The 245,903-nt window shown below is 37.5% G+C and overlaps 10 protein-coding genes, 1 long non-coding RNA gene and 1 other non-coding gene across 18 annotated transcripts; 4 read left to right on the top strand and 8 right to left on the bottom strand.

Moving 5' to 3' along the window:
• Positions 1 to 11,019: 11,019 nt before the first annotated feature.
• Positions 11,020 to 37,788, bottom strand: LOC134799974 (RILP-like protein homolog). Of its 5 annotated transcripts, XM_063772403.1 has the most exons (9): positions 37,378 to 37,788; positions 30,940 to 31,057; positions 27,068 to 27,207; positions 20,598 to 20,672; positions 19,210 to 19,308; positions 15,908 to 16,089; positions 14,626 to 14,745; positions 11,838 to 11,924; positions 11,145 to 11,284 (listed from the first exon to the last, which is right to left on the bottom strand). In XM_063772403.1, exons 1-8 carry the CDS (start codon positions 37,675 to 37,677, stop codon positions 11,846 to 11,848), a joined length of 1,113 nt encoding a protein of 370 aa, XP_063628473.1. In that variant the 5' UTR covers positions 37,678 to 37,788; the 3' UTR covers positions 11,145 to 11,284; positions 11,838 to 11,845. The 5 variants fall into 5 exon arrangements, with proteins under 5 accessions (XP_063628472.1, XP_063628474.1, XP_063628475.1 ...); XM_063772402.1 differs by lacking the exon at positions 11,838 to 11,924 and having other exon boundaries at positions 11,020 to 11,284; positions 37,378 to 37,785; XM_063772404.1 differs by lacking the exons at positions 11,838 to 11,924; positions 19,210 to 19,308 and having other exon boundaries at positions 11,020 to 11,284; positions 37,378 to 37,785.
• Positions 37,789 to 38,717: 929 nt separating this feature from the next.
• On the top strand, positions 38,718 to 111,770 carry LOC134800182 (rabphilin-3A). 2 transcript variants are annotated; one of them, XM_063772668.1, is made up of 10 exons: positions 38,718 to 38,898; positions 66,581 to 66,726; positions 75,168 to 75,312; positions 83,137 to 83,320; positions 93,588 to 93,716; positions 107,917 to 108,053; positions 108,538 to 108,743; positions 109,932 to 110,076; positions 110,464 to 110,697; positions 111,235 to 111,770. In XM_063772668.1, exons 1-10 carry the CDS (start codon positions 38,831 to 38,833, stop codon positions 111,530 to 111,532), a joined length of 1,692 nt encoding a protein of 563 aa, XP_063628738.1. In that variant the 5' UTR covers positions 38,718 to 38,830; the 3' UTR covers positions 111,533 to 111,770. The 2 variants fall into 2 exon arrangements, with proteins under 2 accessions (XP_063628738.1, XP_063628739.1); XM_063772669.1 differs by having other exon boundaries at positions 38,723 to 38,898; positions 83,137 to 83,308; positions 111,235 to 111,768.
• LOC134800253 (iron-sulfur cluster co-chaperone protein HscB) lies at positions 83,499 to 209,356 on the bottom strand. Its single transcript, XM_063772760.1, has 4 exons — positions 209,067 to 209,356; positions 208,666 to 208,751; positions 208,218 to 208,537; positions 83,499 to 83,511 (listed from the first exon to the last, which is right to left on the bottom strand). The coding sequence occupies exons 1-3, from the start codon at positions 209,330 to 209,332 to the stop codon at positions 208,233 to 208,235; spliced, it is 657 nt and encodes a 218-aa protein (XP_063628830.1). The 5' UTR covers positions 209,333 to 209,356; the 3' UTR covers positions 83,499 to 83,511; positions 208,218 to 208,232.
• On the bottom strand, positions 116,479 to 121,223 carry LOC134799972 (uncharacterized). Its single transcript, XR_010145493.1, has 2 exons — positions 119,011 to 121,223; positions 116,479 to 118,671 (listed from the first exon to the last, which is right to left on the bottom strand). It is a non-coding gene; the product is annotated as an uncharacterized LOC134799972 (long non-coding RNA).
• LOC134799971 (SH3 domain-containing protein Dlish) lies at positions 121,709 to 128,510 on the top strand. The gene is made up of 7 exons (XM_063772401.1): positions 121,709 to 121,848; positions 122,214 to 122,407; positions 122,994 to 123,181; positions 123,463 to 123,629; positions 124,664 to 124,762; positions 125,631 to 125,779; positions 127,746 to 128,510. The coding sequence occupies exons 1-7, from the start codon at positions 121,800 to 121,802 to the stop codon at positions 127,908 to 127,910; spliced, it is 1,011 nt and encodes a 336-aa protein (XP_063628471.1). The 5' UTR covers positions 121,709 to 121,799; the 3' UTR covers positions 127,911 to 128,510.
• Positions 128,512 to 132,425, bottom strand: LOC134799970 (small ribosomal subunit protein uS15m). Its single transcript, XM_063772400.1, has 5 exons — positions 132,148 to 132,425; positions 131,038 to 131,171; positions 130,152 to 130,225; positions 129,555 to 129,676; positions 128,512 to 128,874 (listed from the first exon to the last, which is right to left on the bottom strand). The coding sequence occupies exons 1-5, from the start codon at positions 132,333 to 132,335 to the stop codon at positions 128,565 to 128,567; spliced, it is 828 nt and encodes a 275-aa protein (XP_063628470.1). The 5' UTR covers positions 132,336 to 132,425; the 3' UTR covers positions 128,512 to 128,564.
• Positions 136,655 to 156,454, bottom strand: LOC134800202 (vacuole membrane protein 1). Its single transcript, XM_063772695.1, has 10 exons — positions 156,302 to 156,454; positions 155,438 to 155,761; positions 142,215 to 142,312; positions 141,577 to 141,696; positions 141,229 to 141,328; positions 140,358 to 140,539; positions 139,819 to 140,019; positions 138,992 to 139,216; positions 138,508 to 138,803; positions 136,655 to 137,187 (listed from the first exon to the last, which is right to left on the bottom strand). Exons 2-9 carry the CDS (start codon positions 155,633 to 155,635, stop codon positions 138,542 to 138,544), a joined length of 1,386 nt encoding a protein of 461 aa, XP_063628765.1. The 5' UTR covers positions 155,636 to 155,761; positions 156,302 to 156,454; the 3' UTR covers positions 136,655 to 137,187; positions 138,508 to 138,541.
• LOC134800168 (uncharacterized) lies at positions 157,013 to 179,927 on the top strand. Its single transcript, XM_063772645.1, has 13 exons — positions 157,013 to 157,173; positions 157,586 to 157,657; positions 168,097 to 169,184; positions 170,115 to 170,320; positions 170,700 to 170,840; positions 171,320 to 171,431; positions 172,215 to 172,358; positions 172,914 to 173,059; positions 173,670 to 173,743; positions 174,172 to 174,264; positions 176,006 to 176,126; positions 177,431 to 177,546; positions 178,274 to 179,927. Exons 1-13 carry the CDS (start codon positions 157,093 to 157,095, stop codon positions 178,379 to 178,381), a joined length of 2,502 nt encoding a protein of 833 aa, XP_063628715.1. The 5' UTR covers positions 157,013 to 157,092; the 3' UTR covers positions 178,382 to 179,927.
• On the bottom strand, positions 180,055 to 203,923 carry LOC134800199 (N-acetylglucosamine-6-sulfatase-like). Of its 2 annotated transcripts, XM_063772689.1 has the most exons (11): positions 203,757 to 203,923; positions 201,051 to 201,304; positions 200,916 to 200,975; positions 197,261 to 197,461; positions 186,755 to 186,901; positions 186,278 to 186,439; positions 185,245 to 185,443; positions 182,853 to 183,053; positions 182,466 to 182,575; positions 181,852 to 181,968; positions 180,059 to 181,100 (listed from the first exon to the last, which is right to left on the bottom strand). In XM_063772689.1, the coding sequence occupies exons 2-11, from the start codon at positions 201,159 to 201,161 to the stop codon at positions 180,942 to 180,944; spliced, it is 1,467 nt and encodes a 488-aa protein (XP_063628759.1). In that variant the 5' UTR covers positions 201,162 to 201,304; positions 203,757 to 203,923; the 3' UTR covers positions 180,059 to 180,941. The 2 variants fall into 2 exon arrangements, with proteins under 2 accessions (XP_063628760.1, XP_063628759.1); XM_063772690.1 differs by lacking the exon at positions 203,757 to 203,923 and having other exon boundaries at positions 180,055 to 181,100; positions 201,051 to 201,235.
• On the bottom strand, positions 191,578 to 191,681 carry LOC134800409 (U6 spliceosomal RNA). The gene has a single exon (XR_010145531.1). It is a non-coding gene; the product is annotated as a U6 spliceosomal RNA (small nuclear RNA).
• On the bottom strand, positions 204,864 to 206,724 carry LOC134800246 (trypsin, alkaline A-like). The gene is made up of 4 exons (XM_063772753.1): positions 206,589 to 206,724; positions 206,279 to 206,474; positions 205,276 to 205,531; positions 204,864 to 205,186 (listed from the first exon to the last, which is right to left on the bottom strand). The coding sequence occupies exons 1-4, from the start codon at positions 206,644 to 206,646 to the stop codon at positions 204,878 to 204,880; spliced, it is 819 nt and encodes a 272-aa protein (XP_063628823.1). The 5' UTR covers positions 206,647 to 206,724; the 3' UTR covers positions 204,864 to 204,877.
• A 355-nt stretch (positions 209,357 to 209,711) lies between the features above and the next one.
• LOC134800224 (transcription initiation protein SPT3 homolog) lies at positions 209,712 to 211,038 on the top strand. The gene has a single exon (XM_063772722.1). It carries the CDS (start codon positions 209,770 to 209,772, stop codon positions 210,712 to 210,714), a length of 945 nt encoding a protein of 314 aa, XP_063628792.1. The 5' UTR covers positions 209,712 to 209,769; the 3' UTR covers positions 210,715 to 211,038.
• Positions 211,039 to 245,903: the final 34,865 nt, after the last annotated feature.

Raw genomic sequence — 245,903 nt, 5'->3', positions numbered from 1 at the left:
ATTGACGTCAACGCAAAATCGTTACAACGACGCCAAAGATTTTTTGATGAAAATCTACTGAAAAACACCCCACTTTTAGGTTGACATTATTTATTTACAAAACTAAATTTTACCCCCGTGGCGTCAGTGGCACGGCAAATGGATGCGCCGTTTGGCGTTCAAAAGGTCAAATAAAAGTAAACAAAATCTACCCTCAAATGGCTCCTTAAGCCAGTTGAGGGTAGATGAAAACATTACATGATCAAACAATGTAGGTTAAAGTCAGGTCGTTTAGTTATCAGATCCAGGCGGTGTATTTCGTTGGTTAACCCATGGTCTAATAAAACATGGTCTTCCATTCCCAGAGTGACACGCGATTACGTCACAATAACATTGCCACTTTATTTCAACATAACATGTTACATGGGTACATTATACCTATGGTTAATAAGTTAAAATATTTCTTTATAATTTTATAATTTTCATTTATATGTATTTTAGCTTAAATTTTACAATAACACGTCATTTTTAATTACTCGTTAGCAATATCTTCCGATTCACGAAAGAAATTTCAGACTTTCGGGTAATTCTGTTTATACTACTGGCAACACAGGATAGCGCTGAGGACATTTGACAATTCGGATCTAGATAACTTCATGCCCTGACCGTCATCCTTGTCGAACGCGTGTTAATTGTTATTTCCTTCTCGCTCAGTGTCAGCAGTCGCAGAGTTTTCCAAACTTTTCACGTCGTAAGCTTGGTAATTAATGTTTTGTTACGAAAATGGTTGGCTATTCGGAACTGTAAGAGTAGGAGTAAAAAACCGGGCAAGTGCGAGTCGGACTCGCGCACGAAGGGTTCCGTACCATAATGCAAAAAAAAAAACAAAAAAAAAAGCAAAAAAAAACGGTCACCCATCCAAATACTGACCACTCCCGACGTTGCTTAACTTTGGTCAAAAATCACGTTTGTTGTATGGGAGCCCCATTTAAATCTTTATTTTATTCTGTTTTTAGTATTTGTTGTTATAGCGGCAACAGAAATACATCATCTGTGAAAATTTCAACTGTCTAGCTATCACGGTTCGTGAGATACAGCCTGGTGACAGACGGACGGACGGACGGACGGACGGACGGACGGACGGACGGACGGACAGCGAAGTCTTAGTAATAGGGTCCCGTTTTACCCTTTGGGTACGGAACCCTAAAAAGGGCAGTATAATCAGATTTTATACGTTTCCGAATAATGAATCCGTAGCCAATGAATGGCTTCGCTATTGTGGACTGAAAACAATATGTAAAAATGGTATGTATACGTAATTATCGACAATAATTACTATTAATGATAAAATTTTATGTTCTATGTTTGCTTGTTAACGCAAGCAGCCCCCCTAAGAAATTAAAACGAAAATTGCTTAAAGTGTCGAACACCGTTTATTGATTAACTGTGAATTAGTTTTTCAAACGTTTGTCTTGTATAGATAAATAAAGTTTAATTTAATACATTAGATTTGTTTTATTTTACTATGTTTCTACATGAATAACTTAAAATTAATGCCGTTAAAATAATTTTCACCGTTGGTTAAAATTCTCCCACATTTCAAAGTTTGAGAACCTGTAAACAGCATGATGACGTAGGCGCGTGTCAGTTAGGTCATACGCGAATCTCGGAATGGAGTACCAGGCGGAGTATATTATTATACCATGGGTTAACCAATAAATGTTATAACTACCCGAAAATGTACACATTATTTGTTTACTTTTATTTAAATACCTACCTAAAGATACAGAGTATAGATATAATTAAGTATGGTTATACGTCGTACGCTCTTTTTTTCCGTCCGGAAATACCGCGGTTCATTCCATGGCTCCTCTACACGATGGGTCACTCCAAGGGACGCATTTATGCGTTAGAGGGAGCAAGTGATATTGCTATCTCATTCTACCGCATGGCTGCGTCCCTTGGAGTGGCCGGCGCTGGCCCATCGTGTAGCAGAGCCACCAGAGTTTAGCTGTGCCAGGCATAATTCATAACTTTCGTGCATCATGAAATGGAGCCTGGAATTCCGAAAGATTTCTCTTCTTTTAGGCAGTCTCTATGCCACAATAGGTAGGAATAATGGTATCGTCTTGGGCCGTCCCATTCGTTTTTCGTCATGTTCTTAAATTAGTCCTATTTTGCTTTCGTCACTCATTCTACATTTATCACAATCGTCGGTGGCTTTCAATGTAGAATGAGTGACGAAAGCAGAATAGGACTAATTTAAGAACATGACGAAAAACTAATGGGACGACCCAAGACGATACCGGAATAATATAGTTAAGTGAGAGAATAATAGACAATATTTACTGAATGGACTGAACCTTTTGTAAAATTATTTTTGCTGATTTAAAAGTGCAGTCAAAATGTAAAATGGCCGGCAGACTACTTTTTTTCCTTAATATATTTTACGTTCTCGGTACCTATGTAAGACGTAGGACGTAGGTATTCGAACTCTTAAGTACCTACTTACTTACTTAATAGTTCGAATACCTACGTCAAAATATTTATATCCAAACGCTAGTCAAGTTGCCAGCAAGGTAGCATTTTTTGTCATACGGACGCTCCAGCAAGATAATGATCTTGATATATATCATATATGTAAGCCTACTATCACCCACCCAGAAGTAGGTACTTAGTCAAGATATTATCAAGTCAAGACGTTCAGAATAAATCAACTAAATATACCGTTACTTTGAGAAAATAAATTCCAGCCGCGATATGCGTTCATCCATCTGTCGCCTGACTGATGTCAGAAATGACATGGTTAGTTATTTTCCAGTTACACATGGTAACCTCAAAAACATTGTCAAAAAATCAAAAAAGCTAATTTTATGGTTTACTCACGTATACTCACGTGTTTTTACGGCGTGGCCGGGACATTGCGCGACTGGCTTCGGCGAGTGAGACACAGTGATCGGACCTTTAGTTCCCAGTCGCGCAATATCGTGGCCAGGCCGTTATTAGTCACATGTTTCAAAGAGCCTAGGTCTCCATTTTTAAGCACTAACAGTGAGTGAATAGCGTTCACGATGGCCGCGCGCCGCGTACTCAAGTACACACTTAACACGTGAGTTAAATAGCAAATAACACAAGTATTTATCTCGGTTCCAAATAGCTCCATCCTAAGGTAAGGTCAGCCAGGGCAATTGCAATATGGGACAAATGCAACTATTCTAAAAATCAAAAAACTTTCGTGAGACATATTTTAGAATATTTAGATCACAACAGTTACATTCACTTCGCACACTGAAGGCTAACTGGCTTGGTGCAATCACAGCGAGCACTCGAACCTGAGGAAGGACCCCCGACGGGCCCGAAACATGTCCAATAGCGACTAAAAATACAAGTGAGCGTAAGCGTTGTATAAATATTTCACTCTAAAAATATATAGTGAGTCTAGCTAGAGCTAAAGCCTCTTATACTATGGGAGAAGTCTCTTATTATTGGCGAAAGTGCGCTATGACTACAAAAAATTCGGGCAAGTGCGAGTCGGACTCGCGCACGAAGGGTTCCGTACCATATAAAAAAAAAAAACAAAAAAAAAGCAAAAAAAAAACGGTCACCCATCCAAGTACTGACCACTTCCGACGTTGCTTAACTTTGGTCAAAAATCACGTTTGTTGTATGGGAGCCCCATTTAAATCTTTATTTTATTCTGTTTTTAGTATTTGTTGTTATAGCGGCAACAGAAATACATCATCTGTGAAAATTTCAACTGTCTAGCTATCACGGTTCGTGAGATACAGCCTGGTGACAGACGGACGGACGGACGGACGGACGGACGGACGGACAGCGAAGTCTTAGTAATAGGGTCCCGTTTTACCCTTTGGGTACGGAACCCTAAAAATGGCTTTAGTTCCCGACTCACTGGTATTTTTAGCAGTTGCCCTTGCTGACCTTATCTTAGGATGTAGGTATTCGGAACTGAGGTAAATACATAAGTATACCGGAAAAACATCAGTATATACAACAGTATTTGGATAGGTATTTTTGGAATAAAACACAATCATAATAATCTTAATATAAAGATATATATTTGACACCGTCATCAACTTATATATTATAATAATTAGGTACCAATTGTCTTTACAACATTTACTACTAATAGTTAAACAAAGGAGAAAAGGGGGCAAGGTTTAACTTTGGTTAAATTTAATTAACCGATAATATATATTATGTTCCCAAAACCAATTTAACGAAATAATATTTTTATATAGTTTGTTATTTTGCTTAAGAGAAATAATTAATTGTCAGTTTAAATTGTTTACATACATTGTACGATACGCCTTTGATATTAGTTCAGGATAATGTTTTTAACCTCAAATAATATCTATAGCAAGACATTATTAAATTTTTTGTACAAAATATTTCTACTAAAAACCTGAAACAGACAGGGAGTTGGATATAATAAAATTAATACTGATTAGTTTCCCCACCACTTCGATACAGCGATTGACAGTGCTGCCCTAAACCACAAGCACAGATAAATTAATTAGACTTGCAAACCCGAAGAAAACACCACGATAAAAATAAATGCTAATAATTTATTTTCACCTCAGCAGCTCGAACAAGGGTACTTTGCTTCTTAAAAACAGTGAGCAAAATGCGATTTTGCTCACTGAGTCATTTTGTCTCACTCAGTGAGCAAAATCGCATTTGGCTCACTGAGTGATACACACTCAGTGACCAAAATGCGATTTTGCTCACTGAGTGAGACAAAATGACATTCAAGTGACCTTTATAGTCAAATGTCATTTCAACATGCAGGGTCTAATACAAGTTCGATATACTTGGGTTCTATTATCTCTGTCCCTCTAGGTATGTTCTCACTGCTTAGGGTGAAAAATTTTGTGTACTACACGAGATCAAAGTTATTTACATCTCGTGCGCTTTTGAATCCCTTACTACGCTCAAGATTCTAAATTATAGAATATTTCGCTTGCACGGGACTCAAAATAAGCACTCGAAGAAATATCAAACTTTGATCTCTTGTTGTACAAATAACTATTGTGTGTCGTTGGCGTAATACGTGTCGCCATTCAATTTTAGATTAAGTCAGGTCCCAAGTACACAAAGTTCTCGTCGCTGGCTAAACTACTTGGCATCGAAAAGTACAGGACCACTCCTTACCACCCTATGTCAAATGGAATTATCGAGAGATGGCACAGATCGATGAAAACAGCTATCACAGCAAGCCTCGCTAGGCAACATAACAAGTGGCTCGATGTTTTACCCACCGTACTACTGGGACTGCGAGCGGCTACTAGAAGCGACACAGGCGTCAGCGCAGCACAATTAATGTACGGCTGTAGCATAAGGTTGCCAGGAGACTTTTTCGACGTATCTAATACTGCCAACGACCAAGCGATGGACTACGGCTATGTTGACAACCTACGACGAACGATCAGCCAGTACAAAGCAGCGGAGTATTCACGTAAAAATACAAACGTTTTTGTGCACAAAGCCCTACGAACGTGCCAAAACGTATTCCTACGCATCGATACGGGACACAAAGCGCTTAAACCACCATACGAGGGCCCTTATCCTGTTTTAAGCCGAGACGGCAAAGTATTTAAACTACAGCTGCCCGGCCGACAAGTAAATGTGTCCATAGATCGCCTGAAACCTGCCTTCGTAATTAACGACGACTTATCAGAAGGAGCTGATCCAGAACCGAAGACTACTCGCTCAAGAAGGATACGGAAACCCGTGGTACGCTTCGCTTGAGGGGGAGCACTGTGGCCGCATAAACATCTACACGCGAGTGACGTTTTAAGTTTTGGGTAAACCGAAATCTGCTCGTTCCCAAATACCCTTTTCATATATTTTTGCATTTATTTATGTTTTGTCTCTTTCTACAATAATCATAATTTTAGTATAGGGTAAACCTAAATTGCATAGCAAAATCGCATTTGGCTCACTGAGTGATACACACTCAGTGACCAAAATGCGATTTTGCTCACTGAGTGAGACAAAATGACATTCAAGTGACCTTTATAGTCAAATGTCATTTCAACATGCAGGGTCTAATACAAGTTCGATATACTTGGGTTCTATTATCTCTGTCCCTCTAGGTATGTTCTCACTGCTTAGGGTGAAAAATTTTGTGTACTACACGAGATCAAAGTTATTTACATCTCGTGCGCTTTTGAATCCCTTACTACGCTCAAGATTCTAAATTATAGAATATTTCGCTTGCACGGGACTCAAAATAAGCACTCGAAGAAATATCAAACTTTGATCTCTTGTTGTACAAATAACTATTGTGTGTCGTTGGCGTAATACGTGTCGCCATTCAATTTTAGATTAAGTCAGGTCCCAAGTACACAAAGTTCTCGTCGCTGGCTAAACTACTTGGCATCGAAAAGTACAGGACCACTCCTTACCACCCTATGTCAAATGGAATTATCGAGAGATGGCACAGATCGATGAAAACAGCTATCACAGCAAGCCTCGCTAGGCAACATAACAAGTGGCTCGATGTTTTACCCACCGTACTACTGGGACTGCGAGCGGCTACTAGAAGCGACACAGGCGTCAGCGCAGCACAATTAATGTACGGCTGTAGCATAAGGTTGCCAGGAGACTTTTTCGACGTATCTAATACTGCCAACGACCAAGCGATGGACTACGGCTATGTTGACAACCTACGACGAACGATCAGCCAGTACAAAGCAGCGGAGTATTCACGTAAAAATACAAACGTTTTTGTGCACAAAGCCCTACGAACGTGCCAAAACGTATTCCTACGCATCGATACGGGACACAAAGCGCTTAAACCACCATACGAGGGCCCTTATCCTGTTTTAAGCCGAGACGGCAAAGTATTTAAACTACAGCTGCCCGGCCGACAAGTAAATGTGTCCATAGATCGCCTGAAACCTGCCTTCGTAATTAACGACGACTTATCAGAAGGAGCTGATCCAGAACCGAAGACTACTCGCTCAAGAAGGATACGGAAACCCGTGGTACGCTTCGCTTGAGGGGGAGCACTGTGGCCGCATAAACATCTACACGCGAGTGACGTTTTAAGTTTTGGGTAAACCGAAATCTGCTCGTTCCCAAATACCCTTTTCATATATTTTTGCATTTATTTATGTTTTGTCTCTTTCTACAATAATCATAATTTTAGTATAGGGTAAACCTAAATTGCATAATTCCTAACTACCCATTTAGTTATACCAATATTTTGTCTCTGTCTCTCTCATGTAACTGTTTGTTATTTTTAGCGTAAGGTAAACCTAAATAGCGATAATTTAAACTACCCTTTTCCAGCGCAGTAACATTCTATCTCTTTCTTTCTTATGTGTCTACTATGTTCGTCTCATGCCTGCAAACTTGTATAAAAGGAAGACGATTTTCTAAATAAAGATTCATTTACAACCCTGAAACTGCTTTCATTCACAAGCCACAGAAGCTCTCACCTCAACAGAGAAAACCAGCGCGGTCTGCCGCGGCATCATGCTGAGTGGGGATCCTATTTTAGCGTCCTAATCTCTTTTATGTCTGCATACTTTTCTTTTTTTTTTCATGTACTATGTTGTGACGTTAAAATAAATGTATTTCTTCTTCTTCTTCTTCTATAAGTTTTTACTTAAGACACGTCTTTTAGTTTAGGTACCTACTTGTCTTTGTCACAATTAATTATTACTCTTAAACAAATGGGACCACTAATACTAGTACCCAGTAATACTGTGACTAGATATAATAACATTAATAACCGTCAATGACACTAGGAGTCACTTAAACATAAAAGGTACGTAGAAATATTGAATAAGTTTTTACACAATACAAATGCGAGCAAAATAATAGCCCGCAAATATATATAACTATTTAAATGGATAGATTAGATTATTAATATCATTATAGCACTTTACGCGACTAAGAAATAACATTATTTAATTGAACACTGAATGAAATATTTGAACAGAAATGATTGATTTGTATAAAATTTAGTGCCACATTGATGTATTTTTTACAGTTAAAACTATTACAAAGGTTCATAACATAACAGGGTGACTTCAAAATGGCTGCCAAAATAAGTAATTTTGTCTCGATTCGTAACAAACAGTACATTGCGCGTTGCTGCACTATAATTAAAACATAAAGAATATATTTAAAAAATGTTAGTGCATTACTTAAACACGTATTTTTTCATGTATGCACCAGAATAATTTATTTTGTATTACCATTTTGAAGTCATCCTTATGTACAAGATATTCCCGACGTCGTCTATTTAGCTACCATTTTTATTAGTACCTATTATCATATACGTAGACATAATCACTATTTTCTCATAACACAATAAATGTTGATTTGATTTGATCGTTGAAAATGTGTCGAAAAATTTGTTTTATTGTCAAGTGCATATTTTGTTTATACAATGACGTGTCTGTGTGCATTGTTTATTTCAGAATAATCTAATTTGGTAACTTATAATTGGCAATAAAATATGATTGATGAATAATGATGATGAATAATGTTCTTTAAATAAATTTAATGAGGTAAATAATAAATCTGGTGATAAAATAATATCTAAATGATTAGGCCTTTCAACCGCGATTGCCGAATGCCATAAAAGTAAAAGAAAAATTGTGTTATTTAAGTTGGAAGCTTGGAAGTATGTGTCAAGATTATGCGTCGCTTACAGGACTAGCAAGGACTATTTATAACTAGAAAGTATATTTAAAGTCGTACCTATTCTATGCTAATCGGGTCGATACACTGATGTCAGATATGTGATTTTATTCACTGGTCCGAATGGATTAGAAAGGTGCACGAAGAAAATAAATAAAAGTATGTTACAATGGCACCCATATTTTGAAGGAACAGTGGACAAGGTAACAGAAGAGACCACACATTTTAAGGTTAAAATAAACTTTCTTATTAGTTAGGATTATTCAACTTTTAACCCTTTGACCGACAGTCGGCCGTAAAGGTTAGCGTATTATACAGTCGTGGCGGTCAAAAGGTTTTATAAATTACGTATAGTGTTTGTCTCGCTGTGGGCAGATTTACATTCGAGACATATTGTTTAAACTATAAAAAACCTGTCTCTGGCTGTTGATAATTATCAGTGTAAATATAATTAATAAATGTTCATGTGGCAACATATATTATTTCTTTTAAAAAATATCAATAACTAAGCACACAAATCATAGATCACACAGCCGTACAATAAAACTTCAGTCATTTTGTCTATGCACTACCCGATTCCAAGTATTTTAGAGATCGGGTAGTTAATGCGTTCCGGAATGTAATAAAACATAGACAATTTTAAACCATAGACTAATTAATTATACTAAACGCTTTGTGGTAATTGGAACACTAAAGTACTAATAGACGTACGTACCGAACCACGACATCGATGCGGTTCAAGAAGTTCGACAGTGTGGAAGGTGATTCGTCGTACGTCCGATAAGGACGCAGCTATGAGTTACAGCGAGAGAGAGATGATGCGGACCGGACCATGGGCGTGGTTCGGTACTTACGTCTATTACGCTTGACAACCTGATTGCCGCATAACGTACGATGCCGTTCAGCGACATCTAGTTTTAACCGTCCACTTCGAGCGCCTACTATATTTATTTTATCTATGCTCATACACACATAGGACACAATGACGAATTTACACGCAAGTGCGTAACACAAAGTGTGCATTATATATTCTCAATAAGTCGTGAAGTGTAAAAATCATAATGTGTCAAGTTAGAAATACGCCTACCGTCGGCATTAACATCTTAACAACACTAAGCAACAAATAACTACAAGCGACTAAACCGTTTCCAATATCAATTGTGATCCAAATGCCTCAACCAAAGACCGAAGAGCAATTTCAACGTATGCATGATACACTTGTACATTTCACCCTCGTCTAAATTGTTGTTCTCGTCCCAATACTTTCTCTCGTCCCTATTGGAAACGGTCTTCGTAAACAGTTTACAAAAAATCCTATGCCACACAGACCTCCCGTCTTCCCTTCCCTCGTCACTACATATTCGACAATCACAATTTCTACTTATCTCTACTACATTGGAAGTATTCGTGGAAATATTTTCATATTTGGCATCACTTGCGCGACGTTCAACGTCGTGTATAACGATAGCGGGCAAGTCTCTGGCTTTTGGGGGCGAGACGAACGAGAAACTCTCTTGTAACTTTCGAATACTCGAAGAAATATTGCCGCTACCGAGTTCCATTCCTTGATAACTGTCCTTACGATCGGTCAAACCAAAAGCAGCCGACTTTGATAAGTTTCCGGCGGATTCGCTTCTCGTAACTTTCACGTTACTCCGTGACGACAAATCTTCGCAACTCTTGAAGTTGGGAACGGTCTGTCTCAGGACCTCCTTTCTTAGATTAACTTTAGTTTTCTTCCCTTCAAATGACAGGGTCCTTTGGAGAGGTATAGCTAGTTTTCTTTGTCGTGGAGTATTCTGTTTTTCTTCTTTCTCTCCTACTTGATTGCTCCTAGCAATAAATATGTCTCTATATGTCGGTTGCCGCACTTCAAGTACTTCCTTTTCACTATCCTCCCGAACGTTAACGCCCGTCTTTTCATCATCCTTCGCTACGACGGTCGTTTTAAAATCTTGCAAAGAATCGTGGAACGAAAGGTTCCGCCTCAACTTTCTGATCTGCGGCGATATATCGGTGGAGCTATCGAAGCCTTTGTAGCTGTCTTTCAGCACGGACAGGGCGAGGCTGCTCCCATAGAGAGCGTTATCCTTATCAAAAGATGCGCGCCTGCTTTTCGCTCGCGGAGAAGCGGGGATATCTTCAAAACTTCTGTACTGTTCTAAGCGGCTGTCCCTGTCCGAGTGCACCGTCCACGCGGAAGAACTACCCACCGACCAGTCGGAGCCTAAAGTTTCGAGGTAGTTGAAGATTTCTTTGCCGCCGTCGAGGGAAAGAGATCTCTGTAGAGGGATATCGTGGCCGAGCCTGTCCAGGTAGTCCTCGTCCTTCTCGTCGAACTTGTTGCCGAGCCAGCTGTCGACCTCCTGGTTGTTGAGGTTGAGGTTGAGCAGCTCCTGACGCAGGTCGAGCTTGGCGCGGGGGTTGTTGATGTCGGAGTGGCGGCGCGACTTGGGCTTGTGCTTGGCGGCGGCGGCGGGGACGGCGGTGGAGGTGTTGGGGTCGGAGTGCCTACGTGGAGGCGGCGGCAGCGCCGGGAGCGGCGGATATCTTGCTCGCGAGGGAAGACAGCGAGCGCCGCGGGAGCCCCACGGCGATGTCAGACTCAGCAAAGAGCTTGCGAAAACTGGAAAATGAACATACTTTAAGCACGAGCCTTTAAACGTCAACATCTATGAAAAGACATAGATACATACACAAGTTAAGCTTGATGTCATGGTATCGATCGTTTTTTCTTATCCCATTATCACACGTTATTCCCTAGCTTTCCCTTCTTAGCTCAAGGTTTTCAGTTAGCTCACATTCTTCCTTTTCATATTGTCTCTCACAGAATCTATTAATCATATGTATATCTAAAATTTTAAAATAGACTTAAAGGCTCTGCTATTAATAAAAATAAACATATAAAAGAAAACATAAAATAAGACACCTGAGGTAGTTAATATAACGTGGAAGGCTAAATAACTAAATCTCAACACTCTTTAAACTCAAAACCCGTTAAACACTGAGAACGAATCAAACTATAAAGGTAATAAGGCATCTTCTGGCAATGTTATCTAGTCATTAACGCCGTTTTAACAAATACCAATAACTAGAAATAATTAAATAGATTGACCCTACCAATAATATAGAAATAGCTTACACGCGTACATCCCTGTCAGTTGTCACACCCGTCATACCTCAGTCCTCAGTACCAAGGGCCGAAAGAGATCCTCGGCGGCGGCGACCGGCGTCCCACGTCCTTCGTCGTCAGCGCCAACCAAAACCTTGCACAACCACTTTGTCAGGAGGGTTTATTAAAAAAAAATGTGCTGGTACGGCGAGAGGGTTAAAATGTGTGTTAGAGAAAATGTAAAGAAAAAAATGAATAGTAACAGATGTTAAATGTAACACAGTTTATTATTTTTGTTTGTTGTGAAAGTAGATTTTAGCATCTGATGTTGAGTATCAAAAATATCGAAATATGTAACACAGTTTGTTATTTATGTAAGTAACTTCCTTTATTTCATCATAATGCCGTTAGTAAACAGGCATTTTTCATATTCGTGCATTTTGAATGTTAAAACGTTTGAAATGTTGTAAATGTATACTGCGTATGCAGGCATGTTTAGTAAATCACAATACGTGCATTTCAATGTGACATTGATGCTTCACATTCCTAACATCAGATTGAAATGCCAACAAGTTATCATTTTCATGCACACAAGTAATTAGACAAATCTCAAGAGTCAGATGTTCAGTGCTCTTTGCTATCATTGCTAGTGCAAATGACTGATATTTTTGACAACGAAACTTATACTTTAGCTGACAAGACATAAAATTGATTTTTCTTCAGGCCCGCAAAACTAAGACGTAAAAGTACTGATTGTTTTTACAATGCAATATATGCCTTAGCTTTGTAGACATACTGTGCTTTCCATGATGTTTAGCTTAGAAATCAACTAAATAAAAAAAAATAAAAAAAAGGTATATAAACAAGGGAATAGGGAAGTGGTCAAGCGAAATAAGCATTTGACTCAAGTGCAATAGGTATCAGAATACCATGCGACCGTGCGCCGTGTTACGATGGATCCGTGGCATTGCGATCTCTTTCGGCCCTGGTGCCATTTTTCATTCGATTCACCTAAAATAACTTGAATAATTTTGAAAACCAAACAATTATAATTATCATGCCTTTAAAATACCCAAATAGTCTAAATAGTATACTGAAAAAAGTACCAGAACCAAATGCCCGATGAAATTGTATGACAAACCAATCCCACAGTTTACGTGCTTGAAAACGTTATATTAAAAAGTATGTACAATCAAGAGTAAGTCACTTAGATATTCGTGACAAAAAGAAAGAAAGAAGCAAATGCGGACCATTCTACGCACGAATGCTAAATGTATCAATTTCACTATAACAATACCTTTACAGTAACGGTATGTATTAAATTAAAAAATATATAAGTATTGTTATTCTATTGTAGCTTTTTCACAGCACAAATCAAAGTAACAATATCAAAATCGGGAACCTGTTTTCTTAAGTTACTGTATAAATGTTATGACGTTGTTATTATCAAGTATTCAAGACAACGAAATATCAGTATTTGAATGATCAAAGTAACGAAGTTAATAACGTTAAGAAATACGAAACGGTTTCTAACTAAAACACTTAAAAATATATACGGGCATGAAATTGATATATTTATACCTACCGTTATCGAAGCATAATAGCTAGACCTTGACTAATTGTTTATTCTGAGCGTAACGTAGAATGTGCCGCAGTGGGTTTTTGGCTATCGTATGATTTAAGAAAAACGATTATTAATTTGTAATAAATCATTTAAATAAAACTATTGTGTACGTTATTTTGTAAATTCATTAATCAATTTGACAATACCTTTTAAATACAGTAGTTTTGTTTAAATGTTAAAATATTAATGTGAGTTTTTAGATTGTAACTATGTATAGGTACATGTAAAAATGTATGCAAGTAAGTACCTATAGCTATGTATCCAATGTGATATGAGGAAGAGAAAGAACATAGCAAGTTACAACATACATGAAATGTCACATATTACATATAAACATGCTGAAATACGAAAACACAGCATTATTGTGAAAAACATCAAAATATTCCCCATTCATTAGTAATACATTTCCTGAAACCTTTTCCAAATACTCCAAATATTATTATAAAATATTAAACACAAAATGGAAATTGATACAGATTTCGAGTGATAGATACCGCAAGTTTACCTGCCACGCCTTCCGGTATTTGTTGTAAAGTCCAGTGCAATGCAATATTTTGCAGTGCAATGTTCCTACTGTAACACAGTTCGGTTAATATTACATTATTTTTTATAAGTTAAACTTCTTAATTTTATTCGATGTTAACATGCAAACAAATAAGGAAATTAAAACTTATAATTTGAATGCCATGCAAGTAAAAGCGTTGCGTTATCTGTCCACTCCAAATCTGTGTAACAACACCAGTAATCAATTATTCACCTATTCAAGCATTTTTAGCGTTCCGTACAAAACTTTGTTCACGGAACACTTATGGGATCACTTCGGTCTTGTTTTTAAATACTTCCTGCTTAGCAATGCCAATTCACTTAAATCTACTTTTGTAATTTATGTAGGTAATCTACTTATGTAGGAATTCTCAGAGCGCGATTCTTGTAAATGTACGGTAAAATATTTATTCTAACTTAATTCATTATTAAAAACTTTTATAGGGAGGCCATTGCCTAGCAGTGGGACACTCTTCCAAGTTAAACAAAAAAAACTGTATTTGTAATTTTTGACATTCACTCTTTACCGACTTAATCTATAAATAACTAAGTTACCGTTAAAATAATCGTTTTTAACGTTACCGTTACTACGTTATCGACATCGCATCACTAGCATTCTTCGAATTCCCACATAATCTGAATCTTATTCTGACCGTATAGAGTTGACAATAGCATTAAAGTTACTCACAACTTCCTGATGCCGCTGTGCCTCTTCCACGGCGCGTCGTCGGGCTCGCACGGCAGCGGGCCCTGTACGGGCGCGTCGTCGCACGCCGTCGCCGATGCGGACGGTGATGTGTCTGAACTGCTGTAATGGACAAGTTTTATTCAGCATGTGCTAGCGTAACACCTTATAGTGCACACTTAGATTTTACATGGCAAAAATGATCAACTTATAACATCATTAGGGTTATGCCGGAGTAGCTTTATTTGACGTTCATAAGCGCATTGTAATATGCCTACTTGAATAATAAAATTAATAAACTATCTTTTCTCAAAAATGGACAGCAAAGTCGCCTTTGCCGTCTAAAAAATAGGTCGCGAAGCGCGTAGTTTATGGTCAGTCAAAAATTAAAAAGTTAAAAATATTGCAGTCTCGATTTTGGCAGAAAAATACACTTCTATTTTTTTATTAAAAAAGTTAAAAAGGCGGCAAGGGCTTTTTTCTGTAAAAATATATACGTAAGAACGTTGCTTTTGTAAAAAAATTCTATGATATTTATATTTCTTGCACCATTTTTGAGAAAAGCACTATATATGACTCGGCTGGAAGGCTACTTGCTGGCTTCGGATTTAATTAAACGGACTCCCAAGGTCGTCCGTTTAAAATGAATCCTCAGCCTGCAAGTAGCTACTTCCCAGCCTCGACAATAATGTACTATTTATCATTTGTTTGTACTTTGTAGGGTTCCGTACCCAAAGAGTAAAAACGGGACCCTATTACTATTACTAAGACTCCGCTGTCCGTCCGTCTGTCTGTCTATCATAAGGCTGTATCTCATGAACCGTGATAGTTTCAGTCTAGATAGTTGAAATTTTCACAGATGATGTATTCCTGTTGCCGCTATAACAACAAATAAGTACTATAATAAACAGAATAAAATAAATATTTAAGTGGGGCTCCTATACAACAAATGGTACGGAATTCTTCGTGCGCGAGTCCGACTCGCACTTGGCCGGTTTTATTCTTATGCAGATTTTTTCATACTTTAAGCGCCACTTGCACCATTCCACCAACCCACTTAAACCTGGAGTTGCCATGGTTACCAGTACAATTTGGCAGTGCAGATTTAGTTTAGTATTGTATTTACCTCTCCGACATGAGCTCTATCATCCGGCACATGGATATGGTGGGGAAAAGCTCTTGAGTAGTTGACGCATCTTTTCAAGGGGGTAATTGCACAAAAGATCCCTATGAGTCGAAGTGTATCCGCAAGGGCCCCCGAAAACAATAAGATAAGATAAGATACCTCTCCGACGGCACCTCCGCCTGCAGCGCCTGCAGCTGTTCCTCCGCCCGTCCCAGCTTCAGCTTGAGCTCGTTGCGCTCGTGGAGTATGGCTCGCAGCTCGCGCACGCTGAACGTGGGCTTGGCGGACTGGTCTTCGTCGTCAGGACCGTCCGGGGACACGGCGCCGCATGACGCGCACTTCTGAAACGAAATGATATACGAGTTGAATAAAGGTTGCTGAATTTGAGACGTTTATAACAAAGAGAGAGACCAGAGAGAGTTTTATAACAAGGAATGTATCCTGAATTCCTGTTTAGAGTTAGACCAAGAAAAGTCTGCAGCGATTTTAATAACCCACGCAGTGCAAGTGTTATTTATACGTCATAATTTCATAGAAGTTTGACGTTTAAAAATAACACTTTCACTGCGTGGGCTATCAAAATCGCTGCAGACTTTTCTTGGTCTAACTCTATCTCGCTTTCTAACGACCCCTTTTTTAGGAAACTGCGATTACACTTTTATAAAATTCGACACTGCACATTGGCTGGAATGAAGTTTTTTAGTTAATTTTCCGATAAATGTTTCTCCCTTACTTACTGCTGACACGTTTTGACTAAATAGTATCAAATCAACTAATCAAGCTACAATTTTATAAGAAATATACATATTTATTTACCATCATTTATGTTTAGGTTCTAGTAACCAAAATGTACAAAAAAAAACGTATAGTCAAGTTTCAGATTGTTAGTTCTGCTGAAGATAATAATAAGTACAGGTCAATGTGACCAAATCCGTTTATGGAAAATTCCGTACATGAGCGCTTTTTCTTAAATAAAACAAATCGACAAAGAAACTATTGCATTTATTTCAACAGTCGAAAGTAGGTGAGCTCTATGACCCACGGTTGAAAAAAATAAGAAAAATACGCTCGTGTCCGTAGTTCCCCGCAGGCGGAATTGGCCGCAACGACACCTAATGATTGAGACATTGAGATTATTGCATGCAAAAGTTTTATGTAAACAGTCGCAGTGTTATGAATGACAATTAAATTAAATTACTCGATGTTTAAAAAATCCTGAAACAAATCAAAACTAAACCTTAAGAAAATCAACCAAACAAAGGCCCAATGAGATCAAACAATTGTTATCAACGTCCGATGATTACCAATACCTGTTTTGCAGCGTTTTTTCATTGTTTTCCATATGCAGTTGTTTACAGAGGCTTATCTAACACTATCGTAATTACGTACAGCATAACAAATCTGCAGCGCTAGGCATAACCACCGTATGAGCACCGTTTAGGACTATGAGCTCTCATAGCTTAAAAAAATTCAACTATACGTGTAGTATGGCGCCGAAACAAGTTATAAACAAGGTAAACAATTAAATAACTTTTTAAATGCACATAATTCATCATTGGCCACATCATCTGTTGTAGATGTTTGTTGCGGCTCTTGTGTGTTTATGCCGTGGATGGATAAAGTCCTATAGCAGCGCGGCATTTCTTGCCACAACGATCGCACACAAAACGCGAGTCCGCAGGGGGTGATAGAGCACGACGAAGACTTTTCCGCTTAAGGTTCTCCAGCCAGTCATCGTCATGCTTAGAAGTTCCGACTTTAATGTACGCCACTCCGCTGACTAAGTATGAATACCATCGTTTTACCGCCTTGCCCCCTAACCCGCCTTACCCTGTCTCCCCTAAACAATGAGTATATAGTGTTACATATAGCAGTTTACATGGATCTTAGATCAGCGGCCGACCACCGACCACAGGTTGGTATTGATGACAGCATAATGACATGTTGGATATTGATATAAGGACATTAATACTTATAGGAACCGTGCGCGTCGGAGGGTCTGCCATCTTGTGGCCTAAATAGGAAACATATGTGCACATATACATTGCCAAAGCAAGTGCTACCATCTACCGTTCTCGTCGGTACGTTTCCTTGTGCATAGTAGGTTCTGCCATCTTGTGGGCTACATCGGAAGCATAAACGACACATTTACGCCTCGCTTCAAAATCTAGCTACCAAGTACTTTAAAAACACCTGACAGATGTTCCAGAACTCATATAATAAACTGAAGGCTGAAGATTTATTTAAACGTGCAAGTATATGTTTTCAAAACATTCACAAAAAGGTCAAACATAGGTTAAGTTTTTTATTTTATATTAAACAACAAACGATTTCAATTCAATAGGGTATTTTCCTACTAGTCAAATCAGTTACTTTTACAGTTAGAACTGTCAAAACGATTTGCTAATATGGAATTTATATGAAACATTACATCGTGACGTTACGGTCAACTCACCTACTTTTTATATTTCTATCCGATTTATTAAATAGAGCTTGTGTTTAAAAATAACTCCTATCTGTGTTTTTCTAATAATTATCTGGTGCTTTATTTCATGCATGGTGTAAAATAATTTATTTTAAATACAGTATAATACCCTATTATATTCTAAATGAAATATTACTACTAAACATAAATAGACAAATCGACATTATGATACAAAGAAGTTAAGTATACTCGTATATTCTTTGTATGTATGTATGTATGTATAAACTCTTTATTGTACAAAACACAAAACACAAATTTATGGCACAGGATAGGCTGTACAAAGGCATCTTTTCTTTGCTGTATTCATTTCGTGTATTTATGGTATTAAGACATTTTATTTGCCAAAAGTAATGTATTTAACACAAATAATTGTAAACCCCATTAAATAGTATAACCATTCGGCACAAAGGAAGCAAGTATATAGCTAACAAACATCAACAAATTCGGCAATATCGTTTTAAGGTAAGTTATCTAAACTGAAGATTTCCAAGCATGCATTAATCGAGATTTAATTCATACGCACAATTGCACGCAAACACACAGACAAACAAATTAGACCTTAACACTACAGTAACAGAGTTGTAATAAGTATAAAGAAAATAATCACTAATCCGTAAGAACAACACACGAACACTCATCTCAATAATTCGGTTACCTTTCGGTTCCTCGGGCATTGCTAATAAAACCTTCTTGAATAATAAATAAGGTACAAATTCCGGCAACGGGCTGTTAACTAAGCTATTGAGTCTAAATCACCAAATTAAAATGAAGCCTTACCACCCTAACTTAAGGTCGTAAATGGAACAAGCTCATTCTCTCCGTAATTCGGTTACCTTTCGGTCCATCGGGCATAGCTAATTAAACCTTCTTGAATATTAAATAAGGTACAAATTCCGCCAACTGAGCTATAGAGACTAAAAGACCCAATTAAAATGAAGCCTTACCACCCAAAGTTAAGGTCGTAAATGGAACTAACCTTGTTCTGTGCGTCGGCCTGCTGGAGGGCCGTGATGTCCCGCTGTTGGGCTTGCACTATCGCGTTGAGCTCCGATCGCTCCTCGCACACTAGACGGAGCTAGAAGGTCGGGATGGTTAATGCATGTACATGGATATTAATGATCCTTTGACCGTCCGCGTTCATGCGTAAAATATGAGTTAATTACGATCATAGACTCAATGCGTAACCTTAAGACTAATTTGCTAACGTTACTGAACTATACAGACGTACGGAGTTGAGTAAAACATATTGCGAAGAATATAAAATATTTATAGAATATTTGTTTTATAGCTGGACGAAATTCTGTTAGGCACCATGTAGTCAACAGGGGGTCTATTTGCCTCCCTATAACCTATAACTCGAATGGCAGGCAAATAAATAAGTTTCTATTTTCGATGTTCGACGATTGGCTCCCTGCTGTTAACCGTAAAGTTAGCGGTGCAGCTTCTTCACTCGTAGTATAGTTGTCTAAATATGTAACATCAATGATATTATGTACCTACCATTCAGTACGCCTAGTTGTTCAGTATTTGTTCGTACTTTGTACTGAATCTGTCTAAAATTCACAGGTACACAATAAAAGCAAAAGTCAAAAAAGTTTAGTGACCTTAATTACTAGCTACCGTGGATCAAATCACTTGTACATTTAACGTTGACGGTCAAAGATGTAAGATTAGATTTTCGGGAAATGGGTAGCGATAATACTATTAAATGGATACCAGATTAGTTAGTGAATTTGGAGAAGTTAAAGGAATTTAGCACTTCAAGGTAAAGGTAAACTAATGGACGAAACTACGATTGGTCGCATACAATACTAATGTTTTCACAACATACATTTACACTCGTGTAAGTAGCACGTAGCATGTTGATGTTTTGCTAAGACCCGCATTTGACAATTAGAATTCAAAACAAGCAATCGTAAACTCAACATAAAATAGGTAACACATAAGTCAGCCAAATGTCGGTTGATAAACAACATGACTCTTTGATAAACATACGCAAAGGACTGCTAGGACTCATATAGTAAAAGTAGTGAAAATATTATAGATGGCGCTGAACACCTATGATTAGGTTGTAAAGCGCTGATGTTTGACAACCCAGTTATCACAAAACATAACGCCGTAAGTACATACAGCAGCAACATCAACTACAGCTTACTCGTATCTCAGTATCGAACGAGGTTTCATAGATAACATACGACATTTGTCAAAAATCGTATGAAAATTATATTTTAAAGTTCTAAATATGATGATTTCATCTCTAAATTCCTTTTGCCTCTCCTTGGCGAGTCGAAAATAAAAGATCAGTTCGTGCTAAAGATACCAATCGAAAAGTGGAAAGTAGGACGGTCTATTGACAATGGTTACCTGATTTTGTATCTGCTTATGTTTCCTTCGGAGATCTCGACTGACTTGCGACAACTGTTCAATCTTATGCGACAACTGCAAAGTATCCAAAATTGCCATTTTGAGAAACTCTTCAAAAACTATTCGATACAAATAGTTTATAGAGTTACACGTGATTATATAAAGATATACCAACGATGAATGTAGGTATTGATATTGTTGATATGTACTGGTTGGTATAAAGATAAATTGATAAGGTATTGTTCGACGTTGAAATGTGTGTGCGGAAAACATTTTTCTATATCGAAAGATAAGATAATGCCAAACAGCTTAATGATAATAATTCGGTGGGGCCTTGAGTACCTTTGATAAGTTGTTTTAATAAATATACAGATATGATAATTTCATAAACACTTTCTGCTATGTTTATTCCTATTTAACAAAATAATTCAATTTGCATTAATTTATACTTTTTTCTGTTATGTTAAATGGACGACATTCAACTGTAAATATCAATCAATGACAAAATTAGCACATGAATATTGAAACAACGTGACACTCGATAACGTCGCATTTAAATTCACGGTATTACTGATTCATAAATTCAATTTAGTTGTTAATTAACAATATGCTGCTGGCGGCATATTGATAGCCCAGAACTGTCAGTTTCAAAGTTGAGATTTAAACATTGTTATAATTATTGGAATTTTCAGTAGGCACTGATGAAACGAAGGCCAATGACAGAGGACCCGAAGAGCTAGCGATATGAAATATGACCTCCATGTATGTTTAGCAAAAATTAATGGTTTCGGAGAAATATTCGCTTAACATACATGGGGTCACATTGGCCGTTTATTATACATATGACCCCTTGTCAGTAGTTGCCTTTCGTTTGATCGGTATCGAACACGACACCGTGTATATAATTTGATAATTTTAATATTTCGTGCTTCTATGTAATGAATTTAAAAACCGACGCTTTAAGTGGCATCTGGCGCTTTTAAGAAAATATCTGAAATTGAGATAGGCAAAATGAACGTTTGTCACCTATTCCCGGAAGATTTTCATGTGAGAAACGCAGCAGTTATTTAAAAAAAAAACCTAAATGGCGCACTCTAAATTCAGAACAAAGCTCCATTTACACGAAAGTATGAGATTGTTAGCGACAATCAGCCAGTCATTGTGTTAATCTCTGTCGCTTCGTGTAACCTGATCATCGGGCTTTATTTGCCCATTTTACTGTTTATTCTGAACCTTACTACGCGGTAATAGAGTTTAGAATCGAACACCGTGAATGATACAGGCGTTGCCGGACAGATTAGCGAGCTCTTAATTGCTTATTGTCTATTCTGTGCTGATTTCCTACGATCAATCTCACTTTTGTATATTTATTTTTCATGAGATTTTCTCTGATGAGTGATTTATTCTATTTGATGAATTAATACATCAAATAACCCTTAGTTCGAAAATATATATTTTCTTCTACATCATACAGATATCTACAGGCATGTTATACATAATTATGCATTAAACATTATGTACATGCATCTCGCAGCACTTGTGCATAATAAACAAAAAATGCTTTGTACAAAAAGGATTAAAATTAGAGAATTTAGATAAAAACAAAGGTCTCTAGAGCTTTCCTGTGATACAGAATAGCATTAAGACTTTTACTACCTATTGACGAACGTCACATGATTTCCTAATGTTTCCGATAAGATTTGTCGGTATATTCTTTAGATCTTTGCGTTAGTAGATTATTGATAAATAATGTCATTCCTTGACATTGACGGAAACCATGTTGTAAACATGATTAATGTAAAATCGAACTTCAAACTGTCGTATCAATACGGAACACTATATTATGTAAGTACCTGGGACATTCCATGAAATTGTCTACCGTTTGTCCCGTACAAACGCGAATTTTCTGAAGGTTTGCAGGTATAAGAGTTTCCTTTTCTATGACAAATGGTCAAACATATGCACAGATAAATAATCACCTTCTTTCAATGCCGAAAAAAAGTCGCAACACAGGAAATAGAATGCGTTTGTACGGGACAGCCCGTGGAATGCTCCCTATGCTTATATAAAAGTTGAAAATTGATTTAATTATTTCTATGATGAGTTGATGACGTTAGACTGAAGATTTAAAGGATTTTTTTTTATGATATAGGAGGCAAACGAGCAGACGAATCGCCTGATGGTAAGCAATTACCATTGCCAATGCAACACCAGAGGTTGCAAATGCGTTGCCGGCTTTTTACCTCGTAAGACCCACCATAGAAAGTTTTTCAATTTTTAATTTGAACCTTGTTCTATACGTAAATTGGAACAAATTTCGTTTGTTTTAATAAGAAATGCTACTTTAATAGGTTCATGAAAAGTTCAAATTAGATTGCATGAATATGTACATTGTAATGTACATTTAGACTCAGGAGTTTAAGATGGAAGTACGCTCTTTTCTTGAAGGTTTGAAGGTCGTCAAGCGTAACCAAAACTCATAAACATTAAAACAGGGGAGACACATCGTTACATACATACATATATGTATGTTGTTCGTAGCCAACCCGCGCCAGACAGCCAGACCAGACACTAAGGGCTGATTTAGACGGCGCGAGAACTCGCATACGAGTTTCATACCATTGCGGGTTTTGATCGGTCGGTTGAATTGGACGTAACCAACGGTCCGCAATGTAACTAAAATCGAATGGAGTTCGCGCGCCGTCTAAATCAAACATGGCATGAGGCATACAATGAGTCATGCGGTTAGGGTAATTCAATAGGTATCGGGGCGCAGGCTGTCGTGACACCGGAATATAGGGTATATCAACTGATACAATTATTGTTGTTATTATGTTGAAATTCTGGGATATTGTAACATGGCGAGATCAGAGGGCTGGGCTGACAGTGACATGTTAGAAAAGGTCAAAGGTCACAGTCGCCATCAGATATATCGGAGCGGTAAAGGCGCTCACAAATATCTGAACACGCCTCTATTGTCAAGGCGTTAGGGTACGTGTGTGTTAGTGTGCCTAGTATTTTTAACGTATTATTATGACGTATGTTACAGGAATGTACAAAGAATAACATCTATATTTAGTATCTAGCTAAACTGCTTCCTCTGTGTGTGCAGTTTCGGAAAATTTACTTATGTTTTTTCTATGTTAACGTGTTTGTCAGGTGACTCAAAGAAAACGCTCTGACTAATAATGATCTCATACCTTATTTTATAGTTTGTGACGTATTCATAAATAAAGACGATTCAACAATTGCATACATATTTAAATTTACTTAGATTTTATAAGCATTGTCTACGCAAATCCACGAAGCTTAAAGGGGCATTAACTTTGAACCCAACATCAGAAAATAAGTGCAACTAGGTACAAAGAAATAATAAAATATCAAACTAAACATACCGGAGAAAGTTACAAAATACTGCGGTTATCATGAGACCACATTAAAGCTTACAAAAACGTATTTACAGGCAATCTCTGAACACATACATACTAAAAACTAACAAAACCTCATATGACGCTATGACTATAGTCAAAATGGACCCTTCTGCCGTTTGAAATAGAGCTGTATTTCGGCGAGTAAAAAAATACGAACTTTGTAAATGTCACCTACGCTCCAAGCAATCAAGTGGCGCCCTAAACCTTTCAGGCAATATATATCTTTATGTACGGTCATAAACAAATATACAGCTTTACACCTTATGTCATTGCAATAAGGCGTGAATGTGTATACATGTTTATGACTTGATTGGTTAATAGTAATCTGCCCGAAATAGCTTTAAGGTGTCGTAAAGGCAGGTAATACGAAGAGCCGAGACGAGACAGTGTTTATCATGACGCATTGGGACATGATGTGGATGTGACGCAAGGATTCTCATGCTAGAGAAATAATTGTGATTGTGATTATACTTGCAATACATAATAATAGCTTCTAAGTTAAAAAGAGACGGGCTACAATGTTACTTAAGTTTGTTAAGCATTAGTAACAAAAGTAACAACTTTTAGTTTAGTTCGAATAGTTGGTATTATTTTCATAACCCAATTTTAAAAACAATTGCAGTAGCAAACGAAGAGCTATTTACTTAGTGTAAATAAACAGGAGCATTTCCTTATAGAAGTTATCTGTGAATAAACAATGATATTGTTGAAGCAAAGTTTAAGTTTTATTTACTTAAGAATTCCCCGGCAAATACTGCATTATTTGTCTTTTCAATGTAAGAAAGTTGATGTCAAGTATCGAGTTAAAATTTACTCTACTACTACTTAATCGAATTTGGATTCATTGGTATCGTCTTGTTGAGTAGCAGGTAGTCTAATTAATATATATTTTAATAACTGTATAAAAATGCAAAGGCTTGTATAAAAAATATTTTTTCTTAAAAATATGTTTTTAAACTTGTTGAAACAATTTTTTGATGAACAGGAAGGACGAATAACAAGAATTCATCGATCATTTGACGTAACGGAAACCGGACCTCGACCCCTCCGCATATCCCTTCAAAGCTACCCTCTTTCCTCGTATGACATAATGAATAAATGCATGGTATAATAATATACTCCGCCTGGTACTTTATTCCCGTTTTTTCTAGGTCACCTAACTGACACAAGCCTACGTCATCATGCGACAGCGCTATATGATAATATGCGATAGCGCTATATATAGCGGCCATGTTATTGTGACGTAGGCCTGTGTCACTCTGGGAATAGAAGACCATGTTTTATTAGACCATGAATAAATGTATCCTACAGTTTTTTTTATGTAGGTATAGATCATACAACAATTTAGAGCAACAATACCTAATCCACGATTTTTCTGAAAAACACACAAGTAGTGTATAGTTACACCTATGTGCTGCCTACGTCTGAAATTGAAGTTTCGTCTAGTTGCCTCTAGGTAGGTATCACTCGAATATGCCCAACCGATAGATAGTCAAATAGACAAAGTGGTTCGTGGTTATACCCCAGCTCTTAACAGTCTTAACTTTCATTACTACTAAGTTGGTATAAAAAACGAAGACGACGGTGATGTCACTGATGTCACAATCACAATTAAGGGCCAGTTGCACCAACCACAATTAACAGGCTGATCAACGTCAAGCAGCAGAGAACTATGGAACTTTCCATACAATAAAATTTTGCGAACGCTAAAACGGTGACAGACGGTTTGGTGCAACCGACCCTAAGCCACCTCATTCAAATGACAGTTTGTTGATTTAAAACAATTGAACGCGCTAAAACATTTGTTTGATATTTTTTGTATGCTTCCGTAAAGTTTTCATGAACAATTTAATTTATCTATACTATATATAGGAAACAGTCTTATTCCCCGAACAACGAAGAGCGTGCATAACAAATGTCCAAGACAGCTGATTTATCGGATCGGAAACGGAGCGGAGAACATCTGGAGACGATCGACCGGTCACTTATCCGGCATCTCTACCGTCATAGCTAGTCTGACAAGAATAAATTGTTATTTTGATTTATTTATCGTCGTATGAGCACTATTAGCAGATCTAGGTTAGAATCTGTCTCATGTCTCATCTAGACTTAGTAACTTAAAAATGTCATCGCTGGTGAAACAAGATTTTTGTGTTTTATATTTTTTCAACATTGTATTATCAGATCCTATGTTGACTTAGAAATGAAAGTTAGAAATAGGTATTTACTTCGACAGTCACCATAACAACGTAATTTTTTCCAATTCAATTTTCCCAACCTGTTAGAAACAGAACAGACGGGATATTTTATTGTCTTTTTGTGTGGAAATGGTATAATCTATATGGTTAACTCAACCGTTAAGATAAATCTTTTGGTCGCGTCTAATTTGTGTGTTCTAATTTGTTATTGATATCTACCGTAGCTTCAAAAAGGCTATGTTGATAATAAGCATTAGAGTTTTCTTAATTAAAAGCATATTTATACTTGTTAATTGTTGTTTAAGTATTTAAACCAACCAATACATATCTACAATACTTACTAGACATTATACATTACAGGTGAATATGTTATAAGTATTACGGAGCATAATCATAATGTTTGGATAACTAAATTAGCTCAACGTTACAAGGGCTTTTACTACAGGGCTCTAAAAAGGGGTACCTAACCAAGTCAAAGGATGATGTTTACCATCCGAATAAACGATGGCTGGTACCACTTGGTAAACCAATTGATTTACCCGCCTCTGAAGACAATTTTCTAAAGTAAGAAGATCCTTTCGCCGGTGCAAGCCACAAAATATTTATCCATTTAATAAAGTAAATCAAAACACACCCGATTCCATTATTTTCGAGACTAACTCTAGCTCAATGTTTTTTTACATTAGAAAGTAGATAGGTACAATATTTTGTGGCTTGCTACGCTGTAGTTCTCAACCAGTAAATTTCCTCCCAAGGGGCGTAGCGAAGCACGGTGCGCATGAAAGATCATTTATCACGCGAAAAAGGTTGCGATACCCTGTTATGTTAAAAATGGACTTACACTTTCAATGATCAGCTGTTTTTCCTGCAGTTGCGACTCCTGCTGGCGCAGCGTGGCTCGCTGCTTCTCTGCGGTGCTGCTCAGTCGGGACAGGACTTCCTGGTCGTGCTCGCGGGCGGGGGAGGGAGGGGCGCTGGTGCCTGCACAAATATGACCCAATAGGGTTGTAGACCATGTTGAATTGTATAACTATATCTAGTTAAATATATAGAAAATGAGCAATTTATCACAATAAATTGGAAACATAAAAAATATACGGGAATAATAAAAAAATACAAGACCTGGTTCAAAAAAAAATTTTTTTTCAACTTCCTAATAGAGTAAGAATAATGGTACCATTCGATTCCTTACATTTTATTTAAAAAAATATCGTATACCAACAATATGTATACATAAACGCAATATTTCAACGACAAAATCGCAATTTCCTTGTTTTCCATACATCGAAACGGCCTCTAACGTTATGGCTCCTCTACACGTTGGCCCAACCTATTGGTTCAATATGTTGGGACAACGTGTAGAGGGGGTATTGGTGTCGGTTGGCTTATTGCTATCTCATTCTACCGCATGGCTGCGTCCCTTGGATTGGCCGGCGTTGGCCCATCGTGTAGAGGAGCCATTACATGTATTGCCATTTTGTTAAGGGTTGTTCGGAAATGTCAAAATTTTGTTCTAACTGACAAGCCGATACCGTCCGGCGGACTGTTAATCAGAGGGCCCCTTTAGAAGGGCTTCGTCAGTCAAGTGCGGGTGCCAGACTTTGACCATCATTTGTCACTTTTGTATTGCTTTAAGACAATGGGTCCCATATAGATATTTGAACTTCAAAACAAACCTGATCGATTGATACCATTCATAAAACATTGTGAAATACCCTATTTAGACTTGCCTAAAAGCCCTAAGTCTGGGCTTGTGTGCCTCGGTTAGAGAGGGAGACATACGAAGGGCTGTGCAATGATGAATGAATTAATTACGACTACTTTAAACAGACTATGAGAAGAGAGGCGAGGCGTCTTTCTGAGAAAGTACATGAATAAACGCAGAATACTGGGCTAGCTTCAGTTTCCGTCAGATTAAAGGTAACATTCCATTTCTGACCGCAGCTGCACTACTGCTCCGACATGTCGATGTTATTGTCAATTCCCATAGTAAAATGAATGACAAGACAATGCATGACAGTAACGTCGCAACAATAGTGCAGCTGTTGTTGGAAATGGACTGTCACCTTAAGTAGGCTATGGCAACAGCTTTATCAAACATGTGCAAATAAAAATCAACTTAGATGTCGTATATCATCTCATAAGTATTTGATCATCGCTCTTGCTCCAACACATGCTCTTTAGTAAGTTTTCTTTCGTGTCACAGGAATTAACTCGGCAATTATGTACAGTTACTCCGTTGAGCAAATCTACCGGCGCTAGAGCATGACATTCTCTCCACGTGGATTTACTCATCGTATCATTAAGTAATCATTCGCTAACTAAATTTTAACACTGATAACATCACAAATTCTATTTAGTAATAATTACCATAATGGACGCGTGGTAACACTGGCGTATTTATAGAAAGTCATATAGTGTTTAGCAACTTTTACGACATATGCCTGTTTAAAATTGAGGTAGTGTAATAGGTGTAGGGTTATTCTCAAGGTTATTACTTGGAAAAACGCGATTATGGACTTTCATTGTCAACAATAAGGTTCATATTGGCGAATAATCAAGGCTAGACTGGATTGGCAACGCAGGTGGCGCGTTTAAACCTCGTAAGACCCACCATGTAAAGTTATCGAATTTTTAATTTGAACCTTATTCAATAAGTAAATTAGAGCGAATTTCGTTTGTTTTAAAAAGCAACGAAACAAAAGAAATGCTACTTTATTTGGTTCATGAAAGGTTCAAATTAGATTGCACGAATATGTACATTGTTATGTACATTGTCTCATCAGGAGGTTAAGCAGAAGTAATGTTATTGCTACAGGTTGGTGCGCTGGATGGTCATTATAGTAAATAGATAAAAGTAGGCCGTCTTAGTTCCTCGTTTTATGGCTTTGTATCCACAGGCGTCAATGACCGACGCGAAATCTATGAATGTTGAAACTATTACCAATGCGACCACGTAACTGAAAGATAATGGACACGCTTCCGACAAGGTATATTTTTAACTTAAGAAAGTCGCTGTAGCATGGACTATGTATTGTAGGAGATGGGACACCTGAGAATTGAAGGAAGTAGGTCGTAACGTAATTCTATCTCATTCAAATTTGTCACTGTCAGGACAGGGACAGGAAAAAAAATCAGGACAAGGGGAGGGGGGTATAAGGAGACCCCACGTGTATTTTTCTACAGTGAGCGAAACTAAGAAAAAATACCTATCACATATACGTTTTCTCGGTTTCGTTAAACATAAATCTTTACTTCGCATTTCAAAATAGCGAATCTAGTTTACGATCTGTATCTTAAAAATAGGTCGAATGAAAAAAAACCAAAAAAAATACACGTGAGGTTTTGTGGGGTAGGGGGGAGTAGCTAAAAACCTCACGAAATATCACCAAGGGGGGGTCAAAAAGTAGCCGAAAACACCTCGCGTGATTTGTGCACAACCCCCAAGTGGTATCGGAGTCACAGATGGCGATATATGAAAGAACTTAATACATGCTGCTATTGAATTGGATGGTTTAATATTACTACGTTTTTCGAGTTCTGCTAATCCATTTCATATCAGTGATGCCACATTTAAAGAAAACAACAAAGACATGATAATGATAATGACCACGTTATAGAATCACTATCTTAGACCTATACAATACACTATAAGAAAAGATTGCGAGTATTAGGTAATAAAAAAGCCCTTCAGTTCACCTTTCTTAATTACCAGTCTCAAGAAACCTGACTACAGTGACTACCTATCTAGGATTATACAGACAAGGAAAACGCATTTCTAAGGCCTTTTGTTGTTCATAAAGATGCCGATAATCTAAATCTTAAAGATGGTTGTAACGACTTCTTGCAAACGTGACTGTTCATTATTAGGTTTTGCGTTAACTATTCAATGGCTTTTTAAAACGTGGTCTTTATCGAAAAAAATAACCGACTTCACTGTATTAAATGCCATCATTTTATGGTCTTCATCGACAGGTTTAGTTCGCACGCATACTTTAACAATTGCTGTATTGTAGTACTGTAGGTATGCCTATAAAATTTGAGGATTTCTGCAGGATCCTGTCAATTACCGTCATCAGATACTGATTTGATAGAGAGATCAGCTAGAAAGCATCCCTTCAAACAAAAATAATTTCGTAATCGGTCTAATAGTCTCCAAGTAATCAACTAATCATACAAAGATGAATCAGTGAACATACATACAAACAATACACAATTAATACATTCAATTGGGAGAGCTAGCGCACGGATTGCGGAGGTTGCGGGTTCAAGTCCTGCCGGAAGCGTAATTTTTCCATTTTTTCCTTTAATATCAAATTTGGAATATCGCTCGCAGACGTATCTGCATGTTAAAATAAATGATACATACAAAGTCGTTTAAAAACGAATTACTACACTGGACTAGTATAGAATAGGTACTATACTGGAGTTTAATATAAATAAAATATTATAAGACAATTTTTACACAGATCGACCTAGTCCCACAGTAAGCTCAATAAGGCTTGTGTTGTGGGTACTAGACGACGATATATATATAATATACACAAATATATAAATATGTATATACATAGAAAACATCCATAACTCAGGAACAAATATTTGTGATGAACACACAAATAAATGCCCTTACCAGGATTCGAACCCGGGACCTCCTGCTTCGTAGGCAGGGTACTACCAACTAGGCTAGGAGACCGTTAATATGAATCGACTTACCATCGCCAGGAGCATTGATAGTCCGCCTGAGCCTCTTATTCTCATCCTGGAGCCGAGACACGGCCGTCACGAGGTCCGCGGACTCCGTCCGCCATTGCTCCTCTATCGCTTCTATTTCCTGGGGCAAAAGGAACAATTTTCAATGGCAATGGTAGTTAAATACTAAAATTACTGCAATGTTCTACCGCCAGAGTGCAGCACTAATTTGTTTAGTAAACCATAAACTTATACATACTAAACCTTAAACAGTTTTTTGACAAGTTTTCACTATGACATTGATGCATCAAGGCGGTTTGTTTACAGGTGGCCTACCGCGAAACGCGAAAATCGAAATTCCTTTATCTGCCTCTCTATCGATCGAATAGACAAGAGTGAGGCAGAAACCGAACTTTCGATTGTCGTGTTTCATGGTAGGCCATGTGATAGACCTAGTGACGCCCTCTACGCAGAGTTTTGCGTTATATTCCCTATTCACGTAAGACCTCGGTGCATTGATAAGTTTATCGGTGCACAAGGTATTATACGCACGAAATATTGGTCAAGGACAGCAGGCAATTGGTGTTTGACCTAGAATATAATTAGAATTTAATTATTTTTTTTTAAATTACCTGTGTTGTGTATTACACTTACTGGGTACTTTTATTTGTCACAATAAAGCGTAAAGTTTAATAATTATGTAAATTACAATCCGTATAAATCCGTGACAATACATTGCAAATAACTTGCGTTTCCAATAATGACATCAATTACCCTCTGTCAACAACCTACACTACAAACAATTCTTTGTTTTCATAATCAAACATCGTTTATTCGTTTATTTATTATAATAATATTGTTTTTTATACTCGAAACCTTAGGTAATCTACTCATAACATAACAAATCAATACCTAAGCGTAATCTAAAAATAATCCACACATATTAAATGCAAATAACATTAAACGTTACCATACAATTATTGTACCCGATAGCATGTTAGTAATTGACTTTCGCTGTATTTATTGCATGTTTTTCACACATGATATGTATCACATCATAGACGTTGAATGAGACAGTATTGCATGCATGGATTTGTATATTACCTGTGAATTAACTATGCTTAGAGAACTGTTTTATTATCCACGACGGAAAGAAAATATTTAATGCCTAGTGAGTAGAGGTTTGCCTAATATACCTATGTTCCTAATAATCTAAAAAACGAATCGACCGATATAATTGCGGTTTTCTGTAAAGCATTAGCAATACACCATCGATAGTTCCAAGATAGAATTTAATTGTCAGATGGCGCTGATATAATTGTGTCAGGAGTTGTTATTTTAAATTTAGACACAGATTTATACCATTTATACCTAGCTACTATACTATAGGTAATATCGCTAAGTCAATAGGTTTTGTATGTTAATTATTATAATTTATACAAGTCTTGAAAAGTATCTATTTAGCTGAAAGTGTAATCATTGTTTACAAACAAAACACTGAAACATATTAACATTTGCAAACATTCATCATTAAAATAGATGATGATGACACTAAAGGTTCGCTAAACTGGCTTCAGGTCGCAACGATTTGCTCTCATTGCCAAGTGGAATGATTTTCACACCCATAAAGAAACATTAAGTTAAGGTAAAACAAATGTATATGTATAACTTTACAAGACAGACATAAAACAGGATACTTTTCATCCCCTTGGGGTAAAAAGGGAGGTGGAAAGCGAATGGGGCCGAAATCTAGGAAAAGCCTTTCGACCGATTATACCGACTTTCAAATTTACTTGTACAAACAGCAGCACTCTTAAATGTCCATCGGTGGACCTTGTGCCTTTTTAACAGTTAACAGTGTGGGCGTTAGTACTAAGAGTTATTCGTATAATAAACATCCTAATTGTTGTCGTTGTCATTATTCACATAGGCAAAGCTCGGAGCTGAAAAATTCATCGCAAAAAAATTGTGATAAAATCACACAATGTTCTTCTTGCTACATCACAAACTCTGATCTAAAGTAAGATAATAGAATATTAAGATGAATAGCTTTATAACTTTATTTATGTGCATGTCTGAATGACCTTCACTGTTTCGGTAACATTATGCAAAATGAATGGTTAAGTTAAAACGGCGTATGATTCCGTCCGTAGAATGTTGTTACGGTCTTTTAAATCGGCCGAACAGGTTGTGTTGTAGATTAGTGTTTTTTGCAAGTAAAAGAGGAAAAACAGGTGTTGTAATGCAACGATGGAAGTTACGGCTGGTATGCCGTGGCGCTAGTGACGTAGTTATTGACAATGAAAAAAAACTACCTATGTGTAAGTTATGAGATACCTACATACATAGGTCCAATGGTTAAAAAAATAACACTTTCAATGTGTCTGGGTTAGCGTTGTTCATGAATATAATATTTTTATTCATTATTTATTAAGTGTAGGTATATTTATTACCATACCATTTCATACTTAGTCATGGTATTAATGATATTTAATTTAATTTTAATTTAATTTATTAACATTATGAATGCAATGCTATCGTGACCTTTAAAGGGCATCCCCAGCAGGAAAGTGAAGTATAAAGAAATTTCTACAGCCAGACAACGAGCAATAAAATGGTTCAAGTTGTATGAAACTTATAAAAAGTGGCTCGTTTTAGTTTCTATGGAAATAACGTACGTGCGTACGTGTGTAAATTAAAGGGTTACTTATCTACAATAGGTACGTGATAGGCAAAGGGACAGGGCTAATTTGACAAGGTTTAACCCCATTAAAAAAAAATAGTAAACTTCTTTTACTAACCAAACAGAAGCGTGAAAATGACGGATGGGATTAAAAAGATTATCAACGACAAATTTGACAGAGGTTTATGAATAACGCCGTTAATCTTTTAATCTAACTTATATTTTTACGTAAATCAATGTGTCTAAGATTTGATAACGTCAATGATCTTTTATCACACAAGAACAAAAAAGTCGCAAAGTGATGACGTAAACCCCGAATATCGTAACCTTCGCTGTTTTGACCCAACACCGCTCTCGTTATAATTAAGTTCCGTCCAGACGAAATTAGCTCGACACTTCGGTACCTTGTAATTTTTTAAATTAACCTGCAGTGGATTTTAAGCTTAGGTAGTTTTACAAGAATTTAGTGATCCCTGGCCGACTGAGTTAATAATACTAGTAAATAAAATAAGATAATTCTAGGTAACTTTCAGAAGTAATTTTATCTAATTATCTCTTCCTTTCAGTGGTAAAGTATCGCAGCTTACCTGGGTAGGTTACAAGAGTAATGTCAATCTGTCATAAAGGCAGGCTTATTATGCCATTATACCCAATCATTCAATTGAGTTGAAGCTATTAAAGTACCCAGTAACAGCCGGCAGTTATTGTTATGGCAGTATTAGGGATTAGACAGAGTAAACTCACAGCTGTTCTGTTTGTAATAAAAATATCTATGAATTTATCTTTTAAGCATCCAATAAACAGGGTTTATCTAAATCCAGGATCAATTATCAGTATTCTTTTCATATACCTATATTAACATGATAGTTAAAAGTCATTGTTCTTAGTTAAATACCGCGTTAGAATATCAAAGATTTATAAAAAAGGCAAGACAATATTTTGATTTTTAGTTACCCTACCTACTACCTACTAGCGACCTGCCCCGGCTTCGCACGGGTTAACAAATTATACGCCTAAACCTTCCTCAAAAATCACTCTATTGATAGGTGAAAACCGCATGAAAATCCGTCCAGGAGTTTTTGAGTTTATTGCGAACATACAAACAAACACAAACAGACAGATGCGGCGCGGCGAGGGACTTTGTTTTATAAGGTGTATTGATACCGGTAATAGTAGGGACTATTACCGGTATAGACAGGGGTCTAAATCATTACGAACAAATGTGTGACTGACAAATAGACAAGGCAGGATTACCTCGGTTTTAAACATACTACTATGAATTTATTGTGGTTATTCCTTCAACTAATTAAAGAAACCTAATGTTATTAATTAAATCATAAATTATGTAATAGATAATTTCAATGAAATCTTATTTATTGACAAATTGTCATTAATATATCTTTAAAACACCTAAGCCAAGGTACATCTTATGATAATTATTGCTTGTACATTCTGTTTAATTTACTCACTAAACAAACTTAATAAAGTATACCTACACCGCACACGGTTCTGAATTTTAGAGCATTTGATAACCCAATGTTAAGGAATTAATTGTTGCTCATTTGTAAAGTTGTATGAATTAAATTGATATCATAGTTATCACTAATTTACCTCAGAAGATTAATTTGTTAATTAGAAAACCATGATTCATAGATAATGTTGTGCCTTAATTTAATCAAGTAGCAAGTTATTATCACATTATTCAATACTTATTATGCAAAAAGTTATTACATATTATATAAAATATGTATTATTCAAATTAATCATGTCATCTATAACTAACCATTTATAACTGTATTAAAAAAAATAGTAACTTTCACTGATGAATAATGTCTCTAGAAACATTTACAACCACTTTTTTTATAAATGGTTCCTCAGGTGCTACTACATTTACATATAATAAATTCCTTAAAGTTGAAGTCAGTATCAGTGGTGGAACATTCATAAACCTTTTTTCCACTACCTTACCTAAAAATTCCTTTAATTCGTAAATTGGGTTTTTTTGAGTCCTAAATATAAGAAGAACTCTTAAGTAGCATTTGGGCAAATAAACCCATAAATTTTTTATAATAGTTTTTATTGTCCAAGTTGCAAAATAGTTCATGCTGGCGGTAGACCCAGTATCAAGTGTTTTTGGACAAATCCACCAGAATGAGTTTTATAATTTCCTAATTATGATTAGTGATACAGATGTAATCATACAAATATTTGTTTGCATATATTATTGACAGTGCATGGAGTGAAAGTTGATAGATTACACAACTCTGTATATGCCTTAAGAATATTTACCTTTCTAAAACTGATATGAGACTTAGACTTCCGAGCAAAGATTGTCTCGTATTCTTAATCTTGTTCCTCCTTACTCGACACCTAGAGACATATACACCTCTAAATATAATAGTTTTTTTTTTGTTTTTGAATCTGTATTTTTTAAATATTATTATTATAGTTTTTTTTATGTAATTTGACATTAAGAGATTTGTTTTGACATTTAATTGTAATATGTTAGATTGAATTGGTAGTTGCAGTTAGTTGTATTTTATAAAATGTGCCCTTGTGGCCTATTTGCTGAATAAATGTTGAAGTTTTGAAGCTTTTATTTTTTGAAGTTTTCCATAAAATTAACTCAGATTTGATCTGTGACATGTTATACAAACGAATATTCTATGTCCAGCATTAATTTTAATTGAGCTTAAGGACCATTGCATGCACATTCCCATACAAAAGCATTTATTTAATATAATATAGGTATCACCTATCTTTATTCAACCTTTCAAATAGGTGATTATTTTTCTGTGCATTTTCACATGGATGTAAATTGTGAAGTGACAGAAAAATATAATCTTCTACTTGCAAATCTTCATTAAATTTGCTTGTATGGGGAAGTGCTAGATAATATTGTAGATGCTTCATAAACAGTACCTATAGTTTGACAGGTGGTTTAAGCATTATTTCTTTAATTCAATCATATACAATTGTAAGCTGTTAGGATAAAATGGTTGCATTGTGATCACATTAACCAAATTAATAAATGTTAAGATAACTCATTTCATTAAGAAAGTATAACTATGAAAGAAATTGTCTAAATACTTAAATAAAAATAAAAGACAAAGAGAAAATTTTGCTGATGATAAGGAAAATATACTGTCTGTTGTAAAAATCTGATTTAAAATGATCATTTGATCAACCAGTACCTATCCAATCAAAAATGACCATAAAAAAAACAGTTAAAAAGATCTTTTAACAGATTTTTTTTTATCACTTTTAAAAATATAGTTATTATAGTTTACCTTTCTCATTTCACCCAACTTTGAATGTTTGATTTGATTTACAGATGGCAAGAACCAATTGTTTAAGTCACCCGCTTTTTGTATTATACAATGGATTTTTTATTAAATACACTCAATGTTGTAAATAATGCAATTGCTTTACCTAGAACCATTGATCACACTTGTGTTTTGTTAACACAGTAAACAAATACAACATAACAAACCTTCACACTAGCATAGAACTACATTTAAGATCACAAAAACTGTTCATGCCGTTCAGTACAATGCATAACTCATTATTATACCAAATTGAAGGCAATTATCGTCCGCAACTATACCGTGGTGATGATGTCAATGTCGCGCAATACTAGCTTCCATTGCCTTCTATTCCTGTACTTATACTTTTGCAACTGCAGCTAGTGCAAGTGACGAAACGTCTACCGTTCGCTACTGACCGCTGCACGCACTATTCAATCACCAATTTACTTAGCAGTGACCTCTAACACCTACCTTTTCAAAGCGTTGTCTGTATTCAGCCTTCTCAATCTTGTCATTTTCCAGCTGAGAAATCTTGGCCGTCAGCTCCTGTAGCGCCTGGTTCTCCTTCTCATTCCTCACCGCCAGATTCTCCAGTAACTCCAGGGCATTAATCACCTTCGGTAACAAGGCTGTCACTGCGTCAGCCCCGTATTTCTCTATAATAATCTCGCATTCCTTCCCGATATCCGATGCCAGGTCATATACGTCGACTACAGTGACTTCGTCGTCGAACTCCGTCATTTTGGCGGAAAAACGCCTGTGGTACGGCATCGAAATCACCTTGTTTTCACTTCACAGCACCGCATAAAGGTAAACGTCCGAATAATTCACATAAAGCTATCCACCTTTCGCAAATGCGCCATCATTACTGAAATGTCAAATTTTGCTCAATGGTAGGGAGGCGCCGTTCCGTTACACACAATTGATAACGTTGTAACGGAACGTTATAACTGGTTAATAACGCGTTTTAACTAGTTACTATGCAATAACGTATTAAATAAAAATCGATTCTTTATATTTTTATATAGATAGTTTTTAATCTAATATCATAAATAGTCGTTAAGAATTATTAATGTATGATTATTTACTGTGCATCGGCTGTAAAAGCGAGACAAACTACGCACATCTCTTTCACTCATGCTTACAAGACTAATGAGCTGAGGCGATGACCGACGGCAATGCCTGAATTTCCTTCGTGACCAGTATTATTTTAAAATAATATAGCATGTGGTATTAAACATGTAAAATAAAAAAACAGTCAATTAAAAAGCAAAACTTGTATTAAATAGAGCCAGGTACATTCAAATATTTGAATTTTATTTCGGAAGCCGTAATCACTGATGAAAAATTACTTACTTATTGGCAAAAAAAGTGTTTATTTTTATTTTTATTTATTTAACGTAGTTCTTCATCACTTGTTTTTATTAGGCAATTAAGCGATTGGATGAGTGAAGAGCTGCTTAAAATGTGTAGGTTCGTGGTATATATTAATAATAATAATCTATACGCCTACTAAAGTCTAATAAATTATTAACTTTATTGGAACAAACATCTCAGTCAAATATGCGTAACACAAGTGATTTATTTTTGGTCCTGATAATTATTTAATGTCTGCGTCAACATGTTTTCAGAAGGCGTTTATTTAGCTACATAGAAAGTGTGTAAACAAGTACCTAAGCAACAACTAACTGAAATTTTCAAAACAAAACCAAACAGGTACTAAATATTATAAGTAGTCAACAAAGTCTCTATCTGATAAAGAGCCGGCCGACATATGTTACAATTTTCAGTGTTGTTAAAATATCGATTATTAGCCTCCGCCACGCGCGAAGCAACAGTTGGTGTTCGTAAACAGGCGCGGACGAACGCGCGACTTTCCCGCGCTGTGTAAACAATATTTTTTTAATTAAGTTTTTTATTCGGAATGAATTTACAAAGCAAAGCCAATAAGTTTGTGTGCCCTAACGACAGACAGTTGTCACTGCGCGCCAAGTAAGTTGATGAAAATTTGAGACGTGTCAAGTTTTCCAGATGAGTTTTGTTTGTTTTCCGAGAAATAGATAAAGTTTGGGGTAACTTGTTATTGAGACGCTTTATCCTGCAATTATTGTGCAGGATAAAGCTCTTGTCCGTTTGTATTTATTTTCTTCCTTTTTATTTTCTATACTTTGATAGAGTTGGATAGTAGAATTCGAAGAGCTTTATTTCTTACAACTGTAGGTAATTAGGTTTCCATCGCTAAAAACAGCGACCATATTGATTTAAATTTGAATCTAGTTTCATATGATAATAATATTTCAAGAGTATTTTTTCATCTACATCTAAGTACCTTTTTTGGATTATTTAAAATCGAATTTGAAAATATTGACGGCGGTTACTTTCGGTACGCAATAAGTGTGCTACGCCGTAGTAGCTCGTAGCAATATTTTTCTGATATAGAAACTATTTACAACGGCCTTGGTGGATGTGCACTGAAAATTCACAGACAGCATAAATATATTATGTATAGATAATAATATTTCAAAAGTATTTTTTCATCTACTTACATCTAATAAAGTACCTTTTTTGGTTTATTTAAAATCGAATTTGAAAATATTGACGGCGGTTACTTTCGGTACGCAATAAGTGTGCTACGCCGTAGTAGCTCGTAGCAATATTTTTCTGATATAGAAACTATTTACCGCGGCCTTGGTGGATGTGCACTGAAAAGTCACAGACAGCAGAATATATGTATAGATTATAGGTACCTACATATACATATACATAATATACTGTATAAGACTGATAATAAAAAGACATCCATAAAATTGTCTTTAAATAGAAATTAATCGTAAATTTCACTGGCATACCAATAAAACCCAACTAGGCGAGTAATGATAAACTCGAATATTCAAGTAATTCGAACTCAAATCCAATTCAGCAATTCATGGCAATACGAAGTCTGTACTTTTGAAATAAAGCTCATTTTTGTTACGCCGTGAGATACGAGGATGGACAAGTAAACTGTCGATTTGTCAATTCCACAGCATCGGACCCTCACAGTATCACATTACGTGGGATGCGGATGGTTCGAGCTTTTATTTGCCCTTAGTAAAGGCGATCACTGTAAGAAAAAGAACTGATTGATTTATATAAATGAGGTCAAATCCTGTTTATTTGTATACATATAAGGAAAGAACGGCTACTGTGTGGTAATTTTATATTAGGCGTTCTTTAATTTAATCATCATCATCAATGTAATGGTTTTAAAATTTTAATGACTTTAATTTTTAAGTTCCGTACCCGTCACATATTTTTTACAATGTTTATGAATATTCTTCATCAATTATTCATGTAGGTACCTAGGCGCACTTATGAATAGTTAAAACAAATATGTAGGTAAAGATATCATCTTAACCTTATAAGTTATAACGATTATCAGAACAATTTATTGATGTTATTATTACTTAAAAGTATTTTCTTATAAGAATTTCACAAAAAGCTCGTCATTATCACATGTAAGAGTTTAAAAATACCAAAATAATCAACTTTATTTGTTAGTTTAAAAAATCACCTTTATTCGCAGCTTAATTTTTTTTATATTGCAGCGGCAATATAAAATCGTACGCTGAGAACATTTTAACTGTCTAACTATGTATGTATAACGGTTTTTGAGACAGAGCCCGCTAATAGACATACGGGTTGACGGACGAACGAACAACGTAAGCCTACAGGGTTTCCGGAACCCTAAAAAGAAAAAGTAACTCAATAGGTAACAACCATGTAACTGATGTAACAACGTTCTAACTACTAGTCCTTCATTAGACTCAATCAAGGAGCTAAACGGTTTAAGCTACGGCTACGACTGAATCAACTTAACCGACAAACTAGCAAAAATGCACTCTCTGACTGTGATTTAAGATCGATATTTACCTAACGTGGTTGGTACAAAATGTAACAAATCTAATTAAAAGTAAAAGTTTTGGGCGTCCGTAACTTTTCCTAAAACCGCTTTGAGTTTAAGTTGTTGAGGAGTTTTTCTTTTATTTTTGTCTATATGTACGTGAGATGGAAGACGATAGTTGTTTTCTAAATGTACCAAACATATTTAGATTATATTCTTCTTAATATCCTAATTTATGTGCCTTAACGCGTTTTAACACTTTCGGTGCCACACATACGTGTTCTTGGCAGTGAATGTGTTAACATACCTAGGTAACGATTAGGTATTATATTGAATGAACCTTATTCATCTATTTTGTTAGGGGAGACATCACTGATGAATACCGTGTAATATTAATCTAATACGTGTAATACCTATACCTTAAACATTAAAAATAGGCCTCATATATAAACATCAAATCTCATACAAGCTAATTCCTTAAAAATGTAAACATCGTATTTAGTCGTAAGACGTGGTAAACAACCCAAATGCAGACTAAGCCGCTAAAGGAGCGTAAGTATAAATCTTTTTCGCTTCAAAAGCCTCCCTGGATTATGAAGAAATACGCCCATGCCCGCCCACCTGAAAAAATAAGAAATATTGCTTATATTTTAGAAAATTCAAATCATAATCATAATTCTTTATTTGTCAGAATACAGTAACATGAGGTCTTAAATTATTATAAACCAACCTTGTATCCAGCATGCAAGCAAACATACACATTTTAATTAAATTTAACCTAAAACAATAAATAACCTAATTTTACTATTATACAACATTACATGTCAAAATAATCGCATCATCAGGCCATCGGTTCCTTATTTAAATAATCCTTTACGCTATAATAACATTTCTCCAGTAACCATCTGTTACCAACTTACCACCACGCGCTTCTTTGCTAGAATCCGTCTAAACTCACTCACTGACTTTAATAATATAAACACCATACCTATTTTTTCATATATTATCTTAGCAAATGCCATTCAGAGTTAAGTAGGTGGATACACCTTACTTAATTCAGAATCCTAAATGCCAAAGTAACGGAGTTTAGTTAATAAGCATCTGACTGCACTGACAAGAATCTATTTTTTAGGATCCTAGTTAAGATGCTAGTTAGGAAACCTCAATTAAAAGGAAGGTCCGATTTCTTACTGATTTTCCTCCAAGGCTCCTAACAACGCTTTTTAGGAGCATTACACAACTTCCTGAATTTATTAACTGACGACAGGGACGCAGCTATACGTATCTATATCTCCATAATATATTATATTTAATTGAATTCTGTATTTTTTTATTCTCAACTTTTCTGTGAAATGTATACCAATGACAATGTATGATTATTACTGAATAAATGATATGATATATACGAGATATCTCCATCTGACTTCTACGTAGATGCTGCATCCCTGTCGTGAGATACTACGTTCAGAAAGGTGTGTAACAAAGCTCTTAAGTGACAAAGTGATTACTTTACATTGTAATTAGTGTACTGTAGGTACGTATATACATACAACAAAGAGGATAAGCGCAGCCTCGGCCTTGCACGGTGACATCGCTCGGTTATCGGTGTGTGATATCCGCTTCCGGTTGCATGCTGCCGGTTTCAACCAAGTTTCAACGAACGCTGTAAATAATGACAACAATGTATATGTGGTGAACCTCTTTATTTTGCTTACCTATCGGCTCATGTACCTTTAAGTAGATCTGACTTGTAAATGTTTTATTAGAATTCAATGAATATTATTTTACACGTCAATTTCTCTACGACAATTATTTATTTATATCCTTGTGGTAGTTTTACACAACTAGTTAGTTTTGCTACTAAGTAGCTACATCGCTGACAATGATAACGGTATTTAAATAATAGTTTATATTTATAATATTTAAAGTAACGTCGTTTTGGTTTTTATGGGTTTGATACCGTTATTTTCATGTAATATAGGATAATGCAATAAAAATTACCGTTTTTAACCCTGTTGTAAAAAAAAAACAATACAAATACCGATACTGGCAGGTTTTTTTTTTATAATGTCAAATTTAGAAATGAATTTAGAATTTGACGTTAAAATTTAAGGTTAAAGTACATTTGCCAGTTTTAAAGCCATGTTTAAGCACTGTTTAAGATCCTAATCTTGTACATTTTGCTAGGACGTTCGTAGTGTGAAGCAAAATGAACCATAACATATACTTACGGACTAACGGACAGATGGACATGACGAAATTATAAGGGTTCTATTTTAGCCATTTTGTCCACGGAACCCTAAAAGGCGGCTGAAAAATGATGGCATTAAAGCGCGATCTCCTATACAAATTTTGAATATCGTGCCTTTTCTACCGACAAATTGCCAATGCCAAATTGGTTAATCGGACCCACTCCATACAGTCACGCTACCATTTATTATCCGTGGCTGCAAATATGCGTACCTCGAGGCTAGCGCTCTAAGAAAATTAAATTAACCCTAATTAATTACTCAAATGTAACCCCACTCAGAAACGGCTATAAATTAATTATATAATTAACTCATCTTCCTGAAGCTTTATTCAGTTACGTCGAAGAATACCTTGAAATTATTATGGAAAATGTCTATCTCTTGATGAATGAAACGTAACATTTAATGTATCTGTATACAATCCATCATTCCAAGGTTGTTTGATAATTTTTTCATGGATTAAAGAACGAAGGGTGGAAGAGGAATTATTAAAACAAGTATTTTTAGTTTTTGATAAAAGCTTATTATCGCTGACTGTATTTTTCTTTCAACAGTTTTTCAATACTCGTTGAGACACTTCTAACAACCTCAAGCACAATGGCGTTGTTTTATCACAGAGTAACTATGGCCACGTCCGATCTTCATCATCAAGCCCCCTCCAGACTATGCGCGTGAATCGCGGGCGAAGCCGCGAACGCGAGTGTGGAGTCGATTTCGCTGTCTGCGAAAATCGACTACACACTTGCGTTCGCGGCTTCGCCCGCGATTCACGCGCATAGTCTGGAGGGGGCTTGATGATGAAGATCGGACGTGGCCATAGTTACTCTGTGATAAAACAACGCCATTGTGCTTGAGGTTGTTAGAAGTGTCTCAACGAGTATTGAAAAACTGTTGAAAGAAAAATACAGTCAGCGATAATAAGCTTTTATCAAAAACTAAAAATACTTGTTTTAATAATTCCTCTTCCACCCTTCGTTCTTTAATCCATGAAAAAATTATCAAACAACCTTGGAATGATGGATTGTATACAGATACATTAAATGTTACGTTTCATTCATCAAGAGATAGACATTTTCCATAATAATTTCAAGGTATTCTTCGACGTAACTGAATAAAGCTTCAGGAAGATGAGTTAATTATATAATTAATTTATAGCCGTTTCTGAGTGGGGTTACATTTGAGTAATTAATTAGGGTTAATTTAATTTTCTTAGAGCGCTAGCCTCGAGGTACGCATATTTGCAGCCACGGATAATAAATGGTAGCGTGACTGTATGGAGTGGGTCCGATTAACCAATTTGGCATTGGCAATTTGTCGGTAGAAAAGGCACGATATTCAAAATTTGTATAGGAGATCGCGCTTTAATGCCATCATTTTTCAGCCGCCTTTTAGGGTTCCGTGGACAAAATGGCTAAAATAGAACCCTTATAATTTCGTCATGTCCATCTGTCCGTTAGTCCGTAAGTATATGTTATGGTTCATTTTGCTTCACACTACGAACGTCCTAGCAAAATGTACAAGATTAGGATCTTAAACAGTGCTTAAACATGGCTTTAAAACTGGCAAATGTACTTTAACCTTAAATTTTAACGTCAAATTCTAAATTCATTTCTAAATTTGACATTATAAAAAAAAAACCTGCCAGTATCGGTATTTGTATTGTTTTTTTTTTACAACAGGGTTAAAAACGGTAATTTTTATTGCATTATCCTATATTACATGAAAATAACGGTATCAAACCCATAAAAACCAAAACGACGTTACTTTAAATATTATAAATATAAACTATTATTTAAATACCGTTATCATTGTCAGCGATGTAGCTACTTAGTAGCAAAACTAACTAGTTGTGTAAAACTACCACAAGGATATAAATAAATAATTGTCGTAGAGAAATTGACGTGTAAAATAATATTCATTGAATTCTAATAAAACATTTACAAGTCAGATCTACTTAAAGATACATGAGCCGATAGGTAAGCAAAATAAAGAGGTTCACCACATACACATTGTTGTCATTATTTACAGCGTTCGTTGAAACTTGGTTGAAACCGGCAGCATGCAACCGGAAGCGGATATCACACACCGATAACCGAGCGATGTCACCGTGCAAGGCCGAGGCTGCGCTTATCCTCTTTGTTGTATGTATATACGTACCTACAGTACACTAATTACAATGTAAAGTAATCACTTTGTCACTTAAGAGCTTTGTTACACACCTTTCTGAACGTAGTATCTCACGACAGGGATGCAGCATCTACGTAGAAGTCAGATGGAGATATCTCGTATATATCATATCATTTATTCAGTAATAATCATACATTGTCATTGGTATACATTTCACAGAAAAGTTGAGAATAAAAAAATACAGAATTCAATTAAATATAATATATTATGGAGATATAGATACGTATAGCTGCGTCCCTGTCGTCAGTTAATAAATTCAGGAAGTTGTGTAATGCTCCTAAAAAGCGTTGTTAGGAGCCTTGGAGGAAAATCAGTAAGAAATCGGACCTTCCTTTTAATTGAGGTTTCCTAACTAGCATCTTAACTAGGATCCTAAAAAATAGATTCTTGTCAGTGCAGTCAGATGCTTATTAACTAAACTCCGTTACTTTGGCATTTAGGATTCTGAATTAAGTAAGGTGTATCCACCTACTTAACTCTGAATGGCATTTGCTAAGATAATATATGAAAAAATAGGTATGGTGTTTATATTATTAAAGTCAGTGAGTGAGTTTAGACGGATTCTAGCAAAGAAGCGCGTGGTGGTAAGTTGGTAACAGATGGTTACTGGAGAAATGTTATTATAGCGTAAAGGATTATTTAAATAAGGAACCGATGGCCTGATGATGCGATTATTTTGACATGTAATGTTGTATAATAGTAAAATTAGGTTATTTATTGTTTTAGGTTAAATTTAATTAAAATGTGTATGTTTGCTTGCATGCTGGATACAAGGTTGGTTTATAATAATTTAAGACCTCATGTTACTGTATTCTGACAAATAAAGAATTATGATTATGATTTGAATTTTCTAAAATATAAGCAATATTTCTTATTTTTTCAGGTGGGCGGGCATGGGCGTATTTCTTCATAATCCAGGGAGGCTTTTGAAGCGAAAAAGATTTATACTTACGCTCCTTTAGCGGCTTAGTCTGCATTTGGGTTGTTTACCACGTCTTACGACTAAATACGATGTTTACATTTTTAAGGAATTAGCTTGTATGAGATTTGATGTTTATATATGAGGCCTATTTTTAATGTTTAAGGTATAGGTATTACACGTATTAGATTAATATTACACGGTATTCATCAGTGATGTCTCCCCTAACAAAATAGATGAATAAGGTTCATTCAATATAATACCTAATCGTTACCTAGGTATGTTAACACATTCACTGCCAAGAACACGTATGTGTGGCACCGAAAGTGTTAAAACGCGTTAAGGCACATAAATTAGGATATTAAGAAGAATATAATCTAAATATGTTTGGTACATTTAGAAAACAACTATCGTCTTCCATCTCACGTACATATAGACAAAAATAAAAGAAAAACTCCTCAACAACTTAAACTCAAAGCGGTTTTAGGAAAAGTTACGGACGCCCAAAACTTTTACTTTTAATTAGATTTGTTACATTTTGTACCAACCACGTTAGGTAAATATCGATCTTAAATCACAGTCAGAGAGTGCATTTTTGCTAGTTTGTCGGTTAAGTTGATTCAGTCGTAGCCGTAGCTTAAACCGTTTAGCTCCTTGATTGAGTCTAATGAAGGACTAGTAGTTAGAACGTTGTTACATCAGTTACATGGTTGTTACCTATTGAGTTACTTTTTCTTTTTAGGGTTCCGGAAACCCTGTAGGCTTACGTTGTTCGTTCGTCCGTCAACCCGTATGTCTATTAGCGGGCTCTGTCTCAAAAACCGTTATACATACATAGTTAGACAGTTAAAATGTTCTCAGCGTACGATTTTATATTGCCGCTGCAATATAAAAAAAATTAAGCTGCGAATAAAGGTGATTTTTTAAACTAACAAATAAAGTTGATTATTTTGGTATTTTTAAACTCTTACATGTGATAATGACGAGCTTTTTGTGAAATTCTTATAAGAAAATACTTTTAAGTAATAATAACATCAATAAATTGTTCTGTAAATAAATTTAGAAATGAATTTAGAATTTGACGTTAAAATTTAAGGTTAAAGTACATTTGCCAGTTTTAAAGCCATGTTTAAGCACTGTTTAAGATCCTAATCTTGTACATTTTGCTAGGACGTTCGTAGTGTGAAGCAAAATGAACCATAACATATACTTACGGACTAACGGACAGATGGACATGACGAAATTATAAGGGTTCTATTTTAGCCATTTTGTCCACGGAACCCTAAAAGGCGGCTGAAAAATGATGGCATTAAAGCGCGATCTCCTATACAAATTTTGAATATCGTGCCTTTTCTACCGACAAATTGCCAATGCCAAATTGGTTAATCGGACCCACTCCATACAGTCACGCTACCATTTATTATCCGTGGCTGCAAATATGCGTACCTCGAGGCTAGCGCTCTAAGAAAATTAAATTAACCCTAATTAATTACTCAAATGTAACCCCACTCAGAAACGGCTATAAATTAATTATATAATTAACTCATCTTCCTGAAGCTTTATTCAGTTACGTCGAAGAATACCTTGAAATTATTATGGAAAATGTCTATCTCTTGATGAATGAAACGTAACATTTAATGTATCTGTATACAATCCATCATTCCAAGGTTGTTTGATAATTTTTTCATGGATTAAAGAACGAAGGGTGGAAGAGGAATTATTAAAACAAGTATTTTTAGTTTTTGATAAAAGCTTATTATCGCTGACTGTATTTTTCTTTCAACAGTTTTTCAATACTCGTTGAGACACTTCTAACAACCTCAAGCACAATGGCGTTGTTTTATCACAGAGTAACTATGGCCACGTCCGATCTTCATCATCAAGCCCCCTCCAGACTATGCGCGTGAATCGCGGGCGAAGCCGCGAACGCAAGTGTGTAGTCGATTTTCGCAGACAGCGAGCTTCAGATCAGTTCGATATGTCCCCATAATATTGCATTTGTCATCCAACTTATAAAGTATAGGTACTAAGTACCTAATACCTATATGCGTTTGAGCATAGTAGATATGGGATGTAGGTTTGATTTAGGTCGCAAGATTTCATTAAAGACATACAGACAACGGGACAGGTGAAACTGAATAAAATCCGTTCCAGGTGTTTTGAAGGACCAATACAATTCAATTCCTAACGGCCTACTTTAAAACTGTTTGAATTTGTATTTTTTCTACTACCCTAATGGGTAAGGGACGGGTTAAGGACAATAAAACTCGGAGTAAATATCTATGGAGTAGAGACGCGCACTAATTTCTATCTGAAAAATTCTGTCGTTTTTGGCGCGGGGGACGAGGTAACGCACACAAATGTGACGTTCCATGGAAAAAGGTACCTTATGGCGGCCGGCGCTTACGTCGCATGGCGCCGCAATAATATTGGAGCGGTGTTAATAATAGCGTAAGCGCCAACCCCCATAAGGTACCTTTACTCGTGGGACGTCACAAATAATGTTAACACTAATGCATTTTTAGCATGCTTCGCTACACACGCACACGACAAAATTATCAAACACTAGCAAAAACTATATTCACACAAGTACAAGAACAAACACAGACAACCCTGTCCGTGAACGAGATGACGTCAGTTCTAAGTAAACCTAGATAGTGCGAGGGACGCGCCGATAATATTGTCGATAAAATTGACAATGAATTTTAATTTCTGATTTTATCAATTATAATAATAATACAATATCAAGTCTTTGTACCAGCATTTTACTAACTTATGATGATTTAGATGTTATTTCTAATAGTTTGTCAATCTGTTTAGGGCGAATCTTGCAAGCTGATATAGAATGATTTTTTATTATCAGTTCATTAGTTAATATTTTACATGTTGGTTTACTTCTGAAAGCAATGCAATATACTATCGAGCATGCAGATCTGATGTCAGAGATGGAACGCGGCCATAGGATGTCATTTAAGGGATATTGAGTAGGGGATAATTAGTATATATATCGGCGGTAGATCGTAAAATCGGGCATATCGAGATATTCCTAGGCATATCATGAAACGCCGCCATTTAATAATCTGCCTTTTGCATTTTTTGCCACGGCTAGTGCTGCATTCTATGTGGCATTTGGAGCAGAATGCGTAGGTACTAGGTAGGTACTAAAATCATACGCTACCCAAACACGTACTATAAGTAGGCTGTCAAGCCATTTCAATGGTTATCATTTGCTAAAATTAGGACATCCTACTTATTCGATATGCCTAAATGTTGAGGTTTGAACGGTATGACTGGTGGTCACTAGTCAGATTATGACATGCCGGCGTTTCACGATCTGCTTAGGAATATCACACCTTGAAGTTAGCACGATATGGCTGGTGGTCACTAGGCAGATCATCATCTGCCTAGGAATATCACTCCTTGAGGTTTGTACGATATGGCTGGTGTTCGCTAGGCATCATGACCATCTGTATATTATTCATTGTTTATATCGATTTTACCGATATTGGTTTTTATGGTGTCCCATCACTAATATTGGTACGGTGATACCAGAGTAATAAATTAAAAGTGCCTATTTATGGAAAGTGACAGCCGTAAATACCTTAAATTAATAAAATATTTGACATGTTAAATAAAAATATATAGCTGGTCAAGCAAATCTTGTCAGTAAAAAAGGCGCGAAATTCAAATTTTCTATGGGACGATATCCCTTCCCGCCTACATTTTTCAAATTTGCCGCCTTTTTCTACTGACAAGATCTGCTTGACCAGCTATATGTAGAAACTAAAGGAAAAATTAATTAAAAAAAAAAAGAGTCTATCGGTAATTTTACGTTATTTAGGGGTTGTGCACAAATCACGCGAGATGTTTTCGACTACTTTTTGATCCCCCGTCCCCCTTTTCTTTATTCTTATAGATCTATTTATTTGATTAAATAGATTAGGTTGATATGAAACTAAGGTGTTATATAAAAATAATGTGTTACATAAATTATTATAACAAAAAGCAACGCAAATAGGGCATATTACTGCAATGTTCTGCCGCCAGAGTGTAGCACTAAGCTAGCTAGTAAATTTTCTCTTTTCTCTTTATCGCTCAAATATGCAATAGTGATAGAGAGGTTAGATAACGAAATTTAAATTTTCTTGTTCCGCGGCGGACCCCCAGATTGTGATGGATTGTGGTAGTTGCGCCCCCTACGCAGAGTTTCGCATAATATTTCCTATTAGAAATTCTACTCGTACCTAATTAATATTTAGAAAGTCTTCTTTAGAATTACCCTAAAATAGATCTAATATCATATCACTGGTATCACTGTCAGATTGACAATGTTTTTTAGTCATTTGCAAAGTTAATGCACTATTTGATAATATTTAGATGTAATAGTACTTACATATGATAAGAAACGTGTTCTTTTTGTAGACTAGACGTTTCCGATCTCATTTTGCACGAGAAAACGCTGCAATTCGGCATTTTCGGCTCCTATCATTCCGCTTAGACTGACGTTTGCTGAATGGCGTATGACGTGTGGCAACTAGTTTTATATAACCTCCTTGACCGGCGGCCGCGATCTTTTTGCAGAGGGGAACGCCTGTTAATGGCCGCTCCATAGATATTTACTCCGAGCAATAAAACGATGATAAATCTTGAGAAAAAGTATGTCATTGTCAAAAGTTAGATACCTATTTACCTTCTTCTTCTTCTTGTTAGGGGCTATATAAGGCTCCAAAGCCTATGTATCACTGCGGGGTGCATTACATTTGTTATAATTACATTTCATATATTATAGTTTGATATACTTATCGTTATTTTGAATAACGTAATAAATGGCATACTACCGTAATACCTAATTAACGGTATACATAATGTTATTATTGGTATAATGGTCATAAGGTATATTTACACTTCGTCTAATATACATTGCCATATTTATTACATACTCTAAAGCATATTATTTGTTATAACAAGTGACATCACATAATTATTCATGTAGCATAATAGTTGCATGACATAAATGGGTTAGGTTAGGTTGGAATTGCGACTCCGCACAAACGAATAATTACCTAACATCCTTCTACAATTTTATCAAGTATAAATACATATATCGTATAACATTTTTTGTCATATTTCATTTACTGATACCGTATAGTTTTACATACTTTTTATAACTAGTACGCAGGCCTACTGCTTTTGCTAGCTATTTTATTCTAGGGAGGTCGCAGTTCTAACCTAACCTAACCTATTTTTCACGGTTTTCGTTCTGCGAGGGCCGCAGTTCAAACCTAACCTAAACCTAATTTTAAAACCTAAGAAAATTTTATTCTACGGAGGGTCAAAGTTCTAACCTAACCTAACCCTCCTTGTTATCCTCCTACGGAGGGTCAAAGGTAACCTAACTAGTTATAAAAAGTATGTAAAACTATACGGTATCAGTAAATGAAATATGACAAAAATGTTATACGATATATGTATTTATACTTGATAAAATTGTATGAAGTATTACGTTATACAAAAATATAATATAACAAATGTCGTTATAAAACATGTCTATATACTATTTGAAAATTATATTACATTAGGCATTATATCAATGACAGTTTAGATGAAATCACTATATAATAAAGGAAACGTATAATAAAAATTACATTATAACATACAATAATACATCAAATGGCGTTATAACAAATGTATGATAGTTTTTTTATAATTATATTAAACATTACACACCCATCACAGCGACCATCCATGATCTATTGTGATCGCCACCTACTACAACTCTCGATCCTAACCTCCAACTTCAAACAGCTGCAGGATTTTTTTGATCTCGAAAGATTTTAACTCCTCCTACCTACTACTTACATCCAAGATTTCTACATTTCATTGAGACGCTACTGAAACTTCAAAAACATACACAAGAAAGTAGCTTTAACCAGTAATTGAAAGAACTTTTAATAAGAATAAGCCAAAAAAACTATAACCGCTTGACTGACTAGTTGACTAGTAAAGACATTGTGCCTTAAGTCCGCCATTGGTACAAATTTATTATATTGTGCAATAAAGATAGATAGCTATATATAGGTAAACCATTTATAAAGTTTCAATAAATAAATAATAAATAAACCATTGTTTTAAGCTATCCAACCGACTGCGCCATATAATAATACATGTCATGCTTTAATAAAACTGCAATTACGTTATCATGACGACATCTTTATTCTTTTTTTATAGTCCTCCTCATCGTTTTTGATGATGGCGATCCTAAATAAACATGTGGCTGGCCAGGCCGAATGGTCTTAAATATACTCTATTGCACGCGTGACAATAAAGGTGGCCAGCTGCAGGGCTTAGGTTTCTCGTTCCGTAACTGGCGTGTTTTGTCTAAGCTTGTGAGGCGGTTATCCTCAAACATTTTTCCAGGCATAATAGGTAGGTGCTTTATTGTTTTAGCCATTGGTGATTTTCCTCCCACAAATCTCATCTAGATGTCTTCTATGTAATTAAAAGCCCATCAATGTTGTAGTTTTATGATATCCAGCAGCGCCATCTACAGTGTTGATTTAAATATGGAACTGTGGTGTTCCAAATATGTTTTTATATGAATTGCTGTCATGTCGTTCTGTCACACAATAAATAGTCTTCGGTTAACATGCACGTATTTTATTAATTATAGGTTATGGGCGATTTAAAGTGATAAATACGGGGGGTTAGTCCAGTATTAGATTGCCAGTTTATAGTGTATCGTGTGTGATATATTGTGAGTGTGATCTGTGACAGAAATCCGAAGATGTCGCCACCAAACTATGTGACGAATGTGCCCAAGTTACGTGGCCGAGAGAACTATTGTGAATGGGTTTTCGCTGCAGAGAATTTTCTTATCCTAGAGGGCACGCAGAAGTTTATTACGCGTAAGCCAGAAGCTACGGGTACAGAAGTTGCAGATGACGAAAAAGCCCGTGCAAAATTGATTTTGACAATCGACCCTTCCTTGTATGTCCATGTAAAAGGCATCAAAACTACGTTTGAATTATGGACTAAACTCAAAAGCTTATTTGATGACTCTGGTTTCGCCAGAAAAATTACGTTGTTGCGAAATTTAATTTCCATAAGACTCGAAAATTCGACTTCGATGACAGAATACGTAACGAAAATGGTTGAAAATGGTCAAAAATTAAGTGGTACGGGTTTTGCCATTAGTGATGAATGGATCGGCTCGCTATTATTAGCAGGTTTGCCTGAGAAATATTCCCCAATGATCATGGCAATAGAGCATTCCGGCATTTCTATCACGACAGATGCCATCAAAACAAAACTTTTAGACATGGAAGAGAAAAATTCAAATTTGACAAGGAATGGGAACGAGACTGAGAGTGCGTTCGCGAGTACGTCAAGTTACCAACATAACAAGAAGAATAAAACAAAGATTGTCTGTGGTAAACAGGATGGCGGCGAAATGTCAAAAGTCAGAACTGTCAATGTGAAATGCTTTCGATGCAAGGTCCCGGGGCATTATCGAAATCAGTGCCCAAATATCGAAAAAAATACTACACGTAAACAGTCGAATGCATTCAGTGCTGTGTTTTTAAGTGCCGACTTTAAGAAAAATGATTACTACATTGATAGCGGCGCTAGTACCCATTTTACGGCAAATGAAAGTTGGGTTATGAATGCATCGTACGAGCCGGCTACTCGCGAGATAGTTGCAGCAAATAAGGCATGTATGCCAGTGTTGTGCTCCGGAAACGTACAGATTACGACTGTGACTCCCGACAGTGAATTCGACATAACTGTTGAAGATGTTTTATGTGTACCGAGTTTAACTACGAACCTGTTATCTGTAAGCCAACTGATAAAGAAAGGTAATAAAGTAGACTTCACTAAGAAAGGTTGTAAGATTTACAACAGAAGTGGACAGCTTGTTGCTACGGCTACTTTGACAAACGGCGTTTACAAATTGAATATGCCAGAAAATACGACCAACGTTGCTATGGCAGTGTCTGCCGAGACTTGGCACCGTCGTCTCGCCCATGTTAACAGCTCATACATGACGAAAATGAAGGATGCAGTGGAAGGTTTCAGTATTAGCGACAAGATTGACATCAGTAAATGCAAGGTATGTTGTGAAGGCAAACAATGCAGACTGCCATTTCCTAATAATTGCAATAGAAGTGACAATTTACTGAATGTTATCCACATGGATATAGCTGGTCCAATGGAAGTGACATCTCTTGGAGGATCACGATATTATTTGCTATTTGTGGATGACTATAGTCGTATGGCATTTATATATTTTTTGAAAGAGAAAAGTCAAGCTCTGGATTGTTTCAAAGAATTTAAAGCTAAAGTTGAGAATGAACTTGACAAAAAGATCAAGATTATAAGGAGTGATAATGGTCTTGAATTTTGCAGCAAGAAGTTCAGCGAGTTCCTGAAGGTAAATGGGATACTGCATCAACGGACAAACCCTTATACGCCTGAACAAAATGGGTTGTGCGAGCGCCAGAATCGTGTGGTGTGTGAGAAGGCTAGATGCCTGTTATTTGACTCCGAGCTACCCACAGAATTCTGGGCAGAAGCATGTAGTTGTGCAGTTTATCTACGGAACAGGACAATAGCTTCAGGATTGAACAACAAAACACCTTTTGAAATGTGGACAGGGACAAAGCCAGACCTAAGTCACCTAAGAATCTTCGGCAGTACTGTCATGGTCCACATCCCCAAAGAGAAAAGGGTGAAGTGGCAGAAAAAGTCTAAGGAAGCTATCCTAATGGGTTACCCAGAAGGGGTCAAAGGATATAGACTTTTCGATCCTGAAAAGAGAACATTTTTCATAGCGAGGGACGTAAAGGTTTTTGAAAAACAAGAGTATTGCCAAATTGAAGTTCAACAACAAACAATACAAAAAGCTGAAGTAGGGTGTCAAAGTTCAGTGGGGGATGAGAGTCCAGATATTTCCAGAACTTTGACTGATTCATCTTTTGAGTCAATGAACCCTAGTGAGTATGAGGATGCAGACACCACAACTGAGAGTGTTTCAGTTCCTGAAAATGTTCCTGCTCCTGAGAGGATCGGTCCAGTCCTGAGAACAGCAGAACAAAGAAAAGCGCCTGAAAGGTATGGCATTTCAAATCTATGTTCAGATGCTAGCAGGATGGATGATGCCAGTGGTCTTTCACTATCAGAGGCTTTGCGCGGACCAGAGAAAGAGCAATGGAGACAAGCTATGGCAGAAGAGTTGAAAAGTTTCGAAGACAACCAGGCCTGGGAGCTTGTCAGCGTTCCAAAAGACTCTAGTGTCGTAAAGTGCAAGTGGGTACTTAAGAAGAAGTACGATAGTGAGGGCAATGTGCGGTTCCGAGCCAGGTTAGTAGCCAAGGGCTATACTCAGAAGTACGGAGTGGACTATGACGAAACCTTCGCGCCAGTGGTAAGGCATACAACTCTCAGACTTTTATTTGCTTTGTCGGTTCAATTAAATTTAGATATTTCTCATTTAGACGTGACTACTGCTTTCCTGAACGGCTATCTTGAGGAGGATATTTATATGGAGAAGCCAGAAGGCTTTCCTTCATCTGAAGGTAAAGGACAGGTGCTTAAGTTGAAGCGAGCCATATATGGTCTCAAACAATCCTCAAGGGCGTGGTACAGGAGGGTAGATGATTGCTTAACCGAGTATGGTTATAATAGGTCTAAACTTGAACCTTGCTTATATGTGAAAAATGACAATGGTTTGACTGTAGTAGCTCTATATGTCGATGATTTCTTTGTGTTTTCTAATAATGAAGAGGAAACCAAAAGTTTGAAACAGGTACTGTCTTCACATTTTAAATTAAAAGATCTTGGTCAGGTCAAACAGTGCTTAGGTATGAATGTGTGTGTTGATAAAGAACATAATGTAATAACTTTAGATCAGGAGGATTATGTTAACAAGTTTTTGCATAAGTTCAATATGACAGACTGTAACACTGCTCAAACTCCTATGGAGGAAAGATTGAACTTAGATAAAGGTGAGAGCTGTGATACTGAATTACCTTATCAACAACTCATTGGTAGTCTCATGTACCTAGCGGTTTTGACACGGCCTGACATTGCTTTCAGTGTAGGGTATCTGAGCCAGTTTAATAACTGTCATGGTAGAGAACACTGGGCTCATGCCAAACGTGTTTTGCGTTATCTCAAGAAAACAAAACACTATTGCCTCAGGTATAGTAGCGAGTCTGATTCAAAGCTTACCGGGTTTGTTGACGCTGACTGGGGCAGTAATGTTCTTGATAGGAGGTCCTATACAGGATTTTGTTTCACTTTGTCTGGCAGTGTAGTTTCATGGTGCAGTAAGAAGCAGAATAGCGTGTCCTTGAGCAGTTGTGAATCAGAATATATTAGTATTTCTGAGTGTATTAAAGAAGCTATGTACTTAAGGTCATTGTACCATGAAATTACAAATAAGATGTCATTAATTACAATTTATAATGACAACCAAAGTGCTCTGAAGTTATTGGCCAACCCTGTGTTTCATAATAGGTCGAAGCATGTTGACATACGTTACCACTTTAGTAGGGATATAATAGCTAAAGGTGTGGTAGAAGCAAAATACTTAGCGACAGCTGAGATGCCAGCTGACTTATTAACTAAGAGTCTAGGGTTTGTCAAGCACTTTAGATTTGTTGAGAAGTTAGGACTTGTGCCTAAGTAGTAGGTATGTGTAGTTCTTTTTAAAGCTGTTTTTTTAATGCTGATGATGCTGATGGCTATGCTTAGATATAGTGGGGGTGTAGTTTTATGATATCCAGCAGCGCCATCTACAGTGTTGATTTAAATATGGAACTGTGGTGTTCCAAATATGTTTTTATATGAATTGCTGTCATGTCGTTCTGTCACACAATAAATAGTCTTCGGTTAACATGCACGTATTTTATTAATTATAAATGTGCACCTTAGCGCTACTGCTAAATAATCGTGATTATTTCAATTTAACGACAGGTATTTAAAATAAAACCGGGCAAGTGCGGTCGGACTCGCGCACGAAGGGTTCCGTACCATAATGCATAAAACGGCAAAAAAAAACGGCCACCCATCCAAGTACTGACCCCGCCCGACGTTGCTTAACTTCGGTCAAAAATCACGTTTGTTCTATGGGAGCCCCACTTATATCTTTATTTTATTCTGTTTTTAGTATTTGTTGTTATAGCGGCAACAGAAATACATCATCTGTGAAAATTTCAACTGTCTAGCTATCACGGTTCGTGAGATACAGCCTGGGCTATAACCGCGAAAATCGAAGTTCGCAAATTGCGGGCATTCTTCTCTGTCACTCTAATTACGCCTTCATTGGAGTAAAAGAGAAAGATCCCCGCAATTTGCGAATTTCGGTTTTCGCGGTAGCCCCTCCGGTGACAGACGGACGGACGGGCGGACGGACGGACGGACGAACAGCGGAGTCTTAGTAATAGGGTCCCGTTTTACCCTTTGGGTACGGAACCCTAAAAAGGAGGCCGATACGTACTGTATTGTGTATTTAAGTACCTTTTGAATACATCAAACTAGTTTTTTCACTTCTCATGCTCAAAAAGGGCACCTTTATGTCGTGCGTAGACGACATAAAATAGCATTTTATGCTCTAGAGCATAAAGTAAAATCATCTATTACGACCCTTATTGACTTAGCAATAAAGTCCAAATTCTGCCATACAAACTGCCAGCCCTGCCGGCGCGCCCCCGACCGGCGCTCTCCCGATCGGCGTGCCCCGCGCCTCCGACCGGCCCAAGAACAATTTTCTTTAGTCTTGAATAAATACGTTAAAATAACCTAAAATATGTGATTTTTTGTATATTTTCCTCGCAATCGAAGTGAAAAGCAGAGTGTACAACAAGGGCATAAATGTCCATTTTTACCCTCGTCAACTATTTAAAAAATTGCCTCTGGTAAAAATGGGTCACTTTATGCCCTTGTTGTACAATCTACTATTATGTTGCTGGATTCGTCAACCTATGCATCCAAAGTTAAAACGGCCGTTTTTGTTTTGAGTTCCTAGATCGACGAATCCAGCAACATAAAAACTACATAGTTTAATGTATTCAAAAGGTACTTAAATACACAATACAGTACGTAGCGGTCCCCTTTTTTAAATACCTGTCGTTAAATTTAAATAATCACGATTATTTAGCAATGGCGCTAGTGTGCACGTTGATGGGCTCTTAACTGGTTTGGTATGACGTAAATAAATGTGTTATCTTTCTTTTGTTTCTTCTTTCAAATCGGGTAGTTCGGACACGTAAACATTTGAACGGACTGGGGGCCGATGTTAGAATTTCGAGCGCTCGATTTTGTGTGGCTCCCTTCAATTTCCACTACTAGGCATTTAAATTCTACACGTAACAAGTGGTCAATACCACTAGATTCCCAATTCCTATTGCTCGTATTTCAAAAATATCAATTCGCCGTTTTCCACAGAATTCCGAGTGACGAAATTGAGCGCTCGAAATTCAAATATTGCCCCCCTGGGCCGTAAAACACCGGATAGAACTGGTTTCATCCGTATCACAAACCTAATTAAAGAAGATGAATGTGAATTCGAATTCGAACCGTAACCGGCATCAGCAACGACCTTAATTAAACTGTCAGCAAAGTGGAGTTACATTGACTCGTTTTAGATTTACGCAACTTATTTGCAGCCGTCGATACATTGGGCTCACGGGATTCAAATTAGGAAATTAAATCACAATTTGACGATTACGTGATTGACGTTTTTGAGATACTAATCGGAAATTGAAATCATTGTATTGACATTACCTGTTGAAAGCACTCCAGCACCAGAATGCTACTCGAATAATTTGAATCGACAATGGAATATATGAGTATATAAAGTGCCGGTTCACATTATTCTAGTAGCATTCCAGTGCTGGATTCGATCCTTGGACTGGAATGCTTCTGGAATAGATGTAAACCGGGCATTAGGATCACTTCAGCGGACAGTAAACCTTTTTGTAGTTTTGGTTATATAATAGTACAGGACTTCGATCAAAAACCCAGAACCCTCAACCAATTCAGCAATAACGTGTCCAAAAAAAAAGTGCGAGTCGCACTCGCGCACGTTTGTTGTATGGAAGCCCCACTGAAATATTTATTTTATTTTGTTTTTAGTATTTGTTGATCAGCAACAGAAATACATCTGCTTAGTCTTTTTAACCCTTTGGGTACGGAATCCTAAAAAGTGGTTCAAATCATGAACGTCAAATAATGAACGAACTATTTCAAAAGCGCAGTTAAGAGCGAAAACCTAGATACCTTCATCTCGTTATCAGCCTCCATCAAGCATTTCGCAGGCCGTCTGCCTTCATTAAGGCTTCAAACGAATCCATTACAGCCGTGCTATTTATAACAGTTGCAATAGGGTCACGGTTGCCGGAACATCTTAACCGACTGACGAAAGTAGGGTAATGTCTTTCGCCCTTAAACTCGAAAGACTCGAAAGTCAGCGTGAGAGTTTAAGGGCTCATTTAGACGATGCGAGAACTCGCATGCGAGTTTCATTACATTGCGGTTTTTGATCGGTCGGTTGAATTGTACGTAACCAACAGGCCGCAATGTAACTAAAATCGCATGCGAGATCGCGCGCCGTCTAAATCAGCCCTTAGGGATTTTTGGGCCTGAATTTGTAAATACCTTTTCAAACCCCCTTGTTTTGACACCCCAAGTAGATTAGATATGTTTGGTTATTATTAAAACTTAAAAAAATAATACAAAAGCCTGTCAATGGATTATAGGAGGTTCCTACTTGGTAATAAGTACTTCTTTACCAAAAAAATTGAGAAATAAGTTCGCTTCGAGTGCTCACTCCATACATTCCTTTCCATGCGTTAATAAATAATATTAGGTAAGCTGTATGGTAAATATGGTAAAACGTTTTGCTAATAAGTTTTAAATTCTGTTATTAGTCTCATTACTTAAGACTTATAAAGCTTGATGATGATGATGATGATAAAGCTTATATTTTATTACAATTAAGTTTTCACAAAGCTCGCTTAAAACTTATTACAAATTGGTTTTTAATCTTAGTATAAGTAGTGAGTTTAAGAAGCTTATTTTAAAATACCATGTCACAAAATGTATGCCTACAGCTGAATGACTTTCTAAAGGTTATGTTTGTGTTATTATTATTTAGTTCACCTTTCACCTCTAAAGTCTAGTACTGTATTTAAAGTTTCTTAATTAAATCGTGCTCGAACAGATTCAAGTGGAATCAAATAAGCTACCTCGTTAAAGCCGCCACGTGTTAAAACTTTACTAATATTAAGTAGGGGCGGTATAATGTTTGTTAAATTGGTAATTAAATAACACCTATCGTAAACACCGGCTCGGCAATGCCGTCGCAAACACATTAACTTCACTTCCACAACAGTAATCGTATAGGGACCGTGCGCGTTGTTGAGGGTCTGCCATCTTGTGGCCTGAATCGGAAACATATATGCACATGTACCTGCCAAAGCAAGTGCTACCATCTACCGTTCTCGTCGGTACGTTTCCGTGTGTATAGTAGGTTCTGCCATCTTGTGGTCTACATCGGAAGCATAAATGACACATTTACGCCTCGCGCCAAAAATGTGACGTCTCCTATGCTGCCCCCTATAGTTCATGCACGGGGTCTATAGCCTGCGGCCATCGTACCATAGACAGTGGCAGTTACTATTTCACGGCTTTGCCGCCAACACAAGGACACACGAGACAGCATGCTATTTAAGCCACTCGCATAATCGCATACAGTACAGGCGGTATTATGATTTTACAATTTGTTAATGTTTTGATATTGTTATGATACGACCGACCGTGATACTCGTACCGTACCTCTCGCACCAAAAGTGCGAGCGAGAGCGAAATGCCTAATTACACGACTTAGTGCAGTTCGTGCGCACCAATCAGCGCGAATAATCGTATCATATCAATATTCAAACTTAACAAAACATAACTTCTTTATATGTGACGTTCCACGGAAAAAGGTACCTTATGGTGGCTGGCGCTTACGTCGCATAGCACCGCATTAGTAGTTGGAGCGGCGTTAATAATAGCGTAAGCGCCTACCGCCATAAGGTACCTTTATCCGTGGGATGTCACATATTTGTTATTTTTATCTTATTTTCGCCCTATTTATAATTTTATTGACTTTCCTCTAGTCTATTGTACTCAGTGATTTGTTTACCGTTCTTCATCAATTCTCATCTACTCAAAGGTTAACTGCAAGAAATCCCTTAAAGGGATAAGTTCGCCTTTGTACTGCCTATCCTGTGCCATAGTGTTCTGTGTTTTGTACAATAAAGAGTTTATACATACATACATAAATTCATAATATCATACCTACAATTAAAAAGCCCATTTCATTTTTACGATTTGATATGGTTTTGTTTGATCTTATTTTGATACGACCTTAACCGTAAGAACCACTCAGCGTTAGCGGCAGCACAGCTTGTAAAACAAATTAAAAATTTTAAACTTTTTCATTCATTCATTCTTTTAAAATGATGGCTTCAGCCCAGTGGGAAATAGTCCCAATTTCGCCAGTCAGTGTTGCGAACTCGGATTTTGAAAAAATGCTAGACTGATGTCTAGATTATGCCAAAATTATGCCAAAGTTTTTTGAAATATGCTAAAAAAATGCTAAAATGTCACTTGAAAATAGACACTTAAATTAATGTGGTGTCTAAAAATATTCAGTAAAAAACACCGTACTTTGTCAGTAGAAACAGGCGGCAAATTTGAAAAATGTAGGCGGGAAGGGATATCGGCTCATAGAAAATTTGAATTTCGCGGCTTTTTCTACTGACAAGATTTGCTTGACCATCTATATATAGTCCGTCGACGTCCATCCGCCCACAAAAGTCAAAATTCATATGAAATATGAACCACACAAGGCGATGGCGCATATTGTTGTTGCCAAGTTGGTGAAAACTTGCCATATTGCTAAAAAATATGCCAGATGCTAAATGGAAAATTTTGGTGCCAAAGCGAGTGAAAATATGCCAGATGAAAATATGACATCATTTATGCCAAGTTAGCAACACTGTCGCCAGTGTCAAGGTATTAGGTATTGAAACTTTTTAATTTGTTTTACAAGTATTTTAATTTGGTTTTTCCTCCTTCAGTTGTGAATTGATCATAACTTAATCTACGTTACTGGAAGGCCAAATATCTGTGACGTCAGAGCCATTAGGCGGTCAATCAATTCCTGTCAAGATCCTTGAATCATCTCCAGGGAATTCTTACAATTTAACCCTATTGATACAGAGTAAAATATCGTAACCAGAGTGATTACGTTCAATAAATACTAGCACACTATAGATAGGTTTCACCTTAAATGCCTGCGTGACATTTTGAAAATCTCATGGTCGGATCGTGTCAGGAACACAGAAGTGCTACGCCGTGCTAATGTCAGCGGCATTGAAGCCTATCTAATGCGGCGCCAGCTGCGATGGTGTGGTCATGTCTCCCGTATGTCTAATAACAGAGTTGCTAAGCGCATCTTTTACTCAGAGTTGCAGAGTGGGAAGCGGAAACAGGGCGGCCAACTTTTGCGATACAAAGATGTTCTGAAGCGCCACATGCGGAGATGTGACATTGAACCATCGCACTGGGAGACTTCGGCACAAGATCGGCCGAAGTGGAGGCATACAGTGAGCACAAAAGTGCAAGCCTTCGAAGAGCAGAGGCGAGTGGAACTCGACGCAAAGCGCGACGAGTTAAAGGCCCGACCACCTGCGGTCATCAACTACAATTTTGTCGGAGGGGTGCTGACCTGCGGTGAGTGCGGTCGTGCATTCACTGCAAAGATAGGCTACGTCAGTCACCTAAGAGCTCACGATCGTCGCTCTCAATAACTAGTACAACCCCAGTCGCCGTGGCCGAAACCGGCCAGGACAGGATGATGATGATGGGATGGATGACTAGCACACTGGATGACTCATGCTAGACCGGGCCCGGTCCGGCATGTCATTTCCTATGACGGCTGATCGGTGATCACGTGGTGCTTTCCAGAGAAAATGAAGCGCCCGAAGCTCCGGCCGACCCCGGTCCGGTCTAGCGTGAGTCATCCTTTACACGGTGGAGCCAAAATCGGGCATGTCATATGTAGGGTTACCAGATACAAGTTTAGAATTTCCTGACAAAATTCCTGATTTCCGAATAGTTTTCCTGACATTCATATTTTTGACGACGACCGGGGGGGGGGAGGGTTTGTCTAGCCGTTAGCGATGGCCACCCGATTGAGCCAAGTTTGGTGAGTTAGTAGGTTAAGTTTAGTTCGATTAAACAAAATGTTTTACCTACATTATTTTTAATCACAGAGGCTTCTTATTATATTGTTATTTTTGCAAATGCGAATTGCGAATATTAGACATGATTTCGATTTCTAAAACATTGTATGTATGCTTGAGTAAAGATTTGTTAAATAATAATTTCGAAGTTATTGATAAGTTGAGTGGATTTCATTTATTATTTTTTTACAATGTTTGTGGATTAATTGAGGTAAATAAAAAAGTTATTGTTTACAAAAAAAGTCTATCAATTCAAAAAATTCCTGACATTTTCGTGTTCCGTCCCCATTCCTGACAAAGGCCAAAATTTCTGACATGTCAGGAAAATTCCTGTCATCTGGTAACCCTAGTCACATGGATTACGAATCCTAGAATAAATTAAACCTATATGACTACAGTGTGTTTATACCTATACGTTTACCTAAAATTAAAGTACCTAAGCAAGCTTTGCCATGCTTCATATAAATTGTAATTGAGCACCCCGCTGTTGGGCATAATGTTTACTTTTTATAAAACTGCTTGGTGGGAGAACATTCTTACAGATGGCATCAAAAATATTTGTATTAAAAGACACATCTTGAGTTGACAATAACAATAGAGCTCTGTTGGCGACTGTACTGCCGGCCTAGCCAAGGTTACAATCGCTATCGCTTCGACAACGAAAAGCATTATGTCTCTCTATCACTCTTCCATATTAGCGCGACAGTGACAGTTGCGTTTCGATCGCTACGGAGCGTAAGCGATTGGCATCTTGGCTACGAATCCTGTACAAGCATCCTTATGCGACTGTATATGAAGCAGTAACTCTGGCTACGATTATTTACTCTGTGTTAAATATTGATGTTATTTCTGCTTTACTTACCAAGAAGATAGGTAACGGTATAAGATAATCATTAACTTTGTTTTACAATATGCGTAATGAATTGAATGAATTGTAGTTTTTGTATTGAATTATTATCCATTTTAACCAAGCGCAAATACCTACCATGAAAAAATTCACACGGAAATAAGACTATAATTATTTGCAAGGGGAAACTCCAACTAAAACCTTAAAAGGTTAAAGTTGACTCAAAAGAAAAAAAATCTCGAAAACATGTCTAATTTTCTTTTGAAGTGAAAACTTCTTTAGAGGCGCTGTGCACTTTTTGTGATGGGGGAAAAATGTTAAACTCGCGACAGGGAGGCGATTTTTGAATTTCGATCGCTCGATTTCGTCACTCGGAAATCTGTGGAAAACTGCGAAATGCTAATTTTTTAAATACGAGCGATAGAAATTTGGAATCGAGTGGTATTGATCACTCGTTTTTATTTCCATTAGTAGAATTTAAATGCCTAGTAGTGAAGATATTATTGAACGAAATACACGAAATCGAGCGGTCGAAATTCAAAAATAGGCCCCCAGGTCACGTGACCGTAAGATTCGTAAGACGTAAGACGGACACGTGACCCGATCGAAAAACTGTTACAATGTCATTGAGTTTTCACTTCTGCCGGCACTCCCGGAGTGCAACCCGTTGTTTTTTTAAATTGTATATCATTGGTATCGTTACCATGCATACCATAGCAGTATATTTTCAGTATAAAATATCTAGCAACAGCCGAGGAATCTGTCGGGCAAAATTTTAAACATAAAATGTGTTTTCAGAGTAGGTAGGTAATTAAGATAAAAGGTAAAAACCCGCACGACGGCCATATCTTCCTTCGCATGTTTCGCGCGGCGCACCATATATTTTGTTCCCTTCTGGCTTTATGCCCCCTCTTAATCCCGTATAGATCTATGAGTAATTTGCACCGATAGTCACCAAGCCAACATTGCACCGCATATTGAGCATTGAATCGATATCGCTTACCGACGTAATTGCAGTGTTATCAGCCGACGGATTGAGATACGACTATATCACTTACCCGCTGGGGTTCAATGAGATTGAAGTACTATCGTAGTAAAATTGAAATTCTGAGTTATAGTCTACCGTCTGTGGTGATCGGTAAGAGTTATGGTCCCTAAATGTGCAAGTTGCCGAAAGTTTCCAAAAAGTAGGAAAATCACTCAGAAATTTCTTGAAAATTTCACAGAAATATAAGAAATTTCCATTTTATGTTTCGGAAACTTTCAATCCCCATACAATAATGTGATAAGTTTTTGAAACTTTCCTATGTCGAAAACTTCGCAATTTTGGAATGTTTCCATAGGCACATCAGTAATTCAGCTACCTTCTACTACAATATCGATGCCCAATTTTTTTACCAACCGCCTGTGATAAGTGGTGGAAATAAATTTAATCAGGTCGTTGATTCTGCAATTTTTTTTATCTGTATTGTATAAGCCTTGTTGCCTAAGTTTTCTATCTGTGGTTATGACGCTAAACCACAGAATAAATAATAGGACTACCGTACAGAAAAGACACTTCCTATAAAACCGAAGTTTGACAGCGATTCAGGGCCGAATCGTGCTATCCTTTTCTAATGTATGGCACTATCCCTTTTGGCTATTTAGGGTTGTCAAACTTTTTTGTGGTCGTGCACGCGAAAGGACGTCAAGTGGTGCCAACCCTAATAATTGCTCGGAGCAATGCTGAGCCGAACGGAGCCGAGTTCGCCCGAAGTCAGGAGTGTCTCCCCACTGCCTAAACAGGATTATTTTAATTTAATCGTCCTTTTGATGTGTTGCCGATGTGCCTCCTCGTGCATATGAATTTGTGCAAATAGGATTGAGCGTGGAGCGTACGTAGCATGCGCAAATAGTTTGTGCAAAAGTTGCCACAAACAAACACTAGGGCGGAAAAACAACATTATGTATAAGTTACATGATATCGTAAGGTACCTACATGACTTCTTGTGCTTTAAGTTTGTTCTATTTAGTAAGATGTGACGTGTAGGTAGCCACGCTTTTAAATTTATTAGGAACTAGCTTCTGCCCGCAACTGTTGTTCGTCTGCATTGAATGATGATGATGATGATTAATAAAAACTATTTTTTGTCCTTCCCCGGATCTCAAACTATCTCCATACCAAATTTCATCTCAATCTGTTCAGCGGTTTAAGCGTGAAGGGGTAACAAACAGATGGATAGACAATTACTTTCAAATTATAATATTAGTAGGAATTGGGTGAGCTTCCTTTAATAGAAAATTTAATTTCAGACTTCGCACGGGATGGAGCGCGGCGCGAAGCGAGCCTCCCCTGACAGCGACAGAGCGCGAAGCTATTGCGGCTGTCGTGCGACGGGCAGAAAAAGTGGACGAGGTGGAGGCACGACGAGTCGGACGACTGGTCGCGCGACTTGAAGGTAACTATGCTGTATCTATCTATATTCTATATCTTAGCACGGTATAAAGCGCAGCACGAAATGAGCTTCTCCAGAGAGCGATCGAGCAAGAAGCTATTACTGCTGTCGTGTGACATGCAGGGCAAGTGGACGAGGGGAAGGCGCGACGTATCGGACAACTGGTCGCACGACTTGAAGGTATAATTACGCAGTATTTATCTAATTCTTCGTACGGGATGCAGCGCGGCGCGAAACGAGCCTCCCCTGACAGCGTCAGAGCGGGAAGTTATTGCGGCTGTCACGTGACATTCAAGGAAAGTGGACGAGGTCGAGGCGCGACGAGTCGGACGACTGGTCGCACGATTGGAAGATACTTATGCTGTCACTGTGTAAGAAAATACGCCATTATACGGCATGGTCGCAGCACGAAGCGTGCTTCCCCACAGCGGCGGAGCGGAAAGCAATCTAGTCTGTGATTCGAAGAACTCAGAATATGGGAGAAGTCGAAATACTTATTTCTGATACAGCGCTATTTCAATTTCAGACATCCTAAGAGATAGCGCGAATCTACTTTTTAACACTGGTAATCCGTTAGTCATAGCCTAATGAAAACCTGCAACTCCAGTCCAAAAGTATAACCCTATAAAAACTTGTACAATCCTCTTTGAATCCATACCTGTGTCTCGTAGGCTCTTAAGAAAATCTATTAATATCTTTTGAATAAACAAGCCGGATGGACTATATCAAACTATCACATTGAAAGAAACAAGTTTATTCTCAACTTCGTACTGTAATCTCTAGCGGTTAAGTTTAAACGAGTTAAGTTTGTTAAGTCTTGCACTTTATACCTATTACGAGGCACATTAAATAGGTACTTTAATTGCTAAGTCTACTTTTTTTTTTCTTTGAATGAAGCATTTAATACCTGCAATTGTTTGCATCAGGAATTGCTTTGAAAACTTTTAAAATCATAAAAAGTTGAGTTGCTACTTGCTAGTGTTACTAGTGCTGTTAAATCTAACAATTTAACCGAATTATTCGAGGTGCATACCTACAAATGTCAAAATTGTTTACTCTTCAATTAGCTTTCGGGTCCTACAAAGCCTCATTGAACCTGCATAAAGGCAGTGAAACAGGATGAAATCAATCTCAGTAATAGGGGATATCACTGCAATGTTCTGCCGCCAGAGTGCAGCACTACCGACTCAGTAAATTCATAGACTAATTTATTAAATTTGACAAGTTTTCACAGACAATAAAATATGACATTGATGCATCAAGGCGGTTTGTTAACAAGGGCCTACCGGTAAACGCGAAAATCGAAATTTAGTTATCTGCCTCTTTATCGCTCGAATACGCAAGAGTGATAGAGAGATTAGATAACGAAATTTCGATTTTCTTGTTTCGCGGTAGGCCATGTGGTTTGTTTACTGTATGTGCCACAAAGGTGCCACCTACGCAGAGCTTTGCCTAATATTCCCTATTGAAAGCACGTTTCCCCATAAAGCCACAGGGTAATACAAGGACAGGATACGCGCTAATAGGAATTAATTAATTCCTTGACTCATTTATGTAATGGCTTTGAGGGAATAATTATCAAGGCATGTTTAACACATTCCCTGTCCCTGATATTGATATTTGTAGTGATTCATTAGTGAAACAAAGTCTCACACGAGTCACACGACACTCCAAGAATATAATTATATTCTATTTATGGATCTCCATCACATTGGGCGCCTGTTCATGATACTGGTGAAGTTTTGAAGTGCACTTTTAGTTTACAGCATTTAATAACCGAAGTCGCCTTTAAGACGATAGGTAGGCCCAATGCCCTTGAGCGTCTGGGCGGAGCTAAGCGCTCTGTACCCGCACCACCCGCTTACCCCGCTCACTGCGATCGTACGTGAATTTTGTATCGCTGCACCGCCACGAGCAGCCCAGAGGCGCGCAGTTGGCGCTATACTCGTATATCTTTTGTTTGCAGATATTTTGTTTTCAAACATGATGATGTATGAGTAGATCATGCATTTAGTGGAGGTCGTAAATTACATTTCACGGTTAATACGACAAATATAAATAAATCATTGTTATAAATAATTTATAACAATGATTGTCAAAGAGAATTAAAGTTTACTGATTTTTAAACCTGCGTTTTATTGGTTTACCTTTGTAACTTTCTTAATACATGTGATGTTGCATAAGCAACATGGACATAAGTCCATGGGCGACGATGACCGCTTCCCAACAGGCGGCTCATTTGCTGACTAGCACATAAAAAAACATTTCTCGAATGAAGATATTTATAATATTTACACATGGCCGGGATATCCCTATTATAATTATGCCTGCCGAGTATGATATTAAACAGACAACAAAGAAAGTATATTTTATGAACATAAGGCCGGTAAATGTTATCGCGATTGAAATAATATGTATGTAAGTACTTCTCTCAAAAAATGCGAGGAAATACCTATAAAAGTTCAAATAAGGACGGGAGTGACGGGACGTAATGACCTAATGACAATATTTCCACGCATGTTTGAGAAAACATAATTTACTTAATAAACTAACATCATTTTAATAGGTAACAATCTTAAAAATGTAAACAGATGTCTCGACGACCCAGAACAGGTACGCCTGGCGAAGAATGAAGAAAGAATGAGAAGAGCCGACATTTGTAATGGATTCAAACTTTCAATCCCTTTTGAACCCTGTTGGGGGATGAATTTTACAAAACGCTGAGTTTACGTTTCCTGTCTTCTAATAATATCCCCAAATACAAAGATTCAAGTCCCGTGCTCGAAATAATGTTTGATATCCATACAAACTTTCAACCCCTTTTTCACCACCTTAGGGAATGAATTTTCAAAAACGCTGAAATAGGGAATATTACTGCAATGTTCTGCCGCCAGAGTGCAGCACTAAACATAGAGTAAAAGCATAGAGTAACTTATACATACTAGGCCTTAAACAGTTTTTTGACAAGTGTTCACAGACAATAAAATATAACATTGATGCATCAAGGCGGTTTGTTAATAAGGGCCTACCGGTAAACGCGAAAATCGAAATTTAGTTATCTGCCTCTTTATCGTTCGAATATGCAAGAGTGATAGAGAGATTAGATAACGAAATTTCGATTTTCTTGTTTCGCGGTAGGCCATGTGATTGACGTGACGTGTGATGTGTCAATGTGGTTTGTTTACTGTATGTGCCACCTACGCAGAGCTTTGCCTAATATTCCCTATTAGTTTTCTTGTATTTTAATTTAATACCTGTTGGCAAAGTTTCAAGTTCCTACTTAAAATACTATTTTCACTCCAAGACGAAATTTCTTCCCCTTTTTAACCCTCTTAGGGGTTGAATTTCCAATAACGTTGCAATTTTTTTTTTTTTGTAATCGGCTATTATGCCTTTCTAAGAAGTTTCAAAGCATTTGTAATGGATGCAAACTTTCAACCCCTTTTTAACCCTGTTAGGGGATGAATTTTACAAAACGCTGAAATTACTTTTCCTGTCTTTTTAAATATCCCCAAATACAAAGATTCAAGTCCCGCGTTCGAATAAAATGTTTGATATCCACACAAACTATCAACCCCTTTTTCACCTTAGGGGATGAATTTTCAAAAACGCTGATATTTGTTTTCTTGTGTTTTAATAATATATAATAGTAGGAGTTTACGGCCAAAGACAGCGCGTAGCGCCTTAAGCTTACCCCTCTGCCGAAAACCGTCCACAATTGTGCGAACTTTTGTATGGACTGACGTTTATCTGACATAGCTATTTGTACGTTACGTACTTACAAATCATGTAGGTACAAATAGCCATACATTTGACGTACCCCACAGAAATCGGCAGACTGATTTGTACAGAAAATGACCGCCAAGGCGTCTCCAATTACTAAATGCTCTAAGACTTTTAGGAACAATGTTTGAAATTTTTGGGGCACTTTGGGGAATTTATAACATACTATTCTAAAGGTCTTATATGACTTTATAACGTGATCTTATTAAGCAGGCATATGAGAAGGGCTCTAGAAAACGAGAGAGTTTTACAATAGTTATTTATACTTTTTTTTCGTTTTCAATAAAGAAGGAATTTCGAGAAAATTTTGTTCATTAACAATCGCCTAACTTGTTGAAAAAATAACTTTAAGATAAATTTCTACAAGTATTACATTTGTTGACATGTTTTAAATACACCATTTTTTATTTTATTTTTCAATGAATATTTAATACCTTTAAAATTATATTTAATGTTACGTTATCGCTTTTTCACGCCGCGCGCGTTTCCCGAAAATGAGGCGCGGAGGGCTGTGTTCAGCGTTGTATAAAAATTATAAATAATGGAGATACAGTTCTGGAAGTATGGAATGTTTGATTGGAAATATCCTCCTCTTTTATAATGTTAATTTTGGTTTCTTAAGGGTCAATTTTTGAAGAGGGTGTTTTTTCGACATTTGTATGGCAATTTTTTATTTTTGGAAGATCAGATTTATAATCATCGTTTTAGAAAGGGTTTTTAACAACAAAAAATCTACTGTACGAGACACCACTCTACTTTTTATAGTTAGCGAGATATGGACGTTTAAATATTGACATTTGTATGGCACTATTACAACACTATTAAATAAATATAAAACATTAAATTAGCTTAAAAATAATAATACAAACTATCTCTAAACTAAATAAACTTAAAATAAAACGCCTATAAATAAAAAACGTCCCCCAAGTCACTGCCGATGGGCAGTGTGCCCAGAAGGCTGGCCGCATTGCCACGTTGTATGGCAATACTAACGCGTTGAGCAAAATACAGGCCAGCCCTCTGGTCCCCTGCGGCATCTATAAGGCGCTCCGCTAAGGCCCTGTATATACGGCGCGCGCTTGGCCCCCACGGCCCCAGCGTTTCGACCCCAAACGCCTCAAAAATATAACTACTGCCAAGGGTGGCATATTTGCGGCGTTTGAGGTCTTCTGCCATGGACGCGGCATGACCAGCATCTCTGCTGGTGCCCGGAAGGTGGGACGGCGCGAGGGTGTCAACACATGTGGCATCCCAGACTAGAGGCCGTCCCATCTTCCAAGGCACCAACGTCATACCGTCGGGCCTCTTGCCATCGTCCCTAGCCAAACCGACGGGCTCGAGTATGGCCGGGACTTTGACGCTGACAAAGGCCCTTCGGATGACGTCGTTGATGCTGGCGTGTCTGGGTATGCGTCCGGCGCTTCTGCCGCAGGAAAGCCCATGATGTCCAAATTTGTCCACCATGGCACCACAACGGCAGTGATTTGGCACTATTTAGCCATTTGTAAGGCGCTTTTGACATGTATGTGGCATTTTTTCGACATTGAATGGCAGTATCAACATTTTTATGGCATTATTTATTGTTTTTGTGGCATTTGTAAGACCCTGACAACATTTGTGTGGCACCTTTTCGACATTTATATGGCAGTATATCGACATTTGTATACCACAATCGACATTTATATGGTCAAAATAGCCGTACAAATGTCGCCATACAAATGTTGCCAATAATATTTTTTTGCGAAATTTCCTACACAATATAACCGATTCACTTATTTATTTTACGATATATTATAACACTGTATTTTTAACTGTTATTGTAAAATACACATTTTTATTTCGACTGTATACTAACATATTAAGCGTCCATACAAATGTCGTTGTAGTTGTACTAAAATATATCGAAAGAGATTCTTGCCTGTTTTTATATAAATAAAACAGGTTCCACGTCCACTTTTGATGTTGATCCACGCCCAACTAACCGCACTATTGCGTCGTAAATTTAATTTAACCGTTATGCAATAGACAAAGAAAATTTTGGGGGGTATCTTTAAATCATAACAAAACTAGTGCTGCGCGGGACAACGATAAAAAGGCTTCCCTTGTTTTATTAAATAACGCATTAAATTATCGAAATTATTAAATCTATTCTCTAGAAAATGCTCTTTATAAAAATATAAAGTTATTCATAATACGTTGCCTACATCCTAAGTTATGATTTTTTTATTGGGTGGACACGCAAAAAACGGCAAATTTCGCCGTTTTTGGAACTTCAAATGCGATTTGGTCAGAAACAAATAACATTTAAGGTACAGTTGTACATTATATTTAAAGTTCACAATACATTGGATGAAAATATATACACACCCAGTCTTTTAGTCCTATGGACTTCGAGTTATAGCCGTGGGACAGCAAAAAATGCCTATTTGAAAATTGACCCTTAAATATTAATACTTTTTGAGATATTTGGGAAATAAGAAAAATCTACTTTTTTCTCCCTTGTTTTGTTAATAACTTTTGTATTTTTTTGTGTGCTACAACAACAACTACTACTACACGCTTCGCATACATTTTTCTAGACATCATTACGAATCTAATGAGGTATCACACGTGTTTTTAGGCGTATTATCTCTATTTTTCACCGTTTTCCGTTTCTCGAACAGACTAATAAGGTAAATACGATAAATAGCTCACCCTCGCCGACCTCTGCTAATAATAGGTTCAAGCAAAATGACAGATAAAAGACATTACGAAAGCGTTTATGAATAATGCCCACTATTAACTGCGTTCGCTTGACTTTAAGTACCTACCTACCTATTTATTAAATTTGGTTAATATACAGACTTAGCCCTAAAACTCCTAAATAACCATTTAATCTTACAATAAATGGTTGAGTAAGTTAAAAATAATGAAATATTGTAACTTTCTCATTTTGGCACATTGATTGACATTTTAACAACGAATTACTTACGTTGCAAAAAGTTTCGGACCCTCATCCACGTTAAAAATTTCGGAGTCACTTCCATCTCTACCTAAGGATTTATTTCCGTATAGAAAAACGGTTCATTGAAAGAGGTACCTACATAAAACTATTCTACACGTAGGTCGTATTTTATCTTCAGCTTTTCTAAAGTTAGACCAAGAAAGTGTGCAACGATTTTGATAGCCCACGCAGTGCAAGTGTTATTTTAAACGTCAAACATCTTTGAAATTATGACGTATTAAATAACACTTGCACTGCGTATGCTATCAAAATCGCTGTTGACTTTTCTTGGTCTAACTCTAACAAGTAACAACTACATATTAAAACAGTTTTTATTAATTCGGAGCTCTGTCTTCCCGCCGTATACATATATTATAGTTAGCGATTCTAACCATGGCATCACTATTTCATTCAAGTGCCACTTAAACCAGTACGGCTACCACCAGTTTTGACATTGACAGATTAACTCGCGTCTACGTAAATTACTTTCTATACATCTCGCTTGCACTAATATGCGAGTACGAGCGAGATGCATAGAAAGTAAGTTACTTAAACGTGAGTGAATATGTCAATGTTAAAACTGGTGGTAGTGCTTCAGGTGACAGCGGGCCATACGGGAAAACCGTTGCTATTTCGGGACGAGAGCCCTATTCAGACGTATAAATTACAGCTAAGCGACAGCAGTGGTGCCTCTTGTGATTTGCCATTCGCATAGTTATTTGGCTAAAATTGTACTGGCGTAAACGGCGTTGTAAATAAAGTATTTAATTTGTACCTTGAGTAAATAGGTACCTATTTTGTATACAAATATACATAATTTATAAGACAGGAAAGATCGTAAAAATAGCACTCAACACACGAATTATAAATACGAGCCATCACGCTAGCATCAAAAATAAGATAACAGAAAAAAATATGATATGAATAATAGGTTTATACCATGTTTATACCTATCTTTAAAATCCGGATACCTCTTATTTCCAAACCTTCCCATGCGGAGTGAAGCATGAATGGGCGAAGGGATATTTATGTACGTATACGTATTTCCTTAAATTGTGTCTTGTAAGACTTCTAATGAAAGACGGGAGGACGTCGCATTTTTCTGTTTTCGGTATGCTTTTCGGCAATTTAGGTATATTGTTAGATAGGTACTTGTTAGGTACGGCTTTATTTGGATATTTGCGACATATTTAAAGTACTATTTCACTAGAGATACATTCCGTATTAATTAATTTTTAGTTTTAGTTATTTTAATTGTAGTCAGTTTTAGTTTTATGTTCCTGTTTATAATAATTTATATGAATAAATTTAATACCGCTTCTGTATTTATTTTTGTAGGTAAATGAAGAGATGTACAACACGATTATTTAGGTACCTATATATTTAGGTCAATAGGATATTCTTAACAATAAAGGTACAAAAGTAAAAAAGCAGAATAAAAATGCGGTCACAAAAAATTTCAGCCGCTTAAAATACAAACGAAACTGGTGAATACAATAGAGCTTTATCAACGCCGCAGCACCTAAAATCCTAATAAAAAGGACATTTTAGTTGTCTGCGACCATATCCGGTGAAACTGGCGTCGAATATTGAATATAAATAGACCTTACTATATTATTTAAACAAAAGTTTTCTTTAATTGCACTTCGAATACTCAACTTTAATACTTTGTTGGCAGGCATGCGACGATCAGCGCAAGGCCCAGTGCCGCGAACATGCCTTGTATGCGGGGAAACAGCGCGCCTCCTGTCTCCCCTACGGACCTGCTCCATATGCCGGCATTCAGCTTGTCCTAAGTGCGTCATCGACACTAATGTCCACAGGTAAGACACTACCAAAGTGAACTTTGACATTTAGCGCTAGGCTTCGCGCCGCGAACATGATGACTTTTATGTGGGGAAACAGCGCGCCTCCTATCTCCACTACGGACTTGCTCTATATGGCACATTCAGCTTACCCTAAGTGCGTCATCTTAACTAATGTCCACAAATAAGACCCTATAAAAGACCCTTAGGTGCAGGCTCCACGCCGGGAACTTTTGTGGAGAAACAACGCGCCTCCTGTCTTCCTACACCTTGCCCTAACCCTACAAAATAAGGCATATTTTACGGAAGTTAGAAAAGTTGCATATTGCGGCGCAGGCATGAGCAGTTGCGATTCAAGTTTCCTGAGTAACCCAAATAGATTATGTTAAAGTTACGCAGATGGATACGACGAAAATTACTTCGCACAGATCGAGTAGTGAGTTTATAGCTAATATGTAAATAGGGCTGGTTAATCCGGAGTAAACCGAGCTCTGCAAACGATTGACGTGCGTTCGAGCGGACGAGGGCGTGACAAACCAATATCACTTGCGGGTATTATAAATAAATAAAAAAATCTATTATTTCAGACAAAAATTATAATGGACGTGGTTGACAATTAACATAATTTAAACGTGACGTTCGGATGACAATTGCTTCTTATTGATGTAGTGCATAATTATTTTCCTTCGTATTTTCACGGAAACGTGTCTTGTTATTTCAGTCAGTCTCGGTACAAAAAGGTGTGGTTGACTGAAGTAGCATGACAAATACGAACATTTCCGAGAAAATACGAAGGAAAACAATTATGCACAACATCTGTATTAATTATTGTTGCGGCAACGTTATTGCCGCTGCTGTATCTGTCGATTAGTTTGAGAAAATGATGAATGTCATTCATTTTATCAAGGAAATTGATAAATACACTTCTAGCTTTACACACAAAATTTCTGCTCGAGCGTGAAAATAAGAGCGTAGCTTCGTAAAAATGTAGGCAAATGTGTACCTATTTACCTACAGCTTACATTTTATTAAAATTAAACGTTATTACATTTGCGACTTCTACTTTATTGCCACACCGCTCCATTTAGCACGCATAACAATTTCTTGACAAAAAGCATGAAGGGCGGGAACCTTTTACATTTAAAAAAAATTTTACTTATTTAATGAGATTTTATTTTAGGTACACAAATGGGAAATAAGACTTCTCTGGGCTACAATAAAAATGTGATAGGTATTTTTATTAAATGTTGCATTACTCGTAATGTTTTTACTGCAATATTTCACCCTTTTCTATTGCCGCGGAGAAATGAAACAATAACATTGGAGCAAGCTGTTATTTCATAATATACCAATTCCTAAAAACATTTATTACATTGTTTTACGGTTGTGCCAGCAGAAGAAGCAAAGCAGATAAGGTGCTCATAATGATCTGCACAGAACTATATTGTCTATATTATAAAGAATCACACGAAGCCGCCGCCAAAACGACATGCTTAAATTACATTAAACTTAGTATGAGCATTAATGTAACATACATATATCTATGTCTGGTAGGTACTCGTTTTCGTTGCTGAAAATTATGGTATCGTCTTGGGTCGTCCTATTCGTTTTTCGTCAAGTTCTTAAATTAGTCCTATTCTGCTTTCGTCACTCATTCTATATTCGTCACAATCGTCGGTGTCTGTCAATGTAGAATGAGTGACGAAAGCAGAATAGGACTAATTTAAGAACTTGACGAAAAACGAATGGGACGACCCAAGACGATACCAAAATTATTACAAAGCAAATAGAGCGAGTAAAGTTAGGATTTAAAATGTCAGGTCGGCGTCCCCGTGCGAGGTTTAGTAAGATTTAAAAAAAGAGAAAAGTGGTGCTCGACGCGGTCCCAGTACATGTCATCTTGAATTTGAAGTCATTGTCAATAGAGGTGACAGCAGGGTGTCATCTATTGGGCATTAGCATGTCGAGCACTAGTACCACCACCTATATTTCCTACCATCATTTCGATTTTTACAAAAAATTAAATTTGGTCCAAATTTGGATCCTATTAAGGGTTAGGCAACATGTCACATAATCGGCAGTCTCTAATATTGACCTGTCGTCGTTGTTGTAACTAAGGGCCACTTAGCAATTAGTAGCGATGGGCCATCGTCGTAGTTAACTGTAGGCAGGCAGTTTAATTAGTAATTACCGAGCTCTGGTTGCGGAGACTCGATCTTGGCTATAGTGCGTGTCTACGTTTACTACCGTAAAATGGGGTGAGTTGGGTGAAATTTGACTTTCAAACCTCGATTAAATTTTATTTTTACATGTGAAAACTGAATGGTGTATATAATAAGTGGTTCGGACGTTTGTATTTTATTTTGGGTAGTTCCATTTCATAACTTTGACGATAAAGAGGAAACCTACCTCACCCCGTAGTGCCTCGTATTTGGGGTGAGAGGGTTTTTCATACAATGGTGATTTTGGAAGATTGTTGGATCGATTTTTTTTTTATTATGCTTATTACTATAGGGGCTATAGTAATACGCATAATAAAAAAAAAATAAATTGAAATACATTATTTTTGTAGCAGTAGCCTTAAAAACACACCTCACCCCCCTCTCAAACCTTCTCTCCCCATTCATAACCCAACTCTCCCCGCGAAACCTACTGACCCCGATTTACGGTACATAAGTACTATATCTCACTAAAGATTAACCGTGAATATTCTTTATTTAAAAGATGGTAAATACAGTAGTTATTTATAAAATAAAACTACTAAAACTAAACCTAACTAGAAAAAATTACAATATCTAAAACTAACTATGGCCTCTTGGCAAGGTGCCCATCACGCAGGTAGGCATTCCCGCGTTGTATGGCGATGGCAAGGCTTTGCTCGAGAAAGCTGTATATAAAAATTATTAAATAACAAAAATGTATATTTTGGTACGACACAAACGTACGAAGATTAATTTTAATATAATATCAATAAATAATATAAATGAAACTTCAACCGACTGCAACTTCCGCGCTTTCCCAGAATTTATTCTGTTTTAAATAAATATATTATTTATTTCCTATCCGCATTTTGATGTTCAATGGAAATAATACCTGTGATATTTTATTCCGAGCATAGGTTTCTGTAATGCCTGTGCGACTTTTTATGTGATTGGGTTGATATGGTTGATAGAGTTAGATCAAGAAAAGTCTGTAACGATTTCGATAGCAATAGCACACGCAGTGCAAGTGTTATTTATACGTCATAATTTCATAGAAGTGTGACGTTTAAAATAACACTTGCACTGCGCGTGCTATCAAAATTGTTGCAGACTTGTCTTGGTCTAACCTATCTATATGTTTCTTTGAAAAACTGTTAATTTTATTACAGTACGTCGTGAAAAGCGTTTAAAAACATAAACAGGGTTTGCTACAATGTTGCTACGGGCTACGGAGTGTTACGAAGCGTAGCACAGCAAGGCTAGCATGTGTTGCCACGACTCGCAAACATAACAATATTATAATATTATGTAGTCAAGTAACCCTTGGCATGAATATAATAATATAATAACTATAGCAAGCAATATATTACTAGTATGGCGTAGGTTAAGCTCAAAACGTTCATATTAATCGACCACAAACAACGACAAGGGTCAAAGTCAAAATATATAATAATCCCGTACAAAAAATCAAAATATCAAATGTCTAGAGTTAAACCAACAAAAGTCTGCAACTATTTTGATGGCACACTCAGTGCAACTGTTATTTTAAACGTCAAACTTCTATGAAATTATGACGTATAAATAAACACTTGCACTGCGTGGGCTACCAAAATCGTTGCAGAGTTCACTTGGTCTAAATCTAATAATACCAACTCATACTTATTCTAAAGCAGGCCACTGACGAGCCTTCCAAATGGATGCCGTTACAATGGATTTATCCAAATGGACGGCATCCTAATATTAAACATTGTACGTTTTTGACATTCACGGACCGATTTTGGATTGCAGCCACGCTATTTGGACTATTGGAAGGCTCGTCAGTGGCCACCTTAAAAATAACATTAATATTCAGACACAACCTCTTTAGTATTCAATAGATAGCAAATATTATCTGTTCAAAGAAACGATGAATCGATCGTGCGAATATGACGGAATATTTTCACGACAGGTTACGATTGAGTGCTCCCATGATATTGTTTGTTATATGTTCATTATTTACATACACTGTTTTCCTACGCCATTACTAAAATGTTTGGAAATTGGGAGACACCCCTATTTTTTAGGGTTACGTAAAACCATCGGTTGCCAACGGAATGTTTCAAGTAAGTATATGTTTTTTTTATTATTAATTATTATCAAATGTTTATTTATCAAGTACGTAAGTAAGTAAACACATGGTAATGTGGGGTACCAAATGTTAGGCTTTGTGAGTAGATTACAAATATACAGGGTGACCTTAGCCATTGGACAAACCCTGAAATCCCACGTAGGGTTACTTCTAAGATATGCTCTAACGGTATTTTTTTTTAAATTAGAACAAAAGATAAAAAAATAAATTATCAAACAAAAGTTATTTCCAATAATCGACAACAAAAAGAAACATACTGTATTAATAATTGGCAGTGCTTTTGACAATTTGTTTGAAAATGTGCGGCAATGATGACATTTGTCAAAAGTCAGAATCTTATTAATGTCATAAATAAAAAAGATAATCAAAACGGTCGAAGAAGGTTTCATACTATTTATTACCTCAGGAGCTACTAACACATACAGGTTGCTCCAAACTAAAAAAATCGTAATTTGTTAATTTCTTCGTAACCGCTACACCGATTGTTATGATACTTTGTATACTGGTTCTAAATACCCTAATGCATATGTACATTTCGGCTTTGTCCAATGGCTAGGGACACCCTGTAGCATAGTCTAACATTTTCACTGTTCACAGCCTGTGGTGTGGAAACTGTGGAGTGTGGATTATGTGCACAAAACGCGAGAGTTTAAAGTATTATTATAACGTTACTAATAATGTCGCGATAATACTTAATACCTAGGTACAGACCTTTCGTGTGCGGCTCCGACTCACACTTGGCTGATATTTTGAAGGCACTTCTCCTGAAAAGGGGAGCGCTCTCAGACAGCTTTACAAAGGTTGAGTGTTGATTGTAATACTTTCTATGAGTGCGGATATCTTAAAATATTCTTTGAGGTACCTACTAAGACCGTGTAATGTGGGTATCATAATTTTATTACATTGTAATTGTTGTACTTTTATACTATACGTTCTTATTTGTGTCTGGACTTACCTTTGCAAATTTGCGAGTACATATTGGGAAGGTGCGAAGTCGGTGGAGGGGGAAGTGGCGCTGATCGTCACAAACACAGGTAATCTTATGGAATGTCCGACATTAGTACTAGCGGCAGCCGCTTGAACTAATTTTACTCCATAAGATTTAACGTAGAAAGTCCGACAAAATGAGGGCAGCACGAGTCGTGCACATAGCGAATAGAGGTACTTTTATGTTAACCTAAGGTTTGCAGAGCTAAGTATATCATCAGTCATCACTATAACTTTCAAAGTTCCCTTCCAAGGTTGAACATAACACCTATGATGTTTAGCAAATTCTATTCTATATTCTATTCTATATTTTATATACAGTCAACAACCATATTGGACTACCTTATTACTTATGTTACTTGTAACTTTTTTTCTCTTTGTTCGATTTGTTGCTGTAAGTTTTGTTTGCGACAGTAAATGACGTTTTTTTTTCAAATATTGTGTCAAAAAACTTCACCTTACAAAACTAACACAACTGATCAAACATTTTTGCGGCAACTTTTTGTTTTCTTATAATTATATCTACTACATATTAAAAGAGAATTAAACTCGCAGATATCTCTAATATTTTTCGACTATTTAATTTGAAATCTGCTAAGCATAAAAACAAGTATTTCCTTAATTGCGGATCATTTAAATTTTAATGGCTTGCTAATTCTTCTTCGTATAATTAAGAGCCCTTGTTATCATCAAACGTAAGTATTTGATATTAACATCAAATCAATTTTTGTTTGTGTACAGAGGCCACTGTACAAACCAACAAGTAGTACATCTTACCTAACTTATATAAGTGTAGGTATCTAAATATTAATAGGTACTATAATTACTTCAAAAATAGGTAAGCTGTTTATTTAATAACTCACAATTGGGGCATTTCATAAAATTGTCTTCCGCTGTCCCGTACTTATTATACGCAAATTTTTTGAATATTTGCAGATCTAGGAGTTTCTTTTTGGTTAACCTTTTGAACGCCACAGACGGCAATTGACGTCAACGCAAAATCGTGATAACGACGCCAAAGACGGCATTTTACGTCGATAGTTTTTTGATGAAAATCTACTGAAAAACACCCCACTTTTAGGTTGACATTATTTATTCACAAAACAAAATTTAACTCCCGTGGCGTCAGTGGCACGGCAAATGGATTCGCCGTTTGGCGTTCAAATGGTTAAAAATATGCCCAGAAAAATAATCATCGGCTTTCAATGCCGAAAAAAGGTTTAATACCGAAATTAGGGTCAATTTTTGAAGAGGACACCCTCTTTCGACATTTGTATGGCAATTTTTATTTTTGAAAAATCTGATTTATAATCATCGTTTTAGGAAGGGTTCTTAACAACAAAAAATATACTGTACGAGGCACCTCTGTACTTTTTATAGTTAGCTATGGACGTTTAAAGATCGACATTTGTATGGCAATTTAGCCTTTTGTAAGGCGCTTTTGACATGTATAGGGCATTTTTTCGACATTGTATAGCAGTATCAACATGTATATGCCACTATTTATTATTTTTGCTGCATTTATAAGACCCTGACGACATTTGTATGGCACCTTCTCGACATCTGTATGACACTATGTCGACATTTGTATGCCACAATCGACATTTTTACGGTCAAAATAGCCGTATAAATATCGCCATATAAATGTCGCGACATGTCGCCAATAATATTTTTTAGCGATATTTCCTACACAATACAACTGATTCACTTATTTATTTTACTTTATATTTTAACACTATATTTGCAATTATTATTATAAAATAAACATTATTATATCAACTATGTACCAACGTATTAAGCGTCCATACAAATGTCATTGTAGCCGTACCAAAAGATATGGAAAGAGATTCTTACCTGTTTTTAATTAAATTAAACTGTTTCCGCGTCCACTTTCGATGTCAATCGATGCCCAACTAACCGAACTATTGCGTTGTAAATTTAATCTAACCGTTATTCAATAGACAAAGAAGATTATACCCCCCCGTATATTGAAGTCATAATAAAACAGGTGCCGCGCGGGACAGCAATAAAAAGGCTTCCCTTGTTTTATTAAATAACGCATTAATTTATCAATATGATTAAAAAATCAATTCTCTAGAAAATGCTCTTTATAAAAATACAAAGTTGTTTATAATACGTTGCCTACATCCAAAGTTATGATTTTTTTTATTGCGCTATGCCGCCACTGGGACACGCGAAAAAGCGGCAAATTTCGCCGTTTTTGGAACTTCAAATGCGATTTTGTCAGAAACAAATAATATTGTAGGTACATTTGTGCATGATTTTTAAAGCTTAAAATACATTGAATGAAAATATATAGGTACATACCCAGTCTTTTAGTCCTATGGACTTCGAGTTTTAGCCGTGGGACAGCAAAAAATGCCTATTTGAAAATTGACCATGCGTGGAATGCTTCTATCGTTTTACAGTTGATTTATTTATTTTGGAATTTACACAAAATATGATAGGTAAATAAACTTTGAGCTGTTTAGGTATTTCAAACTCACGGGATTCATTATTTTACAGATCACCAATCCGATCAAGAGAGCAATACATATGCAATCTCTGCGCAGAGACACGTGAGATGTGGAAAAAGTCCGGAGCATGGTTCTTCAAGTCTCTTCCAAAGTACATACTCCCGGAGAGGCGACAAACGGGCCAGTACGCTGACAGTAAACTTGCCAGGTCACTTCAACAGGTAAGAATGAAGGTAAGGAAACTAAAAAAAACTGGTATGGCTAGATGTTAAAGATGTAATTCTTCAAGTGTCTCTCTAACCACATACTTACTCCAGAAGAGGCAACAGACTGTTCATTAAACTTGCCAGGTCACTTCAACAGGTAAGAATGAAGGTAAGAAAACTAAAAAAATCTGGTATGGCTAGAAGTTAAAGATGTAATTCTTCAAGTCTCTTTCTAACCACATACTCCCGAAGAGGCGACAGACGGTCCAGTAAACTTGCCAGGTTACTTCAACAGGTAACGATGAAGGTAAGAAACTAATCAGGTGTGGTAGATGTAATGAATGTGGTTATTTAAGTCGTTTCTACTATCTATATTGTCGGAGAGGAGGTAGATGGGCCAGCCGGGCTAGCATAGGAGTGGCGCGACAGTATCTCGCCCGTGCGATAGACCTGTCTCTATTTAATGAATACAGTTAGCAAACTGCCTTTCAGTCTATCTCGCGGGCGAGATACTGTCACGCCCTTCCTGTGCTTTCCGGTGCATGCGACACTAAACTCAAAATACACCAATCCTCAAATACTACCAAAATTAAAAAAAACTATTCCCATAACGAATGAAACGCAAATGAACTTAATGCCAAAATGACCCGTTCTCGATTTGCACTTTCCCCAATATGGGCCAATTCCAAATGGACTGAAGCTCATAAAAACCGATACACAAAAGGCTCTTTTCCCAAAATACCCTAAATTTTAATCGCAGAACACCCGATTTCCATAATGATTGATTCACAAAACGGCCTTTTCCCAAAATACACTAAATTCTTGATTGTCATGTTTTAATAGAATAAAACCTCGTGTAAACTGCCACTACAGATGCTGTCTTAACATTGGCCACTTTCGATTTTTCGCCCCCGAAAACCCCCATATAGCAAATTTCATCGAATTCGTCAGAGCCGTTTCCAAGATCCCCGAAATATATAAATAAATAAATATTAAGGACATTTTTTACACAAATTGACTAAGCCCCACGGTAAGCTCAAGAAAGCTTGTGTTGTGGGTACTCAGACAACGATATATATAATATATAAATACATAGAAAACAACCATGACTCAGGAACAAATATCTGTATCATCATACAAATAAATGCCCTTACCAGGATTCGAACCCGGGAGCATCGGCTTCATAGGCAGGGTCACTACCCACTAGGCCAGACCGGTCGTCAACGTCAAATATATATATATAAATAAATAAATAAATATACAAGAATTGCTCGTCTAAAGGTATAAGATACATATTTTGTACGGAATCCTAAAAAGCAACGTACCGTGTATACCATGAATCTAGTATTAAACTGGATTGGGCATGAGTGGTGGGGATAACTGACAGAACGGGATAGTCTTACGTATCTTTCAGTAGGAGTAGCAGAGAAAGCGCTATTATTGTTTGTCCTTATCACAGTCTCACATATGTTTTGTTCCCCACCATTTTTTTAGTAGGTATGGATAATGGTGGGCAACAAATAAATTCGATCAATCACAGTGTCGCATTTGCGTATGTTTTGTCCCTCACGGAGGCACGCGTATACCACTTCTATACGATCCTACCTTCTATGGTGTATACAGTATGACAATCGAGGATTTGGTGTATTTTGGGAACAGGCTGTTTTGTGAATCAATCATTATGGAAATTAGGTGTTCTGATACTTTCCCGCATTTCAAATTTAGGGTATTTTGGGAAAAGAGCCTTCTGTGTATCGGTTTTTATGAGCTTCAGTCCATTTGGAATTGGCCCATATTGGGGAAAGTGCAAATCGAGAACCGGTCATTTTGGCATCAAGTTCATTTGGCTTTCATCCGTTATGAGAATAGTTTTTTTCAATATTGGTAGTATTTGATAATTACTGTATTTTGAGTTTAGTGTCGCATGCACCGGAAAGAACTAAACAGGTGTAGTCGAAGTAAAAAGTTGCGAAGAAGAATGTACATAAATAGCAATGGATAAAACCACGCGCTAAAAGTCTCTCCTGCCCTTATTGTTTTACATAGGTATGTTTTTATAAGGCCATTTGAGAATTTACCTTTGACTCTTAGTCTTATCGGCTAATGACTACTGACATCTATTTACGCTAAATGTACAGTCACTCTCCGTGAATGTTAAGCCATTTAGGGTCTAGGTAAGTTGGACATTCCATAGCGTAAGTATGGAATAACCAATTTAGCTAGGACCATAAATGGCGTAACAATCGCGGAGCGTGATGGTACATAATTTCTGACAAGCGACAGATACGACAGTATTCGACTAAGCTTCGATAGCTCTGTTGTTTAGAGCGACAAAGCCAGTCGGCGTCCCAGAAGGTCGCGAGCTCTAATCCGGCTCTGTACATTGTTAGCAGATCGTTAGCAAAGATATGGCTTTGCTGTATTACAAGCATTTACCTATGTTTAAGTTAACTAGGGCCTTCAAGTTCTTCTCTCACCCTCAGTTGTTATTTTAGAATTGTTATAGTTTGTAAGTTTTAACAAAAAAAAATGTAGAGCAATTCGATAAAAAAAATGCGCAATTTTAGAAGCTATTTTGATATTTTTAGCTTAAGGTTTAAGACCTGTGTTCCTGTTTTTTTCTATCGAGCGAAAGTGAAGAAATCAGGTTTCGAATCGATGAAGTTACTAGAGAAAGGCTGAGGCTCAAGATTGCTATTTTTTTGGTGACAATTGTATTGTAAATTGTAAACTAAAAAAAATGGCCAAGAGCATGTCGGGCCATGCTCATTATAGGGTTGCGTAGTTACAATTCTGACAAAATAGGCCAAACGGGGGCTATTAATAAGTATCATGTCCATTATAAATACAAGCAGCGCTTTGTAAAAAATCTTCTCTTCTTAAAAGAAGTTTTTAAAGATTTTTTGCAATAATTCAAAAACGACTAGACCGATCATGTTCGCTATAGTTTTCGTTGAAAGTATTTATTACGCTTTTATTTAACGACTTTTTTCATATTTTTTGGACCCGTGGTTCAAAAGTTAGAGGGGCACATATTACACATAAAGTTCGAATTCGAATGCCGCTCTTGGCGGGAACTATTAGGTTGCACTCACAGTCCACATTGATGTGTCAACAAGATTTGGGTCATGGTCGCGAGTTCAAACATGTTCCCTGAAGTAAGTAGGTCAAGTAGATAATTAATACCTACATAAATGTAATGAATAATGAATTAATTACACATCAACAGTACAAGGTGATAAGATATTTCTAAATAACTGCCCGATTCGGACTTTAAGATACTTCAACTAATAGATCTAGAAACGATATGGATTTGATGTGTCAATGTTAAAAGTGACGTTTTTGTTTGAAGAAACGTCACATTTGATACTGACATATCTAATCCATATCGTTTCTAGATCTATTAACTGACGTATCTTAAAGTTCGAATCGGGCCATAAGTTTTAAAACTACACATTTTTTTTTAATGTCTCAGTGGAGCAGCATTTCAAGCAGTGGTGGCCGAGTGGATATGACGTCTGACTTTCAATCCGGAGGTCGCGGGTTCAAAACCTGGCTCGTACCAATGAGTTTTTTCAAACTTATGTACGAAAATATCATTTGATATTTACCACTAGCTTTTCGGTGAAGGAAAACATCGTGACGAAACCTGCATACATCTGCGAAGAAATTCAAACGTGTAGGTATGTGAAGTCCCCAATCCGCATATAGGCTGAGATGATGATGATGCCATTTTTTTTTTTTCATTTCTCATGCTCTGAATGTGAGTCGTTGTTGTTCTAAGAGTGTGCAGGAAATTATACTTTTCTGTTCTAAAGCACTGTAGGTACTTATTAAGTAGGGTTTTTTCTATTTTTACGATAAGCAATTAAAAATTGGTTTTAAATGGATTTCTTGTACGATTTCCATTCTAATGATTAACTCCCCATTCCATAAATAAAGATTTTTTTACCTAAATTGTAAATTGAAAGTATGTACCCTCAAGAAATACTACTGAAGTATATACTTAGCCGTCTTTTTTTTAATGCATAATGTATTTTACTTTCAGATTCCCGTCCTTTAATGTTATATCTATCGAATCCAACAAACTGTATTTTTTTACAGGTGTCATGTTACTTTGACGGATGGCGGATAGAGTCTCGGTCATGTTTCCATCAAACATAAATGGATTGATCGCATCCATCTAGGAAAACGCTACCTATCATGTAAAGCCTTTTCAGTGCAGGGTTGTCTCGAATTTAACCCTTTGTGCACGAAGCCAAAGCTAATGCAAGCCAATATGGCCGTAGTTTGTGTACTTATCACTTTTACTAGTTTTTGACATATCTTGCAATTTTCAAAGGACGGACTTGAGATCTTATTTTTATATAGCGGTAACAGAAAAACTGTGGATGTAAGATAAAATTAAAACTCTTAGCAACTTGCAGCCAAGTAAAGAACTTAAAGATCGAAGCAAGTAAACCATGCCACTAAAACAACATTTTGAAATGCAAAAGTGTGTGCTTAAGACACGAACCTTGAACTTTTATAGGTATACAAAACTTCGCTTCGCTCTTATTTCTTTTGTATTACATTTCTAACAAAAACTAGTACCAGGCAGATATAATTATGTTGCTTCATGTCAAATTCCATGTCATTTTAGAATGTCGTTTCTATGACGGTTGATCACTGATCACGTGGTGCTATCCATAGAAAACGAAGCGGCAGAAGCTCCGGCCTGGCCCCGGCCCGGTCTAGCGTGAGCCATCCGTAACTCTTAAAAACAACACATGACGAAGTATACACATGGCTAGCATAATCATACTCCTCTATCATAACAGATGATGTCAAGGTGGCGAAACTGCACGTCACAACCAAACTGCCAAATTAAAGGAGGACAACTTAACACCGAAATAGCGATATGGTATAAGGCAATATATTAATTATCACTTAAATTGAATTCTGTATTTTAATTAAATATTGTAGCCACTAGCCACGTGCCTACTCTATTTCAAGTCGAATTGGGTCCCAGGTCATACGGTGTTATATGTACTTTCATACTAAGCTTTGTGTAGGCTTAAGTGCGATTTCTTGCTTTTCTTTGCACCCCACGACTTTCACAACCTGTCTTGGTGTTTCTGTAGACGAATTATACGACTAGGTAAGTAATGTAAGTACATATATTGTGCAAATGTTTTTGACGAAAATTCAGTTAACGATAAACGGGCCAGGAGTTGACGTGACCCTTTTTCTTTTTTTGTATGATACAAAAAAGATAAAATTATTGTATAGTTTTTGTGAATCTAAATCTTTTACTAATAATGTTCAAACTGGTTCCCCGCATTCGAATAAAAAAGGTGAATATATCAATGCATTTGTGTAAAATGTAAAAATTATACTTTCACTAGCCTGGTATAAATACATATATTAAGTGAGCGTCTTAACTCTATGAAAGTTATTTATTAAATTATTAAAGTTACCGATGACTGAACTCATTTTGTTAAAATTTAAAGCTAAACACACTATAAATTAGATGTCACTCCACTACTAAATCATTTAGTGGAGTTCGACGAACCTAGGTACTATTGTTCAAGCTGCAACTGCTGCAAGCTAGTTGCATAAATGCGTAGCTACTTAGTAGCCTAGACTGGGCTCGGGGTCCCTAGCTCAGGGAGGGATTTTAGATATGATGTTAGATAAAGGCGGATTTTTTAAAATAATAAGTTAAAAACTAGCAAGGGCGGCAAAATTTTCGGCCAGCCCGGGAGCAAAAACCAAATCTACACCACTGCTAGTTGCTTTGTTACAAGCTGAGCGCATAAGGCGCATAGAAGGTAGGATGCTATAGAAGTGCTATACTATACGCGTGCCTCCGTGAGGGACAAAACATACGCAATGCGACACTATGATTGGTCGAATTTATTTGTTGCGCACCATAACCTATTAAATTTACGGTGGGGAATAAAAATAATGTGAGACTGTGACAAGGACAAACAATAATAGATCTTTCGCTGCTACTCCTACTGAAAGATACATTTTAAGACTATCCTGTTCGGCCATTTCCTCCCACCCCTCATGCCTGATCCAGTTATATACTAGATTCATGCTAACGCGTAACTATGCGACACGACGCAGCCCACATTTTTGCATACAAATCTATAGCCACTATAGGTCAAGAGCCAGTAAATGGATTTTTTTATGCTTATTGTCATCGCTTCACGTTTTCGTCATGCGCCCGACACCATTAGTCGGCCAGTTAAGTCTAATCATTTAAACCAAAAGTAAAAATACATATTTAATTGTGTACCTACTCACACGTAGGGGTCACTCATATCTGTAGCTTACTTACAGAAGTGAGTGACCCCCTTGTATAGAAACTTGTTTGCAGGGGGGTCAGTTATCTCTGCAGCTTACTCTAGGTACCTACCTATAGTTAGAATTTATTGAGGGTGGGAAGAGATCACAAAATGTATCATTTGAAGATATTAAAAAGCTCTATGGTATTAAGAAATAACGGTACCTATGTAAATATCCCATCCCATTCTGCCTCGACAGATATGTATATAACAGGTTCTAATTAACTAATTAATTACTAGTATAAAACAGTCCCTATTACAGCTTAAATTTCCCTTACCTACACTACCCATATCAGTTGGTATTGAATTACCATTTCAGAGAGTAAGTAACTCAAGTTGCCGGCGTAAATCTCAAATTAATTATTAATTGGAAAGCCAAAAAAAAAATTAGTATGTACCTAATTTCTACTAAGTACATATTAGAAACCTACTTAGAACTAAATTGACTCGCACCGCACGCCTGAACGCTTTAAGTCTATTACCTACTTATAAGTTATTACCTTCTAGTGGGTCTACTATTATTAGCCTTTTGTGTCCAGAATTGGGAGCTTATAGACCTCTAATTACGGTATTTTTACAACAATAGGTTATCATGTTACGTCACAATATGCGTAGCGTACTAGAAAAATGTCGGCTTTTCTCCCACAGCTCCGTTTTAAACAATACTTACTCGTACTGCAGATGAAAAGCGAGTTGTCTGTTTGTATTATTTGAACAATGTTTTATGTAATATTTTTATTTTATTAAAAAAAAAATACTATTGATGATGCATGCAGTTTATAGCTTACCTAGCTGATCATTCGTGAATAGTGTTATAGTCTGTCCGTTTTGCTGAGATCAAGTACGCCATAGTATAAATGTATGGCGAACTTGATCTTAGAAATCGGCCAGGCTACACCGTTATGTTGACTGTGGGCTGTGTTCGCGACAGTGGTGCCGGCATGGAGGCTATAGGACTCATTAACCAAATAAAATTCATTTCATTGAAAAAGACAGTAAAAAGACAAATAAATAACTTATGAACAAAATATATCTATGAATAGTACTAAATTAAAACTAACAACCCTAAATATATCTAAAATAAAACAAGGAATATAAAAAAACTAAATGCTCGTTGGGTGGGTGACATTCGGAAAATCGCGGGGCACTTTTGGATGAGACTAGCCCAGGACCGGGATAAGTGGCGTACGCGAAGAGAGGCCTATGCTCAGCAGTGGCCGACTGAAGGCTAGAATGATGATGATGATGATGATATAAAAACTACTGAAAGAGGCCTCCCCGCGCTACCTCCGGCGCAAAGGTGTCCATCACACTCGCTGCGTTACCGCGTTGAATTGCGAACCAATTTAATTAACATTTATGGACACTTGACAGCTAAAAGTAGAAAAAGTCACTTCGTATAAAAATCGCTTTTGTTTCCTCTACCAATTCACATCTAGAATGCATCTAGACCATTAAATACTCCCCTCTGTACACAGGTTTCTATTATAATATATCACTTGCCACTAAATTGACAATGTATTGTATTTGTGCCCGATTTGCAGCAATTTACTGCAATCTCGGCCTTGTTAGGAGACATTTCGTACGCCCACGCTTCCCAAAGGACCGGGACACCATTGTTCCGACAACGGTAAAGACTTACAACTCATAAAACATTGGATGATACTTATATATACACCTCTTCCTAACTCTTTTTATTAAAAAGAGACATCCGCTTGCAACACAAGATATAAATTGTTCCACAACAGGCCTTATATCCTGTCCGGAAATTATGCAATGCACCAGCGAATCAAAACAGAAGAGTAGGCAACCCCCAAGCCTTCTTGCTTCTTAACTTACATTCGCACAGGTTCCGATTCGCAACCAAAAAATAGTAAACGATATTGAATTAGTTTGTTCCGGAATATCATTAGGTAATTAAAAATGCAACATTAGAACAATGTTGCTAAAAGTCATTCGGGGCGCCCACCCTATATTTTATTTTTTATCACGTCAAATGTCATTACATGTTTACATATTTAAAAAAAAACGCAGATATACACATCTTATATGGTATCAGCAACAGAATGTAAATTATTAGTAGATACATTAATTATCTATATAAAGTACCTAAGACCCTGAAAAGTTAAATAAAGTAGCTTACATTTAATTTGTATCATTAATTGTGTTATAGTAAATTAATGCTGAATTCTTATATAAATGATTATTATTTTAGAATATATAGTTTATTTACATACAAGTGGTACTACTAAACGAAATTAATAACTAGCTTAAATCTAAAATAGGCCCCTGAGGCATTGTACCAAGGATGCTGGCGGCATTTCCTCGCTGTATCGCAATGCTGATACGTTGTGCGAGGTAGCCGCCAGCTCTTCGGTCACCAGTTAGGTCAACCAGACGCTTCGCGATTTCTGCGAACAACTTATGCGCGCTGGGACCCCATGGACCTAGTTTTAACTCCAAATGGTACAAAATGGTACTCTCTACCGAGGCTCTTATATTTGTTACGTTTTAGAATTTCGGCGCTTTCCGCCGCCCCGCCCGGTTTTTAACCGACTTCCAAATCCCAAAGGAGGAGGTTATCAATTCGATTGTATGTTTTTAATTTTTTTATTTTTATTGTTTTTATTTTTTATGTTTTACATTAGTCCGTTCGAGGTGGGACGGTGCCAGTGTGTCTACGCAGGTAGCACCCCACACTAACATCCGTCCCAAGTTCCAAGGAACTAAGGACACCCCACCGCCTTTATTATATATTTGTATCATTAGGTACTATGAAGTAAAATAGAACCATGTATAATAGTCTGTTACAGGACCAAAATATGTAAGTACCTACGTAAATAAATAATCTTAATTACACTTTGGAGCCACAGAAGAACGTGTAATTTAATTACACGTTCAAAAGTATTTATGCAAATCAGTTTCAGAATTCATTTAAATACAGAAAGATAAAATAACAGCACCTTAAGCGGATTCAGCGTCGAGAAATCGTTGTCGCTAGCCGTATTTATATTTCATATTACTTACAAATAAATTTTAGTAATCAAGGGAAAGTAATTTAATTACTTAAATGTTGATGGAATTTTTAAAAGCTGTGAATAGCAAGGAGATGAGATAAGAACTGTTGAAAGCTTTTATTAATTAACATTTTCGTTCCAAATAAACTTTTGATAACCGACCACTTCTGCATTTGATTTAACCTATCAAAGATGGCTTAAACAACGCACGAGCCGTCACATATTATCTGCAGTTAAATAATGACTAATTATATGGAAATTTTCATTAATCCAGGTGTATTTGAAACAGGTTAGGTATTTCAAACAGTTGAAAGTAAAGATAACTTACTTAACTTAGCACCTTTGTTTTACTGTTTATAAAACATTGCAGTTACACATATTTAATTACACAAACGGGTCTACCGCGATATAATTTCATTGTTTTTACCTTTAATTCCGACGTTTCAGCTGAGTTGCACCAGCTGTGGTCACGGAAAAAACAATGAAAAAACAATGAAATTATATCGCGGTAGACCCGTTTGTGTAATTAAATATGTGTACAAAACGCGAGAGTTTAAAGTGAAACATTGCAGTTACTCAAAGTAGGTAAGTAAAACCTGTGCACTTAGAGACATTATCAGGATATAGGCCGATGATGATCATGATGATTTGTAATATCGATTAAAAAGGGAAATACTGACCACGACTAGTACAGTCACATCACAATTGGCTGACAAAGCAGAGAGAGCGAAGATCCTTCTTCCTTCCCTTTTTCACACAGTATTACCTACTATTCCCGTTCTTGTATTTTGTTTTGTTCCACTGTATTTTTGGTGAGAGCGCTCCAGCGCAGCGCCGCTCTAAGCGGTAGAACGCAGTCGCTGTATCCGGAAACGGCTAGGAGGAGATGATGATAATGATAATGATTATGTGCCAATAATTAAAATGGATATCGTTTTGCAGGACGGCGGCAATAGTAGCAACGAAGGCAAGACGGACTCCGAGCCGGGCTCGCCCTTGAGCGTCAATGCCCCTGCCTTCTCTAGGCAGCCCAGCAACAGTGAGAGCCGGAAGTCCAATGAATCACCTCACGTGAGTAAAATATTATAATACGACATTCCTTAAAATTGCAAAAAGATAGTTCTCATTTAAAACTGTAAACAGGAGTAGGTTTAAAGGCACTTAAAGACGAATCTTTATGTAGGAAATGAAGACAATCGTTCTAGTAGCTATTTTGATACGAGACTATTGGTTTTAATTTGACGTGGTATTTGTCTTATTCCGGAGATATGGATATTATGGAGCGGTGGTGGCCGAGTGGATATGACGTCCGACTTTCAATCCGGAGGTCGCGGGCTCAAATCCTGGCTCGTACCAATGAGTTTTTCGGAACTTATGTACGAAATATCATTTGATATTTACCACTAGCTTTTCGGTGAAGGAAAACCTCGTGAGGAAACCTGCAATACATCTGCGAAGAAATTCAAAGGTGTATGTGCAGTCCCCAATCCGCATTGGGCTAGCGTGGGGACTATAGCCCAAGCCCTCTCGCGCATGGGAGGAGGCCTGTGCCCAACAGTGGGACGTATATAGGCTGAAATGATGAATGATTGTCTTATTCCACCTAATGGCTGCCAATTCGGTGGAAATAAGATTGAACTTCAAAAAGGTGATAATAAAGGATGACTCACGTTAGACCAAGCCGTATCCGGCCGGAGCTTCCGGAGCTTCGTTTTCTATGGAAAGCATCACGTGATCACCTGTCATCTGTCATAGAAAAGTAAGCACCGGAAGCTCCGGCCCGGACTCGGCCCGGTCCGGTCGGCACGGTCTAACGTGAGTCGTCCTTAAATTACTCGACTACCATCTAGTTATGACTACTATTATTATAGGATGCGATATAATTATAGAATTGTATATTTATGTCGGCGGCCGATCGTAAGATGAGGCAGATCGTAATGTTCCTGTGTAATGTTTTGACGATAGTCACATTAACTCAATAGATAGGTAGGATACATAGGTTCGTTAGGTTGCTTCAGATAGCCGAAGGGCAAACTGCCCAGAAATAGGAGCCCCGCGTAGCGGCGCTCCGTCGACTCAGGGAAGGAGTCAAAGATTTTCACGTTTCACGATATGCCTAGGAATTTCACGATATGCCTGATCTTACGATCGGCCGCCGACAATTATACGACAACGGAATATTTATAGGAGGTATATCGCGACTGCAACAATAAATAAAAAACTATATGTGAAGTATAACAGTAACGATATAGTAGCTACCTACATTACGAACCACTTTAAATTATACTATCTAAATAGGTACCTTAATAGGTAAGGAAATAACTAAGTACTTAATCACTTTAAAGGGCTAAATGCGGTTTTCATTGATTTTTGACAAGTTTTGAATCGTATCTCGTACATTTGCACTACTGATAGATGATCTATGTAGATAGACTAGATAGATCGGTTCTTCAATTTTTTAATCTCCATTTTTGTCTACCGGAAAGAAATGAATACCTAATAGCGCCAGTGCTAAATAATCGTGATTATTTAAATTTAATGACAGGTATTTAAATAAGTTTTTGGCAAAAATTTCATTTTTGGTACAAGCTTTTATCGCCGACTGTACTTTTCTTAAGACAGACAGCTAATACTCATCGAGCCAATTCTAAAAACCCCTAACACAATTAGGTTGCGTTATTTCATCACAGAGTTCCTATGGCCACCTCCTGTCTCCATCATCAGATCAGTTCGATGGTACCATAATATTGCATTGTCATCCGATTAATACATGCATGCAAAATTTCAGCTCAATCGGAAACCGGGAAGTGGATCAAATTTAACTTGCAAGATTTGATTACAGACAGACAGACAGACAACGGTCAGGTGAAAGTAAATAAAAGCTTGTAAAAAGGGGGCCGCTACGTAGTGTATTGTTTATAAGTACCTACTTTATATTATTTATGATTTTTTTAAACATTGTCTAAGAAAACACTTTTTTCGTAACTAGATTGCTGTGAAGGATCTTACATATACGAAATCTACATATTTGGGTTCGTCTTTGATGTCACGAAAAACGTGTCTTGGATTTTAATTTTAAACGGGTGTCATTCTGAATCCCTAATAACGTTTGTCCTAAAGTCACTTGCCCTAACTGGTTTGTCCTAATGGGCACATGCCCTTGCAATCAATTGTCATAAGGATTATTTTCCATAATGTAAGGTTCTGAAAAATGGTTAGGTTTTAGAACTTGCTGCCACAAAAGTGGGTTAGGTTAGGGTTAGAACTGCGACCCTCGCAAAAAAGAAAACATGCTTAATAACATTAGGATAAGTAATCAATAATTAGGGAAACCAAAATTAGGGTTTTTAGTGTTAGGACAACTGATCATTATTACAAACAATATTAGGGAATGCAAAGATAGGAGAAAATACTTTAGGGATTCAGATATAGATCCATTTCAAACTAATTAACACAAAAGTTATGGCCAAAAACCCCGTTTTTTGGCCTAAAATTGATGCCAAGACAATGAACTTTGAAGTAAATATGGGATACCTACTATATTGCTTAAAGCCGTTGCTGTTAATATGATAATTGATAAGCTAGGTACAAAAAACATTAGTAAATTGAAGCTCATTGGCATGGGGGAGTCCCTTAATATTGACACGTAGAATCAGTGAAATACATTTTTTGACGAATTGATTTTCTTCTTATTAATACGCAATTGTATCCTTAGAACTTCAATCGTTGTTTGAAAAACCGCTTTACAATAGACTTCTTTATACTTAAGAGCCATTGTTTTATTTGCCATGAATATCCCGACCCGTTTCATTTTACAAAGGCTCGAGCCTGGGGCAGCCTAACGAAACAACGACTTTACCTAGCAAAGGCAATATTACCCTAATCAACGATCTCTTATATTTATAGTTTAATACACATAATTTAAGAGTCACAAGAACATAGCCGCCGCCATATAGGCCAATCAAATTACCGTAATCCTTCAGTAGCCTGGAAAAAAAGTTATATCAACAATTTTTCTTTTCACGATTTTCACCGCACAGTACGCTGGAAACGGTCATATGTACAGTGTACATATATATGACAATACCATTACGAAACAAAGGCTGACGGGTTGTTTCGAGAAATCACTCAAACGGATTTTACGTAATGGATATCTGTTGGCTTTGTTCTGAAATGAACACGGACATCAAATTATTTTTCATCACCTGACACGAGTCATTACGTTTCAATAGACAGTGTTGTGAGTTAAAGCATCGTCGAGTCTGAGAGATTTTTAAATACTTTTTAAAGGCTAAAGTTAACTTTAAGTTCCGTTAGTTCTTACTTAGGAAACTTATTTTCATGAACAGTTTTTATGACTCACAACTTATAATTAGTTTCAAGTTGTTACTGTCAGTCAAGTCAGGGTATTCAAAAACCAAAAAAGCTAGTTAGCGCCGATGCGATGTGATAATATCAATATAAATAGGTGAATGTCGTAAAGTTGATATTTATTTGACCTAGACGATATTCGTAACCATACATGTGATGTTACTGTCACATAAATAAATCCATAATTATTTTTTTTTGGCAACAGATCGTACGTATACATTAAATAAATATAAGTGATAAAGAAAGAACGCGACGTGTTTTGATAATATTTATAGGTAAGTAGGTAGGTAAGTACGTCTAAATATTCCGAAAACGACCAAAACATTTCCTTAACTACGCCTGAATAAATTCAAGGGCTTTTATTCCAAATAGCGCAGATAAAGCTAAATTTAGACATTAAGGCTCAAGGCTCAGATAGAAGCATTACAAATGCATAATGAATGAGGGTTTTTACGCAGATACTTCTATTTTTAACTTTTAACGAAGGATTTGTTTGGATGTGATAAACGTTTACAAAAGTTTTACATAATCAAACATGGTGTTTTGCTAAGCCTGCATCGATATGAGTACTTGGTAAATATGGTTATTTTTGAGTCGTGAATTAAAGCTATGTTTTTAAGCTTTTTATGACTAATTGGATCTTTAAATAACTGTCAATTAAAGCGTTTGATAAAGATTTCTAAATGTCGGGTAATCCCAAAAATATGATGACATTATGGGTGATTTTCGGAATTAGACGACAGATTGAAGTACCTAGTCGGAATTACCCAAATACACCTTACATCGATTTTGTAAACCCATTTTCCTACTAAACCATTTACAGGTAGATACTGAAAGTAGGTAGGTACTCACCTCAATATACATACCTATATGTTCCATGATAATGTTGATATAATACCTATACCATATCTTATTACACTTTTGCATTTGAAATTATTTTTTCCCAGAACCATATCATAACACAAGGAATAAGCAATTTTATGTTTTCACATGAAAATCCCGGGAAAATTGCGTTCAGCAAATTCGTAGAACGCATATCAGCAGTCAGATTATGTAGAACATGTTGGAATCAATATCAATGCAAATGCAACCCAATTAACCGAAATATAGGTCAGATAGTTTTAAAGCTAAATCTTCTGTGATATTAGAGTTTATTGAAGCCAAACAAGGCACAATATTAAACTACATATATATACTACTACAAGCGGCGCAAATATGCTGTCCTCGCCGAGGGCTACATGTTTGCGCCGTTTGGCGTAGTGACTCTGGGACCGTGGGGGCCTAGCGCAAAAAGCTTATTAAGGGAAATGTCCCAGCGCCTCATGGACACCTCAGGTGACCGGAGGGCTGACAGCTACCTCGGCCAGAGGATAAGCCTAGCCATCCAAAAAGGTAACGCGGCCAGCCTTCTGGGCACCATAACTCATGAAGGTGACCTGGGGAGCATTTTTTACTTATAAGTTTAGTTTAAGATTTGTTATAATTTAGTTTTAATTTTAACGTTTAGGTTGGTTTTTTTTTTCACAGGAAATAAATAAACATGATTGTAACTACATATAAGTGATAAGGGAATGTAGGTATTATGTACATACGAAACTGATTTTAGAAAATGTTAAAACTATTAAATTATAAAACCCCATGCACAGTCTATATGTGTAACCCAGTCTAAAACCCAGTAAAAAAATGGAGTCTCTTTATTACGGAAATTAATAATGTTGATTGTAAGAAATTATTGTCGCTTCTTATTGTTACCCTGGAAGCATGTATAAATTACTTACTAGGTTCTACATACAGGAAATGCCGACTTTTTAGTTTAAGACTTAGTGTGGTGAAATTAAATTAGTTTCAAATAGTTATCATTTAAGTGTGGTGAAATTAAATTAGTGTCAAATAGTTATCATAAAAATTTTGGTAACTATGACCCATAGACCTTACAGACTGAAATACAACAATAATAATCATACAAACTAAATATAATTTTGTCGACACAGCAGTTTTCTGCTGCGTGTCCTGTTCTGTTAATGAATTCTGCAAATTCCCCCTTTTCAAATTTAAAAGGAATATTGACTATTTATATTTATTATTAATACTTAGTAAACAACAGGATATCATAAGTTATACGCACGAGTAACTATAATAGTTGCGAGGTTGTGAGCCCTTAAAATAGCTCTGGCATTTTCCACTGCTTGTAAAAGATACCGTAGGGGAGACGGGGGCTGATTCTGATTTACCAATATGTTATAGCTTAGATCCTGTTATGATTAGAGATGCAACGGATAGTTGTTAGGCTGAATATCCGGTATTCGGCCGGCGGAACTATAACTACATTTCGGTTTTTCAGGTGCGCATTGTTTTAAAATAATAAACAAGTACGATTATGACCGTGACTGTTTCTTAAATCCAATTTGTATACTCCGAAATCAAGCAATGTTACTATCCGGTATCCGGCTGGATAGTAAGGCACTATCTGGTATCCGGCCGGATATTGAAATATTGGCCGGATAGGCCGGATACCGGATAGTAACCGAATATCCGGTGCATCTCTAGTTATGATACGACCTTGACACGGCTCACAGTGCTCGTACTTATAGAGTTAGATAAGAAAAGTCTGCGGTGATTTTGATAGCATACGTAGTGCAAGTGTTATTTAATACGTCATAGAACTTACTCATAATTTCATAGAAGTTTGACGTTTAAAATAATACTTGCACTGCGTGTGCTATCAAAATCGTTGCAGACTTTTCTTGGTCTAAGTCTAGGTGCGCGCAAGATGTCTGATATATGACACGACTTCCAGTGCATTTCGTGCACCAATCAGCGTAAGCCATCGTCAAGGTCGTATCAAGTCTGTAACAATAAAACAATCAGAATTGGCCTCGCGGCTTCGTATTTCGTATTCAAGTGACATAATCTGTGTGTTCGAGTAACTGGTTGCTAAGGGGACAACTCTTAAGCTGCCTAAAATAAACCACATCGTTTATTGTTAGGAATTAGTTAAACATTAGCAATAGGCAAATGATATAAGTATTTAGGTATAGATTAAATCACAGATCCACAGAAAACCATGTTAAATCTTGAACAATATGCACCTACCTACTTATCTATTTATTTACTTATGTGAAGGATAAGTGATCGGCGCGACTAATATATAGTTTATTTAAATTGTAATTTTAAATAAATGTCCACTAGTCAGTCCAAGAAAGTACCTATGGAAGTAGGTGCCATTATGTTTTTGAATTAATTTTAATCCAATTTAAATAAACTATGTATTAGCCGCGCCGATCAGTTATCCTTCACATAAGTAAATAGATAAGTAGGTAGATAGTAGATAGAGATAAGGTTCTATACGTAGTAATAATAGTCCAATGCTTACAGATGACTACATTGTGATAATAAAGTAGGTACCTACATCACATTCCTAATACATGTTTTCTCAAAATGTCCGCGAAAATGCGAGTATAATTTGGGTAAATAGATTAAGATTGAATCACGTAAAAGTCGAATCCCTCGAGGCGGGCAAGCCATCCGACTGACCTTATTCGGTCCTGGACATGTGTAAATACAAATACGAGTCACTACCTACCATGTATAAAAATGGATGTCCAGTATTGATTATTGCAGTAGAAGAATAATTGTATCGTAATTTCAAAGTACAACCAAGAAGATAAAACCTTGTGTGTTCATTCGGGGTCCCTTTGTTTCACATAAAGTTTTAAGTCATAATGTATTGTTTGTCATATTATCATTAGTCATAAAACTGAAACCATTAACTTTTCAGGATTTTCGTAAGGTTATCCTATAGATAAGTAAGGTTAGGTTAGGTTAGGTTTGTTTTATGGCAATCCTGAAAAAGTAAACGATTCTGAACCAAACAAATTATGACTAACGAAAATGCCGACAAACAATACATTATTTAAAACTTTTTGACAAACAATAGAGACCCGTTTTCATTCGGCATTCCTAAAAGAAAAAAGTAAATTTAAAAACATTGTGCTACAATAAATTAAAACTTGTACAAAAGCAATGCAACCTATTAAATTGGTGGGATCGTCTTCGCGCGCATGTAACTCCCCTGAAGTTGCAGGCGATTGTAGTCTACGATGACCGCTTACCACCAGGCGAACTGTAGGTATGCTTATTTGCCTATGCGGTACAAATGCCCTTACCGGGCCACCACTGCCGGCCACTGTCACTGCCGGGCTGCCAGTTTATTAAAACAAGTTGAAGGATTGTTTTAATAAGGTGTAGGTAGTGATTTTAACAAATGACAATATAAACGTATTTTCAATGTATGTCGCTAGCAAAACACTGCCCGAGTGATACTAAGATAGCTGTCATTACCATAAAACAATAACTGTCTCGTCGCGACGTCACGGCAAAGAATAAATAAATACCCAACGTACAGAAAGTGTGCTGTCTGACAAAACTGACAAAATATGCCTACGGCATCCTGAGATCTATTCGTTCGCCCCGAACAGACATATAAATTCTAATTTCTCCAAGTCATTAACTTCCCGGCCAATTCATCTCATATTCTAAATTAAATGCCTTATTGTATTTTCACAAGTATAGGTGGACAATAGTTATTTGTACAACAAGAGATCAAAGTTTGATATTTCTGCGAGTGCTTATTTTGAGTCCCGTGCAAGCGAAAGATTCTATAATAGATTCACGAGCGTAGCGAGTGAATCTAATTTAGAATCTTGAGCGTAGTAAGGGACTCAAAAGCGCACGAGATGTAAATAACTTTGATCTCGTGTAGTACACAAAATTTTTCACACCTTAGCAGTGAGAACATACCTATTAGACAACTTGAAAAATGTAATCCTTCTTCGTTTCTTAATACCTATGCACTCATGTTTTCAAGATATACAAACAATTAAGTTTAATTATCGCAATCTAACACAAAAACTAAACGTAATAATAAATTTCAGTAAAATAATATGGAAATAAAGAAACATCAACTGACACTTCAACCAACAACTTTTTTTTGTAAAAAAAGAACTTTGTAAGATACGGTCCGAATTGCGGATACGTACTATTTGTCAACTATAGTAGAAATTCTTAAAAGTAAAATAATTAATTTTGCGTGATAATCTGTGTATTTTTTGAGTTCATTATTTTAATTGTACAATAAAATACCTAAAATATAGTATTTTTATCAAATCTTAAACTTTATTTTAATTAAATAATTATTTAGAATTCATACTCGTACGGAGCTCGTACGTGGTTTGGAACGATGCGTTCTGAAGTTTTTCGGGGGTCTATTATAAACAGTCAATATACCGTTGAATGTCGTTTGAACTTTTTTTCGTCTGTTTCTTTTTGCTAACAGTGTGAAAGGGACAGAGATAATAGAACCCAAGTATTTCGAACTTGTATTTGACCCCGCATGTTGTAATGACATTTGACTATAAAGGTCACTTGAATGTCATTTTGTCTCACTCAGTGAGCAAAATCGCATTTTGCTCACTATTTTTAAGAAGCAAAGTACCCTTGTTCGAGCTGCTGAGGTGAAAAGAACGTTGTAAGTTCGCAAAGCCAAGCCAATATTCCAAGCCAACACCGAGCGCCACTGTAGGATGAGTATTTATTATTTTTTAATTACCGTTGTAACTAGTGCAACCCAGGTGCTCTCATATGGCTCTCATGAACCTTCTGAACTCTGACACTCTCTAATGTATAATATTTAATTTCACAAAAACTAACGTCACATATACCTACTTAAATATTTTCTAAATGTGGATATGGAAATTATATGAGGACTTCACAACAAAAAATATCGCAATTGTTTTCTGAATTCAATGTTGCGCCAGTGATTCCCAGACGGCTGTCATTACCAGGGGCGTATTTACCCTAGGGCCATCCGGGCCATGGCCCGGGGCGACAACCTCCAGGGGCGGCATATGCCAACGCCCAGGGGCGGCATGCCGGATTGCATTTTGTTTTTCTTCCTTGACTTCTGGGGTGGCAAAACGTATTGGCCCGGGGCGCCAAATTTCAAAATACGCCCCTGGTCATTACGAGTAGGTACCTATAATAAAACAACAACTGCCTTGTCGCGACGTCACGGCAAAGATTAAGTTATGTAAGAAATGACACACGGTGGTGTTTAAGGACATGTTGCTACATACGAAACATCATATTTCCTGTCAGGGTTGGGGACAGGTGTCTTTAGCTTTTTAAGTATAAATGTATGGTATGGTTGATGGCGACTTATTAGGTTAATAGGCCGAAAAAGCAAGAGCTGTTTCTGACGAATTGACGATATACATAATCAAAACGAACAAGGTACAGTGTTCCCGTATGTACGACTGTACCGTACAGTGGTAGATACGGGAACAGGACTTTTGTTTTAAATGTATAGATTGACCATATAATACCTACCGGATTTAAAACGAATAGCCTTGCAATACTAATAGCACCACATTAGCACGATACAGTTTATAGTTGTCGTAAAGTATTAACGGAAAGCGACGAGAGCTTTACGTCGGCACTAACAATACTCGTAACCTCGTACTATTCGCAGTAATACGCTTACCTGTTTGTTGGTAATCGTATATGTATTACTTAATACCTATACTTATCTAAAGTGGTTTTTAGAATTAGAGAGTAAACTGACAGTAGGCATAAAGTTGTGGGCGTGTATTTCATGAGAAACTTCTAAGTAGTCATATTTTCGTAGAAATCTTATACTTTTTATAATTTAAAGTTAGATACTTTTGTTTACATGGCATGGCTCCATACCTTTCCATACATTACACTTTCTAAAATGAATTACCCTTCTGATGCATAAGTGCGAGTAATATTGACAATTAAAAGACTTTTAGTGTGAGACCAATCACGATAAAAATACTAACTAACGTCGCCTCCAGAAACTCGCGAACTAAATTGACATGAGATTGACAGATAAAATTATACCAGGAATAACAAAGAAAAAATAGTCACGAGTATATGTCGATAAAATGATATCGATAAGTAAGTAATACTAACTAACGTCGCCTCCAGAAACTCGCGAACTAAATTGACATAAGATTGACAGATAAAATGATACCTACCAGGAATAGCAAAAAAAAAATAGTCACGAGTATATGTCGATAAAATGATATCGATAAGTAAGAAATTGTACTTACTACCCATGTGATAATTATAATAGGGGTCACAAGTCACAAACGATTTCGATTTATATAAATATGACGAGAAAAGTGGTTGATTCGATTGTAAGATTGTGACGTTACCGATCAAATCAGGAGGTGCGGATGCGAAATCGACAAATTTCGATGTTAGTATGCAGGTTTGGGGGCAAGTTGTTTATTTCAAGAGCTCGATTGTCATCATGAATCTAAAACTGGTGATTTAATTTTGTACATGTGGCCGGTAGATGAAATTGATCCGTAATTATCTAAATTCTGACCTAATTGTCAACTTGAATGTCCAGTTTTGGGACTGGTCTTTACAATCGAAGCAATTGGGATCACCGAGACGATTTAATTTTTGCGTCCACACCACACATTTGATAAATTTTTCATTTACAATGAAAAATTAATCAAATTGTACGAAATATTTCCCCGTCTGGGCTGGTCTTTTTTGTATTTTGAGCCAAAATCGCCGTTTCTATATTAAGTATCACCTAACTTGTTACTCTAGCTGTAAGTTTTCCTAACAAATAAAATATAATATTTATTTAATTACAATATGTTTCTCCAATATCCTTGTCTCTATAGTACTATAAAATTGCTCAATTTTCGAAATACCAAGTAACATTTGTAAAATATAACTTAGCAAAATTACTTAAAGTTACATTTGAACTGACCGCGCAACACTAGCACCCCTAGCGGTGAATTCTCGCGATATTCTCTAATTCAAACTTTTTTGAAAATATGATATGAACAGCACTGGCCAAACTGTGGTATCATTTGTGCACATTGACCTGTCAATTTAGTTCGCGAGATTCTGGAGGCAACTTTAATTGACTGAAATGGTTTCTGTTGTCGAATTCGCTCGCATTAATAATGGCGATGGAATAAAATTTTGCTTTTTGTTAGCGCATAAAAACTTGGGGTTACAAATTTTCCCATGAGTGAAATCTAGCTAGGATATTTCGTTTTCAAGTCATTTTCGATGACCAAAAAATTAAATACCTGCTTTGTAAGAACCTACTTTATTAATTTGAATCTCTAGAATGTGATACGTATAACAAAAACCCGTCATTATATTCTACAGGTTTTTTTTTACTTGCTTTACTTATTCACGTCTCTACCGATACCTAATTTAATCTTTGACCCTTTGTGCGTCATGTGGATGGGAAGGAAATGGGGCGAACTCGACGGGGCAACATTTCTGTTATTCCCATCGGGTAACAAACGGTTTCCTGGAACCAGTTTAAATATAATCTTCAATACGGATCCCTTTGTTTGACATAATTATTGATAGTCATAATGTAATGATTGTCAGATTATCATTAGTCATAATTCTGAAACCGTTCAGGACTTTCGCTAGGTTATCCTATAGATAGGTTAGGTTCGGTTTGTTTTATGGCAATCCTGAAAAGTTATGCGTTTCTGAGAAAAACCAAATTATGACTAACGAAAATTCGGACAATCAATACATTATAACTTAAAACGTTATGAGAAACAATAGAGACCCTCTTCAATAACACATAGTTTGTTAAAGTAAGCATTTTAGATTAGATCTTAGTTCGATTTTTCCTTGAAATACGTTTATCATACCTCACAGACAAGACATCCTCGAGACTGAGCATAGTAGCTCTACCCCCTCTGCCACAAATACGGTAGTTTTACTCCGTTTTCGAGTCGAAAGTGTCTTTGTGTGACGTCCGTGTCTTTGAACGGACCAATCACGGCACGGGACCTCGCTCACCTCGCCCCCCGCACCCCCGTATTTTTGGTAGCGGTTTCATGAAATAATTGCTCTAAACTCCGTCTAGAGGATTCCTAGGCTATGCCATACCTACTTACATGGGTAGGTATCCATGGAAGACGAGCATCAAGATATATCCAAGAAGTAACTTGACTTGAGACATGAGATATTTTCAGTAAGACTTTTAAGATTACAATTTTGCTGTATAATTTTTTGTACACTAAATAAACCAATATAAGTACTATTCTAATTTATAGTGGTTACTAATCTCAAGGTCATGCTAATACTGGTTTCAAAGAGATTATGTCTAGGTACGCTACGGGAACAGCTATGGCAACAGCGAATAAAAATATTTTTATTATCTCCCCTTAATTGAGGGCAACCCATCTAAGAATTGATCTTAATGTCAATTATTTCATTGGCGGAGTCAATTCAATCAAGGGAAAAGAACACTCGGGTGATGACTGAAGGGAAAACGTTTTTACAAAGGCTTCCATACAGTTCCAGTGATATTTATTATTTTTTGCCGTGGAAAATTTAAGTGACTGGTAAAACAAGATTATGTTTTGTTTTGTTCTAATTGGATTCTTCATAAAAACACAACGCCTGTAGGTACGAGCACAAATACCATTATTCTGAGCATGTTTTCACTAATTTAGTAATTTCTTAAACAGAATCGGTGAGGTGAACCGAACCGCCGCAAGTCATATAGATCCCTACCTACTCGTATCCTTAATTACGTTCTAGGTTACTAACATATCAACATTGTTTATTTGTTTTTTCGTCTACAACTTGCTTGCTTAACAGTTTTTCAAGCGTTTATCATCGATTTTAAGAGAATTCTAACGAAGCGGAACTCAATGAGGTTGCGTTGTTTTATTACAATATCCCTATGGCCATGAATCCTCTGTCTCCATGAACAGAACAGAGATAAGAGTAAATTGAATAAAAGCTTGTACCAAAGATGGAATGACTTTATTTTTTTGCTATCTTGCCTGCATTGAAAATGATTTCACAATTCCTTTACAAATTGCAAATTAATTTCGAAAAAAATTCCTTACTTTTTCTGTAATGGCGAAAATGCGGACGTTGGTTGGAATAGACCACGGAGTTTGGGAAATGGGAAAAAAAGTTTGCCGTGAGTTATTATTAATGTTTGCTCATTTCTCAAACTTGATCCCCCCTTTTAAATTCTGGGCATACGTCTGTCTCAAAATGCGATACGGAACTGAAGTACTTATATTGCTTTTTTTTATATTGGGTTCCCAATTAATTGGCCGATTTGGCCGAGGGATATGCTATTATTATCCTCAATCTCTGTCACGTCATAGTAAAGCGTTCGGCCCGCCTGAGCAGTGGGATATGCGCGTTGTGGACGTTGTCGTCCCTTAACAACTCAGTGGCCGATTTGCAGTAAAGCCAAGTAGGCCCGGCCCGCAAGGCCGAAGGGCGGCAAGTTTTTGGGGGCGGCAAATTGTGACTAAAAATTCGCTGAAGATAACAAGAAATAACTCAAAATGTAGTCCATATGATGGGTGCTGAGAAAAGGGCGGCTACAGAGCCTGGGGCCTAGGACGGCAAAGACTGCAAATCCGCTACAGCTTGCATTGAGCCATGTGTATGTACTCCTTTCTGAAATAACCAAATAACCCTTTGCTGGTATCTTGAGAAAGTCTCAGCAGGTACAGCGAGCAAGCACTTTTGCAGCTGTATGTGTACGCCCTATTACACCCAAGCTCCGAGAAATTTTAGGGAATTCCATCTCACCCTCCACATCCCTACGCTGGGTGCTCCCATTTCCTCAACTCGGAAATACACGGGAGTCCGATTCTGATTTGAATTTCTTGTTCTGAAACTGTTTTTAGCCTTCTGTCAACAACAGTTGTTTTTGGTCTAGAAATGTTGCTGTTTACATCTGACAAATCATATCACAATAGTTTCAGAATAAAAAATTAAAATCAGAATTGGGCCCCGGAGTATTTTAGGATTTTTTAGGTCTTATAATCATTTTTTGTTCTAGGATCCGCATCACGACTGGAACGAAACTGATATCCTGAGTCACGGCGTGAGCGGCCTTAGCCTCCATCGCACGGACAGTATGAACCAACGGCCTCTGGCCTCCCTTAAAAGAACAGGAAGCAAAGGAAGCGCCTACAGGTAGAGTCTGTAGGCTTCGTAATGTGGCAACGCAACGTACTTAACTTCGCAATAATCAAAATTATTATGGGCTACAAAAATAGCTAGTGTTGAAAAATCTGAGACACAATTTTACTTGGCAAGATAACACACGTTCGCCACCTACAGATTTTATTTGAAACAACACTTTTGTCTTGTTTATTCCAAAATTCAGTACCTACTTTTTTTAACCCCGCGCGCAAATATCGTCCATCAGAATAATCAATAGGCACAATTCAAGGATAACAATCAATGATCAATTGATCATCGTAATGTCTGGACATAAATATTTAAGGTGCATTGGGATCATTAGGGTATCCTCGAAAACGAGGCAAGCCAAGTAATTTGAAATCCCTTCCATGCCGAGTTTTTGCAACACTTTTACTTATTTAAGAGAAACGCGAAGCTAATGGCCGCCGTTCGCGTGACCCTAAAACTATAATTTGAATAACGTTCTTTCTTGCAGTCTCCGTAGCGTTCGAAAAGAAATACCAAAGCCTGAACGACCAACATCGATACCGGACGCAGGGTTCGGCACCTTGGAGATCAAGTTAGCCTACGAAAATGCCACATCGTCCTTAGCCGTTACAGTGCTGAGAGCTAGGGGTTTGATCGGGATGGACATGACTGGGCTGTCTGACCCTTTTTGCAGACTTGAAGTTCTGCCGATAGGTACGAGATTTTACATTTTTAAATAGTTTTATTTGTACACTATATTGAATACTACAACACAGCACAATGAGAAATGTAGGTACATTAAATGCAACTGCCACAAAATAATCCCTAATTCAAAATAATGCTGGTCTTCCAGAAGGTGTTTCGGGGCGAAGCTATGCCTCCTTGTTTAATGTACCTACTTAACTAATAAAATTGTATTGTAGAGCTAATTTATCTGGCGAACTTTTCGGCTTGGGCTGGCAGAGCGAAAAAAAACCGGCCAAGTGCGAGTCGGACTCGCGTTCCAAGGGTTCCGTACAACGGAGTGAATTACCTTTAAAAAATTTGATCACAAACTAAGTAATTAGTCCGACTCACGCTTAACTGCATATTTCTAATAGGTTTTCCTGGCATTTATAGGTCTTTACCTATAGATACTATTTTGTATATTTTTTTCATAATTTTAGACCCGGTAGTTTCAAAGATAAAGCGGGGGGGGTCTCATTTTTTGGCTAGTTTCTTAAATAACTTGTAAACTATTTATTTTAAATTACAAAAAAATATATTCGAGATTCTCAAAATGAGATCTTTCATTTGGTATGTAACACGATATAGTTTAAAAAACATTATTTTTTAATTTTCTTATTTACCCCCCAAAAGTAGCCTCCATGTTTAAAATTCATTTGTTTACGTAAGATGTCCGTCTTTGGGTCACGAATTTACATATGTGTACCAAATTTCAACTTAATTGGTCCAGTACTTTTGGAGAAAATGGGCTGTGGCAGACGGACAGACAGACGCACGAGGGATCCTGGGTTCCGTTTTTTTCCTTTTGAGGTACGGAACCCTAAAAATCACCTGATTATCTGTTTATGTCGTTATAATTAAAACATTACATTTGATCAAAATATTGCGATAATTTTTATAATTCCGAATAACTCCAGAGATCCCAACTACTTAATAAACCCACAAAACGGTCTCAAAGTAAAAGAATTAGTGTCCTAAACACACACAATCACTTTAGTGAAATTGGTTTCTTGAGAATGCGATCGCGTAGGCGTATTTTTGCTTCGACGTCATCTTGTAGCTAAGCTAAGGTTTATTTTTAAAATAAAAACAAAAAAGAAATAAACTTCTTAAAATCGTAGCCTTAAAATGATTAAACATGAAACCCATTCAAATTATAATTTTCCAATTTGACAGAAGGCACATATTCCAACCGACTACGAACGAAGACAGTGCACAAGACGAAGAACCCTGAGTTCAACGAGACCCTCCACTTCTTCGGCATTACCGAGTCGGACCTCGCCACCAAGACCTTGGAGATATTTTTGTTCGACGACGACAGGTAGGACTGTCCCATATAACAGCAATTTGGGTAGATACTTTAAAACCATTTTTCATCAATATTTTCCAAGAGAAACTGTTGAAAAGTGGAATTTTACTCCTTCGGTAAAATAAACATCGCGAGGAAACCAGACTAATCCATAAGACCTAAATAAATAGACACTGTTGACAGTATCCTTCCATGATCCTTCCTGTTTTGAAAGGTTTGCACTTTGAAGTTATTTATATGTAAAAACCAGTGCTTGCTCCAGTTCGTGCAGGCTTTTTTAGGCTGTAATCGGAAAAGCGCTAACATGGGGAAGAATTTCGCTTTGTATCACCCCGGCTAATCCATAATCATTAATTTAATTATGGCGATTATGTCATCAAGTTAAAAATCCCCTTTCAGATTCGGCTGCGATGAGATGGGCTCAGCAACGGTATCTCTCCGAGAATGCGCCAAGGCACCTATGCAGCTACGCCTAGCTCTCTCTGGATCGACTAGCTGTGAACCAACAGGCCCCCGGCTCCTATTGGCTCTCTGCTATAGTACCAAGAGAAGGGCGCTGGTCGTGACTGTGTGCAGGGCTGCTGATCTGCCGGCTCAAGATAGCAACGGATACTCGGACCCTTTTGTTAAGTTGTAAGTGTTTGACGGAAAATCCAACTCAGTCTGCAGCGATTTTGATAATGATAGCCCTCGCAGTGAAACTTCTATGAAATTATGACGTATAAATAACACTTACACTACGTGGGCTATCAAAATCGCTGCAGACTTTTCTTGGTGTAACTCTAGGTATGTACACGTGGACTAGGTAGGCACGTTTACCGCTGTCAGGTCAAAGACTCATATTTACTTTATTTATTTAAAGAATAAATAATAAAGAATAAAGCCCTCAAGTCTCCTATCTTTTACAACACTAAAAAGCGGGCGCTGGTGATCTCCCGGTGCAGGACACTCAGGACAGCACCGGTACTGACGCTTTTGCTAAGTTATAAAAAGTCAAGTCTAAGTGTCTGTTCCTCATAAGTACCTACGTGTGAGAATACTGAACCTCATAAGTGTGATTAACGCCTCAACTACGGGTAAGGCTCTAAGAGTTTGGGAGAATAACAAGAATTCCACAATAATGTCAACATTTTTCGAATAATGCAGCAATAAATTCCCTTTCTATTTCAGACACCTGGACCCCGATCCATATCACAAGAAGCACAAAACCTCCATCAAGTGGCGTAACTTGAATCCAGTTTGGAACGAAGAGATCCTCTTCGAAACCCGACCCACCGAGTTGTCCCGACAAAACCTAACCCTGACAGTTTGGGATAAAGACTACGGGAAACCCAACGATTTCCTTGGGAGCCTGGTGTTGGGCGCTAGTAGTAAGGGTAGAAGACTGAAGCACTGGATGGACTGCATTAAATTTCCTGATCACAGACACGAGCAGTGGCATTCGTTGACTGATACGCAACATCTATAGAGCCTTTCGAGAGTGCTTCAAGGAATCGTACTTATGCTGACAACGTATATCTATACCTCTAAGATACAACAAATTACCGCGATCGTGCTCAAAAGCCACTTTGTTATGTATATACCTATTCAACTTGCTTTGTGTGACTATAATATAGGCTTCGATTAAACGCTAAAAAAAGCATGTTCCGAGTCGGAATATGAATAGGTTCTTACCTAAAACCACGCTTTATAATATAAATTAACGTACCCAAGTACCCAACGCTATTTAGGTAAAGCTATGAAATGGAAGTCATAATAGGTACATACCTAAACTTTAAGATGTTTTGTAGGTAAGCATCGTGAGTTGAAATTGAAACAATAAAATAACCCCGTGGTTTTCTTAGTACGAATGCGACGGTATTTAGGTACATATACTATGTTAAACATTCATGAGAAAATGCACTGGGTATACCTACTTGGATAAGGGGTGATGTAGGTACATAGTAAAAACCAAAAAATATTACATAGAAAAGTAGGTAAACATAAGGTAGCAGGTTGGTACCTAAGTACCTACCTATTTCATCAAGCGAGGCTAAATTATTTTTTTATGTTTCTAATTAGATAGTTAGACATCATTCTATGTAATTTTAGCTAGGCCAATATAAATATCAATATAGGTACGATGTGGTGCATGTTTTATCATCGTATTTTCACGGAAACGTAGGTACCTACGAACGTGTCATGCTAGTTCAGTCATCTTCAGAGAGAGGTTGCCTGAAAGAGCATGAGAGCATGACAAATACAAACGTTTCCGAGAAAATACGATGGTAAAACATTTATGCACTGCATCCTCTAGGTAGTGTAGGTAGTAGGACTAGTAGGAAATTGTTTGAACTTTGTACCATACAGAAATAAGTAAACATAATTAATAGAGTGCTCAGTGCTCACTCCATACATCAGTTTTCTTACCAAAACGCTTATTATTTTCGTAGTCGACATCTAGCGTCATGTAGCGGATTTATCAGTACAGCTACCGATGTATGGAGTGAGCAATCTATGCTACTTATTTCTCTATGGTTGTACATATCTTTGTTGAAATAAATGGTTCGTATTTTTGTATTTTAAATGTGCCAAATAAACATTTTAGATGAGAGGGTGTACGCGTGTTATAAAATTGTTGTTATAATATATAAATGGAGGACTGCCTTTATAATGTATACTTATACTAGTTATACTTACCCAATTTAATACCTAATCATGAATTGTGAAATATAAGCATTTCAACTGTACATGGTGTATTTTTTTTAACATCCCCTTGTCGATCGAACACTTTTCGTGAAGCTTTAGTTTGTATAGATGGTCAAGCAAATCTTGTCAGTAGAAAAAGGCGCGAAATTCAAATTTTCTATGACACGTATCCCTTCGCGCCTACATTTTTCAAATTTGCCGCCTTTTTCTACTGACAAGATCTGCTTGACCAACTATAGTTCTAGTAGTGAACAATAGGGAATATTAGGCAAAGCTCTGTGTAGGTGGCACCATGGTCTAATAAAACATGGTCTTCCATTCCCAGAGTGACACGGGCCTACGTCACAATAACATTGCCACTTTATTTCAACATAACATGTTACATGGGTACATTATACCTATGGTTAATAAGTTAAAATATTTCTTTATAATTTTCATTTATATGTATTTTAGCTTAAATTTTACAATAACACGTCATTTTTAATTACTCGTTAGCAATATCTTCCGATTCACGAAAGAAATTTCAGACGTTCGGGTAATTATGTTTACACTACTGGCAACACAGGATAGCGCTGTGCACATTTGACAATTCGGATCTAGATAACTTCATGCCCTGACCGTCATCCTTGTCGAACGCGTGTTAATTGTTATTTCCTTCTCGCTCAGTGTCAGCAGTCGCAGTGTTTTCCAAACTTTTCACGTCGTAAGCTTGGTAATTAATGTGTAACTGTGAATTAGTTTTTTAAACGTTTGTCTTGTATAGATAAATAAAGTTTAATTTAATACATTAGATTTGTTTTATTTTACTATGTTTCTACATGAATAACTTAAAATTAATGCCGTTAAAATAATTTTCACCGTTGGTTAAAATTCTCCCACATTTCAAAGTTTGAGAACCTGTAAACAGCATGATGACGTAGGCGCGTGTCAGTTAGGTCATACGCGAATCTCGGAATGGAGTACCAGGCGGAGTATATTATTGGCTACAAATATAATGACCACCAAAAAATACTTTGGTACCCTAAATAAAAAAATCATGCTTACCAAAAAAAAAATACTGAACACCAAAAACATAAGGCCTAAAAATACAAAAGTACCACCACTTTAATTACGACTGCACTTCAAATTGTATTCAAATACCAAATATATTGAATGATCACCAAAAATCATTAATGATCACCAAATCTTGAAGACCAAATTAATGCGATATTTTCACCTAAATAAACCACTATGATTACCAAAAAATGTATACATATTACCAAATAAAGTAAACTGATGCCAAAATTACTAGCCCCTCCCGCTCAACCCCCCGTAGCCCGCACCGCATACCTACCTAACCTAATCTACTTTTCTAGTAGCATTTCGTTATGCTACTAGAAAAGTAAGTTAAACTGCTATGAGTTAAGTGCAGAAAAGAAATGCTACTAGAAAAGTGGGTTAGGTTAAGTTTGAACTGCGACCCTTACAGAAACAAAATGCTACTAGAAAAGTGGGTTAGGTTAGGTTAGAACTGCGACTGTTACAGAAATAAAATGCGACTAGAAAAAGTTGACGAAGTGGATTAAGGTGTATTCGGGTAATACCGAATGTCGGATAATTCCGAAATTCAGATGAAAATCACCCTTAATTCCATCATAATAAAAGTCTCTTTTCGGAATTATCCGACAGTTTTCGACATTCGGAATTACCCGAGTAAACCCTAATTAATTTAATAGGATAACGATATATTAAATGTTTGCACATTTTTAATTAAAATGTGGTTACAATTTTTGTGATCATTTACTATTTTTGCATTTACAATGATTATTTTGGAGCCATTTGCTTTAATAGGATAGCAAGATTTAAAAATTTGGTTATCATTTTACATTAAAATGGAGTTCTAATTTTGGTGGTCATTTACTATTTTTGGGTTTACAATGATTATTTTGGTGTCATTTTCTTTTTGGTGTCATCTTAGGATAGCAAGATGTAAAAATTTGGTTATCATTTCACATTAAAATGGGGTTCGAAATTTGGTAATCATTGACTATTTTTGGGTTAATAATGATTAGTTTGGTGTCATTTCGTTTAAAAGGATAGTAAAATGTAATAAAATTGGTAATCATTTCACATTAAAATGGTGTTATAATTTTGGTGATCATTCATGATTTTAGGGTGGTAAAATAGATTTTTTTGGTATTAAATTTTACTAAATCTGGTGATCAGTTAAATAGCAGCCTATATTATTATACCATGGGTGGCACCATTAGCATATTATTATACAGTAAACAAACCTCATTGCCATCATCAATGACACATCATGCGTCACTAGGTCAATCACATGGCCTATCGTGAAACACGACAATCGAAAGTTCTGTTTCTGCCTCTCTATCACTCTTGCTTATTCGATCGATAGAGAGGCAGATAAAGAAATTTCGATTTTTGCGTTTCGCGGTAGGCCACCTGTAAACAAACCATACAAACCGCCTTGGTGCATCAATGTCATAGTGAAAACTTGTCAAAAAACTGTTTAAGGCCTAGTATGTATAAGTTACCTACAGCCTGGCAAAAAAGAGTAGAAATTAAAAAGTGGCATCACTGTAGTGTCGTCCCGTTCTCTTAAGGCCCCAGTACACAATGGGCCATCGCCGGCCACTCCAAGGGACGCATTTATGCGTTAGAGGGAGCAAGTGATATTGCTATCTCATTCTACCGCATGGCTGCGTCCCTTGGAGTGGCCGGCGATGGCCCATTGTGTACTGGGGCCTTTATATATATTGATTTGAAAGGGACGACACTACAGTGTTGCCACTTTTTAATTTCTACTCTTTTTTGCCAGGCTGTACTCTATGGTTTACTAAAGTGCTGCACTCTAGCGACAGAACATTACAGTCATACTCCCTATTGCCTAAAATAAGTAAATATTTTAGATTAGAAGCTCCTGCTTTCTTATCTTGGAATTCGGTTAAAAATGCACAAAAACCTCCAATCAAATAACCGCGCCACGCGTTTGCCATTTTGTCAATCTGAGGGGCTACCGCGAAAATCGAAGTTCGCAAATTGCGGGCATTTTTCTTTGTCAGTCTTAAAGAGAAAAATCCCCGCAATTTGCGAATTTCGGTTAGATAGCTCTGTCAATGTCAATATCTCGGCGTTTCGATGGCGTTTCGTTTTCTGATGTTGAATGGTGTATTATGTATTTTTATTTCTTTTCATTTTGTCTGTTACTTACAAACTTTATGAATAACTAAATCAAAAATCTTGTAGACAAAAAGTTAAATATGATTGTTACTGTTTTTCTTTAGTACGACTAGAAAAATATTTTAACGCTTCGCATCCTAGAACCGGTTTTTAGTGCAAAAACGAAACTCAATCTCGTCAAAGTTGTTTTGTGAACTTTTCTGACATGTAAAACTGTAAATCGAAAAGCGCGGGAAACGTGAAACGCGGCGGTCAAGTTTTAGGTTTCTTGTAAATTTAATTTCAATTTTAATATTGTAGATCAGGGAATCGGTAATTTGTATATAATTTTTCACATAGTTTGTATATATTATTGTATTTGTATATATAATTAGTGTGATTTCGTCGTAGTTGGTAAGTTTTTTGGCGATATGTAATGGCGGGGGACGACGATCCCCCTGACCCTGGAGGTGAAAACCTCCAGGTCGGAAGTAATATAACAGTAGAATCGGCTATGGACACGGACACTTCTGTGGAAAGCAGGAGTGAACGTAAAAGAAATAAGAGTCACAAACGATGCAAAGCATGTAATAAAAAAAGAAGGAAAAATAATGGCGGGGACTATTCGTGCGATTGTCAGGAGAACATACAAGACACCCAAGCTCCTTCAAAGTCTAATATTCAGCCTAACGTAAACTCTTCGGATAAATTAAATACAAACAATGACAATACTAGCGCCAAGGTTGGCAGGAATTTATTCTCATCTTCAGATGTTGCTCCCTTTACGGTGCACGTTCAAATTAAACAAACTGATGCAAAATCATCCTTACACCCGGTCTCCTTTGGGAAATTCTTAGTCAAAAAAGGTTTCAAAAACATTATAAATGGAAGTGTTAAGCGCATTGGTAGGACACGTATAGCAATGTCGTTTTCAAATTACATAGATGCGAACTTATTTGTTACTGATACGTGCCTTGAGTCAGAAAATCTTACTGCATACATTCCGTCATTTTCGGTGACCCGTATGGGCTTGGTTCGCGGTATTCCTGCACAGTGGTCGGAGGAAGAAATAATTTCCAACATTTCCGTGCCCATGGGGTGTGGAAAGGTACTAAAAGTACGACGTTTAAATCACAGAGTTGTGGTTAATGGTTCTACTACCTGGCAACCCTCAGAGACAGTCGTATTGACATTTGATGGTCAAGTATTACCTAAACGAGTCTTTTCATGCTACAACTCTCTTGCCGTGGAATTGTACATTTTTCCTACCATTCAATGCTTTTTATGCTGTAAATTCGGTCATACAAAAAACAATTGCCGTTCAAAGCCCAAATGCTTTAAGTGTGGAGAAATGCATGCGGGAAATACCTGTGTTGTGGAGGAGGAGGAAGCCATTTGCTGTTTGTGCAATGGCTTTCACTTTGCCACAAACAGGTCATGTCCAGAATATGTTAGACAAAAAGAGATCAAAGTCAGTATGGCTAATAACTGCATCTCCTATGGAGAAGCAGTTAAACTGCATCCAGCCATATCGAAATCGTTTGCAGACATGGTCAAATCACAAGTGTCACCATCACATACTCGATCAGATTTACCTCGTAACAGTGTCCAAACTTCAGTTCCAGGCCCAAGTTCGAATATGCGCCTTCCTAGCCATAGCAGTAGAAAAACTATTTTTTTGAAACCTCGTCCTTCTGTTAAAAAGACTACACTTGGCTATGATGTGGCTGCACATCGGGCCATTATAAGCGAATACGCCATCCCTTCTCCTCAAAACGGTTGTGCTCTACGTCAGGAAACAGAAAAAGAAGATAGACTAGTAATCGCCGAGTCTATTGAGGCCCTAAGAACTCTATTGTCTAAGCCAAACCTTACTTTACCGTCCCACGTTGCCCCTATGATCGACTCTCTTACATTTGCAATTAAAAATAATGGACAATATAATACAGTGGAATTGCAGAAGCATAATCAATAAAAAACATGATTTAATTCATTTATTAAATAAATTTAATCCATGTGTTTTTGCCCTATCTGAGACATGGCTCAAGCCTGGAGCTCTTCTTAGAGCTACTGGCTATTCATGCCTCAGAGAGGACCGTCCTGATGGGTGGGGTGGAGTAGCTTTACTCATCAGGAACTCTGAATCATTTTCATCTCTTCAGCTTCCATCTCACAGTGATGATTTCTCAATTGTTGCTGCCATTGTAAATAACATCTGCATTCTCTCTGTATATATTCCTCATCAATCATCTTCTATTTTTAATGAATTAGAACATATAATTTCTTCTCTACCTAGGCCCTTGTTGATTCTAGGAGATTTCAACTCACACCATCAGTTTTGGGGCAGTTCAGTATCCAACTATAATGGACTTCGTGTTTTAAAAATCTTAGATGATCACAATCTTTGTGTACTTAATACTGGCTCTCCAACTCGCCGTACAGCGCCTACAGAATCACCCAGCGCTGTTGATCTATCCATTTGCTCTGCTGAACTTGCATCTTCTTTCACCTGGCAAACTCTTGATTCTACATTTGGTAGTGATCATTTTCCAATTATAGTCTCATTTCCTTCATCTACACGTCCATCTCCGAAACCTAGCCCAAGGCTTAAATACAATTTATGTAATGTTGACTGGGAAAATTTCAAAAGCTGTGTAGAGAAGAAATTGTTGTTTTTGCCTAGTTTAGATGATACTGACATAGTCGGCTGCTCGGTTGCCCTGGCCAGGGTGATCATAGAAGTAGCTGATGATGTATTCCCTGTAAAGAATAGTGTAATTAATAAAATTCCCTCTCCACCTTGGTGGGATCAGGATTGTTCCCAAGCAATTAAAAACAGAAAGGAGGCTGAGAAACTTTATCGCCATTCTATGACAACTGAAAACTTTGAGTCTTATATGCAGGTTGCGCGTGATACCAAGAAATTGTTACGTAGGAAGAAATATGAAGGTTGGAGACGATTTTGTGCGTCTCTCAATCCCAATGTAAAACCTTCCATAGTATGGAACAACATCAAAAGGTTCAGACATGCATTCAATGAACCCTCAAGGCGTACACTGCCTCCTAATCTTGCACAACAATTTATAGACAGACTAGCACCTTCATCTGTTCCTGAAGAGTTTGTGTTCCAACCTGCAACATTTTTATACGATCCTTCCTTAGATTCCACCTTTAATTGCCCTTTTAAAATGGAGGAATTAAAAGGTGTGTTAAGTAATTTAAAAGATAGTGCTCCTGGTGAAGATGGAGTGCCTTACTCATTTTTAGTAAATGCCAGTGATGGCATACTTTCTTATTATCTAAGCATAGTAAATTCAGTTATTCAGTCCGGTATAGTCCCAGATTCATGGAGATCCCAAATAGTTATTCCTATTTTAAAACCCAATAAACCAGCATCAGATGTTTCATCCTATCGCCCTATTGCCCTTTCTTCAGTATTTGCAAAAATAGCTGAACACTTAATTAAAAACAGACTAGAATTTTTTGTTGAAAAGAACCAATTACTATCTCATAGTCAGTTTGGATTCCGAAAAGGTAGATCTACCTATGATAGTTTGTCAATATTAATTGCAGATATACGATTGGCTTTTTCTAAAAATGAGTCAGTAGTAGCCGCTTTTCTGGATATAAGTGCTGCTTATGATAATGTTTTGGTTTCTGTGTTACATGAAAAGCTTCTCAAGTTAGGCATTCCAGAAATGTTAAGTAATTTTGTAATAAACCTTTTATCTGAACGGTCCATTAGTCTTCTTATAGACAACAACAATAGAATTTCTCGTTTAGTGTGGAGAGGACTACCACAAGGATCTGTATTAAGTCCATTGTTATACAATATCTATACGTCTGATTTAGAGTCATCTCTAAATGGTACAGTTAGGGTCTTACAGTATGCCGACGATTTATTACTTTACTCATCAAATCTTTCTCCTGAACAGGCCAGTAGATCGGTCACTTGTTCCTTAGGTTTCTTGAAGTCATGGTTAGATTCTAATGGTTTAGAACTTTCTGTTTCTAAAAGTGTTGTGGTTTTATTTACTAGAAAGCTATTTCCTCCTCCAATCAAGGTTCAATTTGATAACTACTCCGTTTCAGTAAAAGATAAAACTAAATTCCTTGGTGTCATTTTAGACAGTAAATTAACAGGCCTCCCACATTGTGAGTACATAGTTTCTAAATGTGAAAAAAATATTAATATCCTTAGGTGTGTTTCTGGTGTTTGGTGGGGTTCACATCCTTTTTGTATGAAATTAATGTACAATGCCTTAATAAGAAGTATTTTAGATTACGGGACATTTTTGTTAGAGCCTGGATATGTAGCTGGATTCCAAAAACTAGACCGTATTCAATCTAAAGCCCTGAGAATAATTTGTGGCGCCATGAATTCAAGCCCTATTAATGCTATGCAAGTTGAGTGTGTTGAGCCTCCGCTCCATTTACGACGCCAATATCTTTGTGATAGATTTATTTTCCGTTGCTCCCAATTCTCTAATCACCAACTCTGGGGTATCTTGTCTAGCCTCCTTCTTCAAATAACTACATCCAATTATTGGAAACACAAGAGTCCTCCTTGTTTAATCAAAAGTTTTCAAAAGCTTAAATCTATTTCAGCTCCCACTGTTAGCTCTTCTACACTTCCCATTTTTCAACATGAATATGAGTCTCTTACATTAGTCCCGCCGGTTCTCCTGAATATAGGTATTTCAAAGAATGATATAGATCAAAACCAACAATTTCTGGGTTTTATTGGTACTGATTGTCAGGGTGCTAATCATATGTATACAGATGCTTCTAAGATGTCCACCAATGGCTGTGTTGGTATTGGTGTACTTCACATTCAATCCAATATTTACCAAAAGATAAAGTTGCCTCCTGAATCCTCTGTGTACAGTGGTGAATGCTTTGGAATCCTGAAAGCATTAGAATTTATCATCATAATGCATCTTAAAAACACAATTATTTTTTCAGACTCTTTAAGTTCTCTTCAAGCAATATCTAAATTTCCTTTCAAATCTAAATCTCATAATCCAATTATTTATCAAATCCGTAGCTTATTGTTAAAATGTCATTTACAAGGGTATTCTGTCTCTATTGCTTGGATTCCTGGTCACAGAGGGATTAAAGGCAATGAAAAAGTTGATGAATTAGCTCGAGATGCTATTAGCTGTGGAGACATGTTTCCATTTAAAAATGTTTCTGAAGACCTGTTAGCTTTGCCCAAATTATACCTACGAAAGGAGTGGACGAAACAGTGGACATCGGGTGCAGGTACTGCTCCTGGGTTACACTATCGGAGCATTCAAACATCAATTCCTGCCAAACCATGGTTTGCTAAAATCTCTTTGTCAAAACCGGCTACCAGTATGTTAATCCGAATGAGGTTGGGTCATGTATGTACTCCGCAACACCTGAAACTGCAAAATCGCGTGGCCAGTTCCGCATGTATTTGCGGAGCTGACCCCGCTGATCTTAACCATATATTTTTTGCATGTAACCTACATGATTGTTCCTTGTTATTAAGACAGCTGTCAGATATAAAAGTTCCGTTTCCTACATCCATTACATCACTCCTGCATATTAATGATTCCTCTCCATATGTATTTAAAATATTGTATTCATTCCTTTCACATCATAATATAAAACTATAATTTACTATACGTTACCTTTCCCTGATCCTTGCCCAAAATTCCGAAATATCCGTTATTATGTAATCCTTTAATTGCGTTTCCCCGTTTTACTCGTTTGGCTGAATGCGCCAGGAGCGCGATGCCAATAAAAAAAAAAAAAAAAAAAAAAAACTGTAAATCATTTATTACACAAAAGAACGCGTAGTATCGCAATAAGTATCTTCTAATTTAGTTAGTTATGTATTAAAATTATCTTTAGTCAATATGGCATTCTTATGTCCAGTGAGAATAAGACGGGGGAAGAAAAAGAAATGTGAGTACTTAATGGAGCTTTCATCGTGGGAACTTTATGTCAATGACCTCCAACTTTCTACATATAAATGTAAAACTAGTAATTTCGCCTTGTTTGTCATATACCACCCATATCGAGAGAGTAATTAGTCTCGCTCCGTGACTGGTTTATTCCTGTTTAAAAATAATGTAAAACTGTAAAGCTGTAAAGCTTCTAGCATAATCCTAATCAGTAATGCATTTTATAAACAAGAGGTATATTTTATTTTATTTGATAAAGACAGAGTATTACGCTAAAAGCCATGTTAATTAACGTAATAACGAAACATAGAAGTTATTAGTTACCACTAGGCATAGAAATTTCTATATAGCTAATTTTTTTTATAGCAAGCAGTGGAGACTCAGACAAGGATTTGTCCAGACCAGGCTCAGGGCTCAGCCCTGGCATGGGCCGGATCACTGGATCAGCAAGTATAGAGACCTTAGTGAGAGTTGGTATAGAGAAGGAACATGGTCTAAGTCCAGATTCCAAAATGGTGGTGCTGCATGATTTCGCACCCTGCGTCGATGATGAGTTAGAGGTAACTCCTATTTTCATACTGGTTACATTACTTAATAGTCACTGTGAAGTTAGTATTTCTAATATAACCCTTGAGCTGGCATACATAATTTAAGAGTTGTTGGAATTTTTTACATAAACATTCCCACAGCAGAAGTTTGCCAGACAAAGGGTTATTATAAACCCATTGGTCACTTTAATACTACATGTGATAAAGCATGTTTTATTTATTCATCATCTCAGCAATAAGACGTCCACATCCAGCGTCTTCCGGCGACCTTAACAAGTTTTATTTATTATTGTGAAAGCAGCAATTTTCTTTTTCGAATTACATATGTGTAATTAAATAAATATTAGGGGACATCTTACACAGATCAACCTAGCCCCAAAATAAGCAAAGCTTGTATTATGGGTGCTAGGCGATGATATACATACTTACATACATAGGAAACACCCATGACTCAGGAATGAATACTTGTGTTTATCACACAAATAAATGCCCTTACCGGGATTTGAACCCAGGACCATTGGCTTCGCAGGCAAGGTCACTACCCACTAGGCCAGACGGGTCGTCAAATTGCATGATGAGATCATATTTTGGTTTACAGGTAAAACGCGGTCAAATTGTAAATGTATTATATCGAGAAAATGATTGGGTGTATGTGATAGTGGCAGAGTCACGGAGGGAGGGCTTCATACCTCACTCGTACTGTGCCCCCTGCGAGCACCATGACTTGAAGAAGAAACTACCGAGGAGCAGGTCACCAGCTGATATACAACACAGAGATGTTTCACAGTAAGTTATTAAGTCAATATATTATGTTCCCTTTCGAGTCGTACTGATTCATAACAAAACGTTAGTATGAGGCTGCATGCAGCACATCACATTTAATGTTCTAAAAATACTGTAGTGAATTTTGAAACAGTCATAATCACTCAGGCTTGAAACCATACTATGGTATGTATGGTACGTGGGTTCAAACCTGATTTCAGCAGACAAAACATTCTTAAAAAAAAAACAGAAGACCTATTTTTATTATCATTACCCAACATTATTATAATTTCCAATTTTTCCAGATTATCAGTCTCAGACGGTGCAACAAACGATGGGCACTCGGAGCTGGGCAGCGAGGGTGAAGCATGTCCGTTCAGCAAAGATCCCTCGGGCAGATATGTGGTGCTCTACACTTTCACTGCCCGGGACGAGAATGATGTTGATGTTGAGAGAGGGGAGTTTGTTACAGGTAGGTACATAAATAAACTCATAAAATAATTTAAAACCTTTCAGTTTAGTACAATTTCGAAATCACGGATTGACAATTCCTATATGATAAATATGTTCAATTTTCAATTGGTCAACCCTAAAATACTTAATAGTGCCGAGACAGGTCTGATAAGCATGTGACTCTTACAGGATGTTCCCACTGATATGATTATGTGATTGATATGCCATACTGTTATGTAGGGTTATTCCCACTTGTTAGCACCAAGTTGTTACCAGTAACAACTGTAACTACTGGGAATTTTTTTCCAACCTTTTACCACTGGAACTATGTACTGGGTTTTTTTTTTCCAGTAGTTATCACTGGTAACAATTTGGTGGTAACTAGTGGGAATAACCCGTTATGTAGTGTAGTGCAATACCTTGGTAGGAATATGGATACTATGGAGCAATATGAGCCAACTCTACCCAGCTACTATCTATTCAATGACAATATGTAATTTAAATACTAGACGGCTGAGCAATTATTATAGCTATTTTTCTACAAGTGCACTTAGCTGCTTATCTAATTAGAGAGGACCATGGGCAACTTTGTATGGAACCTGGACCCAACGCCAACAGAAATGAGAGATAGGTATTTCTTAGTACTTCATTTTGTCCTATGGGCAACAAGCGGAATTCCATTGCAGAACTGAGATATTGGTAGTTTAGCCAAAATGTCGTCACCCTTATTACCTAGGCAATAGAATCCAAGTAAGTAAATTAATTGCTGCATGTTCGCGCACCGCCGGGCGAGTACACTGAATGATTTGCCGCGCTCGCCCGGCGGTGGACTCTATTGCCTAGGTAATAAGGGTGACGACATTTTGACTAAAATACCAATATCTCAGTTCTGCAATGGAATTACTCTCGGTGCCCATAGAACAAAATGAAGTACAGAGAAATACCTATCTAATGATCTAACTCTCAACTCTGTTAGTTTTGGGGCCATTTTGACGCATAGTCCTTTCATATGAAACATTCTTTATTGATTGCTCAATTGCTTATATTTTCCAGTTTTGAACAGAGAAGACCCAGACTGGTACTGGATTGTGCGAAGTGATGGACAGGAAGGTTTTATTCCTTCTGGATTTGTGTATCCTGCTGTGGTACAAGGTAAGAAAATTAACTACTATTTCATAATAAACCTTATCAAAAAGCGTTTTTCTCTAAAACAGTAACACTATTGATCATTTCCTCGACAAAGCAGCGATTGCTGAAACTAAAAGCAATCGCATTGACCTTACTATTTCGTAATAAACCTTAGGGAAAGGAATCTACTAAAGATTGTCTAGAAGATATCACTTCTTAGGGATAATATCACCCAGGGATCGGAACCGGTTTTTCGCAAAAACTTAGAAATAAATATTTTGAATTATTTTATACTCCAAATGTAGGACTGAGTTGTGTTTTTAGGTAACGACTTCGTATTATTTTTTAAAACATTTATTTACATACAATATATATACAGTGGTACTACTAAACGAAATTAATAACTAGCTTAAATCTAAAATAGGCCCTTGAGGCATTGTACCAAGGATGCTCACCCGTATTATTAGATTGCCAAATTAGAAATGAAATTATTAACAAAGAACGAAAAAACACCGTTTTCGTTCCCATACAAAAAATACCGGTATCCGATCCCTGATATCACCTATTTATTGTCTATGGTTATATGTGACGTTCCACGGGAAAAGGTACCTTACGGCGGGAGGCGCTTATGCTGTTATTCTCGACGGTCCTATACAAATAGTCTGCTACGCGTCGTAAGCGCCAACCGCCATAAGTTACCACCTTTACCCGTGGGACGTCACGTATAGAATCTTATTTTGATCCATTTATGTCGCCTGAGAAATTCGCAATTAACAGACGAGCTTGCGAGTCCGTATCGCTAATATGAAACAACAACCAAGTTTTTATGATTAATAAAAATAATAACATAAATTTTGCCACTTTAGTGAGTAATAAAATTAAACATTTACAGCGAACCAGCAAGACAACCCGCAGCCGCCACCCCCACAGCACTCCCCACCGGCCAACCCCAACAGTACCGTGATGTCCGCCGGCACCAACAACACGCACAACGACGGCCGCTACCACGGCACGGAGCTAGTCATGCTGTACGATTATAAGGTAACTGAGCAAGACAACCCGTCGCCGCCTCCACAGCACTCCCCACCGGCCAACCCCATCAGTACCGTGATGTCCGCCGTCACTAACAACACGCACAACGACGGCCGCTACCACGGCACGGAGCTAGTCATGCTGTACGATTATAAGGTAACTGAGCAAGACAACCCGCAGCCGCAACCCCAACATTCTCCACCGGCCAACCCCAACAGTACCGTGATGTCCGCCGGCACCAACAACACGCACAACGACGGCCGCTACCACGGCACGGAGCTAGTCATTCTGTACGATTATAAGGTAACTGAGCAAGACAACCCGCAGCCGCCACCCCAACACTCCCCACCGGCCAACCCCAACAGTACCGTGATGTCCGCCGGCACCAACAACACGCACAACGACGGCCGCTACCACGGCACGGAGCTTGTCATGCTGTACGATTATAAGGTAACTGAGCAAGACAACCCGCATCCGCCACCCCAACATTCTCCACCCGCCAACCCCATCAGTACCGTGATGTCCGCCGGCACTAACAACACGCACAACGACGGCCGCTACCACGGCACGGAGCTAGTCATGCTGTACGATTATAAGGTAACTGAGCAAGACAACCCGCAGCCGCCACCCCAACATTCTCCACCCGCCAACCCCAACAGTACCGTGATGTCCGCCGGCACCAACAACACGCACAACGACGGCCGCTACCACGGCACGGAGCTAGTCATGCTGTACGATTATAAGGTAACTGAGCAAGACAACCCGCATCCGCCACCCCAACATTCTCCACCCGCCAACCCCAACAGTACCGTGATGTCCGCCGGCACCAACAACACGCACAACGACGGCCGCTACCACGGCACGGAGCTAGTCATGCTGTACGATTATAAGGTAACTGATCAATCGAGAAACTGCGAAACTTTAAGTAATAGTTCACTTTGGGCGCCCTCAATTACAAAGGAAGTTTCAGATTCCTTGAGTTGAATACTCCCTGTATTGGAAAACACTTTACAAAACTAGTCAAAAGTGAAAAAAAAAATACTTTTGTGTAGAACCTGTCCACATCTTTTCAACTTTATGTACTTTAGACTACTGACTTTTTCATATACATAGATAGAACCATTCCACATCCTTTCAACACCAGACGGGTTCATTTGCTTTTACCACAATGCTCTATTTGCATATGTGGTTGGGAACCTCGAAGTTCGAAGTTCGAAGAAAATTATAGCTTTACTATTTAAGGCTGAAGTCCTACCAACATTGACGTATAATATCTAAGGACTGGCCTTACAGGCAATAAGAATGGGGCCAGTACAGCGGTGTGACACCGCTACAACGCGATTGGTTGATGAGTTCGCATCACGCGCGTGATTGGTTGATGAGTTCGCATCACGCGCGCGATTGGTCGCGACTAGTTGCGTTAGGCTGCACGATTGGCTCAAATTCGTCAGTGACACCGCTGAACTAGTACCATTTTTAGTGCCCGTAAGGCCAGTCCTTAGATATAATACGTCAATACCTACCAACTAGTGACAAACAGTGGAAGTGTGTAGGTATATTCTGCGGGATTTCACTATTTTTCGCGTATGTATAATAGTGGGTTCAACTTCGAAATAATATGGCACCACTGTGGCGCGCGAGCGTTCCATTTGCTACAGAAACCATTTTAATAATAATGTATTACATGGAAGAACTTGCTCATTCTCCACCCAAACTTCAATCCATAGACCGGTATACTATTCACTTTTACTACAATAGTCCCAATGCCTGCTGCGACCGGTTCGTGGGTGTTTATTGTTGCACACGTGAACGGGTTTCAGCAGGCGTTCTACATGACATTAAAGCTCTCCAAAGGGTCTCTACGTGTTGGATCTATATCCCCACGCAAGCCTATCAAAAGACCGGGATTTATAGGCCTGTGAAATCCAAAATGTATATATGTGTATGTATGTATGTATGTGTGTATGTATTGCAGGCGCAGGCGCCGGACGACCTGTCGGTGAAGCGCGGCGAGTGGGTGTACGCCGACCTGACGCAGCAGACGGTGGAGGGCTGGCTGTGGGCGCACGCGCCCAAGTCGCGCCGCTCCGGCTTCATCCCCACCGCCTACGCGCGCGCGCCGCACACCACCACGCTCTGACCTGCACCACACCACACCACACCGCCCAGTGCCTACAGACTGTATATGGTCGCATATAACTTATAAAGCGAATGCCTCAAACGAGGCACGCTACACAACAGGGTGCTCCATGCAGCAATTGCTTGGTGGAAACGCAGCCTTACTGTCTGCGCCGGTTTTGTGAAAAGGATTTTGTTTTCCTAAAACAACATACATAGAATTGATAAAAATTTGAAGCAGTCTGTAAAGATTCTACTTGCGACTAAACCACAAAGCGTTATTGGCCATTAAAAACCTTAATCTAATAGCATCAACATTCCTGTAAATTTTTGATGGGACCATAAGTTAATAACTCTTATAATTTTTATATAAGTATGTAATGCAGTGCCTCCCACTTAACCTTTTATACTATATAGCCATGTGTCCATGTAAAATATATACATACCTAAATCGTCTTCCAATATATTTTCAAATTCGACGTGAACATTATTTTTAGCTAGTGTAAAATATCCGTCCAAAATTGACTGAATCTCATATTACGCTTCATATTTTAACTTTTTTTTAACATAATTGTAAGGGTTTATGTAATATCATTTTGAAATAAAACAATTAGATATGTAATATTATTTTATTTCTCTACCACATAATTACCACCTACTCATGTTTTTTTGTGTATTAATCCAAGTCGGCAATCAAATTCTTCTTCTTTTTCTTGGCCTGTTGTTTTATTTCATCCTTGACTGTCCATTCTTTCAACTGTTCTTCCACTTTCTTGATATCTTGTTCTGAGACCGTGATATTAAGCTGCAAATCTACCTGTTCGCTCCGGATAAACTTTAGTGCTTCTAGTTTTTCCCTGAGGAAGGGACCCTGTTGACTCTCTAGCAGGTTGCGGTAGGTAGAAAGTTTTTCATTGCGAATGTCATCGCAATGCATTTCTGTTAGTCTTTTCAAGGATTCTTTGCGAGACAGCTTGTGATGAGACCTGTTAACAAAATTATAACTTAGGGTGGTACCTATTCCGTCTGTCCAGTGTGTATTGCATCTCACATTTTGCTTAATGAGAGTGAGATACGCAATTACATTGGACAAAGAAATTGGACAGGTGGAATACCCTTACTATAGGACTTACTACTCTTTTGGCACAGAATAAATAATAGTACTAGTACTAGGTACAGAAGATTCACTCTCTAACATAACGCATTAGTTACGATTAGGACAGATATGACCGCTAGGTGGCGCAAGCGCCACGCGCGTCCTATGGCTAGCCACCAAAATTGGTGTGGGACGGATATACTTGTTGCGACGGGACGAAATCGCGGAGTGAGCCACGCCTGCTTATGGTAGCAAATCTTTTACGAATGGAACCTTATTAGTTTTTATAGAGCTAATTTTACATTGTGTCTAAGTTTTAACCCTTTGGACGCTACGCCTATCGTGAACGCACGAAGATTGATAATATTGATATTAGCGTGTCAGTTAACTTGAATAAATACTATCTAAAATCCTACATAAATTGAAAAGCATCACTTGGTTGGTATAATTATATATATAAAAACCAACTTTTTTTAAATGTTAACTAAATACAATTGAAGGGATGTTTACAAAAACAACAGTCAGTTATGTTGTTTTTGTAAACATCCCTTCAATTGAATTAAAACTTACTCTGGATGTGCCTTGTATTCAATATTTAACTGCTCCAAGAGCCACTCAAACTTCTTGTAGTCATATGTGCGGAGATACTTCAACAGTTTCTTCCTCCTGTCTATCATCTCTTGCACAGTTTTCTGAAAAATAAGTGTTACGTATGTTAGTCTTGTTAATGGATGATAGACTTTTAGTCTGATCCTTTGTGTGCAGTACATCTAATAAACCAGCAATAAACCATATGTGACGTTTTCAACCAAAAGGTACCACATTGTTGGTTGTCAATAAGGTTGATTTCAAATTAAGCCAATATGGAAATAGTGCCTTATTGACAACTAACAATAAGTACCCTTTTGATTGTAAATGGCACATATATTCTGCTATTGGCAGTAAGTAAGTAAGTAAATAACACTTTATTGTACGGAAGAGAGGAATACAGGTACATCAGATAGAATATAGTATTCATTAACTTCGTACAAACCTCCAATAGCAATTAAATAATTTGTTACTTTGATATTTTGTGTTAAAAAGGGTAAAATAAAGATACTAATAGGGCAAGTAAAATTTGTAAATAAGGGTGTTATTTATTAATAACAATCAACATTGTGTGCCAACCTTTGCAAGTACATTTCTTGGAAATTTTTCCATGGTGACCTGAAGACAACGAATTTTCGCAGTAAGCTTTGCAACTGAAAATAATATATTCATATTACGATTTGTATTTGTTGAAATTTACTTCTGTAATTTAAAACTTTGAGAGTAAGATATGAAATACTAATTAGTGTTGGTCGGACACTAATTAGTTTTTCATTTCAGTTTCAGTAGATATCGGCTGAAATTTATTCGAGCTAAAACGGTTTTGATCTGACACTAATTCTGTTAATTGTTTTTCTTCAGGCTACATGCCATCAGTTATAGAGCCTAATTATTTAGGATACAACCAGAAAAGCACTAGAATAAGGACTGATAAGAAACAGATGAAGGAGCATTCCATGAAATTGTCTACCGTTTGTCCTGTTCAAACGCGATTTATCTGAAGATTTGCAGGTATAAGAGTATCCTTTTCTATGACAAATGGTCAAAAATATGCTCAGAAGAATAATCGCCTGCTTTAAATGCCGATAAAAAAGTCGCAACACAGGAAATAAAATGCGTTTGTACAGGACAGCCAGCCCGTGGAAAGCTCCTGAATCACATTCATTACCACAATTCATACAGACACCTACGCAAAAATGTGCCTGTAGTAAATAAGAAATATAAAGATTGTTTATATTATTCAAGTAGGCATATTACAATGCGCTTATGAACGTCAAATAAAGCTACACCTCTGCCTCGAGAAGATTTAAATCCCCCCTCAATTGGAGGAGGGTTATCCCAATATAGGACCGGCAACAAACTCGGTGGGACACATCTTTTCAAAACATTACATCTTATAATAAAATTAACATGCATTACGAGTAAATAAGAAAAAAATACAATTTAAATTACTAATAATATTTACTCTTTGTCTCAGCAGTATTATCATCATAAGCATGCCTCCTGACTCTGTTCATGAGTTCCTGCTTCATCAATTCGTTATGCTGCTTACTTCCTAGGAACGCTGCTGAGAATATTTTGTTTACAGATTCTGGGGCACTGAAAAATAAAAGTTTCATTAATTTATTTTAATCAGGACTAGAAATATCAAAAATCGGGCAAGTGCGAGTCGGTATCGCGCACGAAGGGGTTCCGTACCATATAAAAAAAAAAACAAAAAAAAAAGCAAAAAAAAAAAACGGTCACCCATCCAAGTACTGACCACTCCCGACGTTGCTTAACTTTGGTCAAAAATCACGTTTGTTGTATGGGAGCCCCATTTAAATCTTTATTTTATTCTGTTTTTAGTATTTGTTGTTATAGCGGCAACAGAAATACATCATCTGTGAAAATTTCAACTGCCTAGCTATCACGGTTCGTGAGATACAGCCTGGTGACAGACGGACGGACGGACGGACGGACGGACGGACGGACGGACGGACGGACAGCGAAGTCTTAGTAATAGGGTCCCGTTTTACCCTTTGGGTACGGAACCCTAAAAATCCCACTCCAGAGAAATATTAGCCGGGTCCACACAGAGCGACCATACGCGTGAGGCAATTTCCTCGCGCACAAAACGGCCAGTGTAGACGTGCCTCGCGCGTACCGTCTCAGCCGACACTGGCCGTTTTGTGCGCGAGGAAATTGCCTCACGCGTATGGTCGCTCTGTGTGGACCCGGCTAATATTTATCTGGAGTGGGATTTTTGATATTTCTAATACACACACAGGTGGTAACATAAGAGGATCATTCTACAGCTATCTCATTCCCTCGGCTATACCCTATTCCCAAATTCCCAGGAGATTCCGTTCAGGAGTTTTGGTTGTAGATGGAACTTGGCAGGAAACAGTCACCAACAATGAGATGCTAAAAAAGCGGCATCTCCTGTGAATTTGGGAATAGGTATGGCCAGGGGAATGACTTTTTGTAGAATGAACCAAGAGACGTCAGAGGTGGATCAAAATTAAGATGTGTTTATAGGTTATGTTGCCTTAACATTTAGTTATATCATATTGGATTGAAGTATGATACTTACTCCTTAGCTTCTTCACTTAAAGAATACTCATGACCTAAAGACATCTCTGAAATCGGCGGAAGACCTTCTAAGTCGCCAGATTTGGCCGGTTTGTAAGCTGGTACATATTCGGGTCTCACCCATTTGAATTTTACTTGGTGTTTTATACCGCGTGATTGTATGATAGTAGTTGTAAGGCGGCGTAACATTTTAGTTAAATTTGCACTATTTATTCTAAGCAATATAGTTTCTTTTATTGAAAACTATGTTATTTTATTATTTTGTTTTTGACAGATGGTAGTAATGACATTGACACACAAGAATGACCACAGATAATAAAATGACGAGAAATACTAGTGTTGTATCGAGAATAACTTGTTAACCGTTATTTCATAACTCGTTATTCCGAATTAATAAAAAAAAACAACGAATTACTGCGTTCCGTTGATGACTCACTGAGATTTATTTAGGGGTTAGTCTGGTAATGTATTGGTTCCCATACAAGTCACAACACTTCTCTTTCCGCACAGACTAATAGATCTATCCTTTCGCCGGACACTTTCTTTTAAGATAGACAGGGGGAAATCATATATACCTTTCTTTGTTCTTCACAGCAGAAAGTGTCCGGCGAACGGAGGTTATTAACTTCTTGAAATGATCCATTTTTAGAATAGATGAATGAATGAATGAAAGTGAAATGAATTATTATTTAGGGTAAGATTGCGTATTTATAAAAAAACGTACTAACTTCAAAGGAGATAAATAAAACTTTTTGCTTTTCACCATCCATTTATTGCTTTTCGAGTGCAAACCTCAAACTGGAAAATATTTATATGCAAAATTTTTGTACTAAGTGTACCACTTCACATGACTACATCATAACTAACAAATATTTGAGGAAAAGAATACATGTTCAATTAAAATAAACAATTAAGCTATTATGTATATACTTTCACATCTGAATAAATTAAATCACATGTTCTAAATATATTAAACTATACCAATACCATATAAATTTTACCTCTGATTTTATTAAGTATTAAAACTCCAGCTTACTTTTATAACTGCACTCTCAAAATAGTTACTAGATTATTCCTGTACAATGAGCATCTATTATTCTTAGAAGCTAGTTTAGACGATGCCAGTTGTTTCTATCTTTTTTACTGGCAAACCAGTACTGACAGGTACTGTAGGTATGTTAAGCAAACACTGGCGTTTAACACAGAAAATAATGATAAAACTCTTTGATCGCCAAAGCCGTTAACTGACAGACGCGGCTACATCCCAATATCAACTTTCGTGCATTCCGAAAAGTTTCAAAGGGTTAAAGTACTAAGCTAGAGAAAGCCTTGTCTGATTTTACTGGTTTACTAGCGACAGTTCCTGACTGGCATCACCTAAATTAACTTCAAATCAAATCATGATTTATGAACCCTTGTAATGACTAAATTTGGCATTGAATTACTTACTTTTAACTTTATTATAAAATCCCAATCGAAAGTAACTATTATGTTTAACATAATCATTTATATATGGAATGTTTTAAGCCCATTTCACAATTAAAAACAGCCCCAAAAACTAAAAAGAATAAATAAGAGTCAACTACCGTACGAGGAATTCACGAGTTAAATAAGAATTGGTATTATTTTACAAGTTTACTTATTTACAACACTAGTTTGTGCTAAGTTTTTTTATTCTGGCCACGTTTACGAATCAAAAGGGACGCAGATATTTAAAAAAAGACATAAATACCTACAATAGTTCTTGATTTTGTATCTTGTAGTGTCCCTCAATCTAGAAGTTAAATCAAATAAGTCATGACCATCGATTCATTTAGAAATATGGACTAGTTCAAAAGACAATCATCATCATAAAGCAGGGAATGTGATTCACAGATGAATTAAAACATTAGCTATGGTTAAGTGTTAGAAACAGTTTGTGTCAAAAATCTACTTTGGGCTTTAGTGTTTATGATATCTATTGGGCCCCAAACATGTTTCATTCAAATTGCCCATACTTATATTTTTTTCGCGGGAGTGTCCTCTTAATAAATTAATACTGGGCTCCATTCAGCTACTTAATTATTATATATATTATTTTTCCTATACGAATAAGATACAAAATGTCTTTTATAACCTCTATACTTTGACTGCTCACATTAAACTAAATTATGTTAGTTATTTAACTTACAACAATGTTATAGAAATAGTAGAAACGAAAAACAGAGTTGCACAGATATGCGCATAAATTGATTAAACACCGAAATAATATATAACAAATTAAAATACATTAGTTACTATATAGGGTAAGTAAATTTGAAATGCAAATAATGATTATAACTAAATACGGTACAGTTTATAGACCAGATGTAAAATTCAGTTTCGGCGGAAATCCGCACGGCGCACTGAGGAAGAGAAAACGGACCGATTTCCGTTTGACTGACTACTTTGTAGTAAAAAAAAAAACATGCAAAAAAATATCAACGTTTTAACCAATATAATAACTGTACAAAACAACTTAGAGATGTCAAATTTGGAAAATTAGGAACAGCACCAAATAGTACATTTGGATATATCACTACAAATATTTTTGGTTAATATTTTAAATCAATCCGGTACACCCACACCCACTGGTACTTAGTTAAACGACCAAAAACTGGCTAAAATTAGAATAATCAAAAGTTTAAAGCACCGACATCTACACTCAAATTGTGCTTTAACAAGCAAAATCCATAAGCATCAACCGTTGCGAAATCTTAAAAATGTACACGTCAGCATTGTGACAATTCGCTGCCCCAATATTACAGGGTTCTATGTTACATTTTAAAGATAGTTGAAATTCGACTTGTCACTATGACACTGTTCAAATTTCAGTTCGATAAAAGTGAAACATAGAAACCTGTAATATTGGGGCAGCGAAGTACAGTCACCTGCAATAATATGTTACACAACGAAGGCCGCAAAAATATCTGACACGATCTTATTCGTAAAGCCATAAGAGCGTGTCACATATTTTTGCGGCCTTCGAAGAGTAACATATTATTGCAGGTGACTGTACCTATCTATTATCTGATTCTAGCACATAGTAGGTCTTGTTAAATCAACTAGCATAACATAATATATGTTATAGTCATTCTCGTGTCTATTCAATGTGTAAGATTATCTACAAATTTTCTCAGACGAATATTATGACTATAACAGTTTTTAGCAACATATTGTTACGAATATAACCGTTTTTAGCAACAGATCTAAATGTAAAAAAGGACCACACACGAATCAGTATAATTCACTTCAAGTAAAAATATTTAAACGGATAATGGAATTCATGTTAGGTTCTAAATTTGCCTTAAAGGTTATGGACACATACCTTCAGGCCAAAACTATTTGTAAAGCTGTTTTTGCCGATACAAAATTAGACAATAGGTATGCTAGAAAAATGCTAATGAGCATTCTATAAAAGGGGAAAGCGTAAAACCACTTCAAAAAATTTGCAACACGATCACGGGTTGAGAAAATTTCAGTTAAAATTCTGTAAATTTAAAACGGGACTTGCTATTTTGCTAACTAGGGCTAGAATATTCTGAAATCTACGTCCTACATCTTCTTTTCTAAGCTTATCATTATGTCACTTAGAAAACTATACCCATGATTTTATTATTTTACCTCTCAATACTTGACTCTACTAACTAACTTGAGTGAAAGTTAAATAGTTACTTAGCTAGTTAATGGTTAGTGAACACTTATTTTAACTTAGAGTAAGGCAAGATATTACCGGTCGGGCTACTAGCTGGTAATATGTGACTTATTTGAGCTTTGCTACTGAAAATGGTGTAGTAACGAATAGACCTAAGTAACACACGTAAGTATTCAATGAAATGAAACATGTACGCAACACAAACTAATATATATGTAAACAGGTAGACAAAATAATAATACAATTTTGAGCGAAATAGTAAAATTGTGAGATATATGATTTTACCTATTCGTTACGATACTACTTATAGCAGCCTAACTCAAGTACGAAAAGGTCTCAACTAAAATGATAATTAATTTATAATATAGATACAGGATCGAGCTGATATCATTTACAATTAAACCCTTTATGTCACGATGTTCTAAAAATTATGATAGTTCTAAGATCCAAGAATTTCATTATCTGGTTATAAGTAAAAAAATGATGGTTATTTTTACGACATTGAGTATCTGTTTCTTTATAAGTCAACTTGAAGATATAGTTGAGGAAAGCTCCCTATACCTAGTATACCTACTAACAGGGTCGTTAGAAAATGTATTATCTGGTATTATATTACCGTAACGACGGATTACTTTGGCCCTGGAGGGTAACTTTGGCCATTGAGAGTTTCAGTATAGTCAACAACAGAGCTATGAATACAGGCAAAGTGCCAAAAATATGTATACACGACCTTAATGTACAGGCAATAAAGTACTGTATACATATTTTTGACACTTTGCCTGTATTCATAGCTCTGTTGTTGACTGTACACTTTATTTATTGCCATTTTTTATAGCATATAGTCATGTGGTTGATTTTAGATGTTCATTCACGTATTAATATTTTATTATTAGACCCTTTCTATGTGCGCTATTCATGTGGGCCAAAGTTACCCTCTTGGGTCAATGTAACCCGACCTTACGGTATATTATTTTACTGTGAAGAGAAATGTTTACTATCTAAAACATGCGTTATCGACCACTACGACAATCACAGTTAAATAACATTTTTGACACCATGAAAATTATGTGTCTATTCTCTTACTTAAATCCCACCTCACATTAAAAGTACTTATACTAGTGAAACATATGGTTTTTGACTATGTATTCATAAGACATTGCCTCTATTTTACAGGACAGGTGGACTTAAAGCTAGTACATAACTACAAGAAACATGCTCTCTCTATCGTACATAACAATATATGTAAGAGAAATATGGCATGTGTCTTGTAGTGTTGCGTACGCGGTCTTAATAAAATAACTATTTAACTTCCATCGCAGTTTATTGGGTACTACCGCCGCCGACGTTTCTCCGACGTTCGACGGCGCGCTGAAAAAAAGCAATAGAAAAGTTTAGTTCGGATTTCGCATACCATCTCAAGTTCTTCGACGGGCCCTGCCATAACCGCGAATCTCCGTTTAAGAACCACAGGACTAATGTATCATCGTCCACACTGTCAAACCTTAGGCTGGTTTTAGTGTCACGCGGACCGTCCGTGCGGATCGCTCCGCACCGGACCAATATGTATTAAGTTCAGGGAGCGTTATAGAGTAAAGCTGACGGGTCCGCGCGGACAGCTTTCTCATACAATTTGGCGATGCGGAGCGATCCACACGGACGGTCCACGTGACACTAAAACCAGCCTTATTGTAAGGCATAGAGTAATATAAGTAAAGAAAGATTGGTAACTCCGTACATCAGTTTTCTTACCAAAACGCGCGTTATTTCGTAGTCAACATCTAGCGTCAAGTAGCGGAATTTATCAGTACCTACTGCTATTTGACAATAGACGTCGCGGCAAACAAAAGCTCTAATGTCCAACAATTTTCAGCTAATATTATAACCGGATTAACCCTTAAATGCATAGTGTTGCCAAATGTCTACAAAGCATTAGACAGCTCACAGATAAAAAAAAGGCTTACGTTCTTGAACGCACCTTTATACCAAACGTCAAGTAGTAGGGTGATGATTTAAGGGTTAAATTTACGCAATATTTTTATTTTATAAAAATTACATTCATTAGACGAAAAGTTGGAAAGCTTGGAAAAATCCTGAAGTAGATAATTTTTTGTATGAGATTTTGAACGGTGTTTTCGGGGTTTGTAATAATTTTATATTTAAAAACTTTATCATAGTTATATCACAAATAGTGTACCTTTAAAATGGTAGTAAAAAAATCATATATTTATCTATTACTGAAAATGACATATTTACATAAATATGATTTAGCCAATTGAACTTCTAACACTGATTTCGCAGTGAAAAACGAAATTATATTTTTTTTACTATTTTTCCTAGAATCGGCAAACAATTTTTTGATACATATATTAATTTCGGGCAAAAAGAAAAAAAACATGCATTTAAGGGTTAACTGGAAGTCTATTTTCAACTCCTTCTGCTTATAATATTAGTTGTAAATTTAGTAGTACATTTTTCGTCAGTAGCGACACGTGTGACGTCTGGTGTCAAGTAGGGGTACTGATAATTCCACTACTTGACGTTAGATGTCGACTACGAAATAACACGCGTTTTGGTAAGAAAACTGATGTACGGAGTTACCACTCTTTATTTATTTTACTCCATGTTGTAAGGTCATAAGGTTCACTATTAATCAGTAAAGAGCATCGCTGTTAGTATTACTTTACTCACCGGTGTGTGGTGTCGCCTCGGGCGGCGCGCGCCCCTATTCCCTCTTCTTCCCTTTCTTCTTCCCGTTGCGCTTATTATAATTCTGCGCCAGAGCATTCACTATCGACACCACGAAGTATAGCACCATCGCCAGCACGAACTTCTCAAGCAAACTAGAGAGTACGGAGCCCGAGTTCTCGGGCAGTGCGGTGTCGTTTTTGTGTAGTCTGGCCTTCTGGTTGCGGAGGAATTCGAGGAGCGGAGCTTCGAGCTTGGGCCCGATGTAGGGTATCCGCTCCACCCAGGTTAGGACTTGCCTGTAAAAAAAGATAAAAGAGTTACTGGGTAGTTAAAAAGAGATAAACACACTAATGACACTATTTTTTAGATGCTTTACATGAGGGGTTTCTCCGTCTTCTTTTGCTTGTTTTGTTAAGTACCAAAACCAAAGGTTTATCATAATGGAATGACTTATGATGAAAGATATACCGTCTTCCAAACTTACCCAACAAGAGTCTCATTGAACGACACAATAACGAACATCTTCTGTATGTGCATCTTAATGACCGCCTTGCCCAACACTGTGGCTCCGAAGAACGTCCAGAACGGTACGAGGAAGTGCCCACAGGTAAGCCCGGCGAGGTCGAAGAGCGGGTTGGGTATTGACGCGCAGGCTAGGATGCCGATGAAGCCGATCTGCTCGACTAGCTTTTGTACTGTTTTCTTTGCTCTGAAATAAATATCAGTAGCGTTAATAAACTTAATCTCAGGACAGTTATCTTATGGTTGAGGAGATAATTACGTAGATATTCGGTAATAAGCGTAGTCGCAGCCAGGTAATTAAGATATTGTGTTATGATTATGGTTTCCAATGTGTTCAAACTAATAGCGACTGTAACTCCTTAACAGTAAGTTTCAATATTGCTCGTTTTCTTAAAATTGTAGTCTAACAACTCGGCCATCCTGACAGTAACCTCGTCCTCACCTGCTCATAGCGGATTCATCATCAATATTGAGCTCCGCCACACTGCCGCCAGACAGTCGCGCTGCCCTCCCCATGAAGTACGGCGGCAGTTCTCCGAGAGCAGTACCGATGCCCCACGTTTGCGACTAAGGCCATGCTATTCTACAGTCTGGCAAAAACGAGTAGAAATTAAAAAGTGGCAAGACTGTAGTGTCGTCCCTTTCAAACCAATTTATATAAGAAAACAGGACGACACTACAGTGTTGCCACTTTTTAAATTCTACTCTTTTTTGCCAGACTGTAAGTATGATTATTGCTTGAACACAGGCATAACAACTCGGCTATCCTGACAGTAACCTCGTCCTCACCTGCTCATAGTGGATTCATCATCTATATTGAGCTCCGCCACACTGCCGCCAGACAGTCGCGCTGCCCTCGCCATGAAGTACGGGGGCAGTTCTCCCAGCGCCGTACCGATACCCCACATCATGGACTCGACGCGCACTTTGGCCATGATGTTCCATATGGACACGGCGTTGTTGGGGTCGATTTCTGCTGGGCAGATTATACTGGAAAGAAAATACACGTTTAAAAAAAATGATGACTAGACTGGAGTGGAATTTGAAATAGCAGGATTAATTAGGCAATTTGTACGGACTTGTAATAGAAAATTCTTTGCCTAAAGCAGTTCTATATATGTTTCAAGTGGAATACCGTTTTTAGATGATTCGAGCGGGTTACTGCCGCCTTGAAGAATTTTTAAACTAGATGTCCTTGCTCAGAAAAGCTCCGCGAGGCCTTAGGTACAACAGGTACGTGTGGAGGCCAGTACCGAGGCCTACGGAGCTGCACACACTCAAGGTTACCCACCAGCCCAAAGTTGATATTACTAGCACGTATAACTCACTCGTTAGGGTAAGGCGGCTCGGGGAAGTTGAGGCCGCCGCACTCGTACGCGGCGAGAGTAACCCGCGCGATGTGAGGCCCCAGATACAGTAGGAATGTGTGGAGGCCGGTCCCGAGGCCTACGGAACTGCACACGCCCAGGATCACCCACCAGCCCCACCACGCGAGTGTTGATATTACTAGCTGCAATTTTAATGAATACGGCTGTTATTATTCCTTAAGATTGACACAATGACGAGTTAAATATTTCTGATCTCTTAGCATAGGTAGCATAGAAGTAATATCATAGGTACAGACAGTAGAAACGATATGTATAAGGTAGGGCTATAACCGCGAAAATCGAAGTTCGCAAATTGCGGGCATCTTTCTCTGTCACTCTAATTACGCCTTCATTGGAGTAAAAGAGAAAGATCCCCGCAATTTGCAAATTTCGGTTTTCGCGGTTGGCCCTCAGATCGCTTACGGCTTTGCAGTGCGGTAGGTAGATCTAGTGGTAAGTCATATTCTCTCAGTCAATGGGTCTGAAGTAAAAATAGACTTCGTGGACTTTGACTTGTAGTTTTTAAAAACACAATTTCAATACTTAAGTCATAAGTAATTAAATGAATAAATATAAATGCTATTTGTGTAGTTTTAAATAGTCAGTCACGCGATATTTCACTATTATGCAAATCGGTTATCTATTGCTTAACTAAATATGGGTAGGTATATCTAGTGTCACTTGGTCTATCACTTAAATCACTATCAGAATGCAAATATTTGATTGTCTATCTAAATAGTTGGGCAAATGCGGCCGGACAATTTGACGGAATCTGTATGACCCTGTTATGGAGTTATGTACCTATATTGACTATATTTATATACATACTTACATGTACATATGGCTGATGAGGCCCGCTTATGTGGTAGGACACCGTCGTACCGGTGATAATCAATACTATCAATAAAGCCAGAAGTTTGTACGAGAGTAATCTGAAATAGGCAACAAATTATGTCAAAATTTAATCCAACATTTACACGAACATCAACAATTAAGTCTTTTTTAACGTCGACTGGACTTTGATTTTAACGTTAGGCATTTGTTTGCCACCGACCTAAATAGCACAGCGCGTACAGTTTTAAATGTACCTTCAGTCATTCCGATAAGGTTTATTATGGCAAATCACTTAGCTACATAAAACAGTCGTGGTTAAATGTTTATTTGTTTTGTTTTCGTTTACCTTTGGAGTCCGGCGGAGGTGAGCGCGTAAAGCTCTCTGAAGAAATATTCTAGTGTGGTGATAGGTCGCCGCCATAACACCAGATTGCTGTCTGAATCCATGTTCTCCTTGGCCCTTATTCTGTAAATCCAACAAAGGTTTTTGTTAGGCTATGTATTGTGACAGCAATATCATTTCGTGGCTCTCTAGGGTGAGGGTTTTGTTTAGTCCAGACATTTGTCAAATTTGTGATTCGTACCGATTCGATTTGTGTACCGTATTGATATAGGTAGTATAGATAGTCGCTAGCCGTTTGAACACTTTGAACTTTAGATTTCGAGATAACTGTTAGGATAATACTAATAGAGATTATTAGTACGACTAGTGGTAAAATTATACTCAAATAAACTCATGGTAACTATGGTACATAAACGTACTATTATAGCATACCTACTTGAGTAGTAGACCTCCTTTATGGGGCCCAATGATTACCAGTCCGCCGGACGATATCGGCCTGTCAGTTAAAAGCAAAATATGACAGCTCCGAACAACTGACAGGCTGATATCGTCCGGCGAAGTGGTAATATGTGGGCCGCTTTAGGCCCTTTGCTTTTGGCTCTTTAGGGTGCAAAGTGTGACATTTACAATCGAGTACGCACCTAATCTCTTTAGGCTGGGGGTTGTGCAGCCCGTTGCGCGCGCGCTGCTCCGTGTCGGCCTGCGCCGCCGCCAGCTTGTAATACCCGAGACGGGCTAGCTGCAAAACAAATCGCAGTTTATTTTTTAGGCCTAGTGGTGTGTTTCACTCCTAACGCTGGACAAATGCTACTAAATTTAATGAGTTAAGTAGCTGTCCATAAAGGAGATATACAGTGTTTATTGGTTTGGCCTATTAGATTAGTGAGTTTTTTAAGCCAAATCATGGACAAATTTTGCCGAAGTTAAAAACAATTTGGATTTTTTCAGAGCTATCATGGTACGGATTTGTTAGCTTTAGATATGGGTGTCGTAAGGTAAAAATATTTGCCAAAACTCTCCCTGTAAGTAAGTAAAAAAAGTTTAATTGAATGTCAAGAGATATTAAAATTGGGAGAAGACCCAACCGTCTAAAAGACTTAATTGTATGTTGTTTATTTTTTAGTCTGGCTTGTGGATTATACAATTATTTCGACAACAATAAAAAGGAAACAGTAGTGGGAGGTTTAAATTATTTATTTTATTGACTACCCATACAACCATTTCCAGTCGCCGTTACGACGCGGTGTTGACACATCTTGTGTCGACACCATCTGTTTCGGTCACAATTCCAGTCGCAGAGTCGTGGCCGTGTCGACACAGTTACCAGAAATGGGGAAGGGTCGACACATGACACAAAGTGACATAAAGTGTGGTCGCCGTGTGCACACATTGTTTCGGGTTTGCGACTACTTTATGCCAAAATCATTCGTTCATTCGTTCATTTTGTTCCTGTCAAATGGAAACTGTCAGATGGAAAAATACTTAAATAAAAATAAGTGACATTAATACGCCATCTCTTAAACGGATTACAAGACGTAATTATATATTGTTTGCATTTATATTACAATATGACTTAAATTATTATGGGGAATTAAACTGCTCGAGTGATTTGATAAACTAAGTGTAATATAATCAACGCGCCACCCCATTGTTTTAGTTTAGCCGGAAATGAAATTGTTTACTTCTCAGTGCCTGTGTTCATAACTATATTATTTGAAGCATTTTTAGTACTTCGATGCGTATACTATACTTAAATAACAGAAATAACGCTTTACATACTACGAAACTTGTTAATTATGATGTATAAATATGGTTCAAGGCTGAGAAATATTGCAGTCACAAATGTTTCGACTTTGTGTCGACTCTGTGTTGACACATGACACGCGCTGTCAAAAGTAATAACAAAGTTACTGGTATGTTACTGGATTTGCAAAATGGCTCCTTGTGTTGATTTGTTTTCAGATATTCTCAAAGTGTAAAAATGCCGTGGTCAGAGATGGGCATTAATCGATTAACTGTTTATTCGACTAATTAATGGAATAAAAAAAGTTAATTCTCAAATTTTAATCGCGATTAGTTTAGTCGACCTAACATAGATTGAAATTGAATTAATCTGAATATTAATCGAATAAATTATCGATTAAATCTCGATTGAAAGTTGACAGGGGGCCATTTTTGTACGTAAAAATAATAGAAATGTCTTGCATGCAGATGGTAGCAAAACACTTTGTCATAAAAGTCGAGATGGGTGTCGATATATAGGTTTTAGGGAGTGCCGATTTCGAAAATAATGACCATTTTGGAATCCGAAATGGCGGCCATGCACTGTGTCATAAAAGTCGTCATGGATGTCGTTTTATACGTTTTAGGGGGCCCCAATTTTGAAAAAGATGACCATTTTGGAATCCAAAATGGCGGCCATGCACTATGCCATAAAAGTCGTCATGGGTGTCGTTTTATAGGTTTTAGGGGGCGCAGATTTCGAAAATGATAACCATTTTGTATTCCAAAATGGCGGCCATGCACTATGTCATAAAAGTCGTCATGGGTGTCGTTTTATAGGTTTTAGGGGGCGCAGATTTCGAAAATGATGACCATTTTGGATTCCAAGATGGCGGCCATGCACTATGTCATAAAAGTCGTCATGTATATCGTTTTATAGGTTTTAGGGGGCCCCGCTTTCGAAAATGATGACCATTTTGGAATCCAAAATGGCGGCCATGCACTGTCATAAAAGTCGTCATGGGTGTCGTTTTATAGGTTTTGAGGGGCGCAGATTTCGAAAATGATGACTATTTTGGATTCCACTTTTATGACAAAATACGTAGCCGCCATCTTGGATTATAAAATGATCATCGTTTTCGAATTCTGCACTCCCTAAAACCTATAAATCGACATCCGTGACGACGCAAGTTATCTTTATTTTCAGATCTAACAAATTGCTACAGAATACAAAGGACAAAAAAGAAGCGAGGAGGTAATGAAACATGCAAAAATACAGATGATTCCTCGACGCAATTGGGTGATTCTTAAATTGTGTCCAGATTTTTATTGGCATAAAAGTTTTATATTTTTCACATATTACTAAATCTATGGCAAAAGTTATAATATTGCAATGGATTCCATCGCATGTAGGTATAAGTGGCAATGAGACAGCTGATGCATTAGCAAAACAGGCATGCAGCGATGGCATTGAATTTCACTTGAAACATTATATGGGGGCAATAATGACTGTTTACATTTAGTCAAATTAAAGTGTCGCGAATTGTGGAAGGAATATTTCGACGAGAGATCTAGGGACAAAGGTATTTGGTATAAGACAATACAGCCACAACCCTTTAATTCTCCTTGGATTGATAATAGTGTGTTGTGTAGGCAGGATCTAGTTTTATTATTGAGATTGCGCTCTGGACACATTCCATTGAATAAGTTCGCCTACCTCATGCGTAAAGTGAATTCGGAATTATGCACCTTATGTAATCGCGTCGAGGATGTGTATCATATTTTAATGGAGTGTGTCCGAAATGAGCGACTTAGAAGACAGATATTTCATGACAATGACAGTTCCATTGGGTTATGTAATACCTACCTTTCGAACCCCATGTCTGAGGTTGTTGAAAAGGTACTAAATATTGTTAAGTGCGGTCTGAGGGACAGAAATGTGTGATGTAATTAAACTAGATGTAGCTATTTACTTTCTTTTAACTTTGTTAATTAAGTCTGTTTTTTATGGGGTGACATATTCGTTCAATCGAAAAAGCCCCTTAATAAAGGAAAAAAAAAAAAGTTCCGTGACATTTCGACCTTGTAATTTTTTAAGTAAATGTTTTTGTTTATCTATGAGGATCTCACTAGAATAGTATAATCAAGGTATGTTTATATTTGATGAATGAAATAGTAACGCAAAAAAAAAAATATATTTGTGTCTTATATTCCTGCCGAAGACTTTTATTTTACCTTTTCCTTCTACACAAGTTTGGCCAAGTAATAAGAATTTAGGGCACTCAATTTTATTTTCACTTCTACAACAGTAAAGCTACGAGGCCATGTTTTGGTATCGTTTTCGTATAAATTCGCAGTACCAAATTTAGTTAAGGTATCACATTGACACCATTCCGAAGTAAAAACATATAAACTTATTAAAATACTTTCTTTTAAACTCCTCTTCACGCTTAAACTGCTGAACAGTTTTAATTTAAATTTGGTACACATATATTTTGAGTCCCGAGACAGGATATAATAAGTTATCTCAAAAATCACCCTTTAAAGGTGTGAAATGAGGTGTAGGGGGGAATTCAGAATTGACTTCTTGAAGTTAATACTGTTTAAGTTTAGGTTTGAAGTCATGTTTTTTCATCATTTTTAACTAAATCAAAGATGTAGACCATCCCAAATTTCATATAAATCGGTTCAGCGGTTATTGATTTCCCGTACAAATTTCCACGCCACTTTTCACACCTTCAAAAGATGATTTTGGTTATAAGATCTATCCTATGTCCTGTTCCGGGACGCAAACTATTTCTATACCAAATTTCAACGAAATCGGTTCAGCGGTTAAGCGTCAAGAAGAGTTTCAAAAAAACCGGCCAAGTGCGAGTCGGACTCGCGTATTAAGGGTTCCGTACATTAAGTCCGACTCGCGCTTAACTGCACATTTCTAATAGGTTTTCCTGTCATCTATAGGTAAAGAACTATTTTGTGTATTCAGACGGACATACATACAGACGCACGAGTGATCCTATAAGGGTTCCGTTTTTTCCTTTTGAGGTACGGAACCCTAAAAAGATTTATTTTTATTTTGTGGAATGGTGTCAATGTGATATCTTAAATGGATTCAGCACCCCAGATTTATACGAAAACGATACCAAACACGGCCTAGCACCTTCACTGATATAGATATATCAAGATAAAATTGAGAGCCCTAAATAAACTTTCAAGAGCGGATATCTCAAAAACTATTCAACATATCGAAAAAATTTACGGAATAAACTTGTAACAAATTAAATTACCTTTCATTTTGTATAAGTGGCCATGTCGCTGAGATGCATAGTTTCCGAGATATAATCGAAAAACGGGAAAATGGGACCTTCAAAGCCCCCTCTCTCCCCCCCGCTCAAGGGCTACGGCCGGGGACTTTTGATATGTTCACCTCCTAACTTGTCAAACCGAGTTACGGAGTCAAAAATTGTGTTCCGAGCATTTCCCTCTACAACTTTTGGAGCATTCGTTGCCTGACCTAAGTAGCTTATTGAATTTCTTTAAAAACTTTTCTGTAAAAGGTTGACGGGTGTTGGGTGTTTATATGGTTTCGGTCGATTATTATCATTTGCATTGCCCATGATGACTTACTAGAATTACGAGCACACGAGACACTAATAGTAGTTTGACAAACCTTGGTTTTCAAGAGGTATTTTATATTGACATTTGCTGTCACAAATTTGCTGTCAGATTTAGTCGCAAACCGCACGCAAAGTGCACACAAATGTGTCGACACCTTGTTACGGAAAAGTGTAGACACGGCGACGACACTTTGTTTCGAAACAATTCTAGACACATTGTGTGGACTCTGTTACGACACATCTGACATTTAGTTACCACTTTGTGATTCTGCGACTGGAATGGTTATATGGGTAATTTCATAATTACGAAATACTACTATTAATCGACTTTTTGAGTAATAATAAAGGACGTTAGATAATTCCTTTAAGAATTTTAACAACTACTTAAATGAAACGATCAAAGAGATATAAAACAAAACTTACTATATGCTTCTAATTGTAACAATAAAAGTGCACATGCACACATGCACTATTGCACACGAGCACACTGTCACACGTGCACACTGTCACACAATGTAGTGCAAAATCCACACATATTCAGCAGTAGCTCGAGCATTTAATATTAACATCCATTAGATTACAATTTCAATGTGCTATCTTTAATCAAGTAAAGTGATACAAAATATTCATAACGACAAAAACAAAACATCGGTGTTATATAACAATCATTATGGGTGTTCATATAAATAATAACTTAATATTAAACCTACTGGTCGTGGGTTTCCGTCACTAAGTGCAAATGGATCCATTTTGTCAATTGTTAATAAGGGCGATTACTCGGATTACTACACTAGCAGCTACAATTGTAATAACTTTACGGGTTAAAATAATCCCAGTAACTGATTACCACCAGTTAGAGTCCACCAACTCCCTTTGAGGGGTTTTTTTTTCTCAGCTGTTACTACTGGGAGCGGGTGAGAATAAAAAACAGTTGTTACTGGAAACAGCTTGGTAACAGCTGGGAATAGCCCATATTTACGCTAGGAACGCGGCTTTGACAACTGATAAATAAACCCTTTAGCTCTGTATCAAATCAATTAAGATTTGATTCTACGGACAGCCGTAAGCGGCAACTGCATTCCATTTCATTATTTCATGCAGACTTAACAGTTGAATAATAATTATGTAAACAGCAGTTAATCGTGGAATCACACCTTACTTTTATTAGACTTGTCAATGGTTTACCTTATTAAAAGCAAGCATTTATAGGAACGAATTAGCAAATTATAGGTAATTTTGTCCTTCATATTGTCTTCTATTGGGTTTAATGATGAGAAAATAAATAGGTACGCAAAATAAATACAAAACTACACAAGAATATTTATTTACGTACAAATTCGTCTGTAATAGTTTAGGCACTTCGATAACTCAGGAAATAAACATATTATTATCAAAACGCACGCACACACACACACACGATAAGTACAACTGAATGAAATAACTTACACAAACAAACGCGGAACGAATGTGGCACGTGAACTTTGAAAACTAATTATTTTAATACGATGATAATAATAACCAATAATTTTTATCTCGAGTTACTAAATTAAATTAAGTTTTAATATAAGCCGCGAGGTTCAGACGTTCGCAGACAACGAGTGACATCACGAAACTAAAAATTTCACTTTCGAAAACTACTTTCGCGCTCAATACTTTTCACTCTCGTTTGGGGCCGAGGAACCTTTATTATTGTATTTTGAACTCTATACCCTTAGTGATGGAATGCAATTTTCTTCTTTTTTATTATTCAAATGCATTTTGAATGTTACATAAATGTTATGTGCGGCGTGGAAGTGAATATAAACGCATCACGATTGTATGTGAATGCGCCATTCTAAAATAGTAAAATTAGTAACGTGATGGATGGATAGTACCAAAAAGAATAGATAGTATAGAGGGGTCCTGTCATTGTCAATTTTGTAGTCACGGTACATTTACTGCCATCTATCGACACACGATTAAAACTTAAAATAAAATTGAAAATGTATAAACTAATCAAAATATGTTTACGGATAAATGATTCTTAATTTTTATTGTTCCATACTGACCCATGTTCTTTCACTGATATGTGTTAAAATTGTTAAATACCAAACGGTGTCGTTAACGCCATCTAGCCGAGAATAGGCCAAAGGTAATGGCGCCATCTATTCGAGAATGACTTTTCCTTGGCCGTCTGAGGCACGTTTTTTTCTTAGACTTTATTTATCTTATACGGAGTTATATATATCTCTGATAGTACGAAAAATTCATGAATATTATGGGTATACATCTTCTTTACCTTGTATTACATAGGAGATAGCGAAAGAGGGCTATTCGTAGTGAAAATAACACAGATAACATTTACCAAAAAAACGTGGGTTCTTTAAACTATTTTTTTTAAAGCGTGTTTCAATAATACATCAAGACTGTTTAAACAATGCTAGATCGGCTCGATGAAATAAAATGGCAAGAGAAAGGCATGACATGATGCAACTGTAGCAAATTGCCGGCGGGCGTCATTAGAATTCCGCCGGGGACTAGAAACCTAAGCTCTCATTAATAATGCGACGCAGGCGACAAGAGGGATTAATTGTTAGCCTTTCATGTTTTGACAGGCAGTGGCGGATTTGCCCTAAGGCCTACTAGGCCCGGGCCTAGAGCGGCCGGATATTAGGAGCGGCAACAAGGCGGCAGTCTAATATGGGTGCTGAGAAAGGGACGGCTAGTAGTTACTAGTACTACAGGACCTGGGGCCTAGGGCGGCCAACACTGCAAATGCGCCACTATGTACAGGGCGATTATGTTTTGAAGTGGGCGATGGCCTGTAGCCTTACCACGACTGCCTTAGCAGTGTCAAACATAATATTCGCTAACGTAACTTATTTTCTTATACGCCGTAGGTACTGATGACGAATGATAGGTACCTAAGGTAGGGTCTCTTGAATCCCAATCTCGAGATTTTGGACTTTTATGACAGAGATGTATGGTGTATTGTAAAGGGGCCTTTATTAGATCTAGTTTCTAGTTAATTAAACTGAAAATAGATGTCGCATACGAAAAGTGATCAAGACCTATAGTGCCCAGGGCTGGACTTTTTCTTACATACAATCTAATTGTTTTTACTTAAAATAACACTTATCATTTTTTTAATAATTAAATTGTTTCTTACTTCTATTTACCACCTTTTGTGTGGATGTCCGTCTCTAACTCCTACCAATCTTGTCACAACCGTACACGAATGATATTAATTTCAATATCCAATCAATTTGAGCAGTCATGACTGAAATTTCTATTACCCTGATTAGTTAATGTAAAGTTTTTTTTAGCTTATGTTTAAATATTAACAAGTCATACATATGGTACCTTTTTTTAGGAACTTTCCTTTGTTTCAGCTATACAGAGCTTATCTAGAAGATATCGCTTTTACAGACACATATTACTTACGATATTACGATATTTACGATCGACTGTTATTAGCCTCTATCTGTAATTAATTGTTTATTTATACTGTTTTCTCTTTTATATACAATACCTATGCAATTATTAAAGTGAGTAGAGTAGGTAAGTATTGTATGATGAAGTTAATAAAAATAATGGATGTAGACGGTCGACCGATAGATCTAACTTAGCTAGACGCTACCTTTGTTCTAAATATGTTTCATGCTTTAATTAAAAAAAACACACTAACACAAATATTAAGAATAATTAAAGTAATGAAAGCACAAGTAGTAACATTAAATTAATTATTTGACACCGTGGCATCTATCCAACTCAGCCACCCGCATAAATCCAGTCACTATGTCAATTGTATGTAAAATTTACAATATACACTTATCACACATGCTAAATTAAACCCTAACACTTCATACACACGATTCAATTCTCCATCACATATCAGATTTTAAACCTAAAATGTACTAAGTAGAATAAGACAGTGATAATTTTAACTTTACGACATCATAAATAAAGTTGGAAATGATTTGTCATTGATGATCTTTTGTTTTATAAGAGCAGTATAATAAATTGGAGAGTTAAAAGTTATTTAGAGTCTTAGGACCTTGACATTACAGTCGATATTTATGTAGCAGGCGCTTGTGTTTACGGAAATAAATGAGGTGGCGTGACCGTCGCGTGCGCGCAGGTCCACTGACCTGGATCGATTGATAGACGTTAATAAGAGTTTCCTATCCTATACGAATTATAAACTCATATTATGACTGCGAATACATAATCTCTTTAAACAGTACTCTCAACCTTTTTTTAACAGTTCGCAGAAGTCTGTCTACACGTGATATGCTGCTAAATCGGAATCTATTGAAACTTAATCGAAAATCTCGTCAGTCGAGTTATCAGTTAGTTCACAGTCAGGTTCGGTGGAAATCTATCAATTTGGTGGTAGTGGAAGCAATGGCTTCAAGCTCCGAGATTCAGCTCTATAGTTCAATCATTATCACAACAACCAAAAAACGCTCCTTGCGTTGCTGAAAAATAGGCATTTTACAACGACCGAATAATAACGCTTCCCTGCGTTGTATTCCTGCTAGAGTCTGTGCGGAAAGAGAAGAGTCGTGGAATGTATTGGGCCCCATACATTCTACGACTCTTCTCTTTCCGCACAGACTCTATCAGACCAACTTGCAACCACCATAAATATGGTAATTATGGCCAACCTATTGTATAATCCCAAAACCTACCTGGCAACGGGAATGCACTTATTTTTTAGCCAACCTGTATAAATATAAAAAAATTCAGCTCAATCAGTCACAAAACAACACCGAAGTAATCCCATAAGTATTCCGCGTGAACAAAGTTTTGTACGGAACACTAAAAATAGGTCAAGTTTGTAAAAACAGCGGTGTTTTCTGCTATTTGATTACTTATTATGATATCAATGGATAAGGAGAGACGTGTACGCATGTTATTCATACCGTGGACCTTGTATTCATTAAAGTTTAACGACCGAATCATAATTAGATACATTTTACAAGATTTACAACTGTTTAGCCAACTTCAATGCTTGCATTCTTCATTAGAATTTTAAATAGCGAAAACCAGAACAACTGAGTGCTAGTTTCTTATTTTAAGTATATTCCAAGTCTATTGTCTCCGATACCCAAAGGTTGTCTGGAAGAGATCGCTCTTAAGCGATAAGACCGCCCGTTGTTACCTCTATTGTCTTTGTTTATGTTACTGTACATTTATTGCAAATTACGAGTATGTGAGGTGTGCAATAAAGAGTATTGTATTGTATTATAAGTATTACAGTATTTATTTATTTTAAATAGCGATACCTATTCGGCATAATTATAGTTCACATTATAGTTCGCCAAAAATCTCGAATTATTTTTATGACGAGCTGACGGTTAGACCAGTGTTTATCAAACTTTTTCATGACGCAACCCCCTTAGCATGAACAAAATGTTTCGCTTATGTATTTTTCTAAGGCTGGCAGAGGCTTCGCGATCCCCCAGGGGGTCGCGAACCACAGTTTGAAAAACACCGGGTTAGACCAACGGCCCAATCCGACTGATTCCTATTCTCCATTTGCGTATGTATCTATTATAAGACAACATTCCGGGTTAACCTAAACCTAACCTAAGCCACCTAAGCGCCTAAAACATTTATTGCTAATTACTATATGCCAAGTTGTAGCATGGTAAGTAATTATTTATGTAAATGAGAATATTCTACGGACAATGGATGCTATAAATCTGCAGCAAGATATTAAAAATACTCATAAAGAGAATCTATATTTAGCAAGATCAACAAACTAAATATCAGCAAAAGCGCACTACGTGCCAAAATAATTGTATGATCTGCAGTTCCGAAAAAATTAAAACTACATGTGACTTTTCAGGCAAAGGGCGCGGTCAGAACCAGTCAGAAGCGAAAGTATATGTGTTCAAAATGATTTCGACGCAGCTTCATTGTTAAGAGAATTAGAGCCTGTCTTTTAGAACACCTCGCCCGCTTATGCTTCTGACGGTACCTACTTGTTTCGATACCTTTGACACCTTTGTTTTTGTTTGACACCTTTCTTTAGGAATTTTATGATACAGGAGGCAAACGAGCAGACAAATCGCCTGACGGTAAGCAATTAACGTCGCCCATGGACACCTGCAACATCAGAGAGGTTGCAAGTGCGTTGTCGGCTTTTTTCTTTTGAAGGTTTGAAGGACGCATCGGTCCGGAAATACCGCGGGCGACAGTTCATTCCACAGTTACCTCCTCTTAGTGTTACTTAAGTATTGTTCGTAATAAGCAACACTCAAAGGTTAACTGGAAGAAATCTCTTAAAGGGATAAGTTCGCCTTTGTACTGCCTAAAATAAATTTGTTTTGTACAATAAAGAGTTTATACATACCTACATACATACTTTTCTTTATGATAAATCGATTTCAATACGATATCAAGCGCAACTGACTTTTCAAGTTGACAAGGCGAGAAAATTAACATCAATTTCAATATCTAGAGCTGAAACGGGTCTAAGTAACAGTAATAAGCCAAATGCTCGGCGTGCCAAGAATGTCTCGCTGACAGCTGTAGCTGTACCAGATACAAAAGTAATTCTTGTTAAAGCGAGGTACGTCAGTATCAAATAGATAGCAGACAAATATATTGGAACACATCCTTATTTCTACCTATAGTTCGTTTTTTTTAGCATTAGAAATAAGGTAAACAATCTTGATGTGTCTTTTAATTGAAAAACACATTTTAAAAATAAGTTACGGCAAATATGTAACAATTATGAATCTAATATGATCATTTATATTCTTCTGATTTCATAAGTAATAGTTTTTGATTTTTAAAATGCGTTTTTCAATTAAAAGACATGTCAAAATCGCTTACCTTCTTTCAAGTTCTTTCTAATGCTAAAAAAAACGAACTATAGCTGGAGTTTTCCTCTCATCTAATCGAAGGTTAGCTGGAAGAGATCCCTTAAAGGGATAAGTTCGCCTTTGTACTTCCATTACTGTAATTTATTTTTGTAAACCTGTGTTGTGTACAATAAAGTGATTACTACTACTACTACTACTATTTCTAAGGTAGTGTTTTTCAATCTTTTTCATGACGCGACCCCCTTAATATGTACAAAATGTCTGGCTTATGTATTGCCGTACAGCTGGTAGCGGCTTCGCGACCCCCCAGGGGGTAGAGGCTCCGTGACCCCCAGGGGGTCGCGACCCACAGTTTTGTAAAACACTGTTCTAAGGTAACAAAGGTGTGTTAAGAAATTAGGTCCTCACGGCTCACGGGGCCTGTGCTCGAAAAACAATTCAAAATCAGTACGACGCGCTCGCATTCGTTTGGTCTTGACGGACCGCCGACCTATAGTGCGCTGTACATTACATTTACTTATTTAATAAACGCAAGTTGAAACGGACAGCGATAGTAATTTTATTTTAAAAATCGGACCCCTGAAGAAACTATTTGGTAACCCCTGGACTAGACAGTAACGTGGTATGTATGTATATGGTAGTAGGCACTTGTATTTTCCGTATACATAAGAACACGAGATTAAAGATGTGTTAGTAACACCTAGTTCAAGATAATTAAGTAGGTACTAAGTATTCTGTTTATTATATATTTTAAATAGCCTCCGTCCGCGTAAAAGTAGGTAGTTAAATACCTACTTGTAAACATAATAATTAAATAGAAAAAAAAAACGCCTACATAGGCTACCAAATTCGGAGAATATACCTTATGTTTAAAATTTCTAGCTCATGCCTTCAACATTGTATGCTGTACTTATAGTAGATATCTGATGATACTTTTAATGAGTCATGAGACATAATATGTGAACTGTATGCATGTGTTGAATAAAATATATTGTATAAAAAGTTTTCCTTACTATTGATACGTAAATTAAAATATTATGTATGATTCATTATTGTTAATGGATAAGCAATATAATTATGTATGTACCAATGTAACTCATAGTCATAGTATTCTATATTGTGCAAGTATATAAGACCAGACTTAAGAAGGTGCGTCATAAAACCGACCTGACCCTTATTAATGGCCTGTCATTCAAATAAACAAAATTGGGGTAGACATTTTTACAACGAAATCTTACTGTCAGATTTCCAAGGTCATTTTTAAAATTTAGCATTTGCTTCTAGTTAAATGATTTGCAAGCTTACAAAAAATATAAAATCATAATGTAATTAATGAAATCTCAGTGCCAATAGGACCTCAACATCAACATCAAGTGAGCCACTCTGAACGCAGTGCAATAAACAACAAAATTTGCAACTACTGCACACAACTAATTCTATTCAATCTAATTTAGATAAAAATCACATGATAACTACCTATATTCATCAAAATTAAATATACTACATCTATAAAAAGGGCATTCCAATGGAGACTAACAGTTTACTAAACTGTATATACACGTAATCAGTTATTGTAAAAATATTAGAAACAAAAATCACAGTGATTCACAAAATATTTAATCTACAAAAAAACATATGAAGCACAACAGCACAGCCGGCGAATTAAAACATAAATAAGCACAACCACATATGCAAACTGCTTTATACCAGCTCATTTTTGTTGCCCGTAGCCCGTTGTCCGCGTTTCCTGCACTCGGCACGCAGTTGTTCTTTGCTCATTGCAGCCAACACTTCTGGGTTCAAGTTCTGGCGAGCTCTTCCATTTTCGGATACGGAATTTGGACGCAAAACAGCCTCGGATAGCCGGGCGTTAGTCTGATTACGCGCTCGTCTCGTTGTAACCATTGTTACTTAGTTGGAATCTGTCCGTAATTCCCCAAATGTGTTGTAGTCTGTATGTGTGTATAACTAAGCACAGTTCAGATCTTCATGGTCTTATAAATATGTCTTAAAATATGATGTCCTCTCCGCCTTCCAGGTTAATGTTTGATAGAAATAAATATTTTATGAGATATTGTACATAATATACAGTAATAAATATTATGGTTAATAGAATAATTATCTACACACGACGGGAAGCATATATATATGTTGAATACCTACTTGCAATGTAATGGTAAAAAATAGATATGTAAAGGTTACTTATCGAAATAAATGATTAAGATTTAATAATAATAAATAATACGACGAAAATAAATGTTCATACCGTAATGCATGTCGCAAAACCGTGTAGTTAGATGGCTACAAATAATTCGAACATGTAATGCAATTCATTTGAAATGTTTGAGTGATATTGATTAATTAATTTCAATGGTTATTTTGAGACCAAACATAAATGTCGTATGATTAACAAAAGGGCATTACATAAGGTTAGCATTTTCAAATAATAAAAGCAAAATTCAGCCCCTAAACAAATAAGCTTAATTAAAAAATATTGGGAACAGTCAGCAGAAAATATTATGCACCGTCTAACCTAACATTACATCTAGATAAGACAATCAAAGTACTTACATTAAACTCTTTTCGAGGGCCACAACTTTCAAGATGTATTTTAAAATATTATTGCACTACTTTTATGTTAATGTGAAGATATAAAATTGAAATTTCCAATTCTGTTTCAATCTTACCCCTTCAGAAAATGGAATACTGAAGACTGAAGGGAGGGGAAGAAAAATCTAATGAAGAATGTTGCCTTTATGTAAAATTACAATACCGTATTATCTCAACAAGGAATAATAATCAGTAAACATGTGATATTTACGTGATTATAAAAGGCTTCTATTATAGCGCTACATATAAACATATTTTATTTGTTGACTTTCAAGGTTTTTTTATCATATCATTTTATTTTTATGTAATTTTCTATGTTTAAATCTGCAAGAATTTTCCCCAAAAAAAGGGTATTTCTTTAAATATGGCACCTGGAATTTAAAACTGACGTGTGATAAAGATTGTCATTGCCACGAAAGAAAATTCAAAATGTCTTAGTCTTAAACAAGGCAAATGAAAATACAGAAAAATGTGTGATCAATACTTACCTACGCAAAAAATAGGAAATGAAGTTCATTAGTAGAGAAAAGCTTGAATTGTGCTTCATAGATTTAAACGACGACGTTTCACTCTGGTAGCACCAATGTGTCAGAATAAAAAAAAAAAAGGATTTGATTTGATAGATATTTAATAGCTTTACAACAAACTTCATGATTACTCTTCTCTTTATTTTGATTTTGCACTTTGCAGTTTGCAGTGTAATTTCTCCCTTTATTGACTTTCCATTGGGTAGAATGAGTGGTTCTTAGATAATGAATAATGATATCAATAATTTCGTGCCATCGCTTTTAAACCCCAGGACTATAAATAAAGAAAATTTCTCGTTGACTCAGGTAACTATATACACTGGCAACTATAATTATATTATGAGCTTGTTCTTCTTCTTCCTCGTCCCCTCAATGCTGAGGATCGCGACCACATGCAACATGTCTCCATTGATTGCGGTCATAAGCCAAGTGGACCGCACGGTGCAGGCTGCCGCCACTCGTCTTCTTCATGGCGTCAGACCATCTGTTACGAGCCCCACCTTGAGCGCGTTTGCCATTCATTCGCCCCAAGATGATACACTTCGCCATATCACGCATTAGTGATCTCATAATGTGTCCGAAAAATCTAAGGGTTCGTTCATGGCATGCTTTGGAGAGCCGTGTGGTAATACTGAGTTCTTCCAAAATAGAGATGTTAGTTCTTCTAAGTTTTCGCGAAACATTAAAGTAACTTGAACTTTCCTATTTTTCATTTCAGAATTCAACAGTCAGTTGTTGTTCATTGTCCTTAAAAAGAAACATTGGCTTGGCTAAAAGGGATACTAACCAGGTAAGTACTTTCTTAACTATAGTCTATAGTCTGGCAAACAAGTTTTATCAGTAACAGTAGAATAAAAAAGAAACTTGACACTCTTTTTCGGACTATGATATTAAGCACAAGAATAAGACAGTATAATTCTCTCTGTCTATGCTCCTCTGATAAACAACTTTAAACTATTGCCAATACATATAATATATATACAGTGGAACCTGGATAATTGCAATCTCAAGGGACCGGCCATTTTTTGTCAATTAACCAGGTTTTTCATTTAAGCAGGTCGTGTCAATTAACGAGGTTCAAAAAATCGTTGTGTCAATTATAGAGGTTTTCATTAATAGAGGTTGCGTTCTGACAAATTTCTTTTATGGAGGTGCAAATAACCATTGAAAGTAGATTTTGTTAAAAATATAGTTTTGTTGTCTATTCTCCACCAGCGACAAGTTGAAGATGACATTTACTGTATCGAATCTGTATTCGGTCCCTTTTCAACATGGCTTCTGCCCTATAGCTGCCTAATTTGTGTCGTCCGTATTTTATTTTCTATTTTTACATTTTTATATATTTTTACAAGTTTTACATGAATTTTTAATTGTCGATGATATAAATAAAACAAAGGAATATTCAGAAGACGTCAGTTTTATTTAATCACAAGATCTTCAACACGTGATACCACTGCGCCGAGTCTGCTTAACAGGTTAGAAACCCAGATTTTTGAAGATTCTTAGTGAACCGATATAGACTGAAAGTCATATTTAAATATTTCAATGATGTCTGTGGAAAATGTATCAAGATTGGCATCAAATTTGGGCAGCGGTCACATAACCTCTATTGACCGACTGACTGGAATAGATAACTACATCCCATGGAAATTTGCTGTAAAAATGGTGTTAACATTAGAAGGTTTATGGAAATGCGTGGAAGGTACTGACACCGATGCGGATCGCGTCGCAAGGGCGCTGGCGCGCATTTGCTTGTCGCTGCAGTCGAATCTTTATCAACACGTGCGTAATTGCACTACAGCGAAGCAAGCTTGGGACAAGCTTGCGGAATGTTACGAAAACAAAGGATTATATCGTCGAGTTCTCTTACTGCGAAAACTGCATCGTGTGGAATACTGCCAATTTGCGTCAATGTCGGACTACATAAATAATGTCATGCTTTTGGTACAACAGTTGGAAGATATAGATAAAAAGGTGGATGACGAAGAGGTGGCAGAGATCCTGCTGTCTGGCCTGCCTCAGGAATACGATGTATTGGTATCCAGCCTTGAGACGGCGTGTCTCACTAATACTTTAAGCTCGGATGTAGTCCGCATGAGACTCTTGCAAGAGGAACACCGAAGAAACTCTGAGACGGCGTCTTCTGCGTACACCGCGACCAGCAACGGGAAGAAGAAGGAGGTGAGTTACCATTTTATTAACTTTTGTAGTATGATTGAGAAGCATAAGGGGTTGCACATTTGTGATCTTTGTACGGGAACAGAATATTGCAAGGATGACCTTACAAGTATACCTAAGAGGCAAGGCTTTGTACACCAAACCTCTGTGCCCTATCTTCTTCTTCTTCTTCTTTATTAGGGGCTATATAAGGCTCCAAAGCCTATGTATCACTGCGACCATTCCTGATCTATTGTGATCGCCACCTATTACAACTCTCGATCCAACCCTGCAACTTCGAATAGCTGCAGGATCCTTTTGGTCTCGAGAGACTTTACCTCCTCCGGGCGTAATATGTGTCCGCCCAAGATTAGGTCACGAGTACGCATTAGGCAAGGGCACTCTGTGAGGATGTGCAAGGGCGTCTCCTCCGCCTCCATGCAGAGTCTGCACCGCCCTATGTCACGTTTCCCCATGGTGCGCATGTGCTTATTTAGGCCGCAATGCCCGGTAAGCACCCTTACCAAGTTGCGCAGTTGGTTCCTAGACAGCGCTAAGGCGTTCGAGGACGCCTTTTTGCTGAAGGCCTTGATAAGCGCTTTGGAATGGTTCAAACCTGTTGTTTCTCTCCAGAGTTGAATGGTTTTGTAGTGACAGTAGGTCTTTAGGGTGAGCCGCGTTAGGCTTTTGGGGATACCACAAAAGGGCTCAGGACTGTAGTTCTTCCCCTTAGCCCCTGCTCGCGCGAGTTCGTCGGCCTTCTCGTTTCCTACGATACCCGCATGCCCCGGGACCCAACGTAGAACAACCTTGTTCCTGGCTCCAAGGTTGTTCAATAGTTGCCTGCAGTTCTCAACCAGCCTCGATGTGGTGACATCGGAGGTTAGAGCTAAGAGTGCCGCCTGGCTATCCGAATGGATATAGATAGTATGGTTGCCGTAGTTGCTTTGCAGATTGATTGACGCACATTCTAGAATGGCGTATACCTCTGCCTGGAATATAGAGCAAAAACGTCCTAGGTTTAAGCTGATGCTTTTCCTAGGCGCTTCACCGTATACTCCGCAACCTACTTCAGATCCGGATTTGGAGCCATCAGTGTACCACCTCAGGCTTCCTTCTTTCCACTTAATTTGACTGTTTGACCAGTCCTCCCGTTTGGGGATTTCCACTGAGTAAAGTTTGAGTGGACAAAATTTGGGTGACATAGTGTCGGTTGGCATCCCAAGAACAGGAATATCGTACACTGATTCATTAAACAGTCTCAGAGTTTGCGATAACCAATTACCTCTCCTCACGCCCGCTATTCTAAGCATACTAGATCTCGCCTCCAATTCTAGATGCAAGTGGAGGGGTGGTAGATTTAGTATGGCTTCTAGGGCTGCCGTCGGGGAGGATGACATGGCCCCAGTGACGATGACACAGGCAGCTCTTTGAAGGCTGCCAAGCTTCATCACTGTTACCTTCTGCGTCGTTTTCCTGTACCATGCTACAGAGGCGTAAGACACTATCGGCCTCACTATGGATGTGTACAGCCATAAGGCAATTTTGGGTTTTAGACCCCATCTGTTGCCTGCCAAACGACAGCATATTGCCAAGGCTGATTTAGCCTTTTGTATGGTTCCGTCCACATGCTTGTTCCAGGTCAGTTTCTGGTCCAGTGTTACCCCCAGATATTTGACCTCTGTTGAGAACGGAATAGTTTTACCATTCATGACAAGTGGTTTAAGTTTGTCCAGTTTCCTCTTGTTCGTGAATGGTACTATAATTGTCTTATCTGCATTGATAGACAATTCATTCTCTCCGCACCATGTATTTATGGTGTTGAGAGCCCTCTGCATAAGGTCTGATAAAGTACTTTGGCAGTTGCCCCTCACCGTCACAACAAGGTCGTCTGCGTACCCCTGAGTGTCGATTCGGAGTTCCGCCATCTTGTGCAGAAGTCCATCCACCGCGAGAGTCCAGAGCAAGGGAGATAGGACACCTCCCTGCGGGCAGCCTCTCACAGTGGCCACTTCGAGAGTAGTGTTAAGCAAGTCTAGCCTAACCACTCTGCTTGAGAGCATGCTTTGCACCCAGCGGATAGTGGTGGAATCCACCTCCTTGGCCCTAAGCCCTTCCACCAGTGTCCGAATGGGTGTATTATCAAAAGCGCCCTCAATATCTAGGAAGGCCGACATGGCTATGTCCTTGTCTTCCAAGGCCCTTTCCACTCTGTCAACTAGCTCCAGCAAGGCAGTCTCTGTAGATCTGCCCCTGCGGTAAGCATGTTGACTGTCGTGTATGGGTTTTCTCAGAAGACAGCTCTCCCTGATATACTTATCGATTACCTTTTCCAAGGTTTTAAGGAGGAACGAGGAGAGACTGATCGGTCTGAAGGACTTGGCTAAAGCATAATCCTTCCTCCCAGCCTTCGGTATAAATAATACCTTGACCTTGTTCCACTGTTCTGGTAAGTGTCCCCAGGCATAACTAGCTCTGAAAATTCTAACCAAATGCGGGATTAGGACTTCAGCTCCTCGCTGCATTAGCACAGGGCTTACTCCGTCCAGGCCACACGTCTTGTAAGGTTTAAAGGAGTTTATAGCCCACTTCACTATCCCGGGCCTTATGACGAGGGCAGCTTGCCTCCAGTCCTCCGGGCGAGGCCTGTGCAGGCCTCTGACCACCTGGGACTGGTGCGACTGTCCTGCCCCTGGGAAGTGAGTTTCAGCTAAGAGCTCCAAAGTCTCCGTCTCACTAGCAGTGAAGGAGCCATCATGCCTCCTGAGAAGGCCTACTTGATTGCTTCCAGCTTTGGAGAGTATCCTGTGAAGTCTCGCTCCTTGAGGCGTATTTTCAATTTCCTCGCAGAACCTCCTCCATGACGCTCTCTTAGCTTTCCTAATCTCTTTACTGTATTCATTTAGGGCTTTCCGATAGACCTCCCACTCCCCTGTCCTCTTAGCCCTATTGAATAACTTGCGTGTTTTGTCCCTGAGCCTCCTAAGGTTGGAGTTCCACCACGGGACCACACGTTTAGTAGATTTGACCTTGGGAGCACAGTTTTCTTCAAAGGCACTTACAATGCCATTTGAGACCACCTCTACCGCAAGTTCTAAACTCTCCCGCGTTTTGATTACCTTCCCTGCGGATTCCAGATTACGTTCTAGGCAGCTCCTGTAGCCTTCCCAGTCAGTCCTCCGGGGATCCCTGAAGATGACCGTTTGAACGCTGAGAGAAAAAGATATATTAAAACAGATGTGCTTATGATCTGACAACGATTCTACATCACTTACCCTCCAGTTCTGAATATGCCTGGCTAGATTTGAAGATGCAAAAGTCAAGTCCAAAACCTCCTTCCTAACCCTAGTGACAAAGGTGGGTGAACATCCTATGTTTAGAATTTGGAAGTTATTGCATAGAAGAAAGTCATGTAGTAACTCACCCCTATCATTGATGTCGGTGCTCCCCCAGTTGGTGTGGTGGGCGTTGGCATCACATCCCACCAGTATTTCTGCGTTGTGTTTGCGGGCATAGTCGGCCACGGTTGTGAGTTCCGCAGAGGGGTCGTTCCTATCTCCAGGGAGGTATGCCGAACAGAGTATAACTCTCTGCCCGCTCCATCCCTTGAAATGTACATACGCTGCTACCAGGTCGTCTGTGCATAACTCTGGAACAGGTAAAAAGTCAATGTTCTTGCCAAAAACAATGCAAGCCCTAGGCTTAATTCCGTTAGTATTGTATAAAACTTTACCAACCGAGTTCAGTCCTAGTATGGTTGAGTTCCGCACCCAAGGTTCTTGAAGTAGTGCGAGGTCGACGTGTCCTGCAAGCCGGCTTTCAACAATGGCCGTGGCTGCTGCCGCATGGTGGATGTTTGCTTGCAGGACCCTCGCGGGTGCCGTAGGGCCAAGGCCTTTTATTTGGCCCTCTTGGTGATCCGTTGTGGCCCTCCCCTGCCTCTCGCAACAGGAGTCCTTTGAGGCCCTCCTGTCACCGAGGTTATGGGTCTGGCCCTACCGGGTACCATGCCCCTCGTCATGCCCCTTGTGCCTCTAGCTGCCGGTTGCCCGCCCCCACGGCCACGAGAGCCCTGGGGTATAGGAGTTCGGCCGCTAGGTACCATGGTACTTGGCCCGGGAGTAGATTCAGCGAGGGGCTGGGGTTGCTGCTCCGTCTGCTGTGCTGGGGGAGCGTTTGGCCCCCCTTTTAGTCGGAACAGTACCTTCTTAAAGCCAATCGCTACCTCCCCACGATTGGCCTTAAGGGTTTCGGCGGAAGGCTCATCCAGAGCGAAGGTGACCACCTTGCCACCCTGCTCAGCCTTCTCCCCGAGAACTTTCCAGAGCTCTGTATTCAGGCCAAAGTTCTGGACCCTGATCAGCGCCAAGGCTTCCTCCACTGAGGCCGCCTCGGACTCTGGAATGAACGTGATGGCCGTGGCTGGTTTGGGCAATTCACCCTCCGGGATGACGGAGAGTTTCGCCTCCGGCCACGGCTTTAGATTCGGGACCTCATTCACAAGCCAGTCCCTGCTAACCTGGTTGACACAGGTCACCAGTATCCAGCCTGTCTTGTGAATGAAGCCCAGAAACTGTGGTGCACCGCCCTTCGCGTTCGCCCATTGGGTGACCATGGCGAGATTTAGGTGACGGTGGACCAACTTCATCTGGTCCTCACTCATAGGGTCCGAATTACGGATCCCTACTCGTGAGGACCCCGCTACCACCCTGAAGCTCGGTTGACGAGGCTCCCCTGAGGTTTCAGCGCGGAGTTTCGGGGCCTTTTTCGCTGATCCCTGTGGAGATTCGTCCTCAGAGCGGACCCTTTTCACAGGGCCTTTCTCTCAGTGCCCTATAGTGCAAGCATAGTTAAATTTATAGTGTTACAGTGTGTTGAAATGTGCTGTGTTCGGACAGTATTTGAGACACTGTGCACTATGCTGCAGGAATCTGGTTGCTCGAGTCGCTTGCGGAGGAAAAGTCCTACCAGTGCGCTATTGAACAAAATTCCTGGGTATTTATTGCCTGGATCTTCAGTAGATCTCAGTTTGCTTGCACTTAGCTGTTATACTGCGGCATATTCTTTTGTAGGCTTTTGTGAAACTTGTAAGGGGCATAGACTAAGTGATCCATGTGACTCTCGAGTAGTTATTTATTCAAGGAATATTTCCTTTATTGAAACCGAGTGTTATGGAGAGAAAACACAAACTAAATTAGGGCAAGCCAATAAAGAGCATTTTATGTTTATATTTTTACATCATTTTATTTATACAATTTTAAATTTAAATAATTATAATGATGAAATTTTAAATAAATTGGTAAACTGTGATATTAGCAATAAGTCTTATAATGTCTTTGAAAACGTTTCTAATGCTAGCTCTTCTGATGTTTCAGATAAGCAGATAACACCACCACCGTGGTCACCACCGACTGATCAGTACTGTACATGCGCAGATAGTGCTTCCGACAACGGTGATGAACAGACTTCTCTGCCCGAGCCGGAAGTTACGTGTCAAGGAGGAGGATCGACTATGCCATCAGCTGATGACGCGTCATGCTCTCAACGCCCCGTACGTAGTACCAGAGTCCAAATGTTACAGAAACTGGATCATTATGACATTTATGACTTTACTATGCTAGCAGAGGCCAGTTCTAGTTCACTAGACGATCCTGATTCCTGCGAGGAGGCCACGTCTTCACCAACAAGGGTGGAGCAAAGTGATAAAACGTGAGTATCATGCTCTTCTAAGAAACCACTGTGTAGGGATTAGTTGATCGTCCCAAAGAAAGCTAGTGTCATTAAGTTTTTTTTTAAATGAAAATATAATAGCGCAGGTAAATTTAAATAAATATGAAGCGAGACTAAGTTGCCCATGGTTTTACCTAAAAACAGGGAAAATTAATTACTCTGATAGCTTCTTTTATCTGTACTGTGTGTGGTTAATCATTACTGTGATTAGACACTTGATATCAATAAATAACTAGTCTCAGACTTGGAATGTTAAAATTCATATTTTGTGCTAATGGGTAGAAACAAGGTAAATTTGAGCCCTGTATTCATGTGAAAGGAACTGTGTTCATGTAATACTTGCCTTACATGTTGATAAGTTTTATGTTCTCCGTAATAGCTGTATAAATAGTGATTTGGAAAGTTCGGAACAGTATTTGTAAATTCAACATTTAGGTCAATTTAAATGTTTAACTGCTTAGGCATAAATATTACTAACAAAGGGGTTCTTTCATTTTAGATCAATCAGACTATGTGAAGCATTTATTGGCTAAGTTTAACATGATCGAGTTTAAGCCGTTAATTACTCCTATGGCTATGAACTCTAATCTAAGCTTGATAAGTGTGACAAGTGTTTAGATGGGTAAATAAGTATGAATAATTGTTATATTATTTATAATGTACTTATTAGTCTATTAGTCTGTACTTGTCTTTATATCGTAGGCTTGTAGTCAACTAGGCCAATATAACACTTGCTTTGGTATGGATCATTGGCATGCTGCTAATTGTGTATTAAATTATACCTAGCAGGTACAATAAATTACAAACTTTATTTTTGTAAAGGAGGTGATTTAAATATATGTGCCTTATTCAGTCGCAGATTATGCCAGGGATTTATATGATAGTGAGTTTTAAACATGTTTTGTCATTAAAATGAGTGGCAATGTTGTTTACTAGGAAGCTAGCAGACAATGTTGCGTAACTTTGTCGAGTATAGGTTTAAATATTTGGCAATCTATGATGTAGAATGTTTTGTCCAAAATTTCATGACAGAAATTGTTGACAAAATAATTAATGTAATATAAAGATAACCAAATGTTACTCGTAAAGGAATACTCTTAAAGAACAAAACACATAGACTTGTAATGTAGAGCTTCAAAAATTTCATATCCAAATAATGTCTGAAAATTGTATACTGTTTAATTTTGCAGGGATAGATTGATACTTACCTATTTCTAGTTTTTGTATGTAAATGATAGGGGACATGCATAGTAAATTCATAATATAGAAATGTTTAAATTGTGATATTATGTATGTGTACTCTTGTCGAAGGTAGAGAATAAGGAGGAGTGGTCAAAATATAGTTTTGTTGTCTATTCTCCACCAGCGACAAGTTGAAGATGACATTTACTGTATCGAATCTGTATTCGGTCCCTTTTCAACATGGCTTCTGCCCTATAGCTGCCTAATTTGTGTCGTCCGTATTTTATTTTCTATTTTTACATTTTTATATATTTTTACAAGTTTTACATGAATTTTTAATTGTCGATGATATAAATAAAACAAAGGAATATTCAGAAGACGTCAGTTTTATTTAATCACAAGATCTTCAACACGTGATACCACTGCGCCGAGTCTGCTTAACAGATTTACACGCTTACGTTCTGGGTTTCTGGTCTATTATATAGCTTCTGTCTATACTTGCACTTATACACTACATTAATTACTACTTTATTTTCTTATTAATCATTTGGATTTAAAAAATTCCCTTGAATTGTAGAAGAAAGTTTTATTAGAATGTAAAAAGCATACTTTGTTTTTGATTTAACCCGTGGAGCGCCCTAAACAGACACGTGTGCTGGTAACTAGTATAGGAGTTCCATACTACGGTAATTCTGGGGCACTCCAGGGGTCAATCAAAACTATTTCACCTACTACAGGCTGCGATAAATACCCAATAAATAAATTGAATTTTGGATGAAGATATAAATAAAATGATCCTTGCTATTAAAATATTGTTTCTGCTGTCTACAACTACATTATTTCAATTACAGAGGTAATAAGTAAGACTAGTTTCGAAGGTTAGCTGGAAGAGATCCCTTACAGGGATAAGTTCGCCTTTGTACCTTTATTTCTGTAAATATTATGTAAACCTGTGTTGTGTACAATAAAGTGATTACTACTACTACTACTAGTTTCAATAATAGAGGTAAAAAGAAGAGTAAAAATAACGGATTTTTTTAGCACAGTGTCAATTATAGAGGTCTTAGTTGCGATGTGGTCAATTACAGAGGCAAAATTACGAAAAGCCCTAAAAATCTAAATTGCAATTATAGAGGTTCCATAATTTCAATTATAGAGGCCTTTTGGTCTCAAGGGACCGGGACCGGACTTTTGGTTGCACTTATTGAGGTTTTCCATTTATCCAGGTGCCAATTAACCAGGTTTCACTGTACCTTTAAGCTTACTTCACATATTGGCATGAAAACTTAGTGTGGTCCAACCCTAGTTAAAAGATTTGGAACCCTTCTAAACCCAACCTTGAAATGTAGTTCTAAATTTAAAATTCCAAGATTTTTTTCCTGGCAAATATTGACTATTGGAATTTGAGAACACTGATTTCTGGCTGACCTGATGGTGATGATTATTGTCCCACTGTTATTATGCTAGAGCACGGTGTGGAATTTTACATAAAAATCGAACATCACTCAAATAATAGCATCATATAAAGCTTAATGGATATTGAATATAATAAGAAACCCCCTGCGAGGTCGCAGGTGCAAGCTGGATGGAGTCAGCCAAAGACCGTGAAAAATGGCATGGGTTGGAGGAGGCTTTTACCCAAACGGGGTCCATATAAAACTATCATAGATTCATGTCAAATAATATATAAAAAAACTGTTAAAACTATGGAATAAATAAAGCTTTAATAATAAATAATAATGAGAAACCCCCACTAGTTGCATCCTTATAGCTTTCAAGAAATTATATTTCCTAGTTTCTCTTCAGAACCTTATAAAAAATCATAGAAGTGTTAATATTTAATGTCTGTATTAATTTTGTGTAATATTAAATGTTTTGATTCTGCTGGCTGATAATTTTAAAAGCAAAAGTATCCTTAAAATTACTTTTAGAACTGAGAATTAGCAATTTGGTAGTCAATTTTATTTATATGATTCCAAAGGCATGCGGAATTAATTCTTATCTCAAGATTGCTAAACTGCCTCCGGTGATTGGCCTGCCCAATTTCGATGTAAAATTCTACACCGTGCTAGTTAGCAAACACTGTATAAATACCTATATGTTACCTAGTTATAAAAAAAAAAACGATTTGCATGTGAATCATATTCAATTTTTTACCAGACTGTTCCTGCAAAGAAAAAGTTGTTCAGCCAAGACAACAGAAGACAGTGCAACACCCAAAATACATCAGTTTGTGCAAAATCTATTAGTACTCTTGTAGATTTAGACTTATCCGGATTTGAAGAAGAAAAAGAAAACAGCAACCATGTAAATCCTATATTTAAGAACCTTTCTACTAAGCGGCTTTCCTTTTTCAACAATATTGATTTAGCCAATGCCAGCACTGTAAATCTATCGTCATTAGATGATCTTGAAACACATACACACAGAGAAGCTAATAGGAATCTACGAAATGAAGTTGTAACAAGTACTGCTACTAATACTTTATTAGCTCAGGACCAATGCAGTCTTGAATTCTCTGTTTTCGAAGACATACAACCCATTTCAGACGCTAGTCAACTCAAGAATATAGAAATTCAAAATGTAGTCTGTAATCATTCTTTGAAAAGTGGTTCTTCTGCCACTCAGCTATACAAATGTGAAGACACAATACTTCACGAATTAAACGAAGAATCTCATGTCGCAATCTCGTTTGGTATACAAAACTGTGAATTTGTCGATCTGACCACCAAAAATTCTAATATTAAGAAAGTTTCTATTACGCATAAGGATAACAATTTTAATTTAGATTGCGAGATAGTGGAATGCACTCCTCTTTCCACTGAGAGCGAGTACGACGAAAACATGAACGAGACAACTAATACTTCTCACAAGAGGTCTGGCGTGGCTGTGAACCTAGAAATTAAAAAGAAGAAACTGGCCACTGACACAGAAAACTCTAAAGTTCTTATTTTGAAAACAGATGCCATTGAGAAACTGTCGCACGTCATTGTTCAGCCGCAAAATTGTAAATTAGTGAAACGTCATTTGAATAAAAGTAAATTTGGTAGCAGCAACAATAATTTTGGTATTGGAAAGAATGGGAAAAGTGGTAACTTGAAACAAAAGCCGATAACTTCGTTTTTCGCTAAAGACTGTAAAGAGGCAGCTAGTGATAGCGCGCACGATGTTGCGATAGTCGAGAATGATGCTGTGGAAATGAGCAAGATCACGGGTGTGTCTGATTCCAAGTGCAGCCGACCTTTCAGGTAATCTCCCATAGTACCTACTATTCATTCTCTTAGCTTGCCTGCTATGTATATCTATCGATGACAAAATAAAACTGATAAATTGTGAATTGGTTAAGTATGTCTATGTACAAAGTGTGTATAACGGCCAAATTATGCTGATAGTGTGCACTGCTGATGGGGTGATGGGTTATTGGATTTGTGACTGGAGGTCATTGAGGCGAAAATGCTAAAATAAGTATAGTATGATGGTCACGCTATTCACAAAAACGAAATTGTTAAACGAAGCTCTATATATTTACAGATAAAATTTAAAATATTTGGTCATGGTATAATGAGGATGTTTTTCAGACTGTTATGGCAACGTATTCAATTATTTACAATGACAAGGTTCTAAAAGAAAACATACGTCACATATAGGGAAAAAAAAACTTGCAACTGTTTGTGGTTTATACTACGGCGACACTATGATCCTCGCTTAGGGTTGCCAGATGGTCGGGATTTGGCGGGATTCTCCCGATTTTTAGCATGTGCTCCCGATTCCCGACAAAGTGAAAATTGACCCGAAAAACAGCTTCACGTTATAAAACAATAATTTCAAGTTCTGAACTGTCGTCGACCGAGCGAGCGACCCGCGTTGATGATATAGGTAGGTAGATAATGAGAAGACATTTTTTTCGTTTGTTCAAGATCTCAAAGAATTTGTACTATTTTTATATAAAAACGTCTATGGGCACTATGGGCAGAGCAGCTGACGGTGCCAATAATGTATAATATCCTTGTTTTTTTTCCCAAAATCCCGAAAAATTGATATTTTTTCCCGATAATAGCGCCTTTCGATCTGGCAACCCTATCCTCGCCCCTCGCGCTGCCGCGATTTTGCCCGCACCGGTCACACACTTAGATTACGTTCATATTTCATTAAATTATTATAATTAATAGTACCAGTAGACCAGAGTGGAAAGGCGAACCATCCCCACGATGCCGCGTGGCCTCCGTCCCGAAGCACTCCGACAGTCGGTCCCGGGGCATACCGAACAGCGCGCGGTCCAACTCGCCCTTCAAGCATTTGGAGCCGTTCACCCTTTCAGCCAAGACTAAGTCCACCAGGAACTTTGGCTCGGCGAAGACTATTCCGCATTATAAGATCGTGGCAGGTAAGATTGTTACACTTAGATATGGTAGATATGGTATAACTATAAGTTTGTTGTAATAGGTACCTAACTTGACTTTTACTTCGTCTGATGGTGACTTGGTGAGTGACGACAGTTGAATCATCCTTGCACGAAACTGAATCATTAATTTCCTTAATATGAAATTAAATGTCGCGGGTGATTTTAAAAGGGAAATTGTTTTTTTTTTGCAACAAGTTGCAGGTTAACCCTTTACCAGGCTGACATTTCAAAAATGACAATCGATTGTCAGTCTTACTCATCGAAAATAGAACACATGTTTGAAATGCCGTATGCGGGAAATATATATCCCTTAGCCTGGTAAAGGGTTAAATAAAGATTTTCCAAAATTTTCCTTTTGCAGGCACCCATTTCGCCGTGGACGCGTTTTCATACGGAGACATACCTAGCGTGAAACATTATTTCTTGACGCATTTCCACTCCGATCATTACTCTGGGCTTAAGAAAAATTTCAGTAAATTGTTGTATTGCTCCAAAATCACAGGTAACTAAATATTATTTCCTTTAACTAACGCCTCAACTCCCCGAAGTCTCTCGCGTCTAAATATGCCAGCCCAAAAATTGACTTAAGTTGTAAGCTCGCTGCTCGCCGTCGGCAGGGTGTTCATCCTCACATCCTAGAACCTAAATGGTCGCGTACTGTGCGGCTTAAGAGGGATTTCCTCCCGCGGACGCTCCGGTTGTGGAATGAGCTCCGAGGTGTTCCCGAGGGTCTACCTACAGTATGGGGTTCTTAAAAAAGGAGTGTACCTACAGGTTTTAAAAAGGTAAAGGCATGTAACACCTTTGGAGTTGCAGGCGTCCATAGGCTACGGTGACTGCTTACCAGCAGGCTGGCCGTATGCTTGTTTGCCACCGATGTGGTATAAAAAAAGCTAGGCTAGGCTAGACTCAGTATCTATCAAATCGGTGAAAAGCGAGGGGTTAATAGATCACACTTGTAATCTTACTGTACTGTTGCAGGTGATTTATGCGTATCCCGATTGGGAGTGAACCCGAAATGCATCCACGTCCTCAACATGGAGGAGACAATGAGGATCGAGGGTGTCGAGGTTACCGCTGTCGACGCGAACCAGTCAGTATTTTCTCATCTAATAAATACCTAAATATTTTTTTTTTATATGTCTGACCCAACAAAGTTATAAAGCTAAGGGATATATATTTCCCACATACGGCACTTCAAACATGTGCTATATTCGATGAGTAAGACTGACATTCGATTCTCATTTTTGAAATGTCGGCCTGGTAAAGGGTTAATGCTTTTCATAAATATGACGTATTGACGGATTTTCTTAAATGATTAACTTTATAACATTACGTCTTAATAACTTGATTTTACTAGAAAACTGCGAGAATGTATGACGTCGGACAGCGCCATTCAGTTCAGTTTAAAAAATCATGCCTATCATGTATTTGTAGGTATAATCGTTCGATTTACCTGGCCCCGAACGCTAACCCTTTGTCTATTGTTAAGTAAAACCGCACGTGCAAAAAAAGGGTCGTATAATAGGGTATTATACTGTATTTAAAATAAATTATTTTATACTATGCATGAAATAAAGCACCAGATAATTATTAAGAAAACACAGATAGGAGTTATTTTTAAATACAAGTTCTATTTAATAAATCGGATAGAAATATAAAAAGTAGGTGAGTTGACCGTGACGTCACCAAAGCGTTTTGACAGTTCTAAAAAAGTCACTGATTTGACTAGTAGGAAAATACCCTATTCTAATTGGCACCTGTGCGCGATATCGCATCGGTCAATGTGAAAACACTAAGACCTCTAGGTACTTGCATGCGTCTTATTAACTCTTATTCCTTTGTTTTCGCTGCAAAAGCAAATTGATATTTTCAGTTGTCCCGGCGCGGTCATGCTGTTCTTCTGTTTACCCAACGGGATGACTATCCTCCACACAGGAGACTTCAGAGCATCACCGGCCATGGAGTCCTACCCTGTCTTCTGGAACAGCGACGTTCACACCATCTACCTCGACACTACGTGAGTTACCCTATCAATGGTGGGCGCCATATACAGGATGGCTAAAAAATAAGTGCATTCCCGTTGTCAGGGAGGATTTGGGATTATACTGGGCAACTTTTACTATGGGACCAATCCCGAAATCGGACTACGGAATACGGAAACTACTGACTGTATAAGCTAGCAGACACAAGTATGACTTGCTTGAAACATAGTTTACTTAGTTACATACCATAAAATCGGCATACGATATCTCTAGTTTCCAACTCACTCATGACTACTCTCTTGATAACAGTTTTGAATGATTCATGGTTAGTTCCAACAAGTGTGAACGCGACCAGTGGTAACTTGGTGGTAACGTTGAAAGCGAACGCAGCTGACGCGCACGAATGAGGGTAGACTGGGCGCGGTCTACACAACTTTAACACCCACCCGATATCTTCAATTACCCGCATAAAAGATCATAGTTACCCGTGAACAAGTTGCATGTAACTGCGTCGAAATATCGGGAGCTCGAAAACAATACAAAAGGTAATCACGGTCCATATCGCGGTTGATATCTCGTGATGTTTCCAGTTATTGCAACCCCCGCTACGACTTCCCGACTCAAGAGCAAAGTCTAGAGATGGCCCTGTCTTTGCTGCGGGCGAAGAAAACAGCGCTGGAGAAAACCGGCAAAAAGTTCTCTTCCGTCCTCATAGTCTGTGGCACTTATACTATAGGTAAGGTCTTATTAACATGAAACTAATTTTACGGTTTAAACTCATGTGTTTTTTGTCACACGCGCGACACGTTTCGGAGAGCCTAGGTCTCCTTTCTCAAGCACTAACAGGGCGCACAGCGTTCACGACGCCCGTGCTTCGCGTACAAATTAGTTTTACCCATTACCAGGCTAAGGGATATATAGGTATATTTCCCACATACGGCACTTCAAATGTGTGTTCTATTTTCGACGAGTAAGACTGACATTCAATTGTCATTTTTGAAATGTCAGCCTGGTAAAGGGTTAATGTTAGTATGTCTCACGACAGTTTAAATTCGATTGTCTTATTAACTTTATTTAGAATAAGAAATAATAAGCTTGTACTTTTATTTGTACTGGGTTATGTCTTGGTTGGGGTCTTCGGAATATGCTATTATAGGTATGTAGTTACTAACAAACTTACCAATTACGTGCCTTCTTAGATTTCTGGTTTCTGGTACAAACAGCAACACTCCTAACTGTACATCGGTGGACCTTATTACAAAAGGCATAAGGTCCACCGATGTACAGTTAACGGTGTGGGCGATGGTACTGGTGGTGGCCACTCAGGTAATTGAAATTGTTCACAGGTAAAGAGAAGTTTTTTCTCGGCATGGCGCGCCGCGTCGGCTGCTCCGTGTGGGCTTGCCCCGAAAAGGATAAGGTTAGTCGCATACTAACTTCTATTTCCTTCAGTAAAACTGTCTTATTCCATTTTACTGTAATTGTAAAATTCGCCTTTAATGGAAAAGGAAAACTATGATTTGTATCTATCGATTTAGTATTAACCCTTTACCAGGCTAAGGGATATATATTTCCCACATACGGCACTTCAAACATGTGTTCTATTTTCGATGAGTAAGACTTACCTACATTCGATTGTCATTTTTGAACTGTCAACCTGGTAAAGGGTTAACAAACGTCCGAAGTGTCAGGTAAGCTGTTTTAATCACCCAGCCCCTTTAACAAGTCTGTTTGACTCTGTCACCTTGTCGTTGACTGGTAGTGGTAGATAATGCCTTGAAGCATTAAGTAGGTACGCTTTTTGTACTTTATTTATTTACTAATAAATCATGTGATGTTTTCATGTAGGTACTTCAAACGGTGGAGGGGCGTAGTTTCTGCACCTCGCCGCCGCACTCGTGTCAACTGCATGCGGTCCCGATGAGAGATCTTAGTCACGAGGTAAATATTATAATGCGGGCTGTACAAACTCGTCGAGAGACTCCGAGACAGGCCGAGAACGAGTGTGTACATGCTGCTCCCATCTCGTCTCGCTCTTCCTTGTCTCGTCTCAAGTTTCTCCGATTGGTTCGGAGCGGTGCCGAGCCTCGGCGAGAGGCTCGTCGAGTGTGTACAGCTCACATAAAATTCATTTGTAAGGGCACTTTACTATTTTTATGTAGCTTAGATTGATCCTTTGGTATTAATTAGCTTATAGAATTTATGAGCTTATTTCAGCTGACTTTGACATACTTGTAAGCCTTTTTTAACTAAGTACGATTAGTCTGTAACCTAAAGTTTGTAAATGGTACACGGCGCGAGAACTAGCATGCAATATTAGATACATTGCTAACTACAGAGTACAATTAAATCAGTCGATCGAGCAAATACAGCAATGTAACGAAAATCGCGTGCAAGTTTGTGATCCGTATAAATAAGGCTTTAGCCTTTTTACCCTTTACCAGCCGGGCTAGCATATGATTGGCGCGTCTTTTTCTAACTGTATTAATTAAAGAGGGACGGGTAGTCTATCTCGCGGCGAGAGACTGTCGCGCCAATCGTGTGCTTGGCCTACAGGCTGACAGTTCAAAAATGACAATCGAATGTCATGCCGTATGTGGGAAATATATATCCCTTAGCCTGGTAAAGGGTTAAGTTGCACGTCAATACTAAATGCTAATAAAATCAATGTTGCATGACCAATCAAACTTTTTCAAGTGAAAACTTCTTTAGCGGCGCTGTGCACTTTTTGTGATGGGGAAAAAATGTTAAACTCGCGAGAGGTCACGTGACCGTAAGATTCGTAAGACGTAAGACGGACACGTGACCTGATCGAAAAACTGTTACAATGTCATTGAGTTTTCACTTCTGCCGGCACTCCCGGAGTGCAACCCGTTGTTTTTTTTTTTACAAGCAAATTTTAACGAACTCGTTGACAGACGGTTTTGTGCCACCGGTTTTATTGCGATTTTTATAGGAAGTACAGGGTGGCTAAAAAATAACTGCATTCCAGTTGCAGGGAGTTTTTGGGATTATACTGAGCAACTTTTACTATGGGACCAACCCCGAAATTGCGAAAAAAAAAATTGGCTGCTTCATACATTTTGGCTAGTCCATTCTCTATGGGAGGGTAAGTTTTTTTTTGCGATGTCGGGGTTGCTCTCGTAGTAAGCTGCTCGGCATAATCCCAAAACCTCCCTAGCAAGGGGTCATCCATTAATTACATCACACGTTTAGGGGGTGGGAGGGGGTCAAGAAAATGTGACATGTTGTGACAAGGGGGAGGGGGGAGTCATAAACTTTGTGACGTCACTTTAACTTCATCAGTAACCGAAAATGTATTTAAATTATTTTATACGCTAATTATCATTTAAATAACAAGGTTTTGAAACGATAATCGTTTTTATTCGTTTAATTTTATTTCTTATTCAGTTTTGGGTTATAGAAATACTTACTAATATTTCTTTTGTCAAAAATATTTTGATAAAATATTAAATAAATATTTGCCGATTTCGTTGAAGAAATGTGACGTCACACCAGGGGGGAGGGGTTTGCCAAATGTGACCAAGTGTGACAAGGAGGGGGGAGGGGTAAAAAAACCTAGAAATTCGTGTGACGTAATTAATGGATGACCCCCAACGGGAATGCAGTTATTTTGTATATACCCTAAAGTTACTTTATTTTTGTTATCTTGGTGTTATAGAAACTGAAGAGCTACTTGGAGAGTTTGAACGGCGCCTTCACCGAGGTGGTGGCCTTCAAGCCGAGCGGGTGGGAGAACGGCAAGAACACCACCGTGGAGAAGGACATGGTCACCATACACGGTAACATTCTTATTATATTAGATATGATACTCTTTTCAACAAAGATATATGTGACGTTCTCAAGCAAAAGTTTCCACTTGGTCGCTTGCCATAAGGACGAAATTTGCTTGTATTTTCATATTAATAACCTGGTCACCATACACGGTAACATTCTTATCATATTAGATATGATACTCTTTTGAACAAAGATATATGTGATGTTCTCAAGCAAAAGTTACCACTTTGTCGCTTACCATTAGGACGAAATTTGCTTCTATTTTCATACTAATAACCAGCGGGCTCAGGACGGTTCCATTTTTATCGACTATCACTATGCGCGTCCCTTTCGCACTTACATACTTGTTAGAACGTGACAGGCATGGTGACAAGGGATAAAAACGCGACCGTGCTAAGACTGCTGGTCACCATACACGGTAACATTCTTATCATATTAGATATGATACTCTTTTGAACAAAGATATATGTGACGTTCTCAAGCAAAAGTTACCACTTGGTCGCTTGCCATATGGACGAAATTTGCTTGTATTTTCATATTAATAACCTGGTCACCATACACGGTAACATTCTTATCATATTAGATATGATACTCTTTTGAACAAAGATATATGTGACGTTCTCAAGCAAAAGTTACCACTTGGTCGCTTGCCATAAGGACGAAATTTGCTTGTATTTTCATATTAATAACCTGTCAAAGCGTCCTTATGGCAAACGACAAAGTGGTTTTGCTTGAGAACGTCACATAATAAAGCCTAAGAAAAACAACGGGTTGCACTCCGGGAGTGCCGGCAGAAGTGAAAACTCAACGACATTGTAACTCAAAATATTAATAACAGGGCCATATAGTGCAAAATGTCTGCAGCACTAAGTATAATTGAGGTTAACGCCATCTAGCGTTGTATCATCGCATTACTTGAAATCCCTAAGCACATCACTGTGGGTACTACTGGTACTACCGTTATATTAATACCAGTTTGAGGGAAACTCACTAGATGGCATTTAAATCAAAAAACAATGACATTGTCCGTCACACATAACATGTCACGCAAGCGCCCTGCGCCGCCTACATGAAACAGCAGGCTCAGGCATACATTTTCGCCGTGCGGTAGAAAGAGAGGAGAGACGCCTTACGCGTTACGCCTTACGCTGTCTCGAGTTTATCATTTTTTCCCCACCTCAAAAAGTGCACAGCGCCGCTAAAGAAGTTTTCACTTCAAAAAACTGGGAAAATAATTCCCAGTAGCTACCACTGGTAACAACTTGGTGGTAACTAGTGGGAATAACCCCCTTTCCATGTTACTTTCCAGGCATACCATACAGCGAGCATTCCAGCTTTTCGGAACTAATCCGCTTCGTCAAGTTCCTGAAGCCGAAGCAGGTCGTGCCCACCGTTGACATCTCGGGCGGAGTCAAATCTGTTCAGGTGAGCGATTTACACATTTACACAGTTTTTGTACAAACAACTTTTATGGAACTTATGCTTTGTTTTGTATCCTGACGATCGCTATACGATAAGTAATTGCTTCTGTATTCTTTTACATTACCTATGAAAATTGTATTGAGAGATCAATAAACTAAACTAAACTATATTTTAATTTCGTGGTCAAAATCTAGCAGTACTTTGGGATGGTATTGCACCTGTCCAATTTATGTGTCCAATGTCATTACGTCTCACTTTCTCATTAAGCAAAATGTGAGATGCTATACACATTGGACAAAGGAATTGGATAGGTGGAAGACCACCCTTAGATGCACTTATGAGACCAAGACCCAGTTGTCAAGACAAAAATGGTATTTTCTGGATCGTCACGTTTTAGTACGAATTATTTATTGGTGTGCGTGATTCACAGGAAATTTTATTTTACGTACAAATAATGTCCCATGTTAATTTGGCTTTTGGTTCTGATTCAGAAACCATCAAACGATAAAAATATTCCGAGATAAATAGCTCAATCGTGTAAAAACATCATTAGGAATCTTGCAAGTCCAAAAAGTTGAGACATTCCTTAATCTTTGCCCGAAGTTTTGTTATTAGTATCTCATTGCCCGAATTATTGACTCATGATTTTGTTTGTTACATTCTTTTATACATAACGGACATTATTTCAACTAAAATAATATAATAACGTAAGCGTAATTGCAATTTCCAGAAGTACTTCCCCTGTCCCCTGGTGTACCAGGACGACGGCCACAACCAGAGCAAAGTGACGGATTACTTCTGCATAGAGAACCGACAGCAGGTCCCGGCTGTCACTTGATGTCACGGCTGGAGCGTTCACGCGCCGCTTCCGATCCGACGCTTATACATCTGCTTTAAGATTTTTATACCAACACTCCATGGGTAGACTCCAAGGATTTGTCCTTAACCTTTTGAACGCCACAGACGGCAATTGACGTCAACGCAAAATCGTGACAACGACGCCAAAAGACGGCATTTGACGTCAATCGTTTTTTGATGAAAATCTACTGAAAAACACCCCACTTTCAGGTTGGCATTATTTATTCACAAAACCAAATTTTACCCCCGTGGCGTCTGGCACGGCAAATGGATGCGCCGTTTGGCGTTCAAAAAGTTTAAGGACTGGTATCCAGGCCATAATTGTTTAATTAAATGTGGCTTTCCACCAGAGAAGGGCCTTTATGCTTCATGTATAGGATCATTCTATCAAAATCCCTGTTGGAAGTTCTGATGAAATGGTCCTTATTGCACTGGAAGCATTGGACCCTTCTCTGTGGAAAGCCACAAATATGCCTTGAACCTGGAATTCAAGCTGGATATTCCGTCCATGCTATTTAGTTGAGGCGTGAAATATAAACTTACTAATCTAAACTATTTTGCAAGTATTTCTACGAGTATTGAATGTACAGATGTAGCACATAATTGTTTTCCATCGTATGTTCTCGGAAACGTTCGTATTTGTCATGCTACTTCAGTCAAAGTCATTACTTTGTGTGACACTGACTGAAATAGGACACGTTCGTATAGGGATGTTGCGGATGCAGATTTTTTGACATCCGCGGATGCGGATGCGGATATTTAAAGTATTTGGTACTTAAAAAACGTCAAATATTACATTTTTAGCATTTTTTATTGAAAAAAAAAACGAAACGTTTAGTATTTGAGCAAGAATATAGGTGCGTTTTATTTAATAAACAGTAACTTGGCCGACTTTTCGGGATCTAGACGATTTCGTTATATACATATAATGACGAAATTACCTAGCACTTACGCCGCCGGCGCCGCCGCTAATACGTTCCTGTTACCGACTTGGTCGACATCCGCATCATGCGGATGCTCCGCATCGATTTTATGCGGATGCGGATGTTGAAAATCATGCGGATGTTCCGCGGATGCGGATGCGAATATCCGCAACATTCCTTGTTCGTACGTTTCCGTGAAAATACGATGGAAAACAAAATAAATTATTATGCAAGAAAGTATGAAGTCATTCAAGGTATCGTCATCTCAATGGAATAGCCTAGACGGAAAATAGGGTTTGAATGTAAAATCATTTGTGAAGTACTCGAAAAAAATCTAACAATTTCGACTAATATGGGTTTCATTGTATTTTTTTTCTCTGTCGCGCGAAATAATAAAATAAGCAGGATTGATAAAGAAGACCGAAAACGGATCGGACGCAGTGCGCAAGCACTCCTGTTTCGACTAGAAATTCGATACAGTATTATTATTAGGTATTCTATAAGCTGCCATGAGACTGTGATTTTTGATATCGTATTTTAGTTGTTAATTTTTTTTTTATGACTGGGTTGTGTTCGGTTAGTAATAAAAATTGTTAAAATCTATTAATTGTTGTTTATTTGACATGAAACAGAATTAAAAACGTTAGATTTAAGATATGACCTCAGACTAGTTAACTCTTTAACAAAAACTACGTATTACTAACAACTAAATCTAACTTACCTAAATATATTATAATATAAAAAATAAGGTGTCGGAGTGGAATGCTTTTACATAGTTCATTAATATAGGTTGAGGTGAATGATTAATGATTGATTACACACACAGCTACACATTGTAGGCACTAATCGCAAAAACAGTACAATGCATATTAAAATGAATGAGTGAATGTGACTTAACCTTTTCGACGCCGTGTCAAACAAAAGCTGTCACGCGGACGCCACGTCACCGAAGTGTCCAAACTGAAGCTGAAATTGAACTTTATGCATATGCACGTAGGTCTATGTTGGTTTGTGGTCTGTGACCGATTAATCAGTCTTTGGCGTTGAACCTGCGGTGCGGATATATCGGTCATTGGCGTCCAAAAGGTTAAGCGCATGATATTAAGCTAAAATAAGTTTTTGGCAAAAATTTCATTTTTGGTACAAGCTTTTATCGCTGACTGTATACTTTTCTTACGACAGACAACTAATACTCATCGAGACAATTCTAAAAACCCCAAACACAATTAGGTTGCGTTGTTTCATCACAGAGTTCCTTTGGCCACCTCCTGTCTCCATCATCAGATCAGCTCGATGGTACCGTAATATTGCATTGTCATCCAATTTATCCACGCATGCAAAATTTCAGCTCAATCGGACACCGGGAAGTGGATCAAATTTAACTTGCAAGATTTGATTACAGACAGACAGACAACGGTCAGGTGAAAGTAAATAAAAGCTTGTAAAAAATAAAAAAACCTTGAAGAAACTTTTGCAGTTGGCAGTTCAGCTTGCTATCGATAAGAATAATGAAAAGAATACTAATTTCAAAAACTCCGTCATCATATAATATAGTTGTTTTGCACCCGACTACAATTCTAGTGCCCATACCTATAACTTCGGTCGGACTACATATTTTCATTTATCTACACATGTCGGGTCACAGTCGGAACCCTTGCATGACACCATAGCGTTCAGTACGTGATGGTACCACGCTAGGAAGGCGCCCATAGTTTCCTTCTTCAGGTTGCAGAGCTCGTATGGATCGGCGTTCAAGTCGTAGATCTCGATGAAATCCTGCGAATGTAATTTGAACCTTAATGATTTCATTATATGGCGCAGAATAGCTAATTTGCTAACGCATTGACGTATGTTATTGTCTGAATAGAAACACGCGCGATTAAAAAACTTCCGAGCCTTTTATGTCCCGAGTCTAGTCCTTTATTGAGCCTTTCAAGTGCAACTTAAAAGGCCTCGAACCTTCACATAAAAACTTAGTTTTAGAAAACCAATTTGAGTTTTTTTAACACGTTCCCTGTCCGAGTGCACTATGGGTTCAGAACTTCAAAGTGGAAGCACACTTGGACGTGTGACTTTGTCATATCATTTTGTATGGGGACTGTAAACGTGTTAAAGAACTCTAGGTTTCACAAAAGACTCTGATCTCGATAAGAACTCAAGTTTCGACTTCAACTAGAGCAGCGGTCGGCAACCAGCGGACCGCGAGCCTCCCTGGCTATTTTGAAGTATTTTGTATGTAATATTGACAAATGACAATGTCTAATAAAGTTATAAATATTAACAAAGTGCGTACCGCGTCCACTTCGTTAACGGCTATGTGGCCCTTGGCTGCTAAAAGGTTGCCGACCGCTGAACTAGAGTATAAAAAACTGAATCGAGTCTTAAACCACAAAAAACTCGAAGCGTTTGAGTCTTAACTTGACCAACACTACTGTGGAAGAGTCTGACCATTGATATGACTTATGTCGTTGCAATAAGTTCTACGATTGATCCATACCACCAATCACCAATGTTCGATGGTTCATACCTTTGTGTCTTTGAACTCGCAATATTTATCGTTGACCTCTTTCCCGATGCGCCTTAAACACGCGTAGGTATTGTTTCTAGAGTCCTGGCATTTGCAGTCGTACAGTGGAAGGCATTCCTGAAATTATAAAAAAAAGTATATCCCCTCAAAAAACATTTCTCCTGTGATTGATACATTTCGGTATTTGTAGAAGAATTGGCTGACATGGTCATAAAGAAAAAATACTTTGGAGACTATTTGTGACGTTCCACGGTAAGAACGGGGCCACACTGGCGATTTGCGAGCAAGTTGCGTACTGTCACTGTCATACTGGAATGGGAGCGAAGTCGTTGCGTACTCACAACGAGATCGATGCGCGCTCGCCTCGCTTTCAACTCGTTCGCAAATCGCCAATGTGGCCCCGCTCTAAAATTACCTTATGGCGTTACGCGCTTACGCTATTATTAAAAACGCTGCTATACGAACAATGTGCGTGCGTGATTGTTTCGAAGCGTCACATTTTTATTGAGCAAATTCGATTATCTATATCGAGCGATTTTTTTTACTTCAAAAACTTTGGACATTACAATTTAGTGAGGAAAAGTTGGTTAAAATAACGTGTTTTTTATTCTTACATCTAAATATTCGCCGTCATATTTCCACGGGCACGTCGAGTCCACTCTCCAGTCTTGGCCTTGTCCGAAATATTCCACCAACATGGTCCTTTCCTTAACTGGGTTTTCGTCTGAAATTATTAGAATCATAAAATTATCATATTAAGCTCTGGTTTCCTAGGATAGCGGTGCTGTCATATAGCGGCCGTCGTCACCTAAAACATCGATGGTCCTTCCATCCATAGACTCAGGAACCTCCAAACCGGCCAGTTTCAAGATGGTGGGCGCCAAGTCAAAGCTCATCACTGGTTGAAGGTTGGTCTCGTTTGGCTTAATATCTGGCCCTTTTGGTCACAGACAAACATATAAGAACCTAAATAAGTATGTGTACCCCCTCTTACAACGCACCTAAAACATCGATGGCCCTTCCATCCATAGACTCAGGAACCTCCAAACCGGCCAGTTTCAAGATGGTTGGCGCCAAGTCAATGTTCATCACTGGTTGGAGGCTGGTCACGTTTGGCTTGATGGCGGGCCCTTTTATTAGGAGAGGCACCCTGATGTCGGACTCGTAGGGCTGCCGTTTATCGTATACTTGGGAGAATTGTCCTGAACAAAAAAAGGAACAGCCAATTAACACATTCACTGCACCCGACGCACATGTGCGTCCACCGTCATACAAGTTTGTTCCTAGGCCACGCCCCCTGGCAGTGAATGCGTTAAGTATTGGTACTTACACTAAATGGTGGAAACAAAATTGAATGAAATATATTACATAATTTCAAGAGATCAGTAAATTTAGAAAAAACGGCCCTTAGAAAATATTTATTTTGGGTTTTTTTTAATAATTTCGGTGTTTTGAAGGCTTTAAATGTTGGCAGTATTTCATTCTCATTTATTTTGTAACTTGGTGCGGAGTGAAACATTTTCAAGTTTTAAGGATGTTGATCCAACCAGTCTTGGGATTCTAGGGGTAAGATTACCGTATGATAATTTACCATTCGTATCCTTTATTGCAACGATATAAGGTCTAGTTTGTTCAGTTAAGTTATTTGATACTCACCAACATGATAACCGTTGTCAGAAGTACAGTGGAAACTGGATAAGTGGAACCTGGGTTAGTGGAAAACCTCTTTAAGTGGACCCAAGTTCTCGGTTCCAGTCCCTTGGCAACGAATTACCTCTATAAGTGGAATTTTGGGACCTCTATAAGCGGAATCCATTTTTTCGAAAATTTCTTATTTTTACCTCTGTAACTGGAAGCAGCCGTCTCCGAAACCTCTATGAGTGGAATAGCTCGGCGTTATAAAATTTGTATTTTTAATAAACCGTCACAAGGAGGGTAGTTTGTTTCGTTCATTATGGTTCGTGTTTTAACTACGTATTTTGTATGAGATCACACATCGTTCAGTTTTTTTTGCATTAAAGTACAATCGGTACATTGATTTATTTAACCATACTGGTTTCTCGTGCATAAATAAATATTAGGAGTGATTTAGTTTTTGTAATTTTGAAAATTGTATACGAGTAGGTACTGTGGATTATTTACAGTATTGCTTTCTTTTAAGTCAGGATTACATACCTATTTTTGTTAATACATACATACATATCTACATACATATTTAATAAAAGATGATTATTTAAGTCTTGATCATACCATACGTGACCTCTATAAGCGACATTACTAGCATCCACAACCTCTGTTAGCGAGAGTCTCTGTAAGTGAGAAAATGTTTTATTTGAACCTGGTTTAGTGGAAAACTGGATAAATGGAAAACCTGGATAAGCGGGACTAAACAGCCGGTCCCTTGCGATTCCACTTATCCAGTTTCCACTGTATATATGACATAAGTGTTGTCCTTTTCACCCTTCTTCAAGGTAGTCATAACGTCGGCTACCATTTCATCCACAGCTAGAAGTGCTTCCCAGCGGGAACGGCATGCTCGGTCTAACTCCAGAAGCAGGCGGGAGAGAAGAGTATATACTATTCCATCCAGTACATAAACATACCAACATGATACCCGTTGTCAGATGTATATATATGACATAAGTGTTGTCCTTTTCACCCTTCTTCAACATAGCCATAACGTCGACAACCATTTCATCCACAGCTAAAAGCGCCTCCCAGCGGGAACGGTATGCTCGGTCTAACTCCAGAAGCAGGCGGCAGAGAAGAGTATATACTATTCCATCAAGTACATACATATACCAACATGATACCCGTTGTCAGATGTATATATGACATAAGTGTTGTCCTTTTCACCCTTCTTCAACATAGCCATAACGTCGACAACCATTTCATCCACAGCTAAAAGCGCCTCCCAGCGGAAACGGCATGCTCGGTCTAACTCCAAAAGCAGGCGGGAGGGAAGAGTATATACTATTCCATCAAGTACATAAACATACCAACATGATACCCGTTGTCAGATGTATATATGACATAAGTGTTGTCCTTTTCACCCTTCTTCAACATAGCCATAAGGTCGGCAACCATTTCATCCACAGCTAGAAGCGCCTCCCAGCGGGAACGGCATGCTCGGTCTAACTCCAGAAGCAGGCGGGAGAGAAGAGTATATACTATTCCATCAAGTACATACACATACCAACATGATACCCGTTGTCAGATGTATATATGACATAAGTGTTGTCCTTTTCTCCCTTCTTCAACATAGCCATAAGGTCGGCAACCATTTCATCCACAGCTAGAAGCGCCTCCCAGCGGGAACGGCATGCTCGGTCTAACTCCAGAAGCAGGCGGGAGGGAAGAGTATATACTATTCCATCAAGTACATAAACGTACCAACATGATACCCGTTGTCAGATGTATATATGACATAAGTGTTGTCCTTTTCACCCTTCTTCAACATAGCCATGACGTCAGCCACCATTTCATCCACAGCTAGAAGCGCCTCCCAGCGGGACCGGTATGCTCGGTCTAACTCGGGGAGCAATGACTCGGGTAGAGGGGAGGGCGGCATCATCATTAACCAATGTTTGTCCTGAGAAAGGAGATACAAATATTTTCCTATCAGAAGGAATAGGTTACCGATTTATTTAACAGCGGAATATTCTAGAACTACCTAGGTAAATATAATACATAATAAGATAAGTAAAGCCCCTCTTGCATGCAGCAGAAACGTGTTCCGATAGATTCCCCATACCTACCTAGGTAAGGTAAACGTACTGGTGCTCGACGCGGTCCCAGTACATGTCATTTTGAAACTTAAGTCATTGTCAATAGAGGTGTGTGTGTGTAGCAAGGAGGTGTCATCTATTCGGCATTAGCATGTCGAGCGCTAGTACGTTTACCTTACCTATTTGAAATATTTTTTTCTGTAACACGTGTGGACGTGTTGTTATGTAACTTTGGCCTCGTGTGTCAGAAACAACTTTTCACCTCAGCAGTGAAAACATATTAGAAGGTAAAAATAAAATATCATATAAAATGTGGCATCCTGGGCGCTGCGACCTGCGACGTCCTTGAAAGCGTCCCTGAAAGCGCGGGCGTGAACGGCTGTGCTGTGGTGCGGGTCCGGCGGCGCCAAGACTATTAGAAACGGCTCCGTCTGATCCATAAAGCTGGTGCTAAAGACAACCTTATCACAAATGACACAAGGTCCACCTCGCAGTTAGTACCTTTGCCGCTACATTGAAGATCTGCGTCCTGGGCGCTGCGACGTGCCTGAAGGCGTCCCGGTGTCGCAGTGCGGGCGTGAAAGGTTGGTGCGGGGCCGGTGGCGCCAGAAACGGCTCCGTTTGATTTTTGAAGCTGATGTTAAAAGACAACCTTATTACAAATACAAATGACACAAGGTCCACCTCGCAGTTAGTACCTTTGCCGCTACATTGAAGATCGGCGTCCTCGGCGCTGCGACGTCCCTGAAGGCGTCCCGGTGTCGCGGTGCGGGCGTGAACGGTTGGTGCGGGGCCGGCGGCGCTAGGACCATCAGAAACGGCTCCGTCTGGTTTTCTAAGAAGTTGACGCTTATGTCTCTCTGAAATTAAATTCATTGGTAAGATTGAATTGCTTAAATGTTTGCTATGAGAGAGACAACTAGCTGTTTGCCTGATTGAGGAACGCCATGGTTTTGTCGAGCCTTGCAGCATCAACACCAGCTTTATAACTTATTTACAGTTTTACCTATGCATTTCTTTGGACAGGTATTCTTTTGTTTATCTAGATTGCAATTGCACGAAACACAATGTAAAGCATTCCTCAATGTGCGTGAAACATTACTGCAGAGAAAAGTATGAGTCATATAAGGGATTTGATTACATTAAGAACAGTCTGAATTGTCCCTCATACTTACGATAATATCCGTGAGATAAAGGTCTTCAGAGTGAGTTGGCACGCCATTGTTAGACAGCGTATAGTCATAATAGCGGGAGTTGCCCACTAGCCCGTGCCACTCCGTCCAGCCGGGCGGCACCGTTGTTCCTCTGTCTGTTCTACCATACTGCGGAGAAATCAGACAATGTTTGTAGGTATACAGTTATAGGAATTCTACGAAAGTGTCACAGTATACGTATAGTGTTTCCAGAGAAACAAGTTCTTAGTACCTAAGTACAACAGAGTAGGTGGCTACTTGAAATCTAGCGAAAAAAGTAGGTAGCCAACACAGGATCGGTTTACATGGGGGTCAGGTCAGCGTTCAGTCAACATCTGTCTCTTGTGCGGTGGGAATGCAATATAATATACCTATATAATATGACAGCGTTTTACACAAAAATAAAACGCTAATTAAATAACTTACCATATTCGAAACCTAAGAATAATATTGAGAATGGCAACATTGTGTTGTCGGTCGTATTGTCCTTTTCTAGCATATACGTCCCTCTCTCTCTCTCACATTCCCACCACAGAGCAGTTGGTTTTGACAGGTGTTTGACAGTTACCGCCAAAACAAATTTCCAAGTCATTGTCTCAAAATTATACATATTTACACCAGGCAGGATTAAAAGTTTAGGTTTCGAATATGGTAAGTTATTTAATTAGCGTTTTATTTTTGTGTAAAACGCTGTCATTAAACAACTGTACCGATATTCGAAACCTAAGAATAATATTGAGACGTGTTTGTTATCGCCTGGTGGTGGGAAGACGCCAAGCCAATGTGATTATACATGTACCTACATAATAAGTACCTATATGTAATATTATTATATTACGTGTGTTTAATTAGTTATGTAGTACACCCTTTATTTTAACACCTGTGAGGAGAGAGGTATTATGTAAAGCATACAATTTGATATACCATTATATTATGTTACTAACTTTACATTTCATATACGTACTTAATGTACATACTTATAAGTGTTCAAAGAGAAAAAATGAGTCACCACAATGGTGCTATACTTAATTAGTATGTGAAAACTAGGTAAAAGAAGATGAGATAAGTCAGTCTACTCTTCAAGGAGCATACAACATCTGTGGTAAGGAGTGATGTAATTCAAGTATGAAAAGAATAAAATCATAAAGTACTCGAGTAGTTTTTATTTATAACTCCCAATTATTAACAAATTTGATAATAATCATCTAGTAAAGTAAGCAGTTGCAGGAATATAACAAGGACAAGACCTTTCTTATTTCCAGAATCCCTCGGGATTAAGTAGACGAATATTTTAAATATTCGTTATAATTCACTATCACTACCCACAAAGTTAATATTGGGTACCTACTTACTAAAATGTCATAGGGAATTACTGAATTCCTTTAATGACTGTGAGTCAGTGTGAGCTATATACTTGGTTATAGCTATAAAATGCATTTAATCCTTTGTACGCTTTACTAACGCGAACGCGAGCTAATGTACCTAAACAAACCTTACTTAAAATTGTGAAGGTTACTTTGAGAGCTTAAGCCATAACATAACACTCATGTGGGCACGCCTAGATATGACGCTTTTTGGTGCTCTTGGCGTTCAAATGGTTAATATAGAAATGCCACAGAACCTTATCAATTATATTTGTAAAGGTGCAGGCTCATTCTGCTTATATTCATGTTTAGCTATCATCAAGTGACCTTAATTGTACTCATTAATTTCTATATATGCAGTAAGAGTAGTTTACCTTATCTGGTGCCTACTAGTAGGCATAAGCTTGATTGGTTCTGAACGCTAAAGTGGTTTAATTTATGTAAACCATTCATAGCATTGCTTAATTCTGAATATTCAGTTTCCTCTTTCCAGTGTGTAAATTATTAAGAATAAGGTACTTAATCCGAAACCTTAGCTCATCGCATATGTGTTTTTAACCAAAATGCAAATTTGTGTGTTTATTTAGTGATCATACATTATTTGCAATAACTGTGCGGACCATGGGGTCCCCGACCTTTTGCCGGGCACCCGTGGGCCCAAAGCCAACAGCGCAGAGGCCCTTTAAGAGGGACCTATTTCATCCAATGCTAGAGTCAACACTTTGTCGAATCTATTTGATATTTATGTATACTTATCCTCCTTATGAACTAAGGATAATTGTAACTTTTTGATATCAAATATACGCCGAATTGTCAATTATTTTATATTTTGAAATACATATAATATTACTGGATTTGGACCAGTGTGCTTTTGAATACTATATCTCTGGCCTACTATATAGGGTAGTCTATTAGCATCCCGCCTCCTGGAAGGCAGACTTTTTAGATATACAGTAGCGCTAAGTGTGTGGACCTAGTTTTCCGACACTTGACTGCATGAGATTATAGTGAACATTTTTTTCAGGTCTCGGGCAAGAAGGGTACCTAGATAGGTTGAGGTCCTTAACTTGTGGATTTTGTAAGAGCAAGACACAGGCGGGGTGTAAATTAATTAATCCACCATGTTTCAAGAGATTCATGTGCAATTGTGCATTGATGCCTTCAGGTTACGCTGTACAGACAGACTAACACTTTGGCAGAGTTTTGCCAACATATAATAAATGACTGCATTTGTTTGGGTGTACATGTTCCACACCAAAGACATATTTACATATTTCAATCCATTTTTGAAAGTTTGGCGTTTCAAAATAGCTTCGCCTTTTCGCAAGGCGTGCTCCTGTTTCTCTATTTTATTGTGCAAGCGAACAGTATCACAATGCTATAATTTTGTATAAATTGAGAACTAGAGGGTCATGCCCTAGGCGTGACCGCCCAGAAGTTGTGCTAGAACCTTTCGTGCAAACCATTCAGTCACTGTTTTTAAAAACCTTTTGTAGTGGGTACATTCCACGTTCTTAAATTTGTTAAACGTGTAGTATCAAACTATGACAAGTCATGATAAGTGAATTAAGCGGTAACAGTATCTGGTCCGTGCATAGAAGCACTTGCCCTTGAGGTTAGGGCATGGGTAGTTTATAATAAACTTAATCCGTGCATGGGAGCACTTACGATACAGGTGGTTTAAAACTTCCAGGGTCACAATACAGACATAAGGGTGTAAAATACATAATTCATAAAGGCCCGTTAGGCCAGTTTTGTATATTTTATTTCAAACATGCTTGTGCAGCACCGCCAGCACATAATAATTTCCCATACCATGGCAGTCAGGGATATAATAATTAAATAGGTAGGTAACCTTGGTCATATCGTGTACATAGGTAGGTACTCGTAAACATATTAACTGAAAGACTAGTGCTCTCGAGGCAAATATAATGTATGCAACTGTGAGCTGCTTTTACATTGGGATCATATGTATTTATTTCTAGTCTGCCTTAGCAGGCCTAGACTTCAAAGGTTTTTAGATATTCATAGGGCCGTTAAACGGACCTTTTGTACACCTTGAGCAGGCTGTTTGTTTCACACTATGAGTAATATATATTGTAAACATAGCTTATTTCAGAATGGAATCGTAAGCTCTGTCGTGTCGTGAGCTTACCGAGCCTGATTTAATTAGAGTCCACAGATTATCTGGACCTTGGAGGATTGACCACTCCTTATTCTAATTATCAATATTCTGCCTGGGCTTATAGTCGAAATTAAGCGACTAAATTTCTTAGTATTATCTATGCCGCCCAAGTTATGAGGCTTAGCGTCTCCAGACCACAATTTTATTTATATATTAGGTTGCAAAGATTTTATCATCTTTAAAATAAAAATGAGTCGAGATAGGCCTGGAATCGTAGGTTATTTTTTACCTTTTATGATTTTAGAAATGTTATTGTAAATAGTAAGTAGTTTTCACTTTTACCACAGTTAATTAGCCCAATTTTGGGTTTAGCCAACAGGGTGTTCGGGACCCTTAGAATAGATTGGTAAACAGAAATGAAAACTCTAATAACGAAGCCTTGCCTATTTCGACTGATTTTTACTCAAAACATTATTTTAAACCCTTTTTACTTTCTCTAAGAGGAGATATTTACAAATTCATCTTTGTAATATTTTTCTGATTGTGGCCTACTCGCTCGCTTGTGTTATAACCATATCATTTATATTTCTGTGAATATGTCTGACATGCCTTGCGCAGGCTTACATAGGTTATAATATCATCATCAATAATTTGACGTCAGTTTGTGAACGAATCAAAGATTCTTTGGCACACCTTACGCAGGTGGAAACATGGCAGCCTTGCGCAGGCTTAGATAGGTACATAATATATTGGTTTTATCACAAATAACATGACGTTAGTATATCATTCAAATCAAATACCCTGTGGGTAATATTCCCTTAGTTGCGGGTTCCTTGCTCGACAAGGTGAAAGGCTTTAAGCAGGCTTTAACAGGCACTTTTAGACAGTGTCATTCACGGTGACGCGCAGATTTGCCAAAACTAAACTTTAACTCTACAGTTAACTAATATAATTTGACAATATGAACCAAACCATGCGTCTTCGTCAATGAATCAATCTAAAGATTCCCGTATCGTTAATGCCCTTCCAAATCACAGGCTTCCGATTTTATTTGAAACGTTTACAAGTGTACTATTTATGTAGGTAGGTAGGTAGGCTTAAGAAATGACCCTCTTGTATGTAGTTACGTATAGAATTAATAATCAAATTATTCAAATCCAAAATAACACAAGCACATATAGCAACTACATGCAAGAGTTCTTTCCTTAACCTTTTTAGGCTGTAAGTACCTGCTAAGTTATTTATTTAATTTTAACCTTTTTTTTTTTTTTTTTTTTTTAATCAATGATCTAGTTGGAGAGATATAAGTTGGTAGATAAAGAGTGAAATACTTCACGATTTCGCATGTCATTCTTGCGCAGAGCCATGCTAATCTCTCTCTATGTCTAGTCAGATTTAAGTTTATGTACTGCCGAAGTACACACTCCACAAAAATAAATGCAATGTTTGCGATGTAGGTTTGTTCGTTACCTTGTGTCCCTCAGAGCGGAAATAGAAGCCCCGCGAAGCGGGGCTTCGTCGACTCCTAAGCGGATACACATTATTTATCAGCAAGTTTATTACCAAAAAATAAATTTTGCAATAAATATTATATTAACCCGGAACGGGATAGAAAGACAAATTGCTGATAGATACTTGGACAGATAAAACCTACACGTCTATAAGCTTCTACCTTCTACGTAACACGTATTAACTATCCGATCCTTTCGTATTCGAAAACACAAATCACTTGAAAACTGAAGGGTATGCCTCCACAGATCACCATTTAAGTATTAAAATTTCAACCGTTATTATACACACACACAAAGATTTAAACTAACAAGACTCTGAAGAGACTTAATGTACGCTTTACCAGCTCGATGTGTTTTCTAACATGTGTTTTAGTATTTTCATTGGCATAGCCACGGTGCGCGCAGGCAGCCTTTGAAAACACTTGCACATCACTATTCCGGATCGGAGCCAATGACTTGGAAATTTGTTTTGGCGGTAACTGTCAAACACCTGTCAAAACCAACTGCTCTGTGGTGGGAATGTGAGAGAGAGAGAGGGACGTATATGCTAGAAAAGGACAATACGACCGACAACACAATGTTGCCATTCTCAATATTATTCTTAGGTTTCGAATATCGGTACAGTTGTTTAATGAATAGTTCTTGGCTTAAGAGCCAACAGGAGTGGTCATTCCTCCATACAAACGTAGTCCTCGTTTTCCTCCGTGGTTTTTGAAGCTAGAGCAATGATTTTTTCAACACAGATTAATATTGTCAATATCTGTGTCGGACCGTTTTGCTTTTTTTGATATTTTTGTTTTTTAAGGCGCTAGAGCCCTTCAAAAACGGCCAAAATGGCCTAATAGACTATGCCGCAATGAGAGGCGTGGTATTCAAAACTGATATCAATTAGCCAAAAAAGCAAAACGGTCCGACACAGATAATTTCATAATCATTTAGATTTCCAAATTTGGTTACGATTGGTTAAGTTTTGGTGGAGGAAAAAGAGGACTACGAAACCTCGATTTTTGTCATTTTTACGCAGGATTTTTCGCCTCAGCTGCAGTTGTCCCTATCGCACTAATTTTAGGGGCGGAGTCAAGTTTCTAAATACGTACACAGCCAGAAAAGTGATGGGCAATAGTCGACATTTAATGTCGATAATCTAGTGATGTAAGAAGTTATCGATAAACCGTCTTGTGTGAAAATATCTAGATCCTAAGATACAAGGGGTTTTGGGTTGAGAGTAGGGATCACATTTTTGTAGTTATGATATACAATCTATTATGAACTTTTTGATTCTAATATTTCAAATTAGAAATCAAAATCAAAAATATTTTATTGCATGGTTAAAATGGGTTAACAAAATTTTTAGGTACCTACAGGCACGCTTCGTAATTGTCGAGCAATTTAGGGTCCTAGCTGAATTGGTTGTTCCATACTTACTCGTGCTCTATGGAATGTCCAATTTAGCTAGAACCCTAAATGGCTCAACAATCACGGAGCGTGACAGTACTAATGATTCATGTTCTGTATATCCTGCCCTACAATGGCGTTAATATTTGGTTGTCATGTCTATACTTCGTTTTTAAGCATTATTGAAAAAAAAAATAGTAAATACTAATATTAACCACTAAGTACATAACTATTACAAAAAAAGCTAATAAATAATTATACGATTGCATGCTTAAAAAAGACACGTCACCTTCACTCTAATGCTAAACAAACGAAGAATAAGAACTAACAGCGATAAGACCGCCTGTTGCTACCTTTATCTACATTGTAAATCGGTTTTAGGGTTCCGTACCCAAAGGGTAAAACACGGGACCCTATTACTAAGATTCCGCTGTCCGTCCGTCCGTCTGTATCTCTGTATCTCACGAACCGTGATAGCTATAGACAGTTGAAATTTTCACAGATGATTTATTTCTGTTGCCGCTATAACAACAAATACTAAAAACAGGATAAAATAAAAATTTTAGTGGGGCCTCCCATACAACAAACGTGATTTTTGACCGAAGTTAAGCAACGTCGGGCGGGGTCAGTACTTGGATGGGTGACCGTTTTTATAAATAATGGTACGGAACCCTTCGTGTGCGAGTCCGACTTGCACTTCGCCGGTTTTTTTTTTAATTTGTTTTTATGTTTGTGGTGTAATAAAGAATATTTTAGAGTCAGACCAAGAAAAGTCTACAGCAATTTTGATAGCACACGCAGTGCAAGTGTTATTTATATGTCATAATTTCATAGAAGCGACGTTTGAAATAATACTTGCACTGCGTGTTCTATCAAAATCGCTATAGATTTTTCTTGGCCTAACTCTACTTTAAATTACAAAGTAAGGCCTAAATTATAAAATAAGGCCCATCAATGTTTTTTTTTTGTGTTTATTAAACTTGATATTTTGTCTATAGTATTAGCGGACATGGCCTCAAAATTTAAACCCGCTTAAGAATCGGGCCTTATTTCGTGCATTATATACAATACTACCCATTTTTGTGTAGTCATTATTTATACTATAGAAGCATTGTTTGAGTAGCCAATTATTTAAACAGTATTTTTTTAAAGGGCAACGGTGGCAATATTTTAAGGTCTGGATAATAAGATACAGATCTTAATAAGGATATCAATGTAAGTGAATGTTACCATGACTACCAAACAAACAAATGTGATAGAATTTGCCAGCTGGCATTGTAACATTCAGACAGTTACCTATGTACCTAATCTGAAATATGAATAAATTAGTAATATTTTAAACAGGAAAGTAAACCGAATTTTGGCCTTTTGCTGGACACAATCACAATAGTAATTTGTTTTACAAGAGGGCAAAGTTTATCGCCACCGGTTGATGCATTTGCAGCACCAATGGTAGAAAATGCAAGCTCATCATCAACTGCATAATCGACGTTTGATATGACTATTGAATCCGAGCTTTTTGATCATGAATCATGATAAAACAAAATTTTAGAAGGTCGCAGAATAGTGGATTTAAAATATTTATTTTCTGTGATCTCAAATATCAGGCACGATCATACAAATTGTACATTTGCTGATCTTGCCTTTGTCATTGAAAGACGTAAGGGTTTACACAGAGAATATATATTTAAGTGTAATATGTGCAAAAAAAGGAAACGATACACTCTGAAGACCCAAAAAGAAAATGTTAGTAAATACTGCTCCTCCCCATGGTTACTTGGTTCCTTATTCAACCTACCTGAAATTAAACGAGTAGGTTAGTAAATTATATCATTTTACATTATAAAGTTAAATGTTTAGGTATCTCAATCACTTACTCACTGGTGGACATGGACGCAAAATTTTTGCCCATCTACTTATACTATCTTATAAAAAATGAAATTTTGAAAGTTAGCACGCTTAAAGTTCGTTTTTTTTTTGCATTAAGGTAACAGATTTTGACATGTCTTATTAAAAATTACCATTGAAAAATAAGTCATAGCAAATATGTTAGAATTATAAATCATATTAATGAGCAAGAGCACCCTAAACCGGCGAGCGTGTATGAGGAATGTTATGAATGTGAAGGAAGCGAAAGTGGTATGTCAGGATCGTAGCAAGTGGAAATCCGTGGTCTCTGCCTACCCCTCCGGGAAATAGGCGTGATTGTATGTATGTATGTATGTATGTATTAATCATATACTTTTTTATATTCTTTTGCTTTCATAAGTAATATAAACTAATTTTTGAAAGCGTTTTTCAATAATTATTAATAAAAAGACACGTCATGATTGTTTACCTTCTTTCTAATGCTAAAAAATAACGAACTATAATAACCGGGCCTTATTTGGTACAGAACCTTGATTTGATAGGTACATCGGATATTCTGGGCCCCTGAGTTTGTTACGTAAAGGACAAAATGGTGACATGTGGTTAGAGCTGATACTGTTAAACTAGTGGTTCTGTGCGCTAAGTATAAAAAATAAGCTTCAGCGAACTCATTAAGCCTAGAAAAAACCCTACACCCTACTGCCACTTAAGTCAGTCTTGAGTCTTTGAATCAATATCCGTAGTAGTACTACTACTACTAAGGTACTAGGAGGTAATAAGGCCTATAGTAGGTATAATAAGGCCTACCTGAAAAATAATGTTCTTACAACAGTGTAACCGTGTTAGTTATTTGAGTAACATATATGTAAAGTGATACAATTAAAAGCTAACAGCAAACCAGTACATAAATTATATCTTATGTACTTCTTATGAATTACACTCTTATAAAGGTTTCGGCTAATTACGCTTAATTACTTGAATAAAGGTAGATGAATTGCGTGCGGTCCAATAGGTAACCACAACTCACGGAGTCCAAAACAATAAGCTGATCAGCAAAGTCAAGTAAACAAAGCCAAGTCACAGTAGTAGAAAGATTATCGAGTTCCGTAAACGTAAGCCGGGTCAAAAAATTCAATCGCAACACAGTAAGTAATAAGTGAACGCCTCGTGGCAGTAACGCACGAAAAATAACATTGCAAATTGTCGGCAATGAGGCGCGCGCGGGTGCAAGCATACGCATCTGTGTGCGTGCATTACACACACAAATACAGTCTCTCACGCCCCGTCAGAGCGACGGGTATATTCAGCTTGAAATCTCAAAATTGACTTTTAGCTCAGCTCCCGTTTCGTCTTAAAAGACTCGCATCCAGGCCATAATTGTTAAAAAAAAAATTGAATAGTTCAGCAGTCGACATCAGGACCTGATGTTTGAATGTTGTTATTTTCAGTTTAAGGGTAATTATTAGAGATGCCACGAATATTCGGCAACTATTCGGTATTCGGCCTATTCGGCCAATTTGCCGAATATTCGGTATTCGGCCAAATGTAGACTACTATTCGGCCGAATACCGAATATCTTGCACCTACCTAAAAAGAAATAATTACACAAAAAAAATACCAAAAACTAGGTATATTTAATATTTCAAATGTATTTTTGGAAAGAAGTTAAATATGAAGGCACGTTTTTGAGCATTTATTGATTACAAAATATATTTTTTTATCATAGGTCTGATTTGATTGACTCTAACTACATTCATTAATTCTGTTCAACATAAAAATATATCTTAGAGCAAACGTTGTGCTTTGTTGGCGAACAGTTTTCATAATAATTGTGACTCAAAATGTTCGCATGTCATGCCGAATACTCGGTCGCCGAATATTCGGTATTCGGCCGGGAGAGGGGCCGAATATTCGGTATTCGGCCAAATTCACTATTCGGGGCATCTCTGTAATTGGACTGCGTTATGGAATAACGAACTAAGTAGTTCGTTAAAAATAAAATATCAAGAATAACTCCTATACTTAAGATACCTACTTTCCATCATCGTAGAAAGTATTATACCGGCAGAGCAGTGGCAAATATGATCGTCACATGTTTCTGCGGTCCATAGCAGCCGCCTGGGTGTGTTTTTGTAATGTGGATACCGTGTTTATGGTATCTCAGTTAGGTATACGGACATCGATTATACCTACAGTAAAATAATTACTGGCATCGACAGCTTACCTCATTGAGATACTTTCCAGCGTAGAAAGTCCTATACCCAGCGCCTTGCAGAGCCGTGGCGAATGTGTTCTTCTCAAGTTTCTGCCACTGAGGTCCGTAGCATCCGCCCTCGAGTGTGTTGTTCCTCGTCCCGTGGTTGTGAACGTGAAGGCCGGTGAGGATACTCGCACGGCTCGGGCAGCAGATTGGGGATGACACGAACTGGGTGACCGAGGATGTTTTTATTATTTTTCCGGATTAGAGCATGTTTAGCCACGACTTCCCCTTGAGGACTTGTTACGGAATCACATTACTGCCGTTTTTCTTTATGGACCCATTTCAGTCAAGATATTCCCATAGTACCTATTTCATTGTTGAACCATACAATCCTATTCTGTGAGATAAATAGGTAGGTAATGGCACAAGGCTACAGGTTGGCCCAACTACTAGGTACCTACTTGTAAAGAAGAAAAATATTCCTTAAATTTTTTGTCAAGGTACCTATGTACATACATTTGGACCACCCTGTGTAGGTCATATCATATTGAACAACGTTTACCACGGGACGCAAAGCAAGAACGGGTTCTATAAGGCATCAGAATAACGATCTAGGCAAGTGACAATATCGCAGAAACCGATAAATGAATATGACCCGTCGTTATGGAGATTCTTTAAGAAGCTCTACACAAGTGGTGTTTTTTTTATCGTGGTGGGTTAGTATATATAGATATATACTAACCCTATCCCGATCGCGACGACATGTACCTATATATAGATAGATAGGTCAGCCAGACCAATTGCAACTACGAGGCAAATGCAACTACTCTAAAAATACAAGACGTCTAGTCTAGAGCTAGAGTCATAGTCATAGTCATTTATTCATAAAACAATATACATTGCGTTTGAATTTTACATTATATCACAATTACAATTTTATAAATAACAATTAAAAATTAAAGTATTACAAATTATCTCACACACTTACACCATCACTTACACCATAGGTGAACTCTCTTTTATGGCGAAAGTGTGCCATGAATACAAGTAGCTCTAGCTCTAGACTCACTTCGTGTATTTTTAGAGTACATACTTAGTTGTTTTGCCCCATAGTTGCAATTGGGTGTCATTCTGAATCCCTAACAACGTTTGTCCTAAAGTCACTTGCCCTAACTGGTTTGTCCTAATGGGCACATGCCCTAACGATCAATTGTCATAACGATTATTTTCCATAATGTAATGGTTAGCCTAAGACTCATTTGCCCTAAGCATTTGTACCATAACTATCAAGATCCCTAATGTTTTTTACCATATTCTTCGAAATCCCTAACAATGTTTGGCATAAAATAACATGTTGTAACTGTTTTGACCTAATGGCTATTACTCTATCAATCGTCATAACAGTTACTTTTCCTATTGATCAATTATCATAACAATTACTTTCCATAATGAATGGTAACGAACTGTTGCCACAAAAGTGGGTTAGGTTAGGTTAGAACCGTGACCCTCGCAAAAACGAACTGCTGCCACAAAAGTGGGTTAGGTTAGGTTAGAACTGCGACCATTGTAAAAACGAAATGTTGCCACAAAAGTGGGTTAGGTTAGGTTAGAACTGAGATCCTCGCAAAAACGAACTGCTGTCACAAAAGTGGGTTAGGTTAGGTTAGAACTGCGACCATTGTAAAAACGAAACGCAATAGGGAAATCAAAATTAGGGCATACGAGTGTTAGGTCAAGCAACGATAGGCTAAGTGAAATTAGGTAACATGATGGTTAGGATATATAATTTTTAGGCCTAACAATAATTAGGCAAAAAAATAATTATGCTACATAACATTAGGATAAATACTCAATATGGAAAGTGTCATTAGGGAAAAAGATATTAGGACAAAAAAAAATCGCCCATTCAATAATAGGGAAACCAAAATTAGGGAATACGCGCGTTAGGACATCTGATCATTATGACAAACAATATTAGGGAATGCAAAGATAGGAGAAAAGATTTTAGGGATTCAGATATAGATCCGTTGCAATTACCCTGGTTTCATGATATGGCATCTACTAGATAAGCCCCCCCTCCCCACACTCGCGTTCGCGGCTTCGCGCCGCGATTCGCGCACGAGTGTGGAGCGGTCTATATGTATTTATATCTCTACTAGAAACATTGCATTAATTAAGACAAATAGATACCTAGGTATCTACATTGTTGTGAAATCACTGCCATGTCATAAAATTAGCATATGATATGATATGACAATATGACATACCTACTACCTATACCTAACTATTACCCATCATTAAAATCTGAATGTCCTTGTAATCTGTTCAATCGCATTTTGCATCACGTAAGTAATACTAGACTGAAGGTCGTTTATTTCACATTTAACTACACAATACAATATAAAATCGCAAGTAAGTAGCAATCATAATGGGGTTGGCCGGTGGAAGTTTTTAGCAGATGGCGCCATCATAGCTTGCCCCGTCAATCCCTAGAATTGTGTCAAATTTTTGTTTTTTTAATACCCTGGATGCCAGCTCTTTAAGCCAATTCTCATAGAAAAAGGGGCAAGCTATGATGGCGCCATCTAGGCAAACCTTTGACAGTTGCCAACCCCATTGCTACATATAGTACATATTGGACATATCCAAGCTTTCCTCATGGACCAACTACGTATGCACAACTAGTTAGGCAAACCTTTGACAGTTGCCAACCCCATTGCTACATATAGTACATATTGGACATATCCAAGCTTTCCTCATGGACCAACTACGTATGCACAACTAGTTGTGCCATCAAAAATATGTATTCCTAATGGCACAACTAGTTGTGCATACGTAGTTGGTCCATGAGGAAAGCTCTCTAACCCATTCTTTATAACACAACTACAGTCAAAAGAGGAAATAGATAGCTTTCGTATTAATTCAAACGGTATTATTAATTAGTACATTGTGCAACGTGGGGGGTAAGTGAGACAATATTCTTACCCCCGGACTTACTCACAAATTTTCAGTTCAGTAGGTAGGTACCTATGTTGCTGTACTGTTAATACAATAACCACAAAGAAGTAAAAAAGTCCGATATCTTACGATGGATATCATACATCTAACGTTCTAACGTAAGATATCGGAATGGACAATGTGTAAACGCTCTTACGCCTGCCTACCTATAGGGATTGTGCGCGTTGGAGGGTCGACCATCTTGTGGCCTGAATCGGAAACATATGTGCACATGTACATTGCCAAAGCTAGTGCTACCATCTACCGTTCTCGTCGGTACGTTTCCTTGTGCATAGTAGGTTCTGCCACCTTGTGGGCTACATCGGAAGCATGAACGACACATTTACGCCTCGCACCAAAAATCTGAGGGCTCCTATGCTGCCCCTTATAGTTCACGCATGGGGCCTATTAGTAAAGAGAGGTCGTTACTTTTAAGATTTACTTAAAGGTAGCTCGGTACGTATAAGATGCTATCGTAACGACCTAGACACAACAATCCTGTTTTCATTGCGTTTGGCATAAGATAACTAACTATACTCGGTCAAACAAGTTTGTCAATAGAAAAAACGCGAAAATCAAATTTTCTATGGGACGGTAACCCTTCGCGATTACTTTTTTTTTATGTGCCGCTTTTTTTCTAGTGACGGACATGGCTTAACAGACTATATTGAAAACATCTTACCGTGTTAGCAAACGTCATGCCTTCCTCACCAATAAGCCGCCGGACATGTTTCATCGGAGTCTGAAATAAATAAAACATCGGCTCGTTTCAAACTATTTATTTTCCCAACAACATTTAAGTTTTTCATTTACTAACCATACCACCCATCGTGACATCCTGATCATCCGTCAATATTATCACAAAGTTTGGTTTATCACACAAAATCCCGCCGGCGAGAAAAAACAAAAGAGAATTCAAAATTAACATTTTGGTGTTTTTCTTAAACTTAGCATAAAAGTCTATGGTTTGTTTTTTTTTAATTCGGGACCGCGGGCATGAGTTCTAGGCCCGTGCACTCGCTCGCGACGACCACGCCGACTGCGAAAAATCCGATGCTCTTCACCACTGACCTGAAATTTAAAACCATAATCAGCATACCTACTTGTTATCGCATTACTAACATGTTTTATTTTTAGCACCACTAACATATTACATATTATACAACCGAGTATATTTATGTAGGTAGTAATAAAGAAGTATGATTTGTTTTGCTATTGATGTATAACTATCTACAATGTTTTCTTTTGTTAAAATAACATGATTGATTATAGTCTGACCATTTCTTCAGAACAAAAGGTGCTAAATGTCAATGCAACAACTTATAAATGATATGCTGCTAGTAGCACTGCTGAGTTGCATCCTCCCACTACAATAAGAGCCCATATTTGTTATGATTTTTAATAATATATTAAATGGTTCCTATTCATAATAAAAAAAAAATAAGAGCCCATATTCATGCGTACCTATACTATTTCTGTACTTGGATATTTTTTTTAAACATGCTCCCTTAATACAAGATCTATGGGGTAGTAGATGTGGAGTAACCACAAGTTTTCTTATATGATAGTCACATCTGAAAATATTGATGCGGGCAAAGTGTCAAAAATATATACATATACACTACATATGTATACAATATATTGCCCATATAATTATTAGAGTAGTTTATAAAAAATTTTGGCACTTTGTCCATATCAATATTTTCAGACTTGACTGTACATTTATTAATGGTTTCCCAAAAAAAGTGCTGGGCTGTTATCCCAGAACCGGGAATTTAAATCTCGCCCAAGACACTGAAAATTTCAATTTTTATTGATTCCTAAAACAGTACTTTAATAGTGATAAAATATGTCTTTACACCCTACTGATTATCATCCAGATAAGATAAGATAATAGTAAATACATAGTGGTTGAGTCCTCCTATTAGGTATAAAGTACCTGTGTCAGGAGACTCTTCCAGATTACATCCATAATATTATAGTATTTTTAAATGTACAAAAAAAAACCTGGTGCAATAAAACACCTTTTTGTCACCTGATGATATCATAGAATATGCACTGGACGTATACCTATCCTCATGGGGAAGTCCTAATACTGGTACAAATTACCTCCATTGAAATTAGAATCATAATGAAATGGAACAGAGTTGCTTTTGTTTTGTTTCATTCAATTTGAAAACAAAACAAATTCAATTCTATAATACACCTTTGATTCCAATTTGACTGGCAATTTACCTTGTATGGTGGGCCACTAGAGGCTATACTAAGGCAATTATTATATCTAATCTACCTATCTAATACATTTAAACGAGCAATTCTTGTTTATATAATATATTTCGGGGATCGATGAATCGGCTCTAACAATTTCGATGAAATTTGCTATATAGGGGTTTTCAGGGTGGAAAAATCGATTTAGGTCTTATCTCAGGGAAAACTCGCATTTTTGAGTTTTTATATGTTTTCTTGGTCAGTAAAAATCTTAAAATAAGTCGCCTTAATAGAAAGGTGGGGAGGAAAGGGGGAGGAAGGGGGAAGGAGGGAAAACCCCCCCTCCAAATTTCCCACTGCGGAAATGCTTGGTTTCTGAATTATTCATAATTTCATAGTTATAATTTGAGGTTATGACAGTGCCAAAGATTGGGTTATTCGCAGACAGTCTAGAACGCAAAAGGACTAGTTTAATATTTTGCCTATATCACTTTTAGTCTACATCGCGAACGGTCCAGAATGCAAAATGCCTACATTATTTTCGTCGTTTTATCTTTACGTTAGCGATCTCGACGAGGCCCCACTGTCGCGGGGCTCCTATTCTGTGCTGTTTGGCCTTCGGCCATTTGAAGATAACTAACGAACCTAACCTACCCTAGTTATATAAAAAAGTGGTAATTTTGCGTTCTAGACCGTTCACGATGTAGACTATAAGGGATATAGGCAAAATATTACACCAGCCATTTTGCGTTCTATACCGTCTTAATATTCAATGATCTCCCAAAAGAAAAAACTGATTTGCGGCAGCTAAAATTGCTTGAAATCAATTTAAAACAACCCAAAACAACCCCTCACGGCGTCAATTATCCTCAAATAAGGCGACTTATGTTAAGATCCAACCCCAAACGAATAAGATTTACCAACCAATTTTAGGTTAAAAAGTGTATAAAACTAATGATCATATGACTTTACTAGCTTTATTCCACCTCTCATTATTATCCATCCTTATATTTTTCTATTGCCATTCTTCATAATATCTTTTTAACCTCTTTTTTTAATAAGTATGTTAAATCTGAATACATTCATCAGTAACACAAGAACTATGTTATCGCATAGGTACTATGTAATTTATAATACTATGATATATGTGAATTTACACGTACTCTCTACAAGTAACTCGTAATCAGTAATTCTTTAAAATACTCAATACTTATTCGACCCGTTTGTGTAATTAAATACTTATTCGAAGTTACGCAAATAATTTACATTTAAAGTAAGTAACGCACATTACGACAAAGAGGTTATATTTACTCACCATTTGAAGGGATCGTAATAGAAGTCCTTGATGAACGGAATAACACCCTTGTTGCCCATTATTTATTACACGCAACAGATATTCTGGTTATTCGAGAGGATTATATTACTCACAACAATTTATTTCGTTAAAGTGGTGATAATCGATGGATTTTAAAGTCCTAAATATTTGACAGTGACATTGACAGTTTTTTTTTTAATTTATTACGAGCATTGGCAACTAGGCCATCAGCTCAAACACAAAAATAATTACAATCATTGACAGTTATATAAATTATTGCCACAGCTATACTTGGTCAAGCAAATCTTGTCAGTAGAAAGGCGCGAAATTAAAATTTTCTATGGGACGATAACCCTTCGCGCTGCGATAAGATTTGCTTGAACAAGTATAATTAAAATTATTTACAGTCTAGTCAACTACAGAATAGAATACTCACTCAATAACATCACTTCAGCCACTAAAAAGGCGGGATATTTGAAAATTGCAAGCGGCGAAGTTTTTTTAACAACCATAATGGCCATAATAAAATTTAGAGGTTTGGAATTTCTCAAAAAAGAAGAAGAGTTAGACCAAGCTAAGTGGGCAGCGATTTTCATAGCACAGACTGCGCAAGTGTTTTATTTAAACGTTATAATTTCTTAGAAACATTTCACAACTTTTTAAATTCTTGTTAAGTATATCGGCAAATAGGTAGGTAAAGCCTGACAACAGTTTATTTGAAGGTACTTAGAGTCAGACCGTGAAAAGTCTGCAGCGATTTTGATAGCCCACGCAGTGCAAGTGTCATTTTAAACGTCAATCTTCTATGAAATTATGATGTATGAATAACACACTGCTTGGGCTATCAAATCAGCTGCAGACTTTTCTTGGTGCGACTTTACCTAATTTTGCGTGTCGTATTGTTATCGATTTTAGATATAGGTAGGAATCATGGACCTAGGATACTATACGGACGTAGTTTCGCTAAGGCAAAAACTGTGATTCCATCATCCACCAATTTCCTAGGATTTACGCGTGACACAGACACATTGACAGTTATCTCAATGCCCTCATCATGTAGGAATTATAGTATAATATATTACATTAATAAGAGTATTACAAAGTTTCAAAACACTAATATTTTACTTATAAGTAGCAATTGTTTTAAGAATCCAATCTGTGTAACTGGATGTTTTAGTATAAACTCCTGGATAGTACGCATGTCCGCACGCGAATCCAAATGAGACCAATCCAACGACCACTCCTTTGTACAACAAAGGGCCTCCTGAGTCTCCAAAACACCCGTCTATGCCGCCCACGTCCAGATGTCCGGTGCAGAGCATGGAGTCTGATATTTTGGCCATAATGTTATTGTATCGATAGACGCAAAGTCTGTGATCAACTGTGTAAACTGTGGCGTAACGTAGCTGTTCTGACAGCATTCCAGTGCTCTGAAAGAAAGAAAAAATAGAGATAAGCAATTTTGGTAAGGCATTGTTTTATTTTTGAAGGCAAAAATTTACAAATAATCGAGATGTACCTCCGTTGCTCCCCATCCAATAACGGTACACGAAGAATTCGTCCTGATCTCATTTCCGAGTTTCGCAATAGTGCCTTGTCTGACTCCAGGCCCAAAGGTAAAAGGCCTGGAGACAACCAGCACTGCAATGTCGTTGGTGTAGTAATACTTGTTGAAGTCGCGGTGGATGATGATGGTTTTGATTTTGTGGAGTACCCCGCCTTCGCTGCGGAAGGATGAGCCAACGCGAATCTTCCAGTATTTTGGGAGTGTGTAACTGGAATACACAATTTTAATTACAATCAGACCATCATCGAATGGATTCTTAACGATTCAGCGACACTAGTTCAAATGTAAAGGTGCTTAAGACCAATTGCACGCCGGGTGAAAAAATAGCTTGCACGGGTGCATATCGAGCCATGCTGCAAATATGCATCTGCTGTGTATTAGCTGCTGTTTAGTCGTGGATATAGTTAAACACAACTGCGGGCTCAGCACGGTTCCATTTTTATCGACTATCACTATGCGCGTCCCTTTCGCACGTACATACTTGTTAGAACGTGACAGGCATGGTGACAAGGGATAAAAACGCGACCGTGCTAAGCCGCCTGGTGATCTTTTTTATCTGAACATAGCTTAGCTACACCATAACATGGAAAGTGTCAATAATTTACGCAGTCTAATAAAATTTGAGCCACTGTTTTAGAGCGTTTCCACATTGTCCGATCCGATATCGGATGTCGGAAGGAAGTAAAATATGTGTTTCTCTGTATTCTCAATTCGGATTCCTGATCAGGAAACCGAACGTCTGCGGCCAGCCTAAGCCGATAGGTTGTGACAAGAGGTCTAAAGGCCGTAACACACTATCGTACCGCACCAAGGTCATTGTGCGACGCACCGATAAGTAAGAGCGAGAAAGAGATATCGCTTTCTCGCTCTTACTTATGGGTGCGTCGCACAATGACCTTGGTGCGGTGCGATAGTCTGTTACTACTATTACAGACTAAAACAGTTTAGCACTTACTTGAGGCCCGTACCAACGCTATATTGATAACAATGGGCGCATGATATAACGTGACGTGACGTTAAAATAACTCCTGCGCAATGCTGGACGAACTCGCGGCGGCCCCACACATCCAGCAGGAGTTGAGCCACGATTGGATACCGCTCTATAGTCGTGGTGGCGCCACCGACTACGCGGAGGTGGTATTGGGTGCAGACTGTAAAACGGTTTACATAAATTCGTCACGTATTTAATTTTCATGATAATGAGAGAAGAAAATGATGCCAATGATGGGTGTTATATTCTTATTTAATTCAGTTCAAAATTTTACCTTTATTGTAGCCAATCAACGCCAAAAGCACCACTAACACGTATTTGGTTTCACACATTTTCACATACAAGCGCTCTTAGCAGATTATCATAACATACTAAATAAATAACTTTCTTTTCCTTCATGATCCATCCCGTACGAAGTAGTGGGAGTGAGAGTTCTTGATCCAAGATTGTTATGTTGAAATTAACGACCGTTTTTAATAGGAGGTAACGAACGAGTGATTGCTGAGCGAAAACGGCTCCACCTAGCTAAAATAGGTTTTATCATTACCAAGTAAGATTCAAAACTGAAATGACATTTGTCTACTACCTACTCAAAAAAAAGGAGCACGCATACTAGCGAACAATGCTGCTGAAATGGCCGATGGCCAAAGGCAGGGGCATACATTTAGTTATCTACACATTTTTTTTTCTACAAGTCCTACTCAGAATGTACAGAAACTTCAAGAGCGAAACAATTACATTTGCTTTCAGTTGCCATGTTAACGAAAAATACACAATATAGCCGGTGAAACAAGGTTGTCAGTATCAAAAATTACTTCAAAACTTCAACATTTATTCAGCAAATAGGCCACAAGGGCACTTTTACTCTTAGCGCCTACATTTTTTAAATTTGCCGCTTGTTCTACTGACGGAAATGGCTTGACAGACTATATTTATGCGAATATTCTGACATGTATTGTGTTGCCGGTATCAAAAAAACATGATTAGGTCATCAATTTCCGTCAGTAAAAAAGGCGGCAAATTTAAAACATGACAATAGACATTTTATTCTGTGACATAATGGCTAGCCAGAATCCAGAATATTATTTATTGAATTTTAATTGAATCAGGAAATACGGAATTATTAATAATAATTATAGCCGAATAGCAATATTTTTTCCTCAAAATTCTATAAATTTATTTTTCTAGACCAGAAAATTACTTTGCCTGGTTTAAATAGTGCGACATAAAATAGTAGAAATTAAATAAAAAAGGAACTACAAAATTCCATACTAAATTGTTGTAAGCATTTTATGTCAAAAATGTGACAGTTACGTAGGAAGTGGCGCCCTCATTTATTTTCTATTATTTTATGTCGCACTGTAGTAATAAGCAGTATTTTGCTGTTTGGATATGAGCAAGTATCTTAACTGGTCAGGTGAAGTATAATTTATGCAAATAGTAAGGCAGATCATTACTGGGCATCAATCACCATGATTAGATGTCGACGATTTGTACCAGCTGGAGATTAGCGTAGGATAAAAGTAAAATGCTATAATGAACTTTAAAGTAAGTGTAGTAAGGTGGTATTTACTTTGTAGTCACTCCGTGTGAAAAATAAAAGCAAGTATAACAGTTTTTAAGGCCTACAAATATTTAATAGAATAACTTAATAGTTATTTGTGAATCCATAAATAAGCTCTGTTTTTTTTAAATCATGAACAGTGAATGCGTCACTTTAAGTACCCACGTCGCCATACTAGCTGTATAGAATAGTGGATAGTTATGTTAGGGAACCAAGTGAACCTATGTAGAGCTATAAATTAATATTATGAACATGTACCTATACAATATTTTATTTATCTCAAAGTATACAGTAAATTCTAATTTAAATATCATTTAATTCTATTTTACATCATTTTACATGATAAATTTAAATTTATCTAATAATTCCTTTACTTCTAATCAGGTTTCGTATTTGCTGGTCTATACTAGTATAATATTTCATTTGACTTAAAAGTTTAAGAACCAATTTTAGATCTCCATCATTGAACGCCTGTGAAACTTGTTTTTGCAATTGATTCATTAGTTCTTTATTTTCCTTGTTGAGTTTCATTATTTCCTCCTCTGTCTCAGCGTTCTCCACTTCTTCATTTTTCTCCATAATCATCATGAGGAACGCTTGGTCTTTTACTTCGGTCTCCTCTGGTATTTCCTTTCCGCTAAGCCGTAACATGTAGATTCCTGGAAAATTGGCCAAGTTAAAACTTTTAAGTGTAATATTTTAAAACAATATTACAACTGGGAAAGAGTACAAACCACACACCGTGACAACTTCAAATAAGATATAAGTAAATTGTAATATAAATTACCTCTAGTCAGTGGATTCAGGAGGGTGTTGTATGATTCATTTACTAATGAAGAGTAGTTTTCCGATATCTCTTGCTCCTCTTTTGGTCTGAAAAATATGTAAATAAATTAATCAACCACAGAGCACATAGCCATTAAAATACTACATACATACTATTTTATAGTTTTGGACATAAATTTGGTACTTTTTGATCTCATTACAAAAGACACATTGCGTTTAAAAAACGAATAAATAACTAAAGTATGTCCTTCCTTACATCACCCTCTTTAAAACATCATTTTCTATTAGTCATCCGATATGGAGGCCGCGTATGACGTGAGGGCATGTTTACCTAACTTATTATCACTTTATTTTGACACCCAAAAGTATTTAGCACATATAAAAATTACAGTATATTCTTACTTGTTTCCAAATTTATCTGGATGCAAGTATTTCTGCAGTTCTTTGAACTTCTTAGCCAGTTCATTTTCATTTTGATCATACGTTTCAGACACTCCCAAGATCTTGAAGTAGTTTTCTTTCGGAGGCTGTTGAAGCGATTTACAATTTGAGCAAAACAAATTTTCTACTAGCTGTTTTATGTCTTGACCGCATGACCAACAGGATAAGTAACGAGTTTGGCACAATGTTAAGTTGCCTTTAAGAGGTAACAATCGTATTATATTCATTTTCAATGTTTTACGATGTAGTGTTATGATACTTCTTATGATCTTTTGATACTTATGTCACAAAGTTCAGTCGAACATAACCTAAAAAAATATCAGCTGATATCTGTCAACTTATTGGGTTTGCGTTTGGATATTGCTACGTTTTAATAAACGAAAGAAGAAACTTCGATTAAATATTATTAAAGATATATTATAGTACTAGACATATCTATCGGCAGAAATGAAACAAAAAAATCTTAATGAATATCTTCTATAACAATATATTCTGTCATTGTCGTGCTCCGATGAAAGAAGTAATCTTGCTCTTGCTACCTATGCTTTGCTCATTTCATGCCACTGAAACGTCAGTGTCAACTTGACACTATCAACAAAGTCAACAAACAGTGCGTGTTTGCTTGTATTTTGTTCTCTTTTCTGGGTGTTTTATTAAATGAAACATGGTGTCCTATTTCACAATCGACGCTACCGGCGAGGGGACAAATTTTCAAAAAGAAATTTCGAACATGATGCACGGATTCGGAGACAATCCCAACCCGAACGCTGCCACCGTGGTTCTTGTCGAAAACGTAGTTTTACAACAGCTCCGGACTATGTTACAAGAGGCTTGGGCGCTATGCAATGCAAGAGGTGGGAAGGCTATTTCTAACTACGATATTATTTATTTAATGCGGAAAAATGTAATAAAATTGAAACGCTTGCATGACTACCAAATTAAGTTAGACACGTTAGATAAAGGCAGGCAAGTTCCTTCAGGGACGACAGCGGAGACTCTCAACTCATTAATGTTAGAAGATGATATCGATCCTCAAAACAGAAAAAGACGGACACACATAGACATAATAAAAGAAGTAGATGAGTTTGATGAAGTTAGCCAAATCAAGTTTGACACAATAGACTATTTAAGAAAAGTGAGAGCTGCGAAATTGACTGAGTCAATGTCCTTCGAGAAATATGAAGCATACCATAAAGCAAGATGTAGTTCTTTTCGGTCCGGGAATCAATTGGTCAAAGGCTACGCTAAATTAGAACGGTGGATAAACCCGAACAAAGAATTGAAGATTACAATGTTCGCACTTGAAGTATTATGTTTCATAGCATATGAAACGGTAGCAGAAATAGTAGATGCAGTATTTCTGATAAGGCAAGATGCTAAAAAGAAGAATGGTGATCCGTTCAGTAAGTATGAAGGCGGGCATTTCTGTAACCCGTTAAGCTTAAACAATGCAGTTTACATCAAATCTGGGTATGAGGGAGTGCCGGCTATTACAGTGGCAGAAGTCAGAGAAGCATTGAGAAGATATTTCTCACCAAGTACTGGCATGAATGGGTTATTTTATAGAAATATGTCATTAGATTTACCTACAAGATATCTCATATTGTAATTAAATACTTATTGTAAGTGCTAGATCCTCCAGCTGCCCAGAGGCCTATAAAAATCTCCCATTCCATTCAATTTTGATTCTTTATTTTGACAAATTAAAATTGCTATTGTCTTGGCATGTTTTGCTGTGTGGGCTAGAGCAGCGGTCGGTAACAAGCGGCCCGCGGGCCGCATGCGTCCCGCGAACCTCTCGCTTGCGGCCCGCGAGCATCCCTGGCTATTTTGTATGTAATATTGACAAACGACAATGTCTGCTAAAATTACAAATATTACCAATTCGGCCCGGCCGGCAATGCGGCCCGCGTCACCTTCGTTAACTACTATGTGGCCCTTGTCTGCTAAAAGGTTGCCGACCGCTGGGCTAGAGGATATGATTAAAATTTTATTTTGAATTGGGCTTCTGTGAAGTTGCAATTCCATACCAGTACTGTATTGTGTTGTGCATAATAATTCATAATAGCATATCTTATTAAGTTATGTAACTTGTTAACCTCCTGACACCGAGCATTTAACTGAAATAACTTGTCACTATGACCGAATGTACTTTACAAAGCATTAAACTATTTCTGTTGGAAAGTCCGAGACCTCGCATGTTGAATAAAACCTAAACTAATGTGTTTCCTGAGTTTTCACTAAAACAAAGGCGTTTTAATATTATTGGATTAAGACACTGAGCATATTTTTGTTTTGGTATTTTTTGTCCTTTATAAAGGACTTTAGGTCATTAAGGCATAAGTAGGTTACGTGTATAAAATGAAACAAATTATTTAACATTTTAAGAAAATTTAATGTAATGTTACACATTAAGTACTAAACAATCATATTTTTTATTTTTATGAATATAGTCAGTCAAAAACTTAACATTTCTAAGTAGGTATCTAGCTAAAATCTTTATTTGCGAACAAGAGCAATGTAATTGCAAGTGCCTTACTATAATTAACATTTCTGGTTACACTTTTCTACAATTAAGTTGTACAATTCATCATCCAGGTATTCCTCCACATACTCGTTGATGTTTCATGGATCTTGAATGGATGGCAAGTAAGATGGTGAGGACAAACCTGGCAAATCAACGTCGAACTTATCTCGTTTCCATGAAGCAACATCTTGTGGCCGACTTGGACCTTGACTGCGAGTGCCACCACGTATACGAACCCGACATCCAGAACGTCGTCTGCCCCGATCTCGACGTCCAGTAGCTCTACCGAGGCTACGAGAACGACCTCGACCTCTTGGTACATTGCCATCATCGCTGTCGTAACTGTCGCTGTTGCTCGAGTCTTCCTCAGCTGAAGATCGAGATTCATTTATGAAAGCGTATACCTCCTCAGTGAAATCTTCATCTTCACTCGAATCTTCCAATTCGGAGTTATTAAGAAGTTCTGTAATATCGCGGTCTCGTAACGCTGAAAATAATATATTCACTACTTTAGGTATAAGTGCCGAAAGTGATTTACGTAAGATCAATTTCACAAACTTAAAACATAAACTACGAACGATGTTCCTTTCTATAGGTTTAATATTTTTACGACGATTTATTTACTTTATTATTCTTTATTACCACACAAAAGTACGTAATTTCAAAAAAATGTTTACTAATTTGCTATTCTACAACAACCCTACATTAAAACAAGTGAATTTAACAAAAACATTTTAAGTTTTACTTACTGCGTCGGCCACGTGCCGCCATCGTTCCAAACTCTTACAAGAATGGCGGCCAATAGGTAGGATATCTCTATCGAACTTCAAGGACAAACTATCGCCATTGCTTAAATTTCATTGGCTGCGAGCAATCACGTGACAAATAATTTTTTTGCGGGAAAAAACAAACACTCGGGAATTGAGGCTACCTGTAGGTCGGTCGTCCATTGTCGATATAAGAAGTTCAAAAATGGTCGGCCTTTCGAGTACGATTTATTTAGCACTTTGTAAAGGACGCCAGGTGTCAGGAGGTTAAAGTAGAGATGGATTTGAAATACTATAAGCTTAGGACACCCGTCATTGCCATCAGATCAGTCTACATTAATGTCAATTGTTAACTAATATCATCAACTAATACTAATATTAAACAATATGATGCAAAGCGCATTGTTACTATTATTGAATCAGACCCCTTTTATGAGAGTAGTTTAGTATTAATTCTAGAACTATCTCATACTCGCAGTATCTTCTATACATCTTATGAAACAAAGTCCGTCGCCGCGTCTGTCTGTTTGTTTGTGTGTATGTTCGCGATAAACAAAAACTACTGAACGGATATTCATGCGGTTTTCACCTATGAATAGAGTGATTCTTGAGGAAGATTTAGGTGTAAAATTTGTTAACTCGTGCGAAGCCGGGGCGGGTCGCTAGTAATTTATATAATATATATAGTAGTGTGATTACTTTAAAACGAAAATCAAAATGTATTATATATTTTTTATACCGTTAATCCCGTAAGGGGCGTAAGTGCAAGCACGTACTGCGCCCTTTATAGGGTTGATCAAAGGCGCCTAGCCTTTCAAATATTGCATATACTCTAGAATTTGGGACGGGTACTGCCGTAGCAGCGTGGCCTAGAGGTTTGCGTGAGCCGAACACACCAGTTCTTTTCCGGCCAGCCACTGGAGGGCTCACTTTTTCATCAGTATGTAACTTCTATTTCAGTTTATAAGGAACAGCACAATGCATGCGTTGACTGATATGACACAAGTTTATAATTAACTCAAAATTACTCATGCGATGCATAGGCGGTACTACTAACAAAGTGGCCTGTGAACATTACTGAACAAATTTCATAGCAATTGCTAACGAAACTTTGTCCATAGCTCATAGCTTTTCGAGTTGCAAATTCAATTGTGTAAGGCGGAGTTAAATATTGTTGGCGTTATTGGCGGCGCCAGAATGTAAGTACTTAGTTATGTCGTATCGTATGTGAAAGTGGGTTTCGACGTAATTATTGACGTAAAGTGACTATTGGGGGTTGTGCACAAATCACGCGAGGTGTTTTCGGCTATTTTTTGACCCCCCTCCCCCTTGGTGATATGTCGTGAGGTTTTTGGCTACCCCCCTCCCCCACATAACCTCACGTGTATTTTATTAACATTTTTCTATCCGACCGGTCAAGGCCACGCGCTCCGAATTTTCGTAAAATAGACTCGCTATTTTGAAGTGCGGAGTGAAGTTATGTTTAACGAAACCGAGAAAAAGTATCTACTCATGTGGTAGGTATTTTTTCATAGTTTCGTTCACTGTAGAAAAGTCGTCAGGTGACAAGCAAAAGTCACTAATTACACTAATTACTAAAAAAAAATTAAACAAAAATCGACCTTCTCTTAGTACTAATATGGTTCACTATGGCTATGAACTTGTGGTGGTACTTAGTGACTTGCTTGTCACCCGACGAAATACACGTGAGGTCTCCTTATACCCCCCTTCCCCCAACGTGATCTGTCGTGATTTTTTCGTGACCCGCAGCCCCGTATCGAACCTCGCATGATTTGTGCACAAGCCCTTTGGTCCCTCTTACAGTTTGCCATTCGTGTTAGATTTGGCTATTAGTAATTATAAGTAGGTACAGTGAGCGATATTCAAGGTTGTATCAAAATAAAATCAAAACCCAAGTTGTTGCCAAATCTGAATCGGCTCCAGAAATAATGTAACGTCGTCTCCGATGGCATATCGGATATCTAATGCAATGTATTGTTTCCTTAGCCGTCCGTATTCCGCAATTTTTCTATAAATTCGTGCTCATTGGACGGGGAACAGAACGATTCGATATATTTTAAACGCAATAACCAATCGCATCGGACGAATTTAGTTTGATAAATTGGAAATATAAATATCTGGGATTCGAAATATTTGAACTCAAAACATAGATTATGTTATCGTTGCAGATTGAAACATACTTTAGATACAATTCCGATACTTGTGTAAAGTAACTTATTTGTTTAAAGTTCGTTCTATTCATGCGATTAAAACAAAACATGATTTTTTTCATAACACACACAGCAATAATTTTTAAGTATTTATAAAAATGGTTTTGACACCAATTAAAGTTGTCCAATTACAATAAGGTATAATAAAAACAATACTTATACCTATAGGCAGGAATCTTATTGCTAGGTACTTTTTTTTTTAATCAAGTTTTTTAATTAAAATAGTTGAGATGGATAACTACCTACTTATATCGGGGTGGAACAGAACGAAGGACTTTTACGCAAACGGGGAATTGTTTAGGCTACGTACTTTATTTTTCACTTATTAATCACGTTAATATTTCTAACCGTTTTATAGATACAGTTTGTTAAACATTAGTGCATAAATCTGTATGTTACAACCCTAGCAAGTAGATCCTATTGTATGACATGACATGTGTCAATTTAAAATGTAAATATCTTTGTAGGGTTGTCACTGATATAAAAATATTTCATTTTAGTGATTTTGTTTTACTTGTTACTTCAGCTTTACGATTATAATAACTCGATTGTAGATCACTTAGATAACATTATCCTTTCAGCTCAGTCTCTAGAAATGTTCCCCCCTGTATATAATTTTAAGGAATTTTCCTTAAGGTAATTATTAGCTTTTACCGGCAAAAGATTATGATTTTCATAATTAGATTCCAGGAAATATTGACAGAAGTTAATATAATGTAATATATTACCTATACTTAATATACTTTTTAATACAGTTGCTCAAAAAGTGCTACTTTACGTAGCTGTTTAGCGTGCGGAAAGTTGGTTATCTCGAACTAGTGCTTTTTACATTTCCAATTTTTTTTAATTTATACTTGTTCCAATTCACGACTACTTATTGATGAGTGTTAATATTAGTTTCCTTTAAACGTCGTAATCAGCATAAAAACCTACTGTTAATGTAAGAATGTGAAAAATATACATATTTCATATTTTAATACTTACCTCTTCATCATTATAACACGTTTATTTTTTAATATTTAATATTGAAAATTCCGTTCTTAATAAGTTGTCTGAATGGAACGGAATAGCTGCCAAACGCCCATAGATATAATATACTTAAAGACGACGTCTAAGCGAGCTGTCACTGTTACCACTTTTGTTTAGTGTACGATTAACAATGTTTTACTTATTTTTTCGCAACTGTATTAAAAAACGTCGTTCGATACACGTGCGGAAATGTCATTCTTCACTCGTCCCGAGTCTTGCCACTCGCCTGCGGCTCGTGGCAAGATATCTCGGTACTCGTGAAGTAATGACATACCTTCCGCACTAGCATCGAAATGTACTATTAATTCACCTCCCCGTCCCACTGCTAGGCACAAACGTGAGGGTTTGAGCTATAGTCCCCACACTGGTCCAATGCGGTCCATACAATGAATACTGCAACGTCTGCAACCCAAGCAGAGGTGAACAGCAAGTGGTCTTATCTCTAAAAAGCGATTTCTTCCAGATAACCTTTCACCACTTGCAATAAAAGAAATCTAGCACATATATACAAAACAAAACAATAAATATACTTACCATAGAAATAAAAATAAAATAAATTGTATATATACATAAATAAATATAAATACACATATGTACACATGTATTAACGTAACACGCACGCACGAAATGAACGCATTGAGATAATGATGATGAACACAATCAATCATCACACGCGTTAAACAACCCATTTGATTTAAAATAATATATTTGAACACCCGACAAGAAGGTCAAAATAAATGTTATATTCCACAACCAGGTATTTAGATTTTTTTATCAATAAACATGTAGTACCTAGTAAGAGTTCAACACACTTTTAACAATATCTCTACGATATCTTCCGATCTAAATAACCGAAATGCCGTCTTTAATCAAAACAAAAGCATACCGTAAATACAGGCCAGATCAAACGTGAGTGGCTCAGATCCTAACCGTGTAGTCATTCCCATGCCCTTACCAAGAAGTGTCTAACGGCATTCTAAATTTATTATTTTGATATTCTGACTTCCAGCATCCCAGGCTAGGGTTGCTACCCAATAATCGCGGTTGAAATTCAAGAAGGTAAGCTTTCAGGGCGTCACGGAGTCCACGGAGCGAGCGCACGGCACGCACGCGGGTGCCATTTGTAGGTAAAATCCGTCGCATGCGTTTGTGCCAGTTTGCGTTGCACATACTATTTTTCGCTAACCCGCTCACCTGCTCCGTGAAACAGCGCCAGCTTGCGCATACATCCAATAATCTATAAGAGCTATCTAAAAGTGGGTGGATATATTTTTGTACAGTCAACTTACAGTGGTTCCCAATAAACCTTTGTCTAGGCAGTGGTAAGGAACCATTGGGAACACTCATCCAGGGGTGAAGAGCCATCGGTATCGGGGCCATAGGGCCACTTGAGCTCGAGTCGGTCTTTACGTTTAATCGAGCACTCCCAAATGAAAACGTGGGATCTAAATTGGCTCCGTGCGTTTAGTGTTTGCTGCGTATCGATTGATCGTGGAATTGGTTTTAATCGATTGAAATCGGGATGGTTACGGAGTTTTATATTTTCGGGTTTGAGATTTTCTATTACCTACTATTTTTTATGTTGAGACCGGTGCAGCCGGGGCAGTAAGGTCGTGCGAGAGGCACTGACATAATTATCTAATCGAGATTATGTTGTTTTAACTGGAATGCGCCTCAAGTACCTATCAAGTATATAACATCTCGAACTAACGAGAACAAGTGCAAGACTTCTCGTTTAGTGCTAACGTGTAAAATCAGGTTCCAAACTGTTTCGAACTAATTTAGTTGAGCGTGGAAGGAAAAAGTTTGCGCCCGTAGGTACGGCAACGTTGCTTCGCTATCTATCCTAGGTATTGTGTTATTAATTTATTATACTGGATATTACTACTCTCCAGAATTTGGCTATTTAAATAACATTATAGCGAGTATCGAACATTTAACAACATGTTCGTAAGATCGAATATTTGAAATGTTACAAATACATTGCACCAATATTGTAGTAGGTATTTCAAATTCGAAGATAAAACTTGATAGGGTAGCGTTGTTTTTAGGGTCCCGTACCTAAAGGGTAAAAACGGGATCCTAATTTACTAAGACTTCGCTGTCCGTCCGTCTGTCTGTCTGTCACCAGGCTGTATCTCATGAACCGTGATAGCTAGGCAGTTGAAATATAAATATTCACAGATTATGTATTTCTGTTGCGGCTAATAAGAAATACTAAACACAGAATAAAATAAATATTTAAGTGGGGCTTCCATACAACAAACGTGATTTTTGTGTAATGGTACGGAACCTTTCGTGCGCGAGTCCGACTCGCACTTGGCCGGTTTTATAGAGTGCATATCTTTTGCCAGAAGAGCTTAGGTACTTATAATATGCTTGCAATAGGTAAATCAACTTGATTGAACACCAGAATATAGGAATACTTACATACTTGTAGGCCAATCTCACTAATTAATCTTATAGGTGGCCGCTTTCGAATGAAAGAAGCGCTTCGTGTCCGTTGGCTCGTTGGGTGGACGACATCCAGAAAATTGCAGGTCACTTCTGGATGAAATTAGCTCAGGACCGGGACAAGTGGCGTACTAGAAGAGAGGCCTATGCTCAGCAGTGGGCGATAAAGGGCTGATATGATGATGATGATTATTTACATCGCACAGGCAGGCGTGGCTCACTCCGCGATTTCGTCGCTTTGCAACAGGTAGCTTTATGTACATCCGTTCCACACCAATTTTGGTAGCTAGCCATAAGCCGCGCGTGGCGCTGTCGCCACCTAGCGGCCATATCTGTCCTGATCGTAACAGACGCGTTTTGTTAGAGAGTGAGTATCCTGTACCTAGTACTATTATTTATTCTGTGGTGCAGGGGTCAAGTGAAGCTAAATAAAAACTTGTATAAATAAATAATGTTTATCCTGCTCTCAATAAATTTCAAATCCACTACCGAAAGAAATATAAATAACGGCTAGTTTCCGCTTACCAAAATAAAAATAAACGAGTTTTTGAGCAAAACATTCGACTACCGAGAACTGACTGAGTGGAAAAACGGTTAAATGGGATTGAAACGGAGTTAAAAAATGCACAGACGAGTTCTAAAGATTCTAAAGCGCGTTGCAGACAATTGTGATGCCAAAATTTTAAAAACCGGGCAAGTGCGAGTCGGACTCGCGCACGAAGGGTTCCGTACCATAATGCAACAAAAAACGGCAAAAAAAAACGGTCACCCATCCAAGTACTAACCCCACCCGACGTTGCTTAACTTCGGTCAAAAATCACGTTTGTTGTATGGGAGCCCCACTCGAATCTTTATTTTATTCTGTTTTTAGTATTTGTTGTTATAGCGGCAACAGAAATACATCATCTGTGAAAACTATCACGGCTCGTGAGATACAGCATGGTAACAGACGGACGGACGGACGGACGGACGGACGGACAGCGGAGTCTTAGTAATAGGGTCCCGTTTTACCCTTTGGGTACGGAACCCTAATAATTAACTAGCCTTGGCCAGAGTCCAATTCAGATTTAACAACTGGTTACGGTTTTGATCTAATTTTGATACGACCTTGAAGATACAACACTCATAGACGTACTGCGAAGTACTTTTGGCTTCGTCGGAAATAAATGCAAACAAAAAATTAATTTGCGACTATGTAGATAGCGGATTGTGTTAGATTGTACATAGGTAGACTGCCGTATTCGAACTTCAAGATATTCACAAGAGACGACACGTACTAGATCTATTCTAGATACGTTATAGTTTAGATATCAACTAGTTCTCTTTTGCAGCGCAATTCGGGCAACCAATGTCACTTTTACGTTAGATAGAGTAAGATATCTATTAGATGTGAATTGGATCTCTATAAGTCATATCCTGTGGAAATCGTTCAACAGTATCTCCAGAAACACGCAAATGTCAAATTTGACAGGTTAGATCTTAAACATATCGTTATCGTATCTTGGTGATGTCTAAAAGATGTCTAATAGATGTCTATTTCAAAATCCGAATCGGGCCCAGAATCTAACACAAGCCGAAGTTGAAGGACTGTTTATCAAAATGTTTTCGTTAAAATCTTGTATAACTACCCTTACAGTCGGTGGTTCTGCAGCATTTTATGAAGGTTCAAGCCCTTTGGGAGTGCAACCAGAGGAAGCGCAGAGCACAAATTAAGATCCTAATGAATGGTAATTTTATTGCATGATTGCGTGGCGTGGTACCTACTAGAAATACTTCCCTGTGGGAATTCAGATATATATGTCGCAGGGAAATGATCAAAACAGAGATTTAAACAAATCTCTAAGGGATATATGATCAAATCACGCAGGATGTTAAAATGGCGAATCCATATCATCATTTCCCTAGAAAAATTCCGTCATTCGACCAAATCACTGACTGTGTTTAGTGAAAAGACAAAATCGGCCAATAAACGCTAAACGCTTTTTCATTTCACTAGATTTGTTTAGGAATTTGACAAAATCCCTAACCACGACAGTAAGTTGACGAAACGAACTCAAAAAGTCAACTAATGTTATCATTTCGCTAAACAGGTTTAGTGAAATGTAAAGTCTCAACTGGAAGATGGTATATGGTGATTTGATTAAATCTCTGAACGGTTTAGTGAAATGACGAAAGCAAGTACAGAATACAACAGTTTACTCTACAGTTAAGCGATTTGATCAAATCTCTATATATTTATAAATTGTATATTAGTCGCATTTGCCCCACACTATAATCGAAGCGTTATTCGAACTCTAACTCGGACTGCAATATGAATTTATTTCGATGCACTTCAAGAACGTGCAGTTGCATATAACTTGAAGTTCAGATTTCGGATCTCATGTCGGTAAATATCAGAAATAGACACACGAGACCTCCAGACGAAACAAGTATTCACGGTTCAACAATACCTACTATAGAATACATTGTAAAACAGAATGACCATTACATAAAAAAATAAAAAAAAAACGAAATTTTCATTATTAATCGTAAAAAGAATAAAAATAAAAATTTGTAAAGTACGATACGTATAACTAGGGTCGAAACGTATAACTTTTAACCAGCTACTTTCAGAGCTTCATAGATACAACGAGCTACTTTCAGAGTGTGAGAAATGGAAAAAGGATTGTAGCAGTGCCTTCTGAAATTTTATTAAGTAAATATAAATAAAGTATCGAAACATCATGCTAAAACTATCGAAGTATCGAAAGCTCGTGCTAAAACTTACGGATAATCCCTAAATTAAAGACTATCCCCCTTATACATAAACGCGCTACAAGCCTCAATTAGCTTACAATATAGTTTGTCTTTATCTGTCATTTTGACTTAAATATTTGTAAGAAAGGGATAAAACATAAATTTACCAAATCAGACCCGTAAGATTTTTATGAATAAGTGGATTAGTTCACACCCTTTCGCATAATTGCTTTCCTAATTATGACATAGGTACTTCAGGTACCATCAGCCGTAAAAGTGCATGGCGAATTCATTCATAATATCTCCATGCAATTTCGCAGCTCACTGTACATCCAATTGCATGGCCATTATGAATAAATTTTGTTCATGGTGTGTCCATGCAATTTTGCAGTAGGTACAATTGAACCAGTTGAAGCGGAGTAATCCCGGCTGACTAATTATTTAATTAAAACGTGCTAACTTTGCTCCAAACTTGGAAATATAATTAAACTTTTAAAAATATTACATTGTGGTAGGTACATACCTATACCCTGATATAGTTCTAAATGAGGCTATTTTTCGTGAATAAAAACTGTTGGAGTACAAATAGCCAGTGGGGAGCAAAGTAGGCCCATTTTACGGTAATGAAATGAACTTGGCGAAGCAAACTCTCTGGACATGTTTAAACTGTGGCATTGGCCTCTGGCTAGCGATTCCACTTCAACGATTGAAGCACTTTGTTCAATCCTACAGACTTCAATGGGACCCTGAGGCGTATTAGAGAATGAGTAAATACGTATGAGTACATGATACTCTATTCTGTGTGTTCTTTGACCTTGAACAAATAATAGCCGGCGGATTTAGCCGGTAAGGCACAGAATAAGTAATAGTACTACCGTACAGAAAGGAAACTTCCTACAAAACCGAAGTTTGACAGCGGTTCCGGGACGAATCAGGCTGCCCCTTTCTAATGTATGACACTTATCCCTTTCGACTATTTAGGGTTGTCAAAATTCAAGTACTTAATTATCTTATCTGTGGTTGTGCATGCAAAGGGACGTCAAGTTGTGGCAACCCTAATAATTGCTCGGAGCAATGCTGAGCCGAACGGAGCCGAAAAAGCCCGAACGCTCTAGTTTCCTACCCCTGGCTAAGGGTAAAATGTTGTTCTCTCAAGAGCTTCCCAACGAATGATAATGTTGTGAAATGATAGAGATGAAGGTCAATCTACATTCTGACATCAAAACGATATCTAAATGATGTCATTCGCCTGTGCGTCTCGCTCGGGCCAATAGGGACCGTGCGCGTTGGAGGGTCTGCCATCTTGAGCCTGAATCGGAAACATATGTGCACGTGTACATTGCCAAAGCAAGTGCTACCATCTACCGTTCTCGCATAGTGTCGTGGACAACTGCTGACATCAGGCATAGATGTTGCTTGCCGTACGAATTCTCGCCATTTTCTGCGGTTGGAGGTCATTCTGGCAAATGCGTTCAGGGGTCGGTACGTTACCTTGTGCATAGTAGGTTCTGCCATATTGTGGGTTACAGAGGAAGCATAAATGAGACATTTACACCTCGCTCCAAAAATCTGACGGCTCCTATGCTGCCTCCTATAGTTCATGTATGGGGCTCCTATGCTGCCCCCTATAGTCAATGCTTTTGATGTCTAAATGTACGCTCGAATAGTCTCCGGGTTACAACATGAAATTGTACTGAGACTCCTAGCCTGTTCGACATTGGTGACCCTGTCTAAGAAGCTGAAGGTCTTGGGTTCGAATCCCGGTAAGGGCATTTCTTTGTGAGTTTATTCTGAATATTTGATCCTGAGTAATGGACGTTGTATAAGTAGGTAGGTACTATTTCGTCGTTTATTAGGTAGGTGTAAGACACCACAATCCTTTTTGAGCTTGAGCTGTGGGACACCTCGATTAGCATAAGTTTGTCTCATAATAGTAATATTTATTAATTATTTTAAATTTAATTTAGGGCTTGTGCACAAGTCACGCGAGCTTCCACAGGGGGAGGGGAATCACGAAAAAATCACGACAGATCACGTTGGGGGAGGGGGGTATAAGGAGACCTCACGTGTATTTTTCTACAGTGAACGAAACTAAGAAAAAATACCTACCACATGAATAAATACTTTTTCTCGGTTTCGTTAAACATAAATCTTCACTCCGCACTTCAAAATAGCGAGTCTATTTTACGATATTTCAAAAAGTAGCCAAAAACACCTCGCGTGATTTGTGCACCCCTTATTCATGTTGCTATAACAATACGCAATACAATCGCTTCATAAAATCGTCACGTCATAATACAATAGGTTCCTAATCTAAATATTGGTTTTCGACGTGTGATGAAACCTAATGTAGCCTAATTATCGAATGTATTCAGTGAATATCCGAACCCAAAACACTGCATTGGATCTACATAATGTTTTATTAGTCGTATAACTGGGTGCTAAATGGACAATAGTGTACAGTTAGCAGCACAAGTACTTAGCTACACCAGGGGTGCGAAACTCCTGACTTCGGTCAAACTCGGCTCCGCTCGGCTCAGCATTGCTCCGAGCAATTATTAGGGTTGGCACCACTTGACTCCCTTTTGCGTGCACGACCACAGATAAGATAATCACTTGATTTTTGACAACCCTAAATAGCCGAAAGGGATAGTGCCATATATTAGAAAGGAACAGAATGATTCGACCAAAGAATATAATACTCACTAGGAGAAGAACGATAACTCCATACAAAAAAATGTCCCTTTCAAAAGTTCGTTTATACTACTAGCGCTCTGGTAGGATACCATTGTAATTAGAATTGACAACCCGTTTAGCCTAGCGGGTATTGGCAGTAATCCTGTTCAGGAAGCTAATGGTCCTGGGTTCGAATCCCGGAGAGGGAATTTCTTTTTGTATTTTTTCTTTTTTGTTGGGGTCAGGTTTTTAAGAGCCCATCAACGTGCACACTAGCGCCACTGCTAAATAATCGTGATTATTTAAATTTAGCGACAGGTATTTCAAAAAGGGGGCCGCTACTGACTGTATTGTGTATTTAAGTACCTTTTGAATACACCAAACTAGTTTTTATGTTGATGGATTAGTCGATCTATGAGCTCAAAACAAAAACGGCCGTTTTAACTTTGGACGCGTAGATTGACGAATCCAGTAACATAAAAACTAGTTTGATGTATTCAAAAGGTACTTAAATACACAATACAGTCCGTAGCGGCCCCCTTTTTTAAATACCTGTCATTAAATTTAAATAATCACGATTATTTAGCAGCGGCGCTAGTGTGCACGTTCATGGGCTCTTAAATTAGCATATCACAAAAAAATTAAAAAATACGTTAAAAGGTAATGATTAGGTACTATATTTAGAAATTCGTCAAATATAAAAGGCAACAAAAAAGTATATTAAGATATAAATATTTTCATTCCTATTAGGATTACTGTATATATGTTAGGAGCAATACATATGAATACATACATTGATATGGCAAATGATTACAAGTTGTTATTACATCTATCCGGTTATCGGACATTTTCTGCTTCACAGCTCCGCGTAGCGTTCTTGTTCACCGGTATCCCGGTAGTCTGGATATGCGGCAGATACGTGCCCTTTGAGCTTTTTCCAAGAAATCATATGACGGCCCAGGATTATATTGTTATCTCACGCTCAAGCCATCTGCTGATTCACTCTCTAAAACAAAACAGTCACAAATTAAACAATATAATCTAACTGCCTAATTACTAACGTCGCTAATTGCTACCGGGTCTAAATTTACCAGCTGAAACAATATGAGGTTTTACATCTATGATAAATTTTGATTAAAATTTCGGACGCGATATAGCGTCCGCGGGACTTACGGGGATAGTAAGATTAAATTATTATATTTTAATTTGGCAATTAGTACGCTCATTTTTATTTAAAGATTAATATATTTATGTATTTCTTACCTTGAAATTATCGCTGTTTCTGGTTTACCACAACGGGTTAATTTTAACTAAGTCTGTGCGAAGACGCATTTAGATATGTTGCTCGTACATATGAATCGTTTTTATTTTTAAAATTAATAGGTAAATAAATATATTTCAAGTGAATAACACGTTTTATATTCATTCATTCTTTTAAAATTATGGCTTCAGCCCATTGGGGCTATTTCGCCAGTGTCAAGGTCGTAGTAGCAGGGTAAAACGATTGAAATTGTACAAGACAGTGTACGGTGATTTAGCTCTTGTAAAGCGATAGCGGGCTTTACAAGAAACACGTGGACAACCGGCCGTCGACTCCAAAATGATGGTTAAACGTGCTTCAAGATAAATTCTCCATTCACTGCACACTACCACATTAGTTTACTGTATAATAGGCTATCGATATTACACTTTAAACAATATTAATGAGCAAAAAAAGAATCAATTAATCTCGCCGCGTGCCATCAAGATGGCGCTCGAACCGGAAGTCATCGTTTTATATGAAAACTGATATTTTTACGTTAAATGACTTTAATGACAGCATTGACATTACAGACTTTTGTCTTGCCTATGTTCTTACCGGCCAGACCCAAATCAAGGCCTATCAAAGAGGCCTATTGACAAAGATTTTTTTTAATTTTATCATGGAGGGTAGAGGCACGTCTACCCTTCATAGATTTTATGAACATAGACAAAGACAAACTGAAATAGATAATAATTTACATATGACTTCAACTACTTCATAAAATACAAATCAAAATATATTTGATAAAATAATTGGATTTGTTCCTAGAAATCGTATAGACGAAGCCAGTTCTAGCAATGTTGCTGTAGTAAAATATTTTTATGGTAATTACTGGCAATCCTCCTCTAGGAACGGAGCACACATGCACAATTATGAAGGGTCACGTCATTCCAAGGAAGTCAATAGGCCTTGGATTCGACCCTGAACCGCTGTCAAACTTCGTTTTTGTAGGAAGTTTCCTTTCTGTACGGTAGTACTATTAATTATTCTGTGGCTACACAACGAGAGTAAGGTGAATAATAATTGAGATACCTTAGAAAGCAGGTTAATTTGGAAATGGCAAAACTTACCTCGACTTAAGTCGACCGAGGTAGATATATGCGATGCGACTATAGGGTTTTTGCGTCTATTTCAGTTTTTTTAAACAACGTGAATTAAAAGAGCTCTCGTCATCCAGTGATATGAGCCACTCGGAAATTTCATTTATGAAATGTAACATAGAGGGCGTTCCGACCAATTGTATTAATTAAAAGAAATAACAACTAGACGCAATAATCTCACAGTTGCAATTATTAGTTGACCTTACTTATAAAACAAATATAGAATATTTATATAATAGAAAAACGTGATATAAAGTGAAGAATACCACTATTCACTAACCTACAGTCAAAGAATATTTTTTTATTTAAATGAATTCCAAATTATTATAATATATCTTGCTCAGTCACTTCTGCTGCTGACTGTACACCATAATGCACAACTGTTTAAAACAGCATGAATCGGGGTATATTGTCCCAATGAACAAGATAATTTATAGATACGAAAACAATCTATTTCATACCAGAAGTTATGAGCATAATGCCAAACCACACCAGATGCAAAATCATCATCATCATCATCATCATTCTAGCCTTCAGTCGCCCACTGCTGAGCATAGGTATCTCTTCTTGTACGCCACTTATCCCGGTCCTGGGCTAGTCTCATCCAAATGTGCCCCGCGATTTTCCGAATGTCATCCACCCAACGAGCTAGCGGACGCCAGGCGCTTCTTTCATCCGAAAGCGGCCACCAATCCGTCAACATTTTGGTCCACCTGCCATCACTCTGCCTAGCAACATGTCCCGCCCAACTCCATTTAGATGCAAAATGCAGCGAAACTACAGCTCTCTGCGGAGTTTCAGGTCTGATAGACAGATAATAATAACTTTCCATTTTAAGGGGCCCACAGATTACCAGATCGCCGGACGATATCAGCCTGTCAGTTGTTCGGAGCTGTCAAATTTTGTATTTAACTGACAGGCTGATATCGTCCGGCGAACTGGTAATCTGTGGGCCCCTTTATCTTCAATAGGTACCTGCGGAGACCAGCTCACGGGTATCTGTTGATATACCCGTGAATGGTTTCCAGGTGGCATTCTTCCTAACATTACATTTCTCCAAATAGCCTCTACGTGGGCTTATTCTAATTTTAATTACAGGATATGAATTCGATCTGCATTAGATATGGATCGGACCTTCTGTCAGTGTCAAAAGTGACATTTCATCAAAAAAACGTTACTTTTACACTGAAGGATCCGATACAGGTCTAATCGAGATCGAATTCATATCCAATAATTTAAATTAGAATACGCCTGTTCATGTTGGATTATATCCCCACGCACGCTTTATAAATGACCAGGTTCGAAAGACCCGAGAATTTTAAAACGGAGATACAAGTAATAAAAAAAAAATGAAATAAATACCTGTATAAATAAAATTGATGAAAAGAAAGTCCTGGAAGAACAAACTCCTTTACAAGGAAACATGTCTCAATATTACAAAATGATACATTTCATTAAACGTGATCATTATCAAACACTTTCTCGGAAGCTATTTTTCTCTTCTCAGTATTAGAGATTAAGATTGATATATAATATAAATTATTGGCTGGTATTTAACTGATCACTAGATATAGTATTCCACTTCGTCACCTTTTTCTGGTAGCATATTTCGTTTCTGTAAGGGTCGCAGTTCTAACCTAACCTAACCTTAGGTACCCACTTTTCTAGTAGAATTTCATTTCTCTAAGGGTCGCAGTCCTATCCTTACCTAACCCACAAAATCGAAATCGCCAAACTATGCGTCGTTGAAGAGTTCTGTTCTGATCATCATCAGCAGCTCCACTTCATCAAATGCGACGGTTTTTAATGAAAATGCTTGATTTTCTGATGAAAATACAAAAATCTCTATACGCATGCCTTTAAGATTTGAGGAGTTCCCTCGATTCCTCATGGACCCCATCATCAGAACTCAAGCTTCACCAATATGTAGCTTAAAAACTTAACTTGCTTAACAAACATAACGAAGAAGACAAATCGCCAAACGTGAACTATGCGTCGTTGAAGAGTTTCTTTCTGATCATCATTAGCAGTTCCACTTCATCAAAATTCAATATATATAATACAGTGGTACTACTAAACGAAATTAATAACTAGCTTAAATCTAAAATAGGCCCTTGAGGCATTGTACTTTTTGAATGTATATGCTTGAGTTGTTGATAAAAACTCAAAAATCACTATATGTATGCCTTTAAGATTTGAGGAGTTCCCTCGATTCCTCATGGATCCCATCATAAGAACTGGGTTTTGAAAAAAAACGGGACCAATCTGTATGCATATACATACAATCAAAAAAAGAATTTTCAAATTCGGTCCAGTAATGACGGAGATATGGAGTAACAAACATTAAAATAGTAGTTTATGTGACTGCTACATAATGAAAGGCATTAAAATGAGTGTGGGTTTCTCACTCACTGCGTTCGTTTCTTAAAAGAATCACACGAGTATTTTAATGCCTATTTATGTACAGTTACATACATTACATCTACACACATATTATAAACTTTTTATGATAAATTCACTAACCTCTAATTTCAGCCGACATGGGGCATCGTTGCTCTCTGGTGGAACTCGTAGATTTGAGAGGTGGCGTCTCCGAAATATCTTTATCGCTCATTTTACACGAAACTTTTGCTTTAAGTTTATTTAAAAACGACAAAACAAATTAATTTTAATTAAAACCAAAATATTATTTTGCTAATCCGCGAAAAGATAACGTGCTAGTCAATCAGTGCTAACCCACCACCATCCAGCCAGCAGTGCTAACCATCCAGAGAAGTCCAATTTTGCAAAGCACTTATTAGATACAGGTCACACTTTATCTGAGAATCATTCTTTTGATATTTTACATGTTTGCGAAAAGGGATTGCGTTTGGGTGTTCTGGAACAACTGGAAATAATTAGGTACAACAATAGGGGCATGATTCTTAACGAACAATTGAATGTTGCGTCATCGCCGTTATTACGAATTTTTCCATCTCACTCACACTTGCACGGTAGGGGGAGTGGTCAAGGTATAAATATGGCCGACCATTCTAGACAGGTCATTCCGTTGCCGGGCGTCAGACCGTCAACAACTCCTGAGGATGCCTCGTAGAGAGGCGAAACACGTGTCGAGGTTTATTCTTTTGGTGGTGGTTTGTTATATTTATTTGCGTATTTATTTTTGCGGTGGGAGGGTGGGAATATTAATTGCATGTAAAAATACGCAAGTAAGTATAACGGGTTAGCACTGATTGACTAGCACGTTATCTTTTCGCGGATTAGCAAAATAATATTTTGGTTTTAATTAGTATGGATTTCCGCAAAGTAACGCCTGATTCTATTCAAATTAATTTTATACTTAAAACTAATTAAAAGATAAACTGTAGGTACGTCAAATGGCGGTAAACGAAAACTTTTTTCACGCATGTCACACATCCGTAGTTTTTTTTTAATTCATAGACAAACGAATGAAGTCCCTATTCTCATGTCACTCGAGATCAAATGTCGTGCGGGTTATATTAAAATAAACATACTGAATTGACGTTTCGTATCGATAACTGTTTTAATATCCATATATATCCACATATCAATGGATACTACAATAGAGACCCACTCGAGTTTTGAAAGCTGTTCCAAATTTAAAACTCATAACCTTACAAAAATCTATAAGGTAAAAACATTAAAGTAGAGATTTTACCTACTACCATAGATAAGAAAGTTCTCATAGTAAAATTGGTTGTAATAATGCTGGTCATTTCCTACGGTTTCTGAACGCATTATAGAGCACTAATGATTATGTGCGTAGATAAAAAAATAAAGAACACACAATCGAATTGATAACCTCCTCCTTTTGAGATTTGGAATTCGGTTAAAAATGGAAGACGGAATCCCTCCAAAAGGTAGTCATACGCGACATTTTATACATATTGCCAGCGCCTGCAACTCATAATTTCTCTTTTAATATATTTATAAGGGATTGCTTCCGCAGCCGCAATCTGTTTCCGAAATTGGAATATTTTTTACTTTATCCCACGCGTCCTGGCTGTGTATTCCCGACGGTTATGCATACTCACAGTATTGGTAAAGACCCGAAGTCTCTGGAGTTCGTATCTGTAGGATTCGATATTGCCATAGTAAATTTTGTAGTCACAGTGAATTTACTGCCATCTATATCGATACACATGATTAAAACTAAAAATGTATAAAAATATCAAACATGTTTTTATACATATGGATAAATGATTATTTATTTCTTTTAGAACGCCATCTGACTTTGACCCATGTTCTTTCACTGATATATGTTAGAATTGTTATATATCAAACAGTGTCGTCAACGCCATCTAGCCGAGTATAGGCCAAAGGTGTGGCGCCATACAGAGCTGTTAACATATACTTGGTTAAAAAAAAATGTAGGTGCAAAGGGATATCGTCTCATAGAAAATTTGAATTTCGCGCCTTTTTCTACTGACAAGATTTGCTTGACCATCCATATATTATCTTTGATACTAACTATAACGGGCTTTTAGTGACCCTTCCTATGATGTATTTACATTTCTTTAATATATCTATTATATAACGTCTAGTACCCATCACACAAGCCTTGAGCTTTCTGTGAGGCTACTTATTAGGTCAGTTTGTGTAAGATTGTCCCATCTTTTAGCAGTTCGGTAAGCCCTTGGCATTATTAAATGTACGTCAAATCTAAAATGCCGCTGAAATTCTCTTATCCTTTTCCAACACTTTAACATTTGTGTTTTTTGGAAAGAGATAAAATTATACGTACTCTTTCATGCTCGGCATGCAATTGCAATAACCCTTTTGAACCTACAACCGCAGTTTGAGAAAAACCGACCTTAACACCCTGTTTTTAAAAGTCACGTTGTAGATTAGAGCGTAACTAAATGGTTATATGACCTTTTAGGCAAGAATGTAGCTTTATGTAACAGAAGATATCAGGCAGTAGTAGTCGCGTGTAGACTGTCTTTTTAATAACAAAGTTTCTTTGCCGCACGCTAACGTTGACCTTTTGGAATTTAATGTTAGGTTAGGATAGAAAAAAACTAAGGTGATAGTAGGTATTACAATTATATATATATATATATATATATATATATATATATATATATATATATATATATATATAATATTATAAATGCGAAAGTGTGTCTGTCTGTCTCTCTGTTACCTCTTCACGCTTAAACCGCTTAACCGATTTAGTTGAAATTTGGTATGGAGATAGTTTGAGTTCCGAGGAAGGACATAGGGTAGTTTTTATCACAGAAATCACCCTATAAGGGGGTGAAAAGGGGGGTGGAAATTTGTATAGGGGAAACGATAAAAAGCAGATCGGATAAAAAATAAGCTACCCAAATGACTAACTCCACGCAGACGAAGTCGCGGGCAAAAGCTACTATATTATATTACGCAAACGAGCAGATGAATCGCCTGATGACAAGTGATTACCGTCGCCAATGGACACCCGCCACACCAGGAGGGGTTGTAAGTGCGTTGCCGGCAGGAGTACGCCCTTTTCTTGAAGGTTTGAAGGTCGTATTGGTCCGGAAATCGTATCACCTATGGTAAAAACTACTTCATTTAGTATAAAATAGTGGCTCACCACCACTACTTTAAGAGTATTTCTAATAATAGTTGAAAAAAATGTATCGCCACCAGATGTATACGCCTCTGGTTAGTACAAAAATTAGTACCTATATAAACAACATTTTACCAGTACAATACGAAACATACAAATAACAGATTTTCTATGAGATTTGTGACAGTTTTTAGAACTTTTGGTATATAATATCTCTAATTGCGAGTTTGATTCGTTTTTCGGTGTAAAAGGTACATTCCTGAATTAAATATCAGTTTAATGCCTGTCAATTGTCAAACGCAATTTAACTGATATTTCGGTACAAATGCCACTGAGGGTAAAAGCTAATTTTATAGCAAGAATACAGATAGACGTCTTAAGCCGCGTCTTGTTTTCAAACGAAAATGGGAACAACAACTGTCAAAGTGACATCCCCCGCTAATGATTACACGATCATTCCATTCTGAATTCTAAAACAGTCTGCTTAAAACTTATTTTTGAACGAGCCAATGACAGCGAAAGCCTAGTCTTAGACTTTAATTAATTGAATTATAATCTACTAAATAATAAATAAACATGCAGGGAAATGTTTCTAAGGCCAGATTGATTGAGGTGCAGCAGGCACCATAGGCTTATGTATTTTTTTGTTTTCGTATAGGTACAGTAAAGTGTAAAAATATGGGTGCATACAACTTACTCAAAAATATGTCCATAGTTCTTAATTCGCTCACATAAGAGCTATGGGACATATTTGTGACGTTATTTTTGAAAAACGACCTTATTGTCGATGTCGCGCTTACGCCATTATTAACGATGCTCCGATATAAATACAATGCAGTGCGACGCTGTGCGGCGTAAGCGCCATCGACAATAAGGTCCCATTTCATAGATAATGCCCCATTATCGAGTATGATGAGCGCACCCATATTTTTACTCTTGACTGTACAAGAACGATTAACGTGAACGTGTTAATCGTCCCCAGACAAAATGATATGACAAAGTCACACGTCGAAGTATGTTTCCACTTTGAAGTTGTGAACCCATATTGGAAGCATGGACTCATGAAAAAAAGTTATTACCAATTTAATTTAGCGAATCAGTGCTACACGAGCGAGCGCGCTCAATTATTTGATATTATTATGTTAGAAGAATTCAATAATAAACCTACAATGCTATCTTAATTCAATCAGAGAATCAGAATTCGCGTCTCTAACTAATTTATTTTAGTTTATTTGTACAGACTGTAAAAACATTCAAATCTACTCAAAACTGAATAATCCAACTAGACTCAAAATAATTAAATCCAAACCTTAACTATGTCGATAACTTTGGAAACTGACGCGCCAACATTTCACTTATAAAATTGCATCGGAGAAAATAAAATTGCAAATTCCACTTTACGATTCTCGGCTCCTTAGATCTACAATGGAAAGAGAGGGCGGTTGTCTGTCTCTGTCTGTGGCTCGTGGAAATGCCAGTGAGGGATGCTCGGTCGTACGGGGCGTATGTGTCCCGTGTTCTGAAATCCAACACGTTTGCGTAAAATATAAAGTAGTGTTAGTGATATAGTGTTATAAAATTGTATGTAATTAGAAGTAGTGCGTATAAGTAAACTGTATATGTGGTTGTGACAAGAAACGGTGTTAGGTAATAGTTGTTATAGTGGAACTGTGTCGTGTAGTGATTAGACTTTCGTTTTTCTTGCGTCCGTAGAAGGTAAGTTTTTGTTTCTTAAAGGGCAGGGATTTAATTAAAATGTATAATAGGTTTTAAAGGTGGATTAGTTAAATTAAGATGTTTTAAGATTAATTGGGTGATAAGTCTGACACTTGAAGATTTCGTTTGCATTTAAGTTAATTATATTTATTTGGGGTTGTTGAATAAATGCAAATAGAGAATGTTTAATTAAAATAAAATGGCAATACAGCTTGGTTGAGTGTCTGATTGAATTTTTATATAAATTCATGTTAAAATTAATTGAAAATGCTCGTTTATAAAATGTATAATTAATACAAAATGATAATCAGGTAGGTTCTAATATGATGACATAGTAGATAGGTTACCTATTTTTAAACTTGCTTACATACTTAGTCGACTTCAATGTTCTCGAGTGTATTTTCAGGTACATTATGCAGATTAGAATAGAAACGTTCATAATAATGGGTGATTTAGAAAGTAGTCTTTGTACCTAGAGACTTCAATTTGTGAAATCTATTATTACTCAGCGCCTTTCACGAATATTTACGAATGTCTGAAAAATCGACGATGATTTCTTAAAGGTTTTGTTTTATCCGAGTAACGTAGGCTTTGGGGTACCTAGTGTTTTTATGTTACGTATTACAAGCCATTTGAATATTTTAAACGACAAATGATTTCAACGTGTGTGTAACTTATTACTGCTTATAAGAGATATCTTATACCTTTAGTTTAAACGAACAATTCTTGTTTATTTATATATATATTTCGGGGATCTCGGAAACGGCTCTAACGGTTTCGATGAAATTTGCTATATGGAGGTTTTCGGGGGCGAAAAATCGATCTAGCTAGGTTTTATCTCTGGGACACGCGCATTTTTGACTTTTTATATGTTTTCCGAATAAAACTCGGTCTCCCAGATATTTACTGCTTATTAGAGATATTAGACATTTAAGAGCCATTAGATATACCTAGATTTCATTGTATGGAGCCTGTTTTGTGCCCTTTTAGGTATTTATGTAATACGGCTATAACCGAATAATGAAAAGCTAATAAACTTTTCATTATTCGGTTATAGCCGTATTACATAAATACCTAAAAGGGTTTCGTTTTTTAGGGGTCCGTACCCAAAGGGTAAAACGGGACCATATTACTAAGACTCCGCTGTCCGTCCGTCCGTCCGTCTGTCACCAGGCTGTATCTCACGAACCGTGATAGCTAGACAGTTGAAATTTTCACAGATGATGTATTTCTGTTGCCGCTATAACAACAAATACTAAAAAGTACGGAACCCTCGGTGGGCGAGTCCGACTCGCACTTGTCCGGTTTTTGTAATTTTGGCAACGGAACTCTAAAACCTGCGTAGAAACTTAGTAACTTTTAATGGTAACGGTGTCTATCAAACATTGTGTGGGTAAGACATTGAAACATTTTAACCAAATTATGTCAAAACCACGGTGCTAAAATTTTATTTACTGAAATATACCAATACGATGCAATCTAACAAATACTTATATTAAGTATCTTTAAAATATTAAAACTAGGTCATAAAAATCCAAAAAAAAAATGCTTAAATTAGAGATGATTTCTTGGAAATGTTTTTTATAACTTCGTTTTGTAGATAATTCTATAAACAAAGAAACAAAAGCCTCGGTTTATCCTGTCACACACACACTTTACGAATGTCACCCCAGCGTGACAGGCTGGTGAATATGATATTCATATAATAATAATACTAAACACGACTAAACATGATTGATTGTTTTCGTCACCCCGTAATTACTCGTGATTAATGATCGCGGGTTATTTTTGTAACCGGGGATCTGTAGCTTAATTCGACCTGTTTAAAAGACAAGTCGTGATATTACGACTAGTATCTACCTGTGTGAAATTAACGAGTTAAATCAACTTTAATTTGTAGGTATTCGGCGTTTACCCGTATACATTTAGCTCTAACTAACACTGGGAGGGTAATGTCAGAAGCAAAGACATATCTAACTTCGTATAAGACGAATAAAGCCTAAGGAAAAAACGTGCCTCGGAATTGAAGCAAAAGTCATTCTCGAATAGATGGCGCACACACCTTTAGCCTATCCTCGGCTAGATGGCGTGACGATACCGTTTCATATTTAACAATTTTAACACATAGATATTAGTGAATGAACATGGATCAAAATGATATAAAAATAATAAAATCATTTATCCATATATATACATTTTTTGATAACTTTATACGTTTTCATTTTGAGTTTTAGTCGTGTGTCGATAGATGGCAGTAAATTTACAGTGACTACAAAATTTACAATGACAGGACCCCTCTATACTATCTATTCTTTTTGGTCAGAAGTGATGATGGAACATCTAACATTACCCAGCCAGTGTTGGGTAGACCTAGATGTGTACCTACACGTAAACGCCGAATACTAGCCACGTCAAATTAAGCCGAATTTGGGCAAGCTGCGGAAATAATTCGTGTAGTTTTGAAAATTGGTACAGATATACCTTGTGGTGTCCAGATAAACATACTAAAAGTCCTCTAGGGTAGGGGGTGCTGAGGGCAGCTTAGTTCTAGCACTAACAATCAAGGAGCATAGCCTCGGACGGACGGACAGACGGACGTGGCGAAACTATATACCTAAGGGTTCCTAGTTGACTACGGAACCCTAAAAAAAGAGCTATAGTGATTCTGTTTTCCGAGCTTATATGTATTTAACTGTATTGAAACATGACTATCATGAGTTTAGTATATTATTCTGTTAGTGGTCGCATTCATATACAGTTTTAATGAGAATGAAATCATAAAGTTGGTACCTAGGTAGGTACTGTTAACACATTCAATACCACTATGTGCTACGGGTTACGCTCGTAGCGCGTAGCCACGGTTTCGTCGTATGTAGCGCGTAGTCGCTACGAACAGTGTACCCGACAGTCGGGTTCTTGGTGTTGAATGTGTTAATTCATTGCCCACGCAATTTTTGACGCCAACGACGAAATTATTCGAACCGCAGGTCCAACGCCAATGACAGATTAATCCATCACTGACCACAGAGCAACATAGACCTACGTGCATATGCATAAAGTTCAATTTCAGTTTTGACATTTCGGTCTGTCCGTCCGTCTGTCTGTCACCAGGCCGTATCTCATGAATCGTGATAGCTAGGCAGTTGAAATTTTCACAGATGATGTATTTCTGTTGCCTCTATAACAACAAATACTAAAAATAGAATAAAATAAATATTTAAGTAGGGCTCCCATACAACAAACGTTTTTTTTTTTGCCGTTTTGCGTAGTGCTACGGAACGCGAATCCAACTCGCACTTGGTCGGTTTTTGATTTCGTAATTAATACGTAAACGTAATTCGTTAAGTAGCGGTAATTACATATATCAATTAACAACAATTTAATTGTTGTATGTTGTTCCCATTAACAACCGCTCAACATTTATTAACAAGTTTTCCTCTTGAACATTTATTCTACAATTCCATTACTTTATAATATCGTTAAAAAGTTGTACGTATTGTTCTTGAGACAAAACATTGTTTTGCCCACAAAGAACCGAGGTCGAGGCCGGAACGACCGAGCTATAAAGCTAGCCGCTAGCCTACCTATAAAACCTAGGTATATACCTAACCTAGGTATACCGAACACAGGTGTCAAGGCTTCATATTTTAATAACGAATTTGTCCGAGATAGCCAATTGCCTCGGAATGCAGTGAAAATTTTATGATTCTCTATCCCCTCAATTTTAGAAGCTTGTATTATTCATATTTTAAGTGGTCTTCGTTAGAATAATGGACTGGAAGGTCAAATTTGTTTTGAATTAGTTTTTAAAAATTAGTTTTTAATGTTATGTTATATCTAGTGTTAATTTGGTACATTATGCAGAATAAGTAGCTTTTAATCGGACGTGATGTTAAAAATTTTTTTAACACTTGATTTATTTGAGAAATATATATGGTACGACGCCTACGGGCTACGTGTAGCGAACGTAGCACCTTCGTAGAGTAGCGAAGCGCTTTAACACAATGACATTCATTACCACTACGGGTTACGCTCTTTGCCGTATGGAGCGCGTAGTCGCTACGAACAGTGTACCCGACCGTCGGGTTCTTGGCCCTGAATGTGTTAATGTACTGAATAAAATGCTGCACTAAATTAAGGGGCATCCAGGAGCACCATCCGGATTTGACAACGTGTTACGGTTTTGTTAGGGTTCCGTACCCAAAGGGTAAAACGGGACCCTATTACTAAGACTCCGCTGTCCGTCCGTCCGTCCATCCGTCCGTCTGTCACCAGGCTGTATCTCGTGATCTGTGATAGCTAGACAGCTGAAATTTTCACAGATGATGTATTTCTGTTGCCGCTATAACAACAAATACTAAAAACAGAATAAAATAAAGATTTAAATAGGCCTCCCATACAACAAACGTGATTTTTGACCAAAGTTAAGCAACGTCGGGCGGGGTCAGTACTTGGATGGGTGACCGTTTTTTTTTTATTGCATTTTTTTCCGTTTTTTTTTTAATTATGGTACGGAACCCTTCGTGCGCGAGTCCGACTCGCACTTGCCCGGTTTTTTACTAAATGGAATAAACGCCAAACGGCTCGTTAGCAAAACGTCTTGACGTTGATATGACACTTGATAATTAAAACCTTCCCGCGCATACTTTGTATTGTAAACACATTGTGCTACTAACTCGTTCTGTGTTCACGTCAATCAAATAATTTTACTTTCGGCTTATTAGGTATTCTAATCATACGGACTATTTATATTTCCAGACGTTTAGCTTCTTAAGTCATTCTAATTCTTAGCCATCCAGCTAAATTGACTCTTTGCTGACTGAGTATTCTACTTTCATGTCGTCCAGCTAAATTGACTCTATGCTGACTCTGTATTTTACTTTTATATCATCTAGCTGAAATGGTCGTTTAGCGATAAGGTAATTTTGATAGTAACCCGTCTTGGTGATTGGCGTGCATCTCACCTCGCGCACGGCTTTCGTTTCGCATGCACCTATCAGGGTGAGGTCGTATCAAAATAAGATCAAAAACGTAACAAATTGTTCAAAGGGGTTTCAAGTAATGCGATGAAATAACGGATGGCGTTAACCTCAATTATACATAGTGAAAACTTCTTTAGCGGGGCTGTGCAATGTCATTGAGTTTTCACTTCTGCCGGCACTCCCGGAGTGCAACCCGTTGTTTTTTTTCCTTTATTCATAACGTAAGTGTAACGATTTATTAATAGCATACACTGTGCGTTATTTTAAACGTCAAACTTGTATGAAATGTGTGCTATCAAAATCGTTGCAGACTTTTCTTGGTCTAACTCTATTAGATCTCACTCGTGCTATTAATTGATGTTAAGTGCAGTCTTCTTATACTCAACGTTAAAAAGACGACGTCTCAAACATTCCAAAGTATATTGTCGAGATCTAACCCCTTTAATTAGAGAATGCTATTTGCCAGACTATTGCACTAACTCGTCTAAAATGTTTCAAAATATTTAGTCACCTCACTAATGGGTATTACAAAGAAACGAATATTTGAGTTAACGACAAATAAACGACTTCCAAGTGTTTGCGAAAGCTTGATTAGTTTTCTTAATAATTAGCTAAAATGTGCACGTTTGTTTTAATAAGGCTAAGCGAAAATTGTGAAAGCCATTTAGAGCTAGAACTAGTGGCTCTGTGAGCTGTAGACCTCGCGAGCAGAGCTTTAAATAACATGGTGCTAAGAGCTTTAAATATAGTAAATAAAAAAAAAAACAATACGAAATTTATGTGTAAAAAAATACAAAAAGTTATAATATCCCAGCATACAATTACTGGGGATCGAACCCAGACCTCTGTGCAAACAGAAAAAGCGAACATTTACAAACTGAGCCAAATAGTTCTTCAATGGGTTGACGAAATTTAGCTACTCCTTCTCAAATTAAAATTAGTTAAAATTAAATATCTCAATACCTCCGAAACCAGCGAAATAAATTTTCTGAATTTTTGGCCATTTAATCTATAAACATATCTCAAAAAGAAAACACTCGTATGGTACCGATACCACTATTTGTTTAGGCGCGAGCTATGACGACTCCGCCATTTTAAAAAAAATTCAAAAAACCGGACGTACAAAAAAAAATTATTTAGACATAGAATCCAGTCACAAAATTTCACGAGATTCGGTTAAGAATTGCGACCTGTAGAGGAGAACATCCGGACATACAAAAGCAAAATGCTCCAGTCGAAACGTAGACCTTCGCTACGCTCCGGTCAATAACAACTCTGCAATAACAAAGTTTGGAAATGTCTCATTTCTATGAAAATATGACATTGACACCCCCGCACTATGTTATATTCAAGTTGGTGCAGAGTTAGCTTAGACAATGTATTTAAGAAATAATTGCACAACATATTCAGGATCTCCAGTAAACATAGCTAGCTATATAGCTATAAAAAATCAAGGAAAGTTCTATTATCTTGAAAACCACGAAACTTTTACAAATCCTTTTAGTCAATTTTCTGGACCAACCCTAAGGTCTGTCGGTGGTTAGAAGGTTGTCTATTATTTACTGGATGACGACCATGACGAGAGCTGGCGACGGCGCCAATAGCACGCATTTGAGTTGAAATATCTTGGAGGGTTCGAATTTTTTAGACCGTGCTACACGGTGACCAACCAAGCCTCCGACGATCTAATCTAAGTTCACCCTGACAAAGTTGTAAACCCGCAAAAACATCTTGGCCGAAGCCTTTTTTGGCAGCGGAGTAGCGGTTTGCACCTAAGTCTACCGGTCTCCACCTACCTATTAAACAAATTGTTAGGAACGTCAAGTCACTGGCAATAAGCACACAGATACAAACACAAATTGAATAAAAATCCACCAGACACTGCTGAAAAATGTAGTCTGCTCAAACCATCCGAGCCAGCTAGGTCCTGGCAGCTACGACACTAATCAAAAAGGAAACAAATCCGCCGCGAGTTCGACTAGACGCTTTAAACTGCACGCTACGTCTACCGAAACGTTTCTTGAGCGGACTGCTGTTATGATCAACGCTTGCCGAATCCTTCTGGCGAACCAGATAAGTGAGATCTCTGGGTTATCATTTTTATTTCTTAAAAAAGAGAACTCGTATTCTTTACCAAGAACTCGTTTACTTGAAATATCGGAAAACAAAATAATATTGTAAGACTTCGAAAATAGTGATAATGTAGATAATATTGCGTACAATATTATGCTTTGATTAATGTTTATCAGGATTTTTGTATAACACATTCCTGCTAGCGCTTTTGGGGCCTTGCGGATCGTTGGCAGTGTCTGTGGTAATAATTATGAAAATAATCATCATTTGAAAATTACTTAAGAAAAAGTTGGACCCAGCCGAATTTTTCAAAAATCTTTTTATATAATACTTGTCGTTATTCTTTTTCGTGTTTGAAACATAAGTTAGGTAACATTTTGGTTTTCTTGAGGCGAGTACCAGCATGCATTGGAAACAATACCCCTGTGCCTATCAGTTCCTTGGCATTTTTCCACGCTGCGGCATTATCTTGAGCGTGCACATTTTTCTGAGGATTTTCCTTTACCTTAGATATACTAAGCTAAAGCAGAATATATAGACCCTTATCGTATGAGACTGGATTACGCTTTTATCCGGTACCGTTTTTTGTTCGGGACAGCCTGATGTTTTCGCGTATTTCCAGTTTAAAAACCAAAACTTGCCGAGTGAAAATGGCTTTATGATGTTCAAAGCGGAAATTTTACGAGCTCTTTTTTCAGTTTTATGTGAAGAAAAGATTTTTAAAGCTCTTTTATTGTGCATGGCTCGTTAGTTTCTTTTAGATTAGATGACCGCTGTTTACGTCATGATAAAATTTAAACCACTCTTAAAATTGATCAGTAGACAAAGAAAATATATCAATTGTGTTTGCACCAATTATTATTTTTTACATTTAACTATGTACAAATACTATATGTATACTACATACTACATGTATGTACATGTATGTGTATGTATTTGCAACGTGGCAAGGCGCTTATAGATATTGTAACGCTGTTCTGCATATCACAGGTTTTTATTATTAAATTTAAATCAATTAATCAAAACTGGTTAAAAAAGTAGGAAGAAAATATAAAGAAACTGATTGTTTGTTTGTGTAAAAGTGTAAATTATACATAGGTTATCAGTAGTCAAAGTACCTACTAAATAGTACTAAATATATAAAAATAAACACAGAATACACACAATAATACATAACACACACATAACACATAATATAAACAGTATCCTATAACCATGTATGACGGGCAATCCATGGATTTCAAAAACCTCACAAGCTACGATTGGTTACGAAAAGCTTTTAAGTTATGATAATATTTATGCTAAATCTAAAAACAGTGTTCATTTGCCATAATATACATAAATAATAACAGTTTTTGTATCACAGACCTCTCGATTATACAAAAAAATGCTGTCGATCATTTAACGTTTACTAGGTGCAAAAACAAGATTGGTGTAAATGCGGATTACTGAGTTTTCGCTAACAGTATAATACGGGATGAGGTGAGAATGCAATTTGTCTTAATTTGTCTTGTTCCGTTGCCTGGGAGGAAGACTTTTGGCTTGTCCTTGAATTATTTATGTCTCGACTTTGCTTCACTGAATTGTAATGTTGCAAGGTTTATTTATTTCTCATAATGCGAATTTATGGTTGGTGAGTTCCTGGGTTTAGTACTTGTCACAATAACAAAGTTGAGTTTAAAAAGACGGTATGACAATAGAAGAGCTCCGCTAAGCATAAGCGCTGGTGGCCTAGCGGTAAGAGCATACGACTTGCAATCTGGAGGTCGCGGCTCCAAACCTCGGTTCGTACCAATGAGTTTTTCCGAACTTATGTACGAAATATCATTTGATATTTACCAGTCGCTTTTCGGTGAAGGAAAACATCGTGAGGAAACCGGACTAATCCAAATAAGGCCTAGTTTACCCTCTGGGTTGGAAGGTCAGATGGCAGTTGCTTTCGTAAAAACTAGTGCCTACGCCAATTCCTGGGATAGTTTCCAAGCGGACCCCAGGCTCGAATGAGACGTGGCAAAATGCCGGGACAACGCGAGGAAGATGATGAAGCTGTTTTTTTCAACGCACGGCTAGCACATCTACCGAACTATGTAAAAAGGACAAATTTGTACATTTTTACATCCATATGATGTCGCGCGAGAATAATGTGCTAGCCGTACAGGAGTCGTATCTATATGTAATGTTATAAAGATTATAATTGGTTTATCAGATTGATGAGAAGTCTTTTATATTAAGGGATTAATTTAAACAAATAAAATCTGCTTTAAAAAGCCCCAATAATCCTATTAAAACCTCACTCAAATCCTCTTTGTATTGTTACGGTTAACTATGAGCTAACTCAATATGTTGACTCAAACAAAGGATTTGTACTCGAGTGGCTTAAACCTTTTGAACGGCTTTTGTCAAAGTACAGTTTTCTGATCCCGGCAGTTCCTTTTTATATCTTAAACATATTATGCTTGTTATCTATAGGAAAATATAGTAGTTTTGTTTTAGTTTTACATCCGTCGTTCTGCCTGTCTGTCCAGCCGCCCCGATCATTAGTAGGTACTAGAAAGCTGTCTGTCATGGGTATATTAATCAATTTCCCGACAAAGTGGCAAAATAAACAGAAGAAAAAATTCGGGTGCCTCCCGCCCAACAAAAATTATTCTACACGTTCAATGTAAACTATTTTGAACGTAATCGGTTAAGCCGTTTTCGCAAAAAGCCTTAGGAAAAAACATTATAGTAGCCTGGACCCAGCGGTTGCGTGAAGAAAAACTAAACTAATCATGCGTGTCTAGTTACGACGTATCCAATATCTATCACGCAAGTAACGAATGGGTTCCTAATTGAATTATTTGGAGTTTTCTTTTCGTAAAAGCCTATGGCAATTCACAAAACTATCCAGTGTTGCAATGAACCGACCAGTTTATCTTTTATAGGTATCCATACTTCTTACGAATCTTTTGCCTTGCGCCATTTCATGTGTTAACGCATCAGCCATCAGGGTGAATGTAAATAGTTATTATATAGGAAATATTCTCAGAGCTCATCTAGCATTCGTCTCAAGCATAGCATTATAAATGTAATTTCTGATTACGCGTACAGTAAAAATCTCGATTAGGTATCCGAAGTCTCAATCCGAACTATTTTGGTTTGTTATATCTTAACCTTAATTTCTACGTCAAATTTGAATATACTGTACTGTTTTTGTATAAGAAGCCGTTGTAATTATTTGATCTTGGCCCAAAATTACGATTATTAGATCGATTATAAGAACTATTCTGGGTCCACATTAGTTCATATACCTAATCAAAGTTCTACTGTATCGAGTTAATATTTGCATAATGTCGCCTCAGGTGATTGATTATTAAATTTGAGCTCTTTTAGCGTTTGAAATACACAGGCTAGTGGTTCCAGGCTTCAATCGAGAAAGGCTTAAAGTACAATTTCACTGAACTTTCTATCTTCTGAAGTAAGTGTTTTAAGGGCAGGGCCAGATTTAACTGTCAGTTAAGCTTATTACCGCTGATTGGCACAGGGGTTGCTGTTGAAAAAACGGTGGGGCGCGACGCGAATTGCCCTTTTTTCTACCGGCACTTGTGTGGGAATCAGTGCCATCTGACAGAGACCGGGTAAGTATTTACCGTCTCTTTTTTGAAGCTTTTATTTAATAAAGAAATTTTTATTTAATATGCATAATACGTACTCGTATTACTGCTGTTAAACGCATACATTTTGCAGCAGTTATACTTTTAGATACACTTTATTTGGTTGATAGATAAAGTTATCCCCCTTTTAGTACAAAACATTTAAATTAAATACTCATTTGTCACGAACTCTTAATAGGAAGTACGAAATCGATGCAAGGTAAATACACCGTTTTTCATAATAAAAAGAAATTAAATAGCTCAATGAAAACAATAAAGCAATGAATAATTATTTAAATCAATATTATAATTGTATAATATTATTAAAACATGTTTATAAACATAAACTTATTTACAACTAGCTTTTGCCCGCGACTTCGTCTGCGTGGAATCAGTAACAGCAGCTAGTGTAAGCATAGCGCCTGAATAAAGTGTAATAGCAATCATTCAATTTGAGCATAAGTTTCAATCAGTGATGAGGCAATTCATTAACTCTCTCAATTCCACCCCCCCTTTTCACTCTCTTTAGGGATGATTCCCGACATAAAAACTATCCTATGTCCTTCCCCGTGACTCAAAGTAAATCTATGCCAAATTTCAACTAAATCGGTTCAGCGGTTTAAACGTGAATAGGTAACAGACAGACAGAGAGACAGACAGACAGACACACTTTCGCATTTATAATATTAGTATGGATTTACAAGCGAAGACGCGACCGTCACCCACATGGCAAAACACTTAATACAAAAAGGAGGAAAATTTGCAAAGAAAATCAAGTTCCCCACCCTTGCATTATTAAGTAGCCCATTTACCGCTATTGCAAAATTGAGTACGGTTCCAGGTGTCTTTTCAGTCAGGGGACTCCGCCCTCTTTTATAATAGTGCGTAGGTATATTGTTTTCATTAGGACGTCCACAGGTCCGCATCGCACGCATCGGACGCATCGCGCGCAACGGATTTTAGTATTCTTTGTATAGAAAGTCACACAAGTGCGTCCATGGATCCGCACCCTGGATCAATGGACACTATGGGGTCCAAGCGAAAAAAATACACCCCCACTTTACGTGTATGAGAGGTACCCTAAAAGTTTTTGTTATTTAATTTTATTGTACGCAATTGTCGAATTTATTGATTTATATATTCATACCAAAATGCATCTTTCTAGCACTAACGATCACAAAGCGAAGCCTCGGACAGACATATGGGGTAATAATAAGGCAGACACACAGACGGGCAGACGGTAGGGATAAGAGTTCCTAGTTGATTTCGGAACCCTAAAAATGTAAAAATAATTACGTTCAGTCATTATCAGATTATAACTTCAGCGAACTCACAATTATTTTAACTGTCATGAAATTTCACGTGAATCGGTTGGGAAATGCTCCTAACCTATACTAAATTAGGCAACTATATTGTTCACTGACCATTAGTTTTGTAGCATTAGTTACAAGAAAACGTTGAAAATGTAAGAGAACCACTAGCTATATTATCTAGATACCTAAGCTCAGCCCTTCGTTCCGATACCATCTGGATTTTTACACATTTGCGGAGCTCTCGGGCGCGGCATAATTGTTATTTTATCGGCGGCACTTTTTCATACCTATCTCCGAGAGTAGTGCCGCGACTAATAGCTTTCGTTTGCTTTGTGTTTATAGATAACGACCGTTTTGTGTATCTAGGAGAGCTCTTTCAACGTGGGGATAATAGACTCATTTCTTCGTTATTAAACGAGAGACAGAGACACAGAGAGAAAGAGACTTAAATCACTTTTTTTCCGGTGGCTGTCGTCCTCCTGTTATTTTATTTATTAGATTGTGTTATATTGTATCATAATTGATATAATTCAAAATAGATTTTTATGTCACCCGCTCGTAAAGGCTCTCTTTATTCTTCAAAAACCGATGAGTAAGTTGCATTTTATCAATTGGAGTGGCAAAGTAATCTAATGCAAATTTTGAGTTTTATTCCTTAGTTGGGTGGTAGAAAATTAGAAATTA

This window comes from Cydia splendana, chromosome 19 (genome assembly GCF_910591565.1).
Source record: "Cydia splendana chromosome 19, ilCydSple1.2, whole genome shotgun sequence".
Lineage (NCBI taxonomy): Eukaryota > Metazoa > Arthropoda > Insecta > Lepidoptera > Tortricidae > Cydia > Cydia splendana.
The sequence above is the reverse complement of the archived record's forward strand: the minus strand, read 5'-3'. Positions and strand labels throughout refer to the sequence as shown.

Coding starts and splice junctions, on each gene's coding strand:
- LOC134799974 (XM_063772402.1), bottom strand. CDS start 37,677: ATGCCGTACCACAGGCGTTTTTCCGCCAAAATGACGGAGTTCGACGAC. Junction 20,673..27,067: donor AACAGCTGATCATTGAAAGT/GTAAGTCCATTT, acceptor GATACTTTGCAG/TTGTCGCATAAGATTGAACA. Junction 14,746..15,907: donor GCGGAGGTGCCGTCGGAGAG/GTATCTTATCTT, acceptor TGTCCATTACAG/CAGTTCAGACACATCACCGT.
- LOC134800182 (XM_063772668.1), top strand. CDS start 38,831: ATGAATTTACAAAGCAAAGCCAATAAGTTTGTGTGCCCTAACGACAGA. Junction 38,899..66,580: donor CAGTTGTCACTGCGCGCCAA/GTAAGTTGATGA, acceptor ATTTAATTTCAG/ACTTCGCACGGGATGGAGCG. Junction 108,054..108,537: donor AGCAAAGGAAGCGCCTACAG/GTAGAGTCTGTA, acceptor TCTTTCTTGCAG/TCTCCGTAGCGTTCGAAAAG.
- LOC134799971 (XM_063772401.1), top strand. CDS start 121,800: ATGGCATTCTTATGTCCAGTGAGAATAAGACGGGGGAAGAAAAAGAAA. Junction 123,630..124,663: donor GAGAGGGGAGTTTGTTACAG/GTAGGTACATAA, acceptor TATATTTTCCAG/TTTTGAACAGAGAAGACCCA. Junction 125,780..127,745: donor TCATGCTGTACGATTATAAG/GTAACTGAGCAA, acceptor TATGTATTGCAG/GCGCAGGCGCCGGACGACCT.
- LOC134799970 (XM_063772400.1), bottom strand. CDS start 132,335: ATGTTACGCCGCCTTACAACTACTATCATACAATCACGCGGTATAAAA. Junction 131,172..132,147: donor TTAAGTGAAGAAGCTAAGGA/GTAAGTATCATA, acceptor TTTATTTTTCAG/TGCCCCAGAATCTGTAAACA. Junction 128,875..129,554: donor GAATACAAGGCACATCCAGA/GTAAGTTTTAAT, acceptor TTTTGTTAACAG/GTCTCATCACAAGCTGTCTC.
- LOC134800202 (XM_063772695.1), bottom strand. CDS start 155,635: ATGGTTACAACGAGACGAGCGCGTAATCAGACTAACGCCCGGCTATCC. Junction 141,697..142,214: donor CCCCAGCCTAAAGAGATTAG/GTGCGTACTCGA, acceptor TTGGATTTACAG/AATAAGGGCCAAGGAGAACA. Junction 140,540..141,228: donor CTCATCAGCCATATGTACAT/GTAAGTATGTAT, acceptor TTAAAATTGCAG/CTAGTAATATCAACACTCGC.
- LOC134800168 (XM_063772645.1), top strand. CDS start 157,093: ATGAATAATGATATCAATAATTTCGTGCCATCGCTTTTAAACCCCAGG. Junction 157,174..157,585: donor AAAATTTCTCGTTGACTCAG/GTAACTATATAC, acceptor TTTTCATTTCAG/AATTCAACAGTCAGTTGTTG. Junction 170,841..171,319: donor GTATTGCTCCAAAATCACAG/GTAACTAAATAT, acceptor GTACTGTTGCAG/GTGATTTATGCGTATCCCGA.
- LOC134800199 (XM_063772689.1), bottom strand. CDS start 201,161: ATGTTAATTTTGAATTCTCTTTTGTTTTTTCTCGCCGGCGGGATTTTG. Junction 197,462..200,915: donor GCATGACGTTTGCTAACACG/GTAAGATGTTTT, acceptor TCGGTCACCCAG/TTCGTGTCATCCCCAATCTG. Junction 186,440..186,754: donor TTTATCTCACGGATATTATC/GTAAGTATGAGG, acceptor ATTTAATTTCAG/AGAGACATAAGCGTCAACTT.
- LOC134800246 (XM_063772753.1), bottom strand. CDS start 206,646: ATGTGTGAAACCAAATACGTGTTAGTGGTGCTTTTGGCGTTGATTGGC. Junction 205,532..206,278: donor AGCGTTGGTACGGGCCTCAA/GTAAGTGCTAAA, acceptor TGTGTATTCCAG/TTACACACTCCCAAAATACT. Junction 205,187..205,275: donor TTGGATGGGGAGCAACGGAG/GTACATCTCGAT, acceptor TCTTTCTTTCAG/AGCACTGGAATGCTGTCAGA.
- LOC134800253 (XM_063772760.1), bottom strand. CDS start 209,332: ATGAATATAATACGATTGTTACCTCTTAAAGGCAACTTAACATTGTGC. Junction 208,752..209,066: donor CCAGATAAATTTGGAAACAA/GTAAGAATATAC, acceptor CATATTTTTCAG/ACCAAAAGAGGAGCAAGAGA. Junction 208,538..208,665: donor CCTGAATCCACTGACTAGAG/GTAATTTATATT, acceptor CCAATTTTCCAG/GAATCTACATGTTACGGCTT.
- LOC134800224 (XM_063772722.1), top strand. CDS start 209,770: ATGGTGTCCTATTTCACAATCGACGCTACCGGCGAGGGGACAAATTTT.